This window comes from Muntiacus reevesi, chromosome 9, assembly GCF_963930625.1.
Source record: "Muntiacus reevesi chromosome 9, mMunRee1.1, whole genome shotgun sequence".
Lineage (NCBI taxonomy): Eukaryota > Metazoa > Chordata > Mammalia > Artiodactyla > Cervidae > Muntiacus > Muntiacus reevesi.
Genome location: NC_089257.1, coordinates 56,360,277 through 56,630,438, shown reverse-complemented (window position 1 = coordinate 56,630,438; position 270,162 = coordinate 56,360,277). Strand labels below are relative to the sequence as shown.

The 270,162-nt window shown below is 46.0% G+C and overlaps 3 protein-coding genes and 2 non-coding genes across 6 annotated transcripts in view; 3 read left to right on the top strand and 2 right to left on the bottom strand.

The window, feature by feature from the left end:
- The first annotated feature begins 32,805 nt into the window (after nt 1–32,805).
- On the top strand, nt 32,806–246,069 carry PLEKHA7 (pleckstrin homology domain containing A7). Of its 2 annotated transcripts, XM_065944880.1 has the most exons (28): nt 32,806–32,936; nt 33,053–33,129; nt 33,222–33,279; nt 160,548–160,634; nt 173,654–173,765; nt 174,768–174,872; nt 177,426–177,498; nt 178,900–179,000; nt 184,368–184,531; nt 197,798–198,265; nt 207,390–207,912; nt 208,672–208,758; nt 211,491–211,544; nt 220,561–220,629; nt 220,806–220,886; nt 222,079–222,228; nt 222,743–222,844; nt 228,814–228,922; nt 229,085–229,311; nt 232,260–232,448; nt 232,544–232,661; nt 234,520–234,623; nt 235,118–235,318; nt 238,209–238,367; nt 240,545–240,678; nt 241,490–241,632; nt 243,212–243,322; nt 244,670–246,069. In XM_065944880.1, the coding sequence occupies exons 1-27, from the start codon at nt 32,851–32,853 to the stop codon at nt 243,310–243,312; spliced, it is 3,882 nt and encodes a 1,293-aa protein (XP_065800952.1). In that variant the 5' UTR covers nt 32,806–32,850; the 3' UTR covers nt 243,313–243,322; nt 244,670–246,069. The 2 variants fall into 2 exon arrangements, with proteins under 2 accessions (XP_065800952.1, XP_065800953.1); XM_065944881.1 differs by lacking the exon at nt 243,212–243,322.
- On the top strand, nt 42,404–42,510 carry LOC136176095 (U6 spliceosomal RNA). The gene has a single exon (XR_010664476.1). It is a non-coding gene; the product is annotated as a U6 spliceosomal RNA (small nuclear RNA).
- Nucleotides 42,778–43,511, top strand: LOC136174311 (small ribosomal subunit protein eS6-like). The gene has a single exon (XM_065944380.1). It carries the CDS (start codon nt 42,828–42,830, stop codon nt 43,509–43,511), a length of 684 nt encoding a protein of 227 aa, XP_065800452.1. The 5' UTR covers nt 42,778–42,827.
- Nucleotides 132,958–133,064, bottom strand: LOC136176185 (U6 spliceosomal RNA). The gene has a single exon (XR_010664552.1). It is a non-coding gene; the product is annotated as a U6 spliceosomal RNA (small nuclear RNA).
- Nucleotides 246,070–255,822: 9,753 nt separating the features above from the next.
- The window catches only part of C9H11orf58 (chromosome 9 C11orf58 homolog), a 23,449-nt gene continuing 9,109 nt past the window's right edge, over nt 255,823–270,162 (bottom strand). The window contains exons 3-5 of the mRNA XM_065944297.1: nt 260,642–260,702; nt 258,992–259,101; nt 255,823–258,275 (exon numbers count right to left, since the gene is read on the bottom strand). Of these exons, the coding sequence (XP_065800369.1) occupies nt 258,051–258,275; nt 258,992–259,101; nt 260,642–260,702 (396 nt within the window). The 3' untranslated portion in view covers nt 255,823–258,050. The remainder of the gene's footprint in view (nt 258,276–258,991; nt 259,102–260,641; nt 260,703–270,162) is intronic.

Sequence of the window (270,162 nt, the reverse complement as noted above, 5' to 3'; positions counted from 1 at the left end):
TCAGCCCTACATCCTAATGGATGTAGGAATAGAGGAATCACAAATAGGGGAAAACAGGTGTGGAAATTCTACTCAATTTTTTTTTTTTACTCAGTTCTTTTAAATTTTATTTTTAATTGAAGGATAAATGCTTTACAGTATTGTGTTGGTTTCTGCCAAACCCAATTCAAGCCCTACTGTTAGATGTAATTTTCTAATCCCTGTACTGCTGTGTTTATGTCTTAAAAGTGGCTGTCATAAACCAAGAAATAAACAAAATAAGGCAAACTTCTCCAAGAGTAACAGCTAAATAAGGTTAACAGCAAGATCTTTGTGAACTCCAGGTAAGCTAGGCAAAGTTGAGTACTGATGGCTCTTGACTAAAAACTAGTTGGTAGTATATGGAGCATTTCACGTTTCAAAGCATGTCTGGGTTTTCTTTTAATTACATAAAGTATTTACATATTTTTGATTTTGCCGTCAAGCCAGCAGTTTACTGCAAATATTAAACAGGACTATGTGTTGGGGAGGTATTTTAATTCCTTCAAAATAATGTAAAAAACCACTTGCAGTCTTTTTGACTGGGCAGAAAGTTCAAATTTGGCTTTCAGAAACAGTCCTGCTACTTGTGGCCATGTGGTTTGGGAGGTCCAATCTTACAAAAAGTTACTGTGAGGATCACATGAGTTTCTTAATATGTGGCAGTAGTTAAGTCATGCAGGGCTTCTCTGGTGGCTCAGATGGTAAAGAATCCACCTGCAATGCAGGACACCTGGTTTCCATCCCTGGGTTGAGAAGATCCCCTGGAGAAGGGCATGGCAACCCACTCCGGTATTCTTGCCTAAAGAATCCCCATGGACATAGGAGCCTAGCGGTCTACAGTCCACTACAGTCCACGGGGTTGCAGAGTCAGACACAACTGAGCAACTAAGCTTAAGTCACGCAGAGAAAACCCTGCTGCTGCTGCTGTCACTTTAGTCGTGTCTGACTCTGTGTGACCCCATAGACGGCAGCCCACCAGGCTCCGCCGTCCCTGGGATTCTCCAGGCAAGAACACGAGTGGGTTGCCACTTCCTTCTCCAATGCATAAAAGTGAAAAGTGAAAGTGAAGTCGCTCAGTTGCGTCCGACTCTTTGTGACCCCATGGACTGCAGCCCACCAGGCTCTGTCCATGGGATTTTCCAGACAAGAGTACTGGAGTGGGGTGCCATTGCCTACTCTGAAAGAAAACCCTAAGTCTCTCCAAATCACTACTTGTTATTGAGACTTTGCACATGGACATCGCATCATACTGCAGATACCATCCCATAATCTTTTTACTTGTTACGTCCTGGTTGTGGGTTCTTATTCCATAGAAGATGTTATGTACTCTAATTTGCCTTGTAGTTACCTTGAGATACTCCCAGATGTTACTCTTTTCTGTTACAAATATTTCCCTTAATTTACTCTCTGCCTTTTGATTTTGTGTTTATGGTATTTTTGCTACAGAAGCTTTAAGATACTGTCTCTGACATTTTTCCCTAATGATCGTTATCTTTTTTAAGTGGATTAGTCTGTTTAAATATTTTTTTTTTGTTTCTCCCTTCTGTTAAATACAGTATCGTCTGTCTTTATCTGTCTTCCTGATTTAGACATTTATTCTTTCTTTTCAAACAAAGGTTCCCATAAATAAGGTTTTTCTTTGTAGTATCTATTTTGACAGAGTTGGAATCAGCATATGGATATAACTCCAGATCTACCCATACATGACTCCTAGGATTTCAAGGTTTCCTTCAACAACTGTTCTCTTTATTTAAAAATCATCTTTTTTTCAAGTGATAGATGTTTATCTTATTTTTTAGCTAAAGTTATCCATAAATATGGTTTTAAAAGTCATATGCCATTTTATTGGACTTCACTGTAAACAGCCCCTTCCACTTTGCAGTGTAATGCCTAGGACAGCCCCTTTCAGTTTCCCTGACAGGTAATGTGCCGTTCGATTTCTAAACATTGTTTTTAAAAATTGAGGTGAAATTCACATATCATAAAATACATCATTTAAAAGTGAACAGCTGTGTGGCACCTAGTACCTTCTGTAACCACCACCCTTACCTAGTTCCAAAACATTTTCATCACCCCAAAATAGAACACTATACTCAAAAAGCACTCTTGATTCTCTCCCTGCAGCTCCTGGCAACCGCCAGTCCGCGCTCTGTTCCTAAGGGTTTACCTATTCTGGATATTTCCTATAAACAGAATTATACAATATATGACCTTTAATGCCTAGTTTGCACTTAGTATGGTATTTTGGAAGCTCATTCACATTGTAGCATGTTATCTAAGTTATTTATTTTATGGCTGAATAATAAGGTATGTATATACCATAATTTGTTTATGTGTTCATCAGATGATGGATATTTGGATTGCTTCCACCTTTTAGCTATTTCAGATAGTGCTGTTATGAACATTCATGTACATGTACTTGTTTTCAATTCTTTTGGATATGTATGGAATTGCTGTAACATCTTTCTTTTTATTGGGGGGGTGTTAGTTGTGGCATATTTAGATAATGTTTTATATAATATGTATAATTTATACTTAGAATGTTAGTAATTACCTTGTCCTTCCATCTGCTTAGCATTCTGTGTCATCCCCAGATGTTGAACCATAGTTTAAATTTCCGTTTGTTCAATCATATTTACTTTTGTTTTTGTGTTTTGGTAATATCCCTTCCAGGACGTTCATCCCCTAGCCCCAGCGAGATTACTCTTGAGACCTGTAGTTCTGGTATCTCCTTTGCTGTCAGTAGGAGATTCTTTCTGCCTCCAGTGTCAAGAGTCCCCAATTCCACATCATGCATCTTCCTCTTTTCTCGGTTTACTCCTTCCTTTTGGTAAAACATCCTCTGGTAGCTCTTGAAGAAGGCTCAATCCTTGGACCTCATTTCTTTGCTTATGCCAACTCCCAAGGAAATTCCATCTAGTCTGTGGCTGTAAAAGCTTTCATTGATGTTGTTTAGTCACTGAGTTGTGTCCAGCTCTTGTGACCCCATGGACTGTAGCCCGCCATGGGAATCCATGGGATTTCCCAGGCAAGAATACTGGAGTGGGTTGTCAGTTTTTTCTCCAGGAGATCTTCCTGATCCAGGGATCAAACCCGTGTCTCCTGCATTGCAGTGCAGAGCAGTGCTCAGTTGTGTTCGACTCTGACCACATGGACAGCAGCCCGTGTTGCAGGTGGATTCTTTACCACTGAGCCACTGGGGCGCCCATCTTTGCTGTTACTACACTAAAATTCCTACTTCCAGCACAGACCTTCTCTGAAATCCAGTCTTAGATATGCAACCACCAATTCAGCATCCCTAGTCAGATCTGTAATACACACCCGGCCTTTATCCCAAACTGAACTCGATTTTTGCAGCTCAAACCTGCTCTCTTCCAAGACATATCTACCTTAACAAATGGCAGCTTGATTCATCCTCAGACCAAAATCCTAAACCATCCTTGCCTTTTTTTCTCTTATACCACATACCCACTTGGTCACCAAGTCCTCTTGGCTTGATCGTAATAATATATCCCCCAGTTTGATCACTTATCACCTCTACTACAAACACCCCAATCCGAGTTACCTTCTCTGACCCTTATTATTGTGAAAGGCCTTTCCTAACTGTTCTCTCTACCACCTCTGACCCCCACCAAAGTCTTTACTATTGATTCACCCAGCATGTAGAGTGGTCTTTGTCCCACATACTCAGAATTCTCCACTGGTGTCCCATCTTCAGAATAAAATTTAAAGTTTCCTTATTTTGCTCTACAAGGGAGTGTTAGGATCCTGGCAGGAAAACAGGTGGATATCACACTCAAATTGCGGGATTTGGAGAGTGTATTAAAGGAACTCTTCCCAAAGGTGTGAGGGGTTTAGGGAAGCCACCAGACCCGCTGCATGCCATTCCCTGGAGCTGGCAGCCCTGGAGAGGTATTAGGCTCCCGCCCCCCACCCCCCACATCCAGCCTGAAGTGCACAGAGCAACTCTAAGCTGCTGAAGGTCCTCTGACAGAAGTGGGGCTCTCAGTAAAGACGTCCACCCTCTGAGTTCTTGCAGGTGCCAATGGGCCCCGTGATCTGGCCTCTGTACTCGTCTCCGGCCACTCTTCCCAGTCACACGGGCCTCCGTTCACACTTGCCCAGGCCACTGCCCTTGTTCATCTGCCTGGAAGGCTCTTCCCCCAGAGATCAGCGTGGCTTGCTCCTTTGTGGAGGTCTCTGTTTAACTGTAACCTCAACCAGAGAAGCCCTATCTAAAAGAGCTCCCTGCCACCCCAGCACCCCACCCCCGAGTCCTGCTGTTCCCCAGAGTACTGATTACTACCTGATGTGCTCTGTTGATATTTTCAGGTTATGAGAAAGGCCCATTAGAGCAAGGACCTTGTTTGTTCACTGCTGTATCCCTAAAATTGAGAATAATGTCTGGCACATAGTAGGTTCTCAAACATTGGTTAAATGAATGTACGCAAGGGATGAAAAAAACTTTTTTTGAGATCTTGGAAAAGGTTTTTCAACTCTCATTGTTGAATGATGGTATTTGGGAATAGACTTTTAACTGGAAATAATTTTTCCTAAACAGCTTTAGCACTGCTTATTACTTTTAGCTAAAAACAAACTTACAAACTGTTTTTAAGTCAAATGTCATTCTTTTCCCCATGCTTTTGTTATAACCTTTGTTGATACAGCTCATAAACAGCTTCCTAGGCAGCAGAGCAGAGTGGAGACGGTGTGAGAGGACAAAAAGAAAGTAGCCAACACCACTTTCTTTTCTTGACCTGATTTTTTTTTTTTTTAGGATCATCTCTTTATTGCTTAGTGTTCTGAGATTTGCAATAATGCCTTGGTTTAATCTTTTTTTACTTGTTCTGCATGGTACTCAGTGAGCTGTTTGTTTCAAAATTTTCTTGCAGTTCTGGGAATTTTTCTTGAATTATTCCTTTAATATTTCTTCCACACTGTTTTCTATGTTCTCTTTCTAGAACTCATTATTTGCATATTAGATTTCTGGACTGATCCTCTAAATTTTTTATCTCTTACCAACTGTTGTCCATTGCTTTTCCTACTTTCTGAGAGGTTTCAACTTTATCTTTCAATCTTACTAAGTTTTTCCATTTCTACCTTTATACTTTTAATTTCCCAGAGTCAGTGGTACATTGGTAAATACTGTTACATGTGTGTTGGGCTGTGTGTGTGTATATATATAATATTACATTTATGTATGTTGGTCAGTATTTAACTATCAGGGGGCATGTGGAGGGGAAAACCTGATCTATAGCGTGAACCAACTCTGGGATGTAAAATCTCCCATTAGGGCCGATTCCAGGCTACCAGTGGGATGTCAGTGTGGAGCTGGGAAAAGTTGCTTAGTAGTATACCAACTATATATATTTTGCCTATATAAAAACAATAAACATAAATGACTTCAAGGTCACAGATGATAAAACTATAATTGATGTAAATTAATTGGGAAGTGATGAGCTTTGAGTATTTCTTACATTTGTTTGAATATAATTTATCTTTCAGTTTATATAATTTAATTTTTGATAATGCCCTGTTTTGCAAAATTTAAAAAGTAACATTTGGTTCTTGTGAGCTCTTTTGAGCCAGATCCAGCTCACCACTGCTCAGAGCTCATCTTTGTTCCCTGAACTTTTTATAGAAGTTTCAGATATATATCTTCTTATCTCTGAATACACTAATGATAATCTTAAACTTTTTGTTCCTCTATATTGTCTGTTTTCTCTGAGCTCATTTTTTGTTTGTTTATCTTTTATATTATTGGTTTTCCTCAGATGTCTAGTAATCCTTGTAAGGATCTGAATTGTTGATGCCTACTATGCAGTACAGTATATTGTTGTTCAGTCACTAAGTCGTATCTGACTCTCTTGCAACCCCATGGATTGCAGCATGCCAGGCTTCCCTGTCCTTCACTAACTCCTGGAGTTTGCTCAAACACCCGTCCATTGAGTCGGTCGGGCTATCCAACCATTTCATCCTCTGTCACCTTCTGCCCGCAATCTGCCCCAGCCCAATGAGTTGTTGTATCCAAATGCAGTTACTCTTTTGACCACAAAGGGCATGTGTGCTGGCGAAACTAACACTACCTATACCTGTAGCTACTTAAAAACATTCTCACATTTGTTGTTTGATTTTCACAACTTTCCAAAAAGTTTATTCTAGACTTCTTTAGAAGAAGGTTTGGCATAAATTCATTTAAAATTACCCCCATTTTAAAGATGAGGAAGTTGGGGCTCAGAAAAGGTAACTCAAACTAAGGCCCTTTGGATGTTTGGTGTCCTTATCACTACACCTCCATGCCTCTTATCCATTTTCTCACTTTTTTAAAAAGAGAAGTGCAAATAATAAAGATCTGTGTTCTAGACAGACCAATTTAAAAATTATTAGCAGTAACATTTTTGCTAATTCCTAATATATGACAATATATCCATTAGAGAAATCAAAATTTTAAATCTCTAGAACTCTGTGAATTTAAGTACTTTTTAATATTGTTTCTGTCTTTATTATTATTTTTTGCCACACTGCGTGGTTTGCAGGATCTTGTTTCCCAGCCAGGGATTGAACCTGTGCCCTCAGCAGTGAAAGTACAGATTCCTAACCCCACCGGACCACAGGGAATTCCCTCCCTCTCATTTTCTCACCTGTGAGTAAAAATTAGCATTCTCTTAAACTAAGGATAAGCGTGGCCTTTCAGCTCTAAACTAGTGCTGGTCCCAGTTCCAGCCTCACCTGCAGTCACACTGCTTCATCCACTACTATGTGTTGCCATGACGTGTGTAACAGTAGATTCAGAATGATAAACCCCCAAATCAAGATAGTGATTCCTCCAGGGGGAAGGAGGTAGACAAGATTTTGCAGGACTACACAGAGAGTTTCAACTATGTCTGTCATATTTATTTCATAAACTGGGTGGCAGGTACAAAGGGTTTTGTTATATTCTATATTTTGTATGCCCAACATAATTCATTTCAAAAAGTTTATGAGGTCTAGATTAATAAACACAGTTCATTCACTCCACAAATATTTATTGAGCATTTTTGTGACAAGCATTCTCCTAGGTAGTGGTGAACAGCAATTTAGGGTCTCAATTCACTAATTCATTCAACACACATGTGCTATGCCAGATATTAATAAGATGACTCACACCTGATCCTGCACCTTCAAAGACTTTTAGACTAGCATGAGGTAGGGCACATTTGTTACTATGCATGCAAACCTCACAAGGTTGAAGTTAGTTTCAGAACAGAGGTGCAGTGATAAAGAAAAATCAGAGAATTTGGGAGGGCTTCTCAGAGAAGATGGCAAATGAACTGGATCTTGAAGGAGCCACTGAGACAGTGGGGAGGGGTGCACTCAAGGCAAAGAGCCTCCTCCACAGGGGAACAGCATGAGCAGAGCATGGAGGTGGGAGTGTGAGCACCATGAGGGTCCAGTGAGCATTCTGGTTTGGCTGATGAACTCAGTGGTAGGGAGAAAAAAGGCTGGGAAAAGAGCTAGCCAAGCTGCTGGACTATTCTGTAGGAGACATGGAGGTATTTGCTGTTGGTGAGGCCAGGAAGGCAGGGGAGTGGTGGGATGCTCATATAGCCTGGGTGGGTGCAAATAGGATGTGGAGAGACAGGAGCAGGTGGGAGATCACAGGATTAGAGTCCACACGACCTCCTGTTTCATTTGGGCTGGGATCTCCTTCAGTTTCTGCTTGAACTCCTCCAGGGACGGGAAGCTCTCCACTCAGAAGAAGTTTAGATTTTACTGCGGGGTAGCAGTTCCCCATGTGCTAATGGGCCTCACAAGGAGCTGCACTTCACAGGGCCATGGGGGAGGGGAAGGAGATACAAGAGGAGAAGGAACCTGGAAAAGCACAAAGCATGCTGTCACTCCAAGCACAAAGCATGACTGTCCTCTCTGCTGCTGAGGGTGCCTGAGGGGGAGCTGGACTGGGGGAGCTTAGCAGGGAGGGGCTGCCTTGGGGCTCTGCTCTTCTCACTCAGGCCTGGCTAGGGCGCTGGAGGTTGGCGCTTCTGGGTTGCCTTTGTGGTTTCCCAATGGGATGCCATGATGCTGGGCCCGGAATTCAGGGAAGACAGAGAGACTGTCTAGTGCTGGACGTGTGGGATGCTCCTGTGTCACCTGGGGTCCTGCTCTGCCAGCCGCCACTCTTACAGTCCAGGAAAAGGGCACTTTGGACTGATTGGGATCCTCTCAGCCGGGGCCATCAGCGCTGGCCCTCACACCCTGCCAGCATGGCTTTTGGCTCAAAGACTGGGACAAGACTGGTCTTCATGGAAGACTGGTTGGGTACCCTACGCTCTCTCAGATAGAAACCACCCCCACCCCCAACTCCTGCATGTTCCCAGTTGCCCTAAGTCTCTCTAACCAACCTGTTGCAGTGTCTGAAATCCCATAATTGGAGTAGCATGTACATCTCCTAGGGCTTCCCAGGTGGCTCAGTAAAGAATTCCCCTGCCAATGTAGGAGATGCCAGAGACGTGGGTTCGATCCCTGGGTCAGAAAGATTCCCTAGAGAAGGAAATGGCAACCCACTCCAGTAATCTTGCCTGGAAAATTCCATCGACAGAAGAGCCTAGTGGACTACAGCCTGTGGGGTCACAAAGAGCCTGACATGACTGAGCACGCACGCACACATACAGCCCCTAGAGGGTCTAATGCACTACTCGAGAGCCAACACGAATACAGTTATTTATTAACAAATTCACAAGATTTAAAGGGCCCGATTGCTTCCGTAACTGTAAAGCCCTACACTGAAACAAACAAAACACACTAAAGTGCTATTATTTATGCAAATTACCCCAAGTGCTAACCACCTCTTAACTCCGGATTGAGCCCTTATGATCACTCTCTTGCCTCCATAATCTCACTGGACCCTTACGGCAACCCTGTACCTCAGAAATTATTAAACTTCTCTTTGCCTCGGTTTCTTCTTGTAGAATGGAGGTAAAGTCCTGTGCTCGAGGTCACAGGGCCAACATGAGGCCACCCACCAAGACTGGACGCCAGATTTTAGAAACAAAGTCTCATTTCTTCCTGTTTTTTCTAAGCAGCTTGAGGTGTGACACGCTCAACATTGCGGAAGGATTACTGTCTGAGCAGGACAGGTCTCTGACCTTTGAAAGCAAGATAAGGAGCGGCTGGGAAGGGCAGTCAGGGGTCAGCTGATGCGTACGGCAGGAGCGTCTCTGAGGACGCTGCCCTGGGACTTGGGGGTGTGGTCAGTTAGCCCTTTAGGTGACGAGGCTCAGGTCCCCCGTACGGCAGGGGCACAAGCCGGGGACGGGAAGTCTGCACACAGCACAGCCGGGATGGAGCCCAGGCTGCTGGTGCCTGAGCCTGGCCTTCTCCATCTCCGCACGGCCCCCCAGGGCTGCTGTGTGAACTCTGGCAAGTCTCACCGCCTGGCTGATCCTTAGAGAAAAGGAGGAGGTTGGACCAGAAAGGTTCCAAGCCCTGTCCCTGGCAGTGCCATGATAAAGCAGGTGAAACTCTTCAAGCAGGAAGAATTGAAACTAAAGCAGGTGAAACTCTTCAAGTCTCCAGCACCTTCAAAGAGAGGCTCTTGGGCAGGGAGGATGTGTTTCCAGTCCTGACTGAATCGCTTTTTCTTACATCATAACAGATTCCTTTCTGGTCCTGCCCCTGCCTGAAGGGTGGAAAATCAGCTGTATCTGTGAGTCATCTCCTGGGCTCTGCCCAATCTGCCCTTTTATTTCTTCATTCAGCAGCATCTTTCGAGATGCTAACAATGGCCCTGTCCCGTCTCCTCTCTCATCCATCATTCCAATCAACAAATATTTACTGAACCATGTGTCAAATGCTGTGTTAAGCTTTGAGATATAACAGTGAGCATAACCAATATGGTCCCTGCTCTCATGGAGCCTATAGGGTTTTGGAGGGGAGAGATATTAAAGAATCAGCATACAAATGCAGGTGCCAATGGTAACAAGTGCTACAGAGGAGCCGGGCCTGGTGCTATAAGAGCTGAGGGTGGTGGTGAAAGTGAAAGGCGCTCAGTTGTATCCGACTCTTTGCAACCCCCTAACTATACAGTCCATGGAATTCTCCAGGCCAGAATATGGGAGTGGGTAGTCTTTCCCTTCTCCATGGGATCTTCCCAACCCAGGGATCAAACCCAGACCTCCCCCATTTCAAGCAGATTCTTTACCATCTGAGCCACAAGGGAAGCCCGAGGGTGGTGGTGGGATGGGTGAATTTCACCAAAGGGGGCAGAGAAGGTTTCCCTGAGGAAGTGGCTCTTGAGCTTGAGATGTAAGGGGGAGTGAAGAGGGGGGATTGTAGTGGGCATTCTACACACAGGAAATAGCCTTTATAAAGGCCTTTTGGCAGAGAGAGCCCATTGAGTTGGAGAGGGAAGTGGGGAGGCAGGGGCCAGATTCACAGGACTTTGTAGGCCTTTGAAAGGAGCTGTTTGGGCTTCCCAGGTGACTAAGTGGTAAAGAACCCACCTGCCAATGCAAAAGACATAGGAGACATCGGTTGGATCCCTGGGTCGAGAAGATTCCCTGGAGCAGGGCACAGCAACCCACTCCAGGATTCTTGCCTGGAGAGTCCCATGGACAGAGGAGCCTGGCGGGCTACTGTCCATGGGGTCACAAAAAGCCGAACACGTCTTAGCACAAACACATGCTGCTTATCTGTCATGACCAGAAAAGTAGCATCTTCCTCATGTGCAAGACTAAAACACAGGTGAAGATATGGCAGTAAATACATGATGAATAGACAAATAGGGCTTCCGGGTGGTGCAGTGGTAAAGAATATGCCTGCCAATGCAGGAGATGCCAGAGATGTGGTTTCAATCCCTGGGTCAGGAAGATCCTCTGGAGTAGGAAACAGCAACTCACTCCAACATTCTTGCCTGGAAACTTCCATGGACAGAGAAGCCGGGAGGTCGGGGGGTAAGGGTGGGGGGGCTACAGTCCATGGGGCCACAAAGAGTCGGACACAGCTGAGCACACACATCTTTTGTTTAGAGCAGCAAGGATAAAGCGTTTTAATCAGCGTAAGTACTGTCATCAGCTTTACATTTTTAAAGTATTCTGGCTGCCCGCTGGTTGGAGAATGGATGAAGGTGAATGGAAGGGGAGCTGGACCTAGTGAATTTGAGAGACCAGAGAGGAGGCCAGAGTCCAAAGCAGAGATGACTGTGGCTTGGACTAAGGTGTCAGTATAGAAAGAGAGAAGAGTGGAGACGTTGGAGAAATATCTAGAGAGCAAACCTGTCAAGACTTGGGGTTGGGTTGGATGTGGGGAGTGAAAGAGACAGAAGTATGAAAAATGACTGCCAGTCTCTGGCATGGGCAGGAGGAGGGGTGGAGGTCTATTCAAGAAGACAGGGAACTCTGGGCGGGCACAGGTGTGAACAGCACATTATGAGTTCAGTTTTGGAGATGTTGAGTTTGAACTGTCTATAAGATATCCAACTAGGCCAAATAATAAGTAACCCGGAACACTTGCATGTGTGAGGCATTTCATTAAAGATGTTATAAATATTATCTCATTTAATTCTTTTTTAAAAAATATTTATTTTTTGGCTGTGCTAGCTCTTCATAACTGCATGGGCTTTCTCTAGTTGCCGTGCACAGGCTTCTGTTGTTGCGGAGCACAGGCTCTAGGGCGCAGGCTCTGTAGCTGTGGTACATGGACTTAGTTGCTTTGCAGCATGTGGGATCTTCTGGACCAGAGATGGAACCTGTGTCTCCCACATTGGCAGGCTGATTCTTATCCACTGGACCACCAGGGAAGTTCTATCTCATTTAATTCTGGGAGTCACTCTATTAATAGAGAGCATCAGCATCTCAATTTTCCAAAAGACACCAGGGCACAGAAAGAGAAAGCAGGCAGGTAGTTGGACATACAGGTCTGAAGCTCAGAAGAAAGCTCTGGACTAAAGATGTAGAGTCGTCAGGGAAACTAAAGTCAGAATCAAGTGAAACTGCCCCAGGAGAGACAAGTTCAGCTTCTCTCCCATCTTACCTCCACCCATGTCTAGCTGGTCTCTGCTCAGGTCCACAGCCCCATGCTGGGTAGGGGAGACCCACACTCTTCATTTTCCGCTCAAGGGCTGGGGTCTAGTCGTCCTCCCCATCAATCTGCCAGGACCGTGATTTGCTTCTAAATAAAAGAATTCAAAAGGAGTGACACTTCAGAACTTCTGAAGCTAGGGGAGAAAAGTCTTGTTACCTGGGACACTCAGGTTCGGGGTAGGAAGGTTGACCCTGAGACCTCCAAGCTGAGAGAGCCGAGGCCATGTGCAGGTGCCCTGGAATCCAGCCACGCTGGAGGTCAGACCAGCCAGTACTACCTGGGCACCTGGGTGAGCGTGTCTCCACGTGACTCCTGGCCCAGCCCTGAAGTCTCCTGTAGCCACCCAACCTTCTCAGCCAAGGCCCTGAGCCAGTCCTGCCACAGCCTATCTGAATTCTTTTTTAATATTTATTATTGGCTGCATTTCAACAGTACATGAACTGTGAACTTCCAGATGTTCAAGCTGGACTTAGAAAAGGCAGAGGAACCAGAGATCAAATTGCCAACATCCGTTGGATCATAGAAAAAGCAAGAGAGTTCCAGAAAAACACCTACTTCTGCTTTATTGACTATGCTAAAGCCTTTGACTGTGTGGATCACAACAAACTGGAAAATTCTTAAAGAGATGGGAATATCAGACCACCTGACCTGCCTCTTGAGAAATCTGTATTCAGGTCAGGAAGCAACAGTTAGAACTGGACATGAAACAACAGACTGGTTCCAAACAGGGAAAGGAGTACATCAAGGTTGTATATTGTCACCCTGCTTATTTAACTTATATGCAGAGTACATCATGAGAAACGCTGGGCTGGATGAATCACAAGGTGGAATCAAGATTGCCGGGAGAAATATCAATAACCTTAGATATGCAGATGACACCATCCTTATGGCAGAAAGCGGAGAACTAAAAAACCTCTTGGGGAAAGTGAAAGAGGAGAGTGAAAAAGTTGGCGTAAAACTCAACATTCAAAATACTAAGATCATGGCATCCGGTCCCATCACTTCATGGCAAAAAGATAGGGAAACAATGGAAACAGTGACAGACTTTATTTCTGGGGGCTCCAAAATCACTACAGATGGTGACTGTAGTGATTAATTCCCATGAAATTAAAAGACACTTGCTCCTTGGAAGAAAAGCTATGACCAACCTAGACAGCATATTAAAAAGCAGAGACATTACTTTGCCAGCAAAGGTCAGTCTAGTCAAAGCTATGGCTTTTCCAGTAGTCATGTATGGATATGAGAGTTGGACTATAAAGAAAGCTGAGCACAGAAGAACTGATGATTTTGAACTATGGTGTTGGAGAAGACTCTTCAGAGTCCCTTGGACTGCAAGGAGATCCAACCAGTCCATCCTAAAGGTAATCAGTCCTGAGTGTTCATTGGAAGGACTGATGTTGAAGCTGAAACTCCAATACTTTGGCCACCTGATGCGAAGAGCTGACTCATTGGAAAAGACCCCGATGCTGGGAAAGATCAAAGGCAGGAGGAGAAGGGAACGACAGAGGATGAGATGGTTGGATGGCATCTCCGAATCAATGGACATGAGTTTGAGTAAACTCCAGGCGTTGATGATGGACAGGGAGGCCTGGCATGCTGCAGTCCCTGGGGTTGCAAAGAGCTGGACATGACTGAGCGACTGAACTGACTGGCTGCACTGGGTCTTAATTGCGGCAGGCAGGATCTTCATCGTGGCACGGGATTTCCTCTAGTAGCGCCCAGGCTCAGTAGATGTGTTGCTCAGTCTTAGTTGCCTCTTGGCAGATGGGATCTTAGTTCCCTGACCAGGGATAGAACCCGTGTTCTAAAGAAAGCTGAGCACAGAAGAACTGATGCTTTTAACCACCGGACCACCAGGGGAGTCCCCTATCTGAGTTCTTGACCTGAAGAATCCTGAGAATAATTCAGTGATTGTTTTAAGGTACTAAGTATTGGGATAATGTGTTTCACAGCAAAAATAACAGGCGGGAACATTTTAGTGAGGATGTGGAGGCCAAGTTTCTACAGCTTCCTGGCTGGTAGAGGGGCAGGACAGCGGGTTCCCGGCCATTCTACACTTACCACGACTCCCAGTTCTCACTTCGTCTCACCCTGAACTGGAGTCACGTGCGGATGGGTCTGTCTGTCTGTCCTCTATGACTGGCAGTGGCCCTGCCCAGAGAAGATGGCAGGACCTTCCAGTTGCCTGGAGTCTTCAGTGTCCAACACAGAGCTTGACATAAGCGAATCAGTAAGTGCTTGCCTGGTACCTGCGGTCCACAGTTGGTCTGACGTTTATTTCACCAGGAGCGGGGATCTCAAACTTCGTCCTTGTAAACCAGGAGCAGGGATCTCAAAATTCTTCCAAGGACATGGGATGCTAGACGGAAGCTCTTCCTGGCCACCTCACACAGAGACATGGCATTGTGCTGAAAGCAATTTTTCTAAAAGCATTTTTGTGGACACAACATTTTGATTGAAACAATGACCTGATCAAAAATGAGTATTCCCCAGTTGCCGTTTTTTTTCTTTTCATATAGTGTTGGCAATTTTTTTGCTTCCTAAGGCAATTTTCAACTGTGTGATAGTTTTTAAGCATTTTGTCCATTTTCAGAACTTTTTCAGGATTTTTTTTAACCTAATTTTAATTTGCTTTAGCCTACCTTACTGCTTTTCAATATTTAAAATAGTTGGAAGTTGTAACTGTCTAAAGGTCTCACTGATGAGGGGACTGCTTGAGCCTATGGACTCGGAGTCACAGAGGAAGAAAGCCAGAGGAGGCCCTTTACTGGGGTGCTTGGTTCGTGGATTCTGTACTGGCTGAGCCACTAAAATACTGCTTTGTGTATGGATGACGTGAGGCTCTGAGAAGGGGGTTTGTTCAGGTCACACAGCTGCTGGCCCATTGCCCCTTTCCCCTGTGTTCCTGCTCCATGTGTGAGCAGAAATGGTCTCTAGGTGGGATTATGTGAGCTGTTTAAATCTCTCTTCTGCATGTTTCTATTTTCTGATGTTTATGCAAGAGTATGAATTGCTATGGGTACAAGATAAAAATGAAATGAGTGCAATTGTACAGCAGTTTGAGCATTCTTTGGCATCGCCTTTCATTGGGATTGGAATGAAAACTGATCTTTTCCAGTCCTGTGGCCAGTGCTGAGTTTTCCAAATTTGCACTCATTTCACATGCTAGCAAGGTAATGCTCAAAATCCTTTAAGCTAGGCTTCAACAGTATGTGAACCAAGAATGTCCAAATGTACAAACTGGATTTAGAAAAGGCAGAAGAACCAGAGATCAAATTGCCAACAACTGTTGGATCATAGAAGAAGCAAGGGAATTCCAGAAAAACATCTGCTTCATTGACTATGCTAAAGCCTTTGACAGTGTGGATCACAACAAACTGTGGAAAATTCTTAAAGAGATGGGAATACCAAACCACGTTACTTGTCTCCTGAGAAACCTGTATGTTGGTCGAGAAGCAACAGTTAGAACCAGACATGGAACAACGGACCGGTTCCAAATTGGGAAGGGAGTAATGTCAGACTGTATGCTGTCACCCTACTTATTTAACTTATATGTAGAGTACATCATGTGAAATGCCAGGGTGGATGAAGCTCAAGCTGGAATCACAATTACTGAGAGAAATATCAATAAACTAAGATATCCAGATAACACCACCCTAATGGAAGAAAGTGAAGAGGAACTAAAGAGCCTCTTGATGAAGGTGAAAGGAAGAGTGAAAAAGCTGGCTTAAAACTCAACATTCAAAAAACTAAGATCATGGCAGCCAGGCCCATCTCTCTCTCTCTTTTTTTTTTTCTTTTTAGGCCCATCTCTTCATGGCAAATAGATGGGGGAAAAATGGAAATAGTGACAGACTTTACTTTTTTGGGCTCCAAAATCACTGCAGATGGTGACTGTAGCCATGAAATTAAAAGATGCTTGCTTCTTGGAAGAAAAGCTATAACACACCTAGACAGCACATTAAAAAGCAGATATATCCCTTTGCTGACAAAGGTGTGTATAGTCAAAGCTGTGGTTTTTGCAGTAGTCATGAATGGATATCAGAGTTGGATCATATAGAAGGCTGAGCACTGAAGAGTTAATGCTTTTGAACTGTGGTGTTGGAGAAGACTCTTGAGAGTCCCTTGGACTGCAAGGACATCAAACCAGTCAATCCTAAAAGAAATCAACCCTGAATATTCATTGGAAGAACTGAAGCTGAAGCTCCAATACTTTGGCCACCTGATGCGAAGAGCCAACTCACTGGAAAAGCCCCTGATGCTGAAAGATGGAAGGCAGGAGGAGAAGGGGGTGACATAAGATGAGATGGTTGGATAGCATCACTGACTCAATGGACATGAGTTTGACCAAACTCTGGGAGATAGTGAAGGACAGGGAAGCCTCGCATGCTGCAGTCCATGGGCTTGCAAAGAGTCAGACATGACCAAGCTACTGAACAATACAACACAATACAAGATATTAAAAAAACAAATAAACAACACAGTAAAAGAATGAAAGCGTTCTATTAAAGGTATTTCACCTGAAGCCCTGCCCCATACCAATACACACACACACACACACACACACACACATCCCATACCAGGCACACACACACACACACACACACACCCCAGTATCACTGCCCTTCCTTACAGCACTGACTCTCTGATAGTAATGGCTTTTGGGACATTTCTGGCTCAGACTCAGGGTCACACAGATCCCAGCCTTGAGCCACAGGGTCTAGGGAAAGCTAGTAGGTTGTGGGTACACAGGTCTCTTGGGCCTGCCTATCCAAGTGAGCGGCAGTTCCCAGAGATTTAGTGGGACCATGAGTCCCACGCAGTCCCACCAGAGGGCAGCAGGAAGCTGGCTGAGGCTCTAGTGAGTCCCTCCGGCTGAGTGTCCCTGAGGGTTCAGAGGCTCCATGGAGAAGAATTTAGGTCAGATTCTGAAGGAATAGAGTGGGAAAGCTGCTTTAGGCTTGTGTGGAGGGATGGCCTGCATAGAGCTAGGGAGGCAGGAATTAACAAGTCAGAATTGCCAGATGTGAAGATGGGGACTAGACGTTCCATGCAGGCAAGGAAGGATGGTGTTTGTTTTATGCAATCACCTACAGGTGTAAGTACCCTTTGATCTGTGCCTGGCATATAATATGTATTGAATTAATATGTATTGATCAAATGCACAGATGAAGATACTGTTGGGTGGGACAAGGGAAGAAAGGGAAGTAGTAGTAAATGTTTGAGTCGAAGACAGAAAGGAATTTTTACTTATTGAGTACCTTCTATTTGTTGGGCCATATACTAATAATAAGCTCTTTAGGGACTTCCCTAGTGGTCCAGTGGCTAAGACTCCATGCTCCCAATACAGGGGGTCCAGGTTTGATCATTGGTTAGGGAACTAGATTCCAAATGCTGCAACTAAAAGATTTCACATGCCACAACTAAAGCCTGGTGCAGCCAAATAAGTAAAATATTTTTTTAAAAGCTGATGGCTTAGTGATATGTTATTTCAACCGGACTGTCCTATATATAGTCCTTCCTTAGGACCAGTCAAGAGAAAGGAAATGTGAGTGTTAGTTGCTCAGTCTTGTCCGACTCTTTGCAGTCCCACAGATTGTACGTAGCCCAGCAGGCTCCTCTGTCCATGGAATTCTCAAGGTAAGAATACTGGAGTGGGTTGCCATTTACTTCTCCAGGGGATCTTCCAGACCCAGGGATTGAGCGCGGGTCTCCTGCATAGAAGGCAGATTCTTTACTGTCTGAACCACCAGGGAAGCCTCTGGACAAAAGCTCTTCTTATCATAGGTAGTGGTGATTTGTCCTGAGAATTAGGTTGCAAAGGCCCTTGGACAGATGTAGGAGAGGTGTGCTGGTGAAGTCTAGACCAGGCCACATTGCTAGCCCCACGGTCTTAGGAGACCCAGTTGCTCTCTGTGGGCATCTGTATCCTCCTCTCAAAATGAGGATTATAAACTGTTGCCCTGCCTACCTTCGAGAGATGCTATGATCAGAAAAGGCGAGAAACCACACAAGCCTTCTGTGTTTTAAATTCCATCCAGTTCAAATATTTGCAATTGTACTCAGCCAAAGAGCATGTAAAACTTAAAAAAAAAAATCATTACTTTGTTTTATAAACTGAGAAATTTGCCATAACTAAGGAAATTGGCTGGGAAAAATTCACATCTTGTTTTGATCAATTACAGGAGGTATCGATCCAGAATGGAACTGGCACCATGTCTTTACGCTGAATTCAAATGTTACTTCTTAGCCTTTTCTTAATTATATAAAATGAAAAATTTGGATGGGACTTCCCTGGTGGTCCAGTGGTTAAGACTTTGCCTTCCAATGCAGGGGGTGCAGGTTCAAACCTTCATCAGGGAACTAAGATCCCACATGCCTTGTGGACAAAAAAGCAAAACATAAAACAGAAGCAATATTGTAACAAATTCAATAAAGATTTAAAAAAAAAAAAATGAAAAATTTGGAAAAGAATTCTTTAGGCCTGATAGCTTGGTAGTGGCACTTGATAGTCGGTAGTGGTGCTTATTAATCTTGGGTGTACATTAGAATCACCTTGGGAGTTTTAGGGCCATACCAATGCACCAAAACCAATTATTTTTTATATACATATTTAATGACTTATTTATTTATTTTTGGCTGCACTGGGTCTTTATTGCTGCCTGTAAGCTTTCTTTGGTTGTGGCGAGCAGGGGTTACTCTAGTTATGGTACCTGGATTTCTTGTTGTGATGAACAACATGTGTGTTGTGTGTGTTCTTGTTTCTTGCTGAAGAGCACAGGCTCGAGGGCATGTGGGCTCAGTAGTTGAGGCACACGGACTTAGTTGCCCTGTGGCATGTGGAATTTTCCCGGACCAGGGATCAAACCCATGTCCCCTGCATTGACAGGGACAATTAACCATTGGACCATCAGGGAAGTCCAATACCAATTATATTGCTTGTGGTAGGTTACAGGGATTTTTATTAAAGTTCCCAAGTAATTCTAATAAGCAGTAAGGTCTATAGGTACATGAAAGTGTGATATGAGAAAGCTAAAATGGGGGAGTGGCTAAGGTGTAGAGTTTGAAGACCCTGAGCTCACCTCTTCCCTTAGGCACAGCCAAATTACAACTATTTGCAGGGCACTGTTGATGAGAAAAACCTGAGATCTAGCAGAAATGGTCTTCCACAACTCAAGATGTAAAGAAGGAACCACAACAAGATAGCTAGGAGGGGTGGAGTCACAGGATGGTCAAGATCCCCAGGTGGGCGACCCTCAAACAGAGGGATAATTACAATTGCAGAGGTTTCCTCAAGGGGTGAGCAGTCTGAGCCCCCCACAATGGGCTCCTCAACCTGAGAGTCTTGCACCAGGGAGATGAGACACTGAAACATTTGGCTTTGAAGGCCAGCAGGGCTTGCTTTCAGAAGAGCCAGAGAGCTGTAGGAAAAACACTCCACCCTCAAAGGATGTACAAAATCACACTGTCTGACAGACAAGCAAAAGCTAACAGTTTAGAACCATGAAACTAGCTCTGTAAGAAATGTTAAAAAGGACTTCTCTAAGCAGAAAAGGTCACAACTAAAAATATGAAAAGGAAAAAACCTCATTGGTAAAGGCAAATGTACAGTGAAAATGCTTTGATTATGCTGACAAAGGTCCGTATAGTCAAAGCATCTTCACTGTACATTTGCCTTTACCAATGAGATTTTTTTCTTTTCATTATTATTATTATTTGGTACAGTGAAGATAGTAAATCAGAATAAAGCTAGAGGAAGGTTAAAAGACAAAAGCAATAAAATCACTTATGTCTACAATAAGTAGTTAAGGGATAAACAAAACAAAAAGATGTAAAATGTGATGTCAAAAACAGTAAATGTCGGGGGGGACTGTGGAAGAGTGAAAATGCAGGTTGTTAAAACACACTGAAATTTGAGATCAGCAACTTAAAATAATAACATACATATAAAGATTGCTATATATAAATCTAATGTTAACCACAAACCCAAAATCTATAACAAATACACACAGAAAAGAAAGGAATCTAAACATAATACTAAAGATAATCATCAAATCATAAGGGAAGAGAGCAAAAGAAGAAGAAAGGAACAGAAGAGAACTACAAAAACAACCCTCAAATGAACAAAATGGCAATAAGTACATACCACTCCTGGGTATTTCTCCAAAGAAAATGAACACACGAAGTGGGAAAGATGTGTTTACCCCTGTGTTCACTGTGGCATTATTTACATTAGCCAAGATATGCAAGCCACCTAAGTGCTCACCAATAGATGAATGGATGAAGATGTGGTGTATATAAATACAATGGAATATTACTCAGCCATAAAGAAGAATGAAATCTTGCCATTACTGATGATATGGATGGATCTAGAGGGTATTTTGTTAAATGAAGTATGTCAGACAGGGAAAGACAAATCCTGTATGATTTCACTTATATGTTGAATCTAAAAAACAAATGAACAAAGACAACAAAACAGAAACAGATATAGAAGACAAAAAAGTGGTTGCCAGAGGGGAGGAGACCCCGGTAGAGAGAGAAGTAAGGGAAATTAGGAGGTACAAATTTGCAGTTGCAAAATAACTGAGTCAGGCATGAAATGTGCAGCGTGGGGAAAATAGTCAATAATTATGTAATATCTTTGTATGGTGACAGATGGTAACTAGACTTACTATGGTGATCATTTTGAAATATATAGAAATATTGAATCATCATATTCTATAACAGGAACTAACATAGTGTTTTCTGTCAATTATACTTCAAAAACAAACAAACAACTCATAGAAAAGAGATTAGATTTGTGTTTACCAGAGGTGGGCAGTGGGAGGAAGGGGAATTCCACGAAGGCCCTCAGAAGATGCAAACTTCCATTTATAGGACAAATAAGGGGATATAATGTACAACATAATAAATACATACAACATTGTTATATGAAAATTGAGAGAGTAAAATCTAAACGTTCTCATCACAAGGAAAAATACTTTTTTGTATTTTTAAAAAATTTTTATCTGTATGAGATGATGAACGCTTATTAAACATACTGTAATCACCTCACGATGTGTTTAAGTCAAATCATTATGCTGTATACCTTAAAATTACACAGTGATGTATGTCAGTTATATCGCAATAAAACTGGAAAAAACAAGGAAAAAGCTAGGAAGACACTGTCTAACTGAAATCTAATGTGAGTCACAAAATTTTAACTTGAACTTTTGTAATAACCACTATTTTAATAATATATTTAATATAACGAACATATCCAAAATATTATTACTTCAACATGTAACCATTATAAATAAGAATGAGGTTATAAATAAGAACTAAGTTATAACTATAGTTATAACTAATAAGTTAGTTATTATAAATAACTAAGAACTAAAGAGCCTCTTGATGAAAGTGAAAGAGGAGAGTGAAAAAGTTGGCTTAAAGCTCAACATTCAGAAAACTAAGATCATGACATCCGGTTCCGTCACTTCATGGCAAATAGATGGGGAAACAGTGGAAACAGTGGCTGACTTTATTTTTTGGGGGGCTCCAAAATCACTGCAGATGGTAATTGCAGCCATGAAATTAAAAGATGCTTACTTCTTGGAAGGAAAGTTATGACCAACCTAGATAGCATATTAAAAAGCAGAGACATTACTTTGTCAACAAAGGTCTGTCTAGTCAAGGCTATGTTTTTCCCAGTGGTCATGTATGGATGTGAGTGTGGGACTATAAAGAAAGCTAAGCACCTAAGAATTGATGGTTTTGAACTGCGGTGTTGGAGAAGACTCTTGAGAGTCCCTTGGACTGCAAGGAGATCCAACCAGTCCATCCTAAAGGAGATCAGTCCTGGGTGTTCATTGGAAGGACTGATGTTGAAGCTGAAACACCAATACTTTGGCCACCTGATGCGAAGAGCTGACTCATTTGAAAAGACCCTGATGCTGAAAGATGGAAGGCAGGAGGAGAAGGGGACGACAGAGGATGAGATGGTTGGATGGCATCACTGACTCAATGGACATGAGTTTGAGTAAACTCCAGGAGTTGATGATGGACAGGGAGGCCTGGCGTGCTGGTTCATGAACCTGGCCTGGTTCATGGGATCGCAAAGAGTAGGACACTATTGAGTGACTGAACTGAACTGAACTGACTAAAGAATGAGATATTTTACATTTTTTACACTAAGTCTTAAAGTATTTATTTATTTATTTGGCTGAACAGAGTCTTAATTGCAGCATGTGGGATCTTGTTCCCTGACCAGGGATCAAACACAGGCCCCCTGCATTAGCAGCATGGAGTCTTATTAGTCACTGGACTACCAGGGAAGTCCCTATTTTATTCTTCAGAGCACATATCAATTGAGACAAAGCAGGCTAGCTACAGTTCAAGTGGCCAATGCCTATTGTTTGAGGTAGTATGGAGCTAGAATATATAAGCATTTTTCCTAATAATTCATTGGATTATGTTACTAGTAATTGCCAGAATTTCTAAATCTTACAAAAACAATTAGAATACATGTATTGCTTTTATTGTTGTTTTTACACTTACAAGTTTAAATCTAAAACAAAGTTGTTATAAGACTATCAGTTTTCATCATATAGCTTTTATGGATAGGTAAAATATGGTTTTATATTTACATATCTTTACAGATATGTTTTGCATATGCTTTTTCTTTTGCATATATATTTTCTTTATTTCTAAATTGTTTATATTTTTGCTACTATTATAATGGGGGAAAGAGTTCAACTGCTTATTAAACTATTAATTTTGTGATATTAGCTTGGACCTGAGTTCCCTTGTTAATTTTAAGTGTTTGAGGTTCTCCATGTTTTAAGACATTATGCCCTATTGCCTGCAAATGAAGATAATTTTATTTCCTTCTCAATACTTAAATCTTTTATTTCTGTTTCAGGTCTGACTGTATTGGCAAGAACTTCTAAAACAACATTAATAATAGCATCACTATAGGTATGCTTGTTCTTTTTTTTTAAAGTGTTCATTTTAATGAGAATATCTTTAAATGTTTCATTGTTAAAGAATGTGTATGCCAGGACTCACACATACACAGTGGTCCCTGGCGGTCCAGTGCTTAGGACTCTATACTTCCACTGATGGGTGGGGAACTAAGATCCCCTGGGCCACACAGTGTGGCCAAAAAGAAAAAAAATTGTGTGTGTCTGAGAGAAATACTCTCAAAAAAACGTTTGGTTATTGTAATTTTCTAAAACATTTCTTAAATTTTTTATTTTGAGATAATTATAGATTGTAAACAGAAGTTTGCAAAGACAGTAAAGAAGTCTGTATTTACTCTCCACCCAAGTTTACCAATGGTTACATCTTGCATAACTGTGGGACAATATCAAAATTAGAAAATCCACATTGGCACAATGTATGTGTGCATTATTCTATAGTCTACAGAATACAGCGATTTCATTCTGTTGTCATTTTACTTTATTGCCACTTACTTTTTTAGTTGAAGGATATTTGCTTTATAGAATTTTGTGGTTTTCTGTCATACATCAAGAATCAGCCATAGGTACACCCATATCCCCTCCCTCCCGAACCTCCTTCCTTATCGATCCACATCCCACCCTTCTAGATTGTCACAGAGCCCCAAAATACATAGCCAATGGGAATTTGCTGTAGTCATTTTATCAATTTGTGTAACCACCATTGCAATCAAGATACAAACCATTTCATCACTATAAAGATCTCCTTTATGCCACTCCTTTATCCACATCTGTCCCCTTCCCATCACCCTCCTTCACCTCTGGCAACCACTGATCAGTTCTCCATGTCTGTAAGTTAAAAAATTTGACAATGTTATGGGATCAGATAATGTGATCTTTTCAGATTGGCTTTTTTTTCCACTCACAATAATGCCTTGAGATCTATTCAATTGTTATGTATCAACAGTGTGTTCCTGCTTATTACTAAGTGTATTCCATGGTATAGATGTACCACAGTTTTTAAAACAATTTAACTACTACAGGACAATTTGTCTGTTTCCAGTTTGGTTTTTTGTTCAATCACCCAGTCGTGTCCAACTCTTTGTGACCACATGGACTGCAGCATGCCAGGCTTCCCTGTCCTTCATCCTCTCCCAGGGCTTGCGCAAACTCATGTCCATTGAGTCAGTGATACTATCCAATCATCTTGTCCTCTGTCGTCCCCTTCTCCTGCCTTCAATCTTTCCCAGCATCGGGGTCTTTTCCAATGGGTTGGCTCTTCGCGTCAGGTGGCCAAAGTATTGGAGCTTCAGCTTCAGCATCAGTCCTTCCAATGAATATTCAGAATTGATATCCTTTAGGATTGACTGGTTTGATCTCTTTGAAGTCCAAGGGACTCTCTAGTTTGGGGCTATTACCAAAAGTTGCTATGAACAATCACATATAAGTTTTCATGTGGACATGTTTTATTTTTTCTGGCATATTCAGGAGTGGGAATGCTGGGACATCCGGTAAGTGAATGTAAAGTTTTTTAAGAAACTGCCAAACTGTCTTCCAGGATGGCTAGCTATACCATTTCACATTCCCACTAGCAATGTGTGAGAGAGACAGTTTCTCTGCACACTCACCAGCATTTGATATTGTCACTATTTTTAATTTAGATTCTAACATAATTTTTTAAATGAGTGATGGTTTTCTCAAATACATCTTCTGATATTTATTGAGTTATGTATACATACATAATTCCATTGTATCTCTTATTGGATCTCTTGGTGAATTGCATTATTTTATCCATAAATATACAGATGTATTTTTCCCTCTCAACAATGATGCATTTTACTTTTTGGGGGAGTAAGAGAGAAAAAGCAGGGTCCCACTGGAGTTTCCAAAGAGTATGAAACTAGTCATATAGGATGGGAAGGCCCCCAAGATTCTTTTTTTTTTACTGATTTCTATAATCTAATGAAAATATGACATATGTAAGTGCCTAATAAATTTGTTGTTCAGTTGCTAAGCTGTGTCTGACTCTGTGACTCCATGAACTGCAGCATGCCAGGCTTAACACATAGTATTCAACAAATGTCAATTGCCTTTTCTGGCAGACTTCTCCAAAGGCTAAGTTGTACCTGAACATAATTATCTTTCTCCTTTCAGGGAATGAAGGTCACCTAGAAAACTAGGCAACTGAAAGTGCAGCTCAGTTTGGGTAATGCAGTTGGCTGGCTAACTCACTGCATGGTCTGTCTCCCGATCTTCCCCACTCCACTGGGTCGGGGAGGGGCCAAGGGTACAGTTTCCCCAGTGTTTGTGCAGGGGCCTAGCCAGCCTGTCATAGATTCCATGCGGAGGGCTGTGGGCTGCAGCGCTCTAGTGCACAGTCCTCTCTTTTCGATGTTGATAATTGTACAAAAAAAAAAAAGCAGACATGCATGCTGGCTTCACCAGCTGTCTTCAGGATCTCAGAAGCCTTGCTGTGCTCAACATTCTGGAAATCCACATCATTCACAGCTAGAACTTGGGCCCCTTCCTGAAGTCCTGCTCATGTACATCAGAGTCAAGAATCACCTTGGAGATGAAAATGCCTTGCTGGGAGGCCCTTCCTACTCAGATGTGAAATCCCAGCTGAGCCCAGGGGGCTTTTTCAGTGTGACCATTGGGGCAGAAATTGGGGCAACTCATTGTAGTCTGCATGGTAGACCCTCTCACGAGGAGGAATCCACGCAGGAAATCCACTAGGTAGTCATTGGAAGGAATCTGGGTGTTTATCTCCAACAGGACTCCACGAGCAGGCCTCAGCCACTTCAGGGTTGGCTCACTGCCAATTCTACAGATAGGTTTTCTTTCTTTCTTTTTTAAAAGCTATTTACTTATTTATTTTTGGCTACAGTTTGTGGGATCTTAATTCTCTGACCAGGGATCAAACCTGTAGAAGCATTGAGTCTTAACCACTGGACCATCAGGGAAGTCCCTAAAATAGGTTTTAAATGGTAAAAAAAAAATCAAATAGTACAAAAAGGAACACAGGAAAAAGTAAATCTCTTCCTACTGCTGTCACTAAAACACTCACTTTAATCTTTTTCTTGTGTTTTCATCTAAGGACTGTAACTTATATATATGTATATAAGGTAAATATACATATATATATTCCAGTTTTATAAAGATAAAATCAACATATAACACTGTGTAAGTTTAACAAGTACAACGTGCTGATCTGATACACTTACACATTGTGAAATGATTACCACAGTTCAGTTGGTTAATACCTCCATCACCTTTCATATTTACCATTTCTTTTTTGTGGTGAGAATATTTAAACTCTAGTCTCTTAGCAACTTTCAAGTATATAATCCAGTACTGTTAACTCTAATCACCATGCTGTATATTAGGTCCCCAGAACTAATTCATCTTATATAATAACTGGGTTAATTGTATCCTTTGACCAACATCTCCCCACTTCCCCCACCCTCCAGCCCCTTGCAATCACCATTCTCCTGTTTCTATGAGTTTGTCTTGTTTAGATTCTACATATAAGTGATTTTAAGCCATATTTGTCCTTCTCTGTATGACATTTCACTTACATAATACCTTCAAGATCTAACCATGTTGTCACAAATGGCAGAATTTCCTTCTTTTTCATGGCTAAAATTTTAAAATACATACATCTCACAACTTTTATTCATTCATCCATAGATGGACAGTTTAGGTTGTTTGCGTATCTTGATTATTGTGAATGATGCTACAAGTAACATCAGAGTGCAGGTATCTCTTTGAGATCCTGATTTCATTTCCTTCGAGTATATACCAGAAGTGGGATTGCTGGATCATAAGATAATTCTAAGGAATCACCATACTGTTTTCCATAGTGACTATACAAATTTAAATCCCCACCGATGCACAAAGGTTCCCTTTTCTCCACACCCTCACCAACACTTGTTATTTCTTGTCTTCTTGATGCTAGTCATCCTAACAGGTGTGAGGTGTTATTTCATTGTGGTGTTGATTTACATTTCCCTGATAATTAGTGACGTTGACCATCTTGGTCACTTGTATATCTTCTTTGTCCATGGAATTCTCCAAGCAAGAATACTGTAATTGGTAGCCATTCCTTTCTCCAGGGGATCTTCCCAACTCAGGGATCGAACTTCGGTCTTCTGCATTGCAGGCAGAATCTTTACAGTCTGAGCCACCAGGGAAGCCCATATCTTCTTTGGAAAATGTTTGTTCAGTTCTTCTGCCTATTTTTAATTTCTTTCGGTTATCGACTTGTAGAAGCTCCTTATATATTTTAGATATTAACGTTTTATCAGATATATGATTTGCAAATATTTTCTTCCATTCTACAGGTTGCCTTTTCACTTAATTGACTGTTTCTTTGCAGAAGCTTTTATTTTGATGTACTCTTGTTTATTTTTGCTTTTGTTGCTTATGCATTTGGTGTCATCTAAAAAAATCATTGCCAAAACCAGTGTCAAGGAGCTTCTTTCTTTTTTTTTTAAGGAGCTTCTTTCTTATGTTCTCTTCAGGTTTTATGATTTCAGGTCTTATGATTGAGTCTTTAATCCATTTGAGTTAGTTTTTGTGAGTGGTTTAAGACAGGGGTCCAATTTCTTTCTTCTGGGGTGACTATCCAGTTTTTGCATTTACTGAAGAGACTGTTCTTGACCCACTGAGTATTCTTGACTCCCTTGTCAAATATTAGTTGACAGTTTATGTGAGGGTTTATTTCTGGGCTCTCAATTCTGTTCCATTGTTTTTTGTGTCATTTTAACGGCAGTACCATACTGTTTTAATTACTGTAGCTTTGTAAGATAGTTTGAAATCAGAATGTTTGATCCATCCAGCTTTGTTCTTCTTTCACAGGATTACTTCAGCTACTCAGGGTCTTTTGTGGTACCATATGAATTTTTGGATTATTTTTTCTATTTCTGTGAAAAATGCTATTGGAATTTTGATAGGGATTCCACTGAATCTATATATAGCTTTGAGTACTGTGGACATTTTCAAGGTATTAATTCTTCTGATCCATGACCAGGATATCTGTCCATTTATTTGTGTTTTCAGTTCTCTTTTGTCAAAATCTTATAGTTTCCACTGCACAGATCTTTCACAACACTGGTTAAATTTATTCCTCTGTATTTTATTGCTTTTGACATTACTGTGAATGGAAGTGTTTTATTTCTTTTTCAGACATTTTGTTGTTAGTGTATAGAATTGCACTGATTTTTAAAATTTTATTGTAGTTGATTTATTTGATTTACAATGTTAATTTCAGCTATATAACAAAGTTACTCATATACACACAAATATATATATATATGTATATATACACACACTTTTTCATATTCTTTTCCATTATGGTTTACCACAGGATATTGAATATAGTTCCTTGTACCATATAGAAGGACCTTGTTGTTTATCAATCCTATATGTAATAGTTTGCACCTACTAGTCCCAGATTCCCAATCCTTTCTTCTACCCTGCTCCTGGAAACCACATCTATTCTCTATGTCTATGAGTCTGTTTCTGTTCTGTAAATATGTTCATTTGTGTTGTATTTTAGGTTCTCCATATAAGTGATATCATATGGTATTTGTCTTTCTCTTTCTGACTTACTTTGTTAAATATGTTTTATTTTTTGGCCCAGCTGCACAGCTTACGGGATCTTAGTTTCCTAACCAGAGATCAAACCTGGGCCCTCAGCAATTAGAGTGTAGAGCCCTAATCACTGGACCTCCAGGGAATTTCCACCAGTCATTGTTTTTTAATATTTTCAAACTTTTTTTTGATGTGGACCATTTTTAAGTCTTTGTTGAATTTGTTACAATATTGCTTCTTCTTTTTTCTTTTTTTAATGTTTTGGGTTTTTGGACGCCAGATATATGGGATCTTAGCTTCCAGACCAGGTATTGAACCTGCACCCTCTACATTGGAAGACTAAGTCTTAACCACTGGACTGCCAGGGATTTCCTTATTTATTATTATTATTATTTTTTAAAGCTTTCTGCCCCTGTCTCCCTCTGGAACTACAATAATTCACAAATTATTTCTTCTGATAGTACCCCATAGATGAGGTGGGCTTTCTTTACTCTTTCTGATTCTTTTTGTTGTTGTTCTCCTCTGACTGGATAATTTCAAAATTCATAATTTTTCTTTTTTTCAATTCTCCTAACAAAATTCCTATTTTCTAACCCACAGATTCTTTCCTGTATTTGACCCATTCTGCAGTTGATGTTCTCTGTTGAAATTTTTTTAAAAAATTTCATTGTATTCTTTAGCTACAGAATTTCTTTGTGGTTCTTTCTTTTCTTTTCTTTTTTTAAGTTTCTGGTACAGCATTATAATTTGATTGTTATTACACTATAAAGTGATTACCTTTTAAGTTATTTTTCTTATTTCTATCTGGTTAAATTCTCATTTTGTTCATAAATTGTTTTCCTGATTTCACTGAATTGTCCTTCTGAGTTTTCTTGTAGCTCATTGAGCTTCCTTAAACAGAGATATTTAGAATTATTTATTGGGTAAATTGCATATCTCCATGTTTTTGACATTGGTCACTAGAGGATTATTGTGATTTGTTGGTGGTATCATGTTTCACTGATTTTTCATGTTCCCTGAAGTTTTGAGTTGCTGTCTTTCTTTGCATTTGAAAGAGCATCTCCTTTCTCTAGTTTTTACTAACTGCCCTTTTCAATGCATCCAGATTTGTATTTTTTTGCTCCAGTGGTGTGTTGGAATTTCACACCAAACCTGAACTTCCATGAAGACCCTCTTGTCTGTGGGTGATTTTCTACGACAGTGTTTTCCATGACTTTTGGACCGCGTCTGAGAGGGGCTACAGTTGGTTCATAGGCCCCTCAAGGGTCCACAAGCTGGGATCAAGGTATTGATTGAACTATATGTAGGTAAGACTCCTCTTGGGTCCCTCGGCATATGATGCTGGGTCCCACAGCTCCCATAAAAGCACTCCTTTCTGTGGATGGATGCCGTATTGTTGTTGAAGATGGGACACAAATAATCAGCCATGATGTACCCTATATGTTAATAGTAGCATATCACATACACAGTTCTGCATTTTGCATTTCACTTAATATCTCAGAGACTATTCTGCACCAGTACATAAAGATCTATCTCATTCTTTTAAATAGCTGTATAGCATCCTATTTTAGGAGTATGGCATAATGCAACCCACTTAAAAACCTGGGGTGTAATTGACATACGACATTGTGTTAGTTCCAGGTGTACAGCATGATGATTCAATATTTGTATATATTGTAAAACATCACCCCAATATATCTAGTTAACATCTGTCACCATACAAACCCATTTTTGGGGGGAATAGACACTTAGGTTGTTTTTGGTCTTTTGTAACTATTGAATACTCTATTGCAGTGAATACGCTATTATACATGTCTTTGTGCCCCTGTGTGAACATTAATGTAGGATAAATTTCTAGTAGTGGAACTGCTAGGGCAAAGATACATGTATTAAAAAAAATGCACTTAAATTAGAATAGCTGTTGCCAAATTGCCTTCAAAAAGACAACCGTTTTATAGTCCCACCAACAACAAACAAGAATGTCTTTCTTTACAATGTGCACTTTTGTCAGTCTGCTACTAAAAAATCTTACCTTATTTTAAATCTGCATTTTACCTCTCCTATGAGGTGGTTGAATATTTTTTCATTTGTTTAAAAGTATTTTCTGTGAACTGAGTGTTCATGTTCTTTGCCCATTTAATACATTCTTTTAAATTAATGTTTAACAACAAAAACACTGCTTTCCCCTTGTGATTTGCTCGAGTCTCCTCAAAGGCAGGAGGCCCTCTGAGACAGGTGTTCAAGGTCCTCCGCTATCACACGACTCCCTCTTTTTATCTTATATGGGGCTCCGTCCCCAACACTACTGTCTGTTCCCAAGGAAGGGTACCTTTATGGTTTTCTCATACCTCATACACCTCCCACAATCCCATGTTTGCTCTCTCATCCCTCCTCTCAGCGGTGCTCTCTTCTCAGTCAAATCTCAGTGAGTGAGACAGTCCTTCAGGGTCCAGCTGAATTCCACCTGTCTGGGATGCCTTTCCTTCTCTCTTTTTCGCCACTGTGAGTGGCTTGTGGGATCTTAGTTCCCCGACCAGGGATCAAATTTGAGACTGCAGCAGTGAAAGCATGGAGCCCTAACCACTGGACCACCAGGGAATTCCCTCTTTTTAAAAAAAAAAAAAATTAATTTTTATTGGAGTACAGTTGATTTACAATGTTGTGTTAGCTTCTACTGTATAGCCAAGTGAGTTAGTTATACATATATACAATCTTTTTAGATTCTTTTCTCATATAGCTCATTACAGAGTGTTGAGTAGAGTTCCCTGTGCTATAGTGTAGGTTTTTATTGCCTGCTGAGTCACTTCAGTTGTATCCAACTCTTTGCAACCCCCCATGGACTGTAGCCCTCCAGGCTCCTCTGTCCATGGGATTCTCCAGGCAAAAATACTGGAGTGGTTTGCCATGCCCTCCTCCAGGGGATCTTCCCGACTCAGGGATCGAACTAGTGTCTCTTATGTCACCTGCATCGGCAGGCAAGTTCTTTACCACTAGCACGACCAAGGTCCTTATTAGTGGGGCTCCTTTCTGAATCGAGCCTACAGTTTCACTTTTACATGAGTTTCATCCCACCAATTACAGCCTTCCCAGAGCCATCTTCGTCTCTGTCCACTCTCTGTGTAGGGCAGTCAAGATGGAGTGTGTTTCATGCACTCAACCTGCATTTATTGTATACATCAGTCAGGCACTATTCCAGGAACTGGGGATATGGCAGTGAGTGTGACAGAACAAGCGCCTCCTCTTATCCAGCTGACATTTTACTGGTGGGTGTGTTCGATAATATACAAGAAACAGGCAATAAACAAATAAGAATGTCAACTCAGTGCACAAGTAAAGAAATCGACAGTGAGGGGTCTCCTTTAGCAGGTCAGGGGAGAGAACCCTCGGGAGATGAGATGAGAGCAAAGACCTGAACACGAGAAGGCTTCGCCACACAAACCGGCTTCCAGAGCCCCGACTAGAGGCCCTGCCTGGGGGTGGGTGGGGTCTGTGCTTCTAAAGATGGATGAGATGAAGCATGGCTTTCAGCACCTATCACTTGACAAGAATTTAAGGTAGAGACCCGTAATCTCCGCATCTTCAGGGTTCCGTGTTTGCTGTGTCTGGGGAAGACCCGTACCCTCCTGCTCCATCTGCCTGCTGCAAACTTGGGAAAATGAAATCATGCCTGACCCGAGATTAGCAGCACGGGTAGGTGCCAGGGTCCATTTAAGCACTTCGCACCACTGCTATTTGATCTACCGCCCTAACCCATGTGGTATTTACTGCTAACTTTTTACAGGGAAGAAACCCGGGCTCGGAATATGGAAGTAACCTGTTGAGGTTTAGATGGTTTAGACAAGAAGTACAGTTCCTGGAAAGTTGTGTGGCGGGGCTCCGGTGGGCTTCACTGGGGCGTTCGGGGAGTCTGCCTGTCTCAGGAGTTGGCCCGCCTCGCCCCGAAGGCGGCCCCCGCCCCGCTGCGGCCTCAGGGGCCAAGGGGCACGCGGCGGGCTGGGGGCGGGGAAGGCGCGGGGACAAAGGCCGCGGCTACCGCGCCGCGGAGGGCGGGTGCGGCGGCGAAGTCCCGGCGAGCCCGGGCACTGGCCGCGCGCCCGCGCCGCGAAGGACCAGCGCCTGAATGGATCGCCCGGGGGCGCAGCCCGGGCCCGCGCAGGCCGAGCCCGCCGGCCCGCCGCCCGCGCCGCCCCCGCCCCCGCCCCCTCCTCCTCTCCCCGCGGCGGCTCCGCGCGCGGCGAACATGGCGGCGGCGACGGTCGGGCGGGACACTTTACCTGAGCACTGGTCCTACGGCGTGTGCCGGGACGGCCGCGTCTTCTTCATCAAGTGCGGCGCGGGAAAGCCAGGACGCGGGCCGGGGCGCGGGGCGGGGGTGCGGGCCAGGCGGGCGCCCCCGGAGCGGCGGCGGCGGCGCTAACAGGTGCACCTCTCTCTCCCCGCAGTGATCAGCTCCGCTACACGACCTGGCTGCACCCGCGCACCGGGGAGCCCGTCAACTCCGGCCACATGATCCGCTCAGGTGGGCGCCGGGCGGGAGAGAGGGGCGCTCGGAGGGGGGGGCGTGCGCTTGGGTGGCCCAAGTTTGATCGGACTTTTCTCGCGTTCCCGCAGACCTGCCCCGTGGCTGGGAGGAGGGCTTCACGGAGGAGGGCGCCAGCTACTTCATCGAGTGAGTGTTGGGGGCGCCGCGCCCGCACCTGTGCCTCGAGGGTCGGATCGGGTTTCCGACGCGCCCCCGCTCCCTCCCCCCGCGCGGGTCCCGGCGGGTTGGCGCGCACTGAGCCGTACTCGTGTGAGGGTTTTTTGTGCCTGGTTTGTGTGGCGGGCTCCAGGGAGAGGCGGGGTGGAGGCCGTATCTACACGGGGGGATTCCGGAGTAGGGCCCGATGCGGGCGCGGGGGGCTTCAAACTGCGCCCTGGAAACCGCGACTGGGCGGGATTCGGGCGCTGTTGCGTGGGACGGACACACCCCCTCACTGGGGTCTCCGGCTGCAAGGAACCTGGCGCGCGCCGGGGTGGGGGAGAGCAGAAAGAGGAGTTCTGATCCGGGTCCAGCAGCTGCGGTTTGGGAGGGAGGAAGAGAGACGGACGGTGTCTCGTCTGGGGGACTTTTATCTTCGAGGACGCGATCTCTCGGATGGTTGGTGGAGAGTCGGACCTCACTCCGCACAGCTCCAAAGCAGGGGCCTGCGGGGGAGAGAGAGGGTGGGGAGGGGAACGGTCGGCCAACTACGTTCCTCGAAGACAATGTATATCTTCAGCTACTGCTCTACCGGGACTTTTACTCCTGCCTTTGGTAGTCAATCAGCTTTTCCGCACTCGCTCGGGAGCCCCAGTCGGGAGGCCCCCTAGACCTAGGTGTGCAGGAATGAAATCGAGGCCCAGGGAGCTCAGGCGCCCTTCCGAAGCTAACACTAGTATAGTCTTTACTTTCTCACTCTGGGTGTGGACCTGGGTTGTAGCGTTTTTTTTGCCGCCTCTTGCCTGCTCGCCGGAGAGTTGCACGAGATCAGAAACTGCTTTTGATCCTTTGCCCCAGTGCCTGGCACAGAGTAGGTGCTCGGTAAATGTTTGCTCACGGAATGAATAAACTAGCCAAAGGATGGACGCGGGTGTACGTTAAGGGGCTGTGAGTCAAAATTCCTTTCTTCACCAACTGAAACACTGCTAGTCAGTAGTGGAGGAACATATTTGAAACTCGAATGGTCCACAATATCCCGGAGCCTCCCTCCCCGTTTTGGGGCTCTGGCAGGTGGTTGAAGTTCTGTTGGATGAGATTTATCCTAACGACCAATAGCTGTTCTGTTCTACCTCACATTTGTGTCTGAGAGAGAAGTTGGGGAGCTGGTTGGTGTCAAATTGAAAAATAGTCACAACCTAAAAGTTGAGAGTTATGGTTTATTTGGTGGAAATTTTTAGGGCTTAAGCCAGGGAGGCAGCATGTCAAGTAACCCTGAGAGAACCGCTTAGGAGGTCAGGGGAGGAGCCAGTTTTGCAACAAAGGACAGGTTGTCTGAACATCAAAAGATTATTGTTAATTAAAGAAAACCATATATCCCAACTTGAGGAATGTAGTGTCTTCTGTGTATGGGAAGATAAAAGAGTCTGGGCTCAATGAAATAACTTTTTCATATGCACCTCAGCTAGGATCCTGGTTTTCACATCCTGAGCTTCCTTTCCTCAAAGGCCTCTGGTCTGGAGTGGTTGTAGTCTGAGGACTGCTAGATGGCAGGTATCTCCTTCCTGAGTTTCCTTAGGGCTGTAATCGCTGATGACTGACGTCCTTGTTTCCTGATATGGCAGGAAATATTCTATTTCTCACTGGGGCCTCAGACTTCTTGGTCAGTGGGCTTCTCTGGCTCATAACTGCATTTATTGATGTTGTGAGATTTCTCCTGTGTACCACACATTGCTCTAGGCATTGCGACTACGGAAGTGAACGAGGCAGACACTGGTCGGGTACTCAGGGAGTTTGCAATTGAGTAGGGGAGGGGAAGAAGCAGAAAAACAAGTAAAAAGACAAACAGGAGTAATGTCAGATAATGGTAACTAGCATGCAAAAAATTAAAGTAAGATGATGTGGTAAGTAACTGGGCGGTTTGGTTGGGTTGGAGGTTAGTGTTGGAGTTCTGAATAGGTGACGGTTAAGGTATAATTTAAATGACAAGAAAGAGCCATCTTTGTGTTGATGAGCTGGTAAAGCGTTTCTAGAAGAGAGAAACTGTCGGTGAAAGGGCTTTAAGGCACAAAAGAGCTTCAAGTTTAAGGAGCAGAAAGGCCAGTGTGGCTGGAATGTGGTGCAATAAGGGAGAAAGTGGCAGGAGAAGAGGTTGTAGGATCTTGGTTCCCCAACCAGGGATTGAATCTGGGTCCAGGCAGCCACTGGTTGGCCAGGGAGTTACCTGATTTACATTTTCAGAATGATCACTCTGCCTGCTCTAGTGTGGGCTGTAGGTGGGCAAGTGCAGGGACAGTGGTGGGAGGCTATTGCTGTAGTCCAGGCAGGAGTTGATGAAGGCCTGACTGAGGGTGGCAGGTAGCACTGGAGATGGAGAGAAGTAGTCTTGGTGACGGGTTGCAGTCTGTGAGAGAAAGAAAAGGGTCAGGGATGACTCCCAAGGGCTTGAGCACCTGAGTGGATGGTGCTCATGTCACTGACATAGGAAGGCTGGGAGCAGGTTTGAGGGATGGGGGAGAGCATGAGATCTTGCCATGTTACATTTTGTTGTGACTATATCAGTTAGTCAGATATGTGAATCTGGGCCCGGGAGAGAGAGAGGACTGGAAATACACATTTGGGCATCATAAGGTTATTCAAGGCCTAGATTAGATGGAATCACTTAGAAAGAGTTTAGAGGAAAGATCACCTAAGCCTTGGGAGAGAGTAGCATTTAGAAATCGGCAAAAGAGAAGGACTGAAAACGTAGGAGAAAGCCCAGTAGAATGAGGAGTCCCACAAGCCTAAAGGACAAATCCTGAGTGAAATAAGTAGAAAAGAATACCGGGGTGAGGAAATAGTAAGTATAGGTGAATCTTTCAGGTGGTTTTGTTGCAAAGTGGAGTTGAGGAGCAGAACTGGAGAGGATGTACATTTGGGGGATTCGTTGTTGTAGAGGGAGATTATAGAGCATGTTTTGTTTGGATGGGAAGGATCCAGTAGAGATGGAGAAGTAGATGATGCAAGAAAGAGATGGGACAGTTACTGGAGCAGTGTTTCAGAGATAGTGGGAGGGAAGGCATCCAGGACTTCAGTCTGATTGGTCTCAGACGGGAACCAGGCCTTTCATCCATTTGCAGAAAGGAAGAGGCTGAGTGCCAGAGCTGATATAAGGAGGTTGATAGGGTCGGTGAGAGGAGAGGTAGGTATTCCTGTCTGATAGGTTCTGTCTTTTCCATGAGGTACTAGGCAAAGTCTTGGGCTGGGGGACTTGAAGAGTGTCCCAACCTTCCTGTCTTTTGCTGACTCTTCTTCAGTAACTGGTATCAAGTCCCTGGTGATTATCTTTCAACAAGCCCTGGCTCCCTACCTGGCTCTCTAACTCCTAGGGCCTTGACTGAGTCCTCCCAGGCCCAGGGGAAAGCAGTATGTGAAAGTGTCCCTGCGCTCAGAGGTGATCTATGTGGGGAAGCTGAGACCCTATGGCAGCCGGTTATATTTGCTACCTCCCCTGACAATTTCTTGAGAGACTTAAGGGTTGGCGAGTAACTGTTCTCCTTTTCCCCGCATAAAAATATTCTTTCAGTCTGTTTTCTTAGATTTGCTATGAGCATTTCTGAGTGTTGGATTTTTTGTGGATCCTCTTCCAATAGGGCTCAGTTAGAGGGACGAAGCACTTGTGCAGCAGCTTGTATTTTCCCTACTGGATCTTTGGACTAGAGTGTCATGTGAACTTTTTAGGATGCATCAGTAGATTTGGCAGATGTTTGAATACTTTCCAGAGAAAAATGTCTTGAAGCAGGAAACCTTGAGCTAAGGCAGGTGGATTTTAGTTTGATTTCTGCACTTGTGTTCGTTTGGGGGTTAACTTGGGACAGAAACAAGGACTCTACTCTTGGTTCTCCCGGTTCTAGACTCCATGATGCTGGTACTCCCTAGGAAGACTTCCTGTAATCTAACACTTCTTTACTTTCTCTTAGGCAGAGACCAAGTTATGATAGTAATTGGGATAGTAGTGTCATTAACAGCATTAGCAATGGTAGTGGTAGCAATTATGTAATGCTGCTGCTGCTATGTCGCTTCAGTCGTGTCCGACTCTGTGTGACCCCATAGACGGTAGCCCACCAGACTCCTCCGTCCCTGGGATTCTCCAGGCAAGAACACTGGAGTGGTTTGCTGTTTCCTCCTCCAGTGCATGCATGCATGCTAAGTCGCTTCAGTCATGGCTGACTCTGTGCGACGCTATGGACAGCAGCTCCCCAGGCTCCTCTGTCCACAGGATTCTCTAGGCAAGAATACTGGAGTGGGTTGCCATGTCCTTCTCCAGCAATTATGTAATAGCTCCATCTTTTTGAGTCCTTGAAAAATGCCAGAAACTGTTTTTGTAACTATTGTCTGATTTAATTCTCACAACAACTTGGTGAAGTAGGAACTGTTACTAGTTCCATTTTACCAAGGAGGAATCTTGTATAATCCTGGGTATTCAGGTGGAAAAGGACAACTGTTGTTCTTCAGTACCTTTTCTCTTTTGAAATGTTATTTATTTATTTTTGACTGTGCTGTGTCTTCATTGGTGCCACGGAGTCATCTTTTCTTTAGTTGCAGGGACCAGGGGCTATTCTTTGTTGCAATGTGTGGGCTTTTCATTGTGGTGGCTTTTCTTGTTGCAGAGCACGGGCTCTAGGGCATGCGAGCTTCAGTAGCTGTGGATTGCAGACTCTAGAGCACAGAGTCAATAGTTGTGGCACATGGTTTCAGTTGCTCCATGGCATGTGGGATCTTCCTGGACCAGGGATTGAACCCGAGTCTCTTGCATTGGCAGGCAGATTCTTTACCACTGAGCCACCAGGGAAGCCCCATCCAGTACCTTTTCTTATTGATCCTTTAACAAGCCTTAGAAGCAGCAAATCATGGATTATCCTGTTTTACAGATGATGAAATTCAAGTTCGTGAAAGTTCAGTTATTTGGCTGAAGTGTTAGAGCTGGAAGTAGACTGTAGGTCTTCATGGTCACCATGGTGGTGGTGGTGGCTTCTACCCCAGATCACCAGTGGGAGCTCGTGTGGATACTTGAAGCAGCCCTGTGGCATGTGTCATCACGCCGAGCCAGGCTGCCCAGGCAGGGCTCACGTGGTCACACCCCTTCTCTGTTTTGCTGGGGATTGAGGTGCCTTGGATGGGCAGCAGCCCTTGGTATCCTGTGCTGACTGGTGGTGCTGGTGCATGTCTCTGATGAGTAAGAAATGGGAGACATTGATTTTTTTCCCCTGCACTACATGGCTATTGGGAATCCTAGTTCCCCAACCAGAGATGGAACCCATGTGCCCTGCAGTGGAAGTGCGGAGTCCTAATCACTGGTTCACCAGGGAATTCCTCATTAACTATTACTTAGTGAAAACAGTTTGATAGACACACCCTTTTCAAACATGAAACCCATGAGGGAAAAGTTCTAGAAGAGGCTTTGGGAGCTAGAGTATTACAAGTGGGCTGGTCTTCAGGATTTCATGGAACCCTGTAAGTTGGGTTCTCCCTACAGCAGCCTTTGAATAGATCTTAAGTCAACAAGGAGGATGAATGGCACAGAGGAGGGGTCCTGACTCCTTGGAGACTTTCATGCCCAGCGCAGCCCTGGGCACTGAGTAGGCATGGGTATTGAAGTAGATCAGAGGTGTAGGGGAAACTGGGCAAGTTGAAGGAACAAAGCTGTCGGAAACCACACCTGTCAAGGCTGATGCCTGGACCTCAGGCTTCTTGAAGGTTGTTGCTTGCTGTCAAGAACAGCACTCAGTGTGGGAACTGGGCCTCCTTTGGCTTCTTCACCTCATAACCTCATGCCGTGTGTCTGGGGAGCGGGATGTCTGTTTTGACGAGGCATCCCACCCTCCCTGGTTACCAGGCTGCAGTGTCTGCTGTAACTTGGCTTCAGGGTCCGGGCAGGAAGCAGCTGATTGCCCAAGGTCTCTTCTAGCTCGAAGGCCCTCAGTTTTAGCTTTGGAGCCTTCCAGGGCTGTCCTCTGTAGGTGCCATTCTCCGTGTGGGTGCCCATTGGATGAAGGCTGCTTTCTCTTCCCAGCCCTTTGGACTGCAGCAGATCCCAGGGCAGGACTGGAAGCCTGATTTGCAGGACCCTGTGCAAAATCAAAGTGTTTTAAAAACCACCCAAAAAAGAGTGCCATTAAAGGTATTAAAGTACAAAGCTCCTTTCTTTGCTTCTGCAGGCTTTCCCTCCACTTGTCATGGCATTTCTATTTGCTATCGATATTTAATGTCATTCTAAGTTTAGAAAAATAAAAAATTTAAATTCTTGGCATAAATCTTGTGGTTCCTGGCTGTATTGTGGAATATAAAGTTTTCAGTGCAAACATTAGGTCTTTGACCTCACAGGCTGAGTCACCACCCTCATGCCCCACTCCTAGACACCACAGGGCGAGAGTGCTGGGCTCAGAGCCCCTGGACAGGAGTGAGGAGCCCCAGTGCTGGGCCGAGCTGGGTGCTCCGAGGCGGCTGGGAGTGGGCAGTTACAAGCACCCAGCTTTTGGAGGCAGGGACTGGAGACCAGGCGTGAACCAAGGCTTCAGGCCTCCTTCAGAAGGATTACTCCTTTAGAATAATGCTGAATATCTAGAGTGTGTGTTTTTATTCTACAAACACAGTCTGAAATTAAAAGGAGAGAGGAGGAATTGAGGAGTGAAGGTTGAACCAGGGGTGACAGAATGTCCAGGTGGGGACCCCAGTCGGCTATAGGCTCTAGGTATAGAAGGCTGTGAATACAGGATGGCCCAGGAAACTGCCCTCTTGAAGTTTAATTAGCCGTCAGCCAAGGGAGAGTCTTCCAGGGCACCCCAGGAAGAAATCTGTCCCGTCTGCCACGTATTCCTCCCCAGACAAATGTTGAACTTCATGGTGGTGAAATTTGTCTTGTAGCGTGCCAGCCTGTTCATTCAGGTATTTGTCCATCTTTCTCGCTGAGGTATTGCTGGGGACGGCAGTCCCAGCAACTTTATTTCAAACCAGAAAGCAACGGTTCCACAAAGAATGACTGGGAAATTAGCAGCTTACATCTATTTAGGAGGGAAATTCTGAAACCTCTTGTTGTTGAAGGTTAAGAAAAGGTTCTCCCAGCTTGCAAGCCTTGGCATAATCCCACACTTTATGTTTCATTTCCTGGTTGCTTTATCAAGGGTGAAAACTGGCTCATAGATTGAAATGTTAGGTTCTGTGTGAAAGGAACAAGAGCGTTGTTGTGTAGAGAGCTGGAGGAAGGATTAAGAGCCGTGATTTGTGCCACGGTCTCAAAACCAACCCAGAAAAGATCTGGGAAAACCTCTTTAAGACAAATGGTGGCAAGTGGCTTCTTAAGGCTCTTATTTTCAGAGAAAGGACGGGTGGGTGATTTGCGGTGCAGTGTGTGTGTGTGAAGAGGGTAGGTGTAGATCTCATTCTCTTGATATTTATGGGAGTAAATTTTGGGCTTCCTAAATGGAGGACTTTGGGAAAAGGAGCTTATTTAAGAAAGCAGTTCATGATGTGAACTGTTTGGTGATTTAGTGAGGTGCTTACTCTGGTTTTCTGTGTCTTCAGAAAAGAGCATGGGTTTGAGTCTTTTTGCTCCATGTAAAACAACAGCATCTCTGTGAACTGGCAAGGTGTCTTAAGTAAATATTGGCAGAGGAAAAAACATGGGAAAATATGGTTTTGTCTGTCTGTTGTTTTTAAATGAGTGTCAAAACATTTACTTCCAAAACACTGAGAAGTGTTTTGGGTTAATGATTTATTGCTTATGGAGTGCTTCATGAATATTTTCAGATGGGAGGCTCACAATTATGGCATTTTTTAGTGCAGAGATGTGGGCTCAGGGGATATAAAGTGAGTTCCTAAAGTCAAGTGCTGTGTTAACTCAGCCTTTTCAGGGTTCGTAGAAGCTGGTGGGCATGTTGTCTCAGCCCAGGGCTTCTCAGACCTTCAGCCACAGCTCTAATGTCAGAAGCGTGCCTGCTAAGTTGCTTTAGTTGTGTTCGACTCTTTGTGACCCTATGGACCAGCCCATCAGGCTCCTCTGTCCATGGGATTCTCCAGGCAAGAATACTGGAGTGGGTTGCCATTTCCTCTTCCAAGGGATCTTCCTGCCCCAGGGATCAAATATCTCTTATGTCTCCTGCATTGGCAGGCAGGTTCTTTACCACTAGTGCCACCGGGGAAGCCCAATGACAGAAGGGTGAAGGCCAGCTCACCTGGGAGACCGGGTGGTGGATAACATCCTCAAAATGACTCTGTCCAGAAACTCTAATAGACTTTATCCTCAATTTAAGTTATTAAAACAGTCCCCTCCCACGTCTTCCGTTAAGATCAGCTCTTTTTCAGGATGCATCATGTTTGGTGTATGGCTTTGTGGTTTCCTAAACATGAACTTGTTCCTGCTGGCCTCCATAAAGACATCAGCAGCTTTTGGGACTTCAGGTCCTCTTTTGGCTGGACTGAGTTGTGCCGGGACACCTTCCTCTCTTGAATCCGGTCTCCTCACAGTCATTGGGATGCTGGCCTGGCATCAGGGTCGGTTTTTCTTTTCATTTATTTATTTATTTTTTTACTGAAGGACGTTTGTTTTACAGTATTGCATTGGTTTCTACCAAACATCAAACTTTTCTTGAAGCAGAGCACAGGTGGGCAACTTTATCATGCAGAAAAATGCGTAGGAGTTGTTGGGTGGTGGTAACCTGTGTAAGAAGGCAGCGACTTAGTGCGTGGGCTCTGGAATCTGAGTCGTCAGGTTCCGGGTCCTCCTTGTACAGCTCCCTAACCCTGGCAGGTTACTAGTCCCTGTAAGCCTCACTTCCTTGCTAGTAAAATGAGGATAAATGTGAGAATTATGTGAATTAATTGATAAAAGGGGTTTAGCAACTGCCTGACTCACAGTAAGTTCCAATAGATGTGAGCTTCTCTTCCAGATATCCACTCAGCTATCAGGTGAGGTAGAGACGTATGTGATTTCTGAGTCTTGATCATATTCAGCCGCCGCTGCCAGAGTCTGTTGCCCTTGAACTGGGATTGCCTGGCTTGGAAACCAACGACAGGACTCAGCTCAGGAATCGGTTTAGACTAATAAAAACTGCATAACCATCATGGTTATTTAAAAGATGTGCTTGCTTCGGCAGCACATGTACCAAAATTGAAATGATACAGAGAAGGTTAGTATGGCCCCTGCACAAGGATGACAGGCAAATTCATGAAGTGTTCCATTTGTGAAGCAAATTTCTTTTAAAAATTACTTGCTTACAATAAAATACAGCTGAAAAGTAAAGAAAAAAAGATGTCCTTAAAGTATTTGCTTTTACGTGTTTGACAAAAAAACTCAAAAATATCCGTCTGTGTGTTCAGGGGCGTAGAATACATTATTGAGAGCAGATGGGGCAAAATGTTAACAGCGGGTAAGTCAGGGTGAGGGGTATATGGACATTTTTGTACTAGACTTGAAACTTTTCAGTAGCTTTGAAATTTTTCTGAATAAAAAGTTAATTGAAGCTCTTTTTCGTGGCGCCTCGGAGGCTGTCGGCCACTTCAGAATGAAGCTGAACATCTCTTTCCCGGCCACTGGCTGCCAGAAGCTCATTGAAGTGGACGATGAACGAAAACTTCGTACCTTCTACGAGAAGCGTATGGCCACAGAAGTTGCTGCTGACGCTCTGGGTGAAGAATGGAAGGGTTATGTTATCCGAATCAGTGGCGGGAACGATAAGCAGGGTTTCCCCATGAAGCAGGGTGTTTTGACCCATGGCCGAGTTCGCCTGCTACTGAGTAAGGGGCATTCCTGTTACAGACCAAGGAGGACTGGAGAGAGAAAGCGCAAATCTGTATGGGGTTGCATTGTGGATGCCAATCTGAGTGTTCTCAACTTGGTCATCGTGAAAAAAGGGGAGAAGGATATTCCTGGACTCACTGATACTACAGTGCCTCGTCGCCTGGGTCCCAAAAGAGCTAGTAGAATCCACAAACTTTTCAATCTCTATAAAGAAGATGATGTCCACCAGTATGTTGTGCGAAAGCCCCTAAACAAAGAAGGTAAGAAACCTAGGACTAAAGCACCCAAGATTCAGCGTCTCGTGACTCCACGAGTTCTGCAACACAAACGCCGACGTATTGCTCTGAAGAAACAGCGTACTAAGAAAAACAAAGAAGAGGCTGCAGAATATGCTAAACTTTTGGCCAAGAGAATGAAGGAGGCCAAAGAAAAACGGCAGAACAGATAGCCAAGAGACGGAGGATGTCCTCTCTGAGAGCTTCTACTTCTGAGTCCAGTCAAAAATGAGATGTTCTAAGAGTAACAAATAAACAAGATCAGACATCAAAAAAAAAAAAGAGTTAATTGAAAAAAACACTACATAATCTTGTCCAACAACAGCTGTGCTGTCCCAAGGCCATGGGTGTCTCGTCCCGGCTGTAGGGATCCAGGGACCAAGAGCCCTGGGTAATGAGGTGTGAAGACGGCTCCTGGTTTGTCTCTCTCCTGGGCATTTAGAGGGCTGCACAGATGTCCGATCCTTAATCTGGGCGGCCGCCTGGTTATCAGCTCTGACTGCTGAAGGACAGACATTGACTGGTGCTGCCTGGGCCACAGATGTCAACAGTAATCATCTCCATGGTGCTTGATTGTTGAAAAACACATTCTTTTTAGAAGCAGGTATTTTTATTATTTTATTGTCCTCATTTTACAGATCAGACAAGCATCTGAGGCACGCGGTGGGAGAAGGGTTAAAAGATCTTTTCAAAGCCAGAGCGTTGGTGGGGGAGCTGGGACTTGAACCAGGGTCGTTTTGGCTACAAATGTGTATACTGTTTCTACCAAGGTTCAAGGTGTCTTCTGGCTCCCATCACCTTTCCGTGTGTCCCGAATTCACTCTTTTCAGTCTATTCCCCAAAACTCGTCCCCTGTACCTTTGCTTCCCTGAGGACCCTGAGGCAGAAGTCTCCTTGGGCCTCCCTTGGAAAGTCCCCTGCAGGATACAAGAGTGATGGGCCGGGTAGATGGTTCCCAGGCAGGGCAGTGGGTTGGGTCTCTGGTCCTCTGGGGGAGTAGGTCCCCCGACCTCCCTGCAGATGTCAGCTGATCGCAGCTTAGGGGCTGATGAGCCTCTTAAGCCTGCTTAGAGCCCGGCTGTCTCTTTCAGCCTCTGCCAGAAGAGCATTTCCAACGTCACAGCCAGGGTTCTCAGGGTTTTTCAGGGGCTTTTCCTGCCAAGGCAGAGCCCTCAGCCTTGTGAGGTCTGACAGCTGGAAGTTAGCACGCAGGCTCTGCAGGGGCTGCTGGCTACCTCCTGTGCTTCCTGGAACACTGCAGTGAGGGATGGGGGTGGGGAGAAGGTGGGGAGGTGGGCAGCGTGCTAGGGGTATGAAGCGGGCAGAGATCCCATTTCAGCCCTGTGCCTGGGCCCCTGGATGCGTGGCTCCTGTGTTCTCACCCCTTGGATGAAATAAAAGAAGAGACTGTCTCCTTCCCTGGAGGCGTGGAAGCAGAGCAATGTTGTACTTAAATGTAGTAACCTCTGCAATAAGCCTGTCCTCTCCAAACCGAGTTCAGAGCGTGTCCACAGAGAGCACCTTCCTGGGGGAGCATTTAACCAGACCTAACCAGGCTGGCTTTTGACCCAGGATTCATCTAGACTCTGATGAACATCCGCTGTAGGCCAGTCTCCACACGGGGTGATGTGGAGTGAGACAGAGGTCCCTGTCTCCGCCCTCCAGCGCTGCCCAGTCCGAGAGAGGAGAGGAACACTGGGCAGTTTCAGTGTGGGTGACGGGGCTGGCAGCCTGAGAAGGGAACCCTAGGGAGCACCAGGGCGTGAGTGTGAAGGCCAGACCACTATGGAGCAGAGCGGAGGGCAACCTGAGGCTGGAGAGGCCGGTGGAGGGAAGGCGAAGGGGCTGGGGCTGAGGGTATGTGCGTGCCTGTCTGCGCCCCTAGGAGGCTGGCACTGAGTTGAGTAGGAACTGGGCCTGGATACCACCTTTCACCAGTAACTGGGCTTTAGGAGAGTGACATAATTGAGGGTTTTGCCTTGGGATTCCCCCAACTTCTGTATCTGAGGCGTGGTGCTGTGTGGGAGTTACAGAATGCAAATTCTGGGGTCCGAGTGCCTGGGTTGTGATCTTAGCACTACTGCCCGCTTGAGCAGGTCACTTAAAGCTCTCTGTGTCTTCAGATGTCTTTTCATCTGTAAAACGGGGAAGATGCCTGTCCTGGTGACTTAAACAGTGTCTGGCAGATCGTGCATGCTGTGTAACTAGCATTCCTGCTACTCCCATAAAGGGAGCCTCCTCCTATGGTGTAAATGCAGCACAATCAGCAGATATAGCTTGTCCCCTTGGGGAAAATCTCCTGAGATCAGGCTAACAGGAGGGAGAATTATGCTTTCTTGTCTGTAAAAGAAAGGGCACTAAATGGCTGTTGCTAAATATCAAAGAAATGATTCCTTGAAGCTCTGTGTGTCTGTGTCCAACCTGAGAGAAGGTGAACAGGTTTCTGGTTTGACACATTTTCCAAATGGACAGTTTTGATTTCCTCCCCATCCACCAGCACCACCACGGAGAGGGCTCCCGGGTGTTGGTGTTAGTGTTTGCACCGCCTGGCTGGGCATCTAGACTCTTTGTTTTAGAAGCAGTAACCCTGGTGTCTATATCAGAGCACTCGATGAGGGAGCAGGGAGGGTCGACCCGAAGTAGAAGCTGAGGCATATCTTCTAGGGAGTGGGCTGGGAATCCGCATCATTATAAGCTCTGTGGGTGCTTATAGACCCTGGAAATGAAAACATCTCAGAGCTTCAGCTTCCCCGTCTGTGCAAGGATGGAAGCGCTCCTTTCCTTCCAAGTGTTACTTGAGAATGAAACGTGATGGCCTACCTGAGCCTCCTAGCGTGCTGTTTGGCACATAATGGGTCTGTAGGCCTTGTGAGGCTTTTCATTTAGAGAGGACATCCATCAGGATTCATTCGATGGAGCTGTGAGAAAGGCCTTGAGCGAGTCAGTGGATATAGCTCTCCGTAATGCCTAGCCTGTGACCCTGCTTAGATCCTGGAGGGCCAGGCTTCCTGGGGCCTCTGGTTTCCTCTGTGGAGTTTGGGAGTTCCCTTCTCCCCACTGCCCAGATGATGCTGTTGGCGGCTGTTGGCAGCATTGGCGGGGTGGCTGGTCTTTTGGGGTGACCACTGAGTGGGGACTATGTCTACCTGGTGGGCGGGCTAGCCATTCTACATCTCAGAACCCTACGATCACTCAGAGATCCTCTTGAGGGAGGAGGAGGGGCAGGGGTGACAGATGGGCGGTTGTGAGTGATTGACATTGCCAGCCAGAGCAGGCAAGCAGGCTGTGATTAAGTTGAGAAATGGGGATGCTTCCTCTGTGTGGGAGAAGAAATGCGTCCCGGCAGACAGTTGTTTTGATGAGTCCTAGAGGAGTCTGGCATTACAGTCTTTCCTGAGCTGGTCCTCGGGGAGGTGGAGCGGAGGCAGGACTGTGACTCAGCGCCTGAATGGCTCACCAGCTCCCCGGGGACAGTGTCAGGCAGTGAGTCAGTGTTCAGCCAAATCAGAGTGGCTTTGTAGACTTGAGGTTTGGCTTGACCCCCTCGATGCTGGCAGGCACACAAGGAGAGAGGGCTGACTGGAATTAGGGGTAAATTGGGGTTGTAAACTGAAGGAGTGAGGAGGGATGCAAAGTCAGGGTCCCAGGGAGGGCAAATAATTCCCTCCACTGCCTTTGAAAAGGTTTCTTTTCTCAACACATTCTAACCTGGGGATTTTTAAAAAATAGACACATGAATGCTGTGAAGCTAAATATCTATAATCACTGTACCCATTAATCCTTTTCTAAACAGAATTGGCGGTACCTGAAATTACATCCGCTTGCTGAGGCTTTGAATAATCACATTTTTTTTTAGCGCTAGTGTGTAGGTGGGAGCTGGGGAGAGCTCAGTTGGCCTCTGCTTCGACGTTCTCCCAGCCCTCTTCACCTGAAAATGCAGCATGTGTTGGTGGATTTGGCACTATATCGTTTCTAAAACTTGGGCTGGGGGGATAGTAATTCTTTGGGGGAGGGCTTTGGGAGAGGGCTTCCTAGTCTCTGAACAGGTAGATATTTAAATTAAAACCCATACCGTGGCAATGCATTGGTGGTGGCAGAGGTGTTTACCACTGCCCTGACCCTGTATCCTCTTGTTCCGACAAAAAAAAAGAAAAAAAAAAAAGAAAAATTAAAACCCAAAGCACACTCTTTTTATTTCACGTATTTTATTCCATGTATTTTGAAATGAGGAGCACAGTGATTTCAGATGCAATAATTGTGTTGTGCAGTATTCTTGCTGGGCTTTTTTTTTTTTCTTTTTTTCTTTTTTTGCTGGGCTTTTTGAAGCTGCTCCTTGGGGCAGAGAGGACCTGGTTGATGCTGGATTGCCTCCTTGAGTTCATGGAAAGGTTCGAGAATTTTTTTCTTTCAGGCCTTTGTTGGATTTTGCTTGGTTTGGGGGTACAGTAAGCTGAACGCTGGGGCAGGAGGACTGTCACGCTGAGAAGCCAGTTGCTTTTGTTGAGTTCTTATTTACTTTTCTTTTATAAATGTTTATCTAGTGCACACTGTGTGCCCTGGATATCATCACTGACTCAATGGACATGAGTCTGAGCAAACTCTGGGAGATGGTGAAGGACAGGGAAGCCTGGCATGCTGCAGTCCATGGGGTCGCAGAGTTGGACACGACTGAGCAACTGAATGACAATGTGCACCGCTCTAGGGGCTTAACAGACGTGAGCTCATAGTCCTCGTACCAACCCTATGAGGCAGGTCCTATTTCTGTCCTCATTTTATAGACAAGGTGGGTTATGGAACGCACGGTGCGGGTGTTAGGTGGCAGGGGTGGGATCAGCCCCAGCTGTCCTTTGTTGGGATCCTCACCGTCCCTTTGTACCTGTTTGGCCTGTCTCCACTGTGCTCCATGGTGGGTTGGGTCTGGAAGAGGAAACAGATCTTTTAAACCAAAAGCCTTTGCTTCTGACTTGCCTTCTTTTAGGGATGGACACCTCCCTCCCCTAGTCCCACCCAAAGTGGAAAGAAAATTTTGAAAGTCAGCTCGTCTTCATTGTGAAAAGGTTTGGCCTTTGGAGGAGAGTGAAAACCTCACATCTAGTTCTTTCCCTCAGCCTGCGGGTTATTGCTCAGGTCCCTGTCCTGGGACATTCCTGGTGGGAGGAAATGGAGACAGCTTGTGGACTGAAGCAGGGAGAAGGTGACGGGCTTTCCTTTTTCCATAGTTGCCTCAGGGTTTCATGAGGGGGTTGGTGATGGGACCGCTGGCCACCTGGGGGAGCGAGCAGAAATGTCCTTGACTCTTCCCAGTTAGTAAAGAATCCGTCTGCAATGCAGGAGACCCCAGTTTGATTCTTGGGTCAGGAAGGTCCGCTAGAGAAGGGAAAGGCTACCCACTCCAATATTTTGGCCTGGAGAATTCCACAGACTGTATAGTCCATGGGGTTGCAAAGAGTCAGACACAACTGAGCGACTTTCCCTTCACTGCAGAAGCAGAGGGGCAGGGGAATCTCAGTGGGTGCTGACCGATCCACAACCCGCCAGTGCTTGTGTGATGGTGGTAACTCGGCTATTTCCTGCAGACTGATACCACACCCCACCCCCAGCCCTCCCAACCTTTCTGGAGCTGGTTGTGGCCCAGGCCTATCCCCCTCCTGGCCCTGGCTGTATCTGCCTGGGGAGCAAGTGGGGTCGGCGGAGGGACCCTGAGTGTGGAGTGCTTCCACCTGGGTTCAGCTCTCACACACGGTTCAGCTGTTCCCTTCTGGACTTCAGATAGGACAGCCCTGGGGTTGTGGGTGAGCGCACAGGCAGCACAGCTTTGTGGCCCCATCATTTTATTTAACCTCTGAATAAAATGGGGCGATGCTGGCATCTGACTCCTGGGACTTTTGCACCGCTCACTTGAGAATGATACGTGTTAGTACTCAGTCCCCAGAACATTGTATAGTTCAATAAATTTTAGCAAGTATTTCTAAGGAATTTGTCTTTTTTCTGCAATGGCTGTGCTGGTCCAAGTGCATTTGAGCGATTCCTTGACTTACATCCTGCAAGGACTCTTGTCTTCTGATCCACACAGAGGGTACCTGTGGACATTGTTCGGCTCAGATTCTCAGTTATGGGCGTCTTCTAATAGACGGCATTGAATGTGTGTTTTGCCCAAGCGAAAAATGGCCAACTGTACCTGCTGATTTTAACCATTTGTTGTTGTTTAGTTGCTAAATTGTGTCTGACTCTTTTGCAACCCCATAAACTGTAGCCTGCCAGGCTCCTCTGTCCATGGGATTTCTCAGGCAAGAATACTGGAGCTGGTAAGAATAAGGAGCTATTTCCTTCTCCAGGGGATCTTCCCGACCCAGGGATTGAACCCACGTCTCTTGCTTGGCAGGCAGATGATTCTTTACCACTGAGCTACCTGGGAAAGCTACACCCTAATTATGACTTTGGCTTTTGGATTTAGGCAATTTGGATATAGTTGCAGCAGAGATTGTTTCTGACCAGGCTCTGGCTTGCTTCCCCTGGGGAAAGGGAAAAATAGCTCCAGTGATAACGAAGAAGTGGAGAAGGGAGGTGAGAGTCTAGCGTTTCTGTGTCTATTTTGTGTCTATACAAACCATGCTGTTTGTATTCTGGGGGCAGCAGGGGGCTCAGAGGGCTGGCCAAGTAAGATGCCCACACAGGTTCAGGCTGTAGGTGGTCAGGTGGTGTGTGATGAAGTGTCAGGTGAGTGCTGAGGGGCCGGCATGGAGAGGAGCATCTGGGGAAACAGTTCAGTGGTGGAGGTGTCGGGGAAGGCTGAGGGGTCTTGTGTGCTGGACTAAGTGAGGACTGGAGGAGGAGCGGGTACCTCCAGCAGGGGAGCCAGCTTCCACTGTTCAAGGAGATCCCTTCATTTAGCAGACCTTCACTGAGCTCTCAGCGTGCCAAGCCCTGGCCTGGAGGCTGGGGATATCAATGGGTAAAGCAGAATAGAGAAAACAGCCTTGAGAGGGAGAAAGGCCCAGTGATTGGGAGCATGGTCCAGCACGAAATTGCCTGGATTTGAACCCCAGCCCTCCCACTTAACTAGCTTGTGGATCCTGAGCAAATTATGTAATCTGCGGCCTCAGTTTCTCCCTCTGTAAAATGGGGATACTAGTAATTGTGGTGGGGATTAAATGAATTAAGATTACTCGGAATAGTCTTGAATATATGAAGTACTCTGGAGTGTTGGCTATTATTATCGCTAGAATATGGGTTCCATGCGGGCAGGCATTTTGTCTGTTGTGTTCACTTGCTATATCAACGGCTCTCAGCAGGTATCTGGTATACCAGAAGGTCATAGGCGTTAGTTGAGGAATCAGAGTGCCACTGGTGTCCTCAGGGAGCCTGAGAGCCTGTTCTCTGTGGGGACGCAGACATGTCAACAACTGGAGGAGACTCTGCAAGGGCCTGGGTAAGGGAAGCATGCGGACTGGAGAGGCGTAGAGAGGGGTGGCCAGGGCAGGCTTGCTGGGGGAATGCGGGAGCCTGAGCTGGACCTTGAAGAACAAGCAGGGAATTTCTAGGTGATGACAGAGTCTGGATGTTCAGGGAAGAGAAAGCAGAGTGGGCAGAGCTAGCTAAGAGCGTGACATGTTCAAGGACATCAAGAGAGGAAGGAGGCTGCAGAGAGGACTGCTTTGAGGAGCTGGGGCTTCATCCTGAGGGTGGCGTGGATCTGGGCTTAAAAAGGGGTGTAAGGCCCCCCCTGACCCCCATGGTTGTGGGGGAGGAAGGTGGGATATCCTGGCTGTGCTGATCATTCTCCCAGACTCCAGTTCAGGAGCCCAAAGAGGTGAGGCTGGAGGAAGCGGGTTGAAGCCTGTGAGACATCCCAGCCATCACCTGGCAGGTGAGGGCTTGGCCTCCAGAGGAGGAGAGGCTGGGAAACCCACACCACTGCCTGGCAGCGCTCCTGCCTTAAAATAGAAGGAGATGGAGATAAAGAGTGAGAGGTGGTGTGAGTGTCCAAGGGGTGACCTAGTTAAAACCCGAGCCCCTGGAAGTGCGAGAACCACTCTCACCTTCGTTCACATGCCAGGGCCTTCCACGGGGCAGCTGCCAAGGGTGGCCTTACCTTCCTTATCTTGTCCCTCCTCAGCCCTGGGCCTCGAGCAGAAGTCCTGTCCCTGGGGGCCTCTGCCCCACCCCACTGGCAGAGGAAGTTTGGTGCCCAGGTTGGTGTGCTGCTGATTAAGGGTATGGGGACTGACAGTAACAGAAATAAGGGAGTGAAAAATGGGTGAATGGATTCAGGTTAATGGAACCTATGCATTTAGTAACTCCAAGAGAAGAAGACTTGGAGGAAAAACTCTTTACATTTAGGCTTTTGTTGCCCACAGTGTATCATAATTCCTCATAGACTCGATTATCCTACAGACGGTAACACCCTTAGATTCCCTGGTTCATCTTCCCTCCACCTTCCTAAATCCCACCTAGAGATAGTAGAAAAGAGGAAAAACAGAGAAGGCGTTTACTTTTCTTTGCCTCTTTCTTCGTTGGTCCATCCTGAATTCTCTGAGGCCTTCAGGACTTATTTCTGTGCCTAGTAATTTATGTGCTGAAGGTCCTTGCATAGGACTTTTAAACTTTAACAGAGATTGTAGGTGTGATGGAAATTGCGTGGAGATGCTGTTTGCAGGAATGTGAGGTGAAACCATCTATCCGTGACCCCTGGTGGTGTTTTCAGGGTCTGCAATCCTGAGTCAGGAGGGTGCCCCAGGACCACCACTTGGTCAGCACCTACTGTGTGCTCACTGGCCCCTCACCCGAATGGCCCTGGGAGGCCGGCGTCGTCCGCAGGGAGAACTTCCAGAGCTGAGAGAGCACGAGCCTCTGCAGGTGACCCAGGGTGCTGACTGTTTCTGGTGACCTGGAGCCTGAGGCCACATTTAAAATTGCTGGGAACACTGAGCCTGTAGGAGTGGCTCACAGCTGTTTGAGAGCCGTTGAGGTGCTTTTCTGTGATCAACACTTTTTATGGCTTATTTGCTTTGATCCTCATGGTAGCCCTAAAAGGTGTCATTTTCCTCCATTTCATAGATGAGAACACAGGACCAGGGAGGCTCTAAGTCCAGGGTTATGCAGCTGGAAGGGCTGGTGTGTCACGATTCTAAGCCAGCTTTTGCAGAGCATGGTACCTATAATTGACTGAAACCTCACAAGAAGGACTTCCCACCCTCCCCTGGCCGGGTGGTGTGTTATGATTCTCATTTACGCTTGTGGAACTAAGATCCAGAGGTAAATGATTTACCCAGAGTCACATAGCGGAGGTGGGGTGGGGTGGGGTGGGGGGTGGGTGGTAGGAGCTGGTCTTGAACCCAGACCCCAGGTGCCTCACTGGGCTTCCTTGACTTCTCCTTCCACCTTGAAAAGCCAGGAGCAGCTTGCATTTGAGTCACACAGCCCTTCAGATGCTGGGGGTGGAATGGGGTAGAGTCTGAAGGAAGGTGGGAGTGGTGGTGAGTCCTGCCAGGAGAAGCCCCTCCTGGCCGGGTGACAGCATCCCCACCTCCCTTGGCTCTCACAGGGAGTCACGTGGCTTCCTACCTGAAGCCCTACACTGATGGATTTTCCATTCTTGTTGTCCAGGCTGGGGCTCAGTAGACCAAATTCAGTTTGTCTGTTGGTCTTCCCAGCACAAGCAGCTGGTAAAGCCCAGGACTAGTTGGCAATAGACACATTTCCAGGGAACTTTAAAAAATGGAATGGCTCTACTTTGAAATATGTCAAGAATCAGACCATTCTCATGGCCTCTTACCATCCCGGTTCTCACCACCGTCATCCGCTGCCTGCATTGCTGCATTACCCTCCTAGCTGGTCCCTGTGTCTCTCTCCCCCTCCCCAACACGGTGGGGTGCTTAGTCACTCGGTGGTGTCCGATGCTTGCGACCCCATAGACTGTAGCCCGCCAGGCTCCTCTGTATGGAACTCTCCAGGCAAGAACACTGGAGTGGGTTGCTATGTCCTAGCCAGAGATTGTTCTTCAGCGGAAGTTGGATCAGCTCAAACCACCTAAGGGCTCCCATCTCACACAGGACTCCAGAGCCCTCACAGTAGGAGGCCCTGTGCCGCCTGCTCCCCACCCCCACGTCACCTCACTTCCTTCTGTTCTCCCCGATGCTCTGCTCCAGCCTTAAACATGAGAGCACAGCCAGCCACAGAGCCTTCACACTCACTGTTCCTTCTTTCTGGGATGTTTTCCTTCAGGTATCCCTATGGCCTACCGCTCCTGTGTTGTCTTCAGGTCTTTGGTCAGCTGTCACCCTTCATGGTGGCCTTTCTTGAGTTCTCTCCTCCAGCACAATCTATTTCCTTAACCCTACTTTTTTTTTTGGTTTTTTTAAAGAATTCTCAACTTGATCTGGATGTATTACAATTTTAATTTGTCTCCCACTAGAATTTAATGTCCATGATGACACAGAATAGTGCCTACTTTGTTCAAGGTTATACCTCTAGTGCCTAGAATAGTGGTTGGATCAAGTAGGTATTCAGAAAATAATTTTTTTTTAGCTTGTTTGAGGTATGATTGGGGACTTCACAGGTGGTGGTGGTGCTAGTGGTAAAGAACCTGCCTGCCAATGCAGGAGACGTAAGAGACACAGGTTCTATCCCTGTGTTGGGAAGATTCTCTGGAAAAGGAAATGGCAACCCACTCCAGTATTCTGGCCTGGAAAACCCCATGGACAGAGGAGCCTGGTGGGCTACAGTCCTTGGGGTCACAAAGAGTTGGACACAACTGAAGCAGCTTAGCATGTATGCACAAGATATGATTGACAAATAACAATTATGTATATTTAAGATGTACTACTTGATGTTTTGATATATATATACACATTGTAAAATGGTCACCACAATCAACCTAGTTAACAGATGCATCGCTTCACATGGTTCCTTTTTCTGTGTGTGGTGAAAGAAAATAATTGTTGAGTGAATTTATTCAATAGTTCAGTGAACTCTGTGATAGTCTTTCTTTGGTACTCTACCTGAGAAGCCCATCAGCTACTAAGTAATGTCTCCCCGCTTTGCCCCAAGAAGCACAGGCCTTGGGTGCTCTGCCTCAGGTGTCCTCAGTGTCTCCTTTCCAGTGTGGGGATGGCATGGTGTCCCTCTATTTTTTTGTTGGCTTCCAGTCACCTCTTGTGGAGAATTACCTGAAAATGGACATTTTTCTATCATGCCTGTCCACATTGACTACAGGAAATTAAAATGGGTGATCTTACCTGCTAACCACCAGTGGTATTTGAATACCCACTGAGTTCTCAAAGCCATACAAATACTTGAAGTGACTGGAGGAGACGGCATCCATCTCTTGAGGTTCTCTCTGCAGAATTGGAGCTGAGCCATGTCCAGGACAACAGTGTGATTCAGGGCCCAGGATATAATAGACTGGAAGGAAAGAAGCCGAGGTTGAGTGAACAAACACCTGTTGTGTGTTGCTCATGGCCAAAATGGTTATTTCAGTCTTAACCATATTCTAACCTTGAGGTTGATGATTGAGTGCCCCTGTGATGGGATAGGGAAATTAAGGCTCAGAGGTGATGTAATCAAGGCTCTTACTGACTCTAGAGCCTTGGAAATAATAACTAGGCAAGGCTCTAAAAGGGAACTTACAACAGGCTGTAGAGAACTGTTAGTATTTGGGGTTGCAGGGGCCATGTGGCATCAAGCAGTGACACAGATGGGGAGATAGGAGTGCTCTCTCAAGTGTGGCTTGGATGGTTTTGAGATAGCCTGTTGAATATGAACAGATTTTCCCCACCCCTGCCCATTATGAATTACCTGAGAATAGGGAGAAGATTTTAATGAAGCCCTGGCGATCTGGGGCTGGAGAAACCCTGGCACCAACCTTCCCCCACATAGGACCTATGCATCTCAGGGACCATCCCAAACAATGCTCATGTAGGTACATTCAGCTCAGCCTGGCTCTAGGACGTCACCAGTCTTGGATATTTCGTGATTGGGGAAGGCAGAACTTTATTACATCATGGGGAGGGGAGGAACCCGAGGAGAGAATGGGGCTGTGAAATGGGCTCCCCTGTTCTAGGGGGACCAGGTAGCGCTGGCATGATTCAGAACCTCAAAGCCCTTATGAAGTGAATACTTCTTACTACCTAGTCCCTGGTGGTGGGACTAGGGCCTGTCTTCTTGACATCAGTTTAATTAATTTCTTCTAATTCATTTATCAGCATTCATTTGCTCCTACTCTTTACCAGGTGGCACCATGCCAGATTCTGTGGCTACAAAGACAAGGATGTTGTCAAGGAATTTACCATCCAGCGCAGGGAGAAAGACAAACCAAAGATGTATTTAGTGTGGAGAGGCTGTGGGACAAAGAAAACAGGGTGAGGCTAGAGCGTGGTGCCTCAGGCCACAAAGCTTTGGGTTGGCAGACTTGAGTTGACTCTTATCCCAACCCAATCAGTTACCTGACCTTGGGCAAGCTCTTGTTCTGGGATAGGTGCTTCCATAGTTTATCTTATTTATTCCTAAGATCAGCCTGCCAAAGTAAAAATGTTCTCCTGTTTTGTAGAAATTTGGAGATGGTGAGTAAGTTGTCTGGGTCACTAGGTAAATAAGTGGCTGGATCAGGACTCCAACCCAGGTCTCACTCCAAAATTCCTGCGCTTTCTGTTGTATCCAGCTGATGAAGATGAGTTTCATCCATGCCCCAGCATGGCCAGGGCCCTCTGGGAGGTGCAGCACTAGGCAGAGGGGTTGAGTGACCAAGGAGTCACTCACAGGAGTCAAAGGGATGATGTGACCAGCCAGAATGCTAATTTTGTTATAGTCTGCATGGATGGATGTGTGGTGCTTATGACATGGGAGAAGGTGGTGCTCTTTCGCTCAGGGGAGATCACACATGGAGTATTGGGGTCCCTTTTGGGATCCCTTATAAGAGGGATGTGACGAGGTGAAGCCCTTCCAAGGGGGTGATTGTGATGGGCACAGGAAAACTTGTATCCTGAAGAACATCTCTAGGAACCTGGGGTGTTTCATGTGAGCAAGAGGAGGCTCCCAGGGAAATGAGGACTGGCTGCAAATAATTGAAGGACTGTCATGTAGAAGAGTCTTATTCTCTGGGAAAACTACAGAAAGGCTTGGCTCCAGGTTTTTAACAGAACCTTCTAACATATTTTGGGACATAGTGAGATACTGTCACCAGAGGTAATCAAGCCCGGATGGAAGCAGTGGAGAGTATGGAGTAAGTGCTGTCTATCATTCCTCTGCTCCGGAGCCCTTGCCTGTGGCTATGTCTCTGCTGTTCCAGGTGTGGGTCCTGGGAGAGGGTACAGAAAGGAAGGGTTTAGGTTTTCTCTCTCCCAAACCCAGCTCTCCTCAGCAGACTCAGGTACCTCCAGGGGTGGTGGAGCAAACACAGGGTTAGAATCAGAATTAGAAGACCAAGGTTTGAGCCTTGGCTCAGCCCCCAACAGCTGTGTGACCTTGGATAGTGCATTTGTTCTCAACGCTTTGTCAAGGAGAGAGGGTTCAAATTCTGGTTGGTAATGGGTGCAGCTCTGACCACTAGGAGCCTAATCAACTTCAAGGGGCTTGGGCGTCCTGTGTCTAGGAAACTTCACCCAGTGGTGGTAGGGGACCTGTTAGGTGCCAGTGTCTTGGAGAACTGACTCCAGGTTTGTACACAGTCCTCTGAAATGTTTTGTGACAAAGTGAATTTCCCATCACTAGTGATAAGCAGGAGAGTCCTCTGCCTTCAAGGGCCCATGAATAAAGAGTCAGAAGGAGAGACTGGGACAGGTGTTGAGAAGAGAGGGATCCAGGAAACCTTCATGGAAAAAGTGACATTTGAGTAGGACCTAGACAAAGATTTCATTATGCGGGGAAGGCGGCAAAGGCCTGGAGGAGTCGGGGGCGTGTGTGGGGTACATATGACATGAGGGAGAGAATCAGATGCTGGAGTGGGTAGGGAGTCTCCTTATTGGGGTGGGGTGTTGCCCCCCAGCTGGAAGACTCTTCTGTTCCTGACAGGAGAGCACGAAGCTCTCTGGTGGTTGAAAGGAAGCAGGTTGACTACAGTTTGACATAGTGTGCGTCAGGAAGGGGCAGGGTGAGAAATCTGGGGGAGGCTGTCTTACATTCCCTTCATTTCTCAGGGGAAGGGCAGGCCCACATGGGAAGTGGCTTTACTGGCAGCTTTAGGGCGAGCTGAGGTTAGAACCAACGCCTGACACCTCGCCCAGGTTTTCACCTGGCCCCATGCGTGAGTCGGCCGAGATTCCATTTTTTCCTGGTTCTGCCTCTCGGCAGGCTATTCCTCTTAAGGTAAAAGAGGACAGAGCCGAGTTGTATTTACCAAAGGGGCTGGTTGGGCAGGTCTTCTTGCTGAGACCCATGTCTCAGGCCAAGGTCAGCTGCGCTGGCTCCTGGTGGGTGGAGTCAGGCCCTGGCTAGCCCCCAGCTAAAGGGCTTTTGATCGGGAATGACCACTACTGGTGGGAACTGAGGTTTTATAAGGCATTGCCCCTGAGAACAGTGGGCTGGAAAGATTACAGCGCTCACATTCTTTCTTAGGAGATTAGGGCCATGGGAGATTATGGGATACACAGGAGGCTGTAGAAGGGCTGTAAATTTCCCATTTGGGGCAATTAATCTGATGGATGGTAAAACAGCTCTCCACTTCCTCTCCCCCTCCCTGGACTGGGCTGGGCAGTCAGGCTGGCTGGAGAATGTCCCAAGAATGTACACCCTGGATTCCTGCCCTGCCTGTTTGAGCCCCTGGTTAAAACCGTCCCTGGGGGCAGAGTCGGGGCCTGTCCTTTTCCTGCCTCCCCTTTGGAACAAGGAAAAGCACACAGTAGGTGCTTTTTAAAGTACTATGCAGAGCCATTACTTACTTGATTGCAGCCTGGCTGTTAGGGACTGCTTGGACTGGGGCTATGGGTGGGGAAGCTGAGCCCCAGGGTAAGATCACCTGCCCAAGGTCACTCAGATCATTGGTGGTAACTGGGACTCTAGCCAGGTTTCTCCACTCCTGGGCCTGGGCATCTTCTTCCCAGTTCTGTGTTCAAAGTGAAAGTGAAATAGATGATGGGCTTTTTTTCTGGTTTCTCTGCTCTGACTAGTCACAGGGTCCCTGGTGTGGTGACTGTGTACAAGGTGTGACATGGTCCTGCTCCCATCTCCCCCAAGCAGTTTTGCAGCATTCCTAGGCTGCCCTTCTCTCACATGCTGACTGTGTTTGTGGTTCATTTTGGCCATCTGCCTTCCCAGCAGGGTCTGGCACCTGGGGTTGGTGCAGGTTCCTGCACAGTGCCTTGCTCCTGTGCCTCCTGAGGGCCCTGCCGTGAAGCAACTTGAAATCGGGCGAGTGTGCTTGGTCCAACTGGTTGTCCTGTCCTCTCTTCAGGGGCCCAAAGACCTCATACTATATCATGCCTTTAGATCAGGGCCTTCCAAGGTGTTCTTAACCTGGGACTACTCTCTATGTGGTCTGCATCCTATAGGGATCATAACGATCACTTTGGCCTGAACACAACCCAACCACATCATAGTGTTTCTAGCATTTTCTTCCTTCTGTGCCTTTGCTGTTGCAGTCCCTAATGCATCCTTAAGACTTTGTCTCAGGAAACCTTCCCTGACCCCCTTTCACTAAGGCTTTGTGACGTCCTTTTATTGGTGCTTTCATTCATTTATTCAACAAGTATGTCATGAGAAGCTGTTATGAGCCTGCAGTGTTGTGAAGGCTGGGGAGCACAGCCATGAATGAAGCAAAATTGTCTGTGCTCGTGGAACTTACACCCAAGCATCCTCTCCTGCCGCCTTTCACCTTAGTTTACACTAAGGTTTCTCTCTCCATGTTAGCCTGTGAACCTGTGAGTGGAGCAGAGGCATCTGCCTTGAGAAGCTCAGGCTAGACTAAGGAACATGTAGACAGGGTGAGGAGGTGCCCAGTTGGCTGGCACCCAGGATATTTGTGGTGTAGGATGCCCAGACTCTTCTTTTGGTCAAAGAAGATGCCACCACAGAGTTAGGAGGGTGTCAGATAGGACTTTTAAAAAAGCTTTACCTTATTGAAGTATCATTGATTTATAATGTGTTAGTTTCTGGTATACAGCAGACTGATTCAGTTATATGTGTGTTTTTGTTCATATTCTTTTTCACTATGATTTGTCACAGGAAGTTAGATGTAGTTCCCTGTGCTATACAGTCGGACTTTGTTGTTTATTTATCCTATATTTAATAGTTTGCATCTGCTAATCCCAAGCTCCAATCCACCCCCCACCCCCCAACTCTTTCCCTACCTTGGCAACTACAAGTCTTTTCTGTTCTGTTTGTTTGTTCTGTATGTTTGTGAGTCTGTTTCTATTTCATAGGTAAGGTCATTTGTATTATAATTTAAATTCCATATATAAGTGTATCATATGGTACATCTTTCTCTTTTAGAGTTCACTTACTATGTTAATCTCTAGGTCCACCTATATTGCTGTAAATGAAATTATTTAATTCTTTTATATGGCTGAGTAGTGTTCCGTTGTGTGTGTATATGTACATACACCACATCTTCTTATCCATACATCTGTTGGTAGATATTTAGGTTGTTTCCTTCAGACAGGACTGGTCTTTAATCTCATATTGTTTGACCTTAGACCAGTGAGTCAACTTTTCTGAGCTTCTGTTTCCACATATGTAATAAGGGGTTAGTGAGAACACCTATCTTGTAGGGGCTTTCATTCATTTGTAAGTGTCTCACCTCCCTGTCTCCACCCCCAAAATCTCAGACCTTTATGGGAAAGTCTTGGAACCCTGATGTGGTCTCTGATGTAGTTTATCCACTCATCCATACAGAGATCCCTTTAGCAGCAGTGCTGATCAAATTGCTTCTGATGAATTCCTTTGGATAACAGGAGAGCTTGCTCCCTAACTAGGCAGCCCCTCCTGTAACTGTCACATCTTCATTGTTAGAAAGTTTCCTTCTAGGTTGAGTTGAAATCTTGTAGGCTCTGACTTCCCTCATTGCTTTTAATTCTGAAGTACAGGGAGTTAGTTATGTTCTCTCTCACCCCTTTTATCTCCTAGCCCTTCCAGTTAGGAGGACATTTACTAATGTCCCAGGAGGCTCTTTGTAGTTCTTGCTTTGTTACTCAGAGTGATCAGCTAGCTGGGAAGGTCAAGGAGAGATTTGCCGAGTGCAGGATGCCGGGGTGGGGTCCTCAGGGTGAGGAGTCAGCCAGATGAGGAAGGGGAGAAAAGCCGTGAGGCAAAAGATAAGACAGTATCTTCTAATAATATGTAGAGTCCAGGAACTCTAGGTTCACAGGAACAGTAGGTGGGGGTGGTGTGTGTGTTGGTGTGTGTGTGTGTATGTGTGTGTGTGTGTGTGGTGTGTGTGGTATATGTGTGTGTGTGGTGTGTGTGTTTGTGTGTGTGTGGTGTGTGTGTATGTATGTATGTGTGTGGTATGTGTGTGGTGTGTGTGTGTGTGGTGTGTGTGTGGTGTGTCTGTGTGTGTGGGGTGTGTGTGTGTATGTGTGTGTGTGTGTGTGTGGAGAGGGGTGTGTGTGTATGGTGTGTGTGTGGTGTGTGTGTGTGTGTGGTGTGTGTGTGTGGTGTGTGTGTGTGTGTTTGTGTGTGTGTGGTGTGTGTATGTATATATGTGTGTGGTGTGTGTGTGTGGTGTGTGTGTGTATGTGTGTGTGTGTGTGGTGTATGTGTGTGTGGAGAGGGGTGTGTGTGTATGGTGTGTGTGTGGTGTGTGTGTATGTGTGTGGTGTGTGTTTGTGTGTGTGGTGTGTGTGTGTATGTGTGTGTGTGTGTGGTGTATGTGTGTGTGGAGAGGGGTGTGTGTGTATGGTGTGTGTGTGGTGTGTGTGTATGTGTGTGGTGTGTGTTTGTGTGTGTGGTGTGTGTGTGTGGTGTGTGTGTGGGGTGTCTGTGTGTGGGGTGTGTGTGTGTATGTGGTGTGTGTTTGGGGTGTGTGTGTGTATGTGTGTGTGGTGTGTGTGTGTGTGGAGAGGGGTGTGTGTGTATGGTGTGTGTGTGGTGTGTGTGTGTGTGTGTGTGTGTGTGTGTGTGTGTGTGTGTGTGTGTGTGTGTGTGTGTGTAGGGGGAACCGTAAGGGAGGTGGAGCTGGAAAGGTAAGCCAAAGCATGCAGGAACACCTGTGACCTGCCAAGGGTCGTGAACCTGAGGACGGAGGGCTGCCTAGGAGCCCTCCTAGGAGAATGGGTTTTAAAAATGGAATGGCAGCCCTCCTGCCTAGGAGAATGGGTTTTAAAAATGGGTTTGTTGGGGGGGCCTAGGTAGCACAGGTTTCACATTCTCCTAGAACCGGCGAATAGATTTCTGAGCACCTCAAACTCTCCTTCTTGCTCTGTTCTGGAGTTACTGGTTAAACCTGTCCTTGGGACCTCTGTTGAGCAGAGCAGGGGTAAGTCAGCACCTTGAATGTGCCAGTCACCCTTGATAGCGTGTTTCTGAGCTCAGCGCACTGGGTGAGCCTGGCTCCCGGCCCCGGCCTCTGAGCACCCCTTCCCTGCTAGGGCTGGCGGCGGACGCGGTAACCATGGCCGGCGGCCGGCCTCAGCTTGCCTCTGCCCCGGAACTGGCTGGACACACAGCCCTGTCTCTGCCCTGCAGGGTCTCTCTTACGCAGGGGGCCTGCATGAGTAATGCCTGGACTCTGAGCCCTTGGCCAAACACTCCGGATTCTTTGGGCATCAGGATATTTTGAAGGGGCTGGGGCCCTCGCGGGGCTGTTTATGCTCCACACAGACAGCTGTTTGTGTCTGATTTTTATATATTCCCAAAGGTGCTTTCCGAGCTTCCTGGGGAGGCCTGTCTCTCCCAGCCTGGCCGGCTCACTAGGAACCTTCAGGCAGACACGCCTCGCACTGCCGGCATATGGAGTGTCCTCCTACCACCGTCTGTCCTTCCCTGGGGTCTTGGATGCTGAAGGGCCGAGGGTGGAGTGGGGCTTTTTGTTTTGGTTTTAAATAGGGGCGACGCGGGTAAACAGAGTGGCGTTTCTGGCGCTGTCTGAGGGCCAGGACCCCGCATTCCGGCTCCATGACGACAGCCTGTCCCGCTGCCGCGTGCTGGGCCGTGGGCAGCAGCAGCTTAGATGGAACAATGGGGCTCTGTTGCCTTGCTGCTGCTGAGCTGGGGCAGAATACATTTTAACTGAACACTTTCTACCCTGAAATCTAGGGGATCTGGTGGCCCAGTCCTCCTCATTCTTTCATTTTCCCTTTGCCGCTCAAGAGCCAACTTATTGCAGCTCCTTCCCCCCGCCCCAGTATTACCAGCCTCTTGGGGGAAATGGTGTTTTCAGCCTGGGATGTGGTTGCATTTGGCTGACTTGGTGATGGTGAGAGAGAGGAGTGCTGGGTGAGGGGCTGGAGGTGGCTGGGAGAAGTCCCTGTAACCCAGCTGGAGTGTCATCACAGGTGCTGTGTCTAAGAAACTCTTCCTGCCCTCAGACAGGGCTGCCTGGGACGTAGGAGGACTGGCTATAAAGTCAGGCCAGCTGGGTTGAAATCCCAGTGGTAACATTTCCCACTTGGGGCCTCAGGTTCCCCGTTTGCAAAATGGGGATAAGACTAGTGTCTAACACATAGGCTTGCCATGAGAATTAAAAGAATTTGACATATATAAAATGCTAAAGGTAATACCTGGCATATAATAAACACCCCCAAAATGCATTTGTTATTATGTCATCTTAATGTTATATCCTGATCATCATCAATATTTCATTTACCCTTTAAGACTTCATCTGAGACTACAAGATGAACAGAGCAACATTCTTTCTAAAATGCAAATTTGATTTTGTCACTCCTTGGCTTAGAAAACCTAAGTGAGTTCCCATTGATCTTTCTGCACAGGAGAAAGGAACTTTGATGTATTGAAAGCCTACTGTGTGTTAAGTCCTGGGCACTGGGTGCACCTCTGCTCATTTAGATTAAGTCCAAAGTCTGTAAGACCCTTTATCAGCTGGCTCTATTTTGCCTGTCTTTTCCCCTCTACCAACCCATACCAAGCCAAAGAAAGACATAACTCTACCTCAGAGGACAATTTTCTTCCCTGCTGTTGCACAGACTTTTATCCTCCTTGCCTTTGTGCATGTACTGCCTTCCACCAGGAAACACCCTGTGAGTGGTGGCTCTGGGCCTGGGGGAGTAGACCGCGTAGGGGAGAGTTTGGGAATTCCCTAACCACCATCCCCAAAGGACCCAGGCTGTGTGAAAGCCTACTGGCCAGGCTGGCTCTGGTTGAATCCTGGTTCCACCACTAACTCTGTGGCCCTCAACATGCCCTAATAATAGCAGCCATTTCATAGGTTTCTTGCAAGAAGTTAGTCCACATGAAGCATTAGAACAATGTATGACTGTGAGTGTTCAACACAAGTTATATGTTTCTGCCACAGCAACTCTTTCCAAAGATCTGATACAGTGTTTTTGTTTGGAGCCTTTCTGGTTCTAGGCTCCACACTGAACTGATTTCTTTTGGAGGTGACAGGAGTGGAAGAGGTTCAGTGGATCAGGGAGGTTTCAGCATGGGTTCCTTGCCACGCCCAGCACTTCCTGCCTTGCTCCAGTCTGTCCCCGGCAGGATCCCTTGCTTTCTAGCCACTGACTAAGCTTGTTGATGTGGCCTCTTCTTATGGTGGCAGATGGGTACCTTACAAGGTAGCCTCACATGATGTGGAGACCCCATGTATACCAACCTGCTTATGGATAGACTTGCCTGCCTGTGAATGGGACACGTGACATCCAAATGAGAATCATCTGTAGACAAAAAAATTGCTCTGATTTGAGATTATCTACATAACCAGTCTCTGGTCAAGAAAGAGAGAATGAATATGGTTTTTCTTTTTTTTTTTTATCTTGATTAATTTAATTAGGGGCAAGTTCTCAGAGATTGAGTATTTTGTGAGTACCTCTCATTGAAAACAATGAAAATGATGAAAGGCCTTAGAAAGAGAAAAGAATGGAAGATTTAATTTCAGGGAGCTATGGCCATGCATGGTTTGTGTCCCTTCAGTTCTCTGTTGGACTCAGAAGTCAGGGGAGCTGGGGTTTTATCCCAGTTCTGTCATGTGACCTTGTGACCTTGAGCATGTTGGGCCTCCAATTTCCTGTCTCTAAAATGGAAATAACCATGTAGAATTATTGTTGGGAATTAAAGATCACATGTTCTTGTGTTTATTCATTTAACCAACCAGCCTTTGCTAGAGCCCCTATGTTCCAGAGCCAGGCATCTAAGGATGGATAGAATATAGTCTCTTTCCTCGTGGAGCCCAGAGATGGAGGTGAAGGTGGAGGGATGTGCGAGTGGATGGACTTCAAGAACATGGTAGTCAGGCCAGTGCTTTGCTGGAATCACAACAGAAGGTATATTGGTACTCAACTCTTGGGAGGTCAGGGGAGGTTTCCCAGGCAACACCTGAGTGGGGCAGAGATAAGAAAGGTAGGGGTACAATGCAGGGTCACCGGGTAGAGGCAGCCACACCTTGGCATTATAGAAACATGCTGAGGGGTGGAGGTGTGGCTGTGGGCCTGTGGAGGAGAGGCCACCCTGTGGGCCAGGCTGGAGGTGAGCCCAGCTTTGCCCTGAAGGTGCTGGCCTGGCGGCAGAGTGACTTGAGGCAGTGGAGTGCAGAATCTGGTCAGTAGTTTACAAGTCTCATTCTGGTGTCCGTGGGTGGGGGGAGACTTAGCCAATGGCAGGGAGACCTGCTAGGGGACTCCTGGGGTGGTCTAAGTGGGAGATGATACGGACCTGGACAGGGCACAGAGGAAGACATTAAGCAAGTTGTGTGTGTACACATGGGAAAGGTTAAAACCCTCTATATTCACATAGGATAGTTTGTTTTAATGAGATAATCAAAAGTACAGACACCCAGCAAAGAGTTCATATTGTGGCTCTATCCTTCCAGGGCAAGAAGACAAAATTGCGGAGGTTCATGTTCCAAGATGTTCACTGCAACCTTGTATGAAACACTAGGAGATTGAAAGCAATCTGTCCATCAATTGGAAACCAGATAACTACATTATGAAACCATGCAATCCGAAAATGAGGCTGCAGGTCTTTCTTTCTGAAAACAGCAGGTGCATAACATATATCCAAATGGAAGAACATAAGAACATATGCACAGCATTTAGCTTGCTACCCTTTTGCCATTTTTCTCCATGACTTGAATGCCTGTCAAGGTTGGGTTTGCTTTTTTTCCCCTGTGTGTGACTTTCTGTCTTACATGACTTGATAACTGTTTTATGTCTGGGTCTCTGTGAATAAGGACTATGCCTTGTTTCTCTCAAGCAACAGGAGTAGGTGGCGGTTAATTACTAGGAACTTAATTGAGGGATGTAAACAAAGGGCCTGTTCTCACCATTAAGTGATATTAAGCTGGAGGCTGATTCTCCTCTGTTAGAAACAGAAACAGTATCTGGCCCATAAAGAAGCTTTAAAACTCAAGTTGTGTTAACAAAGACCTCTTCCAGAGACCTCCCTGCTGTAGTGGGGTGGGGGTGGGGGTTGTGGGAGGAAATTCAGGCTTTGTTTCCTCTGTCTTCGGGAGCCAACTGGAGGTGAGGGGGGATGAGGTGTGCCTGCTGTCCAACCGGTTTTCATGCAGAGCATCTGAGCCAGTGTGTTTTTGCTGGGGGTGGCAGGGGGGAGGGGAAAACTTTGCCTTACATCTACTGGGTGCTAGCACCTTATGTTATCTTGTTTTACCCAAGAAATATTCCCCCTCATTTTGTAGACAAGGCTACCAAGGGTCAGAGAGGTTGAGTAACTTGCTGAGGTTGCCCAGCTAGGAACTAATAGAACCAGGATTTGACCACAGGTCTATCTGCCCTTGACCCTCTGTGCTTTGCCTTAACTTCCAGTAATCCTAGGGCAGGGACTGGGCCATGTTCTGGGCAGGTAGGCACTGGCCAAGTGGGTTTGGCCTTGGATGGTGAGCAGAGGGTAGAAGGCTCTGAGTTGGAGCAGTGTAACGCAGAGCCAGTCAGGTGCGTATTTCATGTCTGCTGTGTATGCAGCGTGATGCTGGACACTGAGGGGATGCAGACAAGAGGTCAGGATGACACTGTCCATGTCTAGTCTGCCATCGGGTTAAAGTCACTCTTTCTTACACAGAGAGCTGCAGCAAGGGGTGGTGAGGGATAAATAGGAGCACAGAAAACAGGAGGTGGAGAAAGTCTGAAAAGGAGCAGCCGCAGGACTGAGTGGGCGGGGACAGAGGGGGAGGCGTGAGCAATGGTGTGAAGACGGTAGGTCTGGGCTGAAGTGGAGGTTTCTTGGAAGTGAGGAGTCAGTGGGAGCTTGGTTGGGAAGCACAGAAGGTGGTGGGTTGGGAGGCTTAGATGCTGGACTGAGGAGCATCGCCTGAGCCTTTGGGTGATAGGGAGCCAATGAAGGCTCTTGAGGTTCTAGGGTGATGCACCTAGCTCTGCTGTGAAATGTGGGGTGATGGAGGCAGGGAGGAGGAGCTGCCAGTCTCTCGAATGTTTACCTGCCTGCAAGAGCAGTGGTGGAGGGGTGGGGATACCCCAGTCCTGGGGTAGACTGGGGCTGTCAGGTCTGCTTTGACATGGGTGTGTGATGGTCCCAACGGTAGACGGAAACAGACAGCTGTGTGCACTCTGGTCCAGGGGGTGGGAGGGTGTGTGACCACACCTTGCAGGTGCTCAGCCTGGCATGCGTGTGTGCATTCATTTAATAATTATTTATTAAATGTCTACCATGTCACTTAAGCTAGGCATATGGTAGTGAGCAAAACAGACCTGATCCACTCCTTGGGTCTGACTTTGAAAGTATATGTCATGTGAGAAAAAAAAAATGATGGGGAAAAAAAAGCCTGAGCTACTCCAAGAAAGCAATTTGCCCTTTGGCCTGGTTGTTCCACCAGCATGAAAACATTGCTTCTCGCTGCAGAAATGAGATCCTATGGAGGAAGTTCCTGGACAGAGCTTGCCCAGAGAGATGGGGTTTTAGCCTGCAGCTCCCCTTTCTTAGAGGTGAGTTGAGCAATGGGGCCTCCCAGAAATCGGGGGAATTCCTTGGAGCTAAATAGCACATTCCTGTCCATCCTTCTTCCCAGCACTCCTGCCCAAACCATGCTGGCTCTTCTCTGGCTGAGCCAGTCTTTCCAGGCTGCTTTCTGCCCTTGGGTGGGAAGAGGAGGTGGAGGAGAAAAAGGGGATAGGATGAACATTCGAAGGGGAACAAGAAAAATATTTCAAACAGGAGAAGCTCCAGGGAAACAACCTCCCTTCCTCTGTGGGCCAGTGAAACCCCAGATCAGAAGTTCAGAGGCTTCGGCTGGGCTCACATCTTCCCCATTTGCCACGGTTCAGTAGCTCATTTCCAGGGCTTATTTCTGAAGGCCTCGGTGGTGGAGGCCAAGATGTCATTCACTTCTGAAGTCCAAATACCTTGCCAAAATTCCAGAGGCCTTGACCCTGGGGCTCTGGCCAAACAGATCCTGGTGTGGTTGCAGCCTCAGGTCCTTCTTAAGTACCTGTGTCCCGCCCCCACTAGGAATGACCCAGGCCCCAGGGAGGCTGGTAGCAAAGCAGCCCCTGCCTAAGGTGGGGTGGGCCGGCCTATAAGCAGCTGCACTACACCTGTGAACGGAATGGAGACCCACCCAACATACTTTGCTGGTGGGAGAAGGACACAGATTTAGTTAGAAGCTTTAACCGTGGCAAAATTGGAGCTTTACTCCAAGTATTTAAAAAATTACTTTTTGTGATGTAAAGTTATCCATTGTTAATTTGTGGAAGTTTAGACAATGCATTTGAGCAACAGGAAGAGAATAAAAATCTCTTGTAAACCTGTTACCTAAAGATAATCATTTTGTTATTTATCTATATGTGTCTATGTATACGTGTGTGTGTTTTAAGAAAACTAGGATAATACTACAAACTATTTTGCTTTTCTTTACTTAATGATATGTTCTATATCATTAATTAACATTTACCTCATTAGTTTTAATGGCTGTGTAGTATTTCCTTTTGATGCTTTTGAACTGTGGTGTTGGAGAAGACTCTTAAGAGTCCCTTGGACTACAATGAGATCCAACCAGTGCATTCTAAAGGAGATCATTCCTGAATATTCTTTGGAAGGATCGATACTGAAGCTGAAACTCTAATACTTTGGCCACCTGATGTGAAGAACTGACTCATTGGAAAAGACCCTGATGCTGGGAAAGATGAAGGCAGGAGGAGAAGGGGACGACAGAGGATGAGGTGGTTGGGTGGCATCACCAACTCTATGGACTGAATTTAAGTAAGCTCCAGGACTTGGTGATGGACAGGGAAGCCTGGCGTGCTATAGTCCATGGGGTCGCAAAGAGTCAGACATGACTGAGCAGCTGAACTGAACTGCACTGAATATTTCCTTATACAGTGGCATCGTGATTTAGTAACTAGTAAATCTACAAGACTTTGGGGGGTTGTTTTCTAAAAGGGAGTGTCAGTCCTTGCGGTAGCTGGTTATAAAATAAATACACGAATTAGAGTTTCTGAGGCTGGGTCCCTGGCATTGTTCTCTGTAAGCTCCCGGTGGTTTTAATGTACAGGCAGGGTTGAGAACCATGTGGTGAGACCATGAACACTCACGCTGGTTCTCTTACCCCAAGCTCGGCGCGGTGCAGGGCCCTGAGGAGAGGCACAAAGACAGACTTCTCCCTTTGCCAATGCTGCCGCCAGCGAGTATGGGGCTGACATGAAGGTGGTCGATCGGAGGGCTTCCTGCTGTGGCCTCTGTTGAATCTGTAAGCTGGTGACCCTTTCACTAGAGTTCTGGCCCCCACATCTCCTCTTTACCTTGTGTGGCGATGGTTGCTAGTTTTAAACCTTGCAGTTGACGGCTTCATGTGACTGAAGCCCTCACCCACGCAGGGGGACGGAGGGGCTGACGAGGACTGGAAGAGAGCAGATTGGGGCCTGCTAGGTGTCTGGAGGGATTGGAGGGAGACCGTGATATTCTCTGCACATCCCTGGTGCCTTTAGACATGGGGTCACCGAGTCCTCCCAACCAGCTATAGGGCAGATGGCCCAGATAGTCTTATTCCTGTTTTATAGTTGGGGAAACGGAGGTTCCGAGAGGGTCTTTCATCCAAAGGAGTGAGTCAGGGTTGAACCTCTCTCTTTTGACTATCAGTTGCTTTTTTTTGTTTTTTGGTAGAACCATCTGGGTCTGTAGATTTGCTAAAGACCTTGGGTTTATGTCTCTTTGGGAAACCATTTTATAGCACAGTGTATGGTTACTGGCCAGAAGTTTTCTAGTTTTTCAAGCATTTATGAAAATTAGCTGCTGAGTAACAGCACATGTGTTTTGGTATGTTACTATCCATTCATCAGAGTGTTTGGAAAACAAGGAGGGAGGCAATTTTAAAATATAGCCATAACAGCATTTTTTTCCTGGTTTCCAGAGAAACATTTTCAACAGCCTAAGATAGTCAACAGAACTTGCATTTCTGACTGGAACCTGAGTGGCGATAGTAATGGTAGCTGTGGTGGTAATAATGGCTTATGTTTATTGAGTGTACAGCACACTCTGACACCTTGAACACCTAAGCTCAAAGGGTTAGTGAGGAGATTAACTTTTTCTAGTTCAGAAACAAAACCAAGGAAAAAGCTTACCACCCCTGGTCATATTAGCTGTTGCACTGCCATACAGCGAACTGCTCTGCATCTGTTTAAAATGGTGCCATAAAATATTAACCAGTGGTGTGGAAGGTATTCCCTGTGCCTTCATAGATAAAAAGGAAATCATGAAACAGGCCGGCATCTGGAGGCTCTCAATGAATATTTCAATCCATGTGGATACAAAACAGTACTGTCACCCTCCTCATTTTCCTGGTAAGGAAACTGACTTGCCTGAAGGTCACACAGAATTTTGGAACCCAGTGTGTCTGTCACCGTCCTCAGATGCTTCTGTTATTTAGAAAACAGAGAAATTTTTTTATTTTAATGTTTTTATTTAAAAAACAGAGAGTAGGATATTCTGTAATCAAGCGTTAATTGCTATGTTTAGAGCAAGAAAGACAAGTGAGACAGAGAGACCTGTTTGACAATCATGTTACTTTATTTCTATAGTTCTTTACCGTTAGTAAAGTACTTTAAAGCATTTATAACTTTTTCCTGAGTTTAAAAAGAATATATATTTAGATAAACAAGGATTTACTATATAGTACAGGGAACTACTCAATATTTTATAATAACCTATCATGGAAAATAATTGAGAAAAAAGAATATATGTATAATATATATATATATTTAACTGAATCACTTTACAGTCTACCTGAAACTAACACAATATTGTAAATCAACTATACTTCAACAACAACAACAAAATCAGAAATACATGTTTATTATAGAATTAGGAAAGTAGAGAAATGCCCAGAGAAGGAAAAATATATTTCTAGTTCTTGAGGGGTAATGATTATTAATATTTTTTCTTCCTCTCTTCTCATTGCAGAAGTATTATAAGTTTTGTGAACTTGGGATCATGTTGTTACCTATGGTTTTCATTCCTGCTTTCTCTAATCTGTTGTAGACACTTCTCCCTGTCAGTGATTGATTTTCTACAACATGATTTCCAGTGGCTGTCCAGCGTCTAGCTTTTATGAGTGATTCTGAATTGTTGGACACTGGGTGGTTACTGATTTTTCTCTTTATTGTTAATATACTGTTATAAATACCCTTGTCTTTACAAACATCTGGTTGTGTCCTCAGGATAAATTCTTAGAAGGGTCATTTGTGGGTCCTAGGATATCAGCCTGTGGTAATGCACTTTTCATTTACATTTTCTTCTTTGATCCCTAAAATAGCACCCTGAAGCTGGTCTGGGAGGCATTATTATCCCCATTGTACACAATGGAAGCTGAGGTTTTTAAAAGTTGCAGTTTGCTCAAGATAAGAAACTGCTTTGGAATGATTATGGGAACTGCTTTAATCCAGTGAGACTGAAGGAATAGAGGAGGAAACAAGTTCCGCTTCCTCAGTTTGTTGTATTATTCAGACTTCCTAGAAACTCCACTTTCCATAACTTCAGCAGATGTCTTGGGTCTGCCCTCTGGCCCATCACAGAGCACGCCTACTTCCTTTCAGTATTTGAAGAGGCCCCTATGTGGCTCTAAGCTTTCCCTTTTCCAAATTAAATCATCCTTGTTCTTTTTTTTCCCCCCAATTTATTTATTTATTTTAATTGGAAGACAGTCACTTCACAACACTGATTTTCCACTAGCTTACTATCTTTGATGGCTCTCTGGGCATATTCCACTTTATCAGTGTGTATGTTAGTCAGCTCTTCAGGTTGGAAGTGACAGAAACCCAACTCAAACCAGCTTAAACAGACAAGGAGATATATTGACTCCAATAATTGAAAACTTCAAGGGTAGACCTGACCTGGCCTCAGCATTGTTGGACCCCAGTGCTCGAAGGGCATTTTGATAGCTTTGTTCTCTCTCCTTTCAATTCTGCTAACCCCCTTTTCAGAGAGATTGTCTCTCTTTCAGGATCTATAGATCACTTCTTGGAGAAGATTCTGGTTGTCCCTGCTTGGATCAGGGGTGCCCCCCCTGGGAGTGGTGCCTGCTGGTTGACAGTTATAACCCAACAGGATGGGGAGACATGGCTTTCCCCAATGAAGGGGTGCATGTGAGCGACACAAGCCTATTGTATTGTGGTATGTAGAATCGCACTGTGTGCCGGCTGGTGTCTGGCCAGTTCAGAAGAGTGGGATTATCATCTTTCTTTCACTTGACATTATGCTTCTTTTAATGTAGCCTAAAATCAACATAGGTTCCTTTTTACTCTGTAGTCATATTGTTGGGTCAGCAAGGATTACTGCTCTGCTTGTCTCTCGCCTCTTGTGCTGGTAGATTTTGGACTCAATATTAGGTCTTAAAGCTTATCCTTGTAGATTTCCTATGGCTGTATATGGTCCAGAGGATCAGCCTGTTAAGATCTTTTAACCCCAGTTCCGTCATGGGTCACAGTGGTCTCCCTCCCAGCTCAGTGCTCTATATAGTCAGGTGATAGACATTTGGTGGAGTGGGGTGCAGTTGGGGAAGGGGAAGAGATGAGGGAATGAGATAGCACTAGGCAATTACTTGCATCAAAAGAGCCAGAATCTTCTCCTGCCTTCTCCTGTCTGCCCCAGACCTCTAGAGTTTCCTTTTCCTGGCCCACACGGTCAGCCTTGCTGGTTCATAGTGTGTCAGAGGTCACCAGAAAGGGCATCAGGCATCAGCTTTTCTACTGAGACCCCAAATGAACTTAAGGTGAAATAGGAAGGAAAGGAGACTGAGCGCCAAAGAACAGATGATTTGAATTGTGGTGCTGGAGAAGAGTCTTGAGAGTCCCTTGAACTGCAAGAAGTTCAAGCCAGTCAATCCTAAAAGAAATCAGCCCCAAATATTCACTGGAAGGACTAATGCTGAAGCAAGACTTTGGCCACCTGATGTGAAGAGCCAACTCATTTAAGGCAGGAGGATCAGCCTGTTAAGATCTTTTAACCCCAATTCCGTCATGGGTCACAGTGGTCTCCCTCTCAGCTCAGTGCTCTGTACAGTCAGGTGTAGATGTTTGGTGGGGTGGGGTGGGGTTGGGGGAGGAGAAGAGATTTAAAGATTTAAGACAGGAGGAGAACGGGATGGCAGAGGATGAGATGGTTGGATGGCATCACGATGCAGTGGACATGAACCTGGGCAAACTCTGGGAGCTGGTGAGGGACAGAGAAGCCTGGCGTACTGCAGTCCATGGGGTCGCAGAGTCAGATAGGACTGAGCTACTGAACAACAACAACAGAGGGAGGATCTTGGTTAGATGTTAATCACTTCTTGTCATGGTGGGTAGGGAAGACATTCTGGAGAAAGTGGTAGGTCTGTTTCCAGAGGCTGTCAGGCGCTAGCAGGTTCCTGAGAGGTCTGCGGGGCTGTGAGGTTGGCCAGCAGGGGACTCGTAGTTCCTCTGAGCCTTGTTGGGCTTACAGGCCCAGCATGCCAGCCTCTGCATGTGGGCATTCTTGGTAGTTGGGGGGTGGCATGGGTGTACCGGGTGGCTTTTGGCCTTCATCGCTCTATTGAATACTCCAAGCTGTGTTGCTCAGCTGCAAAAACAGTTTTCTTCCTTGCTAGCGAGAAAGACAAAGCGGCCCTTGACAGAGGGTGGGTGGGCGTGCAGTGGTTCTGGCAGTGGGTCACACTCATCCGATGCAGCACAAGGCGAACACCCCAGTCCAGATGGCCTGGCAGAAGCAGAGCTGGACAGCAGCATCCGGAGGAGCCCTGGGGAACAGAGGGCATGGTGGGCAGGGGTGGGGGCGCTGCTTGCCTGGGAAGGCCCTGAGATCACAGACGACGTGGGAGGAGGACTGATCTAGGCTCTGGCTCGCCTGTGAGTTGGGCAGGAATGAGACCAGAGACTGGCCTTTCCCATGTGGTCCGGTGGGCCTGATGGAGCCTCATGTGTGCTGGGTTTGTATGTCTTCGTGTCCAGATCTGAGTCTGAGAGCAGTTTCCCCATGGTTGCCCAGGAGGACAAGGAGGCAAATCTGTCTGCTGATGAGCGTTAGGGGTGCCTGAGGCCTGCTCACCTCAGGGTGGGATTGCCAGACCACTCAATACTTTGGCGGCCTGTCTTTTGACATCCAGGTGAATTCCTGTGGGTTGAGCCCAATAGTTCTGTTTCCTCTGCCTGCACCAGATTCCCACTGGACTTGTTATTTTGGCTTGGCCTGAACGGGATTCTGTCTGCTTGCTCTGTGTCGGCCTCTCTTTCCCCCTCCCTTTCTCTCCTTACTTATCTGCATCACTTTTTCCCCCTTTTCTTGCATGCCCTGAGCCCCCATTTTACCCCAAGGGAGGCTGGGACTAGGTTAGACAGGGAACAACGTCTTCATGTTTAGATGCGCCCCACTTCCTGCACAGTTGGTCCAAAGAATGATCTAGAGCCCATTGCTGTGATTGACTGCTGAGGGAGAGGCGTTGAGGCAGCAGGCTGGCAGTGGCGAGTCTGTGTGTCAAATGCAGATGCCTAGTTCACTGGGATCTGGAGGGCACAAGACTCATGCTTGTCTGGGTCTCGTTCTGGGCTCCTGGCCTGTCACAGCCGAGTAGCCTAGTTTGAAGAACACCTGTACATTGGAGAAGGGGATCTAGTGGAGGGAGCTGCAGCAGAGGTGATAGCAGGCTGGCCACTCCTCTCCTGGCAGGAGGGGGCTTGTGTTCACAGTATGGATTGTGAAAGGTGGGCCCCGGGCATGGAGGGCTGCCTGGCCTTAAGCAGAGCTGTTTCTCTCTCCCCCTTCCCCAGCTGGAGAGAGTCATAGCATGAATGTCTCTAGTGCTTGTCCTTGATCAGCGCCGCCCAGACTTCTGATACCCAGCCAAGGGTCAACTTGAATTGTCCAGATTTTTCCTAATCTCTGCTGTAGGAGAATAGAAGCCAGCCTGGGCAAATCCGTGGGAGGAAGCAGGGGTGTTAGTTGAGATCTGCCCTGATTAAATGCGCTCTAGGCTTTTCTTGGGGGTTGCTGGAGAAATTAGATTTTAATAGGAATGTTCTTTTCTAAACTTTAACTAACAAAGCCATAGAAGTGTTTGCAGTTAATAATGTACCTGGCGAGTTGTTGAGCTGAAGTTTAACAGCTGATTTAAAAACAGGGTAGGGAATTTAAAAAAATAAGACATCAAGAACATGCATGTCCTGGAATTATTTCGGTGTTTTGGTTGGAATAAGTGGTTTTGTGCAGACTGGGAGGGTTTCAATGGCCCTCTTATCATTGGTGACCTTTCCAGGAGGCCCTGATGCCAGGCTCCCTGTCCCTGAAAAGTAATCTACTGTGCTGCCCATCAGTAGATGAACCAGGAAGCCATCTCACCACCGTGTAAAGCCTCCGAACTGGGGCAACTCTGCCCCTGGTGGGATAACCCAGGGAACGTGGCTGGGCAGGAAATGGAGCCCCACATCACTATGTGGGCAGATGCTCCAGGCACACCACCGGGATAAAACCCTCATGGCTGAACAGGGGTGGGGCTGACCCAAGAGATAAAGAAGGGAGTCCAGTGTTCGAGATGACAAAGTCCTTCTGAGAAGTTTCCTTTGGAAAAGAGAAGATGTTTAAAAAAATCTCTGAATGGAAAATTTAGGGAAACTGAAACAAAGGCTCCTCTTGGATTCTGAGTGGTGTGTGTTACTGCGGGAGATGGTACCTTTTGTTAGAGGCCCTGGATCGCAGGCCCGCCCTAGCTCCAGCTTCTGATTTTACAGTCACACCCTGGCTGGTGACTCCAGGTGACCCGTGCCCTACCTTCCCTCTCTGGTGCCCTGGAGGGCTTGTGGTTCACAGTGTGGCCCACAGAAATGACTCGGAGAGTGGACTCCGCCTGGCTCGTTCCTGTCTCCCTCAAGGTGCCCGACCCAGTGGTCGCTCCATGACTGTTTGTGGAATGCATGGGGTGGTTACTTAAAGCTGTGTGCAGTGTGCACACACACACATACACACACGCTCCCTCCACGCTCTCCCTCTCTGTCTTCATCTGTCCCGCTCGAGTCTCTTTCTTTTGCCTCTTTGTGTCTTCATTCTTACTTGTTTTATTAGGAGATCTAGTATATGTGCCAGGCAGGCATTGCACAGTGCTTTATGTCAGCTGTCTCACTGACTCCCCATAGCACCTTATGAAGTTGATGACAGTATTATGTTGCCATTTTACAGATGAGAAAGTCAAGGTCAAGAGAGATGAACTAATTTGCTACCGAAGTTAATGGTGATACCTCTGCTCACCCACAGGTATCCCTGATTCAAAAGCTGGGTTCTTAACTTCTAGCCTACAAGCCTCCCTTTTCTGAGGCTTTGAGCTGGTGTGGAGTGGAGTGCCTCAGGAAGAAAAGCTGTGGCTCTGACTCCATCCCCTCCTCTCCCTGTCTCACTCCCCCAGCACTAGGAGCTCCCAGGAGATGAGTTGGCAGTAGGAAAGTGTCAGGCTCTGAGGGGTTGGAGTGACGGGTTTTGTGAGTTTATTTCTGCCTGTTGTCATTATCATTGCTGTTGGTACAATATACTGTAGAAACCAGGAAGGAAAAAAGGCAACAGAGGAAGGATTGGTCTAAGGTGGGAGTCTTCAAGCTGTTTTGACCATGTGTATCCTATTAATAAAATAGCATGTACCCTAATATATGTATATACATTTATAAATCATATTCATAAACTACTATGGTAATATACCTATAGGACATGCACACACATACTTAAAAAGAATGATATAAAAATAAACATGAATAGATACTCCGATATTTTCTTCATGAACTGCAGAGGGTCATTTGCACACCTCTGGGTTGAGTATGCCCCACTATAGAGACCCCTGGTCCCTCCCAGTTATCTGATGAATGCTCTGCTACAGTAGTCCAGTGCCCTGTGAGAGAAGGCATGTCTAGCTAGACCTTCCATTTTTAGGTGCTCTGGTTTTCAGAAGCAAAGCAGGCAATCCCAGCCCTTCTTGCCTGGATGGTTTTTGCTTAGATTTTTACCAAATTGCCTCGAACTAAAGGGGGAAACTCTCCTAGCTGCTACTCCGGCTGCAGTCCTTCACTGGTATTCCTGATCTCCTCAGTCAGTCCCAATGGTTTGCAGACATCCTGGGGTACAAGAGAAAAACTGTTTTCCGGGTCTTGGATACAGCCCAGGGTTTGGCGAGGATGTGGGGAAATTGAAACTTTTGTGCACTGCTGCTCAGAATGTGAATTGGTACAACCACTGTGGACAGTAGTTGTCAGCTCCTCAGAACTCGGAACAGAGTTACTATATGATTCAGCAAGTCTATTCTGAGGTATATTGTTGTTAGTTTAGTTGCTCAGTCGTGTCCAACTCTTTGCATCCCCGCAGACTGTAGCCCACCAGGCTCCTGTGTCCATGGATCTCCAAGCAAGAATACTGGTGTGGGTTGACATTTCCTTTTCCAGGGGATCTTCCTGACCCAGGGATCGAACTTGCGTCTCCTGCGTTGGCAGGCAGATTCTTTACACTGAGCTACCAGGGAAGCATATACCCATAGGAGTTGAAAGCAGGGACTTGAATAGATATTTGTACACTAATGTTCATTGCAACATTATTTACAGTAACCAAAAGGTAGAAATAACCCAAGTATCTGTCTAAACCAGTGAATGGATTAATAAAGTGTGATATATATATAATGTACAACATATATAGTTATATACAACATATATAATTATATATTTATATATAATTTTAATATAATTATATAAATTTATTATATATAAACTATAAATATAATTTTTATATAAAATTTATAGAATTATATATATGTATAAACTTCAGCCATAAGAAGAAATGAAATTCTGATATATGCTACAATGTGGGTGATCCTCGAAAACATCATGCTGCCAGACACATCATGCTGCTGTCCATTTGTCCAGACACAAATGGACATATATTGTATGATTCCACTTATACAGGGTACCTAGGATAGATACTGGAGAAGGCAATGGCACCCCACTCCAGTACTCTTGCCTGGAAAATCCCATGGACAGAGGAGCCTGGTGGGCTGCAGTCCATGGGGTCGCTAAGAGTCAGACACGATTGAGTGACTTCACTTTCATTTTTCACTTTCCACTTTCATGCATTGGAGAAGGAAATGGCAACCCACTCCAGTGTTCTTGCCTGGAGAATCCCAGGGATGGGGGAGCCTGGTTTGCTGCCGTCTATGGAGTCACATAGAGTCGGACACGACTAAAGCGACTTAGCAGCAGCAGCAGTAGCAGCAGGATAGATACATACAAATACACAGAAGCAGAAAGCTGAGAGGTTACCAGGGGTTAGTGGAGGGGTAATGGGAAGTTATTGCTAACAAAAGATTATAATAATTTTGATTGGGGTGATGAAAATGTTTCAGGAATAAATAATGGTGATGGTTATGCAACACTGTAAATATAATAAGAAAAAAAAAAAAAAACTTTAGGAAAAGAGGAAGCAAGGAAAGCAGAGAGACAGGCAGTTAATTCCCCCATCTGAATGTGTTGCAGCTGCTGATCAGATGCCAGGCTGTCCCTTTGTCTGTGGGCCCCTGTGCCCGGCGTTAGGGCTGCTCAAATGGGACACCTGTGGCCGTGCCCTGGCCATTCTGTCTGGCTGTACAGATAGATCTCCAGCCCCCAGGGGAATCGTCATCAAGATTTAGGCCATGAAGTGGGGCCATTTGTCCCCCTTCTTTGCCCTGTCCCCAGTCACCTGACAGCAGCTCTGGTACCACAGCCCAGCACCCTGTGATCCAGGACACACCTTGCTGGGTGTCCCATTGTCAGAGCTCTCAGATTCTCAGAAGCAGATAATGGTTTTTCTCTGAAGGCTGGAATCATGAAGTAGGACAGACAGGTTTCTTTGGAGTTAAATTTAGGGCTTAGAATCCAGGGGTGACTGAGAGAAGCTGTATTTAACAACTACCCCACCCCCCAAAAAAGAAAAACAATGTCCTAAATTAAGCAAGGTACATGGAATCTGAAGATCCCTCAACCAAACTGGAACACATACCTCTTAAAATAAAAGATGCTGAAATATGGAAAATACCAAATATGACTGCTTGATCAGGTGCTTGCTTCTCTGCTTTTCTATTTTTGCCACTCCCATCCTCGCTCTGCAGCTGCACAGGGACAGTACACCCAGAGGACTGGACCAAGTGCAAGGCCTTGTCTTTCATGATGCGTGGTCCCTGGGGTGGGGAGTGGAGGCTGCCTGTTCTGCAGGTGGGGATGTGGAAACAGAGGGGCCTTGGCAACTGCCCCCGCGTCACAGGGGCTGCTCCTGCTCCTCATTAGCCCCCTCTCAGAATGTCCCTTGAACCCTTGCTTCTTCTGGAGGGGAAGGGGCTGCCTTTAACTCAGAAACACCCTTGGTGCCACCTCCTTCCGACGGCTCCAGCAGCCAAGTGCCACATCTTGGGCACTTGATTTTTCTGTTGGTCCTGGGCACTGGGCAGACCACGTGCATGAGAGATTCGTAGGAAAACAGGTTCAAGGGCCATATCGAGGTGCCTGTTCCCACAGGGAGAATGTGAGTTTGCAGGCCTTACAGTTGTTTTAGGACATGAGTTTGTACATGGAGACAGTAACAATAATCAATAGTGAAAGATATTGGGCACTTACTATATTTCAGACCTGTCTCCAGGGGTCTTTATGCAGACAACCTCACCAACCCCATGAGGTGGCTACTATGATCATGTCCAGTTCGAATGAGAAATCTTAGGCTTAGGACCACACAGCCAGCAAGAGGTAAAGATGGGGTTTGAACCCATGAAGTCTGTCTCTAGGGCCTGTGCGCCTCACTACGTGCAAGCCATCATTTGTTTCAGAGCCACAGGGCCTCCTCCTCACCTGGGACACAGGGTCAGGACTCGGGGCTTTGCTGCTCCTGCCACAGCCTCCTGTTTCAGGAAGAAAGACAGAATACAAGTTGCCCCACTCTCCCCTATTTGCTCCCCTGCTGGAGTGGGGTGATGTCAGCCCGACTTATGCATGCAGGCTCCTGCTTTCTGGAATTTGCATTTGGTTGGGCCCATGGCAGACATATTTATCAGATGCCTACTATGTGCCAGGCCCTATGTCACGTGCTTCACTCATAGTATCTCATGACAGTCCTAGTAACAGTTAGGTACTGCTGCTCCCATTTACAGGTGAGAAAGCTGAGGTTCAGAGAGGTGAATGACTTGCCCAAGTTAAATAGCTAATTCATGGCAGAACCTCAGTTTGATCTCCAGGACCATCTGATTAAAAAAATCTGTGACCTTTCCATTCTCTTCCAGGAGGGTGCAGTGGGGCTGCCGTGACTGTCCACACTCATGGCTTTACAAAAAGCCTGGCTCTGGCTTTGAAGATGCCAGGGTAGGTCTGAGGGCCAAGGCTGAAACAGCACATGCCCTTTCTGGGAAAGACAGTGGGGATAGAGGTGGGGGTGGAGGGTCCTCTCGCCTCCCCCGGGTGTCCTGCGGATCCTGCCCTGGGAGAGACTAACAGCTAGGACGGCCCTTTGGACGTGGCCAGGGGTGGGTGCGGGGCTCAGGGCCTCTTTTCTGGGCCACTTCTCCGGTTGCCTGTAGCTGTAACTATAAACTCCCTGGATGGTGCTTTTGGCTGCTGGCTTGGAAGCCAAGGCAGGGTCAGAGCTTTTGAGGGGCCAGGACAGGTGTGAGAAGCCTCCGATGCTCCAGGTGCTTTTCTGCCTCTGAGACTCGTCCTCCTGTGAGCTGCGGAGCCTGGCATCAGGGTCACCTGAAGGAGCTGGGGGCCTTCCCGCAGCCTTGTCTGGCTGAGCTTCTAAGATTCTCTCATCCTAGAGGAGCCTCGGGCATCCTGGTGAGTGTCGGAAACCAGCCTGGGGCGTGGGTAGTTTGGAGATCTTGCTGAGGAAACTTTGCTGGATGACCTGGTTTTTCTAAAACTTGAGGGCTTTGTGTTTGGGATTTGGAAAAAGCTGTAGTCAGGAAGCAGGGAGGAATATGTTTCAGAAAGTCAGGCTCTTCAGCCTGAGACCTGTCTCCCCACAAAGGCACAACTGGCAGGGAGCTTCCTGCAGGGGTGCAGAGAGGGGTGCTGGCTGGGTCTGTTCCGGGGAGGACAGACTGAGACCTGGGCCGCGGGGACTGAGGGGTACAAGGAAGCCGAAGTTTGAGGACAAGGTTGGGTTCAAGGGGTTGGCAGATAACTGGAGCGAAAGCTCCTTTCCTGGTCTGGCCAGCCCTCTATGAGCCTCAGTGTCCCCGTCTGTTTGTTGGGGGTGAAGTCCCCTGGAGCATCGGAGGCTTCAGCCTCGGGGTGCAGCTGTTACGCAGTCGTCGTTGTCGTTATTTATTATTTAGCACCTCTCCTGTGGCTGAGCCGGGGCTGTGAGTGGAGTACCACCTGGGCTGCGGGAACGCTTTCTCCTCTGGACCCTACGATTGCCCGATTGTCGTTAGCACCTACTGCTTACCTGGCCTGCGCCAGGTGCTTCCCCCGGGTTAGTCCTGGAGGCCGAGGAGCCTTCCTGGAATGCCCAGGGACGCTCTGCCCCCTCTTGTGGACTCCTGCAGCACTTGTTTCTGCAGTGGGGCAGTGCGTCTTCCCGTCTCCTCGCCTCCTCCCGTTCTGCCCCCTCTCCAGGGACTGGCTGATCAGCAGGCTCCTGATGCCTGGCTCCCAGGTCTCGGGGAACATTTCAGAAAACAGGCAAAGGAGGGCTTGTGTGTGGAATCTAGCTCTGCAGTGGCTTCTCCTCTCTTTCTTCTTTGCTGCTCAGCTCAGGCCCTGGGTGCACGTGCCGTCTGCTCTGGGTGCTCCTTGGTGGGTGTGCCAGCTTTCTCCTAGGGCTTGAGGCTGTGATGGCTTCAGGAGTGGGTTAGAGGGGCTGCCAGTGGCTGCATTCCGGACAAAGGGGAAACAAGACTCAACATCCAGGAGTGAAGGTCATGGGTACTGAAAGGACGTGTGGCTCAAGGTGGACAGAGGAGTCAGTTTACAGCAAGGGTTGTGGGTCAGCAGAGCCATGCAGGGGGATGGAAGCTGGGGGAGAGGGTGTGTGTACGTGCTTGATCTGGGCAGGAGAGTATAGCCTGGGACGTGGGGTGCTCAGGAACCAGGGCCGTCCCTCATCTTCTTGTCATCGATTGGTCTCTTGCGGGCAGTAGGTTTTAGCTCTAAAAATGCACCTGTGTCACCTGGCTCCTCCCCCTGGGCTTGGCCTGGGTGAGCCCCGTGTGGCAGTTCAGGCCTCTGGCTTCCAAGCTTCCCTCCACCCAAGAGCCACGTTCTATGGGAGAGCCAGAGCCAGGAACCGCACACTGATAAGAAGTGTTTTCATTCTTGGGGGCGTTAATTAACACAGATTAGATTTCAATTGAGTGGGCCTTTTGTTGCAGGAGCCTTTCTAATCAAGGTAGTTTCAATACTGCTGCGGTTTCACTGAACCAATTCAGATTCATTACTTTGGTCTGTTACCACCCCAGGTATTCAGCCCTGATGTTATTACTTATGGGCCCACTGGGCCCAGTTTTTCAAACTTGATTTAACTACTGGCCTGGCATCTCTCTCAGATATCACCCTTATAGGGTGCTGAGCCTAGGAAAAAGATAGCCCAAGCATGTAGGCACGTTATCTTGGCTCTCTGAATTTTATTAAACATTTACAAACGTGTTTTCTTCAGTTTCCTGAGGTAATCTGGCACAAACAAGATGGGCTTCGAATGTTCTTTCCAGTTGTCATGCTTATGAATAATTCCATCAGTTTTCACTGTTTGGAGAGGGACTGGAAAGGCGTCAGACAGTGGTGGAAGGGAAGCTGGGCTGAAGGCAGGAAAGGAAGGCTGCCGTGCCTGGCGGCAGGTCACCACGTGTAAAGACAGGGAGCTTCTTGGCTCAGGCAGGGGTTTGGGGGCCCCATCCCCTTCCCTCCATCCCTCAGCCTTGACGCATCCTTTTTTCAATGGACACTGCTTGTTCTTCTGGGTGAGAAATTTCATGATTCTTTTTCATTATTTTTCTCTGTTATTTCTGCTGTGTGATTAAGGATTTAGCAAATAAGAAAATGTTACCCTGTTCCTGCCACTCCAAGATAATGACACTTAAGATCTTATAGTTCCTTCTAGATTTGGGGAGACATTTAGAAATATTTATTGACGTCTACACTCTTCATATGGAAGTCTCTATATCTTGCAGGATAGTTATTTCTTTTTATTGTTATAGAAACAATGCATATTTAATTGTAGAAAATCTGGAAAATACAGAGGAAAAGCACAGAGGGGAAAAATAGAAATTGCACTAATTATTTTTCCATCCAAAGAGAACCACTCTTTGTGACTGTTTGCATGTATACACTGCCAGTCTTTCTTTTCTCAAGCATATACACACATTATCTCACACCACAGATTGAGGTCATGTATATACAGACACCCTTTCTTTTCCCTTTTGGCTTAAAAATATCCCACGAATGTATGTCATGACGTGAAGTTTTGCTTTGAGACTTGATTTTTTAAAAATAATTTGTTTATGTGAAGCTTATGTGGTAGAAAATTTACCATTTTAAAGTGGACAATTCAGTAGTATTTAGTATGTTCACAATGTTGTACTATCTAGTTTCAAAATATTTTCATCCTCTGAAGTAAAATTCCTTACCATTAAGCAGTTTGTCCCTATTTCCCCCAGCCTCTAGCAACCAACCAATCTGCATTCTGTCTCTACAGGCTTATCTGTTGTGGATAGTTCATGTAAATGAAATCATAAGTGAGACATGAGTTTTAATGGCTGCATAGTATGCTTGTATGGATCTGTTTGAACAGGCCTTGGATCTTCAGCGTAAGATGTTATCATCAAGAAGCTGAGGATTCTGTCATATGAATATACTATAATTTATCTAATCTCTAACTTTTTTTTTTGGCCACTCTGGGTCTTTGTTTCGGCACCTGCACTTTCTCTAGTTGCAGTGCATTGGCTTAGTTGCCCTGTGGCATGTGGGATCTTAGTTCCTTGACCAGGGATTGAACCCTGGCCCCCTGCATTGGAAGGTGGATTCTTAATCAGTGGATCACCTGGGAAGACCCTAAGCCCTTGTATTTGGCCACTGAGGTTGTTTGCATTTTTAAAATGCCTATTAGTAAATTGCTTCCCAGGTGGTGCTGGTAGTAAAGAACCTGTCTGTCAATGCAGGAGACCTAAGAGATGAGGGTTCAATCCCTGTGTTGGGAAGATCCCTTGGAGGAGGAAATAGCAACCAACTCCAGTATTCTTACCTGGAAAACCCCATGGGCAGTTTATAGGGTTGCACAGAGCCGAACATGACTAAAGTGACTCAGCATGCACAAGTAATAATGTGTTGAACATCTTTGTACCGAAATCTTTTTTTAAAATTTAAAGTTAGCAAGGACACACATTCTTGAATATCCCATGTAATTTAGTTTGCAATAAACTATTTTTTTGTGTGTGTGTCCTCAAATGAAAGACTCCAACTTCTAACCTTTGAGCTCCCTGTTGCTTTTTTGACAATTTTATCTCTAACGTCAAAGCCATTCCTTGGCAAAAGTGACTACTTTCAACCATGCATGGTCATAATACCTCACATTACACAGAGGTACCACTTAAGAAGGTAGCATTTAACCTGCCACTTCCATTTGGACCATCTGGGCTATTTTTGCTGAATCTTTCTGCTCTTCATGGGCAGCATAACTTTTTGGCAGAGACTGGTTAAACTGCTTTGATTGAGTTAACAGGGCTGGCCAGTGTTTGTGGAACTTGTAGCTGCCAGAGACCTCAGGTAAAAGGTTTGCTGTTTGTTGCTTCCCGTCTCTCACCCAGGTACAGGACGTGCCCGAGTAAGACTGGCTGTGAGATGCCCCGTGTAGACAGATTGTGGATTACTGTTCAGCCAGGAGCAGAGTTCCCAGAGAGACTTCAGATCTCCTGCAAGATCCAAGACTGGCAGGATGTCCCTTTATCCCTGTCACAGGCCTGAATTAGATGATATCAAAATAGGAGCTACCTTTGACTCTTACTGTGGCATTGTGATCATGGGGTCATTGAAGGGCTGTTGAGTAGTTCTATGAGGAGAGAGAGACAGCAAGAATGTGCACACCACAGAATGAGCTGATGGAAGAAACACTGAAGTGGGGTCTAAGCTTTGGTATGCTGTTAAATTAGTTGTGTGACGCTGGGCAGGACTCTACCCTCTAGGAATCAGGTTGTGCATACTTCAGGTAGGTGCTGACATTGGTGCTTCCCTTCAGAATTGCACTGGCTAGACCATCCTTGATGACTCTTCCCTCTAAGCTTAGCACACAGTGCCTGGGGCAGAGTGAGCCTCAGCGTGCACAGGTGTGGGCACACGTGCACACACACACACACACACTTTCCTCTGAGCTGCTCCTTTATGATGATAGAATGTAGCTGTTCGCTTAAGTGTATTTGTTGTCTTCTCTATTAGATTGTAAAGCCCTACAAATCCCTCTTAACTTGTGAAGATCCTTGTCTTTGTGTTAAGTTTGCTTCTTATCTACTGAAGCCCTGAACATCCTTCTGACTCCTCCATTCAGTTTAGGTTCCTGTGGGTCTGAGGGGTCACTTTCTGAACTTTATGTAAGTTTATGTGTAGTGAGTCAACTTTCTGATTGTGATAAAGGCCAAATTATTCTTTTATAAACCTACCTTTGTGATTTGTCACATTCTTGTCTTTCCAGTTTCTTGAGGAGGAAGGGAAAGAAAAGCATAAATGCCCTGTCTATCGGCTTTGCATTTTCCTGCAGAGTAGGTAATAGACTCTTCAGTTGTTTGAACAACAGAAGTAGAATATACACAAACTAGAAACGCATCATCCAGGTAAATATATCTTTAGGAGGTAGTTTAAATTGTGCCCTTAAATGCAGTACTATTTAGCCAAACATTAAAAGTTAAGCAGTGAAGAGCTCTGATCTAAACTTTGTCAGTGTAGGCTCTTCTGTCTATTTTGGTGCAAAAATAGGTAGAGCATAAAATGAAATCTTGCATTTCAATCATGTGACCAAAGGTTTTAGTTTATTACCATTCTGAAGAGCCCTGGTCCTCACTATCTGGTCTAGCTTATTTAATTTTTAAGTTGGGATGGTGTACATAATTGCTGTTACTTTTTTTTTTTTTTTTAACTTTAGGGTGTCTTGTAGATTACAATTACTCTAGACCTCATAAGAACTTGCTGATAACTTTCTTTGATTCATATATTCTTACATGCATTTAGTCATTTAACCAGTGCAAGGTATTTGGCTGGTTATTATGAAGACCAAGGTTTAAGAGTAGTCTATGAGACTGTATAATCCAGTGGGATCTGATAGTATCATCTCCATGCCTCTGCATAAGCTGTTCCCCTCTTCCTGGAGTGCCCTTTCTTTGTCCCCTCTTGTATATGTGGCAACTTAATCGTTAGCCTTCAAGCCTCCCTGTCTTATTTAAAGACAGTTGATCCCTGACCTGGGGCTGTAAATTCTTTGAGGGGAACCTCAGAATTATCACAGTAGGTCAGCAAATTCACATGGATGCTAAACATTATCTGCAGACTGAATAAACAATGTCATTTGTCAAAAATATTATTTTTCAAAGATACATAGATGCCATTATGAAAGGTGAAATTAAAACATCTGAATTTGATTTAAATACCTTACTGAATTCATAGATACTCTATGTCCTTTGTATTTTTTACAGTAAAAAATACTAAAGGTAACTGTTATGGGCTTCCCCGATGGCTCTGTGGGTAAAGAATCCACGGAAGATTCTTTACCTCAGGAGAGAGAGGAGACACAGGAGATGCAGGTTCAATCCTGTGTCAGGAAGATTCCCTGGAGGAAGAAAAGGCAATCCCCTCCAGTATTCTTGCCTGAAAAGTTCCATGGACAGAGGAGCCTGGTGGACTCTAGTCCATGGGGTGGCAAAGAGTCAGACATGACTGAGCAGCTAAGCACATGTGATAACTATTATAATGGCGGTCTATGAATTTTTTAAAGTTAAAAACCATTATTCTTATTTGTCTTAGGGTTATGTTTAGTTGCAAATCATAGAAAACCTGACATAACAGAGACTTACTTAAAGAAGTTTATTTCTATTTCACCCAAAAGTCTGGAGATAGTCATCTCAGTTAGACTGGTCTCAAAGTCTTGTGGGCCCCAAGAACTCTAATCTTGCTCTGCTTTGCTCTGCCATCCCTAGTACATGGTTTCATCTCAAAGCATAAGATGGCTGCTTAAACTCCAGCCATTCTGTCTGTATTCCAGACAACAGGGGATAGGATCACCTCCCTACCCACCCCAGCCCAAATACACCTGAGTTGTGTCTTTAGGAACATAAGGGGAAAACTTTTTACCAGGAATAAATAGATCCCTGAAACCTTCCCAGAGTGGGCATCTTCGCATCACTGGTGTAGGAACTCTTCCTCCGTTCCCTTGAGGGCTACTCTGCCTTAACCTGAATTTCAGCCTGGTAGTCAGGGCCATGCCCACTGGTTCTCCATAGTCTCACCTCACAAATGCTAAGGCATGGCCTCCAGGAAAAGAGGAAACCCTTCTCAGCTTTTGGAAAATCCTTAGCTCTCTGCTCTCCCTCCCTTTTCTGTGGTCCTCCTCTCCTTCCACTCTCTCACTCACTCAGAGTATTTGCTGTCTGATTTTCACCCTCCGCTCACTAAGGTCTGCTTGACTTCCTTTTTTTTTTTTTTTTTTTTTTTAAAACAAAGGCCATTGTCAGGCCTAATTTCACATACTTTTTAGAGAGTTTGACTTCAGTGACCAGAATCTCTTTCTCAAAACCTCGTCTTGCTGATTCATTCAGGATGCTCACCTTCCCTTACCGTCTGTCTTCTGTTTGGTTGCTATCTCTCCTCTGAATTTCTGTGGTTCATGATCTCCATACTTTGATGGCATTTGCTACTTTTTTTCTTGTACTTTGGTTTACTTGGGTAATTTACATTTCTCTTTTCATTCTGTGCTAGACTCTCAGGGCAAGATCTGATCCTTAATTCTCTTTTTTACTCCCCCAATTGCTGAGGACAAGCATCCAGTGGGGAGTCAGACAATGAAATAAAGGTATAATTTTTGGGGGATTTGTTGTAAGTTAACTGCTGAGTAATATTTCTCAAAGTGTTTTCCATAGACCGTTTTGTGTGTATAATGAGGTATCTGTTTAAAATCCAGGCTTTTGGGCCCTATTCAGATTTAAGGAACCAGACTCACTGGGAGTATGGTTCTTCAGCCTGCATTTTTAACCCCCTCCCAAGTGAATTTATTCACATTGAAATCCGAGAACTCCTGGTTTTTGGACAGTGAGCCAATCTTAAATGAATCTCAGCCGCTAAGCGCTAAGCGTGAAATGTCTCCTAGACTCCCCACAGGAGGAGTCAGGGCTTGGTTGGAAGGCATGGCTTTGAAACGTGGTGAATGGGAGGGGAGCACAAAGGAGGTGAGGGAGTTACACTGAACCAGGTGGGCAGATAAGGCTTGCTGAGTAAAGATGAGGAGAAGGTAAAGAGAAGAGGGCTCGGGGCAGGGAGCGCTTTCTGAGAGGAGGAACCAGCATGAGCCAGGCATGGAGGTGAGAAATCCAGAGTATGGGAATGACAGGGGGTCTGGGTTGGCTTGTTGGAAACATGTGCAGGAAAGCACAAGAAAGAGTCAGGTCATGAGAGTTTGAACACCGTACTGAGGAGGTGACGTCCTGCCCTGAAGACAATGCTGAGGAAGTGAGAGTGTGCGCATCTGTGTGGACCAGTCACCTGCAGGGCCTGCTGTTCTCCCTGTGTGCCGAGGATATCCCTGGGGGCTGTGGAGTGAGGGAGAGATGGGGAAGGAAGAGAGAGGCTGTGGGAAGCCTGGAGTTCATGATCAAGTCCTGAAACACTTCCATCCATGTTTAACGTCAAATGTATCTCCTTGCTTCAAATTTCTATGTTTTTTTTTTCCAATCGTCTCCACCTCCTGTGAACTTGCTAGAAGCTGGTGTGTGTGTGTGTGTGTGTGTGTGTGTGTGTGTCCTTCATCCCACCTCACAGCTCACCCGGGGGTGTATGTGTGTGTGTGTGCGTGTGTGTATGTGTCCTTCATCCTACCTCACAGCTCACCTGGGGTGTGTGTATGTGTGTGTGTGTTTCCCCTTCATCCCACCTCACAGCTCACCTGTGTGTGTGTGTATGTGTGAACCCTTCATCCCACCTCACAGCTCACCCGGGGGTGTGTGTATATGTGTGTGTGTTTCCCCTTCATCCCACCTCACAGCTCACCTGTGTGTGTGTGTGTATGTGTGAACCCTTCATCCCACCTCACAGCTCACCCGGGGGGTGTGTGTGTGTGTGTGTGTGTCCCCTTCATCACAGCTCACCCGGGGGGGGTGTTGTGGGTGTGTGTGTGTCCTTCATGCCACCTCACAGCTCACCCCGGTGTGTGTGTGTGTGTGTGTGTGTATGTTTGAACTCTTCATCCCACCTCACAGCTCACCTGTGTGTGTGTGTATGTGTGTCCCCTTCATCCCATCTCACAGCTCACCCGGGGGTGTGTGTGTGTGTGTGTGTGTGTGTGTGTGTGTATGTATGTGTGAACCCTTCATCCCATCTCACAGCTCACCCGGGGGGGTGTGTGTGTGTGTGTGTCCCCTTCATCACAGCTCAACCGGGGGGGGGGGTTGTGGGTGTGTGTGTGTCCTTCATCCCACCTCACAGCTCACCTAGCCATCTGTGTGTATGTGGATTGTATATTTATATATTTGTGCAGATGTGGTTTTACAATTTTCCTTTCTTCTCATTGCTATGACTGCTGTCACCTTCCTGGTGTGAGGGAAATAGAGGGCGAGGCACTGCGATACATTCAGATGCGTTTTTACAATCCACTACTTGAGAAAACAATCTCTTCTTCAGTGGCCACAGCAGTTTACAAATGCCACAGCTCCCCAGGTCCTGTAGGGCCCTGGCATCTTGTATTAGTTAAGCTCCCAGGGAAGCACGTTGATGCTGAGGTAGTTGCATTTTGGAACCTCCAGCCCAGATAACCCAGTCACTTTGCCCTTTCACCGAGGGATTAAGGGCCTTTAAATTCCTCAGCTGGGATGGGTTTTTTAACTTGAGAATGACTCCTTCTTCCTCTACTTTGATCAGCAGAGAGGAAAATATCTCATAGAGCAGAGAGGTGGCCGAGGGACTGTTCCCCTAGGTCTCCTCTGCGTGGTGGGTGTGTGTTGCCAGAGCCCGAGTCTAACAACGCTCATTAAGACCCACAGCAAGTTGGGACCTGTCAGTAATGAGTACTCTCTGCTGTTTTCTACAGAAATTTCACTTCACAACCTGATTTGCCTTCAAATACCCTGATTTGCCATTCTAATGAGGCACTGAAGTCGGGCTTTGTGGGCAGGTTTGTGGCGCCCTCTGTGCATCTTGATGCTGTGAACCTCTTGGGAGATACTTGAAGTGAAATTTCTTTGAACACATCAAAAAAGTCCAAACACACAAACAAACATCTCAGTTATTCCTAAGCCTTAAAAATATTCAGTATTCCATTTCAAAGTTCCTGTCCGCCCTCACTTTCAGGTTGATGTAATCCTGCCTTGCGGTGTGAAGTTAAGGAAGGAGGGTTTCACACTTTAAGAGGCGGAGGGGGGAGTGGTTTCAGGGTTTTCCTCCGGCAGGTGTCCAGTCCTCTGTAGGCTGTTATTCAGTGACTCGACCGTTTGGGAGGAGCTCCTGGGAGCACACCTGGGAGCCTGAGCCTCAGACCCACTGAGCTGTGGCTTGGGTGGTGCTGGTTCCCTTCGGGTCTCTAGCAGGAGCGAGTGGCTGACACTCCCCAAGAGTGTGGGTGGTACCACAGACGGTGCCTGCCGTGCCCTCGTGAGGCGGGCTCTGGGAAGGGAGCAACTTCCCAACGGTGGAGGCCCTGGCTGCCCTGTGAGTGAGGAGACCAAGGAAACCGCAGGGGTGGGAGGCAATCCGCCTGGTTCTTGTCTGTAGCTCAGTCATGAGCAGACTGGGGTGGGCCTTAAGGATGTTGCCTTGGAAACAAAACCAAATACACCTATGACCTAAATGATAGCGTGAAGCAGCAATGTCCTTTGAGCCAGAGAGAGAAAGTAGACACTTTGTAGGACTTTTCTTCGGGATCACATACCTACTGGACCCATGGTCTAGCCTTTCCCTAGGCCCAGATCCCTGATTCCTTTGAAACTATCTTTAATATGACCTTTGCTGCATTCCAGTTCCAAACCTTCTTCCCTTCAGATCTTCTATATGTAAAGCCAACTCCATCCTCCCCCGTCCCCCTCCCCATGTCCTCATCAGTCCCTCACCTCCAGAGAGTGCCAGATACTCTTGCATCAGAACTTTTATCCTGTTCCCCTGCTTAGAAACTATATGGAGCTTCCATTTATTCAGCTGATAAAGTCCAGTGATCTAGATCTCCCTCTTCTCCTTTCAGGCTTGTATCTATCCATCTATCCTACATTCACCAAGTACTGCAGGGCTTTGTGAAGTTCAAGGATACAGCGATACATTTCTGTATAATGTACATAGAGGCATAATCCTTAAGGAACTCTCAGGTTGTTGGAGAAGGCAGACAGCAGTTGAGTAGAGACAAGTTTGGTGAACTGTGGGATTACAGAGGAGGAACACCTGTGTAAAAGTGAACTGAATCTGTTAATGGTCCCCCAGTGTTTGTAAAGTCAGAACACACCAGATGCTGGGAAGAAGCCTAGCGAGTTTTCATATTAGGAGGAATAATGATAATGAAGCTTTTGCATTATACACACCTAAACTAAGCTTGATTAAAAGTATTAACTCTTCTGAGCCTCAACTTCCATAAATTGAGTAAGGCATAATAACAGCACCAATCTCATAGGATTGTTGTTAAGGTTTAAATGAGATAATGTGTGTTTGTGGAACATAGTAACTGTTCAATAAATATTGGCTGTTGTGATTATTACCAGCATCAAAAATGCAAAGGAAAACGTCTCCAACAATTTGCTCAGCATGAATCCAACAAGTCTTATAAACCTATCTGTTGTAACAAACCTCAGCACAAGTGAAAGGAGTAACTCCAACAATTCAATTCATCAGTAAAAGAAATCTACTGCATAAAGAGTAACACTTTGATTTTTCAAGAATGGGTTTTGCACACTGGGTTTTGTTTAGTTTTTAAGAGAGACATTTTAATACTTGTAAGGTGATTTGGTGGAGTCATACCCAAAGATAGGCAACGGAATTGCCTGGGAAAGGTTTCTAAAATACTGATTCTGGGATTCTGCCTTTCTCCCTACCCTAGACTGCTCCAGTATATCTGGGCAGGGCTTGGAAGTCTGCATTTTAAATAAGTGCCTCCAGGCGCTTCTGATCAGTTAGGGAACCCAAGACAGAGCCAGGACTCTGAGGCCAGTTCTGGGCTTAGCTTCTCTTGGTGCTGCCTCTGTCTCCCTGGCTGACTTCCTGTCCCTCCAGCTCTGGGAGCCCCAGGGTTGTCCGGCATGGGCATCTGATGAGATGATGAGTGACAGTACTTCTCTGTGGGCTCAGTAAAAGTCAGGGATTATCATTCCTATTTATTCATTATAACAATCCCCTTTTCTCTAATGACTGAATCAGAGTTACCCCTACAACATAGCTTTTAATCCTGCAGTTGATTTTGATAGGATTTAATGGTAAGTAACAAGAACCTATGCTCTGGCCTGAGAACAAATTCTTTGCTGTTAAAAAGCCTCTGATTCTGAGCTTTAGTCTGTCTGTGGAGAGAAGACCATGCCAGGCATTTATGATTAGGAGTTGAAAGCTTGAGGTCTGTGCTATCCTAAAAAAGGTAGCCACTAGCCACATGTACCTGCTTATAACAATAATGTTGTCCCTCAGTTGTTCAGTCATGTCTGACTCTTTGCGACCCCATGGACTGCAGCATGCCAGGCTTCCCTGTCTTTCATCATCTCCTGGAGTTTGCTCAAACTCCATGTCCACTGAGTTGGTGATGCCATCTAACCATCTCATCCTCTCGCTCGCTTCTCTTGCCTGCAGTTGATTTTGATAGGATTTAATGGTAGGTAACAAGAACCTATGCTCTGATCTGAGAACAAATTCTTTGCTGTTAAAAAACCTCTGATTCTGAGCTCTTGCCTTCAGTCTTTCCCAGCATCAGGGTATTTTCCAGTGAGTTGACCCTTCGCATCAGGTGGCCACAGTATTGGAACTTCTTCAGCATCAATCCTTCCAATGAATATTCAGGACTGATTTCCCTTAGGATGGACTGGTTTGATCTCCTTGCAGTCCAAGGGTCTCTCAGGAGTCTTCTCCAGCAACACAGTTCAAAGGCATGAATTCTTTGGCGCTCAGCCTTTTTTATTGTCCAGCTCTCACATTTGAACATGACTACTGGAAAAACCATAGCTTTTACTATATGGACCTCTGTCGGCAAAGTAATATCTCTGCTTTTTAATAAGCTGTCTAGGTTTGTCATTGTTTTTCTTCCAAGGAGCAAGAGTCTTTTAATTTCATGGCTACAGTCGCCATCTGCAGTGATTTTGGAGCCCAAGTAGATAAAGTCTGACACTGTTTCCATTGTTTCCCCATCTATTTGCCATAAAGTGATGGGACCGGATGCCATGATCTTAGTTTTTTTAATGTTGAGTTTTAAGCCAATTTTTTCACTCTCCTCTTTGACCTTCATCAAGAGGCTCTTTAATTCCTCTTTGCTTTCTGCCATAAGGGTGGTGTCATCTGCATATCTGAGATTATTGATATCTCTCTCCACAATCTTGATTCTGGCTTGTGCTTCATCCAGCCCTGCGTTTCACATGGTGTACTTTGCATACAAGTTAAATAAGCAGAGTGACAATATACAGCCTTGCATACTCCTTTCCCAATTTGGAACCAGTCTGTGGTTCCATGTCTGGTTCTGACTGTTGTTTCTTGACCTGCTTACAGGTTTTGAAGGAGGCAGGTAAGGTGGTCTGGTATTCCCATATCTTTAAGAATTTTCCAGTTTGTTGTGGTCTACACGGTCAAAAGCTTTAGCATAGTCAGTGAAACAGAAGTAGATGTTTTTCTGGAACTCTAGCTTTTTCTATGATCCAGTGGATGTTTGCAATTTTATCTCTGGTTCCTCTGGCTTTTCTTTTCTTTTTTTTTTTCCTCTGCCTTTTCTAAATCTAGCTTATACATCTGGAAGTTCCTGGCTCACACACTGTTGAAGCCTAGCTTGAAGGATTTTGAGCATTACTTTGCTAGTGAGGGAGATGAGTGCAATTTGCAGTAGTTTGAACATTCTTTAGCATTCTTTGGCCTTCTTTGGGATTGGAATGAGAACTGACCTTTTCTAGTCCTGTGGCCACTGTCAAGTCTTCCAAATTTGCTGGCATATTGAGTGCAGCACATTAATAGCATCATCTTTTAGGACTTGAAATAGCTCAGCTGGAACTCCATCACCTCCACTAGCCTGTTGGTAGTGATGCTGCCTAAGGCCCACTTGACTTCACACTCCAGGATGTCTGACTCTAGGTGAGTGATCACACCATCTTGGTTATCCAGGTCATTAAGATCTTTTTTGTATAGTTGTTCTGTGTATTCTTGCCACCTCTTCTTAATATCTTCTGCTTCTGTTAGGTCCACACTGTTTCTGTCCTTTATTGTGCTATCTAGGACTAGAACTTCTCCTAGTCTGGATTGAGTTATACTATGACTTTGAAATACATAACAGGTTTAGATGACTTAATCCTTAAAAAAAAAAAAAGTGAAATGTCAATAACTGTTATAGTGATTACATGTTTAAAATGATAGTATTTTGGATATATTTAGTTTGTACCGATTTCTTTTTACCCCCCTTTTTAAAACTGGAGTGTAGTTGCTTTACAGTGTTGTATTAGTTCTGCTGTGTAGCGAAGTGAATCAGCCACATGCATACATATACCCCCTCTTCCTTGGATTTCCTTCCCATTTAGGTTCCTGCAGAGCGCTGAGGAGAGCCGGGTGTGCCATAGAGTCTCTTCTCATTGGTTATCTCTTTTATACCTACGGGTGTATATATGTCAACCCCAGTCTCCCAGTCCGCCCTACCCGCCTCTTTTTACCCTTTTTAGTGTGACTGCTGGAAAGTTTGAAATTGCATATGTGGCTCACATTATATTTCATTCAACAGTGCTGCTTTAGGTTTGAAGTCAGTCTTGTGGGCCAGTTCAAAAAGTTTATGATGTTTCCCCTGCAGATTCGAAAGATGGATTTTACATTTGAGATGAACATCCAGAAGAGTTATTCTGAATCACTTAACTTGACCTTAAATGTTTGCAGTATTGTTTATTGTCACTGGTGCTTTGTTTTGAAGTGGGAATTTCATGAAATTTGGTCTGAAGGGCAAGTGCGACTTATCTATTGTTTTAAAAGAAAATCTTCTAACATCTCTAGGTGGGGCAAGAAGGAAGCCTAAGTGAGAAATTGCTTTGCTCGGATTGGATTTTTACTGCAGAGCTGCCAAGCCCAGAAAACAGCAGTTTATAGTGAACACTGCAGTTCGTTTTTTTACTGTGGACATGGGATGAACTGAAATAGCAATGGAAGCACAGCTTACCCTTTTTCCTAATTGTTTTCGACCTCTCTCTAGGCCTCCACTTTCTCTGTCTTCCCTTGACGTTGTTTGCTGATTACAGTGTCTGAGGCCCAGTCAGACCCTCACAGAGTGTTAAGAAAGGCAGATTTAGCTTCCAAGCAGTGGCCAAGTTGGAGTAGCACTGGTCACTGAATTTCTCCTTAAATGGCAGCATTCCTGGGAATTCAGATCATTTTCTTCATCAACAAAATGGTAGTGCTAAAAGCTCTTTTCCCACCTCATGGTGGGATTATGAGAAATTAAAAGGCAGGATGTCCAGGGTACACAAATGGTTGATAGTAAAAGCCCAGAAGATCAGTTTCCCCTTCCATTAATAGTTTCTGTGGCAAACAGTCTCACTTCTATAGGCCTCAGATCTTTCTCCTGTTGAAAACTAAGGGAATAGAATAGTTCAAAAGAGACACAAAGTCTGATCCCAGATTGAATTCCCATTCTGCTACTGCTAACTGTGTGACCTTGGGAAACCTACGTGACCTCTCTGTGCCTCAGTTTCCTTATCTGTAAAATGAGGATAATACAACCTATTGTGAGGTTAATTGAATTAACACCTGGAAGGTCCTTTGAACAGTGCCCGGAAGATAGTAAATACTGTGTGAACATTGGATTCATTCAGTCAACAATATTTTTTCAGTACCTCTTATGTGCCAGGTGCTGTTATAAGCACCAGGAAGAGCAGTGAACAAAGCAATAAAACTTGCTTTGAGAGAAGTACTTTCAGTAGAGGAATTTAAGCTATATTAATTATGATCAAAGAATGTCACTGTCTTAGGGGCCTGCATGCACAGTATTGCTTTATTTTATTTGTTGGGTTTTGACAATATAAGATCCCATCTTTTTTTTTAGTGTTGTAACTGCTAAATAAAACAAGGCAAATACAAATCCTTGAGGTTCATTCCTAGCTTGCCTACTTCTTCACTGTGTGACCTCGGGCAAGTTTTATTAACTCTCTAAGGCTTCGTTTCCTCATGTATAAAAAAGTTAATGAATAATATCTTGCACAAAGGAGAGTGTGAGCATTAAATGTTACATCAAATGAGACAATGCCTATAAAGCTCTAAGCACGTTTGACCTGTAGTAAGTGTTCTAGAAACGTTAGCTGTTACTGCCATCGCTTCTAGTTCTGGAGCTTCTGGAAGTCAGTGGTTCTAAAGTAAAAGTTTCCCCGGGCTGGTATAAGGGAAAACTGAGGCATGTTCTTCTGTGCTGCCCCTCTCCCGGGGGTAGGTGGTTCAGCAGTGCCCCGGAAACCTTTTTTTTTTTTCCTAGAGAAAAATAAGAGATCCGGAATTTCCATAGAGGCGCCCAAAGATGGAGCGGGTTGCCTGGAGAGGTAGGAGTCCCTCATCGTTGGGGGTGTCCAAGCTAGACAGTCAGTCGGCAGGGTTATTTTAAAGGGGTTGTCCTTGGATTTGTTGTTTTGAAGACTGCTTCCGGCTCTGAGGTGATGGAGCGTTTGTTTGGTAATCAACACTGGGTCCAGCTAGGTAAGGTATTTCTAATGAGAAGTACCCAATCATCCCAACAGCTTGGGGTACCCGTTTCTAAAGGGCAGCTGTGACTTTGGGAGACTCCCTCCCCCCACCCCCAGGCACTCGGCCTGACACTGCTGCTAACGCTGCTGCTTCTGAGTGTAGCTATTTCTTAGACATGGGTGCTAGGCTTGAGCCCGAGAGAGGCGCGTCACTGCCTTAGCACACTGTATCCAGAGAGTAGGGGTGCCCAAGTCTCAGTGTCTCAGTCATCCTTACACTCCCTTTCCTGGGGACGGAGTAGACGGAAATGACTTCAGAGCCGAGTGGTTAGTGGAGGAGCTCACCTGTGTCTGGACCACGTGGCTGGCTCTAGCCGGAGCCACAGCCAGCTTTTAATTTTGGTCTCAATTATTCTTCCGTTTTGTTCGCTACGTTGGACTCGCCTACAGGAAGTGAAAAAGCAAAGGGACTGTGTTTTCTGGGTTCATTTGCTCTTTTCTTCTTTTTTAAATGATAAGCAGTTTATTTGCTTTAAAAGAACCATCTCCTGAGCGTCTGCTGGTACAAAGCACCTGCTAGCCACTGTTTTTCTGTTCCTTTAAAGTGCCTATTGTGTGCCAGGCACAGTGCTGAGACCTGGAGACAGGGAGCTGAGAAAAGACACTAGTGGTCCTTCTCTTGGAAGTTACAGCCCAGCAAGGCGAGATGGGCACTGATCTAGGCTCTGATTGTTTGTGAGGGGGAGACGACCCCCGAATGTCTTCCCTACCCTCCTTGCCCTGCCCCCAGTAGCCCTGGCTTTGATTTGGCAGGCCCGGCACATTGTCTGAGCTCCTGGCTTTCTGATTCCCTTCCTGTGACGATGCTGGATCTCATCAGATCCTGGGTGTCAGCGAAACGCTGCTGGTCTTTGTCGCCTCACCCTGGTCAGTTACCTCTGCACAGGCAGCTCAGGGAAATCCCTACCCTTCACCCCTACATGTCTCCTGTGCCAGAGAAGCCTATCACCCTTCGTAATCTTTGCAGCAAACCAGGAATCCCCTGGTTTGTAATAGAAGGAAAGCTGGGAGGACGGGCAGGAGTGACATGTGGTGTGTGTTGCCAAGGCAGCTGGCCTGGGGGAACATGAGGAGAGAGAAAAGGAAGAACCAGTGTCTCTAAATGAGCTGCTTTATGAGAATGACTTTTTTAAAAGAGACTTTATTTTTTTGGAGCAGTTTTAGGTTCACAGCAAAACTGAGCAGAAGGTACAGAGATTTCCCACATACCCCCTACCCCCACATATGCACCTGCCTCCCCCATTATCACCATTCCCCACCTGAGTGGTCCATTTCTTATAGTTGATGAAGCTGCACTGACACATCGTTATGACCGAAAGTCCATAGTTTGCATTAGGGCTTACTCTTGGGGCTGTGTGTTCTATGGGTTTGGACAAATGTTTAATGACTTTCAGAATGTATCTGCAGTGTTTTACATCCACATTTTGTGAATCCTCTATGCAGTGTTCCTTAAACTTCAGGCATCCCAAATTTCAGGCATTCCTGTTTCACCTCTGCATTTTTGCAGTAGACATGTAAAATTGACTTAAACATCAATTAAGTGAATTTCAAAATATATAATTTTATATTCACTTTTATTAACCTTCATAGCTCTTATCTACATTATTTATAACTATTGTTTTAAAGCATTTATATTTTTACAAATGTCCTTGCCACACTGCCATCTCAGGTACCCTCAAGTATTTGCTCCATTCTTAAGGAGATTCTGCCTAGGAGGTTCATGAATAATGGACTTTCAGAGGTTTTCAAATCCCTTAAAACTGACCAAAATTGTATTTATTTCTTTTTTCCTTGGGGAAAACAGTTCAGGTTTTCATCATGCAAAAGGGCCTGGGCCAAAGAAGAACCACAATTTGCAGTTCTTGGAATTATGTCTAATTTTCATTTACAAAGATTTCATCTTCTCGGGAAGAGAAATCATTTTCTAAAAAAAAAAAAATGGAGTTTTTAGTCATAAAACATCCTGTTTTTTTTTTTTTAATGAAGTGCAGATAAACTGCAAATTGAAAAATGGTAATGGCCTTTCCCACATTCCCTCCTCATCTCTATCCTGTTTTCAACCTTCAATGTGTGAACATTAATTCATCACAGGATGAGAGTCTGCTTTCTGATCCAAAAATCATGACATATGATCTGATAAAGAATCTGTGTGTATGTATCATGTCTTTCAGAGGTATAAAAGGAAAATTCCAGTTATACACTTAATGAAATGCCTTTATTAAACAGAAAATTGCAAAAAAATAAATTTTTTTTTAAGGGAGGGGAATATCCGGGAACATCCAGAATATAGGCTCACTGAAAATATAGGTCATTGAATGTTTCAGAGGAAAATAAGGAAAAGGAAAGCTGCGTGTTAGGATAGAAATATAACATGATAAAGTGTCTCTGCAAAAAAGCACTATCGTGCTAGATCACACAAACCACAAGGAAGGCAATGCTTGTATAAAAGTGTACCAAGCCCCACGTCTTTCTCAGCCTCTGGGGTAACACGCCAGGCGGGACACAAAGGGCGCTCTGTTAATTCTTTCCGGCTCAGGCCATTAGCCTGAGAGAGTGATAATGTCTCTATGTGTGTCCTGTCACCTTTCACCAAGGACTCAAGAACAATGTGGCTTAGTGGTAAAATAAAGAATCTGCCTGACAATGCAGGAGGGGCAAGAGATGTGGATTTGATCCCTGGGTGGGGAACATCCCCTGGAGTCAGAAATGGCAACCCACTCCAGTATTCTTGCCTGGAAAATTCCATGGATGGAGGAGACTGGCGGGCTACAGATCATGGAGTCCCAAAGGGTTGGACAGGACTGAGTACACTTGCACATCATGAATGATAGATACATTGATAAAACAAATAGGAATTTGAAATCCAGACTGGGGAAGATATAAGTAAGAAGAAGAAAACAAACCAAGAGGGATGGGTAGAATATAAATATGCTTGCATTAAGGGTCTTCATTATTGCTGAGCTCTACATTTAACTTGGTGCTTCCTGACAGTCAAAACAAAACTGGAACAGAGTAGGTTTTCAGGATTTTACTGTTAGAGAAGAAAAACACCCTAGTCATTAAGAGGAAGCTGAGTGCCTCCTAGTTTGTTCCTTTGAGTTTCGTATGTCGGGCCCACCGAGGGTGTGAACAGTGGCCTCTAGCTTTCTTCTTTGTCTTATTAAGTCCTCATCATCTGGCAGCCCCTCAGACTGGGTTGATTCTCTCAGCTCAGGTGGCCACGTTACAGATGGCCACGGACCTCTCCTTTGTGGTACTTACCATAGAAGTGCATTTACATCTACTCGTGAGCTTATTCTGACAGTTTGTCTTCTCCACTAGATTTGAAGTCTACCGAGGCCAGGGCCATGTTGCCTTCAGTGTTTGGCATAATCCTGGCACACTCTGAGCTCTCAGTAAATACTCGTCTGAACAAGTGAGTAAGGCAGAAGCAGCCTGGGATTTTATGTGATTCTTGTAGTGCTCTCACAGAAAACCAAGGTTCTTTCAATGGCCCAAGCTATCTCTTGTCCAGAGAACTCAACCACATTATCCGATAGCTCTCAGAATGTCTCCAAGTTCATTTTACTCCACCATGTCCTTCAGAGATTGTTCATGACAACTCTAGAGCACCGTATATCTGCTATAAGTCCGATCCTGTAGCAGGCACTTGGTGCGTGTTGATGCTTGCCCTCCCAGACGAGGGAAACTGAGGCTCAGGGGAGGGAGAGGGCTTGCCCGAGCTCACATAGCTGGTAAGAGGGTGTAGGTCTGTCTGACTGCACTCAGGGAGGTCTGAGTGCATGCTCTTTCCTTTCTGCCTGCTGTGCTGAGCCTGAGCCACAAGTGTCCGTGTGAGTTACGGGTTCTTATCTCTTGGCGGTCAGAACAGCACGGCGCGGTGTTTCTGGCACAGGCCATTGCTGCTTTCTGACAGCTGTTACATTCCAGTCTCTCTGAGTTGGGGAAGGAAAGCCCACACCTGGGGTTGGCCACGGCAGTCTCAGAACTCATTCGTCCTGGCTTTTGCACACGGAGAATGTGTTTATTGCTCTTGTCACGCTGTCTCCTGAACTGCAGGCACATTAACGTTGAATATTATTTTCATAAAAGTCACTAGGGAGAAAGGGAGAAAAGAGGCACAATTCGGTTGTCTCAGGGAATAACTGGATTTGCCCAGTGATTGGGAGAGTGGAGGCGGGAGGTGACAGTGTGCCGGGACATACGTGTGATGATAGGTTTGATTCCAGATTTGTCAGGCATGTGTTTCTAATTACTTTGTGCCTGTTGTCATTCTTTTACTAGAGACCTAATTTTTTTAGAATGGAATTTATTATTATATTAAACTTAGTCTACTCCTTAAGACTGGGAATCCCTGGTGGCTCAGACGGTAAAGTGTCTGTCTACAATGCGGGAGACCTGGGTTCGGTCCCTGGGTCGAGAAGATTCCCTGGAGAAGGAAACAGCAACCCACTCCAGTATTCTTGCCTAGAAAATCCCATGGACAGAGGAACTTGGTGCAGGCTACTGTCCATGGGGTCGCAGAGTCGGCACGACTGAGCGACTTCCCTTTAAGACTGGCAAACGGGAGATTGTCGTGGCTCAGTGCCGCCACCTACTGGGTACTGCATGAAGTATCAGTCTTCAGAAAGAGGACGATAAAACACATTTCAAGTTGCAACAAGGCATAATTTGATCTGTCTGTTCTTCCACAAGCTTGCAAGTCCTCAGGGTGAGCCTTGTAAGCATCTGTCATTACTGTGTGCTCTGGAGTGTCAATATACCGGTTCCATTGACTTCCGGTGATTAAAAAAAAATACCGCTTTTCCTTTGCTTCTTTGAGGATGAACCGCCTCAAAAACATTTGCTGCCTCCACATGGGGATCTGAATAATTGCTATATTCAGGTTTATGTTAGAGTGTGTTCCCGAAGAAGGCACTTAAGGGGATGCTTGTAAATGTGACGAGGCTTTTGGTTCCATCTTTGACCCACTAGTCTCAGTAAGGGTTTAGGCTCATGTCAGTGATTTAGAAAACCTAATAATTTTTATGTCTCCAAAGTTGTGTTCCCAGGCTCCTGGCTATTTCATATCCTAAAGCTTGTTTCTGCATTTAGAAGAACACAAGAGAATAGCAGTGGGCATCGACATGCCTTTACTTCTCTATACCAGAAAAGGACTGACAGATTCCAGCCTTGTTTGTGGTTCGATTTAGATTGAGTCTTATTCTGATTCCCTTCAGTGGCTTTGACATGTCTTATTTACAAGATGAAGCAGCACAGTTATTGAACTAGCATCCTTTCCTAGTTTGAATGGTAAGAGCCACAAAATCATTCATACATATGAAGGACATAAGATTTTACCCATTTTCCTATAAATTATTGTTTAGGCAATTAGGGACAAAAATGTGAAAAATATAAGTGCTAATTTATTACCAGACTCTGTCTTTTTTTAACAAGAGATCAAATTTTTAAGTGTTTTACATATTAATTAGGGCATTTGCTCCCCCAACCTCCAGTTAATGTCCATGATAAACAACCTTTATTGATTACATAAATCTGAAAGCTTAGTATCCAGGTGTGTGTGTGCTCGGCCTCTCAGTCGTGTCTGACTCTTTGCGACTCTGGATTATAACCCACTAGGCTCCTCTGTCCACGGGAAATTCCAGGCAAGAATACTGGAGTCGGTTGTATTGCCTGCTCCAGGGATCCTCCCGACCCAGGGATTGAACCCGTGTCTCCTGGATCTCCTGCATTGCCGGCGGATTCTTTACTCTCTGAGCTGCCAGAGAAGTGGGGCAACCCTAACTATGTGTCTATTCATATATTGCTTTATCCTATTACACAGTGGATTCAAAGCGGCTTATGGGAAAGACATAAAATATGAATGAAAAATAAAACAATCAGCACCAACAAGAGTATAAATTATACTAGGAGATTAAGCCCAAGGAGACAGGAGAATGCGAAGAGTCTGGTACTGTTTCTGTGAAGCTAAAAAGCCACTGCATTTTATATGTTGATGTAGTTGCTTGGAGGCTGCTCTCAGTTTTGGAAAGCTCTGTGTAAACACGGGCAGCTTCGTGTTCCTGACATTTCAGCTGAACTTTTAAAATTGCCTTTTTTTTTTTTACCTTCCAACCTCTACCTGGCTTCCAGCACCCACTTCCTCTGAGCCAAGGTGGTGTCAGTACTGAAAGTATTTTATCAAATGAGGTTGCTGTATTTCTGGAAATGGTGTAGCTGGGAGGTCAGCTGGCCATTTGGGAAGCCTGAATGTGGGAGGCTTATTTTGGAAACCCTTTCATTATTATCATACTCTGGCCCTTGTGAGCAGTTCCAAGGACTTGCACCCGGATGGGCTTCGATGATAAGAGGACTGAAAAAAAAGTATTGAAGTGGAAGAGGGGGGGCAGGAGTCCTTTTCTCACAAGCCGGCAGCATGCCTGATAAACTTCCTTTCACGCCTCCTGAGTCCAACCTCTCCTTTAGGACCTCCAGCCTTGGTGTTGCCTTCCAGGGATCAGGCATGCTGGGGGTCATCTTGAGAGAATTCGGCCCCATAGGCTCCCAGGAAGCTGGTCCAGAGCTGGGGCTGGGATACAGACTTACCTGGACCACAGAGGGCGGCTTGTGCAGGGTGCTTTCAGCCTCAGAGTAGGTTATAGTCTGTGTTGAGATGCCGCTCTGCCCTGGCTTGTTACAACCAACCAGAGGTCCGTAGCTGGAACAGCTCCTCTTCCACGAAGCCAGGAGTCACGTGATGATGAGACCCTCCCCCCCCCCCCCCCCCCCCCGATTATATCTGCAGCCCTGACCTTCCCTCTAAGCGGAGGCTTCCACAGCTCACTGCCTTCAGGACTTGTCCACTCAGAAGTCTAATAGATGCCTCAGACCAACAAGTCTAAAACTGAGTTCTTGGTTGATTTTAATGCCCTCCTCTCCTTTGGTTTTTTTTTTTTTTTTTCCTTCCCCAGGCGTAATCATCTCAGGAAACTGCACTGGCATCCACTCTGTTGTTCAAATAAAAAACTTGGGAGTCTTTTTTGCCTGTCATAAATCCCATCAATGAATGCCCTTGGTTCTGCTACCAAGACATTTTGCACAGCTGCATCCCCTCAGTGTTTTCACTGTTGCATTCTTGGTCAGCCTTCACCCTCTCTTGCCTGTTCTCCTGTGGTAGTCTCTTTAGCTAGTGTTGCTATTTCTCCCCACTTCTTTTCAATAAGAGAGGTGCTGCAGTCAGACCATCTGGGTTTGCATACAGGATCCTCCGCTTAATGTGATGAGCAAGTTACCTAATCTTTCTGTGCTTGGGTTTGGAATTTGTAAAACCAGGATAATAATAGTTCTCATAGAAAACGTTTTCATGAGGATTAAAAGAGATCATGCATGTAACGTTCTTAGGACAGTTCTGAGCACATAGTTAAGCACTAAGGAAATGTTAGGGTTTTATTGTCCCCAGCCCCCCACTCATTCTCCAAATAGCAGCTACAGATGTCCTTTAAAAAGGCAACTTAGACCATGTGTCTTCCATCACAATCTTTTCTTTTAAACCCTTCTGTGTCTTCTTACTGCATTTGGAAGAGAATCTAATCTCCTACCACGTATTACCTGGGCTCCGTAACTTTCACTATCTGACTCCCCAGTTTCCTCCTTTACCACCCATCCTACTGATCACTGGGCTCTAGCTTCACTGTCCTTCCTTTGCAGGAATGCATTGATTTTGTTCCCACGTTGCTGAAAGTGTTGCTCTACCAGATCTTAGTTTAAATGTTGCGTCTTAGGCTTTCCTGATACATACTCTGAACCACCATTTCACTCTGTCACCTTATTGCTTTGTTTTCTTCATAGCAGACATCAGTCTCTGATATTATTTACTTGTTTATTATCTATATTTGGTCCCACTGTCTCTTTTGTCTACTGTATCTCCTGTGGGAACAGTGCCTGATTATAAATGTTGTTGGCATGAATTGCAGCTCGCTAGGCTCCTCTGCCCTCCACTTTCTCCTGGAGTTTGCTCAAATCATGTCCATTGAGTCAGTGACACTAACCATCTCATCCTCTGCCACCCTCTTCTCCTTTTGCCTTCAGTCTTTCCCAGCATCAGGGTCTTTTCCAATGAGTCGTCTCTTTGCATCAGTTGGCCAACATATTCGAGCTTCAGCAACAGTCCTTCCAATGAATATTCGGGGTTAATTTCTTTAGGATTGACTGGTTTGATCTTCTTGCAGTCCAAGGGACACTCAGGAGTCTTCTCCAGCACCACGATTTGAAAGCATCAATTGGGTGCTCAGCCTTCTTTATGGTCCAGGTCTCACATCTATACATGACTACTGGAAAAATCATAGCTTTGACTACATGGACCTTTGTTGGCAAGGTGATGTCTCTGCTTTTTAATATGCTGTCTAGGTTTGTCATGGCTTTCCGTTCAAGGAGCAAACATCTTTAATTTCATGGCTGCAGTCAGCATCCACAGTGATTTTGGAATCCAAGAAAATGAGCTCTGTCACTGCTTCCACTTTTCCCCCTTCTATTTGCGATGAAGTGATGGGAGTAGAGGCCGTGATCTTAGGTTTCTGAATGTTGAGTTTTAAGCCAGCTCTTTCACTCTCCTCTTTCACTCTCATCAAGAAGCTGTTTAGTTCCTCTTCACTTTCTGCCATTAGAGGCCCTAATAAATGTTTATCTATTGACCAAGTAATGGAAACTGCCATAATTATTTAGTACTTACTATGTTCCACACACTTTCACAATTCTGTTACTTATTCCTCATAACATTTTTAAGGGGATAGATATTTTAAAACCCATTTTACAGTTGAGCAAATAGAATGGCTGAGAGAAGAAAAACTTATCTGGGGCCAACAAGCTGGCAAGTGGTTAAGCCAAGATAATTTAACTTATATCTGGCTGAGTCCATGCAGTGTTTCTGTGATAACACTAGTGAATTTATGGGGTTTGTACCCGTGTATGAATGCAAAGTGAGTCTAGACAAGTATCAAGGTTCCATTATCCTCTTCCTTTTTAAAAGATAACAGTTTTAGAGCCTTTCCTATGTGCTGGTTCCTATTTCTTTTTTCCTGGTGTTTTTCATCTTGCCCTAGATTTGTTGCAATTTTGTTGAGGTTTCACAAGATGTAGCAATTGGATTCATTCAGCTTAGATTATGAATTGATTCAAGTCCAGTAGGGTGATGCCTGCTAGGAGGTTAGGAGAGATGGGTGTGTTAGGTCCTCATGGCCTTGTAGCTTCAAATTTTTCAAAGTGTGGGCTCCAGACCACAAAGAGCCAAATTAACTTGGGTTGTTTGCTAATATGGAATTCTTGGGCTCACCCTAGAATTGTGGCATGAGATTCTCTAGGGGTAGACCCCTGGAATGTGCTTTTTTACAGTCAACTGAAGTTATTTTGATTAAAATGGATGTATGATGATCACTGGTCATAGATATGTTCTAGCTAATTAGGTGTTTTGTGATTTGATTTTGTTCTTGATTTTTTTTTAATTTGTAGAGCTACATATTTATTAATTTTTGATTTTTATCAAAACTCATTTGCATGGCTTTTATTCACTGACCATGGAGCAAGTAGGCTTTTTTCCCATTCTTAATGACTCTTCAGCTCTAAGTCCCAGACCCAAGTTGTCTACCTTGGTCAGTATGTTCACCGTTTCCTGCTGAGGGGAACAGGGCGCCTCATTTCTGTTGCTTGGCTCTGTGTGTGTGGGCGGCGGGTGGAGGAAGAGGCTCGTCTGTTCTCAAGGGGGCTCGGTAGTTGTAAAACAGCAGACCTCATACGTTTGGTTCCATTAAAATTACTTTCAAAAATCAAGTTTGTTCTTATTACCTCCTTTCCAGAAACAATTCTGGAAATATCAAAATCCCCAGATCTGAAAGTTTGTGCTTCCCTCCTCTCTGTTTTCTTTCTAAACAAGGTCCCATGTTGTAATAGATGCCATAACAGTGAAATTAGCTTTATTAGACTCTAGGTGGACTTTATTAACCTAATGGCAACTCTGTCTGGCTTGGAAGTCATGTGCTTCATTTTGAGCAGAGAATGCAGTTGGTTGCTGTGCCTGGTAGGGGACTTAATAATTATTGAATTAAAGTGGTCAAATAATACAAGCATCCTTCATCTTTAGATGCTGCCCTGATGGTTTCTAGCTATTGTGTTTTGAGAAACCTGTGCCTCCAGCTTGGATTTTTAATCCCACCTGCCTTCTGTCCATGACTTAAGAGTTCCTGAGCTACGCCACAGGAAAAAGTCAGCACAGCTATATTTCCCACCTCACCTCCCTAATCTGGTTTGTGAGCACTCTGCATTCTCAGAAAGCTTGAAATAATGAGGCAAATTGCAGTTTACCACCCTTGTGCCAAAGAACTAACAACTAACCAGCTCCTTCTCCTCCCCAAAGTTCTAGATATGCTTTCATTAAACAATAATGTGCTATACTGAGGTACTACTCACTTTGTTCACTTTGTCCTAATACTTTTATAAAGAAAAAGTGAAAGTGTTAATCGCTCAGGCATGTCCGACTCTTTGCAACCCCATGGACTATAGCCCACCAGGCTCCCCTGTCCATGGAATTCTTCAGGCAAGAATACTGGAGTGGGTAACCATTCCCTTCTCCAGGGGATCTTCCCAACCCAGGGATTGAACCCAGGTTTCCTCCTGTGTTGCAGGCAGATTCTTTACCGTCTGAGCCACCAGGGATATTCACCCCTTAAAAGAAAAGTAGAGCCTTTATTAGGCTGTTTAACAGCAAGGAAACTGAGGCACAGATTATTCATCTAGTTACTGGTTCAGCCTGGTCTGATTTATGGCCTGTGGCACCATCAGATATGGAAAAAGCAGGCTGAATAGTTTTTGATCCTCAGGACCAAGGGTATATGCTTTATATGTTCTCAGCTTATTAAGAACCTAGAATATTTGGTAGAGAGTTTTATGGGTAGGAGATCCGTTAGCGAATGGTCGTGGCTGCTTCATTTTGGACCCTTTAATCTAAGCTTTAAGCATTATTATAAGCACAGCCCAGGAGGTAAATGTAAAAATAATTTTCCTGCCAGTTTTTCCTGCATGGTATCCTAGCGACGATGTACTGTCTGTCCTTGGGTGCTGGGGCACCAACTGGGGCAGTATCAGAGCATGCAGAGAGAAGGGTATGAAAGGCCTGGTCAGAGTCACCCCTTTTAAAGTCAAGGCATAGTTTCTTTTTATCTTTTGGAGGATTTTTAACCCCTTTATTTTTAAGCAGTAGTTTATTTTCTGATTATCTTGGTAATATATCTTTATTGTCAGACCAGTTGGAAAATACAGAAAGTCCCAAGGAACGATAAAAGCTCTAATTCCAGTATTGTTAACATTTTGGTAATTGTCTTTAAAAAAATTCTTTTTTTTTTTTTTTTATTATTTGGCTGTGCGGGGTCTTAGTTGTGGCACACAGGATCTTTAGTTGTAGCATGCAGGATCTAGTTCCCTGACCAGGGGTTGAACCTGGGCTCCCTGCATTGGGAACTCCAAGTCTTAGCCACTGGACCACTAAGGTAGTCCTGGTAAATATACTTCTGGTAGTTTTTTCCTCTGAACTCCAAAACAGTGCTTGGATTCTTAACTCAGCATTTAAGGGGAAAAAAATCTCATGAAGTGAAGGTTACCCTAAGCCACATGGACAGTAATTTTTATGCACTCTAAAGTTGGGAAACCATTGAACTAGACTCAAAGAAAGAACAACAGAAAAATCTATATGAAAAGTTGGGGAAAAACCTTTCTACCTTTAAGATTACTATCAAATCCCTGATGATAAGTGAATGGATGGCAGTAGAGAATTGAACTGTATTCCTAGCTGCCTGTAAGATTTTTCTGTTCTGTTTTAATATTAAGTTTCTTTAACTTTCATATGGGTTAGTAGATTTACTTGTGAGGATGACATGTGATAGAGCCATCACGTTTTGGTCTAAGAGGTGGGTTTGAATCATCCGGTAAGAAAAATGAGCACAGTACCATTTTACCATAGGAGCTTACCACCCTCCTCAAACCTATACACACACACACACACACACACACACACACACACACACACACACACACACATGCACACACAATTGGGATCATTTGTCTTGTAATCTTCATCTCGTTTTATTCAATAGTAAATATTCTGTATATCAGTTTTAAAGTTGCATATATTCAATTACAAAGATATACCACAGCTTATTAACCAATCATTTGCTGTTATAAATCTGTGTTCATTCATAATTATGTCTTGAGGATACATTCTTAGATGTGGAATTGATGTTTCAAAGGATATGTACACTTTTACGGCTTTTAAATCATATAGCTAATTTGTCCCCAGGAACATTATGTGTTTCTTTCAAAGTGTCTATTTCCTAGCATCACTGGAAATTATTATTCAAAAGAGTCTTTTACAGCATGCCTTTTGGATGACCCATGGCTTCTGTTCATTGCCTGGCCAATTTATCCTGGAAAGAATAAAAGAAATGAGTGTAGAGATGATAAATGCTTGTGGCCAGGTTCATGTTGAAGGAATGGGGACAGATGACAGAAAAAGGATGAGCTTGGAGACCATTTCTTTACTCCTGCTTCCAGGTTATCTACAGCAGAGATCTTTTAGTGGTGAATACTTAAAGGGCATGTAGAGCCTTAAAAGCACATTCAATGATAATTTTTTAATTTGGAAAATTATTTAATGTCATCATAGATGCTACAGAATAGGAATGGCATTTGTATGCTTATCCAAAAGGGAGTACGGGTTTTAAAAAAAATGTAGAAATGCTATTCTAATCTAAGCTCTCATTTGAGATAAAGAAACTGAAACCAGAGAGTGGAAGGCATTTCTTTAGAGGCATAGCCATACAGCAAACTGATGATGGAGTTGGTTCCCAACTACCTGTTCAGAGCTCAGTGATGACGTGGAGTAGCCTAGTTCAGGGGAGATGAGAAAGCAGACATAAGGGCCTCTTTGGACGGTGGGCCAGGCTCTCTTCTAGGGCCTGTGAGCTGCCTCTTGCCCCTCCTGGACAAAGGCCTAGGTGTCTTGGGCATAGCAGTTCACCTCTGCTTGATTCTCCTCACCTGTCAATGGGAGCGGGCCTACACTTTAATAACCAGGGTTTTTGCCTGAACTTTCCCTCCCCTGGATAACTTGTGTTTAGCAGTTCAAAAGTCACTTCTTCGGGGAAGTCTTTCCTGACTGCTAAGATAGTTTAGGGTCCCTGTGTGCAATCTTATAGCACCTCTTACCTTTAATACCGTTTCAACAGTTATAATTACCTTGCTTTGTTTTTAATATCTCTCTCCGCTACTAGACTATCTGCTTTATGAGTGTAGGACTCTGAGTGTAGGAATATTGTTTATCTTCTGTTGCTCCTGGCATATACTAAGCCTTAATAAATGCTTGAATGTTTGACTATTTGGATGGATGCTAATTAGTGAATTAGAAGTGTGTGGGGGCTGCTGAGTGGTGCTGTCTCTGATTGCCTGCAGAACCAGGAGAGCTGTTCCTTATGGCCAAGGGCACTGGGAGAAGAGAGAGGGAAAGGAGACCCAGTTGAGGCTGCTGGTGTAGCGAAAAGCCGGAGGGTATGGTCTGCATCCCTGGGTGCGCCATAGCGGCCTCCTGGGTGAAGGGGTCAGCAACCATATCCAACTAAGCATTCATTCCTGGCCTGGCAGAATCAACCCGGTAATTTAGTGGAGGTGGTTAGAGAGGAGCCTCCTTGAGTCATTCACGGGAAGAGAATTCAAGGTCAGGACTCTCCTTGGCGGGGAGAGGACAGCAACCCAGGTCACCTGCGACCCGGTCTTCACAGTCGATGGGCACTTGCAGCAGCGGCTGTAAGGGCTGCTGGTGGCTGGCTGGGCGCCAGAGCAGCGCTGCTGGTCCGCGGCAGGTCCTGCCCCCTCCGCCGGTTTCCCTCCCCCTCCTCCGCCTCCCAGCCCACTCCCGCTTGCAGCATCCTCTGCAAGGAGAGGAATGTGCCGCACTCGGACGCGCGGTCCTGGCCGAGCGGCGGCACCCCGGGGCGCGCTCTGGACCTTCGGGGTCCGCCGTCTGGCGCTGCGCCACGTGCTTTGATCTGCGCTGATGTCAAGTGGGTGTGGGCTCTCAGGGAAGGCCGGCCGAGGACGAGGAGGGCGCGAGATGCGCCGCGGGCGCGCCGAGGCCCCAGCGCGCTCTGCCGCCCAGCGCCGCTGACCGGTGACCGGCCCCGGCTCGCGGACCGGGCTCATGGAGCCGCGGCGCTGCCCGGCCGGGGACGCGTGCCCCGCCGCCCTTGGGGGCTGGCGGGGGCCGCCGCGGGGGGCCTGCAGGTGTGTCTGCGCGCGCCGGAACTTTCGGGGGGCTGCGGGCTGTTTGGGGGCGGGCAGGGCGCAGGGTGCGCAGGTTGCTTTTAGGGGTGCTTTGTGTCTGGGCGCTGGCGTGACGGGAGCCGGTGGGTGCCCGGCCGGCCATCCGCGTGGGAGCCGCAGCTCGCCGCCGGAGTTTCAGGGACAGAATTCATTGAGCCGGCGACCGGCTTTGGGTTACTCATCGGGAAGGGCGCCGAGGGAGCAGCCTTGTTGTTTTGAGAATTGGTCCCCAAGTACAGCCTGCATTCACGGTAACAGGATTATCTCTCAGCAGGCAGCGCGGCTTCCCGAGATCTGTTGTGGTTGGGGGCACCGGTCGGTCGGGGTGCGGGGGAGGGGAGGTGGGCAAAAGCGACCCGACCACCCACTCCGCCCCCACGCCTTCCCTCCGAGAGCCGGCTTAGGGCGAGGCGAGGGGTCAGCCTCTCGCCGCCGTTGACAGGTCTAGTTTCAGACACACCTTCCCGGAGGAATGCGGAGGCTTTGTTCCAGGGCCGGTCCCAGCCCCGAGCCCAGAAGCCCGCGGGCACGGGGCCGGGACTCCAGGGCCATTACTCATCTTTTCTGGCAACGCCGGCGAGCTCCCGGGTAGGCAAGTTAATTATTAACGTGTCTAGGCTGGAGGGAGGGAATCTGGAAATGAGATTGGTGGGCTGCGGGTCCCCCCCCCCCCCTTTTTTTTGGCGCTGGCCATCAAGGTTGAAGCCCAGGGTATTGCAGCCTGTTTCCTGAGAAGGTTGCTGGCCTTCCCCCAGTGACCGGCACTCCCGCGAAAGGGCTCCCCGTTCTCCCCATTTGTGGGGCAGCCGCCACCTTCCCCCCGGAGGGCACAAAGGGAGCTACTCTTGCTTTTTATCTACTTTGGAACCGGCCCGTACCTCTCCTCCTCTGCCTTCTCTAAACAACCCCAGTGCCCACCCCCTGCCTCAGGGAGCTTCCAGGCCCAGGTGTCTGAGACCCGAGCCCGCCGCCGGCCGTCCGAAGCGTCCGGTGAAGCGCCGCCCTGCCCCACCTCGGTGCGTGCAAGCCTCCGCCCCGCTCAACAAGTGCCCTGGGGTGTGTTTTCCGGCCCCGGCTCTGTAGGACTGTGGGCGGAGGCAAAAGTGTGCGCGTGGTCACCTGACCCGCCTCTCCCGGTTCCCTCCGCTCGCCGGAGGAGGAGGTCCAGGTGGGGCCGAGCTGAGGGCGGAGCTGCTTGCCCAGGTTTCACTTTCCTTCCCGGCAGCCGGGGAGAAGGTGGATTCTGAGGCGGGTAGTCTCACCAGGTGTGCCCTGTGTGCTGTTGAATGAAAACGAGAGGGCTCAGGTCTAAATGGAGGGCGGCGGACGCGGCTGGGCTTGGCGGATGGGGCTGGCTGGAGGCCTGAGACTTTCCCTCGGCCGGGGCCTGAGGGAATTGTCACATTCAGCCCTTCTGGAGGCATTGTGCCTTTCCTGGTTCACTGCTGCCTTTGTCAGTTTAGGATAGAGGACTCAGCCTCGTAAGCTGAGGGTTGGCAGATGTATGATGAGAAGATGAGCACCTCTTGGAAGTTGACACTCTTGAGGGTGGAAGAGGGGGCTGGGCTTATGCGGGGGAGGAGTGCAGGCAGGGGGATTTTAGCTCTGACTGTGGGCTTCCTAGGTGTTGCTAGTGGTAAAGAACCTGCCTGTCAGTGCAGGAGACAGAAGAGACATGAGTTCGATCCCTGGGTCGGGAAGATCCCCTGGGAGAGGGCATGGCAGTCCACTCCAGTATTCTTGCCTGGAGAATCCCCGTGGACAGAGGAGCCTGGCGGGCTACAGTCCATGGGGTCCCGAAGAGTCGGACATGACTGAAGCGACTTCACATACACGCACATAGGCTGTGAGTTTTATCAGGTTCTGTAAGAGAGGTGGTGGTTGTACCCCACATCCCTCTGTTGTTTTCTGTCCTCTTGCCTCAGTGGCTTGGCTTACTGGGTTCTTCCTGGCTCTGGTCTCCAGGGCTGGACTGTTCTGATGGCTGCCCAGAGACACAGAAGTCCCCATCTCACCCCAGCCTTCTGGGGAGGAAATGAGTGAGGGAAGGTGTGGCTTCGGAGAGCCTGCTGATCCTGGGTTACTGGGGAGTCTGTGCCTCCTGTCTTCCTACGGGGTTTGCGGTAGGTAAGCTCAGCACACCCCTCCCCCGACACACTCGCTTTTAGAGTGGCACCTTCTCCAGCAGTATCCTGAGCTGCTGGGATCTGCTGGCCTGCTGGCACTCTCTGAGTTGAGGACTTGGAGATGGTCCTGATTAAGAACAAATTTTTTTTTTTTTTTTAAATTATGGGAAGTCTGCCTCAGGCTGCCATCTAATGTCTGCTCACTTTGCAGCCTGCTGGTCACAGCTGAATATTCATTAATAATGGCCTGGCCACTGCCTAGGGAAGCTACTTAGGGTGATTCTATAAAGAGTGGGTGGGTCTCTGGGGACACCAAGAGAACAGGCCATCATCAGGGATTGTGACTTTGTGGGGAAAGTGAGGCGATTGTTAGTCTGTGGGATTGTGGGGTGAACGGGGGTAGGGAGGATCAGGGTCACTGAGATAAGTAGGGTCAAAGGATTGAGCAGGGATGGTTTGGAGATTCCCCCAGCGTGTCCTGATCCTACTGTCTGTGCTGGGCACAGCGGGCTGTGCTGAGTGAGTTCAGCATCAGCTGAGGCCTCTGTCCTGGGACCTGACTGCCCCTGCTACCTGGGAAAAGGGTCCGCCTCTCTGGTGGCTCTGCAGGTAAAGAATCCGCCTGCAATGTGGGAGACCTGGGTTTGATCTCTGGGTTGGGAAGATCCCCCGGAGAAGGGAACGGCTACCCACTTCAGTATTCTGGCCTGGAGAATTCCCTGGACTGTATAGTCCATGGGGTTGCAAAGAGTCAGGCCACTGAGTGACTTTCACTTTCTCTCTGTACACCAGCTCCTGGACTTCTCTTCCTTCCCTTTAACAGCAGCGCTGGGTTTAATGATGGTGGTTACTGTGTTCTTCAGCCCCAGCTCTGGCAGGGAGCTTCATCCTGGGATGGGCAGCTGGAGAAAGTTCCCAGGCTAAGAGAGAGGTGCTTCTGAAGGTTTGTTCTGAATCACATAAGATCAAGAGGAGAAACAGAATGGACACCCTGGTAGCCTTTGCAGTCATGGTTTGTATAATACAAAATTCCTCTCTAGGTTTTATATTGTCTCTGTGAAGAGAAAAGAGGCTAGATATTCTAGGCCTATGCCCTGTGGGTCTCCAGGTGAGGGGAAAGAGAATGATGAGTTAATTGAGGCAATCGGTTTGTGGCATTTTCTCTGCCACCTTGGGTTCAAACTCAGCCTTTGCTATTTACTTGCTTCACGTTTGTGGGGCTGAGTCTGTCTCAGTTTTTCTTCACCCCCTCCCTCAAGCAGGATAATTATGAGGATTATACATGATGTTTGCAAAGGATTGAACACAGTGCTTGTTCACTGGTAGCTTTAAAAAAAAAGTTAATTAAAGGTAACTAGAGGATCTTTGGAACAGTAACTGAGAGAGTTTGTTTTTTCATAGATGATAAGAACATTAGAAATGCCATTTTGTGCCCTCCCCCAAGGCCAGACCTGGGCTCATAGGGTGTCAAGTATGAGAATTGTCCTGGAAAATTTCTTCTGATCTTCACATTAAGATTGTTTTCTAGTTTCAGATTTTCAGAGGCCTTGGATCTCCCATGAAATCCCTAACTGCAGGCAAAGAGCACAGTTGAGCTGGAAAGGTAGCATCCCTCAAACTTTTGCTAATGCAGTCATCTCTGGTCCAGCCTTGACTGTGGATTGTTAGTCCTAAGAACCACCAGACAGCTGGCACTTTTTAGTCTGTGTAATTCTGCACAAGTACTTTTATCTCTTTGAGCCAGTGTTTTGTGAGCATAATAAAACCTGCCTCACACAGTTCTTGTGGTTAAATTCAACAGTAAACACAAAACTCATGTAGCATGCTGGTGGTTACTGATAGCTTGTGTATATGTGCTCAGTTGTGGTTTAGTTGTGTCCAACTCTTTGCAACCCCAGGGACTGTAGCCCGCCTGGCTCCTCTGTCCATGGAATTACTAATGTACCAGACTTAGACTGTTCTAAGTGTTTTCATATATTATCTCACTTAATTCTCACAACAATTTATGGTGCAGTTAATTACTGCCCACATCTCATTGATGAAAAAGTTGATTATTAGGAATTAAAATTGTTTTCATTGTGTGGCTGACCCTCTGTGGAAGTAGTGCATCTGAAGATCTCTGCCTCCCAGAGTAGGAGTAATCTGAAGTTTGTGCAGATACATTTGCATATGCCTTTCTTTCATCCACCTGTTCTAACATCTCCAGCTAACTCTGGATATGTTTGTAAAATGACTAAAAAAGGTCCTTATTGGTCATTTTGGTTTTTCAGTGTTACTCTGTTGTCCACTCTGCCTTACCCCTATAGGCTTGATGGGGCTTATAGACTCAGTACCTTCTTGGCTGTTACGTTTAAGTGTCATTTGTATGGGACTGTAACCCTCTTGTGCTCACTCACTTAATGGTGCCTTTTAAGGAGGTTGTTGGTGGATCAAAGATAGTTGATATTAGGATAGTAATGGAAGGTACATAAAAGGGATTGTACATGAGTTTGCCTCAATGGTGGGCAACACTTAGAGGATCAGTTGTACCTCCTTCTGACGTGAGTATAATTCATATAAATAAACTAAATGTTTATGGATTTAAAAAAGAAAAAAAGGTTGCTAGTTTGGTTTGACTTTAGGTGGAGAAATATTTGTTTGGTTTAGAGCCAACCACTAGGCTTAAAGTTTTCAAGATCCTATCTTTCTAAAGGTTCTGGTTAGCGGTTTTGCTTCCTTGCCTCTGCTCCACACCATATGCCAACCGGCACTCAGGTCTGAAGTTTCAAATGTGTTAAGGAAAAAAAAAGGAGGGGGAGAAAGAAAGGAAACACCCTGTGAAAATAAGGACTCAATGACTGGTGGTATTTCAAACACGGATGGTGCTCATTAAGAGAGTTATGATCACAGCCTCAAATTCATTCTGATTACTTTTGTGAAACGTTTATAGGAGAAGAAAAAGGCTGCAAGTTTGTGGGTCATTCTTTTCATGACAGGAATAGCATTTATGGGGGGTATGACACAAAGGAATACAGGTCTGGTTAGGAATAAAAAAAGGAAAGCAACTGGTGGGCTTAGGCCATGCTCAGAAGATTCCAGAGCTCTTGTTAGCAGAGATTTTTCACAGTACCGACCTCGGTGCCCTAGTTCCCACAGCAGCCTGTGATGTTGTCAGGGTGGTACTGTTCCTGTCATTTTACTGGAAAATGGAGTGACTTGCCTGAGGTCAGGTACCCAGATATGTAACGCTGAAGACGGGACCCCGGGCCTCTGACTTTCTGTCTCAAAAGCAAGCAATCTCATTACTCTTGTGACTATTTAGTGTTTCCTATTATGGGTACATGATGGAAAACATAGAATATTATAAAGGAAGATCAAACCAGGGAATCATGGCCCAGGCTCCAGAGACAACCATTGTGTACATTTTGGTGAATTTCTAAAGAGACTTTTGTTTTAGGAAGAGGAAATGTTTGTTTTTGTCAGAGAAGAATTGCTTGTCATATGTCTCTGGGCATCTCCAGTTTCCTGTCTTGGAGCAGGCACTCCTTCTGTAAGCTTTGATTCGCTACACATTCAGGCCAAGTTCTTTATTTTGTGTGACACACAGTACTAGGCACGGCTGGGGAGAGAAAGAGGAGCAAAGCAGGATAGGTAGATGTGTACTCAACCAGTTAGTCCAGGTATAACCGTAATAGCAGACAGTGACTGCATCCAGTGCTGGCATGGGTGCTTTAGACGATGTATTCATACTTAATCCCCAGGCAACCTTGTGAAGGAGGTAGTTCCTGTTTCACTGTTGTAGAAAGCCTATGAGGTTAAATGACCCGCCTAAAATGATAAAACTGACAACCATCCAAGTTGAGATTCAAATCTAGATTGTCCCATTATAAGACCAAGTGCTCTCTCTTTTGAAAATCCCTTAAAAGAGAAGCACAAGGTCAGAGTCTTTTGAGATGAGGGAAGGAGTGGCATATACCCCTTTGTCATTCTCTGTCATCCTTTTATTCCTTCTGGCATCTTTCAAGATGAATGATTCTAATTATTTTGAGTGATATTCATTACCTTTTTCAAAAGTTTCCTGCTTGGATTCTTTTGCTTATTTGGACCACTTGATAATAAATCTCATAATCTCAGAATGGGAAAGAAATAGAAAAGTTGTCCAAACTATTCTCTTTGTCATTTTGGGGAAACTGAATGTCAGAGAAGGGACCTAAAATGGGCATACCTAATAGTTGTTGGTTGAGTTAGGACTGGAAATCAGATTTTTTCACCAAGGTTTTCCCAAATGTAACAGGATATGGGCTAAAACCAGGGTGAATATTTTAAATTTTAATAGTTTTATACATGGGTATAGGATTTTTTTCAAGTGAAATATGGCTAGAATATTAAACTCATCATTTGGCAGCTACTGTTGCTTAGGATGTGTCTAAAAGTCTGCACTGTCTATTTAAAGAAAAAAGTGGAGGTACAGGCTGGACAGGGAGGAGGCAGAATAATAGAGGTGGTGCGTGGGCCATGTGTGGATGACATTAGGGACACAGTGCAGATACACCATGCATTCTCTGAGATTTGCTTGCCCTATCTACTTGATTCTTTGAGGAGCAGAAAGAAGTGGGGCAGAGCCTTGTGGAAACATTACTTGCTAGACATTTACCTGTGGGTCGGTATTAATGGGTTCACTGTATGTATATTGTATATTGAAAAAACTCAGAGAGGTTGATTAACAAGTCCATGGTCACACAGGCAGTTGGAGAGCGAGGGTCCAGAGCCAGCTGGCGCTCCTTCCCTTGGCCCTGCTTGCTACCGGCCACATTCCTCAAGGTGGGCGCGCCCTACACTCAGTCTGCGCTGGTTATCCAAGATTCTGACACCGTCTTCTTCAGGTACCAGGCTCAAGTGGAAATGATTGTGATTGGGTTGCTAGGTTGCTGCTCGAGCCTGCTAATTTAAAACTTGATTTTGATACAATTTCAAAGAATGTGCTGTATTTTTAATATGTGGTATTTATCAAATCTGACTCATGCTGGTAAGTGATAAAATCCTTATCCTGCTGCCTTTTGGCTTCTGTACACATTGTGATGACGCTGTTTGGATTGTGAGCTCCAGGAAGACATAGGCTGTGCCTATCAGTCTATCTAAAGGGCAATTATGAAATGATCTTTGAGGCTGATTCATTTATCCATACTTTCAGAGTTCAGAGAATCAGCCAGTAGATTTTTACCTAGGATGGAGGAGGGTGGGCTGCTCGCACCATAGCTATTGAAACTCAGAGTTGCAGGTTATGTAGAGAAGACCCCCTTTGGGAGATTTTGGCTAGAGCAGGGGCTCCAGGCTTTGCATTCTTCCTAAACCAGTTGAGAACCTTCTAAACCTTCAGTTTAGGATCACATGAAGCTGGATTTGTTGTAGGAAGCCGTCAGTCACTGCCCATTTGCTATGCAGTTAAAAGCTGTGATAGTGAGATAGGCTGAATGATGGTTCCCTCCCCCAAAAGTGTCCATGTTCTGATGCCCGGCACCGGTCAGCAATACCTTTTATGGTAAAAAGGATTTTGCAGGTGTAAGTGAGTGAGGATTGAGAAGATTATGTTGGATTATCTGGGTGATTATCTGGGCTTCCCAGGTGGTGCAAGTGGTAAAGAACCTGCCTCCCAATGCAGGAGACATAAGAGATGCAGGTTTGATCCCTGGGTCGGGAAGATCCCCTGGAGGAGGGTGTGGCAGCCCACTCTAGTATTCTTGCCTGGAGGATCTCTTGGACAGAGGAGCCTGGCAGGCTACAGTCCAAAGGGTCATAAAGAGTCAGACATGACTGAAGCGACTTAGCACGCACATCTGGATGAGCCCAGTGTAATCAGACAGGTCCTTGAAGGAGAGTCAGGGTGAAAAGTAGGAACTGTGATGATAGTGGAGAGTGGAGTGATGCGGGCCTATGGGGAAGAAATGTAGAAGCTGAAAAAAGCAAGGGATGGACTCTTCAAAAGGAATGCAGCTCTGTTGACACTTTGACTTTAGCCCACTGAAACTGACTTCTGACCTTCCCCACGGTAAGATGGTAAATGTGTGTGGTCTTAAGCCACTAAATTTGTGGTAATTTGTTATATCATAAATATAGTACAAATCAATACAGATGAGTACTGAAGATCAAACAATGAACCTAGCACAGTTCTCGCCTGCCTTCGGTGGCTCTCAGTCCAGTGGGGGACAGAGGCGAGTACAGAGCCAATTGTGGTAATAGCAGTGAGTGTCTTTATATGGCTGTGAGTTCAGGAATCTATGGGAGATAAGAGAATCCAGCCTGGTAAAAGACTGCTTGGATGAGCTGACCTCAAAGGTGCTGCTGAAGGAGAGTTGGAGTTAGGGGATGAAGGAGGCCAGGGAAGAGCTTTTATGGAGAAAGAAGAGCACATTCAAGGTCATCTCAATAAGATCTAAAAACTAGGTGGGGGCTACTGGCCAGGCCTTGCAAGGCAGAAAGCCAGTTTAAGTTGGTGTAGATCTTCATGGCACTGTTTTCAGACTAAAGCCTTGCATAGTGGGAACTAAGATGGAAAAGTCCTGGTGTTACTTATGCCTTCAGGGTTGTGTGGTGACGAACCTGACACCATCTGGGGCACCTGTTAGGTCTTTGGCATGGATTTTCCCATTTAATCCAGGCAACAACTGTGAGAGGTAGGGACTGTTATTTTCTTCATGTTGTGATTGAGGACAATTGAGATTAAGTAATGAGTCCAGAACCACATAGCTTGTAAGTAGTGGGGCTGAGATTTGAATCCAAACCTTCAGGTTTTGGAGCCCGCATGCTTAGTATTCTCCTCTATGAAAGAAAGATCACTGGGCCAGCAATCAGAGGACCTGAGTTCTAGTGCTAGCCATGCTTCTTCCTCCTCAGTATTCCCATCTGTTAAAGGGTGTAGGAGGTCTGCCTCCCTCACAGATGTGAACCTAAAGGAGATCCTGGAGGAATGTGTTTATGCTGTGAACCTCTCTCCTCTCATCAGAGTCTCTGACACCTCCAGAAATGTCCTTGTTTGTTAGTGAACCCCATCTTGCAGTGCTGATCACCCTTAAGGGTCATGAGGCAGGTCGGCAAATTTGGCCACAGCAGATCATTGACATGTCCATATGGGGCTAGAGTGTTTGCATCTGTGGGTGGTGGTAGAGATGGAAAGTGGGCAAGAGATGGGGAATGGCCTGTCTCAAAATACCGAGAGTGAGAGTATAAGTCTGGAAGGAAGAAGTGTAGTCTGCATTGTGTTCCCTGCAAAGATACTAACGCTAGAGGTGACTGAGGGGGAAACTTCCCTGGCTTGGAAGTGGGGTGAGGAGCATGCAGTGATTTGAGGCAAGTTGACATGAGTTCTGGAGCCTCAGTCTCTTCATGCGTAAAATAGGACTAATGATTCAACTTTGCAGTCTGTGAAAGCCTCCTGCGCAGTTCCTGGCATATAGCAGACGTTTCAGTGAATAGGGACCATCTCTAACGCTGGCAGTTCGAGACTTTTCAGGGTTAATCCAATACATTCCAGTTCTTTGCAGGATTCCACCTTTCTCCCTGGCCTTTCAGGCTCACTTAGGCACGTTGTAATTGGATGTGAAGGGAGGTCTGGCCACGGAATGAGAGACCCGTGACTCCTTGGGAAAGGCCCTGTGCTTCCCAGAGGGAAATGGTGACGAGTGGTTTTCAGGTAGCTGCAGTGGGTCTGCTGAGCCATTTTGGAAGCAAGAATATGTTCATCTTGCCAAGTACAAGATTGTGTGCCACTGTTTTGCTTTCTGGGAATAATGGCCGTGCTGATGAAGTAGATTTATGGTGCTGAGGTATGTTAAGGAATGAACTTTTTTTTATTTTAAATGTCTGCATTTTCTTATTAAGGTGGTGGTTATTTTAGAATATTTGGAAAATATTTTTAAAAGTAAAGACATTCACTTCCACACCGAGAGATGATCACTGCTAACATTTTAGTGTATTTCCCTCCGTTCTGTTTGAAGTCTACATAAACTTTTTGTAGAAAATACTGAGCTTAATATGCTTTATTCACCTAACACTATATCATGTGCATTTCCCCGATTATTACTTAGGGGATAGAAGCACCTTTATTTGCTTCTAAGAAGCAATAAGAAGGACCTTCTAAGAAGGTCTTTAGAAGTACCTTTATTTGCTACATAATAGTCTGTTTGGTACATGTACCATCATTTTCTTTATCATTCCCCATTCAGTAGTTGGGCATTTAGATTGTGACTACTGAAATATATAAATACATATTTCCCCCTAAAATATGTAAAAAATATTTGGCTAGGTGTTTTTTTTTTAAACTGCCTTCTTAGATTCCTAGAACTAGAATTCCTAGACCAAAGAATAAGTGCTTTTAACTGATGGGGATTATCAGACTAGTTCTGTATACACTATATTTAAAGCAAAAGTGGTATGGCGTGTTAGGCTGTTGTGGGACAACTGGGTAAGGTTCTTGCTTCTAACCATTGTGTACAGGAGGCCTCCTCGCTGCTCGCTTCGCTCCTGGCAGACAGTACAATCAGCCCCTTGTGCCTCCCCAGTGAAATTTAAGTAATGGGTCAGCTTTTCCAGTGCTTCCCTCCCTGTCAGGAAGTTCATCTGCGAATCTAACCTAAATCTTGCCTGCTGCATTTTAAATCCTCCCCCACTGCCGGGTCGCCTCAGTGGACTGGAGCAGAGAGGAGCAGAGCTGCGCTCCTTCTGCAGGCGGCCCACTTGCCTCTCTCCCGGCCTGACCACTGCGGCTACAGCCACCAGCCTTATGTTACCCTGGAGGAAACTTGAGGGTCTCTGGCTACTGCTGTCGCAACTAGGAGGGCGGTCCCTGCATCGAGTTGCTGCCGATAACGCCAGGTAGGGTTTCTAAACCTGAGAGTGCCCACGGCACGGATGCCAGCATCCCAGTCCCTCCTATGCCCTCTGCAGAATTGTGGGGGTTAATTAGCATTCAGAGTGGTGCTCTCCTATTGACACTGCGGGTCTATCAGATTCATTCTCTGGGGAAAAAAGAAATGTGGCTGGAGCAGGGATTAGTTGTGTTTCAGTCCCAAGTGCACTGGCCAAGTGGTGACTGTGCAGTGAAGGAGGATGGCCAGGCAGGGAGGGGCATTCGAGTGCATTCTGGTGATGGCAGAGCCCACTGTCAGTGTGAAAAAGGTAGGGTCCCACCCTGGGCCTCCCCCTTTGGCATCAAGTAGCTGCTCTGCCCTCTGCCTGAAGAGCCTTGGCCACCTTTCTTAGCCAGCGTCCTTTGTTGAGAGCTGACAGCTTTATTACGGGGCAGTAGTTGTTAATTTGGAAGGGAAATGAATATAGCTGCAACTTCACGGGCAGAAGTAGGCCCCTTGTGTCCGTCACTGAGGCGTTTTAGAGCTGACTGGCAGCAGGCCAGCAGAGTGGACCGAGTCCTTTGGGAGACAGACTGGGGGTTAGGTCCTACAGCACCATGCGAGTATCCCCGCATGGCTGGAGCCTGAAGGGTCCTGGGGGCCCGGCCCAGGCTGGCTGACCCCCTCCAGCTCCTGGCTGTCCCCTGCATGTCAGCACCAGGAGATCCTGCCTCACTATGCACCGCTCGATCTTCCAGCTTTACCTTCTCAGAAGCTCTGCGGTCTTAAGACGAGGTGCTTTATTTCGTATTTGCTGTTCCTTCCTGCAGTGCCCGGCACAGTGCTCCTGCTTTATTGAAACAAACGTTCATGAAGCAAAACCCAGTGGTTTTATGCACTCAGTAAAGAAGCCAGTTCTCTAGTTTCATCCCCCATTTGAAAATTCCATGTCAGATGGTTTTTCTTCTTTTGAAGAGGCTAGCTTTTTTTTCTTTCCTGCCTCACCTTACTGTGTTCCCATGTTCACTTTGTGGTTGAGTGTCCCTGGGACTGTGACCTTGACAAGCTGGAGCCCAGTGTCCCCACTGTGAGGCCTTAGCCTAGTGAATGCTGTCCCTGGCTGCCTGTGAGAATCCCTCGGAGAGCTTTTCAAAAATACTGATGCCTGGGACCCAACGCCAGAGATTCTGATTTATTTAGTCTCAGCTGGGGCCCCGGCGCCGTCACATTCCACAGGTGGTTCTAGTGTTCAGTAATTTTCCCAGAATAAGGAGCAGGACGTCCATCCCTGCTGTCCTGTCAGCAGTTTCCCTTTATGGGAGGATCTGTATTAGAAGCCTGTGATGTCTGCAGCTCACATCCTTTATGGAAGCAGAAAGGATGACAGGAGAAATGAGAGGATTGTGTCAGGCCTTTTGTGGGTGGTGCTGGCTTGATGGGCGCCCCTGTGGATGTAACTAGCATCGCTTTCTGTTACCCAGCTGTGCTCTGGCTATCACTCTGCCTGGTATGCCACAGGGGACCTGGGCAGGGTGAGGACGTTTTAGTTAGGGTGAGAGTTAAAAAGGACCAAGAAGGCAGTGAGCCTGCTTATAGTTGGTTCGTTAACCAGTGCCCAGGCTCACTTTTTTCTCAAATATTTGGAGCATGGGTCACAGGAGGGGCGGATGGGGAACAGAGCTGAGAGAATGGCAGAGGGTGGTGCTCAGTTTCAGGCTTGAGGACAAACAGGTCAAAGCAGTGGGTGTCTGTGCTGAACGATCAACCCTTTGTGGCTCTCAGTTACTCATTGTAGGCTAGGGCCCCTGAGGTGTCACTTCTGCAGATTTCCTTTTGAATGTTCTAGACACCTCTTCCCAGAAGAGATAATAGGAAACTGAATTCTTACCATGAGTGAATGAATCCCTTCCTTAAATGTGTTTGGGTTTACCTGTGGGATCCTTTACTTGATTCGAGGATGGTTATGCTCCTGTTGACTTGTGCGTTTGACTTGATGTCCTCTGTTCTATACCTTCCCTCACCCTCTTTAGGGTGTTTGTGGTTGGGGCTTTGTCCCATGAGCATGCTCTCAGGCTGAGGGGCTGTTTTTGAGGGTTCCTCTGCTCCTTGGCTTCTGTCTCACGGTTTGGGTACCTCCAGGCCTCTCAGCCTTAGAGAAGTTGGAGCTCCCTTAAGACAGCCCCCTGTAGTTTTATCAGAGGTGAGGTGGCCTCTTGATTAACCCCTGGGGTGCTGATGGCACTGTTCCTCAAACTCACAGATCCTGCTTAGAAAAAGCTACACACTTTTAATTAATTTATTAATTTATGTAAAAAAAAATCTTTATTTGGTTGAACTGGGTCTTAGTTACAGCACACGGGATCTTCGATCTTTGCTGTATAGTTGCAACATGTGAACTCTTAATGGTGGCATGTGGGATCGAGTTCCCTGACTGGGGATTGAACCTAGGCTCTCTGTATTGGGAGCCTGGAATCTAAACCACTGGACCACCAGGGGAAGTTCCTTTAATTTATTTTTAGTTTTCTCATGCTATTCAAACTGCAATTTTGCTGGCCTTCTATAACAGATTCCCCTGGGGTGCCTCTTAAAAATACAGAATCTCTGGGACTGGAACTTAGGAATTTTCAGTTTAGCTAGAATCCCAGGCCATTATCAGGTACAGAAATGTTTGACAGTCACTTTTTTAAGTCACCCCCTTTGTTTTACAGGGGAAATACAACACAGAGTGGTTAAGTGACTTGCCCAGGATCACGCATTGAGTTCACGCTGGAGCCAAGCCTGAAATAACCTAAGCCAAGTCCAGAATGTTAATTTCACCTCGTAATTGTGTAGAGCTTTGTTCTGTTTTGAACCAGATTATTACTTTTTTTGCTGTGGGGAGCTGTCCTGTGCATTGTAGGATATTTAGCAGCATTTCTTGCTTCTACCCTCTGGATTCCAGCAGTATCCCCCCATTGTGACAATCAAAAATGTCTCCAAGCGTTATCGAATGTCCTTGGGGGACGAAATCACCCCAGCTGAGAACCACAGCTTTAGCTGCAAAAGCTGTATGTCGGGGATGTTCCCTAATATCATCCTACGACATTTATTTTTATATCTAGGAATTCACTTAAAATTTGCATAGCTGGCTTCTACCCGACTTGGCTCCTGTGCTGGATTACACACATTAATGAAGTCATGATGAATATAAGCTCTCTCCTCCTCTGTTTTGGCCTGCAGAGGAAATGCATAAATAAACTTGGAAGGACCACTGAATTTGGATTCTAGTCCATGGTTTGCCTGCCAGCCCTCCACTTCCTAGCTGTGGGATCTTGGGCAAGTCTCTTGCTTTCTTGAGCCCCTTTCCTCATCTGATTATGATAGAAATGAATGTTTGTTTTGAATGAGAATTAAGTGACACCTTGAATGTGGAAATGTTTATAAAACATTCGTATATTAAGTGGTGATGATAAGATTCAGGTCTAATTGCCAGCACTTGAGGCCTTCTCAAATTCAAAAGTGCAGAACTCAGCACAGCAATTCTTAGACTTGTATTTGGCCAAGTATATTACCCTTGTCGTCTTTCTGCCCATAAAGTTAATCTTCCCCTTTCTCACTTTAAATTTCATCTCCTCCTTCTTAGTGGCCATAGCATTACCTCTTTGGGGTCATTGTCTCTGCAAGATTGGTTGTTTATTACCTATGACTAGCAAGAGCCAGGTTCTTTTTATGATGAGGTTTCAGAGGGCTGTCAAATATTTTATGAAAATAAAAACCAATGCCACCTTCCCTTCCTCTTTGCCAGCACGCAGAGAAGTGCGTGATAATTGGTACTCGAGGCTTAAATGCAGGCATGGAAGCCAGCATCAATCTGTAAAGAGTTGCATGCAAATGAACTTGGAGATTAAAGGTCCCCAAGCTGTTTGGCACAGCAAAACTCAGCTAGTCCAGCACTTTATTTTGCAGACAAGGAAACTGAGCCCAGAATGGGAACTTGTCTGAGGTTTCACAGGCGCAGAGTAAGATTGTGACTTGGGCTTTCCAGGTGCTGGTGAGGCTCCTGACACATGTTCATGCGTGTCCAGGCTGCTGATGGGATGGTATGAGGGGAGCTGGCCCCATTCTGTATCCAGGGTGCCGTGGCTGCCCCCTGTTTTACACCAGGTATTGCTTAATAGGTCTGAGATCATCTGTCTTTGCTCAGTTTTTTATGGATGGAACTTTCCCAGAATCCACAGAGTACACGGCATGATTTCCACTGATTATTACAGCAGGATATCCTGAGGCAGAAAGGTACCAGTTTCATTAAAAACACTGAACACCATTTAAAGTGGTTATACATTTTCTCCCACTATGATCTGCTTCCGTATCATCATCACCACTGATACTAATTGTTAGTATTATTAATACTTACTGCCCTTTATTGTCTACTGTATGCCAGTGCATGTGATGTGTTTACCATGCCCATCTCCATCAATCCACCCAAAAACTGTACTGAGAGGATAGTGTACCTATCTGTGTTATAAAGGGGAAACAGCGTAACAAACTTAGCTCAAGCTCACAGAGTGGGAGGGTGAGCTGAGATTCAAACCCTTCCAATTGATGAAACCAGAATAGGCTTTTTCCTGATCTGTCCCTGACTCCCTTGGGGGCAGTTACTGTGAACCCCACCAGCCCACTCCTCTCTAGCCAAAGCGGATGCTTAAGGACCTGCTGTTTGTTAGATGGCCAGTTTGAACCTCTGGAGCTGTCCTTACTGGGCGGCTCTCAGCTCGCTAGGTCACCGCCTGCCCTCGAACATTCCCTCCCTCTCAGGCGATGCCGAGAGACCGAGACTGAAAGAGAAGAGCTGTCCCCAGCCAGGACCTCAGAGGCCAGCTGGCTAGGGAGGCACAGTATTAGAGACCAAGGCCTAGATTTTGGCTGATGGATCGCTTAACCCTCTGGAGCCTTATCTCTCCCAGCTATAAAGTGGAGGCAATTCCTGTTTCACATTTCTTTTTTTGAGAGTGTGAGATGAAGTACTTCATATTAAAGATGTTTATAAACTCTGGATTTATGTGGGATTGTGAGCCTAATGATTACTCAGTGCCTAGTGCGTCACCATCACCATGCCGGAGGAGGATAGAGTGGGAGCCTGGGGGAGAATGTTCAAGGGAGTGAAATGTAGGGACACTCCGGGCAAGAAGCAGCAAACCGATCTTCCTTTTCCACTCGTTTCAAGGGTCGTCTCACCCAGCCTTCCACCTCCGTGCAGTGTCAGTGCACCTTGTGTGGATGTTTCTGCTTCCTTACCTGCGCTGGAGGAAGTAGTCACAGGCATTGATGGGGGAGTAGGGGTTTCTGCAGGGTTCCCCCCCACTGATACTCACCAGAGGGCCCCATCCTGCTCTTCCCTGGGGCAGAGGAGGCTGCTTAGGGGAACTTGGGTTGTTTAAAGGGAAATTGCTAATAGATAGTTTGGATTATGGTGACTTGAGGAGTGCAGAGAATTAAAAAAAAAATTCTTTCATCATGAAGGTAGTATAAATATTTTATATCGAAAATTGGATAATAGGGAAGAAAGAGCACTGATATTCATTTCATCATGTATTTCTTCTGGATTTTGGGGGAAGGTGGGGGATAATAATTTTTATTTATTTTGATAGATATACATAATGGCACACTTTTGACAGGGTACAAAGCAGTGAAAAATAAGTCTTTTTATAGAACATGTTTTTAGTCATTTCCTGCATATGATTTTGACCCTTTCAGTTAACATTAGTTGATCTTCATTTGTCTAAACAATGTCTTATTCTTTCCCATTTTAAAAGTTTTGCAGGCAATATATGTAAAAATATACTTAAAATTTTTATTCTTACATAAAATGGACAGCAAAATACCAAATTGGTAACAGTGGTGACATGTTACAAGTGACTTTCATTTTTATTTGTTTTTTAAAAAAATTTTGTAAAAATTTATTTTATTAAAGTATAGCTGGGAATTCCCTGGCAGTCCAGTGATTAGGACTCCATGCTCTCATTGCAGAGGGCCTAGGTTCAATCCCTGGTTGGGGAACTAAAAATCCCACAAACTGCCCATGGTGCGGCCAAAAAAAAAATGAAATGAAGTATAGATAGTTGATGTAATTGCTATGTTAATTTCTACTTCACAGCAAAGTGATTCTCACACACACACACTTTTTTTCATATTCTTTTCCATTATGGTTTATCATAGGATATTGAATGTAGTTCCCTATGGTATACAGTAGGACCTTGTTGTTTATTCACTCTATATGTAATAGTTTGTATCTGATAATCCCAAAATCTCAGTCCATCTCTCCCCCTTGGCAACGACAGGTCTGTTCTCTATGTCTGTGAGTTCATTTCTGTTTCATAGATAAGTTCATTTGTGTCATATTTTAAATTCTGTGGATAAGTGGTATCATAAGGTGTTTGTCTTTCCCTGTCTGATTTACTTCATTTAATCTCTAAGTCTATGCATGTTGTTGCAAATGGCATTGTTTCATTCCTTTGTATAGCTGAGTAATATTCTGTTTTATGTATGTACCACATCTTCTTTATCCATCTGTCAATGGACATTTAGATCGTTTCCGTGTCTTTAGAGGCTATTGTGAATAGCACTGATATAAACATTGGAGTGCATATATTTTTTTTGAATCATAGTTTTGTATGGATATATTTTATTTTTTATGCTTTTATTTCTAAATTTTCTGCAATGAGCAGAAATATTCAGAGAAGTATACACGGAGATATTGTCCATAATCTTAGAATTAACACTTTGGTCTATTTTTATTGAGTATTTATTATTTGCATTTTATAAACATAGTTGAAATTATCTTTTATATCAGGAGTGTGTCTTGCTTGGTTTTCATTTAACATAAGCATTTATTAAGCTTGATTCTTCATAAACTTTGTTTTTAATGACTGTAGAATATTCTGTCAAGTAGAAACACTATTTTAATCATTCCATTCCCTTATGATTGGACAGTTAGGTAACTTCCAGTTTTTACTGTTTAAATAATACCACAATGAACAACTTAGTGAACACAGCACTTAGAAGTGTCAGCCCTGAAAAAATCGGTCCAGAGTTTAGAGAAACTGCTTGCCAATGGATGGGTATGCGGCAGGCACTCAGCGGTTGCTTGTGCTTAGTGAATGAGGGGACTGGAGTGAAGGAGTATTCTATCAATGAGTTCAATAAATGATGACATGGAAGAACAAAGAATGTTTTACAGCAGTGAAGGCCTGTCAAGGGGGACCCCAGGATGAACTGCAAAATCTAAGCCTGTCGTACCCTGATAGCTGCCAAGTGTTTGAGAGGGTTCTGCAATTTCGGCCATGAAGGTATTGGGGGAAAATAATGATTTGCAAAATTGTGCAGTAGGAATGTATAGCTTGCTCTGCCTTTGTGCCACGTTGACAGATCAAGTGACACTGATGCTTTTCCAGTCCCTGGAGGAAGGGAACATGGCAAGAAGGATGAAAACCTAAAGGTGGTTTCTTGTCGGACTGTGTGCCACCCAATTGGCCTCTGAAACCAAATCAGTTTATGGAAGGCTGTGACGATTTTCTTGACTTGAGCCTCTCTTTCAGATTGGATAGGAGAATAGAATGTGTCTAAAAAGTGTCTCTCTTTATTTGTGCCTGGAGCGCTCTGTAATTTGGGCCTTATCAGAACAGCCTGTCTGTTTTGAATTTGGAACCATTTACTCCCCTTTTCTTTACACTGTGAGCTATTTATATGCCAAAAAGCACAAGTGGAAGCCTTTTCACCTTCTCACTCACGACTTCAAGAAATAAAGAAAGAAAAGCAGCTTTCTCTAGACTCTCTAATCCCTGAGCGTTGGCAACAAAGAATTGACAAATACTCAAATGTAGATGTCTGTGTGGTGGCGATGGGCGGTGAGAAGCTCCGCTGCTCGGTCCTATTGTGCTGTTTCTTGGCCTTTCTGAGGATTCTCTGGGGAAGGGCGTCCTTGTTCACTTGGCAGAGCATACATCCCATACCTGTTCGGTTTGTCCATTTATTAATTCCGTTCATTCCTTCACTCATTAATTGTATTTGGTTCACTTTAGTTATTGATCACGTAATGTTGTATGTCATGCGGTTTCAAAGCCGTAGTGACACAGCTGTGACTAAGACTTCCTTCCTGTTTCATTCAAGGTTCAGTGGCAGTAATGAGAAACCAGCTATTCTAAACAGACATGGATTGAATACAGTGGATTAGGTGCTTACATCATTGTTGGAAAGGTGGAGGAGGGAGATCTAAGCTGACAGGTGGCAGTGACTCCTCAAACAAGACTCTGAAGACGGTTCATTAGCGACTTTTCTTTTTCCTTTTACTCCCTCTTTTGAACTCTTATCCCCTGCCCCCAGTTTATCTGTCACAGCTTTTAGACTTTTCCTTTCTGGGATTAATGGGTTATAAAGTGTTAATGATTGAATGTGTTGTTAATAATAATAGCTGTCACTTGAGAGTCCCTTGGACAGCAAGGAGATCAAACCAGTCCATCCTAAAGGAAATCAACCCTGAATATCCACTGGAAGGACTGATGCTGAAACTGAAGCTCCAATACTTTGGCCATCTGATACAAAGAGCCTACTCACTGGAAAAAACTCTAGTGCTGGGAAAGATTAAGGGCAGGAGGAGAAGGGAGGGTGAGATGGTTGGATGGCATCACCAACTCAATAAGCATGAGTTTGAGCAAAATCCAGGAGATGTGAAGGACAGGGAAGCCTGGTATGCTGCAGTCTGTGGGGTTGCAAAGAGTCAGACGCGACTTAGTGACTAAACAACAACAGGCTGCCCTTTTACTAAGTACCCAGCTGTGTGTTAAGATCTTTATATGCCTTCTCTCAATTCTCACATCCTCTGTTACATACTTAATAGTGTTATCTCCATATTACAGATAAGGAACCTGAAGTAAATAAAAATTAAGTGACTTGCCCAAGATAATTCAGTGAGTAAGTACACATGAATTCAGGCAGTATCCCTGATGAGGTACTTGCAGTTTAAAATAAAAAGCTGGGCCAAAGAAGATATGCAGGTGGCCAGTAAAGTGAAAGTGAAGTCTCTCAGTCATGTCGGACTCTTCGTGACCCTGTGGACTGCAGCCCGCCAGGCTCCTCCATCCATGGGATTTTCCAGGCAAGAATACTTGAATAAGTTGCCATTTCCTTCTCCACAGATGACCGGTAAGCTCATGAAAAACTGTTCAACATCACTAGCCAGCAAGGAAATGCAAATCATAATCATAATGAGATGCTACTTCATACACAATAGGATGTCTGTATGTAAAAAGATATATATATATATATATATATATATTTATGTCTGATCTTATTTATTTGTTACTCTTAGAACATCTCAAGTTTTGGTAAGGATGTGGAGAAACTGGAACACTAATACAGTGCTGGAAAGAATGTGCAACCACATATGAAAACCAGTTTGCAGGTCCTCAAAAGTTTAAACATAGAGTCACCTATGACTCATGAATTCTACTCTTAGGTGTATACTCAAGAGAAATGAAAACATATATCTGCATAAAGGCTCAGACAAAGATGTTCATAGAAGCATTATTCACAACATTCCCAAAGTGGAAATAACCCAAATATCCACCAACCAATGAAGGGAGGAAATAAATGTGGTATATCCATGCAGTGGAATATTATTTGGCAGTAAAAAAAGGTGAAGTATTGATATCTGCTACAAGGACAAACCTTGAAAACATTATGTTAAATGAAAGAAATCAGGGAATTTCCTGGAGGTCCAGTGGTTAAAACTCTATCCTTCCACTCAGATCCCTGGGGAACTAAGATTTTGCAAGCTGTGCAGCACAGCCAATAAAAAGAAAAACAGAAGCCAGTCACAAAAAATGACATACTGTGTTACTCCATTTATACGAAATGTCTAAAATAGGGAATTCTGTAGTGGTAGAAAGTAGATTGGCCTTCCCTGGTGGCTCAGTGGCAAAGAATCTGCCTGTAATGCAGGAGACCCAGGTTCAGTCCCTTGGTTGGGAAGATCCCCTAGAGAAGGGCATGGCAGCCCACTCCAGTACCCTTGCCTGGAGAATTCCATGGACAGAGGAGCCCGGCCAGGTACAATCCATAGGGTCACAGAGAGTTGGACACAGCGGAAGTCACTAAGCAGCAGCAGAAAATAGATTAGTGATTGCCTAGGCTGGGAGGGATGATGGTTAAAGGGTATGGAATTTCTTTTTAAAGGGGGTAAGTGTTCTAAAATTGAGTAGGATTATGGTTGTACTACTCTGACTCTACTTAAAGCCATTTCACTGTACACTTTATTTTTAAATTAAAAAAAAAATTTTGGCTACACCATGTCTCATGCAGATATTAGTTCCCTGACCAGAGATCAAACCTGAGCCCCTGCAGTTGAAGCGTGGAGCCCTAGCCACAGGACTGCCAAAGAATTCTCTCATTGTACACTTTATTTTTTTAAATTTTTTAATTTATTTTTATTAGTTGGAGGCTAATTACCTTACAGTATTGTAGTGGTTTTTGTGATACATTGACATGAATCAGCCATGGATTTACATATGTTCCCCATCCCGATCCCCCCTCCCACCTCCCTCTCCACCCGATCCCTCTGGGTCTTCCCAGTGCACCAGGCCCGAGCACTTGTCTCATGCATCCAGCCTGGGCTGGTCTGTTTCACCCTAGATAATATACATGTTTCGATGCTGTTCTCTTGAAACATAAAAATATGGGACGCTTCACGAATTTGTGTGTCATCCTTGCGCAGGGGCCATGCTAATTTTCTCTGTATCGTTCCAATTTTAGTATATGTGCTGCCGAAGTGAGCACTCATTGTACACTTTAAATGGCTGAGTTGTTTGACAGGTTTACAACTCACTAAGTTGTTGTTTAGTCACTAAGTTGTAGCCGACTCTTGTGACCCTGTGGACTGTAATCCACCAGGCTCCTGTCCATGGGATTTCCCAGGCAAGAATACTGGAGTTGTCATTTCCTTCTCCAGGAGATTTTCTCAACCCAGGAATTGAATTCACATCTCCTGCATTGGCACAAAGATATTTTAACCACTGAGCCACCAGGGAAGCCCCATTAAGTTGTTACTAAACCAAAAAGAGTGAGAAGAAAAGCCGGGAAGGACAATTCTTACCCAAAGAAATGAATTACTAATGGTAGAATTTAGGAAATAGTAGATAAATCCCATACAGTTCTCTTACATTTTTGGCTTGTGTTAATTTGTCCTCACTAGGATGGATTTAATTTAGCTCAAAATTAAATATTTAATTCCCAGTTGATTGTCTGGTTGGTGGATCTAGAGGTGGCTTTCTCAGCTGTCTACTGTTCTGGGTTTTTCAGTTTTTCTCTGAGGCATATGTATTGCTTTTATAAGTAGGGAACCAAAATAAAGACTGTCACAAACTATGTATTCCATTGGGTTGTACAAAAAGAACATCATGACTTCTACATGTTGTGCTGCTTGAACTAGTTTGAGACTTTTATAGAATCCTATCCTAGAAAAGACATTTTGGGGGGGGAAATGTGAGAGGTAACACAAGTGTGTGCCCTGAATTGAGCTGTTGTCAGAATCCAGTCACTTCTCAAAGCCTCCTGCCTTTTATCCTCTCATTTCTTATTTGCTCTTTGTGTCTAAGAACCACCAAGTTGTTAATGACCACAATGTTGTATACAGTTTTGTGCACAACTTTACTTGTTGTGAAAGGGAAAGATGATCAGGAACATGAGGTAGGGGTGGTGGTGATGGGTGGTCAAATTGAAAGGAAGAAATGTAGTGGGGTCTGTGCCCTTAGGTAATTTGTTCCATTGCCGATACCAGCATTTCATAGTCTACTTGCAACCCAGTAAAATACCTCATGAAAGTTACAAGGCCTTCACAGACGGGAAATTCACCGTAGCCCCCATCTTTCTACCTGAGGTAAGACCATGCGTCCGTTTTGTTTTGCTTTTTAACAGGATTTATGGATCAGTGAAGGAAAATGTATTGAGATACAACTGTATGTTTGAGGGCAGAATTTGCTGTCAAGAAATCAGAGTAAAGCTGAGGATTTACAGCCCATGAGAGGCTTAAATGGAGAGTTCTTTTCCCATCGCACGTTGAGTAGGCAACTTGGAGCATGACCTGTATTTCTCAGGCTGAAGTGGCGAGCTCTGGGCCCTGAGGCCTTCTCATTTACTGTGTGCATGCGTGTTTTTAAGTAGGGTCTGGGTGCCTTCCAGGTAGAAGGGCTAAATGGGGAGTAAGATTGGGGGGAGCAGGTCTATTAGCTTCCTGGCCCCCACCTCACCCCAGAGAGCCTGCCCTGGGCTCAGAGTTCAGCACTCTTCTGAACACCCCCTGGGACCCTGGCTCTCTCTCTTCCTGCTGACACCTGGGACCTTTAAGAGCAGGCCTGGAATAGCTCACAAGTATGGTAGAAAGAGCAATCTCAGAGAGCAAAGTTTGGGTCCTCACTCTACCACTTACAAGAGCTCTCTACTTTTGGGCAAATTATTTATCCTTCTTAAGGTTTTCCTAATCTTTAATAGAAATAATGCTACTACCCTCCATGCTCATGATGAACCCAGGCACACCTTGGAGATATTGTGGGTTCAATTCCAGATCACTGCAATAAAGCAAATATTGTGATAAAGAGAATCTTGTGAATTTTTTGACTTCCTAGTACATATGAAAGCTGTGTTTATATTGTAGTCTGTTAAGTGTGTGATAGCATTATGTCTTAAAAAAGGTACATGTGTGTTAGTCACTCAACTCCATCCGACTTTTAGCAATCGCATCGACTGTAGCTCGCCAGGCTCCTTTGTCCTTGGAATTCTTCAGGCAAAAATACTGTAATGGGTTGCCATTCCCTGCTCCAGGGGACTTTCCCGACCCAGGGATCAAACCCAGGTCTCCTGTATCGTGGGCAGATTCTTTACAGGATGAGTCACCAGGGAAGTCATATACCTTGATTTAAACATAATGCTGTTGGAAAAATGGCACCGATGGATTTGTTCAATGCAGGGTTGCCACAAACCTTCAATTTATAGAAAGATACAATATCTGTGATGTGCGATGAAACAAGGTGTGCCTGTATTAAATGAAAATCATACAGAAAATACATAGCACAGTGCCTGAGACACACTTTTTTTGCCTCCCCTTTCCCTTACCTGATTCTTAGACTAGGTTGGCAGAGAAAGTAACCACCTCTGAAGGCCACCTGTTGGTATTATTAAAATATTTTTCCCCCACTTACCTATTTTTTGTGTTAAATTTTAGTCTATATTGAATGCATTTCTCCAAAATAAAAACCCACGGAAGTGAAAAATTGATTACTCTAGAGTAAGCAGTCCAGTAGAACTTTCTATGATAATGAAGTGTACTTGGCTATTCTCGTCCTTGGGCTTCCCTTGTAGCTCAGCTGGTAAAGAATCTGTCTGCAGTGCAGGAGTCCCTGGTTTGATTCCTGGGTGGAGAAGTTTCCCTGGAGAAGGGATAGGCTACTCTCTCCAGTATCCTTGGGCTTCCCTGGTGGCTCAGATGGTAAAGAATCCACCTTCAGTGCGGGAGACCTGGGTTTGATCCCTGGGTGGGAAGATCCCCTGGAGAAGGGCATGGCAACACACACTCTGGTATTCTTGCCTGGAGAATCCCCATGGACGGAGGGGCCTGGCGGGCTACAGTCCATGATGTCGCAAAGAGCTGGACATGACTGAGCGACTAAGCCCAGCAAAGCATTTTTGTCCTTTTACTCTTCCACTCAGATTTTAAGATCAGTTTGTGAAGATCTATGAAAAACCTGTGAAAGATCGATTGGTTTGACATTGAATTTATAGGTTAATTTAAGGAAGAAGCAACGCCTTTATGACATTGGGGTTTTCTAGCTCTCCTTTCATTTAGGCCTTTTAACATTTTTTCAGTAAACCCATATTATTCTCCATGAGAATCCTATCAGAGGTTCATAGACCAAGGAATATTGGATGGGTGGCCATGAGGACAGTGAATGAGAGCAGAATCTAGAGGCAAGGGAGTCAGTGAAGAGGTGAGACAGGATGAAAGCTTGGATTTAGGACTGTGAGAAGGGAGAGGAGCCAAGATACACCAGAGACATTTCCTAGGAAGGATGGACAGGGCCTAATCAATTCTTTCAGAGCAAAATAAGGCAGAAGAATAATACACGTGCTGCCATTTATTAATATCTCACTGAGTACCAAGCAAAGTGCTGGCATGTAACCATCGTCATTACTTCTCACAGTGCTCTGGAGTAGATATTGTTACTTCCATCCTCCAGGTGAGGAAACTAAACCTCAGAGAGTTTAAGTAACTAACCCAAGGTCACCCAGGGGAACCAAGCTAGAGTTCACATCTTGATCTGCTTCTGCCCAGAGGCCACTGAACACTTGTCTAATCTTGGGGTTTTTTCAGAGTTTATTGAAGGTACTTCATGAAAATATGCTAGACCTTTTGAATTTTATGACTGAAATAAAAGTGATGAAAATCCTCTTTGCAATCATGGTCAGAAAATCAAATTGGAATGTTTATCTAGTTTTATAATGTTTGATAAAAGATCTAGACAAGCTGGAATTTATGAGATTCCAGACCTATAAAATATGAGTTGTAGAGAGGACAGGCAAAGTAATACCTTTGCCAGCAAAGGTTACATTACTTTGCCAACAAAGGTCCATCTAGTCAAGGCTATGGTTTTTCCAGTAGTCGTGTATGGATGTGAGAGTTGGACTATAAAGAAAGCTGAGCACTGAAGAATTGATGCTTTTGAACTGTGGTGTTGAAGAAGACTCTTGAGAGTCCCTTGGACTGCACAGAGATCCAATCAGTCTATCCTAAAGGACATCAGTCCTGAGTGTTCATTGGAAGTACTGATGCTGAAGCTGAAACTCCAATACCTGGAATTTGGCCACCTGATTCAAAGAACTGACTCATTAGAAAAGATTCTGATGCTGGGAAAGATTAAATGTGGGAGGAGAAGGGGACAACAGAGGATGAGATGATTGGATGGCATCACTGACTCAATGGACATGAGTTAGGGTAAACTCCAGAGTTGGTAATGGACAAGGAAGCCTGTGTGCTGTGGTCCATGGGGTTGCAAAGAATCGGACATGACTGAACTGAACTGAACTGAACTGAACTGGGAGGACAGGAGGACAGCTTTGGGGATGGAGATCGTGTGATTCTGTGTAAAGCAGAAGGACTTTTGAGTTCTGGAAGTGTTCTTGGTCATGTATTTCTGGGTAACAGTGTGTTGATGTTTTTTGTCCATTGGTCAGAAGAAAAAAAAGAATGGCCTTAATTAAAACTTCTATTGTCTTTGCCACAGAGGAAGGAAGCCTTTTGGAGGTTGTCATGGTGACGTCTGAATGACACTGCTGAAGTGGGTAGAGATTGCCATCCAGGGCCCTGAAATGTGCATTTATCATTTCCCCTGCCCCCCTGAGAGGCCTACGGAGCCAAACTGCACAGCTCCTTAATCACCTTAAATTTGAGTTTGAGCCAGTGTGCATGCGTGCACGTGTGCGAAGGAATGAGCTCTGCTTGTAGCCATGGTTAGAGTCATAAAGTCTGAAACCCAATTTCTAATTACTTTGTGCTCCTGAAGCAAAATGGCATATGTGAGGTGCTCGTGAAAGCTCTCAGAAAGCAATTAGGAGGTACAACCTTTCACATGGCACAGCGGGACAGCTGGGGAGGCCTCCTCCCCGTCCCAGCCCTCCTGCACTCCTCCTGGCACTCAGAAATCTTGCCTGACACACCTTCTCCATGGGCAGTCCATTGAACGAGGCTTGCACTTAATGCATGACAATTTTAAATGCTGCCACTTACACCCGTTCTCCCCCTTCTGCACCTAACTGCACATGGGTACCGTCAGTCAGCATGCAGGCAGAGTGGCTGTTTCTGACAGTAAAACCAGGCTCTTTTGCTGGCTTTGGGGTTTCTGCACCGTGTGATATGGGTGTGGGAAGGGGAAGCAGGGAAGAATGATGTTGTGCAGTCGAGTAATATGGATGGATTTTCCAAAGCACAGTCTGCAGGTGTGAAAAAGACAGGCTTATGACACCACCCGCCCCCAACTGGGTATCTCTTCCATAATCTTTCATGTAGAGTGGTATTGTGACAAAGAGCAAAGAATTTGCCATCAGAGAACCTGGTTTATTTTTGGCTCCGCCTCTTTGCTAGTCCTGTGAAGCTGGGCAAGAAGTTAACTTTGGGTTCCTCTTCCATAAAGCTATAACAATGATGCTAACTCCCTCTCCAGGCATTGTATTGCATGAGGTGTTGCTTTGTCAGCTGTAAGTGCTGTTTAAGCTGTAAATTCTAATTCATTAAGCTCATATTGTACACTCGGCTCTGTGTTGAGGCGAGAACAATAATCAGAGTAAGATGAAAGGGAGTTCCCTGGTGGCCCACTGGTTGAGACTCAGTGCTTTCATTGCCGTGGCCCAGGTTCAATCCCTGATCAGGGAACTAATATCCTGCAAGCTGCATGGTACGACTGAAAAAAAAAAAAGAGAATAAGCTGAAAATGTTCTTAATTCTGCCTGATGTCAGGCTTCTAGGTGGAGATGATCCTTGCATTGAGTCTTAAAGGATGGGTATGAGTTAGCCAGAGAGACAGGAGACAACCTTCAAGAAAAAAAGCAGTGTACGCAATGACACAGAGGCATCACGGGGGAGCAGTGAGCCGTGATCCAGGGAACAAATAATGATGGGTGTTTATCCAGAAGATGAGGGGAGCTGATGGGTTATTATTTGAAGGCAAGGAGTGACAACAATTTATAGGTTTAGAAAGATTACTGGTAGTTGTGTGGAGACTGTTGAAAGTGAATTGGGGATAGGTGGGTGAGTACAGGGATAGGATAATGACCTTAGAGGCCACTCTGTCATCCAGTGAGAGTGGCCCCGGGGATGAAGAAGGTGGACTGGCCTGCTGAAATCGAAAGTGGAGTTGAGAGTCTGTGACTGAGATGGAATGAGGGAAAGTGGTAGGATGATTCCAACAATTCTAAATGGTATTACTGTTGACATTGTGAAATTTTCATTGTGCAGGACAGCATCGTTAAGCCTCTTGGGTCCCCTGCTCACTAAATGCTCCCTGGTGGTTGGGGCAACAAAAATGTCACTGTAATTTTTCCAGATGCCCTTGGTTAGTAACTGTGAAATGGTAGTTTCACCAACATGGGGAATAAAAGAGGAGAAATAGGGTGGGAAGAGTCCCCTTGTGGACTATGTTGATTTTATATTTGATTGACCTCTTGGTAGAAGTACAGGTAGAAGATTGACCTCTGGACCTAGGGATCCAGAGCAGAAGAGAGTAGACACTGGAAATACTGCTTCAGGAGACATACCCATGGCAGCGAAGAAGCTTTCCAGGGAGGATATTTAGCACGGGGCAGGGGCAGGGGAGGCAGGTGGATGGCAGAACTTTGGGGACCATCGTGTATCCTGTTTGATCATGTGTGTTGGGGAGGACACATAGTATCTCAGGGCCTACAGGGGAGAGGAAATTGAAGCTCAACAAGAGCAAATGACATTTGCAAGTTTGTCTTTTAATCAGTTTGGTGGATTCCCCCCTTGACCAACCAGCATTCAGATAAGGCTGGATTTGTCCCTTGGGCTCTTTGATGTCTTTCTTTGTGACCAGTTGGAATAAGTGTCTCAGTGACAGGGCTATTATTATCCCTGCCTCTCCTTGGGTTTAGAAGTCTTTGTGCATTAGTAAGGAGGCTTTTCACAATTTGCTTTTTTCCCTGCAATGGCAGATTTTTCCTTGGCGCCTTCTGTGTTCTTGGTTCACTGATTAATAGACACTTGAGGAATTGCAGGGAGGCATTTAACATGCATCAGATACCATCACTAGCAGAGAAAATGATTCACTGAGCTCTCTCTCTGCTCTCTGCGTCTCTCCCTGCCAACATAGCTTGACGTTGGGGAATTGAGTCTGAATCTGGAAAAACACAGTTTAAATGTGTGATTCAGAGTCAGTGACGTGTGTGCATGCGTGCCCAATCACTCAGTCTTGTCTGACTCTCTGCAGCCCTATGGACTGTAGCCCTCTATCCATGGAATTTCACAGGCAAGAATACTGGAGTGGGTTGCCATTTTCTCCTCCAGGAGATCTTCCCAACCCAGGGATGGAACTCAGGTCTTCTGCATCTGCTTCACTGGCAGGCAGATTCTTTACCACTGTGCCACCTGTGATGTGCAGCTATCTCCAAAGCGGGGGTCTTGGAGAGGTGGATAGTGAGGGGTCTAAGAGGTTTGGTGTTCCCATTTCCTTTACATTACCTTCTTCAAAGGCAGGAGTCATTCCAGGTTAGAGATAAGTTCTAGGCTCTAACCTTCAGGCCTTTAGCCAGTACCATGCTAGGAGGATTGGGACTTCAGACTGGGAGGTGGACTTTGTTTTCAGTGTGAAGATGCTAGTAAGAATGGCTTCTAGTAAGCCCTTGTTGTTGTGCAGTCACCCAGTTGTGTTTGAGTCTTTGCCACCCCTTGGACTGAAACATGCCAGGGCTCCCTGTCCCTCACCGTCTCCTGGAGTTTTCCCAAGTTCATATTCATTGCATCAGTGATGCCATCCAGCCATCTCATCCTCCGACACCCTCCTCTCCTGTGCTCAATCCTTCCAAGCATCAGGGACTTTTCCAATGAGTCGTCTGTTTGCATCAGATGACCTTTTATATGTTCATGAGTTCTCACAGTGAATATACTGGGGTGGTTTGCCATTCCCTTCTCCAGTGGATCACATTTTGTCAGAACTCTCTGCTATGACCCATTTGTCTTGGGTGGCTGGCCCTGTATGGTATGGCTCATAGCTTCATTGAGTTACACAAGCCCCTTTGCCACGAAAAGGCAGTGATTGTACAAGGTACAAGGTTCAGTTCAGTTCAGTTGCTCAGTCGTGTCCAACTCTCTGCGACCCCATGAATCGCAGCATGCCAGGCCTCCCTGTCCATCACACACTCCCGGAGTTTACTCAAGCACATGTCCATCGAGTCAGTGATGCCATCCAGCCATCTCATCCTCTGTCGTCCCCTTCTCCTCCTGCCCCCAGTCCCTCCCAGCATCAGGGTCTTTTCCAATGAGTCACCTCTTCGTGTGAGGTGGCCAAAGTATTGGAGTTTCAGCTTCAGCATCAGTCCTTCCAATGAACACCCAGGACTGATCTCCTTTAGGATGGACTGGTTGGATCTCCTTGCAGTCCAAGGGACTTGCAAGAGTCTTCTCCAACACCATAGTTCAAAAGCATAAATTTTTCAGCGCTCAGCTTTCTTCACAGTCCAACTCTCACATCCATACATGACCACTGGAAAAACCATAGCCTTGTTTTCTGCTTTCCTTGGAAATATAAGGAGCCAGTTTGGACATGATGTTTTCATGCAGAGTAATCCATCCTTTGACTCCAGAGTCCACTTCAGACAGTTGGACACCCACCCCACCCCCGCCGTCATCCATGTCTCCAGAGTTGGAGTCAAAGTACCTAGATTTGAAACCTGCCTCTGCCTGACTGTAATCTTGCACAAACCCCTTGATTTTTCTCATCCTCAGTTTCCATATTTGTAAAATGGACATAATAATACCTGACTTTTAGTATTGTATTAAAGTGTGAGATAGTGCCTGCAGAGTGCCTGGAATATGATATTGGTGTGATATATGATTTACCTACTGCAGTGACTGTTACAGATCTCTGTCTCACCTTGTGTGGTTCTTTATTCACAGCCCTCTGACCCCTGCACACATATTTTGGGCTATCTGCAGAAATCTGACACTTCAGCATGGTGGATTCTCTAGGGATATGGGGAGCTAGTGAGTTTTCTTTAGGGAGAGGGGACCTCGATAAGACCATCCCTGCTATTTACCTCCTTGATGCCAGTCGTCATTTAGAAGGTCTTTCACAGAACCTACACTGCAGTGTGGGACGGGAAATGGAACCCAGTTCTGGCTCCAAACCCATACTCTTCCACTGACTTTGATGTCTCGCCACTGACTCCTCCCTTCTTGAGGCCTGCTTTGCCCTGCCTCCCTGCCCCACCCTTCCCCTCCCCGCCCCAAGAAAATAAAAACTAGAGTAGAACCAGAAAACCCTGTCAGGATATTCTGTCTGGGCTTCGTGTTTCGCTTACTGGAAGGTCTGGGTACTCTGGGTCCTGTGGGTTATATTCCTTCTTCCTGCCGGGCTCCTGACCCGAGGTTCCCTTCCTGAATGGGCATCGCTAGCAAACTGAGAAGGAAATGGGTTTGGGTGGGGGCTTTCCGAAATCATCCCATTTTGCCCTTGTCTAGAAGTGAGATAGGCAGCGAGAGCCCCTCCCTGACCGGATTTCTGAAATCCTTGCCCCTGCCTCTGCCCCCCATCTCAGCACTGAGAGTGGGATGGTCCCCCTCTCCTGGGCCATGAAGGGATGCTGGGCCAGTCGCCCTGTGTGATTAGGGCTCTGGAGTCCCTTGGCTGTGTCAGTACCATTGCTGGAAGACCCCAGAGGGAAGCTGGGAAATAGGCTGCCTTAGGAGGTCCTGAGCAGGCCTGTGAGGAAGCAGCTGTGGAGGATGGACCGGTGCCCTAACCTGATGCAGGACGGCCCGGCGGAGGCTGTGTGGGCAGAGCAGCGGCAGGAGGCTCCTCCCCCTGGAATGTGGCTGGATGACTTTACCTCTCACACCCTACAGACAGCTTCCAAACAGAGACCCTGCACTTTAAATCCTCATTGATGTCCCAGGGCCCTGGTGCAGGGAGCCTTTAGATCTCTGAGCTCATACGTTACAGGACAGCCCTGGTTTCTGGAGTGAAGTGCTACATGTCAGGGTATACGTGGGCCATTCTACATTGCATACCTGCACATGAGCTCATACATGAACTCATGCATGTGTCCCTGTTCATGGTTTCCTCCTTCCCTCACTACCCTGACCTCTAGGCGGCAGGCAGAACAACTTTGCTTGCCATGTCCACTTTGCTGTGAGTACCAGAGAGTTACCTCCTTTCCTGTCACCGCTTTCTCAGCCTCACCAGTGTGGAAGGTGACATGGGGTAAGGGAATCTAGTCGAGTAGCATCAGGTGTCAAGGGGTGGAAGGGCTCCCTGGGCTCATCATCTCCAACCTTTTCCCATTTTACAGACAAGAGAACTGAGGCCCAGGGAGGGAAAACCACCTGCCTGCATTCCCCTTTGCCTGGTATTTTTGTTTACCTTGAACAAATTAAATGCCTGACGTAGGGTGTAGAGAAGACATAGTGATGTAGGAAAAGAGTTTGGCTTCTGGACCTGGATTCTAGTGGAAATCCTAAATCCTGAAACGTGTTGTATTGGACAAATGAATTAACTGCTTGTAACCTGTTTCCTAAGATGATAATACCTTGCAGTGTTAAAGTGACTGTTAGAAGTAATATATGCAGGCATCTCAGGCAGTTACTCATCATGGAAGGTGTTCAGAAAGAGGTGACTGTTACTTTGAATATAGCCCCAGTGGTTTGTTACTAGATCCTGGCTGCATTGAACTGTGAAAGCTGTGTATCTAAAAGAAAAGGCTTGACATAGGTATTGTCAATCTTAGTGTAAGCTTCCTGGGAAAAGGGTCTAAGGAATTTAAGCCAGCCTCCACTATAGGGCTGTGAACACCTGCTCCTGCGGCCAGGTTCCTGGGAGATGGGCGTAGGTTCTCAGTCATAGCTCTGTACAAGGCCTTGTTGCTTTATATTCCCATCAGAATATCTCTTCATGCTCAGGATCTCATCATCCTACCCATGTATTTCAGAAATCTCTTGACTCACATAATTGCTAAATGGTGTGTTTCATAAATTAATAGATTCACAGAGCTAGAGAGGAGCATAAGGTCATCTTGGCAGATTGCAGGCCTGGGGTTTGTGTCTTTTCCTTACCAACATATTGCCAAACGGTTTTCTGGCCTGGGCTTGAAAATGCCCACCAACAGGAGGCAACCAGCCAGTCTGATGTTCAGAGGCCACGCTGTAATGTTGTGGACACGCGATTCCCTGAAAAATCTGCAGTGACTCCGTCTTGGACCTCAGGGGACAAGTCAAATCACTCTTTCTCATGATAGCCTTTCAGAGGTGATGACAACTGTTGTGTGCCCTGAATCTTCCTAGGTCTTAAAACTCCAGCTCCTTCAGTGGCTTTGACCCTTCACAGCCCTGGCTTCTCTCTCCTGGACATGCTCCAGCTTTCCACTCTGGCCTGTAGGTGTGGTTACCAGAAGTGAACACAATATTTGGATCAGTTCAAAGCAGAATTTTTTTTTTTAACCTCCCTTTTCTTAGACCCTGCACTACTATTAAGTGAGTCCCAAGGTCCTAGTGGTTTTGTGACAGCTTTTCCACACTAACTGGGTTTGTGGTAAGTCAACACCACTAAACCAATACAGATTTTGTATTATTTCCTAGAGCTGCCGTAACAAGTTACTATAAACCTGGTGGCGTAAAACAACAGAAAGTTATCCTCTTATAGTTCTGGAGGCCCAGAGTCTGAAATCACAGCGTCTGCAGCCTTGGTTCCTTTGGAGGCTCTGTGGGGGACTCCATTCCATGCCTCTTTCTCTGCTTCTGGGGGTTGCCGGCAATTCTTGGCATTCCTTGACTTGTCGATGCATCACTTCAATCTTGGTCTCTGTCTTCACATGACTGTTCCCTCCCACATGTGTTTTATATGCCTCTTGGAATGGCAACCCAATCCAGTACTCTTGTCTGGAGAATCCCATGGACAGAGGAAACTGGAAGGCTACAGTCCATGGGATCACAAAGGGTCAGACACAACTGAGTAACTAACACTTCCCTGAATCCACAGCAGTGGATTTCTATGCAAGGTTTTTTTGACTGGACATGAGGATTCTCAGCTCTCTAAAATATATTTTTCATGTTTTTTGGTAGTAATTAGTCACTGAAAGATGGATTTTTTTTAAAAGCAGGAAATAATTTTAAAACAATGTGATGATGATTTTTTTCCTTCCATAATCCTTGTTTTCAGGAACCTAGTGGTATGTTCTGGTTAGTGATAACTATGACCTTAAGCAATTCTCTAACCTTCTCTGACCTCAGTTTCCTCATCTGTGAAACAAAGATTGGATGAGGTGAGCTGTATGTCATTTTCAGCTCTGAAATTCTTAATACAGTGGTTTCTGGAAAGCAAGGCTTCCTGTTGATGATAAAAGGTCTCAAGTTGGCTTACTAAACTGAGAATTCACAGCTCTTGATGAAAACAGATTATCATTTATGAATCTGAAAATCTGAAAAACTCTGTCCTTTTGTTCACCTCTGACAGGATATGGAATCTAAGCTATGACACATCCCCTCCCTCTTCTTGATTACTCACGAAGTGTAAGATCCTACCTGGTTGGCGTTTAGTTAGCTCTTAAATATTTATTACATGAAAGAAACAATATACTTATGTCACTTATTATTATTGGGAGCAAATAATGCGGTATCATTCACATCTGATCATCTAGTAATTGTGGACCTTTTAAGATTCCTTCTAGGACTTCCCTGGTGGTCCTGTGGTTAAGAATCTGCTTTCCGATGAGGGAATACGGTTTTGATCCCTGGTCAGGGAACTAAGATCCCACATTGCTCAGAGCAATTAAGCTAGAGAGCCACAGCAGAAGATCCTGCGTGCTGCAACTAAGACTCGATGCACCCAAATATATTAATAAATATTTTTATTTATTTATTTTTTTAATTAATAAATATTTTTAAAAAGATTCCCCCTGAGTGTGCCTCTCAGAAGCAATTATTTTTATTTATATTCCAGTTGTACTGAGATATAATTGACATATAGCACTCTATAACTTTAAGGTGTGCAGCATAATGACTTGACTTACATTCATCATGAAATGATTATCACAGTAAGCTTAGTGAACATCCGTCATCTTGTCTAGGTACAAATTAGAGAAACAGAAAAAAAAATTACAACGAGAGCTGTTAGGATTTACTCTTAACAAGTTTCATATATAACATATGGCAGTGCTAATTATATTTATCAAGTTGGGCTCTAAAATCACTGCGGATGGTGATTGTAGCCATGAAGTTAGAAGACAGTTGCTTCTTGGCAGGAAAGCTATGACAAACCTAGACAATGTGTTAAAAAAGTAGAGACATTACTTAGGTGACAAAGGTATGTATAGTCCAGGCTATGGTCTTTCCAGTAGTCACGTACAGATATGAGACCTGGACAATAAAGAAGGCAGAGCACCGAAGAATTGATGCTTTTGAACTGTGGTGCTGGAGAAGACTCTTGAGAATCCCTTGGAAAGCAGGGAGATCAAACTAGTCAACCTTAAAGGAAATCAACCGTGAATACTCTTTGGAAGAAATGATGCTGAAGCTGAAGTTCCAATACTTTGGCTACCTGATACTAACAGCTGACTCGTTGGAAAAGACCCTGATGTTGGGAAAGATTGAAGGCAGAAGGAGAAGAAGGCGACAGAGGATGAGATGGTGGGATGGCATTACTGATTCAATGGACCTGAACTTAGGCAAACTCTGGGAGATAGTGAGGAACAGGGAGGCCTGGTGTGCTGCAGTCGGTGGGGTCACGAAGAGCCGGACATGACTTGGCAACTGAACAACAAAAACATTATATCTTTAGTACTTATTTGCCTTATAACTGGAAGTTTGTAGTACCTTTATCCAATTCCCCCTCCCTCATCTCACCCAGCCCCTACATTTACCATCCCCACCCTCACCTCTGGTAACCTCAAATCTGATCTATTTTTCTGTGGGTTTGTTTTTATGTTTTGTTTGTTTTTGAAGTATAATTGACCTACAGTACTATGTTTGTTCCTCTTACACAAAGTACTGATTTTTTTCTATCTCAAAATGATCACCAGGATAAGTGTAATTACAGTATGTCACCATATAAAGGAATTAGTTACTTATTGACTGCATTCCCCATGCTGTACACTTCATTCCCATGACTCATTCATTTTGCAAGTGGAAGTTCGTATCTCTTAATCTCCCTTACCTATTTCTTTCCTCACCCCAACCCAGAAGCAGTTTCTCCTGACCTTGCCCTGTGGCTTGCGGGATCTTAGTTCCTCAACCAGGGGTTGAACCTGTGACTTCTGCATTGAAAGCATGGTGTCTTAGCCACTGGACCACCAGGGAAGTCCCAAGCAGTTACTTTTAAAAGAAAGTGGCAATGTTTCAAAGTTGCATTCGGAGCAGTTTCCTTGTCTGTGATACAGACGGCTATGAGGCCTGGACTTCAGGGCCTATGCTTGAAACACCACGGAAACATGCATTTTTCATGTTTCACAGAACGAGGTCTGTGATCTCATTCCAGGTGCACATGCTCAGATGCTTTTCTGTTTCAGGATCCCCTTCCTGCCATCAGTAGCTCCTGTGAATATCCATAGGGGGCTGCAGTCTCTGGCGCCTCTCTCCTTTTGAGTTCTTTAGGGACAGACTGTTGGCAGTGCCTCTCTGGATTTTTCACTCTACGCAGAAAGTCTGCCGATTGTGTTGGGGTTCACCTTTTCAGGAGACCGGTCAGAGAAGACTAAGGGCACGTCTACTTACTGTTACTGCTGGGAAGATTTTTCTAAGTTTTTTGGTAAAAGGGAAATTTTCTGGCTTACTTTTGCCATCTTCTTTTAGTTCTTAAGTAAGAAATCTTTATTCTTTACAACAGACCTCCTTCCTAAGAGGAAGAGCCTCTCTAGAATCAGTGGTGTTGTTACGAGATTGGAGTTGCAAACTCAAATGTCTGTAGAGGCTTAGTGGATAACGGAAAAACTGACTGTATGTATGCTCTCCAATTTGTTTTAGTTTTACTCTGTCCACTTGGTTTATCTTTGTCTCCCTAATTCTGATTGGGATACAGGCATGAAGAAACCTCTGTCCTGTAGGGAAGTGAGAAATGCAGGTATGATGACAAATAGCACTAAGTGTACACCCTCAACATCGGGAAGCAGTAGGGAGTGGTGGGGACCGCAGTGAACTAGAAGGGCCATCCCACCTCTCATGGGGTCCTAGTGTTGGCATAGATTTTGATTTACCAGGATGAGCTGAGTTTTTATATGAAAATTTCCTGTTGTTAAACTTGGGCTCAATTTAAAATGTCTGTGCTGTTGTTCAGTCGCTCAGTGGTGTCCGACTCTTTGCAACCCCTAGGACTGCAACATGCCAGGTTTCCCTGTCCTTCACCATATCCTGAAGCTTGCTCAAATTCATGTCTATTGAGTCAGTGATTGCATTCAACCATCTTGTCCTCTGTTGTCCCCTTCTCCTTTCTGTCTTTCCCCGCCTCAGGGTCTGTGTGGTTCAACTGAAATGAATTTGGGGGGACAGATTGGTTTGCAGGTAGCAATCTGAACTCTCTCTTACATGTTAGGACAGATGGGCCTATGGGGTGGGCTTCTGGGTCATCTCTCAGGTTGGTCTGGTAGGGGGTCCTAGTGGAGCTGTGTGTGGAGGGGGCTGCTTATGTTCATCCTTGCATGTGGATATGAAGGAACAGAAGATACATAGCATAAAAAAGCAAGTTATAAAGAAAGCTTTATTCCATTTATGTAACTTCTTTTTAAAATGATGTGTATATATATTTTTAAATGCATGAGAATTTCGTAAAGGCAAAAAACAAAAAGAACACATAAGAAACAGGTAAAGGTGTTGCCTCTGAGATTGATACTGACACTGAATTCAAGGCAAGAAACGGGTCCTCTGCTTTCTAGTTTATACTTGTCTGTGACTCGGAATACAGTTGACCCTCTGTATCCATGAATGCAGAACCCACAGATAAGGAGGGCTGACCATACTATGCACTTTTATACAAGGGACATGGTCATCTGTGGATTTTGGTATTGGGGAAGGTCCAACATGCCAAGGGACGACTGTACTTAATTTTTGTAAGGTAAAATGAAAAGAGTTTTTGGGAAGTATAATTGCTATATAACGAGTGTAAAGCTTCGTGCTGAGAGTACAAGGAGGGAAAAGGCTGAGTGGTCTGGAGTTATCAGGAAGGACCACTGGGAAGAGAAGGGACCTTGAAGGTTGGGCAGAACTCATTGAGGGGGAAGACTGCAGGAGCCAAAGCCCAGGGATGGGGTGACTTGGGGACTGGTGAACTGTTGAATTTGGTAGGAGCCAAGGGTCTAGGGAAGTAGAGAAGGCTTTAGCGGGTGATGAGCCACGGAGAGGGTGTGTACCAGGAGGTAATGGAATGAGAGCCGTGTTCTAGCATGATCCATCTGGCAGCAAGGATGAGGGAGTTTGGAGGCAGGACTCCAGGGTGGGAGCCGCTCATGTGGCCTCATCCAGCTCCCAGCTAGCTGTTGCTGATCCTTGCCTGTGTGTTGCCTGGTGAGTGAACAAGGGTTATGGCTACATACCTGGTGAGTAAGCTCTCGGGAGCGTGGGCTTTGGAGGTTGGCCAGCCTCTGCTGGTGCTCGAAGTGGTTCTTGCGCCTCTGCTGACAGTATGTCTCCCCAGACGTTTTAGAGATTCTGTGACGCAACTCGCCATAGACTGAAGTGTAACCACTAAGAACAAGCCCATACTTTGGAGTCAGGCAATATGGGCTTGAAATCTGACTTTGTCATTTACTGGCTATATGACCTTGGGGTGGCACTTGACCCCCTTGGGCCTCAATATTCACTTTTGAAAAATGGGGATAAAGTGATTCACCTCCTAGAGTTGTTATACCCAGCAGATTGACAGTTGGCAATTAGGTGTACTTTGCTGTACTTTACATTGCGGTACTCACTCTCATCTGTAGTTATAAATGTTTATATTATTTATGGTTAATATTATAAAGTACACATTGTATCTATTTATGACCATATCTGTTTGTTCTTTTGAACTGTAAGCTCCTGTTCAGTGGGGATAATTATGTTCTACTCACTGTCTTATCCCAAAACACTCACCGCTGAACACATACTAGGGCTAAATAAATGTTGGATGGATTGAGTTTGTATTTTTAATCCTACTCCAGCTTTAACAAGCAGTTGACTTGTGATCAATTAGGATATGTCAGTAGTTGAGAGCATGTCTCCTTTGTGGTTAAAACAGTTCAAATGCCCTTGTTAGGATAATGCATCAGGGTGGCTTGTGAGTCCTTCATTCTTTCATTCTACGGTGGCAGATCTGTTTTGTGGGGCTTGATGTTTATGAAACTGGGGAGGTTTTCTTTAAGAATACATGCAGTTGTAGAAAGCATGTACACACGTTGGTAGGCCACTTTCTAAGGCCTCGGAAGGGGCTGGTGATAGCGAGGGGTCCTAACGCTCGAGATTCCTTAGTTTCACAGTGATTCATCTCTGCATTTAAAGATTTATAGAATACATTCCCTACAGGCAGTGGTGGGAGTTATGAAGGATATAGAAATTTTTAAAGGGAAAAAATGATTCTAATGGATACAGATTTTAGTAAAATTGTCAGACCAAGTAGACTCGGAACAAAACCCCTTGCGTTTTTCTTCAGCCGGCAAATATTTATTGAGCACCTGCTATGTGCCAGGCACCATGTAGGCATTGGAACATAGCTGTGAAGACAGAAGTCTTGCCCCGTGGAGCTCACATTTCAACTTCATCATAACTTGTGACCTACCTAGGGGCAGTGGGGAGCCACAGTGCTGCTCTCAGGCCGTGGGGATAAAGGCACATTGATGCCTTAGTTTGCCTGGCCTTTCTCCTCTCCAAGCCTGCTCCGGGAGTGAGAGCAACATGGTTAAATCAATGCAGAGAAGACCATAGCCATCCCAAGCAGTGATGAAAGAATCACAGACTGTTACCACCGGGAGTGAGTATGATGGTTGGTAACTGCTCAGGCTCTTCCCGACTGTGACCATGAGATAGTGATGAAGGATCCCTCATTTCTCTGCCAAAGGCTCTCTGCTTCGGGGCTGATTTCAGCCCCATTGTGGCAGAGCAGAACTGAGTGAGCAATTCATTCTGATTCCAGGGCTCACAAGCAGAGGTATTTCTTATGTCCTCCTACCAGAGGGGCAGCCAACCCCATGTTCTCAAAGAACAGAGCTGGGCCCTGGAGACGCAGAGTGCCTGCCTCATTGTTTACCCCAGCCAGTGCTCGGCTTGGCCACAGTGGGGCGGTGACTCACAGCTGGAACTGTGTCCCTGCATCGCTGCCAGATTGCAGGTTGTGTGTGTGTGGAGGGTGGGGATGGGGGGTAGGGAGGAGAATGAATGAGTAGGAGCCAGTGGCTGCTGGATTTGTAACACCTGGGGAGGCAGCTGCTCCAGAACCAAAACTGAAATAGAGCGGGCAGGCTGCGAGCCTCCCTCCCAGCCTGACTTGAACTGGGAACGCTGGGAAGACACAGCATGGAGCTCCAGCAGAGAGCAAGCGTGTCCGCTGCCTTTGCCATGGAGAACGACGGCCCAAGAGCAGGTTAGTTCTGTATTGGTTTCTAGGATTCAGTTTACCATGATGTATTCTGATTTGTGAAAGTCAAGTCATTAGTGAGAGAAAGGGAGTTTTCGATGGAGTTATTGGGAGCACCTGCAGTTAAAAAAAAATCCAGTTTAATTGGGAATAAACAGGACAAAAGCATCATTAACTACACCTCTGTGCTGTCATTACAAAAGATATTCTGTTGGCAAGTGAGACTGGGGAGGACAGCTGTTCTGCCTCCTTCCTTTGTGTTTTCAATTATGTGCAGTGTTGTTACATTTCAGTCTGGCTCCCGCAATAGTCTGAGATGAGCCTCAGCGTCTTAAGATGTTACAGCTGGAGGATCTCTAAAACATCACCTGGTCTAGCCTTCTCCTTTTACACTTGAGAAGTCTGACTTATTGAAGAGCATTAAATAGAAGCATAAAACTGGATGTTCTTTAAGGTAGAAAATGTTTCTGTGCAGTTTTGAAACTTCTGTAGAGTGTGTGTCCCTGGCTCAGACAGCCTGCTGGGGAGGCTGTTTTGTCTTAGGCTGAACTTTCTGAGCCAAGAGGGCTTCCCTGGTGCCTCAGACGGTAAAGAATCTGCCTGCAGTGTAGCAGACCCTGGTTCGATCCCTGGGTCAGGAAGATCTCCCTGGAGAAGGGAATGGCAACCCACCCCAGTGTTCTTACCTGGAGAATTCCATGGACAGAGGAGCCTCGTGGGCTACAGTCCGTGGGGTTGCAAAGAGTCAGACACGACTGAGCGACTAACACGTTCACTTTTTTCTGAGCCATAGGGCTCAACCAGTGAGGGACAGAAGGGTGGCTCAAGGAATGTGCTTATTGATCTTAAACTACTTGGCTTGGTGAGCGAGTTTAAGTTTAAACAGGAGGCTGAGTGTTTTGCCTTAACTCAAAGGGAAAAAATGTGTTCTTTAGCCAGGCTCATAATACTGAAGCTTGTAACATAGAAAAAGACAAAACAACTCTGTTAGAGTGGAGATTTAGAGCTAGCAAAAAAAATATGACAGGAACTGAAGGTTGAGTGTCTGCTGCGGGGCAGGCACATCATCAGTGCTCTTTTGAAGAGTCTCGCAGAATTGGAGTGGGCTCCTCTTTTTACAGATAAAGAAACCAACACACTCGGAAAGGTCATTAACTCCCTCAAGGTCGTGGACCTGCAGTGTGCAGCAGAGCTGGGCTTTGAACTCCAGCCTGTCCGGCTCTGAGTAACCTGGGGTTCATGCTTTGGAGGCCTCGGGTGGCTTCTCCAGGTAGAGGGTCTAACCCGGTCATTGGACAGATGAGGAAACTAAAACCCAGCAAGGTTGTGTGTTTGCTCAGGGGCGTAAAACTAGTTTGTGGTAACAGAACTGGTCTCCCCACTCCCATTACAATGTTTCTCTGCCAACTTCCTTTAAAAAAAAAAAAGGAGAGGGAGGCAATCTGGGTTTGATTTCCTCATTCAGTCAGGAGTTGGGCTTTAGTCTTTTCATGGTTATTGAAGTCCTGTGGAGCCACAATTAAAGCTTCCTATGAAACCAGCAGTCCTAAGTATTGGAGCCCCACGTGGGGGCTCGGGGAGCAGAGAGGTTTGCAGTGTGGGTTACTGGGTCAGAAGAGGTAATATATGAATTGAATTGGCCACTGAATGCATCTGAAAACACTTGGAGAGCCTAATGAAATACTGAACTTTTCCATTTTTGCCGGAAGACTTTAGTCTGTTAAATTCAGTGTTTGGGAAGGAGACACCTCCCTCTTGCAAGATTTGAGAGCTTTCTGTTCACTCCGTTAATTTTGTGACTCCCTTGAGCCCAGCTCTGTCTGCGCTAGGCTCAGCCCCCTTTGGCACTTTTAGGTGAGGAGAGCAGGTCCTGACTCTCCCTCAGGGTGTTGGGTCTGAGGGTTGGCTGAATTTCATGTCTCTGCCTGGCTGGGTGTGAGTCAAGCATGGACGTGGTGGGGATGGGGAAGGCCCTTCCTTGGTCTGCGCCACGCTCCCCAGGGCTGGTGGATTCTCCCAGCCTGGGTGTAGGATCTTTATCAGGGCCTGGGGGCCCCGGCCTCCCCCACGCTCTCTGGGGCATGTGTGATATGTTGGGCTGCTGAAATCAGAAAGTGAGATGGGTTCTGCACAGCCTCTCCCTGAAGGTGCTGTGAGTTTGTGCTCAGGCTGGTGAGATAAAGGAGTTCAAGCGCCTGCTCCGTGGCATTGCTGTTGTGTGCTGTGGGGTATACATTAGAAATCAGTGAAGGACTGCTCCCAGCCCTGCGGTTAACTTAGGATCTTACTGGAGCTAGGAGAGAGGGGGAGGAGAGCAAACACAGATGAAACAGTAGAAAGCAATGTGAGAGTGTATAATCATCACCAAATTGCAGGTTTCACACCAAATACTCTCCCAGTTCACAAGAAGGAGATACAGGTGATGTTTGCATTGTCCTCCTCTGTGTTTTTAATCACCTAGTAATTGTCTCCGGGGTGTTTGCATTCCATGCTTTGGTTCTCTCTGCTGAGTGTACTTCCTTCTCCTTTGCAGGGGTGGTAGAGGGGGTTGCAGGGGAGTGTTAATTTCTCCAAATTATATTGTAACACAGTTGGGAGGGAGCCAGGGATGAAGCGATCTTAGCATGTTGGTCTCTGATGCATCCTTCCTCGGGTGGTATGAACAGAAGCCACTGCCTTCGGATGACTTATGACCCTTCAAGTTTTTGTCGTTTTGTGACCCGAGTCCAGACTTCTGTAAGGTTAGCTAGCCTATTTGGAGGCATGACCTCGCTTTAAAGTAGGAGTCTCCTTAGTCATTATTTCTCATTCATTCATTTGGCACATATAACAGAGCAGGACTCTGTTACGGGCTGATAATAGCAGGAAAAAGACAGGCAAGGTCCTTGCTCTCCTGGAATACACCATTAGTCAGGGATACTGATGATCATCAGTAAGAAAAATAACAGTTAGTAATAATTAAAATAGGGTGATGTGATATGACTGGGAGCTACTACTTCAGTGGGTGGTTGGGAAGCGCTCCGAGATGATAATTCTGCTGAATGGCAAGGAACCAGTTAAGTACAGGGGAAAGAGCATCCAGTACAAAGGTTGTTAAGTAGGAAAGAGGTTGGTGTTTAGGGAGCAGAAAGGAGATGAGTGTGGCTGGAGCAGGATAAGGAAGAAGGAGAGTGGTGCAGGAAGAGGATGGGGCGAGGCAGGGGCCAAATCACCTGGGATCTTGGAAGCCCAGGTAAGGAGCTTGAATTTTAACTCTATGGGTGATGTGGAGCTGTTGTACCGTTTAAAGGGGAAGCGCGTGTTATCTGACATTTTAAAAGATCCGTCAGGCTTTCGCTGAGGATGATGGATGGTATAGAGGCCAGGGTGGAAGCAGGAAAAGCAGTTGGGTGTCTGCTGTGATGACTAGGGTATGCCTATAGACATGGAAGGAAGTGTATGGATTCAGAGTGTGTTTTTTAGATGGAGGCAGCAGGACTTGCTAATATATGATATGTGGAGGTTAAGGTAAGAGAGTGGAGGATGACGCCTAGGTTGTTGAATAGTGATGCTGTTAATGGACAGAGGGAAACCTGGAGGGAGGATTATTGGTTTGGGTGGGAGTGAGGTGAGGAGATTCATTCTGGTTTTGCCCTATTCCAATTTAGATGCCTGTTAGTTACCACTATTGTCAAGACACAGCCAGGTTCAATGGACATTAATTGAGTACCTTCTGTATGCCAGGCATTGTGTGATGCCCTTTCATATATCCTCACAACAATCTTTCCTTGTGTGTAAATGGAAGAACTGAGGCTCAGAGACTTCCGTGGCGGCTTGTTCTGGTGTATATCCAGATCTTCTGACCCCAGGACTCTGGACTGACGTGGTGCCCAGGGTGGATATTGAAGGAGGTTGGTTAGTACTGTGTTGACGTCACTCACTTGGAGAGAGGATGGGGACTCTCTGTTGGCTTGTCGAGGCCTGCTTCCCGTGTTTCTGGAGGAAGGGCCTGTCAGAGTCATGCTGGTGTGCAGAGAGCTGCTTGACATTTTCAAAACAGCGCAAGCTCCAAAGACCACATCAGTAACCTCCTAAGCCCCCCTTAGGAAATGCCACATGAATAGCAGTGACACTTTGTACTAAATGAGCAATTCTGTAAAAGTGTTAAGTAAAAGTGAACAAAAGTCGCCTGAGAAGTGTTGAGGGAGTGTCGAGATGCCATCGGGACCCTTGGCCGCCAAGTCTTCACTCTGCAGCCCAGATGGGAGCTGAAGGCGGGGAGGCAGTTTCTTAACGTGTTTGGAGTTTGGGTTATCAATTCGGGGACCTAACTAGGAGCGCTATTTTGTGACCTGGCGCCTTGGTTTCCTGGAGACACTGGGATTTAGAACAAAGATAGTAAGGGCCTTAACAAGCCTGGAGGCAGTACTGACCGTGGCTTGAGGTCTGCAGGGTGACCCTTTTACAGTAATCTGGGAGCTGTGCTGAGGAGCCAGAAGGTCCAGAGTGGGAGCTGCTGCCGAGCATACCAATGAGAACAGCCTTGATAGAGTCCCTCCGTGGGCTCTGAGGCCAGATACTTTCCTTATATTTTAAGCTGTTTCTTCTCCTCTTTACAGCAGGGGCCAGATAAGAGCTGGTGCTGACAGAGCAGATCTGTCACACTCTCAGCATACCAATACCACCACTGGCAGAAAAATAGATTTGTCAGGCTGGTCCGACCCCCACTCTTGAGCACCATTCACGTAAACTCCAGAACTTCTCCCCATGCCGAAAAGGACAGCTGTGCTAAATTGGAACCTTTATGTTTAACCAGCCAGAGTCACTGTTGTATGAATGGAAGACTAAACTTGCAAAAACATTGCAAGAAGCTGTAGGACTCATTTACCTTTTACTCGCCCTGTCTGCGGTGGGCTCTTCCTTCTGCTGAGCTCAAATCAGCCTGCAGTTCTCCCTGGTCCTCACTCTTCTCTTATCAAGTCTCCTGCGTTAGCTGTCAGACTTATTTAGGGCCTAGCCCAAGTCCTTCCAGCCCAGGGCTTGTGAAGACCTGCTTGTTTACGTGGATGGTTACCCATGGCCCGCCTGTACGGGGATTGTCCTTCCCTGCCACCTTCCACCCGTGTTCCCTGGTCCTCTCGCAGGCAACACTGGCTGCTATTCAACCTGGACAGCTGTTCCTGGGAGGAACAGTGGGGATCTAAGAATAAAGGCCAGGCTGTTTTCTATTTCACTTGCCGAGTAACTTTCTGAAGAGCAACAGAAGCCCTTGTATGGAGGGAAGAGAGTTTCTGGGCTCCATTGAAACCAGCCACCTGGCTCCTGGCGGGGCCATCTCCATCACTGCCGGGGAGCAAGGTGGCAATTCAGGTTTAAGAACAGGTATTTCAGGGGATTTGTCTGTGCCTGCTGTGTCTTAAGACAAGGTGATAGGACATGAGATTCGTCATGGGTTTTAGAAAATAAAAAATCATGAAATGGAGCAAGCTTGGAGATTTGGCTGAGGGGTCAAGGACAGTAGATAAAACCAGAGGACCTTTCAGTCTCCAAATGAGTGTGGGGATCCAGTGTTCAGTAGGTAACCTCCATTTCGTGAGGGTGAGCCTGGTATAAAGACATCAGCGGGGCGGTAGTTGCAGGAACACAGGAGCTGACTGTTGAGGGCACGTCATTTACCCTTTCTGGGCCTTTCCTTCCCTGTGGTTTGCTCTGATGAAACACAGCCTGCCCTGTTGAGTGTTCAGGCAGATTAAATGAAATAGTCCAAGGACCTAACTCTTCTTTGCTCAAAAAGTGCTGAACCAGAAGCTCTGCCATAAGCAAGCTGGGCAGGTTTAATCAGAAATCATCAAATTTTAAGACCTTAGTATTCAGGAGGCAGTACTTTGATTCATCTGTTTTCTCAAATGTATTGAATCCTTTTTTTAAAAAAATAATTTAGTGATCCAGTAATGCCCCATAACCCAGATCTTCATTTCCTTATGCATAATATAGAAATAAAAATATCTGTGCTGTCTACCTCAGTGGGTACTTGGGAGGGTTAAATATGATGATGAATGTGACCACACTTAGAACTTCATTTAAGTGCAGGAAATGGTGGTGATGGTGCAGTGGCTGATAATTATTTTTGGCAAAAGGGCAGCATCCGTATTAGGGAAGAAAGGGTGGGGAGCTGCCTCTAAGGTCTGATCAAATGACAGCTATATTTTTGTCCACTTTAAAAAACTATCTTTCTTCTTATGTTAGAATGTGAAAATCTTCATTGTGCCCACACCTTCCAGCTCAGGCTTCGTTTACCCAAGACTCTGGGCCTATTTAAGCTTGTACTCGTTGAACGTGGGGAGCCTAGCTAGGAGCTGGTATCCTAGTTGTCCAGTGTTCATGAAGTCTTTGCTGAATGCCGCTCCAGGCACAGAGAAGGTTTGCTCTTTGCCTCCCTCTGCCAGGCTGACCTTGTGATAGGACCAAAGGCTGATTGGGGGTGCCTTTGGGGTGCCTGAGTGCCACACAGGTGTTGTCATTCAGAAGCTTGGCCCCAGTCTGAGGGGAAGGAAGGAGGTGGAGAGGGAGAGGGAATAACAGTAGATGCTGCTGTTTTTCACATGCTGTGTTTTTAGGGACTTCTGATCATGCCTAGGAGGCTGCCAGCCCCGTGGACTTCTGAGGGAAGGGGACAGCAGGTTATTATGCAAAGAATATCAAATTTAGATATAGAACACCTGGATTCATGTCCCAGTCTTATTGCTTATTGACGAAGTTATCTTGAGCAAGTCACTTAACTTCTCTGAGCAATTTCCTCATTCATAAAGCAGGAGTTGATGGTCCTAATAGCTAAGCTATGTAAGAAAAGACTTTTTTAGAGGTAATAGTGAATAGGAATTATTGTTATTCCCATTATGAGCAGAACAGTGTTTTTACTCCAGGAAGAAATGAGGCAGGTTTAAGTTAGAGTTTGTGTTTTCAAATTCCCTGGTGTTTTCCAGATGTCTTGTGTTTAGGGACTTCTTTAGGGTGAATGGAGATGACTAAAAGAAACTGGTATAAATCAAGCCTAGCCCATGAATGCAATACAAAGATTTCTGAAATAGATGTCAAGGGGGCTTGCTTCTCACCCTTATTTAGATGCTCATGTCTTAACTCTGCTTTTTTTGGGAAGAACAGCTTGCTGCCAGCCAGATGAGGTCATGGGATTCCAAGGGCTTTGCCTGGAACCAGGAGCTGAGAATTTGGAGGCTGGCGGTGGTTGGGAGGGTTGAGAGGGTGCCAGGAGGTAGTGTACGGTTGCAGGGCCAGGGAACAGCCTGGTCTGATGGCTCTGCCTGCTTCACATCTGGCTCATTAGGACTCCGGCTGCTCAGACCTCAGTGCCAGCCTTACCCAGACACCCCAGCAGGCAAGATGCCCTGATGGCCCCAGGCAGAGTAAGACAGACTTGGGTTTAAAGACTTTTTTTTTCTCTTTTAACCTTTATGCTATGCTCATTTAAACCTACTAATGTCTGGGGTGAGTCAGGGCTCAATTTGGAGATGGGACTGATATCTTAACACTATCGAACTAAGATGATATATTGACTCTGACAGTAAAAGCATTTTAACCGTCTGTATTAGGAGCCTTAAAAAAATGACCATGCCCTTTGATTTAGTAATTTTATTTCTGGGACTTTAACTCAAGGAAATAATCTGAATTGCAGATAAAGCCCATATATGCGAAGATATATTGACTATAATAATCGGGAGTGGGATAGGGAAAGCACCTAAAATGTCCAGCATTAGAAGAATGTAAATCTTTCTAGAATGTAAGCATCACGGTGTAAGGACTTTTTTGTTCACTTTGTATCTCTAGAACCTAAGACAGTACCTGGCACACAGATGGCCAGTAAACATTTTTTTGAACAATTATATGAAAAAAATTTTTACACTTACATGATAAGACTATCACCTATTTCAAATGAAGACATCATAATGATATAGGAAATTTTCTGTGTTAATTGAATGTGAAGAAAGCAGGATACAGATTTCTAAATACAGTAAAATCACATTAAAAAAAAATAAAATGATTTAAAGGAAAAAAGAAAAGCTAGGAAAGAGAAGATACCCAGATGTCTATGTCTGGGTAGTGAGATCACAGGTGACATTTTTTCTTTCTATAGTTTCTAAAATGTCTAAAATAACTATGATTTTGCAGCTGAGAAAAACATTTTAACATAAATCATATTCTTTAAAGAAAAAAAGAGGTTAGATTAGTTTATTCATGGAGCAGAACAGCAGCCTCTAAAGCCAACTCCCCCTTCCTTTCAAAGAAGCAGGCAGCCTTTATGAATACACAAAACTCCTACACACTCTGGTTGTGTCTGTCAACTCGGCGTGGAAGCTGATCCCTCCTCACATCAAAAGGGTGATAGAAACTGCACAGTGTTGAAATTGTACAGGTCATGTTGCAGAGACATGCCCATACATTTATATCCCATCACTGAAGTGAAGACATTCTGTAGTAGGGAGAAGAATTTTAAGAAGATAGATTTTTCTGGGTGGGTGTTAATTCTTAGAATTCTTGCCCTGGTTCGTGGGCTTTGGAAGCTGTTGAAAGTGCCGTCTGCTTTCCTTCATTCTTGTTCTCAGCTCGTGCCGTCTTAAAGTAACTTTTCGCTGAGCGAGTCAGTTTGTAGGAGTGGAGTCAGCTTGTAGGAATAAGCGCTTCATGGACTGTTTCTAAGATCCAGGGTTGTCTTGGGGACAAGACTTGCCTAGAATTGAAACCCCCGTATGTCTTTAGTGGGCTTTGGCACCTGAGCTGGAGGTTTTTGGTTTTTAAATGCAGCTGGGTTTTTACAGAGTGTCTCTCCAAGGCAAGGCCGGCGGTCTCAGCTGGGAGGAGTCTGCAATGAGCAGGGGTCTTCAGACATCACTGACCTGTTGTTGTGTCTGGGAGCCTTTCCACTCACATGACTTCTCATTCATTATCTCTCTTTCTTTCTTTTTAGCCATAACCAGCAGACCACAGCCTTCAGGCATCCTGTGAGTGGGCAGTTTTCTCCAGAAAATAGTGAATTTATTCTTCAAGAAGAAGAGTAAGTACATTTGTGTATTCTCCTTTTTCAGGCACAGCTTGGGAATTTAAAGGCATTTGCTCAAAACAAAGTTTGTTGGGCTATTTTCTCTCTCAGACATAGGGGCTTGGAGTGGATTGTTTGGTTCAAGGTGAAACTCAAGAATTTTGTTTTTCAATCTCTAGACTTCTCTCAGCGGGTAGATGTGGAAGGGGGGAGATGATATGGGGGTGTGCTGTGATGAGTATTGTCAGAGCCACTTCAAAGTTCCCTTTCCCCTCAAGTATCACCTTACACACTAGTTATGCTCTGAGAGGACCCTCTCTCCTGTTGTTGAAAGTACTGTAAGTGTAGTCTCCCAAGGAAGCCTCGTATGGGAGCCCAAAGCCAGGGCTTAGAAGAGAGCAGGGCTGGTGGCACCCTTTGTCCCTGAACATTTTGAGTCCTTTATGCTTGCTTTTCGTAACACAGGAACTTCTCACTCCTCAGTTCCAATTCAGCAGGGCTTCTGAGTGCTCAGAGGCAGGTTCTACCACCCAGGGCTTGTCTGCTCTAAAATGCATGTATAGCCCATGCACACATTTTGGGGATTTGTTCTCCCAAAATTGAAGGCAGAGAAATATGTGCAAGTGTCTGTGTTTCATTCTGATCATTTGAGACAGCTCTGTTTGAAGAAAACAGTTCTGTCTGAGAAACTAATAGAGACATTGGCATTAAGCGTTTTTGTTTTCATATATATATATATGCATGCTAAGTCACTTCAGTCACATCTGACTGTGCAACCCTGTGGAAAATAGCCTGCCAAGCTCCTCTGTCCATGGGATTCTCCAGGCAAGAATACTGGAGTGGGTTGCCACCCCCTCCTCCAGGGGATCTTCCTGACCCAGGGATCGACCTTGTGTGTCTTATATCTCCTGCTTTGGCAGGCGGGTTGTTTACCCCTAGTGCCACCCGGGAAGCCCATATATAGGTACAGATACAAACCGCACAGTCGTGTCCGACTCTTTGCAACCCTGTGGACTGTAGCCTACCAGGCTCCTCCATCCATGGGATTCTCCAGGCAAGAATAATGGAGTGGGGTGCCATTTCCTTCTCCAGGGGATCTTCCCAACTCAGGAACCGAACCCAGGTATCCCGCATTGCAGGCAGACACTTTAACCTCTGAGCCACGAGGGAAACCCAAGCCCATATATATGTATATATATATTTGGCTACACCACAAGCCCATATATATGTATATATATATTTGGCCACACCACATGGCTTGTGGGATCTTAGTTCCCTGACCAGGGATTGAACTGGAGCCCTTGGCAGTTAAAATGCAGAGTCCTTACCGCTGGACCTGGAGGGAATTCCCAAGGATATTTTTTCCTCCCCTTCAAATCAGTTTTCTTGTGTTTTTGTCACTTAGATATGTTCAAATGTAATCTTATATTATCAGTATTTATATTTTTACAGTGTTTTCCTCTTGTAGTACTTACAGTTATAAATTAAGGTAGAAAACTTCAAATATATACAAAAGTAGAGAGATACAATAATAAATCTGGTATATTCATTGTCTATCTTCAACAGTTTCTAAAACATGGCTGATTTTATTTTGTCTATATCCTCCCCCTCACCCCTGGATTATTTTGAAGCTAATTCTAAACATATTATTTCATCTCAGTTTTTTCATCTCAGTGTTTTCAGCTTAGAATCATTATCCAACAAAAATTTTAAAACCGGAAATCTGTAATTATAATCATACTGGCATTCCCTGCATGCTTACTCTGTGCGGGGGATTTTCTGTGCATATCTCATTTAATACAATAATCCTGAGAGGTAGACCATCACCACCATTTTAGAGGCAAAGATACTAAGACCCAAAAAAGTCATGTCACTTGCCCCAGATTGCCTGGCTAGCAGCAGAAAAGCCAGGGTGTCACCCCAGCCTCATCTCTTTGGTCAGGTCTAAGCCTTTCCCTAGTCAGAAACTGTTTGCTCAGTTATTTTGGTGCTAGTGGCCCACAGGACATGACAGCCAGACTGTGGGGCTTATAGCTGGTAGAAGGGATGTCTGCCTTTGAAAGCATTAATACTACTAGAGAAACAGTGGGTACAAGGTAAAGATTATCTTATCTCCTACATCAAAAAAGAACTGCTGTGTAAAGACAAAGTCAGAATGTGGATTCTCTGAATTCCAGCTTGGAATCAGTTTGTTTATAGAATCCTGAAGGTCAGAGGCTTTAGGGAGGTCATTGAGTTCAGCCTCCAGTCCTTAAGCATCCGAGAGACACGGGCGCCTGTCATCATTAAAGGTCTGGTAGAATGCATCAGAACACTTAGCTTGAGAAGTTACCAGCCTTAATAAGAGCTTCTGGAGAAATGCACATTTTCCATCACTAAACACCTCTGTCACACACATCCTTTTCCTCCTTAACAGAAGACTTTATCCCCTGGCTACTTCTGAGGAGGCGGCCTCTTTATCCTACCAAAATACCTCCACAGCTAATCTCAGTTCCATCCAGTTTCCAAGGAAAAGACATTCCTTCTTTTGAAGGGTCACTTTTTCCCTCTAGATCTCGTTTTCTGGATGTCATAAGGGGTGCTTGCTTATCTCAGATGATGGGTACAACTATATGGCCAGACATTTCCTTGAAGCAAACAGCATGTGCTGTAGGCATTGAGAGGAAGGGAGGGTTTCTATGGACTTAGGTGGTGATTGCTGCACTTACTCATTGAATACTTAGTGGGCGCCTCCATCAGGGACTGTGCCATTCTGTGCAGTGACAGCAGCCAACAGGGCAAATGTGTTCCTGTCTGTGAAGCGCTTATGGTTGAGCAGGGAAGATACTGACACGAGATCACAAATGTGATAAGTGTTGCAGATAGAGGGAACACAGGGTTCAATGGAAGTTGATAAATGAGGGTTATAACCTGGCTTACACCTTGGGGATCGTGGAAGGCCTTTCCACACTGGGAAAAGATGTTTTAAATTGAGATCTGTCCAGTCAAGGTTATTCAAAGACCACGAGGGGAGAGCATGGGGACTCCATACGAGGTGAGTTAGAGTGCAACATGAAGAGCACCAGGTGGACTCTGGAGCTACTTGGGTGTTAAAATTGACAGGATTTGGTGATTGATTGTCTGTAATGGTGACTAAAGAGAGGGAAGATTTTCTTGAAGTGTCTGGCCCTAACGTGGAGGAAGGGGCAGGATTTAGATAAGGGAAGATAAGCATGCCTGTGTGTGAGGGTCAAGTGTGACCAGCTTTGGCAAGATTGACTTGTAGTGGAGGTCTGTGAAGGAGATAAGGTTGGAGGGGGACGTTGCAGCCAATTATCCAAATTGCTTCCTCCTGAAATAGACTTGGCTTTACCTCCAGGTAAATCCTGGGGGAGCTCCAGAGGGTGAGTGAGGCATGATTTCCTTTCACAGAAACCATTCCTTTTAAAAACTGTGCTAACAGATACAATTTCTGCTTTGTTCCCGTGGAGGAGCTTAATTTTGTTGTGTAGTGTGATACGTGGTGAGAAAAAAAAAAAGACTTGAGGTCACCGTTTGTGTCCTTTATATCAGCTCTCAGATTAATATATTGGTAGAAAAAGAAAAACTGGCTCTTTTCTTTTCCTTCTCCAAAGAGGATCTGTTAAGGTCGTATTGACTCCTCTTATCAGAGCCTCCACCCTGGTTTTTTGGAGTGAATCCTTCTAGAGCCACCTGAACCAGCATCACCTGGGAACTTGTTGGAGATTCTCAAACCCCACTCCAGATCTACTGAATCAGAGGTTTTGGAGGTGGGATCCCTGTAACCTATGTTTTAACAAGCCTGCAGGTGATTCTGATTCTGGTAAATACTTGAGAACCACTGACTTAGATAACTTGCTGTTCTGTCTCCCCTAAATCACTCCCGGATTCTTCTGTTCATCCTTAAGTCTCCTTCAGATAACCCATCATTCTTTGGGCTGCAGTTGCAATCTCAGTCAGGTAATTTTGGATTTTAGTCAGGTAATCTTGGGATCCTCTCTCCTGTAGGAAGAAAAAAATTCTCCATGGTGACTTCCTTTAAAACATTACTGAAGTGAACAGATAACCCATCTTCCCGACCGCTGGCAGGTGGGGCTTACCTGAGCTGTTTGGTGTACCAGGCACATGCCCACCAAAAGGTTGTTTTTCCATCCTACAGATTAGAAACTTGGAGAAGAGAAATAAAATGAAAGCTATGATCTGGCAGATCCAGAGGACGTGAACTCTGAGTGTTCTAGTTTCCGTGTCAGTAATACAGAATCAGTCAGGATAGGCTAGGATCTGCTGTGGTAACAACAACAACAAACAAAATCTCAGTGACTTAGAGCAGTTAAGGTTTATTTCTCACTTTCACTCCGTGTCCATCACAGGTCGCCTGAGGGGTTCAGCTCTGTCACCTTACTGAAGGACCTGCATCTCTGTGCTCCCATGGCTGCCAAAGGCAAGAGAAAGGGAACTTGTGAACTGTGCACTGGCACATTCACTCACATTTCATTGGCTACAAGTCACGTGACCACTCCTCACGCCAAAGGGGCAGGGAAGTGCTTTTCTACCAGGCATCTGGGAATAGAATCAGAAATACTTGTTGGTCAGCACTCATGACTACACTTAATAATCCACAGAGCAGATTTATTAAGGGAAGCAGGACTTTTTGAAATTGGCACTAACGAGCTTCTTTGTTGCATGACTAGAGCATTTGCTTTCTCATTTTGCCTTTTCTGTTATGCTACCTAGTTCCTTGTCAGAACCCTCAAGGCACCTGGGAATCAGTCAACAGGTCCTGCAGCCTGACCCGCAGGGGAGACCTCTGCATACCCAAGCCAATAGGAAATATCTCTTGGAAGAGCTAATATAAGCCCAGGCTATCAAGAGTTGACTTTTTCCATTAATAATAATATTATTCTTTTTATAGGTAATGCCTAGAGTCCTTATGATTTATTATCAGGTACTTTTCTAAGTGCTTTCCATGTATTTATTTCCACAACAGTCCTTTGAGGAAGATACCATCATTATCATGGATACTGAGGCACAGAGAGGTTAATAGTCTTGCCAGAAGTCGCACAGTTAATAAGTGGCAGAGTTAAGATTTGAATCCAGGTAGTCTGGCCCCAGATGCTATGCCTCTGACTACTATGCATACTGCCTCTCATTTCAGTGGTCTTCGAGTGACATTCCCCTTCTTGGTTGTGCTTAGGCATTAATGTTCTGGCTGAGTAGACGACTGCTACTTAGAGGTTTTAATTGTAGTATTTGCAGTAATGAAATTTGATCTAATAGCTTCAGGCTTGCTTGAAAGGCACCAGCTTCCCCTCAAAGTCTCTTCTCCAGAAAGCATTCTCAAGCCTGTTTACAGGGCTCATTTCCAGTGACTGGATTGATTGGTCTCCTCTGAAGGCCTCTTTCCTGAGTTTCAGTGATTTTCTTGACTTGGGAGCTTGTGGCTTAGAGGGCCACACCCAAGGGCCTTCATACGTTATGGCGGAAGCCTGGGTGCAGAGAACTCCCAGCTGTGGTTTTGGTGACTGGCGCTATGCACAGGAATATTCTCTCTTTGGTGCTGGGAAGCCCAGGAAGCCGCTGACAGACGCCTCTGCAGTTCTTGGGGAAGAGCAGAGAAGCATTCTGGAGCCGTGACGCTGGCAGCTGACTGACAGCAAGCTGAATACACTGATCCCAGGCTCTGTCAAGCATTTGATGTTGAGGTGGGGCCTGCTTGAGTGAGTATGCGTTCTGGAAGTTCAGAAGCCTGCTGTTGTGCTCAGAAGCCAGCTGTAAGGCCCCTACAATCTCCTTGGAGTTTCCTAACCTAGGAAGAGGACCCTTGCCTGGCCTTGCCTTCTGAGCATCTGAGTAAGTTTAGTTTGGTCCTTCCACTGGGATTTGAGCAGCCCTTCGTTTTCTCATTGGACTGTGTTGGAAAAAAAATCACAGTTCGAATTGCCTAGAATTTCGTGAGTGGTGTTTGGAGGATATGACGTTAAAAGATACTGTCTTGCTGAAGGTACAGCTTATCTTCTTGACCTTTGACCTCTTTGGGGGTTCATTTTGCAGGTGGCAGGGCAAGACTCTCCAAGGCATTTGCTGATTATGCCAAGGGCTAGGGTATCTCCTGCTGCCAGAGATGGCTGTTTCTCATTCTTCCTGCAGTTTCAAGTTGGCGAAAGCTTGCAGTGAGAGATCGAGAGCCCAGGATGGCAGAGAGGGCATCCTACAACTCTGAGCTTGGACAAGGAGCCTGTCCTATCGCTCATCTGCTAAGCCCTGGGCTGCGAGGCTGATGTGTTGCTGTCTGCAGCTGATACAGCCAGCACCTTGTCTTTCCAGACAGGCAGTCTTGGACTAGCTTTGCCTGTTGCATTTGGTTGCCATGGCAGCAGAAAAATGAGGAAAAATGGGAACACCTGGCAAGCCAGAAGCAGAAACTTGACTGTTCAGTTTTCCTTGCTGGTCTAGGAGACGGTGTTGGTGACAATCACAGGTAAGGGGAGAGGTGATGGTGGTGTCCTTAGCTCATTCGGGCACCTGGGTGTTGGCTTGGCTCTTGATGCTGCTGTTTTGGAGGGCACTGGCGCTGGAGATTTGGTGGTTGCCACACAGCAACCACGTCCCTGGCTGGCTGTGCTGAGGGAGATGCTGCGGTGGTGGCTTCGCTGAGTGTGGAAGGGAAGCTGCTGCCTGCACAGTGATTTTTGTCTTCCTGTGACTTCCCTCCTTGTCCTCTTCTTTTACCTCCTCCTAGTCTTGGAAGTACCCAGATCTCCGTCAGAAAAGGCTATTTTCTAATGAGTAAAGTGACTGCCTGGTAATCCAGGAGGAGGAGATATGCTGGAAGAGGACTTGCCAAAGGCTGGGGTTAGAATTGTAGCATCTCTGAAATGGCAGAGGTCAAAGTCTGGTTCTCTCTTGTTGTAGACAGAGACATGGAGCCTGGACAGCAGAAGACTGGACCAGGCTTACACGGCAGAGTGGGACTCTGGGTTTGGAGGCAGGAGAGAGCAGCCTTCAAGGCTCCCTGGGTTGTTTCTGTGCCAGGTGAGGGGTGCTGTTTGGGCTGGTTTCTGGCTCCCAAAGTGATGCAGAATAGGGAGAGGAACTAGAGCTTGTGTTCCAGAGAGGAGCTGGGGAAGAAGGGCGAGGACTGCAGAAAGCCTTAGTTGAGTAATGAGGCCACAGTTGCTGAATGAAAACCCCTGTCAGACAGCCTCCCCCAGGGTGTTGGGAGTGTGCAGGGAGCATTGGCAGTCTGTCTGAGTGTCTCTTTTTCTTGGAAGAGAGAGTGTGGAGGTGTCTGCCTGTTTCAGACGAGAACTTTGTTTTATTCCTGCTTTTCATTCTGTATTGCTTTCCCCAAACCCCTTAGGTGGTGGGTGTGAGTGCCATAAAAAAATGCTGGTTATGCTGGTTGTTTGTGAGTGTGTGCCTCTTCTCATGCACCCAGTAATTTTAGCTGAGTTCTCCATGTAGAATCCTTGCAGATAAAGCATGAATTGGGTTGCCAGTTTCTCTAGGAATTAATGGGGCACAGATGTCATCTAATGATGTCTTCCTAGTAAGAGATTCCTGACTCCCCATAGTTTCCTAACCTCCTATCATAGCCTTGAAGACTCTTGATGTTATCTTTCTTCTGGGCAAAGAATGGGAGGCCAACCTCCTAGTCACAGGGTTATTACACATTAGAGAAGCCCCAGATAAGGTGTTTAAACGTTTGTTTGTAGGAAATGATTCCTGTTGAGAAGTTAATTGTTTGGTACCTTGAGCTTTCTGAAGAGATAGTGCCTTGGAAATAATAAAGTGTACCTGAGATTTATGTTCTGGAATCTCCACTGGTAATAGTCACAAACAGTGGTTTTCATTGAGTATAATGCTTCATGGTTTTCAAAGCATCATTTCTGTCCACAGAACCACCTTCTGAGATGAGAATTCTTTTTTCATTTTGCAGAAATGGAAACTGAGGCCCAGAGTAGCAGTGTGACTCATGGAGGAGTCAGTAAGCTGAGGAGGGTGGTTAAGATCCTGTTATTCTGGACTCATGGTCTTTCCTCCATCCCAGGATCTTCTTGGATTGGGGATTGGTCTTGGGACTGAGAAGAGCAGAGGCCTATTTCTGCCAGAACTTGGGACTTGCCGTGGGTTGGTATCTCTGTGACAGAGTCCAGGTTTTGGAATCCAGCTACTCTCTCGGGCTGGTCATTAACCTCTCTGAGCCTCAGTTTCCTCTTTGACAAAATGGAGAAGGTAAGACTGGCTTTGCAGGGGGGAGTGAGATGATGCCAGCAAAGGCCTGACACAGCGGCTGCTGACAGGTTCAGCCAGCTCCCTCAGCCTGCCTGACTTTGTGTACCTGTCCCGAAGGGTGGTGATACTTGGCCTGGCAACCTACCTATTACAACAGCAATGGGGTCTTGCTGTGATCTGCTCTAGTTCATGATGTTGACTGAGAGACAGCTGAAGAGCCCATCGAACAAACTCACCTAAATTCAGACCCAAAGGAAAAAAATGAATTTATAACTTCTTTTTTTTGTTAAGCTACATCTGTCAATGTTATACACATTTGCTCCTGGAAACGTAGGAAGCAGAAGCAGCTCCTTTCGTAGGTGGGTAAATGGAAGGACAGAGAAAATGACTTCCTGCCCAGGTTCACCTGATGCATCGCTGAGGAAGTTCAGAGTCGAATGAAGTCACTTTCCTCCTGGGCTTCTCCAGACTGATTTCTGTCTGGTTCTATCTTCTTTTGTTCTTTGCAGAGAAGAGGCAGTTCAGTTAAAACTCTAGCTCCCTGTTTTGAACTTCAGCCCACACCCCTCCAGCAAAATAATCAGCATTCATGTAGCCCAACTCAAGGAAAGAGAAGTCTTTGTTCAGAGATCCCACTGCACTTTGGGAATCGGGATGGCACAGAACCTGGCAAACAGGCTTTGAAGTTAATAGATTTGATTTAATGACCTAGGAGTCTGCCTTCCCATAGCGTGTGCAGTTTTTTGTTTTCTTTTGGTCTCCTCTCCTGGGATCCTTGTGACTCACGTGCCTCAGGGCAAGCTGCTGGGAACCGAAGCAGCTTCACAGATGCCCTGCTAAGGGGCACAGGCTCTTCTCTGGGGGAGGGGGCCCGCCGGAGTGAAACCTGTCAGGAGTATAACTCAGTCAGAGAACATGAGGACAGGCTAGTGTCTGCCCTGTCAGACTTTTACATGGGGAACATGCCTGTAAGATGTGACTGGCTGAAGCAGATGAACCAGAATGCCCACATCTCAGTGAGTGTGTATCCACTCAGAGCTGTCTCAGAGCTGTGTGTGCATGGGCTACACACACGCACCACTGATGTTCCCACTGCTCAGAATATTGTGGTATAAGATCTCTAGAAGTTTCCATCAGAGTCAGCTTTTCAAACACGCAAGAAAAATGTTTTTGAGTCTTTTCTCATATCCTTATTTTTGAATATCAAATAGTGTCCCAAGCATGACCCCCTCTTTTTTTTTTTTTTTACTAGTTGAAATTCCAGATCACTTCTAGTGATTTCCGAAAGTCATAAGTCTAGTCATCCTTGGAAGACCTAAGGGGCTTCCCAGATGGCACTTGTGGTAAAAAAAACCCACCTGCTGATGCCAGAGACACAAGAGACATGGGTCTGATCCCTGGGTCGGGAAGATCCAGGATCTTCCCAGAGGTGGGCATGGCAACCCACTCCAGTATGCTTGCCTGGAGAATCCCATGGATAGAGGAGCCTGGAGGGCTACATTCTATAGGTTGCAAAGAGTCAGACACGACTGAAGTGACTTAGCACACACACACAGAGACAGAGGACCTAAGAGATCGTTGCACACTCTGAAGAGATTCAGAGGAACCTCCCCTGAATGTAGGTCTTGTTACTTGGCCAGGTGGGTAGCTGTGTGCACCTTGTTCTTTCAAAGAGCCAGGTCAGGAACTGCCAGGTAATGGTTGACTCTTTTGCATGACTGGGGAGTCCTGTGAAGACATGCTCCCTGTTTATAGAGACAACACGGTCCGCTCCCTGGGGCGGATTTGGTTTGGACTTTAGTCCTGTCTCCTAATAAGCTGCTTTCTCTGGATGTTGCTGAGCAGAGGTTTTCACAGTCATGGAGTGTGGGGTTTTCTTCATGTGTCTTTCCCTGCCCACCCACCCCTCAGTGTCCCTCACTGATATTCAGTGATGGGGCCACAACCAGTCCTTTTCCATCTGAAATCTTTTCATACCCGGCTCTCTAGGTAGTGGTCATACCTTCTTTCCTCACCAGCCTAAGGCTGCAGGGAAGTCCTCTTTGTTCCTGCACTTTGGGCTGGAGAACTCCCTGGCCAGCCAGCATCCCAGAAGCTAGTTTGGGAGGGGACATGGGGTTAGAATACAGGAAGAGGACTACAGTTAAGGCTCAAGATTGTAAGGTGCAGAAATGGCAAATGTGGCTACCTGTCCTGGCTTCCCAGGCTATCACAAACCCAGATGGTCTGTTCTTTGTCTCACTGAGGAACAGCCGCATATCTAGTTGATGGAATGTAATGCAGTCATTTAAGATGATATGGATGAGTTTAAAAGAAAGGAAAAAATGTTTAGATTACAGCAAATTTTAAAAATCAATATGGAAAATCATAAAGCAATATGATCACAGTTATCTGGGCTTTCCAGGTGGTGCTAGTGATAAAGAACCCATCTGCCATTGCAGGAGACATAAGAGACCTGGGTTCCATCCCTGGGTCAGGAAGATCCCCTGGAGGAGGGCATGGAAGCCTACTCCAGTATTCTTACCTGAGAATCCCATGGACAGAGGAGCCTGGTGGGCTATATAGTCCATAGGATCGCAAAGAGTTGGACACAACTAAAGTGACTTAGCATACACAATTATCTAAAAATACAAAAAAACACCCCCCCCAAAAAAAAACCCCAAGCATATTACAAAGAATGAAAGTAAATATACCAGGGAGATTCCTTTTGGTTTAGGATTCTGGGCTTTCACTGCTGTGATCCAGGTTCAGTCCCTGGCTAGGGAACTGAGATTGTGCAATGTGTGTGGTGTGGCAAAAAAAGAAAAAGGAAAGAAAGTAAATATACCAAGTACCTAAAATGATTTTCCTTTGGATAACAGGACTATGGTGACGTTTTTCTTTCCTACTAGCTTTTTTCTTGTATTTCTCAAGTATTCTGTAATACCCTCATATCAGTGACTTAAATGGGAAACAATTAAACTTGATAAAATCCCAAACAAGCCTTTTTTATTGTTGGACTGTGTGTCCTGAATTTGGACTTAGAGATGTAGCTGCCATAACTGAGATGAGCCGAGAACTCTTCTTTTGCCTTGTCTCAACCTCTGGGAATCTGAAAAGTCAGGCAAGACCAGGTTCCAGGAAGACGTCTCGGGCATAGTTCTGCCTGGAGGCAGGGGCTGGACAAGGCAGCCTCTCAGAGCCCCTTCCCACCCTCGGTTGGCTGCTGTCTCGCTGCTGCACACAGCCTCTGCCAGCAATGCGCGGGCTCCAAGTGTGGCGACATTCTCTGAGTGGGGAGCAGTGACAAAAGTCTGGCTGGGACGGAGGCCGGGGGCGGGGAATCCGGAGTGAGTGCCTGAGCTGATAAGGAGCCAGTGATCTTTCTGCCTGGTGGGACTCGCACTTCTAGCCATCAAGCATCCAGCCTGGCCCAGCCCCTTGGAAAGCTTGTGCCCGCCGCGGTGGTCCTGCTGCTAGTAGAGCTCAGAAAGCACAGTGGTCACGGCTGTTTCTGCGAAGGACTTCCTGATGGTGCAGGGTGTCGGAGCTCTGTCTTGGGGCATGGGAAGGATCACTGTCCTTTGAGTGGCCGTGGTTTTGAAGGAAGCAGCGTAGCTCCAAGTGGGAACTGGGATTTTCCCTCCTGGCACCTCTGTAAACGTGAGCCTGGTGAGCAGACATCCAGAACGCGTCTTCCTCAGCTGTGTCTCACCTGGATCCTCCAGCTCCATCTCCTCAGGGCCCTGGCCCAGGCCTCCAAATCAGTTTCTCCACTTCTCTGGCAAAAGGCCTCAGTTTACTGCAGCTGTCTGGATCCTGTCACCCATTGGAGCAGCAGGCACCCAGCCAAAGAATGCTGGCACTTACACTTTGAGGAAGGCTTACGGATCCTGGAGATAGCAAAGTCTGGGAATCAAGCATTGAGCTGCTCAAGGATAGGGACTGGATGGTGTGGAATCATTTTCTGCTGCTGCTTTGAAAGAGTCTGGCAAATGCTCGGGCTCTGTAGAGGCAGGTGAGAAGGGTTCTCTACGATACCTCTTAAGCGTTATACACAATGCTGCCAGCGTCCCAGCCTTCCCAGGGCAAGTGGGAAGCATAACTGGCCCTCTTGGTGGGAAGCATGATGTCGCTGGATGCTGTTGGGGACACATCAAGGGCATCTGCACTGAGGACCCAGGCATGCCTCATTTCTTCCTGCTCTCCAGACATGGCACAAGGGGTTAATATCTCCAATGGCTCTATTTTGGGGCTAATGGAGTGTTCCTAGAATAGGACTCTTTGTTGAGTAGTCTATTTTCGGAGGCAAGCCCCACTGGCATTTATGTAAGCGATTCTCTCTGTGTATCTGGGGGTGTGGGTGTGTGTGCGAGTGATTTCTTGTTACTAATTATAAGCAGCTCTTTTTGGGAGCCAGGGAAATGGAGGTGTGTGTATGTGTGTAAGGAGTGTGGATTGCTCTTGCCGCGAAGAGTGGTGGTGTAACCGTGTTTGCCCATCTGATGGGCACACAGACACCCAAGTAAGAGGATAAATGCGGAGGCCTTGCGACAGCAGGCAGCAGTGACTTGGCCCCTTGGTGGGGTGTCAGGCTGTGGAGCCCGCCCACCTGTCCATGCTCTTGATTCCCTGAAGCACATGTGTAGGCTGGACATCGTGACCCTCTGACTGCAGTCTGGAGATAGGTGGTGTCCAGAAGATCTGTCCTGGGTTGTTTAAGGTCCATTAACCAGTTCTAACCTGAACTAAACCTCAGACTCCACTTCCCATCGCAGCCTGGCCACTTATTCACTGCATTCTCTTCTGTCTCTCCACAGGCCAAATCCACATATGTCGAAGCAAGAGAGAAACCAAAGACCGTCCAGCATGGTCAGTGAAACGTCCACGGCAGGGACCACTTCCACCGTGGAGGCCAAGGCTGGCCCCAAGGTGAGCTCTTGGCCTCTCACCCTTGCCTTCCTCTCTCCTGTATTTTGCCAAGTCCCTTTGTAGCCAAAGACGCATTTGACCTTCACCATAGTGTTTTTTTTGTTTTCTACCTCTTTATTTTGTATTGGGGTTTAGCCGGTTATAATGTTGTGATAGTTTCAGGTGAACAATGAAGGGATTCAGCCATACACATGCATGTATCCGCTCTCCCCCAAGCCCCACTCCCATCCAAGCTGCCACATAACATTTACAGAGTTCCATGTGTTGGACAACAGGTCCTTGTTGGTTATCCATTTTAAATACAGCAGTTCCACTGTAGTTTTGTGAAGGAGACACGTAAAAAGTTTTGTCCCCAAGTGAGAGATCAGGAAATAGGCCAGTTGGGGTTATGCCACATGTCCAAGAAAACAGGTGATTGCTGACAGAACCAGGACTGACATCTAGGGCCTTGGCCACATTCTCCATTTTCCTGGCGTGTCTTGGGAAGGCCACACCTTTGTTCACAAGTGTCTTAGAGACCGCATGGTAAACTTTGGGACAAAGGCCCCAGAGGTGTCTGTGCCATGCTGTGGAAGCAATGGCTGAGGAGCAGGGGAGAGAACCAGCATTGTAGAGAAGGAGAGAGCACCAGAAAGGCGGGGGGTGGGGGGGGTAAATATCTGGAAATGAGTAAATACTGTCACCAAAAAGTAGCATTGTTCAGAAAGCCATAGGACATATTGGGGCCAGCAGCTGCTGGTAAAAGTTGACCAAAAGTTCCCTTTACATTTGTTTTCTCTGTGACCCAGACAGGAAGCTTGCTAGCTCTTGGACTCCCCTTTTAATTAGGATGCTATGGCCATGCACCCACCCATTCTCCGTCATCTCGCTGGTCTTTTGATCAGAGGACGGTGCCGTGCAAATGAAGACACAGGAAGCCTATGGCTCTCCTATCAGGCATATGCTTTTGGGGGCTTCCCCAAATCATCCCAGCTGCTAGAGATTGAGTCTGCTCTTTCCTAGATCATTAAGTCCAGCAATAAAGTGCACAGCTTTGGGAAGAGGGACCAGGCCATTCGGAGGAACCCTAACGTTCCAGTGGTGGTGAGGGGCTGGCTACACAAGCAGGTGAGGAGGCTGAGGAGGGCGGGTGGCAGGGAGCTAGTTCTTTCTGATTTCCTTCCTTCCCCTGACCCCCGGGAGCTGGGAACGGGCTTGTAATAAGATTTTTGTTCCTGAGTCTGTCCGAGGCCAGTAGATTCTACCGATCGTGCTAAGTGATTTGCTTTTCGTGTTTGTAAGTGGACTGTACTCAATGACTGCGGTTTCCTTCCCCACACCCACTTAGCCACTTTGGTTCTTGGTACCATCAACTGTCCTGGGACTCAGCCCCGAGTGTGGGTGGGTCAGCCTGCATCCAGCTTTGCAGTCACGATCCTCTGCCAGCACTAGCCTTCCTGATGTTAAAGAGCCTTTGTTATCATTTGCCTGAAAAGTCCCAGGTTTTCCTTTTCTCCCCCTCTCTAGCACATATATCGAACTTCCTAGCACCTCAGATTTCAAATCGGCCAAACTCAACTCACTATCTCCTCAGCCCCTACCTGTCTTTTCCCCCAGCCTGCTTTTCCTGGGTCGTGGTGGTGGTGCCATCCTTCTCTCAGGTACTCGGTTTAGGAACCTCAGCACCATCACCAGCTTCTCCTTCTCCTGCATCCGTTCAGTCTGGAAGCCCTGTCAGCTCTGTGTCCCCCCACAGTCCATCCTTCAGCTCTGTCTTTACCAGCAGTTATTCTGCCTCTGGTCCTCTGGCCTTGGATAGGCTGTGAGGTCCCAGGGTCAGAGAACATGTTCCTTCTGTCTTCTTCCTTCCCTTCTTGCCACCCATCCATCCAACCCCCGACTCACCCACCAAATGCCTGCCATGTTCTAAGTGTTCTCACTGCAGCGACAAAGGGATGAATAACGTGTGGTTCCTGCACTCGAGGACCTCCTGTCATAGTCTGCAGGGGACACCTCTCGTGTCATGCCATCACCCAGCGTGGACTCCTGCATAGCATGTTATCCAGATAAGCACAAATTCTGAGAGCAGTGATGTATGTTTCTACTCAAGGCTTTATGGGAAGACAGAGATGGGCATTAACATGTACTACACACAGAAGAAATTCCTAAATGTCCCCTTGTAATCCCTCTCCCCCAGGTCTGTTCCCCACGGCAGCTGCCACAGCTTTCCAGCCTCTTCTGACCAGTACTCCCCTGGCACCATCCTCTTTTAATGAGACCCTCTTCCCTCACAGCTCTGTTCTTATTCTCTTTTCTTACCTGGGTCACCCTCTGACTTTTTCCATTTGCATCCCTGTCCCCGTTAAACAAAAGCCTCCTTTGAAATGTGGAGGGAGACGGAAAGGGATTACAGATAATCCTTCTCCCCAGCAGACACCCCCTTGCCCAGGCCCCTGGGCCCCTGGGCAGTGCTGTAGCTATAAGGTCTGTGTAGATGCTGTGGACTCACAGTAGAGAAAGTATCACTGTGCTTGGGGGAGTCCTAAAAGGTTCCGGAGGAAGTGACATTTGAAGCAGATACATAAGGGCGAAGCAGATGTATATATATAAGGAGAAGAGCTTTTCAAACAAAGCAAATATCATATGCCAAGACTTTAGAGGTCACCTAGTTAATGCAGAAGATAAAATCAAGAAATATAGGAGCTTAGCAAGTTTTAACACTTAAGTAAAATGGAGAATGGATAAAATTTTTAAAAATTTAAGGCTATCAAAAAGTTTTGCAGAAGGAAGACAATTTAAATAGCTAAAAGTGGCTCTGGAATTTTCCTAGGTTTAGGAGAAAAATGACCCTAGAAGTACTATTTTCCTACCCTAGCCATATTTAAAATTTTTTCATAGTCACCTAAAATTTTTCTTTAAATAAATGTAATGATTTACATTTTAGGTGAGTAGAGGCAGAGTCTTGTTATGAGACAATTTAGTTCAAGAAAATCCAAGTCTTTTTCTGTTGAATGGAAGGAAAACACAGCATAACCAGTTCCTTACAGTAGGTAACTTAGTCAAATGAGACTTTTGCCTCACTGATTAATTAGCTAACCTAAATTCTTTGTCCCATACTATGTAAATCGATTTTCTCTCTTTTTTAAATTTTTATTGGAGGACAGTTGATTTATAATGCTGTGTTAGTTTCAGGAGTACAGCAAAGTGAATCAGTTAAACATATACATATATCCACTCTTTTGTTTTAAATTCTTTTCCTATATAGGCCATTACAGAGTATTGGGTAGAGTTCCCTGTGCTATGCTAAATCAATTTTCTAATCAGTATAAGTGAAGATATTTTATAGCATACTGAATGAATGAATAAATAACTTTTTGTTAAAAACTGATTTCTTTCTTACTGGAAGAACTGTTTTTGAATTCATATCTTCCTTTCTAAAAGTAGGATGCTTATGATATATTAGACTGTTTACAGGAAACAGAACTTCCTGGGGATAAACCATCACTGGATTTAAATTTTAATGTCCTATTCAAAGAAAGGCTATGCAATAAAAATTTATTAATTTATGGAAAGAAAGCGTGAATATGGGCAAATCTTGGTTCCAGAATCAGGTTGTACATAACTAAGGAGGGGGAGCAGTATGCTCAGATATTGCCCTGATTAGTTTTCTTTGCTTTGCAGGACAGTTCTGGGATGAGGCTGTGGAAAAGGAGGTGGTTTGTGCTTGCTGATTATTGCTTGTTTTACTATAAAGGTGAGCTGAGGTTCAGGCCACCAAGGGCTCTTGTGCCCGAGGGGGTGGTGAGGTGATACAAAGGTGGTCTTCTCAAATCCAGTGTTTGGACCAGTGGCCCGAGCTAATTAATAACCTGTTAACCTGCCAAAGTGTTCACTTTTACATATGTGGATGGTTGGTGACTTAATTTTTATCAGTCCCAGCACTGGAAGTGCCATTTGTTGAGTTAAAATTAATAGAATCTGGTTTGCCTTCTACTTAGGGTCTCAAGATCTGGAGTTTTTCCAGCTTCTGGCCCCCTTGGGGCATAGGCTCACCTTTGATGCAATCTGGAGGGATGAGAAGTATAGGTGAAACATTATATTTTGTAACCTATTATCTGGATTTATCCCCTGTTATTGGATAGGCAGCTGGTGAATAAAATTGGCCATATGAATATTTGTGAAGCCCCAGTACATAGAGTTAGGGGCTGTGCAAAGGTTAGAAGGAAGTAAGGCTCAAAAAATGGAGGAAGAGATAGCCTAATTATAAGACAAGACTAGGCTGTGACAGGTGCTTTGGAAGGCATCCAAAGTGCTTAGGCAGTGCAAGGGAAGCGAGAAGTTAATTCCATCGTGGAGAACTTGGGAAGGCTCCTTAGAAGAGATAGGGTATGAGCTGAGCTTTTTAGGATGGGTAGAACTTTGCCCATGTGTGGGGGAAGATGGGCATTCGTGCAGAAGAAACAGCTTGACTTAAGTTCTAGAAGCAGAAGAAGGTGGCATGATAGACCTTCAAGGCTAGAGTGAGTCTTGCATGGACCACACACTAGGAGATAAGGCTCAGGAGATGGCTAAGGGCCAAATGCAAAAGGGCTGTGACTCTAGACAGAGGAAGTCGGCTTTCCTTCTGTATCCAGTCAGCAAGTGCCTTGTGTGGGAGAGCAGAGACACCAACTCGTCATTAGGAAGTTATCTCTGGTAACGAAGATGGTTTGGGGGAGGAAGAGAATAGATATAGAAAATATGATATTTCCCACCTGCTCTAACTTTGCCCATGAGGTGTGTACCACCCAGAATCCCTTCCCGATCCTTCACAAAACTTTGAATATCACCTTCCGAAGCCTTCTTCACTTCTCCAGGCTGTGTGCCACTCCTGGCTGTGTGTTCCCACAGCACATGGTATGCTGCTGTATTTCGGAGGTTAGCAGGTGGAACTGAGTGTGTTCACATGTGTGTCCCCATCCTCAGGGAGAGGGCCCTGTCTGACTCACCTGTGTAGATCCAGCACTAGCACAGTGGTCCCCGGAGCACCTGAATGGATGGTCCATGATTGCAGTCATCCTGGGAGAGATAAGAAGCACTGAACTAGGGTTGTGGGGTGGACCACCCTAAGGAGGGTGCCACAGGAGGTTATCCTGATGTGTTCTTCCATTCAAAGACAGCCGAGAAGAAGTGGTCCTTGGGAGCATCCCTCTGCCCAGCTACGTGATCTCACCGGTGGCCCCTGAGGATCGCATAAGTCGCAAGTATTCCTTTAAGGTACTGTCCCTCTCCTTTAGGTCAGCAATGCCGTCCTAAGAAATGTTGTTGTTGTTTGGTCGCTGAGTCACGTCCAACTCCTTTGTTAGCCCATGGACTGTAGCCTGCCAGGCTCCTCTGTCCATGGGATTCTCCAGGCAAGAATATTGGAGTGGGTTGCCATGTCCTTCTCCAGGGGATCTTCCTGACCCAGGGATCGAACCGGCATCTCCTGCTCTGGTAGGTGGCTTCTTTACCATTGTACCGTCTGGAAAGCCACCGCCTGGAAAGCCCCTAAGATACATTGTGTTCCCAGTAATGGCTTCACAGAAGCAGTTGTTTTTGCTGGGAGTGGGAGGGGGAAGAAGTTAAGAAGTTGCGTGTTTCAGAGTCATGTTAACAAAGTTATAAATTCTTTAAGCAAGAATAATATCCCATCACAAGTGCTTTCATTTGTGTCTGAACTTTAGAGTCCCTCAGCCTTGCTTGAGTAGTCAGACCTCTCTTTTCCTGTCACTACTATTTTCGCGACAGGTCTCAGGAAAACAAAACAAAACAGGGTCTCCTGCTTTCTTAACCACTGTCGCCATCCCCAGTGACTCCAGAGTTGCTGTGGGTTGAAGATCCTGGATCCTCCTTTGCTTCACGTTGCATGATGTGGTATTGCCGTATTCCTGTAAAACCTTTGGTGACTGAGAACTACTGTTATCCGCATTACCTCATTTGATGCCTGTGGGGAGCCTGGGGGGTTAGGATGATTCGCTTCATTTTATAGATGAGGAGAATGAGGATTGGAGAGCTGAAGAAGCGTACCACAGCCCCAGAGCTGGAAGACGATGGAGGCAGATCTCCACCCTGAGCTCTGTGCTCCTCATGTGCAGTGCAGGGAGGGAGGACGATTTTTCTCTCTTCCTCTCTGCTTTTTTCCCACGTCTTACTCTGGTCACCTGCACACCCATTGCAGGAGGCAGGAGATGGTTTCAGTGAATGCTTATTGTTGTTTTAGTAATAGTGACCTATTAAATAGTTCAGAGCCTCTGCTGCTCATTGTGGACTCTGAAAACGTTTTGTTCCCTGGGTTTCAGACTAGTCTTTTGCAGCCGAACGCCTTCCTTGGGAAACCTTCCTTTCTAGGATTGAGTGTGGCTACTGGGCAAACAATTGGGATAACGCTGTTATATATGATTTGGTGGTGGTGGGGAACAGCCTTTGGAATATCTTCAAAGTAACAGATTATAAAACTATATATATTTCATCTCAACACTTCACTGGGAGGTGTGAAAAATAGATTCGAGGAAAACATCTTTTATGTGCTGTCACATTCTCTCCTTTTTAAAAGAAAGAAGACTTCACCAAGAGTGTTCCCTAAATATTTTGTCTGGGAGACAGAAGGCATGCCCATTTTGGGGGCTGATTGGGGTCTGCAGGGTCTGAGAGGAAAGAAAACCTGCTACGGGCAGCACTGGTGATGCTCAGCTGGTTCTCTAGGAAGGACTGTGGTTTCCTGAGTGTGGAAGAGGTCCCTTCCCTTTGGCTGCAGTGTCATTCTTTCAGGGATGTGAGGGTGGGCCTGGGGCAGTTCAGGTCCACGTTCTTGGGCTACTGAGGAGTGTGCAGTGTTTTGTGTCCTGGGCCTTATGCTTGCCTCTGATGTCATTTCTCAGTTTCCAGAACTGCAGTTCTCAGACCGTTGCTAGGACACCTTGCCTGAGATTGTTCAGAGAATCTGCAGTGGCAGAGCCTGAGGGTTATGTGTTCCTCTCTTGTCTGTCTTCTCTGACTGCACTCCCAGCCTGGCAGCCCCTAGTCATTGTCAGGAAGGCGGGGTGCTAGATGCGCCCTGAGGCTCCGCTGGGTCTGCAGGGTGAGCCAGCAGGGCTTTCCGTGGCCTTTAGGTACCATTGTTCCCCCACCTCCCACCCCTCCCCGCCACACTGGACCTTGTGCTCTTCTGGCTCATCTGGGGCATCTCCCCACAGAGCACCTACTGGAGTCACAGCCTCCCTTGGCCTGCTGGTCACTTCTGAGCAAGCTTAGCCCCCCAGATCCATGGTCTGGGGCAGAAAACATCCCCAAGGGGGAAATCATCTTTATTGCTTCTCTTTGAGCTATTCTCCCTCCCTCAAGACTAGGGGCTCCTTACCTGAGGCCTACAGACCCATGTCAGTAGGTAAATCACATCTTTCTTTTTTAAACCTCTTAGTATCCACGGGTAAATCATGTCTTTCCTATTTTAATGCATAACATCTCCTTTGATTGAGAAAGCAGACAGGAGTAGGTATCGACAGCACCCATGCCTTTGGTCACCAATAGAAACCAGAGATGTTTTCATATCACACTATAGTTGTTGCAGATATCTTGAAATACTGTTTATGTTCTTCACCACTTCAAAATTACAATAATTATTACATCTGCCAGTAGATTTGCTATGTGATACATTATTAAGGAAGCACCTGTATCACTATATTGCAATATTTAAAAATATTTTGGTAACTATATTTCAATATAGTATATTTCCTTTATCCTATTGTGCACGAAAACACCTTCTAGGAAGAGTTCATAGAATCCACCAAGTCGTCAAAAAGATGCCAGAAAAAAGATTAAGACTCTCTGCTTTAGATTCTGGCTGAAGGCCAGCCAAAAGTCATGGTGTTTTACTTAGGTATACTCGGCAGACTTCTGTTGTGCTCTGTTGTTCTACTTGGCAGGATATAGATGCTAGGGATACAGTGGTGAAAGGACACAGTCCTTGCCTCTGTCTGCATGAACCTGGGGATTAACGGGATAAGAAGAGAACAGGAAAGAGCTGCTGTCCTCTCCCATTTCAATTTTGTGCTTTCTGTATCTTTGAAATCCATCTCTCCCCTACCACTGTCACTATTCTGTCTAGCCTGCCATCACCCCCACACCCCATGGTAACTAACTTACTAGGCACTGGAATGATGCCTTGCACATGGTGAGCACTCAATGAGTGTTGGCCATCATTGCTTCAGCCCTGGAACTCCTCTGTAGCCTTCAGGCTGTCCTCCACGCTGTTTCTCAGTTACACGTCTGTTCAAGAATGCTCCTACCCTTCTGTGGCTCCCCATTGCCTTCAGGATAGAGCCCAATCTTGCTTTAGAAGGTCTGGTTTATCTCTAGCCACATTTTATAGCACACTTTCTTCTTATGCCTTTCCTCCATTTCTTTTCCATAGGCCTTTGCTTGAGCTTCAGTCACAACCTCGAATGCCCTTTCTGAACTCTTCCTTGTCTTTTAGGTGTCTGTTCACGGGCCACCTTCTTCAGGAAACCTTCCCTAAGTCCTCTGAACGGGTTCTGTACTTTTATTTGAACATCCACAGCTCTGATTATCACTGCCCTATAAATGGTTGATTACCCATCCAGAGCTTTCTCCAGGGAAACTAGCCATCATCTAGTTTTGCCAGGGTAAATGGGGCTGGTCGTATTCTTTAAACAGGTCACACGGAGCTGTCATTTGTAGTAGGAGTTGTGGTCAGTGACACTCCTTATACTTCCCAAGTTAAGGTCAGTTCAGCTTATTTGTATTTCATGTTTAGTCCTCTGTAAGTCAGTGATGGTTCAATGAATCCCACTAACTTACTCAAGTAGATGCCTGCCCCAGAACCCTCTGTGGCTGGGCAGAAAGTCTGGGAAGGGGGTGTCAAAGATCTTATGGAGTCATTGTCCAAGGGGGCTTTTCCCAGAATTTCTGCCAGTTGACAGTAAGACATAAATAAGCCCCTTCTAGTTCTCTTCTTTTTGCCACATCTCCACTTTGCTGAAAAGAAGGAATCCTTCCTAGAGCAGTGAGTGAGTCCTTATACATGCAAGAAAGGAAATCAGATTTGCTCTGGCCACTGTAGGAACCCTTAGCTACAAGCCAGGTTTACCTGGACTCCCTTGACACTGGGCTGGATGGAGTCAGATCTGTGAGTGTCACAAGCAGACTTGTCTTTAATATCATTTTTGGACATGGATGTTAGGAGTGTGAGAGGAGAAGTGAATGCTTGCAGTTCATGTCTGAGATTTCATCCATGACCACTGGTGATTTCAGAAACATGTCATTTTCTAGACATGTTTCCACTTCTCTCATTTTGCTTTCTCTGACTGGCCCTTGCATGGTATCTGCCTATCATTGTGAATCCAGGTTATCAGATCAGTGAGTTGTATCAGACTCATTTCTGGATAGACCCTGGGTGACATATCTGGATATGAACATGTCTGGAATGTCTGGATAGACATTCCTAGGTGAGTGCCTAGAATCCTGGCTCCAGCTTTTCAGTCAATCAAAAAAATATTTATTGGGCACCAACTATGTGCCAGGCACTGTTCCTGGGGATACAGTAGTGAACAAAATAGACAGAATCCCTGCTTTCATCAAGTTTATATTCTGCAAGGAAGAGAGAGATGATAAACAAGAGTGTAAAATAGACAATGCCATGTAGTAAGTGCTGTGAAGAATCTGTGACTAGGCGTGGAAATCTAGGAAAGTTACTTCTCAGAGCTTTACTTGCCATATCTATAAAAGGAATTCTGAATGTTCCTACCTTTCAAGGCTATTAGGATTAAAATGAGATTAAAGTCATGGAGGTACCCAGGAGATACACAGAAGGCCCTCTGTAAATCTTTCTCTTTCCGCATCATCTCACTCTGTGGATTTGGTGAGCTTTTTTCTTGCAAATTTAGAAGACCCTGCTTATCAGAGCCCAAGGAGGAAAACTAGTGTTACCTCTTCACCATCCATCCATGTTGCTTCTCAGGGGTTGTTCCCTGTGCCTATAGAACATATGAGAGCACCTTGAGGCTTCCTGACACATAGTAGGTATGCCAGCGTCCTCAGTCAGGTGTTAGACTGCTTGGTCAAACTTTGTAGTACCTCTTTGGAGGGCCAGAAGAGCAGCTTCCTTGATGGGCACACATCACATTTCATGCCAAGCAGGGAAGCAGTGAATATCTGCACCAAGCTATCTGCTGTTGAGCAGCTGTTTTGAATCAACTCCAGTCATCAGGTGCTTCAGAGGAGCCGAGACAGGGATTCCCGAGAGTCTGCTTCTTTGGAATGAGGTGTTTTTTTTTTTAATCTCTTTCTCATGTAAGCCTTGAATTGACTGTGTGCCCTTCCGTAAGTGGGAGTAAGATAAGTAGGAAACAGGTACAGCTGCAGGGCTTTCGCTGAGGGGAGCAGACACAGCTGTTGCTGGGCCTGGCTGTGTCAAGGAAGGGGAACCCAGCCTTTTTTTTCCACGTGTGGAAATCAGCTGGGTGGTGTGTGGGCTTTCAGTCTGGAAGAGGGGAGAACTGGGCTGGAGCATCTCTCGGTTTTTGCTCCTGGAAGTGAAACGCACTCTTAACCTTTCTGACCTGGGTCTCCGTCTTCTGTCTCCAGGCTGTGCACACCGGGATGCGGGCTCTCATCTATAATAGCTCTCAGGCTGAGCAGTCGGGCATGAGGACCTACTACTTCAGCGCTGACACCCAGGAGGACATGAATGCTTGGATCCGGGCCATGAACCAGGCTGCACAGGTGCTGTCGCGATCGTCACTGAAGAGGTCAGTCCCTGTGGAGGGTCCCTGCCAGAGCGCTGCCTATGTGGGAGGGGGACCCAGATTCCACTGTTCACTCACTCCTATTAAGCATTGCCCTCTCTTGGAATTTTAAATGGTGACTTCTTCCTGGAGGAGAATGCGTCCAGAGCCAACACATACTGCCGGCAGAGCTGAGAGGTGCCCTGGGAATTATCAAGGCCACTGTCCTCATTAAACAGAGAAATGGGAAGGGCTGGAAATGTGAAATGACTGAACAGGATGGGATGCGAGCCTTGGAACCTGGTCGTGTGTTTCTCAGTCTTTCTCCTCTTGTGTGTGGTTGAGAGGACAACCTTGGGGCAATGTCTGGGGAGGAGGGAGCGGACAAGCAAGAAAGATCTTGAAACTGGAAACACGCCACCGATGGCCTACCACCCTGTTGTTGGGAGCTGACGTGGGCACTGTCTTTCAGCTGCCCCTTCCCTCAATCGGGCCAACCAGGGTACCATCGGGGATCTGGAGGTTCCTGAGTCTGTTGACTGTGGGTGATTCCCTGAGAGTGCGCGGACAAGGAACTTGAGTGAAGTCAGTTGCTTGGAGAAGGTCGGGTAGCTCTGGAAAAGTCAGGGTGCCTTTAGCCAGTCCTCACCTGACGTGAACCCCCTTCTTTACTGGACATCTTGCTCTGTTTGGAGGCCTCTTTGTCAAAGGTCTCTTAGGCCTCGTAAGAGTGGTGTCCTTCAGCAACCTAAAGACTGGATTCTCAGTGACTGCAAATGAGTGGTTTTATTTTGTCCACCTTTTCCAACTCAATTTTATGCGATTTGGAGTATTAGTGGTATTTTCTAGCTTCATGCTTTCTTTCCTGAGACTAGCAGGTCTTTGATATAGTTAGTAGCCTCCCTTAAGAGGCCAGGTAGGGGTCAGACTTGGAGTTTCCATAGTGCCCAAGTTGAGCATTTGTTGTGCTGGGTCTTTCCGTCTACTTTTCAGTATCCTAGGCTTCAAGGGGGTATCATCTTTGAGTCTTCTGCACACCTGACACATAGTAAGCTCTCAAATATCTATCAAGTGAGTAAGTGAGAAATTGAAAGAATGGATGAGTATGTTGGACAGGACAAGAACAAAGACTGTCCTGGAATTTACCCCGTGGGTCCTGAATCAGTGACTCTTACCTATAGGTATTCAGTCAGGTTTGCCTCTCTTCCTAGCAGTGTCATCCAACCTAAATATTTCTGTTGTGTGCATGATAATGAATTGAAAGTCTGTGCCATTAGCCTGCAGGCACTCTGTTCAGTGACATTGATATTTCCACCTTCATCCCAGGAGAAGGAAATGGGCAGGTTTGACATAACTTACTCCTAGTGTACATGCTGGTCCCTGAAGCTCACTGTTTCCTTGTCTTTGTTGTTCATTAAAAACTATTTATTTTGGTTGTGCTGAGTCTTAGTTGTGGCACATGAAACCTTTAGTTGCTGCATGTGAACCCCTAGTTGCATCAAACCCGGGTCCCCTGCATTGGGAGTGCAGAGTTTCAGCCACTGGACCACCAGGGAAGTCTTCCCCCATGCCGCACACATGCAATAAGACATTCTTATTGTAAAAAAACACAAAAAGTGAAGAAAAATATCCTTAGTCACCTTCCCAGTGTTACCTCTGTTACCAGGTTAACAGAGATCTCTTTAAATTATTTTCTATTCATTTATGTGTATATATGCTCTTTAAGACATATAAAGGGTTTTTTTGGTGCTTTTTTAATAGCATGAATAATACTGATCTTGAAAATCATTCTGTATCAGTGTATATGGGCTGACTTTATGTTTGACTGTTGTATGGTATTTCGTGATGTAAATGTACCATAGTGTAGTTAAGCATGTGCCACATGTTGGATAGTTTATTTTGTGTTCTCTTTTACAGCACAGTTGGGTAATGAAAAACTTTGTACAAGCCTCTGCACGTGTGAGGCATTCAGATTGTTGGGTCAGTATACAGTGCATCTTAAATTGTAATCAATACTACCAAACTGTCCTTTAAAGTCAGTTGTATTAATATGTTCCACTGGTGAGAGTGCTAATTTCTCCACATCTTTGCCAACGGTTGATATTATCAGTCTTTTTCATTTTTGCTGAGCTGCTGTGTAGATGAGTGGTATCTGTTTATTTTAATGTGTGTTTTCATGATGGTGGGGATCCTTTATATTCATTGGTCACTTGTATTCCTCTGCAGTGAATTGCTGGTCCCTATTCTCTGCATTTCCTAGTGAGTTCCTTGCTTTTCTTCGATGCTTCCTTTCCTCCATGTGTTGAAATCTTCCCAGTTGGGAATGCCGCTTGGCCTCTTGCAGAGGTTGGTTGTAGGCTCTCAGTTGTGTTATTTAAGAGAATCTGCTTTCCCCCTCTTTTCAAAGTCAGGATACTGTTTGTCAGTCTGTAACATTCTGGCATTTTCCCTGTTCTCTTGGATTCCTCAGAGATGGTCTGAGAGGTTTCTAGAGCCCATCTTCAAGTTCCCTTAGGGCCCTGGGGCTCTGACAGCTGAACATTTCCTGTCTTCCTTGCCATCTTGGTCTTTCAGTCTCTCTGAACCAAGGTGGTTCTCTTAGTCATGGTGAAGTCACTCACCTTGATGAAGATGTGGAAATAAATTCACAAGTTGAAGAATTCAACTTTATTTGTGCTGTGGTCATCTTCCCAAGCTGAGATACCTATGTCTTATATATATATATATATATATATATATTTTTTTTTAAGTTCTCCCCTCCTTTATTTTGATTCTTAGAAAATACAAAGCTTAGTTTTATTTTGCTTTAAGTAAACAAATCTCAGTTCCTTCTAGACTTTACCGTTTTTGCGGTCATTGACATGGGCCCATTCCACTGGATTTGTGCTTGATGCATTTCCCATAATGTGAACTCTGAGTGCTCCCTGTGTCCTTACATTGGTTTGCTTCCACCGGCAACGTCAGACAGGTTCATTCTTGTGTCCCAGCTTTGCCCAGTTGTCTTGTACCTGACTCAGGCACTGGGTCAAAGATAACTTGAGAATGAGATCAGGCTTAACAGGAAAAAGTGCTGTGATTGATAAGTGATATCTGCCTTGAACTGTTTAGGTTTAGGATGAATTTGCTAGCTAAGATTAGGATTTTTTTTTTTTTACTTTTTCCTACAAGAGGATTTTGTAATTAACTCTCAGATTTTGGTTTCAGAGAGGCTCCTTCCCTTCTCCACTGGGCTGCCTTCCAGATCTCAGGCCATTATTGCTGGCTTTTTTCTGAACTTTTAAAATGTGTTCTTTCTATGCTCTTAATAAACTCTTGAAATCCCATGGTCATCTTTGCCCAAGGTTTCTTCCCTGTTTAAAAAAACATAAACAAAACAAAACTTGTTCTACCTTCTGACTCAGTAAAACCAGAGTAGCATTTCCTCTTAATTTTCTGAGAGATGAAACTGTCAGCCAAGGGAATTCAGACTTATTAAATGTTCTATTTTTCTGAATAAGATGTTCAGACATTTAGTTAGTGAGACGTATTCATCATGTAAGACTACATCTTGCCTCTCCTCCACATTGGTGATCTGCTCTGGAAACCTCCAGCTCTGTTCCGTGGGCGGTCCCAACTGTAGCTTTTCCTTCTCTCCCTCCTTGATTCTCACCCAAATGGTTCTATTCTTATTCATATAGGCAAATTCTTTCTTTATGAATGTGGTACTTTAGGGCTTCTTATTACAGGTAACAAAATGCAAATTTATCATAAAAGGGGAGTTTAGTGGTGCAGTCACTGAAAAGTTCAGGATAACTATAGCTTTAGAAAACAGTTGTGTTCAAGGCTCAGACAGTATCATTACAAGTCATCTCTCTCCCCAGTGGGCTGGCTTCATTCCTGAACTCCGTGTAGAGGTCCCTGGCAGATCTGGGATCTGGTGGCTAGATGCTGCAGTAGCCCCAGACTTAGGTCATCTGAGTTAAGTCCAGTAGGAAAGAGCCAGAGTCTTCCCCAGAAGCTCTGAGATCTTTTCTGATCAGACCGGCTTAGGTCACACTGATTCCCCAAATCACATACCGTGGCCAGAGAGTACGTGTGCTGACTGACTCAGGCCTGAGATACCTGCTTCACTTCTGAGAACCTGACCGTGGGGACTGAGAGTGAGGTGGGGTGGATTCCCAAGCAACATTAGGGCTGTGGACAGAGGAAGGAGAAATGACTTGATGGGATGTGATAAATGATATGCAAGCAGCCAATATCCAAGTCACTTCCTACTATATCGCTTTCTTTTGCCTTAAGTACTATCTCCGGATAGGCCAGAGTTTAAGCCCAGCTCTGCTACTACTTTCTAGCTGTGTCACTTGTGCAATTTAGGTATGCTTTTTAAACAAGTTTTTCTAGTTCATCAGGTTTTTGCAAAAATGAAATGAACGTGTAAAGTGCTTACTTCACGTGTTGCCCACGACGTAGTTGATACTCCATATCCGATATGCTAGCTCCCATAGGGTTTAACAACGTCATTGTTTTTTTTTGCACCTGTCCAGTTTCATTGTTAATCCTCTGAGTTACACGACGATGAATCTCCTGTGGGCACATCCCCTAGCAATGTGAGCTGTGGTTCAACAACCCAGGCTTCCTGCAGGACCATCCCTCAGCCTGCCCCCTCACTGTCTCCTCCTCCAGCCTCTTCCTGCGTTGTTCCTCTAACCCCAGAGGGAGCTGAGCACCCTTGCTGCACTTCCTCCCGTTGTCCTCTTGTTCCCTACAGGCTTCAGGGTCTCTTAATGGACAAGTATTCCCGAGCCCCCACCCCCTCTCCGTCAGGGGCACTGAGCGCTCTGGCCAGAGCCCACCCTCTCCCTCCTTCTGTCCATGATTTCTTCTCCCTTATTTCCATGTTCTTCCACTTGCCAGATCTTGGATTCTGTTTTTTTATTCTCTACAGCCTCCTTAAAATCTGTCTTCCAAGTTCCTCTGTTGAACTGCCTTCCTCCCCCCTCTTATCTAAGGATGTCTTGTCCTCTCCAACGAGCTAAAGTACTAAGCAAGGAGGTCAGCTTGTTGTTACAATTCACAAAACTGACAAGCAGTTCAGATAGGAAGGCCTATCGGAAGGCAACTTACCTCTTTTTTTTTTCAGCTTCCCAACCTCTCTGGTCTCTACATAACTATGTGGTCTCAGTGTAACCATAGTCCTGTCATGGAACTGAAGGAGCTTATAGTCCAGTCACCGTTAGGGTAAAATCCAATCTCCTTAGTATGGCTTTTGATACCTGGCTGGGTCTGTTCCCTGTAGATCCTCTAGGCCTTGCTCATCTGCTCCCCTGGCCCTCACCCTTACTAGGACCACTCAGCACATTCTTCAGGTCATAGCTTACTTGTATTTCTTTCTTCTTTGACTCTCAGTATGTTAGATGCTTCTGCTTATAGCACTGTGTCGTTCCTCATGCATAGAACTTTCATGCTAAAGTTATGTTGGCCTGCTTTCTCTTTGTCACCCCCGCTAGACCGTAAGCTCCTTTAAAGTGAGAATAGTGCCTGGCACATAGTAAATAGTTTAAAGGACAGTGCATGGATGTTTGGCTGGCTGGACAGGTGAGTGGTTAGATCGGTGAATGAAACTTCTCCCTGAGAGATATTCAAATAGGGATTTGGGGTGTCTGAGAGCAGTCTGAGCACTGTTGTGGGGATTCAGTCTGCTCAGAAGTGGCCCACACCTTGGCTTTCTCCACTCTCTTCAGAGAATGGAATCTTTGTCCTTTCAGACCCTGACCACTTTGGTTAAAGTGTGATGGAACAACACCTGAGGTTGGGCAAGCTCCTTGGACCCTTGACAGAAGTAACTTATAGACATGCTTTCAACCTCTGTATAGGGCTTAGGAGTTGGATCGGATGGAATTTGAGTCCTGCTTATTTCACTGGATGGGCTTCCCTGGTGTCTCAGACAGTAAAGAATCCACCTGCAATGTGCAAGACCGGGTTCAATCTTTGGGTTGGGAAGATCCCCTGGAGAAGGGAACAGCTACCCACTCCAGTATTCTTGCCTGGAAAATTCCATGGACAGAAGAACCTGGCAGGCTACAGTTCATGGGGTCACAAAGAGTCGGACACGACTGAGCGACTTTCATGTCACTGGTTGCATGATCCAGGGCGAGTTGCTTAACCACTCTGAGTTTCATGTTCATTACCTATAATGAAAGAATAGTATTTCGAGCTTTGTGTGATGATAAGAAGAGATAATATTTAAAGTCCTTTAGCTCAGGGTTTTGCAGTTAGTAAGTGCTCACCATAATCCCTATCCTTCAGTAGAGACAATTTATTTTCAGTAAGCTGGTGCTCACATGAGTGCCCTCAGCCTCTCTGGACTTGACAGTACTGACCTTGCAAGATTGCTCTAGGGGTTAGAGATGGTTGTGCTGGGTCCCCAGCACACAGTAGGACCCAGCATAAAACAGCCAAGCATTGACCACAAAAAATGAGTGACCCAGACTGGAACTGCCATAGAGAGACTGAAAGTGAGTGAGCTCGGTGCGTGCCGAACTCCAGACTGGCTCAGGTTGGGCTGTGGTAATTGAGATTACTCACCCAGGTAGAGGAAGAGGGAAGGATTCTCCAGGCAGGAATGAACAAAGTGAGGAGACCTGGCAGCCATTATACATCCTTCCTTTCTTCTTTGTCTGGTTTGCCAGGTCCTTAAAACTTCACAAGGGACTTTGCCAGTAGCCACTGCTGAGAGGAGTGACGGCCTGAGCTTGGCAGTGTGGTGTTTCATTTGTCCTTCAGCCTCACTCTTCTCTGGGGGAGGACAGACCCACCTATTGTTTATTTAGAGCAGAGCCTGAAAGGTAGCCAGCTATCTTCCCCCATCCCAGGGGAACTGCCCTAGTTAAGTCTGGGAAAAGAAGAAACCAACTTTGTCTCCATTTTTCTCCAGACATTTCCGTCATCAAATTTAGGAACTAATTCAAGTGAGCAAGCCTGCCTGTGGGCTTCCTAGAGACTCTGGACCCATTTGCTTCAGCCTTTTACACAAGGCTGTGGACTGCGCGGGGTGGGTTTCAGCTTTTGAGCTCACTGTCCTCCTGAGCCTTGGGGTCAGTGCTCAGGACTTGGCATCTGTTGACACTGGCTGAGCTGGTTTTCCAGGACAGAATTTTTTTTTTCCCCCCAAACTTTAAACTTTTTTATTTTGTATTGGGGTGTAGCTGATTAACATTGTTGTGATAGTTTCAGGGGAACAGTGCAGGGACTCAGCCATACACATCCATGAATCCATTCTCCCCAAACTCCCCTCCCATCCAGGCTGCCATATGACATTGAGTAAAGTTCCCTGTGCCATTCAGTAGCTGGACAGGAACACCTCACCTGATGTTGAGACAAACACTCCAAGGATGTCAGTGGCCCGACCCTTGTTCCTGGACTGTTAGTTTGGTCATTTAGGTGTGGTGAGGAGGGAGGGATCCTCCAGTGGGACCGTGACAGATGGGCTGTGTCTGCCAACAGGACTGAGGTCCAGCTAAGTCCCTACAAGCTGTGTGTGGTTCCTTTTCTCGCTCAGGTCTTCGCAGGAGATTTCCTGTGTGTGTAAAGTATCTGTATAGCATTAAGATAGAAGTAAATATTATTCCTTATTTCCTGGTGAAATAAAGGGTTTGGAGGCAGAATAAAATAATAATCAGTGTCAACTGCTTGGATATGTTAACTTCCGAGTTCTTGTGAAAGACAGGAATAAGACAGAAATGTCCTCAGCCTGAGATCTGTGCTCTTCCCACTTGCAGGGGAAGCGAGGATTTTCTCTAAGCAGACATAAAGCATTGCTATCATGAGCAGGGCTCAGCCCCGTGTGTCAGGGATTACGTTTGGTTGCCAGTGATGGAACAACTCAGCTTAGAGCGGCGTAATCAAGTTGGGTTTTAGTTTTCTCGCTAACAGGAATCCACAGTTAGTTCTGGCTCATACAGTAGCTCCATGATGCTGTCAGGGACCTGGGCTCTTTCTCACTTTCTACCCAGGTTTTGACAGGTGGCTTTCATCCTCATTTTTGTCACCTTGCATTCCAGTCTAAGTTCTAGGTGGGAAGAAGGGAAAGGTTAGCTAAGCCGGGTAAGCATTCTTTCTTTTAAAGGCTTTCCTGGAAGACCCATCCAACAATTTCTGCGTACATCTTATTGCCAGATTTATGTTATATGATCACCCTCAGCTCCAAGGGAGGTTAGGAAATGTGAGTTTTTTGTTGGGTACATTGCCGCTTTGAAAAAATGGGGTCAAGGAAGGAAAAGATGTTGGAAGCTAGTACATTTGTATCTGATGATGTGCTAAAGGCTTCCCTGGTGGCTCAGACACTAAAGAATCTGCCTGCAAAGCGGGAGACCCGAGTTTGATCCCTGGGTCGGGAAGATCCCCTGGAGAAGGAATGGCAACTCACTCCGGTATTCTCGCCTGGAGAATTCCATTCCATGGACAGAGGAGCCTGGCAGGATACATTCCATGGGGTCACAGAGAGTCGGACATGACTGAGCAACTAACACACGCTCTTTAGGTGCCAGACCCAGCACGGTGCTCTTTCTGTGCCTTTTCTCCTTTATTCCTCATAAGAACCCAAGGAGGTCGGGGTTGCTGTCCCCACGTTGCAGATGAGGAACCTGAGACCAGAGAGGTCGGGGAGTTGCCCAAGGTCACTCAGCTTCTATGGGCTGGAGCCACCTGTTGAATCCAGGTTTGACTGGCACTAATCCTATGCACTCTGGGTTTGTCATGCTTGGAAAGTGACACATGTGGCCACAATGATCACCAAAAGTCAGGAATTCCTTGTGTTTTAGACAGTCAGTGATACCAGGTGCCCGCATCAATAGTAATGACCTGCACAGGAAGGGCTGTTGTCGTCTCAGCTGAACATCAGCGCCGTGCACGGCCTCTTCTCTGAGTGACACGGTCACTGACAGCCGAGGGGTGCTCCCTTCTTTCCCCACCACTGTGCTAGATTGAGCGCTGCAGATGTCTTGTGTGACAGGTCTCCTGATTTGAGAGGTCATGTGTTACATTGCAGGGAATTCAAAGAGACAGGGAGAAGACCAAAAAACACTTTTGTCTTAAATCCTGTAACTTAGTAAGTTAAATGCTTAAGTCAGGTAAGGTGGGGGAGTCGGGAACACTCCCTTCACCTTTTTTTACCTGTAGCCATAGCCTGATCATTTTGGACACAAAGGCATCTATCTTATCTTGGGTAAGGCCCAACAGCTGTGGAAATAGGAGCTGTTGTTCATAACCCCAAGTCTTAGGGCCGGTGGCAAGCAGACTCCCATTCTTTTAGGCACCCTATTAGGGTTTGCTTTGCAGTAAATGCTGGTATAAATCTGAGAAAAAAGTTTATCTGAGAAAAAAGTTTTATCTTTCTCAGTCAACTTTATTTTTAGGACGTATTGACATGTGTTGGGATGTGTACACTCGTGTATATACACAGACAGTAAGGATTAAGATTTATAGTTATAAGTTAACTCCAGGGTTAGAAAAGACTGGCAAACTCCATGATTTGGGGTCAGCTCAAGAGAACAGTGTTAAATGTGGTTACTGTGATTAAATCAGGCTTTAGGGTTGTCTGGCTCTGGTAGCAGAGGCTATTTTCTATACTATATCGCTAAGTGCTCGCCTCATTGGGAATGTATAGGTTCTCAGTAAAGACATGGAGGTTGAAAGAAAAATCCTCATTACAGTTGGTTGGGCTAAGACGTTGGACCCATAACCCTTGGGTTCTGAAGTTGAAGAAATCCTCTACTTTTTAATTTAAAATTTATTTTATTGAAGTAAAATTTATTTACAATGTTGTGTTAATTTCTGCTGTATAGTAAAGTGATTCAATTTTATATATGTATACACACACATACATATATGCGTATTCTTTTTCATAATCTTTTCAATTATGGTTTATCAGAGGTTCCTGAATATAATTCCCTATGCTATTCAGTAGAATCTCATTGTTTATCATTCTATATGTAATAGTTTGCATCTGCTAATTCCTTATGCTATTCAGTAGGACCTCATTGTTTATCCATTCTATATGTAATAGTGTAATAGTTTGCATCTGCTAATCCCAAACTCCCAAGTCATCCCACCCTTCCCTCCTGCCACTCCCCACTCCCACGACCATAAGTCTGTTCTATGTCTGTGGGTCTGTTTGATAGACAGAGTCATTTATGTCATATTTTAGATTCCACATTTAAGTGATATCATGAGGTATTTGTCTTTCCCTTTTTGAATTACTTCACTTAGTATGATTATCTCTAGGTCAACCCATGTTGTTGCAAATGGCATTATTTCATTCTTTTTAATGGCTGAGTAATATTGCATTGTATATGTGTACCACATCTTTATGCATTCATCTGTCAATTGAAGAAACCCTCTTTTCCCTTCTAGTGTCTTCCATTTAGCTGCATATTTGTTTCAGGGTATGGCTTTTATGACAAGGTGTGAAAAGACAAAGTTAAGATTTATAAAGTGTACTTTGTAGAACAGAGTTGTCCCTTTAAAAACTTAGAGTAAGAATTACTTTTTCTGAAAATTCCCTGGCTGTCCAATGGATAGGACTCCATGCTTTCACTGCTGAAGGCTCAGGTTCAATCTCTGGTCAGGGAACTAAGATCCCACAAAGCCACGTGGCACAGCCAAAAAAAGAAAAAGAATTACTTTTTCTTAAAAGTGTGGGCCCCTGAATATTTCACATGTTTCTTCTACTAGAGCTTATAGACCCACCGGACTTTAGGAATGGAAAGGTTCTTAAAAGTCACCATCTAAATATGTCAATATAAAATGATGTAATAGGACTCCTTCTACTGTGAGTAACAGCCCAAACTCAGACTAGCTTAAGTGAGAAACAATTTATTGATGTAAAACCAAAAAGTCCAAGGATATATCTGGTTTAGGTATGGCTAAATCTAGGAGTTCAGGACAAGTCTTTAAGATTCTATTTCTCTCCATCTGCTTTCATTCTCAGATGTGTGTGTGCTAAGTCACTTCAGTTGTGTCTGACCCTGCTTCCCTATGGACTGTAGCCCTCCAGGCTCCTCTGTCTGTGGGATTCTCCAGGCAAGAATACTGGAGTGGATTGCCATGTGCTCTTCCATGGGGATCTTCCCGATCCAGGGGTCGAACTCATGTCTCTTACATCTCCTGTATTGGCAGGCACCCTTTACCACTAACACCACCTGGGAAGCCTCATTCCCAGATAGCTGTTTCCTATGTAGTTGTAGCAGCTCAAGACCAGCTCCAGCCTGAGTCCCGGAACTAGCTCTGATTGGCCTGGATTGGGTGATGCATCAGCCTGTGAGCCAGTCACTGAGACTTGGAGCCTCAGATTGAAAGGGACTAGTAGAGTCAGCAGGACATAAACTACAAGTACTGAGAGTGGGGTAGGATGATCCCCAAATGAAAATTCAAACTCTGTTAGCAGAAGGGGTGGGAGATTGGGGAAAGATGTCTCCTAGTGATGGATAGAGGAAGTCCAAAGAAGCTTATTCTTGCCCCCCAAAAGCTTTGGGCTTTCATGGAAAAGTAATGAGTACATGGGGCTTCCCAAGTGGTGTAGTATTAAAGAATCTGCCTCCCAATTGCAGGAGATGTGGGTTCAATCTTTGGGTTGGGAAGATCATCTGGAGTGGAAATAGCAACCCACTCCAGTATTCTTGCCTGGAAAATTCCATGGACAGAGGAGCCTGGTGGGCTACAGTCCATGGGGTCACAGAGTATCAAACATGACTGAGCACGCACAGCACACAAGGACATGCACGGACATGAGGTATGAGATTGCTTTCCTCCGTTTCCATGCCTGTGTTAAGGCTGACAGGCCGGCACACATAAAGAAGTAGACCTGTGCTAGGGGGTGTGTTTTCACTTTATATTGACATTTTAACCAACTCCCTGACTGGATGGATTCTGCCTTGAATCTGTACTGATTATTGGTAGTTGAAGTTCTGAGGTTGTTGCAAGGACACCTGAGGTCTGGCCATGGAGATATAAATGCCGCAGCACCTCTGTTGTTCGTTCTTCTGTTGAACCCTCAGCCTTGGCCATTTCAAGAAGTGATGGACATCAAGGCCAGGACCTTTTTTACTATGAGGACTTTTTACAAGGACTATGAGTCGACTGGCTGCCTGTCCAAGAGTCCCTGGTAATTTTTCTGGTCCTTCTGAGCTAGGCCGGATTGTGTTCCCCTGCCTCCTCAGTCTAAATTCTGCTAAGCTTGTGTCCCTGGTTCCAAGTAATGAGAATGCAGATACATCTTGGACCCAAGGAGTGGGGAGAGAGGCAGCTTCCAGTGGGAGATGGGCCATGAAAGAGGCTCTCTTCTCTATGCCCTGGAAGCTCTTTAGGCTCAGCCCACATCCTCACCTGTCACCACTACCCCCTTGTCCTGTATAGTTTCCAGGCCTGCATGTGTGCAGATCATAGACAAACAGAATGAGAGGCAATAGTCATGGCTCCAGTGCTTAGACTCTGCAGTCTGCCTGGAATTAAGTCCTGGTGCCTCTTTTTCTCAGCAGGATGGTCTTGGGCAAATCATTTTATCTTCTCTGTGCCTCAGTTTCCTTATCTCTGAAATCTGACTAATAATACTGCAGGAAATGGTTGTTAGGTCAGTGTTCTTACATTCCTGTTTGAGCAGTTCCTTGACAAGATAGATAACTGGCCATATAGAGAGATTGCCGTGCTGAATCTTCAGTCAACATCTTGGAAGACTGTTAATTATGCTGCTCATTGTATTTGGGGCTGTGCTGGATGCCAGCAGGGGACACCCTGGACTCAGGAGTTTTCTATCCAAGCTTACCTGCCCCAGACAGACAGGTGGACAAACAGCAAAAGGGGAAGGCATGAGACTGTCATACATATACCATTTGTTTGTTCAGTAGTGTTTATAGAGCTCCTATTCTGTACCATCATTATGTGGAAGCTCCGAGCATATGATGAATGGCCAGCTGGGCCTCAGGCCTGAAGGAACTCGTAGCCTACTTGGGCACTAGATGAGTAAACACGCAGTTATGGTCCAGTGTGATTAGTTTGATAGTGGAGTCAGCTGAGATCCTGAGCTAGACTGGGACTGTGTGTAGGGTGGCTTCCTGGAGGAGGTGACATTTAAGCCAGATCCCAGAGGAATAGAAGTTAAGCCAGCAGCATAAGGGAGTAGGCATGAAAGGGGCTCCAAGCAGAGGGAATGGCCCATGCAAAGGCCTGGAGTTAATTGGCGTGTAAGGTGTGTTCTTTGGCGAGTCTTGGCTAGGGCTTCTGGTCTGGGCTGGTCTGACCGTGCTGTTGTCATTGCAGGGACACGGAGAAGGTGGAGCGGCAGGCGGTCCCCCAGGCCAACCACGCAGAGTCCTGTCGAGAGTGTGGCAGAGTGGGACCCGGACATGCAAGGGATTGTCCTCATCGCAGCCACGAGGATTCCTTTGGATTCGAGAGGCGGGAGCAGGAGGAAGACCGGTACCGCTCCAGGGACCCACTGGAGGGCAAGCGGGACAGGAACAAGGCCAGGTCCCCGTACTCACAAGTTGAAGAGGACGCCTTGTTCGTGGATTTACCCAGCGGCCCGAGAGGCCAGCAGGCTCAGCCCCAGCGGGCGGAGAGAAACGGTGTGCCGCCCGTCACGTCTGGCCCGGGAGAGCAGAACGGGACTGCTGGGTACCAGCGGGCCTTCCCTTCCAGGACCAACCCTGAGAAGCACAGCCAGAGGAAGAGCAGCCTGGCCCAAGTGGAGCAGTGGGCCAAAGCCCAGAAGGGGGACGGCAGGAGGTCAGTAACAGCTTCAGGATCGCTGCTGCTAGCGAGCGTAATAACGTTGTGACAGTAGCTATCACTTCCCCAGCACAGGCTGGGTATGAGCTGGCCTTAAACTCTTTATCCCATTTTCTCCATAAATCCCTGCAACAACCTTGCAAGGAAGGGTAAGAGCCTCAATTTATAAACAGAGAAACTGGGGCTTGGAGGAGTAAGGGAACTTGCCTGGGGCACACAGATCAGTGGCAAACACAGAGTTCAGAGCCTGTCCGTGAGCCCGCCAAGCTCACCCGAGATCATATACGGAGTGGGGGCTCCCCATGTCCCAGGGAGCATGCCATGGGGCTGTCCGTTTATAGATAGTAATTGGTCGTCTCCTCTTACTTCGCTACTTCTCTGCATCCGGGATACAGTTGTAGCAATTAAGAGTAAATAGAGATCCCTTTTTAATTCCAGGTGTGGGAAGTGCTCAGGCACTGTTGACATTTGGCTTTATTGTACCCATTCCTTCAAGAAGTGGTTTTAATTATTTAGAGGGAAGACATCGCTTGCTATTTGCAAAGCGCTGTCTGTGTTTTATAATTTTAGATTCATTAGGACACATTTCTGAACGTGCAGAATTCAGGGTCACTCAGCTTCCCCAGTGTCCTAAGAAGCCTCTGTGTGTTGTCTAAACTGTGAAGACACCAGCTCCCCTTCACCATCCTCAGGCTTCTAAAACAAGCCTTGGAGTGGAGACAAGACAGCGAAGTTGTGGTCCATTCAGAAAGTCTGTCATCTGATCCAGGTGGTCTGCTGTGAGGTTAAGTGGTGGAGAACTCACAATGGAAGCTCCTTGAGCAGTTGGTTGACCTTGTTGTGGGTCAGATGAGGATAGCCCTCAGTGTTAGAATTGAGATTCTGTCCAGTTCCCTCCTGACACAGACCAGGTGTCAGTTCTGTTTGATCAGATTTTGTGTCTTATTGAAAACAGCTTCTGCCCTAGGACACGTAAGGGGAAAGCTGCTGTTCTTGGTGCCAGGCTCAGCAGACCCCCTAGGAGGTAGTTCTGAGTGACTTTGCTGCTGAGTGAGATTGGAAACTAGCAGGGGTTGTGTCGTGCAGGTCCTCCTACTCCAAGGTAAGGAATTTGAAGTTTATTTGAAAGAGCAATAGGGGGAGCTGCTGGAAGGTTGTGAACAGGTAAATGGTGTGATCTGATTCACAAAGAAGATCAGAGCCTAGGGAACAGGCTGTTGCAGTAGTCCAGTACGGTGACATCCTGATGATGGTAGAAACAGAAGGAAATAAATTTGAGGTACATTTTGAAGGTTGAGATAGAAAAGCCTGTCCATGAATTGGATGTGCAGAATAAGAGCAAGGGAAGAACAAGGATGATCCGTCAAATTTTGAATTGAACAAAATTTGTTCTGTGTGGTTGCTGAGATGGAGAAGTCTTAGGAACAAGTTTGGGGGGGAGCAAATCAGGGATTCCATTTTAGACATTTAAATTTGAGAACCTATTAGATTTCCAGTGGGGGAGACGTCTGGGAAGCAGGTGGATGTGGATTGTGGTGTGGAGGTTTGGCATCTGGTTGGACATGTTGATGGGGAGGCCTGAGTGAATAGGTGGTATCCCAGCACTTTGTGTTACAACAGAAGGGAGATCCAACAGAGGAAATGGTGTGTCGGGCAGAAGCTACTCATGGTAAGTTAGCTGTTTCCTCTTATATATAGCAATTCTTAGGAAGTGAAATCAGTATGGGGCTGACTAGGGCAGGTAAAAGCAAGAGATATCAGAAATAGAAGCAGAGAGGAGGGGATTGGGTTTGGCGCTGATAAGCCTGAATGAAGAGTCTGGATTTAATCTTGGAGGCTGGTAAAAGCCACTGATGAACTTAAAATGGAGTGTGGCATGATAGCTTTTAATATTTAGGACAGTGGTTTGAAGGGTATTGGCAGGGAAGAGGGATCAGGATAGCTGGGGAGAATTTCAAGACTAGGTAATCTAATTTAATCTAATCTAATTACCTAATTCTAAGATCAGGTACTCCTTACCTATTCCCAGTTCTAACATAGCAGACCCATGTACATGGTGAAGAAATTTCCCAGGGGATTCTGATGTACCGCCATTCAAAATGAGACTACACAGTCAAGTTTTTTTTAGTAGTTTTCAGTATTTATCTGTTTCCAAATAAGATATTTATACTGCTTGGTTTCTTGATTTTTCAATTTTAGTTAGCTATTGACATTCTACTCTAGAAAGTAAAGATTTAAGTCTATTATTCCCCTCTCTGCCTTTCCTTTCCAAAAACACACTTACTCTTATTCCAGCTTTATAATATAGCTATCATTTTTATTTAGCTCACTAGTCAATTTTTACGTAGTTACATAATGTAAAATATAAATATTCACTGCTGGACCATAGTTTTCTCTGTACTCATTACTAATTTATCACTAAACTCAGAACTAGATGTGTAAATCTCCCTTAATTCAGGGCCCTCAAATAGTAATTTACTAATAAGGTAAGAAATCAAAATAATAACAATGGGTAAATACTAAAAAATAAGTGCCCTTCTATTTTATTTCAGAAACCTAGATCTACTCCCTGACAACCAACCACTGCATTAAAAACAAAATAAAAATCCATGTTCTTCATGTTGCTTTGTTTCACTTAATATACCAGTGAATCTACAGATATTTTTTTTGTTTTTCAGAAACTATCCTTTCTTTTATTTAAAAAAAAATTTTTTTTATTAGTTGGAGGCTAATTACTTCACAACATTTCAGTGGGTTTTGTCATACATTGACATGAATCAGCCATAGAGTTACACGTATTCCCCATCCCGATCCCCCCTCCCACCTCCCTCTCCACCCGACTCCTCTGGGTCTTCCCAGTGCACCAGGCCCAAACACTTGTCTCATGCATCCCACCTGGGCTGGTGATCTGTTTCACCATAGATAATATACATGCTGTTCTTTCGAAACATCCCACCCTCACCTTCTCCCACAGAGTTCAAAAGTCTGTTCTGTACTTCTGTGTCTCTTTTTCTGTTTTGCATATAGGGTTATCATTACAGATATTTTAATATATCTTGGCTCACCTTCCATATCAGACATACAGACTTAGATTATTAATTTGAAATGGTACAGAATATTGCATTATATTCATCTACAGTGATCTTTATACCATTTCTCTGTTGATGGAAGATTAGGTTGATTGTTAACATTTGCTATTACAAACTATGCTGCAGTCAATGTCCATGGCCAATTGTCTTTACAAATAAGTGCAGGTATACTTGAAGAACAGACTACTTGAAGTAGAATGACTAAGTCAGAGGATATATCTGATTTCGATTTTGATTGATTTTACAAAATTGACCTTCAACAGTGTTATTTCAGTTTATACCCCCGCCAAAAGTGTCCCTGTTTCCCCACCCTCATATTATCTCTGAAAACTGTATTCAGTTAACTCCTTGCTCTGGTGGCCATATAGAAGATAGTTAAGTGGAGCAGAGTCTGGAAAGAACACGGTCAAGTGTGAAGTGGTCATATTTTGGGTAGGAGGCAAGGAAGACCTCAGTGAAAGCAGTGAAGATGGTGAGGATTGTGAGGATGGGATGGATAGGATACACGGATGCTGAGATTGGGTAGGTACAGGGCTTAGTGAACTGATTTATCCAGGACTGGAAGGTGAGGAGGGCCACAGGGAGTTGAGGTTAACCCTAGTGTTTGACTTGGTTAATAGCTAGGTGTGGTACTGAGCATGGGAGAGAGGAATAAGCTTGAAGAGGAATGTGGTACCTGTGGAATGGCCATGTGGAAATAAGCAGTAGGTTCTAGGGAATGTGAGTTCAGGTTAGGGAGAGATTTGGAACTCATTGCCATGGAGGTGGTGACTGATGCCCAGGCAGTAGTTGAGACCGCCCAGGGCTGAATGCCTCAGGCAGCTGGTTTTTAATTCTGGCTGCAGTTTGGTCATTTGAGGCCCTGCCCAAGAGATTTTGCTTTCTTTGGTCTGGGGCAAGGTCAGGGCATCGGTCTGTTTTAAAGTCTCTCCAGGTGATACCAATATATGAGAGAGGTTTGACATTTACTGAGGCCCATGTCCCCTGCCAGAAAATCTGATTCTGATGATCCCAATTTCAGCCTGGACATCAGGAGTTTTCAAAATACCCCCTACCCCTGGTGATTCTAACATGCGCTCAGGGTTGAGAATAACTGGCTTGGAGGAAACAGTAGCAGAGGATCAGCAGCAGACTTGAGTCTTCCTTGGTGGTTCAGTGGGTAAAAAACCCTCCTGCAATGCAGGAGATGCTGGCAGATGTGAGTTTGATCCCTGGGTCAAGAAGGTCCCCTGGAGGTGGGCTTGGTAACCCACTCCAGTGTTTTTGCCTGGAGAATCCCATGGACAGAGGAGTCTGGTGGGCTACAGTCTATGGGGTCATGAAGAGTCAGACACGACTGAGTGACTTTCACTTTTCAACGGCAGAAGCCTGAGGATCTTCAGTCCCAGGGGGTGGGCAAAAGCAGAGACTGCTTAAAGAAGTCTAGTAGGAGACAGAGGAGGAAAACCGGGGTATGGTGAGGGGGGATTCATTTGGAACGAGTCCCGTCAGCAGCTTGCTTCCTAGATGTGGCGCTTTCTGAGGAGGTTGGGCACCTGGAAGGAGAATCTGAAACGTCAGTCTCTGCTGGTCTTGCACGCAGTAGCGGAGGCCTTCGGTTTCACGGAGCTGCTTGAAGGGCCTTAGGTGGGTGGACCTTCATAATAGAGCTGGAGTTTTGGGGTTAGGTCAGAAGGCAGAGTACTGGGAGGGCAAGGCAGACGGAACCAGAAAGAAGGCATGGCCAGTGATAAACCTTTGTGGCGGGGATGCAGGAATGACTTCCAAAAGTTGTGCACCTGATATGCAGTTATAAGCTGCGATTGTGAGATGCGTCTGGCAGCCCACAGACCTAGGTTATTCTGCTACACGTGTTGGGGGCTGGGGGCAGAGCAAGGAGCTAAAGGATGAGAAGCCAACTGCAAGGAGGTAAAGGTGGTCGGGGAAGGTGTTGGACTGTCCCTAGGACGTGGAGCCATTCTTATCTAAGGGGCAGAGATGAGGTCTGTGGATGAAAACAGCTCACTGGCCTTGGAGGTCATTGTGCACTGAATGAGTGGAATCTCAGCCTTATGGTGGAAGCAGTGCTCGGTGGGCTTCGGGGTTGAAGACGACCCTTGGAGAAGAAAGCTGTCAGCCTCTGAGGTCAACAGAGCACTCAGTCTTTGATTATTCACGTGTATCTGAGAGGGATTGCATATTACATATCAGAGTTACCTTTATTTTCCCCTTACTGATGTTTTTATAATCTCTTACAGTCAAGCAATAAGTAGATCTGGCTGCTTAATAAAGGAAGCTTCTCCATTTGAAAATACAGAATAGGGATATCCATGCTCTGTATGATGGAGACTCTGCTAATCTCATTAGCTGGAGCACATTGGACTTGGCAAGGAGGGTTATTTGAACTCTAATGTGATCTCGTATTCGCGACTCTAGACCTCACAAGGAATTATTTCTAACAGTTCTTTCAGTACATGAGGGTGTCTGTTATATTTCACTTTATTAAACTACTTTAGAATGGTGGTTTGCAAGGGCAGACTGATTCAGATACAGCCTTAGAATCTTACCGCACTCTATGAGGTTGATTTGAAATTCTAGCCTTCCATGTTTTCCTAGTATTTAAAATAATGCATACTTGTATAATAAAAGGCAGGGGTGGGGGTAGAGTCAGGGATGCAGATGTTACCACAAGGAAAAGTGAAAGGCCTGTGCAGTCGGTGTGGAAGCTCAGGTGAGGGCCATCTGCTGCATAAGTATCTGGTTATAAGAACTGATTTCACATTTGGATATGACTGTTTTACAGGGACTATATCAGAATATGTAGGTAGATGCCTTTTGGAACAGGGAGGGCCCATGGCAGAGGGCAGGAGGTGTAGAGTCTTCTTTTTGGATAAGGCTGAGGTTGGGGTCCAGCAAATGGGTCTGCTCTTAGGACAGCTGCTCTGGGTGCTCCTCCCTGCTCCCAGGGGACCTTTACCTCATCTTACAACCCTTTCCACTGTGTCCTTCCCCCCACCATCTGTTAGTGGTGGTTTGACCTCTGACACTAGGACTTACTATTACACTGGGGTCTTTGGAGTTACCCCTCCAATGGCCAGCACTGGAGGGGTGACAGGCAGTGCATTAGCAGAGGGCGCAGGCTAGAGGATGAGCTGGGGGCTCAGGGGCACTGCCCCGTGTGAGTGAGTGGGTAAAGGGGCTCCGACCACCTGGACGCCGTAGGCAAGCATGGGGAATGGGCTGCAGAGCCAGACTGAAGGGGTTTATGGGGTGAGCAAGGCTGCTTTGCAGTTTGCATTTTGCTTCAGGCGGAGGAAACGGTGGTTAGTACAGTCAGAACTCTCGGGGGGAAGCCCCTGGCCTGGTTTCTGCCACACTGCCCCCTCCTCAAACACAGTCCCCTCTGAGAAATCCATAGCAAACCTGCCACCTGGTGGAAAGCAGACACGCTCGAGGAGTCTGTGCTAAAGAGATCTTAAAATCACCTTCCTTAGTGGGCAAAGGTTGGCTTCTCAGTGGTACAGAATCCACCTGCCAAGGCAGGAGACAGGGGTTCAGGCCCTAGGGCTGGAAGATCCCCTAGAGGAGGAAATGGCAGACCACTCCAGTATTCTTGCCTGGAAAATCTCACGGACAGAGGAGCCTGGTGGGCTGCAGTCCAGAGGGTTGCAAGAGTCAGACACGACTTAGCAACTAAACAACAACAAATTGCAAAGGTAACAATAAAAAGAGAATAAAGTCACTATTTTATTTTTCTGGTTTCACCATGGGGCATGTGGGATCTTACTTCCCAAACCAGGGATCAAAATCTGCACCCCCTGCATTGGAAACTTAGTCTTAGGCCCAGGACCATCAGGGAAGTCCCGAAAGTCACCATTTTTGAATGACAACTACCTCTAATCCTCACAATAGTCTATTAAATGGTTCTTGTGAGCCCCGTTTTACAGTAAGGAGAGTGAGGACATAAAAGATACTAACCTGAGGTCCTACAGGTAGGAAGCGATGCAGTGAGTTTAAGCACAGAACAGCACTTCTCTAACATGAGCCCCTGGAGGGCTTGTTAAAACACAGGTGGCTGGGCCTCAGCCCCAGGGTTTCTGATTTGGGGTGGGGCCTGATAACCTGCATGTCTGACAAATTCCCAGGTGGTGTTGAGGCTGCTGAACTGTGCTGTGAGTAGACTGGCTTACGACAAGGTCTGGCACCTCGTAAGCACAATATAAAGGTTTGTTAGATAAAACTGATAAAGGCAGTCAGGATTCCAACCTGGGCCTAATTCTAAAAACCTGTCCTTTTTACATCATGCTGCCTCAGACTGGCTTAATAAATTCAAGGCTTAATAAAACCCTCTACTTGGCCCCTTGCTCAATTTTTCTTTTAGAAAATAAGATGGCTGGTTGGTAGTGGTTTTCACGATCCTATCCAGCTTTTGTGTGCCGGAGTATTTGTTGAAGGGCTGGGTATGCGTTGGGACATTCTCAGACCGTGGACAGCACCACAGAATGTGAGACACAGTTCCTGCCCCCCAAGGATTTACGGGCGTGGCTGGGGAAGAGACAGCTTACAAGCAGGAAAAGGTTACATCAATGCAGGACCTTGGAAAAGTTACAGACCCTACAGTAACTAGGTCAGAGCAGGGCAGGAACCCCGAGGTCTGCGGCATTGCAGACGGCCTCCGTGGAAGAGGCGTGTGTCCCGAAGAATGAGTGACAGTTGGCAGTAGGCAAGATGAGCCCATGCAAGTAGGGAAAAGAGGAACAGGACTGTGAGAATAAGAGGAAAGCTGGAAGGGCTCACCTGTTGGTGAAGGTACTGTCTCATGGAGCCTGCAGCCTCTGCACGTCTCATTCATTCTTCAGCTCAGCCTTAGGAGGCAAGTGGTTCCTTCCTCAGGTTGTAGGTTAGGAAGCTGAGGCACAGCAGTCAGGTAAGTTGCCTAGGATCACACAGCCAGTGGATTCAAGTTGCCCAAGTATGTAGGAGGCCAGACAAGGTCAGCGTGAGGCAGGGGTGCAACTGAGAGGGGGTGCCTTTTTAAATGTTGGGCCTTTGATGCTCAACTTGCCCTGATTTGATCTTGGCCTGGTTAGGAGGAGCAGTGAGAAAACAGCAGGACGGTGCGGGTTGAGATCAGGTGCTAGAGAGCTGTGAGTATCGGGAGAAGGGGTTTAGAATTTGTTTCATAAGCAGCAGGGAGCCCTTGATGGTTTTGGAGCACAGGAGTGACTGGATCCAAGCAGCTGACTGTACAACAGGGAGACTAGATAGAAAGGTCTCCCAAGTTGTCTGAAAAGTGAAAGTGAAAGTCACTCTGTCGTGTCCGACTCTTTGCAACCTTATAGACTATACAGTCCATGGGATTCTCCAGGCCAGAATACTGGAATGGGTAGCCTTTCCCTTCTCCAGGGGATCTTCTCAACCCAGGGATCGAACCCAGGTGTCCTGCATTGCAGGCAGATTTTTCACCGTCTGAGCCACCAGGGAAGCCCAAAAATACTGGAGTGGGTAGCCTATCCCTTCTCCAGGGGATCTTCCCGACCCAGGAATCGAACTGGGGTCTCCAGCATTGCAGGCAGATTATTTACCAACTGAGACGAGTTGTCTGGGAGGCAGTCATTAATCAGTTTCTGAACTAGAATGATGGGGAAAGGAAGGAACTGATGCCAGCCACTTCCTTTAAGAAGCTTCAGAACTTGGTGCCAGGAGCATCTTGGTGACTGGGGGAAATTGTGAGGCGTTTCCTAGAGATCAGCACACCCGAGGGAGGAGCTGAGCGATGGCGGGGGAGAGAGAGAGAGAGAGAGAGGCAGGTTAATTGTGCTGCACCGGAAGTGGAGCGGCCAGGTCGGCCTGGTGAGGGGGTTGACCCTGCAAGTTGGCCTGCAGAAGGTGGTTTAGGAGCGCTCTGCTCCGGGAGGAAGTGACTGAAGTGCCGGCAGTCTGTGTCGATTGTTCTTTGGGGTTCTGGCAGGGCTCCCTTAGGGCCCGGCTCTTTGGCGTTGCCCCACAGACCCCTTGCGGGTCCCCTGACCTGTCCTCTCCTTTCCCCCCAGCCTGCCCCCGGAGCAGACCCTCCCTCGCCAGGGTCCCAGCCAGCACCTGTCCTTCCCAGAAAACTACCAGACCCTTCCTAGGAGCAGCCGCCACCCCTCGGGGGGCTCTTCACCCCCTCCCCGCAACCTGCCGAGCGACTACAAGTACGCGCAGGACCGCGCCAGCCACCTGAAGATGTCCAGCGAGGAGCGCCGGGCGCACCGGGACGGCACCGTCTGGCAGCTCTACGAGTGGCAGCAGCGCCAGCAGTTCCGGCACGGCAGCCCCACGGCCCCCATCTGCGCCGGCTCCCCGGAGTTCGCCGAGCAGGGCCGGAGCAGGAGCATGTTAGAGGTGCCCCGCTCCATCTCCGTGCCTCCGTCACCCTCGGACCTCCCTCCCCCGGGACCCCCGAGGGCCTTCCCACCCCGGCGGCCCCACACGCCGGCAGAGAGGGTCACTGTGAAGCCCCCGGACCAGAGGAGGAGCGTAGACATCTCGCTGGGGGCTTCTCCCAGGAAGGCATGGGGCCCCGCCGCCAAGGTGAGACTCTGGAGGCCCTGCCCAGCTGCCGCGCGGCTAGCCTCGTGGTGCCGGAGCTTCACGTGGTTTGAACACAAATTGGAGCAATACAGGGCGATGCTAGGTAACCCGTCTGCAGTTCTGCACTGTAGCACTGGGTGCAGCACTGAAGGCTTTAATTTCAGCCACAGGCCTGTGAGGTGGGTGCTGTTTCCTCAGGTGCCCTGCTCTCTGCAGGAGAGCATTCCCATGAAACCTTTTGTAAGCCAAGAGGGCCTAAAGCAAAGAAGCAATTACCTTTTTCTGTAAAAGAGAAAATCTCCCCCTGGATTTCAGTTATCAAAAAACAGGTACTAAAGGTAGGTCTTTTGTAAAATCAAAGTGGCATATAACAAATTTTTGGAAAGCAGGAGATCCCTGTGTGCCCATTTCACATATGAGAACTCTTGGGCCTTAAGGGGTGAAGTTACTTGCACAGGGTCACACAACTCAAACTCTACTTCCTTTCAGCTTGGAAGGCAGGGAAAGATGTCTGTGTTCAACCAGTTCAGTTATTTTTAAGAACCCGGCTTAAGGGTGAGCTTTCGAGGGTCTGTCACAGTTAGGCATTGTCGTGACCCAGTGCGGAAGGTGTGGGTCTGCATTAGACAGATGAAGAGTCAGGCTGAGAGAGGAGCCCTGACCTGGCTCGGCTGCCACGGTGGTGAGTGGCAGAGGCTCTGCCCCAGCCCCGCCGCCTTGCCTGGCTCCCCTTGTGATGTCTTGTCTCCTCTCCTGCAGAACTCTTCTCACGTGGACCGACGCTCCATGCCCTCCATGGGCTACATGACCCACACTGTCAGCGCTCCCAGTTTACACGGAAAATCGGTAAGCAGCGCCTCCTCTCTCAGCCTGGGTGACTGAACTGATCCAGCCTGCTAAGGGCTTGTCTCATCAGGGTTCTCCCAGGAGCCAGTCAGAGGCAATCTGTATTTTAGAGATAAGGAACTGAGGCTCAGAGAAGTCAAATGAGCTGCCCAGGCCTGTCTTGCCGGGACTGGGTCCTCCCGAGGTCGGCGGGAGAACTTGGGGAAAGTGGAGGAGAATGTGGAATGGAGGAGGATGTGGTGTGTCTTCTGGGGCAGTGTTCTCCGGCCACCTGCCTTTCCCCGCCTGTTGGCATCTCTCCTTTCTTCCCTGCGTTGGCTTTGATGAGTTCCCTGTCTTCAAAGTTCAAGTCTGGGTGAGGCTGCACTGCTGGTGGCTGTTTCCTGATACACACTACTTCCTGCATCCCCCTTTCTGCCGGTGCCTTTATTTGTCCTAATGACAGAATTAGTGCCATAACTACTCACCCGTGTCACATCAGTGCTGCCCCGGCAGCGGGGTGAAGAGGAATGATAGCGTCGTGCTCCCGTGGTGGCTCATTTCCTCACGATCTGTCTTGCACACCCGCAGCTGGAGGAGCTCTCACTGCTTCTCACCCAGTTACGGCAGCACCAGGCCAGGTTGGCCAGTGTGCGAAATTTCGCCGTCGGCCAGTTACTGCAGCACCAGCTGACCTTTCCCTCCTGCCAGGTCAGCGCTGGTGGGCCCTCTCAGGGCCGGGGGCCACCCTGGGGCCCAGGGAGTGCCATGCTGGCCCGTGCTCCGTCGTGCCCCTGCTCTAGTCTGTCCTGTCCTGCTGTCCGGCTCTCTCCCTTGTTCCTGCCTGTTCGCTTCTGGATGCCACTGCCGGACACCGTGTGGCCGTCTTGGGGCCCGCGCCCCTAGTGCTTGGGAGCAGCGGGGGAGGCTGCATGGGGTGTGAGGGACCTGGGCTGTGGCTTCTCTGCCTGCGAGTAGTGATTGCCAGGCTGGTGTGTGGTCACGTCCAAGAGCTGTGCTGGCTGTCGCCCTTGTTGCCACCTTGGGCACTCCTTGCGATGCTGAAAGGTGTGTGTCAGCCCAGAAGGAGAAGGCATCACGCCCTCTCATCTGGACAGTGCCATGCTGATTGACAGAGCATCCTCACACCCCTTAGCCTGGTGAACTCCACAGTAACCTGGAACAGGTTAGGTGAGACAGGTGGGGAAGTGATTTGCCCAGGATCCTGCAGGTCCTGTCTGGCACAGTGTTTCCAAGACATGGGGGGTTGCAGGCAAGCTCCTTGAGTGGCCAGGCAGTCGTTCTCCTGGGCATCCTGAACATCATCCTAAAGAAAATGCTGGTTCCCACAAGGCTGGCCTCCCCACTGCACAGAAGTAGGTAGAGGACAGATGAGGAGGGAGAGGGATTATCACCTTCCTTACCTGTCCTATTTTAGTGGGACCCGAAGGACTCAGGAAATGTCTTTGGAAAAATGAATCTAAGGCAACACATGCAAAAATCCTAAGTTGTGAATTTGGGTGATTTTTTAAATAACATTGCTCGGCGCTGTCCGTCTTACTGCTGTGGAACTGGGCTGACTAAGGAAGTAGGAATGGGTGAGGAGACAGTTTAGGGTCAGAAATAAGATCTTGGAAGCCACTGGTGTCCCTGGCCGTGGTCCTTAAGGCCTTCTTATGCTTTAAAGCACTGCCTAAACATTTAGCATTATTTATTTATTCTTAAAAAATACTTCATCAAGCCTGTAGTTTATTTTTTAATTTGGGGGATTAAAAAAATTAATCACATAACTTTTGGGATCTTAGTTCCCTGACCGGGGATCAAACCCATGCCCCCTGCAGTGGAAGCACAGCATCTTGACCAGTAGGGAAGTCTCTGTTTTTGTTGTTATTACATCAGAGCTCTAAACCCAGACCACCCTCGCAGCCCTGGCTTGCTGACAGGCCTCTGAGCTGGCTGAGAAAGTGCCGGGACTGTTTTTCTGAAGCTTTCATAGTCCCTCTGCCTCATAGTTAGCTTCTGTGATCCATTACATGGAAAGCACCAGTTCTAGGGAGTCAGAGAGTCTTTTCCTTATTCTCACTGCTTCTGGTCATTATACTGAAGAACTCAACAGACTGTCAGAGATGACGCAGGCAGGTCAGTTTGCCTGATCTAGCTCCCAGCACAGCCAACTTGACTCCATGCTGAGCAAATGGAGCCAGAACTTCCAGGGGACTTTATGTACCCTCAGGTGCTTATCTTCCTGGAACCCAAGGTCTTAAGGGGACCTTCCTGGGCCACCTGCGTCATCTCCATGCCTCTTCCAGGCACCAGTCTGCACCGATCAGGGGTCATTTTCCTCTGCACAGTGCAGAGGTCTGACAGCCAGTTTTGGAAGCGTAGCATGTCCTCTTCCAGGCAGACCCCTCTAACTCTGTGTCTGGAGCGCACCTCCACCTCAGCTGCGCTGCTGTCCTAGCCCTCTGATGGGATGTGTGCTGGCCCCCTCCTCCCCCTCAGACTGTCCTCAGCCCATGGTGGGGGCACGCTGGCTTTCCCCACATGGTGGCCCCGTGAGATCCATCATGCTGAGGGGCTCTGAGCTGCACCGAGACATTTGTGCTTCCTCTGTGGCTCGGATGTGTTGTTTTCCTGTGGTCTGTTGTCCCTGAAGCTGCACCGTGTAAACGATTCACTCTTGAAGCCCTGAGGAGTGGACACCTTTGGGTTTTCATAACTGACTTTTTTTTCTCTCTCTGCTTCATTTGAAGGCTGACGATACCTACCTCCAGCTGAAAAAAGACCTGGAGTACCTGGATCTAAAGGTGAGTGGCCTCAGGGGTCTGCTTTCCTTGGCGCTTACCTTTCTGAGAGTGTCAGCCTCATTGGAGACCAGCCCCAAAGCCAGAGGCCTTGCAGGTCTTGTAAATCTGGGTTTCAAATGAAGATGTCTCCTGTCTGAATCGGCAGGAGGAAGTTTTGTTTTGCTGTTTTGGGTTTTTTTCTTTGGTTGCTGTGGCTTTGAAAATTTCACTCTTAAAATGGAATATGATTGACATATTACATTGTATTGGTTCCAAATGTACAACAAAATGACATTTGTATGTATTAGGAAGTGATTGTATGTCTGATTAGCATCCATCACCATTCTTGGTTATGAATTCTTTTTTCCTGTGATGAGAACCTTTAAGATCTACTCTCTGAGCAACTTTCAAATGCGCAATGAAGTATTAATAACTATAGTCACCATGCTGTGTATTACTTCCTCATGATTTATTTGTTTTATAACCAGAAGTTTGTCCCTCTCAGAAGAGCTTTATTTCTTACAGCCTCAGACTCCGGGCTCTTAGTTTCTCATGAATTTTGCTGTCAGGTTTCTGGTTTACAAAATGAAGGCACACGCTCTTGGTCTCTTCCTGTCCTTGGTTAGAACCACAAGGTTTCTCCAAATAATACCGAGTTGCTTCTTCAGAGCCTCTAGTAGGGTGGGGGTGGGTTTGGTTCACAGGGTGTCCCTGATGTGTGTTTTCAGGCACCGGTGGTTCAGTTTTGTTGCTGGGGGAGTAGGTACCACATGGAATCCTGAGGCCCTGAGGGGTGCTGTGGCCTTCCACCCGTGTTTAGGAGATGAACACCAGACCCCTCTGTAGATGATGGAGTTCAGGCTCTAAATCAACCTCCAGAGCACAGAGTGAGCTGGGCAAGTTGCTGGAGAAGCGAGAGGCATTCTGCCGGGAAGAGAGCAGCTATTGTTTCGTTCCCACAGCTCTCCAAAAGCTCCCACTGAGAAAAGCACTTCTTATGCCTGAGCCAGGACATAGGCTGAAGGAATGTGACCTTTAATTTACCGTGGGTGTGAGGGGGCGGGCAAGGGGCCCCAAGGGAGGACACCTATGCGACAGCCACAGGGGCGTGCTTCCCTCAGCCCCCAGGGTACCTGGCTTGACCTATTTTTAACCCTGGCTTGTCATCCAGCCTGGCAGAAGCAGGATTATGAATGCTGGGTCCTCAGGCAGCAGATGAGAGGCTTCCCCACTCTGAGGCAAGATCGAGGCCTTTGATTAGGAATCGTTTAGTTAACTTGCCTATCTGTTAATAACTTGAGCGTTTGTGCTATACCCAGCTCGGAGAAACTGGGGGAGAGGCAAGAGAAAAACTGAGGCTTTCTTCCCTTGAGAAACTTCCATATGCTCTGGGTTGGGGAAAGAAAATATCCTGAAATAACACAGATTTATGCCAAGTGGGGTATAAAGATATGTCTGGCTCAGTGCTCAGATCTGAGAGAGTGAGGATCCCTGTGGGCTGATGTGTCAGCAAGGCTTCTGGAGGAGGCGGCATGTGTCTGGAGCCTTGAAGAACCAGAGGGCTTGGGTTGGTTGAAATTAAAGGGAAGGGAATGGTGGGAGTCAGGGTGTGGCTGGGGCTCGGGGGACGTGGGGGCAGATTGTCCCGGTTCCTGGACAATCCTGTCTGTCCTAGGCTTTAGGAAGGAAGGTGCAGTGAACAAAAGTCAGACTTGGCTTTCACAGATGAGCTAAACAAAGAGGGTTCTCTCAAAACCAGGATGTCTTCTAGCTTATGTGGTTGTTAGGTCACGCAGAACATGAGTGAGTGTTGTCAGTGGTGGCAGTCAGGCCTCAGGATGGCAAGTGCTCCGACATGGTGGCGTGGGCCAGATGGGCAACCCAGCCCAGCCTCCAGTACTCTGATCCTGGGCAGGTCCTTCCACCATGCCCACCTCCCCTGTCTGACCTGGAGCGAGGATCAGCAGCCCCCGATCTCCACCTGCTCTGGGTGTCCCCACATCCTTGTTCCCTGACTTCACCGTGCCCCTGTTCAGTTCTTCTTTCACTCCGGCTCCGGGGCCATGCAGGCCACACAGAAATATTTGTAGAGCATCCGTGATGTTATCTGGGCCTGTGGGAGAGGCGTGCCTCACGGCAGCAAGCGTACCTTGTAGAACTCTTCAGCGTGCTTGGTGCGCGGTGCGAGGGAACTTAATAAAGTGCCTGAGCCAGAGTCACAGGAATAGCTGTCTTCTGACTCCCGTCTGTGTGGGATAGCTGATCTCACAGCGGGTCCTAGAGAGAAGCTCCAGCTCAGGTTTGTTTACAGACTGTAGTGTGTGTGCTAAGTGTCTTCAGGAGTGTCCGACTCTGTGACCCCGTGGACTGCAGCCCACCAGGCTCCTCTGCCCCAGGCAAGAGTAGTGGAGTGGGTTGCCATGGCCTCCTCCAGGAGATCTTCCAGACCCAGGGATCAAACCTGCATTGAGCTCAAAGGATTGAGAGAGAGGGGAGGGGTAACTGAGGCACAGGATAATGGAGCAGAGCCAGAAGGCCCTGTGAGTCCTGACTCCCCACAGAAGCTGAATAGCCACACAGGGTATGCGTGTCAGTCACCATGTATTACTTCACTTCTATTCAATTACGTAACCCCTGTAAGTAGCCCTATAAAGGAGGTGGTGTTATAGTCTTCACTAACTGAACCTCAAAGAAATAAACGACTTTCCCAAGGCCGTGTAGGTAGTCACTGAGGAATCTGTACTTGGGCGTAGCACTGACTCTGAAACTGGTGCTCTTAAACCCCCTGCCTGCCGGCTGCTTTTACAATACCGCCTCTACTACTGTGGACCCAAAGGCATTAGGTTTTTTATGGAGCTGAACTGGGATTTTTCTGCCAGGAAATGTGCATGATGTGATATAGAGAGAGGCAAGGTGGATCCTTTGTCTTTGCCAGCTAGGAGACGTGCGTGACCAAAACAGTAGCTCGTGATTGGAAATTGTCACTGTTTGTCATGGAGAGCAGCTGTGTTGATGCCAGCACTTCCCTGCTCTTGTAGCTGTTACTCCAGTTGCTAAGCTCCTGTTAGAGAAGCCGTCCCCCAGTGACAGCAGCCGTGGGTGAGAGACACTTGGCTTACCAGCGGCACGTGTGGGGAAGGATGCCGGGGTTTGCGCTGAGAGTCGCCTTCAGAAAGGTTGACGCCTGAATGGGTGCGTAGCGTAGCCCAGCCCAACCTGGGGGTGGAGATGCTCTTCACACCCCTGCTGTGACCAGCTTCTTGGGAGAGGTTCCTCCTGGGTCCTCATGAGGAGAGCTAAGCCTTTCTGGAGAAAGACAGTCTCCCTGCCCCCACCAGGTGGGCCTGTGGTCCCCCATGTCTCTATCCCAAATGCCACAGACTTGAGGATCCCGCGCCCATGTCCCATCAGCTGATGCTTGGCTTCCAGAACCAGTTGGTGGTGTGTGCTTGCCCACGTGTTGTGGACTCCGATCTCCTAAAGTGAGCATTCCTTCTGGGGTGCCACAGGACCAAGTAGAAGCAGAGTCCCTTGTCTTAAAAATGCTGTGTGTTAGTGTTCTTCGGGAATGTTTACTTCCCTGGCATTTTACTTGGTGTTGCCGGGGTGGAAGGGATTTCACGTTGATTAAGCGTCTGTTCCTGCCTGGCAATGTTTGTGCACCTGATGTTCATCGTCTCGCTTAAATCCTCTGTGAGCAAATACGAATTATTATTCCACCACACTAATCAAATTACCCAGAGAGGTAATTTCTGCAAAGCTAGGCAACTGAGATTCGAACCCTGTGACTAAATTCACACCTGCCTCCTTTCTTCTGTGTGCCATGTACTGATACTTAGCCTGCCCTGAAGTTGTATTCACTGAGTTGTATTTTTGGCATTAATGTTCTGCTCTTCAGAACCCTACACCTGAGCCAGGTCTAAAAAGCAGGTGTGAGGGTTTGCAGTTATTGACAGTTTGAATTATTTTTATGTAACTGGAAAGCACAGCTGGAAAAGGGAGGTGGGGGGAGGGTACCTGCAGCCACATTAGGAGGAGCAGTTGCCATCAGCCCCAGAGGCACTCTTGGCCCTGGTGAGGGACGTTATCAGTGGCTCCAGGTGCCTGGTCTCTGGACTTTTTCTGACTGAGCTTGAGATTGGGGCTTCTCTGTTCAGAGTCTGTTTTCGGAGCAGTTAAAAAATTGCAGGTCTGGAGGATGGTGGGCATCTCTGGAAATGATGCCCAGAATTCTGTGTTTTTAAAAATCAAGCTCTGGGGGGATTATTGTGCACAAGAAGTTGAGGTCTGTTATTCTGGAGAGAGGTTGTTAACCTTGGTCATGAACTAGAGCAACCAGGTGAGTTTTTTAAATGCATATGGATGCTTGGGTCTTACCCTTTAGAGACTCCGATTTAATTGGTAGTACTCAGGTATCACCCTTTAAGAAGGAAAGAATGGGAGAGAAGGAAGGAAAGAAACAAAAACTCCCTAGGTGTTTCTCATGTGTAGCTGTGGCTGAGAAACATGGTTTCAAAGCAGTGATCCTCAAAATGTGATCCCAGATTGACAGTGTCAGCACTTCCTAGGGATTTGTCAGAATGCAAAATCTTGGGTCCCACCCTAGAGTTGCTTAGTAAGAACCATTGGTGATGGGGCCCAGCAAATCTGTATGTTCACAGCCCTCCAGGTGATTCTGAAGGCTGCTTGAGTTTAAGAACCCCTTTTTAGTATAGCGACTCCCACTCCTGGCTACCTGTCAGACTCACCCAGGAGGGCTTTTAGGAATCCCGGTGTCCAGGCCCCACCACAGACCAGTTACATCCAAATTCTCTTGGAGTGGGACTCAGGCATCAGTATTTTTTTAAAGCTCCTGGATGATCACCACAGTGGAGGCGTGGATGAGATCCAGTCTTAGCAGGTGGGGAGAGTGGCCCCTCAAAGGAGCTGGAAGCATTTGGCGCCGTTGGTAAGACAATTGTTTAGGTGTGGCGGCAAGAGTCTGAGAGACCCAAGATGGAAAATGTTGGCTAACGCATGGTTTCACGCTAAACCACAGATTCAGTATCTTTCAGTATGTGATGAGGGAGGATGCAGGCAGAAGCAGAGTCCCCTCTTGCCTTCAGAACCAGGAAGGACATGGGCACTGAAATCAGCCCTCTCACAAAGATCTTCCAGGCAGCGCTTAGGAGGCTGGCTTACAGATGAGGGAACTGAAATCTGGAAAGGCCCACTGGCTGGGAAGCAGCATAACCAGTTGAGACCCACTCACTAAAACTGTACAACACACATCCTCCTAAGGTTTCCCCTTGCCACGTCCCCAAATTCTGGCTCCTTCAAATGTCGTTTGATGTCTTACCTGTTACGTTTTGTTGTATTTGCCTTTCTGTTTGGAACAGATAAAAAATAATGAACCTTTGATCAACGTGCTTTACAAAGTGCTGAAGAAGTCAGCACGGGGCTGTCGGCCCAGGAGAAGCGTAAGATGACCTGATCTGTGTCTCCAGGCGGGGCCATTCCATTGCTTCTGGCTCAGTGCCGACTCCATCACTTGCTTAACCAGGGGCTCTCCTGACCGCCCCCAGGCTTCCTGCAAGTCATTTTTGGTTTATTTTCTTTCTACTGAAGCTCCCTCAGCGTTTTGGCTGGTGCACCAGGCTGAGCCTTCATCTGTAGTGTTCTGTGACTCCATCTTTTGTGCTGCCGTCGGGGGGCGGAGCGGGGGCTTGCCCAGCTTGCCACCAGCTTGTGTTGTGTTTCCATTCTCACTTGTCTGCCTCCATGGCGAGGGCTGCCCTAGAGCATGCGTTCCTGGGGTCGGAGCAGCAGTTCCTGGTCACCTTGGAGGAGCCGGGATGTCCTGAGATTCCACTGTAGCCCTGATATGAGGGTGGCTCTACTTTGGGGCAAGGTGTTGATGTTTGAAAACATTCTAGATCTGGATTAGAACAAAACACCCATCTCCCCAGCACTCTCCTCTTTGAGAGATGCAGAGGTAGTGCCTGAAACGTGGCCAGCTCTTATAGCATCCCAAGGGAGGCTGCAGGAGGGAACACAGGAGCTGTGTCCAGTCATCTTAAGCCCTGAGCGTAGGTGTCTTCGAGTGTACGGGAGGAGAGTCAGAGGCCTGGGTGACCATCAGTTCCTTTCTGATGCCAAGACTCTTTCAAATGAATGAGTGCCCACTAACTTCACTTTTTCTGATGACTTAGTTGGACCCACAGTTGTGGACTCATAGTTAATGTTCTGAATGGATTTAAGCATTGCTATCACAAAGTGCAATTTGAAAAGGAAAATTAGGTGTAACGTACTGCTGTGACTCTGTTTAGTAGGCTTGATTCTCTGGAATGAAGCTAAATTTAGAAGCTTAGAGGGCCTGTGACCTATCTAAACACTGTCCCGTAGCCCCTGCTCTGAAGCCTGTGACCTTTACCCCATAGAAAGAGGACTCGGGCCCTGAGCACAGCCAGCGCACCTGGTTTTGTTACATTCACAGACTCACTAAGCAAACGCTTCTCAAATATCCTCAGTATTTTGGGCCCTGGGCTGGGCTTTGAGGTTACAGAGAAAAAACATGAGAGTCCCCACAGTTACTGCTAAATAGATTACTGTCAAGTGAGGGGACACAGATTGTCTACTAAAGCCCCTAGTAGTGGCAGACACCAGGTGTGCGAGGATGTCCCTGGATGGGTACCAGGCCCAGATGGAGGGAGTGGGACAAAAGAGCAGCAAGTGGGCCCCGTCAGCTGAGTTTCTAATCCTAATAGACTCGGTCACTTGAATTCCTAAGTTGTAGCACCTTAAAAGCCGCACATTAAGAGGGGACAAAGAGAAAGTTATTTCTTAGAAAAGAGAGAGTGCTAATATCCTGAGAGAAAGAAGAAACATTTTACGTTAATCTGAAATGGAAATGAAAGCACAGAAATTTGGGAGCATTTTGCTAGATAAGCAAATAGTCTTGAACACTTCTAAGAAATTCTATATTACTGATTTTTGTAATGATTCTGATTCATCCCCAGAAAGGTCAAATTTATATTCAGTATTCCATGAAGGCAGTGAAGGACATACTTTTAGAAAGCGTTCCATCAAAAAGTTTAAAAGCTTTCTGAAAGTGCTCTTTTTGTGTAGAAATACCTCATTCCTTGCCTGACGATGCTGGATAAATGAGGCATTGCTCAGTTGGACTCCCTGCCTTTGCTATTTCAGTATCAAAAACGTATCATCCAGAAAAAAGCTTCAGTGACAAAAAGGAAAGAGTTTTTGCTAAGAGGAAAAAAATCCCCAAAGCACATCTCAATTTGAAACTGATTTCTTCCTAGGAAGCGAGCCAGGGTCAGCCCCTGGGAGAGCAGACAAGCACGTGGCCCCTCACTTTGGCAAAGGACTGTGGCACAGAGTGAAGGACCCCCCCCTCTGCCCGCGGGGTTCCCAGATCCTGCCTGGGAAGCTCAGCTGTCCCTGGTTCCCCGGGATTCGTTCCCCTGCCTCCCTCCCCCCACCACACCCCACCTGCCCCTGCAGGAGCCAGCGCAGTCTGTTTCTGTGAATCCTTGTTGTGGTCACTGTGTCCTGTGACTGTATGTGACTGTGTACGTACACATAATTTGCCAGTTTGAAGAGCAGAATTTGGCTGGATTCTACTTTTGTCTAGGACTGACCTACATATATTTCCCTTTCACCTACCTGGGAGGCAGTAAGCAGTTTGCCTGTTGCCTTCCAGAGTGCCAGGCCTTCCGTCCGGGGCCAGCTTCCCCCAAGATAAAGAAGACAGTGGTTCCTGTCCTCCACTGTGCCGCCCAAGGCAGCAGGGGGGTGGGTGGGGGTGGGTCTGCAGCCCGGACTCGGCCCTCAGCTCACAGTGTGGAGAAGACTTCTCCCTTGACCTTGACCTTTGGGTCTGGGTACGCAGATTTTGAATTCTGAGGGGAACATTTGCTAATCTGTTCCTGCTTCTGATTCACACTCACAAACTTGACAGAGTGGGGAGGAAGTAAGGGCCGTTTCTCCAGCAGCTGTGTGTCCATCCGTGGCGGGACCCTCTGCGTAGTGTGCACACCATCTGTCTCTGCTGTAGCTCCCTCCACCCTCCATTTCTCTGGCCAGATCTGCAAACCGGAGTTCAGCAAGGTGGCCTCCCCTATAAGGGGCATTTGACCCGGCCGTCCCTGACCATGGTTTGGCCATCGGGGTGCATCTGTGAAAAAGGTCTCTCTGCTTCTGCAGTTTTTTTACAAAGAAGGAGACTTGGTGGAAATGAAAACGTGGCCTAGAGAGTTCCTATTTAACTTCGCAGGAGCCAGTGAGCAGTGAGTGAAGGGCGACGTGTCGCCCGCCACTGGTCCAGGAAAAGATGGCAGATCTTGTGAAATTCTGCTGGCCCCTAAGTTTGGGTGGTTTTTGGCTGCTGCTTTGCGCTTTCTTTTCTTGAGAGGACAGGGTAACTTGTATTACAAGTTCAGACCAACCTCAGCCATTCAGGGATTAGTTGAAAACCCCAGCCAGGAATCACCCAGGTGCTTCTTCCTTTGACCAGATCCTCTTGCTAAATAGTGGAGAATGAGGAAGGCTGATTGTTTTTGTGGGGGTGGGGGTTGCTTAGACTTCCTTGAACTAAGGGCTCAATGATGCCCAAGGGATTTGCTAGTTCTTCTTGGTCCACTCACTCCATAGCCCCAGGCGGGGGTCATGGACTTCTGTTAATCACATTTGACCCCAGATTTAGTAGCAAAACTCTCTCTTATCAGTGGCAAATCTTCCATGATTCATATTGAACTCATTTGGACCAAATTTAAGCCTTTACTATTGATTCTTAGCTTGAAAGTCTATATTTTCTTTGAGAAATTTATAAGTACTAGTAAGATCTCATTTATTTTTTCCCTGAAATGAAATAAGCGTAAAAATAAAGCAGGTGTTGCCCATGTTTCTTCCCTTTCTGTGCCGTGACCCTCCCTACCGCTGCCGAGACTTCCACACCTGTCTGTTGTAGGGCGAACTTTCCCTCCTGAGTTCTGATTCTGAACCCCATGGTTAAATCTTCTCTAAATTGTTCACCTCCCAGATGACAGGCCGGGATCTCCTCAAGGACCGAAGTCTGAAACCGGTGAAAATCGCCGAGAGTGACATTGACGTGAGTGAGCAGGGTTCACAGGCCAACCCCTCGCCTGCCCGCCGCCCCCAGACCCGGGGTGGGCAACTTCAGGCAGGGCTTGGATGGTTCCGTAGCCAAAGGCTTTCGGGTCACTCTCCAAGGCCATGCCCTTTCCTCGTCCTCCCAGGCCCTCTTCAACCTATTCTTGTTCACAGGTCAAGCTGAGCGTCTTCTGTGAACAAGATCGGGTCCTCCAGGACTTGGAAGACAAGATACGAGCCCTTAAGGAGAACAAAGTGTGTATCAGTTTTGTGTGATCTTGGGCTGGGTGGTGGGGCTTTTGTCATCTTGTCTTTCCTCAATATAGACTGGACTCTTGTGTTAAGTATTGGACAGCAGATATTACTTTATCCGGAACAATGTCTTTACATTTTAAGGGTATCTTGTGGGGTTTCTCTCTGAACCCAGAGGAAGCCTTGTGGGGCAACCTCAGCCTACTTATTCCAAATACCACATCCACAACCTTAATTCTGCCCTGACCCAGCTCTCCCCAGCAGTCCTGAGAGGTAGGCCTGAGTTGTAGTGATGAAGCCACATCCCTGAACCCCAGGGATGGGGCGCTGCCTTGGGGGAAGCGGCCAGAGTCGTAATGTGGCAGAGATTGTCTCTTCCTAAGGTTCCTTTGCTCTAAGGATCTTGGCTGTAGGGAAAGCAAGTATGGGTGGGAGCGGAGGAATGGGCTGGTAGCCACTGATGTTTGGTCTCTTAGACACTGTATGTGAATTTTTTTCTGCATTTTAACAAGTCATTACATTAGTGATACTCAAAGTTTATAAATAACATGGCCTTTTTTTTTTTAAATAAAAAGGGTTGGTTTATTGTAGTTCAAATACATAAACTGAACATTTAAATATCTTAAAATTAAACCTTAGAAATAAAAATTTAACATTCAAGCAGGAGTATAGTTTATAAGGAACACCCAAGAAAGGTAATTTGTTGTCTAATCCAGAATATTGAAAAGATCACTTAATGGTGAATAAAATGGTTTAACCAGCAGTCATAGTCTGGCCAACATGTTAATTATGACTGTGGTTCCATACCTGAGAAGACATTACTAAATAAATCTCTTAGGCTAAACAACAGGACTTGGCTTATAATTTCCTTCTTCAACAGCTTAGAGAGTTTTCCATCTGTTCTTTGATTTAGCCTCATAGTTTATCCCCTTAAGGAGTGGATGGCCTTATGCCCACTTTATAGACAATGAAACTGAGGCACAGAACTGTTCAGCGATTTGTCCCCAGGAGGCCACCCAGTGGGCAGACAAAGTCAGAGCTGGACTCAAAGACCTTGACTCTCAGGCCCCTAGCTGGGTGCTGGCCTCTTCAGTCTTGCTTAGATCCAGCAGGTTTCTTTAGTTGCTGGCCTGGCAGGGGGCCACCAGGGAATTGTCTCGCTATCCTCTTGCTCTTTGGCCCTGGTCCGGCCCAGGACCAGCTAGAGTCCGTGCTGGAGGTGTTGCACAGACAGATGGAGCAGTACCGAGACCAGCCCCAGCACCTGGAGAAGATCGCCTACCAGCAGAGGCTGCTGCAAGAGGACCTTGTCCACATCCGGGCCGAGCTCTCCAGAGAGTCCACTGTGCGTAGATGCTCTCCCGTCCCCACCCCCGCCCTCCCCAGGATGGGCTGGGAGGGGGCTGCTTTTCTCGTCTCCCAACCTATAGATGAGAAGGTGGCCAGGGGCGAGAGTCTTGGAATAGCAGAAGACTGCCTCCTGACAGTAGCTTGCTTTGTCAGGGGTGACACATCCGTCTCTCCCGCTGCCTTAGGTGCATGTCAGTGCCTCTGGGTGACGGCAGTGACCCCCGGGGGGTCCGCCGTCTCGGAGCAGCCTGCGCCGCTGCTGCCCCGATCTGTGTGCAGTTAACTCTGAGACGTCAGAGTTTCTACTCCTTTATTTGTCTGATGTGGTGGCCAAGCACCCGCAGGGGTGGGAGACGGACCAGTGCAGGTGGCCTGAGACGCTTCAGGCACCCCTTGCCCTCTTCCTGTGTAGTCGGGTCAGCAGTGGTCAGGAGCACAGGGGCTCTCGGGGCCTTCTGAGGGGCGGGCATGGGATAAATGAGAATCGGAAGCATTTCTTTGATCCACAGGAGATGGAAAATGCCTGGAATGAGTACCTAAAGCTAGAAAGAGATGTGGAGCAGCTAAAGCAGACCCTGCAGGAGCAACACAGAAGAGCCTTTTTCTTCCAGGTGACGCAAGGGCTCTTCATCCCTTCTGAGCTCTGGTTTCTTCTTGGAGTCTGCACTTACGGGGGCTGTGAGCCTTACCCAGGGGCCTTCTCTGTGTCCACCTGAACTTAGCCTGCGCACCACCCCAAGCTGTCTCGGGGAACGCTTGCCACTGCCAGGCTGTCATGAGAAGCGTCACCTCAACTCCCCCTGCCTCTGCGCTGAGAGACAAGCTCCTCAGCATTTTTCTAAGGGTTTCTCTACAAATCATCTGGGGAAACAGCCCCAAGAGGAGATGGTACTGACCTTGAGAACCTTACAGGCGCTGGAGGGTGATCTGTCTTCCTTGTCCTTGGCCCTGTCTTGGGTTCCTAGCTGCTCACTTAGCAGCAGGAAGCCCCATCTCCTCCCCTCCCTGACTCCTGAGGATAGATGCTATCAGTCCCTCCCGGATCAGCAGTGTGAATTCAGGCCAGATGGGGTGATACCCACTGCTGTGGCCCCTGCCTCGCTCAGGATAGGCAGCCTTTGAGCCCTGCCTTCCCTGCCTTAAAACCAGGGCACCCCGTTGATAGGTGCCTCTGCCTCCAAAGGTGAGAGAAAGGAGGCCCTGTGTGGTTTTCCCTCTTCAGGTTGGGTCTTCCGGCTGCTGGTGTTCCCCAATTGGAGTGCCCAACCGGGCTTCCACCCCACCCTCAAAATTCTGAAAATGGAAAATAACTTGCTTTTGAACTCACCTTCAGATCTGTACCCCCTCTTCAGGACCCTGACATAATTCTATTTATTTGAAGTCAGCAAGCATTGAATTGAGGCTTCTTGTGTATGAGGCACCATGCTGGGCCAGCTTTGGGGCGAGGCTTGCTAATTGGTGAACTAGTTATAGCCAGGCCTCTTTGTTCAAGTGATTTAATGAATGTGTTGACTCTCTGCACATCAGCATCACCCCAGAATACTGGGGTATTCACCCCAGAATTTGGGAGAAGGTTTAGGTTTGTGGACTAGAAGGCTTTTCCCAGGCCCTGCTGTGCTTTCACTCACTGCTTAGAGCTGGTCCGGAGAGCTTGCTCCAGGACCACGTGGAGGAGATTCTTGCCTGTGGTTCAGGGGTGACCTATGAAGTTACCTAGAGTTTGTTTATCTCCTGTGGCTGTTGGGTTTTCCCATAATCTTCCTTCATTTGAGCTCTTTGCTATTCTTTTTGTATCCCCAGATTTATCATGGTGGCTTAAAAGTAAATAGGTGGATATTCTTAGCAGAGTCCTTCAAATGATTGTTTCTAGTTACTAGTTCCTCAAACTATTTCATTATACTTATCTTCTTGGACTTCAACCATCCACATTAATTTCAGCAGTAGTTTTTCTTTTTTTAGTTTTTCATTCCTTTTGTTTCTTTAATTGTACAGATAACACACAAATGCATCTCTCTGAAAAGTCCACACAGTGAGAAACAAGACCAGAAAATGACACAAAAGCTCTTCTTCCTTCCTTCCCTTCTCTGTCCTGTCACCTTCCCTGCATGTGGTCAGTGCCATTAGACCATGACCTATGCATTTCCAAATGAATGCATGTGTGTAGTATCACAAAAGTTATTGGGGGAGGTAGTTGGGTTTCCTTAAAGAGGAATCATACTTAACACGTTGCTTGGTAACTTGCTTTTTTGCCATAACTTTATGTTATGGAAATCTTTCCAGGAAAGATACTCCCAAGTTTATGCTGCCCTACATGATAGATATTTAAATTGAAACATAAATTAATTAAAATTAACTAAATTAAAAATGTATTCCTTAGTCACACCAGAATCATTTCATGCGCTCAGTAGCCACATGTGGCTAGTGGCTTCTGTATTGGACAGCACACGTAGAAGATTTCCATGATCTCAGAAATCGTGTTAGACTTTGTTGGTCTAAGTGAATGGAATTAGTTCTTGACTGCTGCATAGTATTTCATAGGTGGATATCCCATTCCTCTTCTGATGGGCATTTAAGTCATTTGCAGTGTTTTGCTTTCGTAAATGGTGTCACAATGAGCATCTATGTGATTGCCTATCAGAACTTATTTATGAGCATTTATCTAAAATAAGCTCCTAGGAGTGGACTTGTTGAGTTGAAATCAGTACACATCCTTTTTTTTTTTTTTTTTTAGTACACATCCTTTTTAATTTGTGAGTTTTTTTTTTTAATTGAAGTGTGATGAGTTCTCTGTGTTGTGCCAATCTCTGCTGTATAGTGAAGTAACTCAGTTATACATATATATATACACGTTCTTTTTTCATACTTTTTCCGTTGTGGTTTATCACAGGATGTTGAATATAGTTCCCCATGCTATGCATTAAGACCTTGTTGTTTATCCATTCTAAATGTAATAGTTTGCATCTACCAACCCAAAACTTCAGTCCATCATTCTTCTTCCCTCCCTCCCTCACCCTTGGCAACAAGAAGTCTTGATCTCTGTATCTACAAGCCAGTTTCTGTCTTGCAGATAAGTTCATTTGTGCCATATTTTAGATTCCACATGTTGTTGCATCCAAATCTTTGAGACCCTGTGGACTACAGCATGGCAGGCTCCTCTGTCCTCCACTATCTCCCAAAGTTCACTCAGATTTATAACCATCAAGTTGGTGATGCTATCTAACCATCTTGTCCTCTGCTGCCCTCTTCTCCTTTTGCCTTTAATCTTTCCTAGCATCAGTATCTTTTCCAATGAGTTGCCTCTTCGCATAAGGTGGCCGAAGTATCACATATAAGTGATATCATATGGTATTTTTCTCTTTCTGACTTAAGTATGATAATCTCTAGTTGCATCCATGTTGCTGTAAATGGCATTGTTTCATGCTTTTTGTGGCTGAGTAGTATTCCGTTGTATGTATGTACCACATCTTCTTTACCCCATTCATCTGTCAATGGGCATGGGTTGTTGCCACGTTCTGGCTACTGTGAATAGTGCTGTATGAACATAGGGGTGCATGTATCTTTTTGAATTACAGTTTTTTTCTGGGTGTATCCCCAGAAATGGGATTGCTAGACCATATGGTAGTTCTGTTTTTAGTTTTCTGAGGAAGCTCCATACCGTTTTTCATAGGGGCTGCACCAACTTATATTCCCACCCACAGTGTCTGAGAGTTCCCTTTTCTCCACACCCTCTCCAGAATTTGTTAGTTGTAGGCTTTTTAACAATGGCCATGAATTGAGTATACCTCTTAAATGTTAGCAGGTAACTCGAAGCCACCCTCTAAAATGCTGCACTCATTTGCCCTCCCACTTACAGTGCATAAGAGTACTGGACCTTTTTGCTCAAACCTTTGCCAACACTTGATGTTATCAACCTCCTTAGTTTTTGCCAGTCTGCCTGCTAAAAAAGGACATCTGGCTTTTATTTCCTTTTATTTAATTACTGGTAAGTTAAACATCTTTTCATGTGATCGTTGGCTATTTGTGTTTCTACGTGCCTTAGTTCTTGGTGACTTAACACACAGCAGGCCCGGAATCCTTTTTTCCTCTCCCCTAAACAAATGGGTACAGCATGCAGGTCTTGTCACAGGCTTTGTAGAGAACTCAGTCCTGTAAGTTACTAGGAGATAGGCCAGTCTGAAGCCAGGGCCCTGCAACTTGATTTCTACCTAGCCTAGTGGCATTGCTCATGCTTTGCCTGAGTGCCACAGTGACCTGGGAAGCTCACAAAGCCTTCCTTTGAGCAGGCTCGGTGTTAACTTCTTTGGTGTAATTCTAGGCCAGGCAAGCTGTGAGAGTCCTAAATAAATCATTGACACTGGAGATAGACTTGCAGCCCCATATGCAAATTCTCAGTAATGATGCTTGGAAACTCACCTCTCTTTAGCCAAGGTTGGCTGTGAGAAAGCCCATGGCCTTTTCAGCAAAGATAAGTGCTTTATTTATGAAGATCCTCACGGCCACCTGAGTAGGGAAACCAGAGGATAAAAGAACTTGCAGGTGTCTGTGAGAGTCGGTGACAGGTGAGGCTACCTGTAAGTGTCCCTGCTTCCGGACAGGAAGTTCAGACCTTTGCTGAAGGAAGTCCATAGGGGCCTTCCAGCCCAGTGTGATGCAAGGACACAGGAATGAAACCCCTCTGTGCTGCTCCCCCTAAGGCTTCCTTTACCTTGTCGTCCAGTTCTGAAATTCCATCGTCCTTGGAGAAAGATACAAGTTCTCTGGCCTTTGCTTTTCTCTGCTCTTCTCTTACATGTTGGCGTGACAGGGAAAATGGGGGCAGGATTGTGAACTGACAGGTAGAACTACGCCAGGTAGACTGCCGGGGAGGAGAGAGAGTGATGACCTTAACCCCACACCCCTCCTTTACCAGCCCTGTGCGTGGGGGCCTCAGCTCTAGAGACAATCCCATTAGCTCAGTAACTTGTCTGTCTTAGGACCCTTGTACCTTAAGGGGAAGCTGAGCGTTAAGCCAGCTATTTGCACATCAGCCCTGAGGATGTGCACTGGTGTTGGACAGGCAGAGAGAGTAGAAGAGCCCCGCTTAGGAGGGAGGCTTCAGATGTCTGTTGTCCTGGCTATTGGGCAGTATTTGGTCAGGGGATTTTATGTGATTGGTCCTTTGCTTATTCATCATTCACGTACTGAGAACCTGCTCAGTGCCGGGCCCTGTGGGGAGGTATCCAGGACCAGTGATCCACAAATATTAACACACCTGAGAACTCTTCCAGTTGAGGCTGGCAGGGAGCTTTGAGAGGAAATATGGGTGTGGAGCCTTCCTTTTTAAGTCCATGGGGTAGGACATGATAATTTTAAACTTAAAAGAATACTATATCTGATGTTCAAACAACTACATTGAAAGATGCCAACGATCCCTTCGTCACGCAGATCCTGCTCACATCTCTCTAGGGGCCAGGGGGTTTTGGTTGTAACTTGTCATAGTGTGCACATGGTCATGTAGCTTGGCTCTTTTCCCATTGTACTTTATTAAAAAAAAAAAAAAAAAAAAAACAGCTTTATCATGTGATTCACATACCATAAAACTCACTATTTTAAGTACACAATTCACTGATTTTTTAGTGAATCCAGAGTTGTATAATCAGCCCCATAATCAGTTGTGTAACATTTCCATCTTGCCCCTAAAGAAACGTGGTCCTGTTTATAGTCCCTCCTCATCCCTACCCCAACTCCACCCTTGCTCTAGCCAGCCACTACTCTACTTTCTATATGGATTTACCTATTCTGGACATTTCATAGAAATGAAACCATAAATATATGGCACTTACATGCCTGGCTTCTTTCACTTGGCATAATGTTTTCAAGGTTTCTCCATGTTATAGCAGATGTGGTACTTCATTCCTTTTTACTGCCAAATAATGTCTACTCTGCCCATTATATTATACCCCAAATCCCAGGACTCAGCTCTGTCGTTAAAAAGATGCTCTTTATATTCTAGGGATCATGTCACTTCTCATCCTTGTCTTCTCTTCCCTTCTGCTGTGGTTGCCTGAAACAGTCTGTTTTTTAAATTGTTAAATATACCTAACATAAAAGTTCGCCATAACCATTTGTAAGGATACACTTTGGTACCGTTAAGTGTATTCACGTTGCTGTACACTCAGTCTTCAGAATGATTTTCATCTAGCAAACTCGAAACTGTACACATTAACCAACAATCCCTCTTCCCCCTTCTCCCAGTCTCTGGCAACCAGCCTTCTGCTTTCTGTCTCTGAATTTGGCTGCTCTAGATAACCTCATAGAATCACTCTGTATTTTAGGCAGTCTTTTCTTAAATGGAGTGGAAACAGGCGAGGTGCACTGGTGAGAGCTCCTCTGAGATTCCTCTCCTGGACCTGGGGTCTCTCCCACGTCTGCATTTGTCCAGGAAACTGTGAAGCAGGCTTGTCTCTAGCCCTGGTGGGGTTTCTCAAGGGGATACCTCCCCCAGAGTGAGGGGCTTTGTCTGAAATGACAGTGGAAGTCCTAGAAGAAGCCTCTGGTGAGGAGCTAAGAAGGGAATGAACCCCCACTTCCTCTTCTTCAGGAGAAATCTCAGATACAGAAGGATCTCTGGAGGATTGAAGACGTCATTGCAGGCCTGAGTGCAAATAAAGAGAACTTCAGAATCCTAGTGGAATCGGTCAAAAATCCAGGTGAGCTGACCGTCTTCCTGGGGCGGGGCTGTCGGAGGCCAGCGCCCAGTGCTGGGGGATGGCCCCGGGGAGGTTGGGTCTTTGTGGCAGACGTCACTGCCCTTGTCCTCTGAGCAAGATGTTCATTCCATTCCACCCTTTGCTTCCCTCCACGCCCCTCAGAGAGAAAAACGGTGCCTTTGCTTCCTCACCCGCCTGTGCCTTCACTCTCGACCTCTGAGAGCAAGCCGCCCCTGCAGCCCAGCCCTCCCACCAGCCCTGTGCGGACCCCTCTGGAGGTTCGACTCTTCCCCCAGCTGCAAACCTACGTGCCGTACCGACCTCACCCGCCCCAGCTGAGGAAGGTGACATCCCCGCTTCAGTCACCAACCAAGACCAAGCCCAAAGTGGTGAGTATTGAGGGCCGGGAGCCGAGCACTTGCCTCTCTGGCAGGTGCGTGTCCCACCCTGTCCTCAGCTCCACTGCTCTTGGGAGAGAAGCTTTTAGGGAAACTTGGTCAGACAGACCAGCCAGAGCCATGAGGTCCTGCTTTGTCTCCCAGAACTGGAAAGGCCCCTGGAGGTGACCTAGTCCAGCCCTCCCATTCTGCATTTGGGAAGACTAAGGCAGGGCAAAAGGAAGTGACTGCACTGAGGAAGGCATAGTTTATGATCTGTGTTGGGCAGGGAAGTGTGCGGCTGCCCCAGGCAGGGTTCTGTGCACACTCGTAGTTAAGTCGGTGGACAGGGAGCGCCTCTTAGCGGAAGAGACTCTTTACCTGCAGCCGAGCATGGGGCTGGGTTGTGAGGATACACGCAGTCTGCCCAGTGACCTCACGGAGTGTAGACAGGAAGGTCAGTATTCCCATTCCACATATAAGAGAACTGAGGCCCAAGGTGTTCAAAATTTGCATGAGGTCTCCATATTAGCAAATCCAGTCCACGTCTTCTGACCATTCTTTGTGCCATCTGACATCTAACTGGACATTCAGCCGATGTTCAGGTCAGTATGTAGCCCATGTGGTTGCCTGAGCCAGCACCTTGGCTTGCCTGGCACAGAGAGGAGCCAAGCCCTTGGCTGAGTCGGGGAGCACAGGAGGCTCTAAGGAAATAGAAGGTGCGGTCAGGTACTGTGATAGCTCATGATTCCAGGGCCAGGCCAGCCTTGGCTGGAAAGCATGAGGGGCCTGATCCAAGTGACAGGGAAGCCAGAGCAGAAAGGAGCTTGGAATGGAGACCTCCAGGATTCTGCCAACAAGGGCTTGGAGGAGCTATAGCTGGGCACCACGTATGCTTAGGACGTCTGACAAGATCAGTAGCCAGTGCTGGCTAAAATACATGATACCTGGTCTTCCATACCTGGTCTGCACCATCCACCGGCTTCCAGCCATGGTCTAGAGCCCAGAGCTAGAAAACAAGTGCCAGGACCCAGGGTCGCTGTGAACTTTATCTTGAGATCTCCTTCCCACTCCCAGATCTGAAAGTCATGGAGCACCAGTCACAAGGCAGGAGATAGGAAATAGCAAAACAAGTAACAGGAGTGGCTGGGGCAGACACTGCTACCATAAGGCAAGATGCCTGCCCCCTGGGACCAGGAGCAAAGGGGAAAGGCCTGGGAGCAGGATTGCCTGGATTCCAGCCCTTCCGTCCCTCTGGGACGGCTCACCCCCCATCTGAGCATCCTCAGTTTCCCCTTGTGCAGAACACACAGCATGAAATAGATGATCACAGAGGCTCCTCTTCACACTTGGTTGCTGTTTCTCAGAGGCGAGGCTTTTCAGCTTGGTTGGGCATAAGGCTCACGGGAGAGGGTGGTGTAAAACCCACCTTCTAGTTTTATATGTGTTCACCAGTTTCACCATTTTTTATTGTTTCAGATTTATTTTATATTTATATTGTTTTATGTTTATTTTTGTGAATAGTGATATTCATCCTATAATTGACATAAAGCATGAATATATAATTTAATAAATAATAAAAAAGAGACTCCACATTTCATACCAATACTCAGACCAAGAGATAGGACTTGGCCGGTGGTCAGAAGCCCTTGGGCCTGTGGGTCCCTTTCCAGTGCAGGCTCTTTTCTCTTTCTGCCAGGGGTAACCACTATCTTGACTTTTCAGATAATTTCCTTGCTTTTTTGTTTTGTTTTGATACCTATATTTGTATCCTGAACACTTTATCCATTTATCATAACTGTATTTATTCTTTCTTATCTTGTGTCCTTTCAACATTATATTCGTGAAGTTCATCCCATTGCTGCGTGTAGCTATAGTTCTTTCATTTTTATTTGATTTTTTAAAAATTTAATGTCTTTTACTTTTTATATTAGACAACACTGTGAAAGGATATAAAAAAGTGTGTAATAAAATGTCTCCCTTCTACCCTCTATGTCCAGACTTTCTGTTCCCTTCAGTCAAAGGCAATCAATGGTTTATGTTTATCTTTCCAGGGGGCTTTTTAGGAATTGGTGATTCTGAGATCTTGTTCAGGGTTGGAAACCACTGATGCTCAGAGAGCCTCTGGGTGTCTCGGGTAGGCGGCTTAACCTTCACACAGTAATGAAGTCTGTCACTCTAGAAGAATGCTGATAAACCTTTGCAAAACAAGCTTGCAGCTCCCTTTCCTAAACACTGAAAAAATCTGAAAACCAAAGCAAAATTAGGCTAAGAAAGGGGGAGTTTAGGAGGAGAGAGTCTGGATGGTCATTTGTCCCAGGAGTGGGTGTTCATGGCAGTCAGGGGCCAGGCTGTCAGCCTGTAGGGCGGCCACAGCCCTCGGAGAGCATTGTGGACAGGGCAATTCAAGGAAAATAGTTACATTCATCCCGGCCCAGGGAGTGGGCTGCAGAGAAGGCAGTGAGTCACCCATCCGGACAGCCTGCTCAGTGCCTGGGTCAGGCAGGAGGAAATATTTCGTAACCATGCACATTTCTGATGGAAAGGGCAGGAGGATGTAGATGGTCCTCGCTCAGATCCGCAGCCTGCTGAAGGATCCAGAGACTGTGCAGGATTGTGAGCCCGCTCCGTCTAAGCCGGGTGGGGTGGAGGTGGTGGGGTGCTGACATATACAGATGAGCGAGTGGAGTGAGAGCGTGGGCCCATGTCCTGAGTTCTGGGTTGTGTGTAGCTAACACTTGGAAACCTGTGTATAGTTAACACTTGGAAGATGTACGAGTCCGAGGGAAGGATGGGCTTGGATCAGAGGTGTACCCACCCTCACAGCTCAACCAGGGGAAGTGTTGGCATCTTTGGGCTGAGGTGGTCGTGCCTCACAGGCCCCAGGTGGCCTGCTCTGGCCCTTTGGGCCACTCGGCATCCTCTCACCGGGCGCTGGTTGTGGTTTTGTTTCTGAACAGGAAGACGAGGCACCTCCCAGGCCCCCACTCCCCGAGCTCTACAGCCCAGAGGACCAGCCCCCGGCCGTGCCCCCGCTGCCGAGGGAGGCCACCATCATCCGGCACACTTCAGTGAGGGGCCTCAAGCGGCAGTCAGATGAGAGGAAGCGTGATCGGGAGCAGGGACAGTGTGTGAACGGGGACTCCAGGGTGAGCAGGGAGGACCCCTGGGGTGCCCGCTGAGTGTGGGGAGAGGGAAGGCGGCGGGACCCGGGGCAGCTGTGACGACCTCTGACTGCCCGCAGGTGGAGCTCCGGTCATACGTCAGCGAGCCAGAGCTGGCCACCTTCAGCGGGGACACGGCCCCATCCTCCCTGGGCCTCGTGGGCTCTGAGAGCAGGTACCAGACGCTGCCAGGCAGAGGTAAGGCGCAGCTTTCTACGGAGTCTTCCCAGGGACCCCCACCGCAGCCACATCACCACCCGCCCCCAGCCCTCACCTGCTCCTCGCAGCTCTTCTGCCTGCGGCGTGGGGCCTCCCTGGGGTAGCAGCTATCCAGGGCCTCTGGGCCGTAGACAGGGCCCATCCTTCTTACCTCTGGCTCACATCCTGATTCTCGTCCTCTTTTATTACATCTGCCCCCTGGGAACAATGGTAATTGTGTTTGTTGTTATAATATAAGCCCTTTATATTCACTTAGTGAAGATTCATAATAATCCTGTGAGAGAAGTACTCTTGTTACCCTGTTTTTAGAGGTAAGAAAACCAAGGCCCAGAGAAATGAAATAACTTGCCGATTAGCCACTAAGGGATAGAGTCAGAGTATAATGCCTGTTCTGGCTCTCGAGCCACTGCACCTTACAGGCTGAGATGTGGGCTGTCTGCCATCAGCTTGACCAGCTCGGGTCTTCCGTAGGTTTTCTCCTCATCTATGTCACTCTAAGACTCAACAAGTCCCTTCTTTAAACAAACACACGTTTCTTCTCCTTTGGGCCCTCTTCTTACTCTTCTCCCCTCTCCAGATGGGGGTGGGAGCAGACAGGCCCTTAGGCTCACCCATGCCCCATTTTCCCCCATAGCCAGATTCTCTTCCTCAGAAATCCTTTTAGAGGGAGGCTGCGTGGAACCCCTGAGCTGGTTAACCACACTCCCCCCATTTGGTGGGAGGTCAGGTGCTTTCCTTCATAGACAGGGTGTGGAAACAGGAGGCCACACAGCTGTGGTTCGGGCACCTGTGGAGTTATGTGACTTCCAGCCCACCATGCTGGCTAGGCTTGCTGTGGCCTGAGCTGGTCCCGGCAGGGGACTGGCTTTTGCTGAGCTGGGCCACAGCGACCCCTGGCACTGTGCCTGGGGACCCTGCTCTCTTCATTCAGCCTAGATGTGTTTGTCAATGGCGGTGTTAGAGGCCCGTGGGGCAGGACAGATCTTAGTTGCTCAGGAGTCTCTGGGCACTGCAAGACATTCTTCTTTCTTTTTCCCATGTGCTCAACGCTAGTGGTGTCAACATGATGCCCGTTTTCAGATGTCAGGGACCAGCCTTGATAAGAACATTGCTAGAGGACAGAGCTTGGACTGTGGGTCCACATAATCTTGGACAAGTTGCTTAACTTCTCTAAACTTTAGATTGTGCACCGTCACAGTGGTTAGGTAATGCTCCCTTGTAGGGCCAGTGGAACAAAATCTATAAGAAACACATGGCACAGTGCCTGCCTGTTATCAGGCAGTACTCAGCGAATGCTTCAAGGACTCAGCGAATGCTTGGTGCCTTCTTCTTTCCCTTCTTCATTTGTTCATTCATTGAACTAGGTGTTGAATTTGCCGACAGGCATGTTGACACTATGGTTAGTGCAGTAACCGGTGAATATACTGAAGAGTGTAGGGAATAACTGATTCTGCCTGGGGCATTTAAAAAGGCTCCTCACAGGCAGGGCATCCAGGTTGGGCCACACAGGACGCATAGGAGTTCATCAAGAAGAAGGGCATTCCTTGGCCTCTGTTCTTTCCTCCTGCCAAGTAGCCCAGTCTTCTGCATGTGAGGGAAGATGTGGGGAGTCCTCAGATCTTCAGGGACCCTGTCCCCCATTAGGGACAGAAGGCACCCATGAGCTAGCCCCTCATTCCTTACGTGGGGCCTTGCTTTTCTAGGCCCTGGGGAGGAAAAAGCATGGGTTGTTGGCTGGGTCCTTGTGGTCCTCTCATGGGAGTGGGAGGTGATCAAGAAAGGGCTGGTGGCCTGTCCTCCTCACCACAAATCCACTCGCTTCTCTTTCCTCACTAAGGCCTCTCGGGGTCCATGTCAAGGCTCCAGCAGTCATCCACCATTGCGCCCTACGTCACCCTGCGGAGGGGTCTAGATGCCGAAAGCAGCAAGATGACCTACACTGTGAGTGGCCTTGAGACGTTCTCGAAGGGCTCACTGCTCCCTCATGCACAGAGGGAAGGGCTCTGAGTGACGGGCTGTCCTGTGAGGTGGCCCTGGCCCCTCCTCAGCTCAGCATCCCTGTCACCACATGCTTACGATGCCTTCCCCACTGCCCACCAAGAGGGGCATCACACCGCCCCCTCCATTTCCCAAGGGCTCCCGCCCTTCTCCCCACTGCCACCCAGTGAACCACAGCCTGGGTTCTGGTCCATCACGCTGTGCGTGTGTGCCCACTGGGACAGGCCTGGGCCTCAGGCTCTGCATCTGCAGGATGGGGTGCTGCCAGAGGGCCCGTGAGGGCTGGGTTGTCATGTCTCTGAGTGTGCTTAGAGGGGAGAGAGAGTGTGTGTGTGAGTGTGTGTCTGTGTGTGTGTAAGAGAGACAGGGCTGAAGCCAGGTGGCCGGCCGCCCTCCGTTCTCACCCAGCCGCCCTGTCTGCCCCTCCTGCCCCTCAGAGACCCAAGAGTGCCTTGGAGCGCCTGTACTCAGGAGACCACCAGCGGGGCAAGATGAGCGCGGAGGAGCAGCTGGAGCGCATGAAGCGGCACCAGAAGGCGCTGGTCCGGGAACGCAAGAGGACGCTGAGCCAAGGAGAGAGGACGGGGCTGCCCTCGTCCCGCTACCTCAGCCAACCGCTCCCGGGAGACCTCGGCTCAGTATGTTAGGAGGGTCCAGGCAGGCGGGGCTGGGACAGGGAGCAGAGCTTCCCCGAGGCCCCCAGACCCAAGCCCAGCTCACCCCCGAGAGAGTGGGTCAGAGAACGCCCCGTGGGCTGTGTGTCCACAAGCCAGGCCACGTAAGTGACGTGGTCTGAGGGTGCCCCGAACTAGAGAAAGAGTGAGGATGTCATGGCAGGAGCCCAGGAGCCAGAGGAAGCGTCCACGGTCAGGTCTCCAGTCGAGCTTGAGGGAGAGGCCCTTCTTCGGCATTCTGAGTCCCTCACCTGAACCCAGGACATGGGAAGTACAGAGTTGGAGGAGAAAGATGGTGCTATGATTTGAGGAGTGCAAGTCAGCCAGCCTCCCAAACCTCCAAGCAGGTGCCCTGGGGAGCAACTGAGCAGGGTGGAGCCCTACAGCCCTGAGGGCCGGGGGGTCTCCCACAGCTAGCGGTACCTACAGGCCCTGCGCCCCAGGATAGCCAGGCTGCCTGCTGCCCTCTGGTGGTGCTTCCAGGCACTGCACCCTGCCCACAGTCGCCTTAGGTCCCTTTTGGAAACATTCCATTGGATTTTTCTCTATTGTTTGAAATCAAATGTTTCCCTAGACCTCTAGCCTGACTGTTCTTTCCCTAATTCATTGCACAAGCTCTTTTGCTTTTAGCATTACCGCTCATTGCCTCTCTAATCCTGCCTGATTGTGTTTACAGAAGCTTCTAATTTGCATCCACCATTCTCTAACTGGCCTGTGCTCCTGTTACCAGGCTTACAATAGCAGCTCTTTTCTCCATAGCCTAGCGAGCAGCTCTCCCTTGTGTGACTCACTTTCTGCTGACCCCTTTATGCAGGTTTACTGACTCATAATTCACTTATCCCAAAAGCCACCCCGCAAGGCTGAGCCAGCCCCACTGCCCAAGGGCGGTGGTCTTTGCCAGAGGTCTGGGCATGATGAATTTATTAATGTCCATGCCTTATACCGGGATAGTAGACATGGACTTCAGAGATTGCACGTTTGAATAAATTCTGCCAAGTCTGAGGTGGTTCAGTTTTAATTCCTCCAGCCCCCGTCAGCACAATTTCTTATGGAAAATTTTTTTGTGTTCTAGTATTTTATAACTTGAACAGGTAGCAAGATACATTATAATCTGTATTCAGAGGGCCTCTTGGCAGCTGTTAGCTCAGACACCAAAGGGATAAGACCCAGCACACTCATATCCTGAAAAGCTGCAAAGCCAGTAACTTTTAAACTTTGTAAGTAAATGTCTTATGAGATAAAACTGACTTTTTACAACTGATGTCTCAAATGTAGAAAAATGATCTAAAAATCGTAACTTGAACACTTTGTAATTTTTTTCTCTTTAAAAAAGACTTGTGTTAAGTCTCTGCCTCAGCGCCAATAAACGTGTTGCTTAATGATGATGGATTGGCGTGGTTCTTCCCCAGGATACACTGTACAGTCCAGTAAACTCTTTCTGTCTGTGGAAGCAATCAGGCTGGGTTTATGTGAGGACTTGTCTCTATTTGGGGCATTGGTGAGCGTGTCAGAAAATGTGTGTTTTCTTTGTGAATCAATCATTAAATTAATTTTTCATCCCTGAATCTTCAACTGTCTAATCCTTTCATACTCTAGTAGGAGGCCATCACCTGAGCGCGATTATGTTGACGTAGAGTCAGTATTGAGAGCTTGTGCATGAATGGGTGAAATGTGCTGTTAACGGCTATGGGTTTGGGGCTTGGGTGAGCGGGGCTGGAGGGGACATTAAAGATGACTGTGACCACTCGAGGCTCTGTGAGGTGGATGAGGTGAGAGGGAGGAGGCAGTCTGGGATGGAGAAGTTTCTGCTTGGCTTCTGCTCAAGAAAAGAGAGGCTTTGAGCCCATCGCCTCCTCTCAGCAACCAGCAGGTTGAACTCAACATGGAGTTCTGTGGGGACGAAGGCCACAGATGATTAGGAAGGCCCAGATGGAGCCCAACCATTGTACTGGGTTTTAATTTTTATTTTATATAGGAGTATAGCAGATTAACAATGTTGTGATAGTTTCAGCCATATGCATATGGGTCTCCATTCTCTGTGCTGGGATCTTAAAGTGGCTGAGTTAGAGTTTCCCTCTGTGAAGCTTGCTCTTTACAGAGTTGGAAATGTCGGATTTTGATTTAGCATTTAAATCTTACATGCTTTTGGTTTTTCTAACTTAAATAGATGCCTGGTACATAGCAGCTGATCTGCCTCAGTGGCCCTAAGCTGCTTCTGCTTGCACCTCCCCAGCCCCACTGTGGGTGCAGTATCCCCCACCCCTCACTGTGTGCTGTCGGGAATTCACACGAGAGAGGATCTTGGCTATCCCACTTGCTTCCCAGGGCCTCAGAGGGTTTTGTTTTTTCCATTGTTTCTGAGCTGGGACATAGGACTCCAGAACCAGGAAAGGCTTCCGTGAGCTGTCAGGTGGCAGAAGCAGCAAACTCCTTCTCCGGAGCTCTGTCCTAGATTCTGTTTTGGGGTCACCTTCTGGGACCTGGGCCGGGGGGGGGGTGCTTCCTGTATCCCTGGGGACTATTGCAAGTCTAAAGTTGTGGATCATAGACCTGTGCCCTGGAGATCTGAACACTCTGGGGCCAGATCAGAGAGACATGAGCAGTGTGGAGTCAGGCTGTATCAAAGGGGCAGAGGCCTTGTTCTCTCTGTCACAGAGTTTCAGCACACAACAGAGAGCATCGTGTCACAGACTGCTGCTGCCTTCTTTCAGAGACGGTGTTGAGGTCCCTAGTCACACAGCTTTTCCCTAACGAGTCATAGACCCAACTTCCCGAGGACCCTGGTACCCACAAGACCCACCCAAAAGGGCCGGTCAGGAAGTGATTGCATTTCACCCTCTCATTCTGTTGCCAGTGGAAGCGTGAGCAGGACTTTGACCTGCAGCTGCTGGAACGGGCTGTACCAGGGGACAGAAAGGACAAGGAAGAGAATGGATGGCTGAAGGTGCAGGCCATGCCTGTCACTGAATTGGACCTGGAACCACAAGACTATGATGTGGACATCAGCAGAGAGGTGAGGGCAGGGGCTTCCTTCATGCCTCATTCCTTCTGAGGCATGGCCTTCAGACTGCAGCCTGACCCACCCTCCCAGGGGCACTGCGGGTGTTGCCCTGAACGGGACAGGCTCGGCTTCGCAGTGGCCCAGAGGATGGGTGAACAGCAGCTGGAGGTGGTGAGAGGAGTCCAGGCACTGTGATGCAGGCTCAGATCCGTCTCTCTGTACCTGGGGGCAAGTCATCTAGCTTCTCCGTGCCTTGGTTTCCTCAGCAGTAATGTCGGTGTGGTGAGGGTTAAGAGACTCAGCACATTGCCCGAACGATTGGCAATGATCAGAAAGCTATGAGCACAGGACCTGGCACGTAATAGGAATGTGATGAGGCAGTTGTTATTGTTAGGATATGTTCCCTGGAAAACCAGGAGTTGGTCTTGCATCTGGCTAGTCAGGCTAGTTTAGGCAATCAGACTTGAGGTGGGGGATAGGGGAGGCAGGTTCAGAAATTCCATGTGAAATTTCCAGGTGTGGCAGAAGCTGGGAGACCTGGATGGGACTGGTCTGAATTCTCCTTGCGCCCTCTAGTGGCTCAAATACACCATGACCAGGCAGGCCCAGAAAAGCAAGTAACTGCAGCCAGGAGTGTCTACCCGAGCGAAGAGAAAGGGAGTCAGTGCATGATAGACTCAGGGTCTGCAAGACATAGGGTGGTCTCCTGAGGCCCGTGTTGTGCCCCTCGTAAGCTCTGTAGAGCAGTGTGTATGGCTGTTGGGGTCACCTTTATGCACCCAGCCTCAGGCACACAGCAGCTTTCTCATTTGCTGAATGACGACTCTGTTGAATGAAGTGCACAGTAGCCCAGACACATTTGTGTGAGGACTCGGCCTGGCCTGAAACTGCATGAGAGGAAGTGCTCTTAACATGTGAAGGAGAGATCAGTCTGGAGAGGGGCAGACTGACACCTGTGGAGCACCTGGGTTCTGGGGTCCACTGGGCCTCCAGGGGTTAACAAGGTTAGTCCCCTGCCTTAAGCCCCTTTCGCATTGGCCTCTGAAGCAGCCAGAAGTTCGTGATTCTCAGATTCACAAAGGAAGCTTCTACAGGCTGCCTTGGCAGTGGCAAGTGCGCTTTGTGGTGTCCTGATTAGCCTGCCAGCCAAGGGAAGGGGGAAAGTCCTTCCTTATCTCTAACCTAAATCCCTGCCCCTGCAATGTGATCTGCATCCTTGCTCTGGATCTGCCTTCATTGGGAAAAACAGACAGGAGGTTTTTCTTGCCATCTTTCACTAGAACAGAAGGTAGGGGTGGGTTTGAATTCAAGTCCATTTTTGCCCTGGGTTTGAATCGACCTTGTCTTTAGGAGTTTCAACCACCTCATTTAAAATGTACTGCTGTTACTCAAGGAGAAAAAAAATTCCCTAAGTTGTGTGAAAGTTGCCTTTAGCTTTCTTGGCCCAAGTAAGGTTTCACTAAGCTGAGGCTGCTGTTGGGTTTGTAGGAGAGACTGGGGGGGAGGAGTGGGGATCAGTTTCCTTTTGAGAGCAAGAGATGCAACATGGCTGCCTCCTGTCTGGGTCAGAGGGCCTGTTGTAGGGACACAAAGCACTGTCACTTTTCTTTCATTCCTCCGCCCAGCCACCCATCCTTCTGCCCACCCGCCCATCTAACTATCCAAGGAGTGCTTGCTGAAGGGCTGCTGAGTACCAAGTGTCCAAGCTAGACAGCGGAGAAGCAAACAGAAAGCAGAGGGAGTGGCAGGGAAGGTGGGCGGGAGAGGCACGGTCAGGGAAGGCTTCTGGAGGTGAGGTTGAGAGGATGAGAGAGAGGCCCTGGAGCCCAGAGAGGAGCATCCCACCAGAGGAGAGAGCAGGGAGGTCTGCACAGGTCAGATCACATGGAGGGTGGCGTCATGGGTGACTGCTGTCCTCCTTGGGGCTTCTGGTCTAGTTATTTTGCCTTCCCCTTTCCCTTCCCTTGGCCAGTAGGAGGTGCCAGGTATGGTGGAAAGAGCATGGGCTTTGGAGTCAAACCTAGACGCAGATCCTGACTCCACAGTGAACTGCTGCCACTGTGATGTTAGCAAATACTTGAGTCTGTGGGCACCTCCGTGTGCCTCCTGGTGGGGGGACAGGGTCAGGGAGCAGGTTTCAAACCAAACATCTGTGCCTCCCAACCACTGCCACCCGGTCCTTTCCTCAGCTCTCCAAACCAGAGAAGGTCTCCATCCCCGAGCGTTACGTGGAGCTGGATCCTGAAGAGCCACCCAGCCTGGAGGAGCTGCAGGCGCGATACCGCAAAGCCGAGAAGATCCGTAACATCCTCACCCGGTCCAGGTCAGCCCTCATGCCGCCCGAGTCCTGACAGCCTGCTAGGGGGGTGTCTCAGCTGAACGGGCCCGGACTGGGCCGGTCAGGGTGTGTGTTTTATCGGGCCTCCGTCTTAGGCAAGCGTTGCTCACTGTAGGGGGCAGACCAGCTCTCAGCCCGTCACCGACAGATCAGCGAGGAAGCTGGCCCAGGTCACCGGGAAGGTGGTGAAGCCCTCAGAGGGTCATGCTAGGCCCTCACCCCCGGATCTGTGTCCCGTGGCCCTGGAAGTGTGCGAGTAGAGCCAAGTGTGGTGGTGAAGTGGACGCGCTTAGAGATCGCCCCCAAGGATGGCGCTCCCAGCCCCAGGGCCTGTGTTCCCTCATTCAGACCCTAGACCTTTGGAGTCCCTGCTTTGGTCCTCAAATCAGAGCCACTGTTCACCTATCAAAGTGGCCTGTGGCCTAGACCAGAGCCGGGGCCCAGCCGTGCCCTGAGCCAGCAGGGGACCCCAGCAAGTGGCTTTCCTGTCCCATCAGCCCCTGTAGCCTCAGTGTTTGAGGTCCTCCCTTTCAGAGCCAGGTTAGCCTTTTCACATCTGGAGGAAATAGGAGCCTAGAGCCAGAACTCTTACCTTGAGGTCTGTGACCCCCAAGGGAGGGACGAAGCTGTGACTGGGCATTGGGAGAGGAGCATGTGCACCTTGGTCTGGAGAGAAAGTGCCCTGCTTTTACCTGATGCCCCCAGAAGGGTGAGATCCTCAGGCCAGGGGGCCCCTCTCCTGAGCTGGACGCCACGGGCGGGGAAGCCCACAGCCCGCTTTCTGGCCCTCCCGCAGCATGTGCAACCTGCAGCCGACCGCCAGCCAGGACCGGAACAGCGTGGCCGACCTGGACTCGCAGCTGCAGGAGCAGGAGCGCATCATCAACATCTCCTACGCCCTGGCCTCGGAGGCCTCCCAGCGCAGCAAGCAGGTGGCAGGTGAGGCCGCGGGGGCAGCCTCAGAGGCTGGGTCCCAGCTCCTGCTCCCTGGGTTCAAGGCCCAGCCCAGCCTGTCAGGAGTTGGTGGGAAAGCAGGGGTCAGGCTTAGAAATTGAAGAACAGTGGTGTTTGCTCTGTCCCTTGCAGGACATTGAGGGGGCGGGGGCGGTGGTGGAGGAGGGGAGCAGGCCGGGCAGGGGAACTGGTGCTCGGGGTGTTGGAGTAAGGAGGTCTGGGAGAGGGCGTGCGGCTCTGTTAGACCTGGGAGCGGTGCTGCTCTTCCGCTCTCTCGAGATGGCCGGTTGAGAACAGGCTTTTCTGGCTCCTGAGCTGAGGGGTCCAGGCTAAGATTTTTGGCCTCACCAGTAAGGGGCAGGAAAGCCTCTAGTGCTTGGATTTCTTGCTGGGACGAGGCAGAAGGGACCCCTTAACCCTCCTTGGGGTCTCTGCTTTGGTCCCCAAATCAGAGCCACTGTCCACCTATCGGAGTTGCCTCTGAGTGGCCTGTGCCAGAAAGCAGGAATTGCAAAGTGGGACTTTGTTGTCCAGTGGGGAAGAAACGTACCACAGGGTGGGAGGTTGTGTGTGTGTGTGTACGTATATATACGCGTGTGTAAAAACGGCTTTCTCTCTCAGTCAGGAGTGTATGTGTATGTGTGTGTGTACATGTACGCGTGTGTAAGAAAGGCTTTCTCTCTCAGCTAGGAGAGAGCCTCCTGGCTCCTGTGCCCGCCCGCGCGCGGCCTGCCTGTGTGAGCCCTCACGGCTCCCCCGGTGCCATTGTTCCCCAGATGCCGCGGCCACTGCATGCCTAGGTGGCGCCCTTGGCCAGGTGTGAGGGGTGGTCACAGAGTGACGTGGTGCCACAGCCCCCGCCGCTCCTCCAGCTCTGGCCAAAGGGTCTAGAAGTGACCGAGGGTGGGGCCTGCCAGCCCCTGCGGTGGTGGCCCTGGGGAGCAGAGCTGTATCAAGAAGCCGCGGGATGACCGAGGGCAGGGGGAGCCTGTTCTCTCTCCCCCAGCTCTGGTCCCGTACAGAGTCCCCGAGGTCCCTGCTGTCCTGACTCCCCTGAGGACATGTGCGTCAGCTGAGAGGGCGTCCTTGTGGGGGAGACAGCGGGCGACTCCCCCAGGCCCATCCTCCGGATGATCCTGAGGGTCCCTGAGGCCCCTGCATGGTGGTTTTGAATTCCCCCGTGTCCAGGGGTCCAGCGGGGGCACCTGCCCTGCCATAAATCACCCTTCTCTCTGACCTGTGCTTGTTCTACCTGTGTGGACGCACTGTCCTTGGCTTCCTCCCCACCAGCAGGCGAGTGCGCCCCAGGCCTCCCACCCTGAGCCCCCGCAACCACTCCCCCGCTGAGTGGCCACTTCTGCTGCAGCCTCTCCTCACTCTTGCTCCCTTTCTCCAGTCCCAGGCCAGGCCCCAACCCGGCCCCACGGGCGTGTCCCCCAAGCCCAGGCCACTAGTGGCGGGCGATGGGGCCCACAGCTCCCCGGCCCTGCTGAGTGGGGCGCTTGGAGCTGCGGGAGCAGACGAGGAGCCTAACACACCGCTTAATCCCTGTCTGCCCGTCTAGCGCAGCAGCTGGCCCTCCTCCCGCCTAAAGCCCCCCTGTCCTCCCGGACCACGCCACCTTACCCCCCCTTAAGCAACGGACTCCACTACACCTTTGTCTAACACCTTCCAAGTAAGAACCCCCGCCTGGCGTCGTGGCCCCTCTCCTGGCGCTGAGCATGTCCCCTCCCTGCTGCTGAGGCGATTGCAGTGCCACCTGCTGATGCTTCCTTCCATGGGCAAAGCGGCCGCTGGGGAGACCTCCTGGGCTGGAGGGCAGCAGGGGGGCTGTTGGCTTTTAGGAGCTCAGTGTTCGGTGGCTCTGATACAGGAGAGCCTGTGAAATCTCAGGAACCAGAGCTGCGCCCCTCCCTGCCCAGCTGTCCTTCCTGCGGGTGGCCTACTGCCCCCAAGGGACCGGTGCAAGCCAGATGGTGTGTAGGGTTTTCCCTCTCGTCCCTCTATAGTGTTTATGGCTGACATTGCTGGACACTGGCAATAACCCCGTGGGGATAGTTGCTCCATTTTACAGATGAGGACGAGGAGCTCAGAGCCCGTGAGGGACTGGCCCAAAGAGTTGTGGCTGTGGGTGTCAGAACCAGGGTGGGGACCCTTTCCTTGTGAGTCCTCAGTCACCACCTGTGGGCCCATCCGGCCACCCCAGGAGCTCTAGGTGTTTGGAGAAGGGAATGCAGTGAGGGATGGAGGTGTGTGGTCGGGGCGGAGGCATGCTCTTGGGTGGGTGTCCCCCAGCCTGAGGGTGGCAGGAGGAGGTTGGCCTTCGGCCAGGCTCTTGGGAGGTATACAGTAGGGGCCCCATGGCTGAGGAACCCCAGGGAAATGCTCCAGTTAGGTACTGGCTCCAGAGGACCGTGTAAAGGCCACAGCATCCTCTGGGTCACAGGTGGGGTGTGTGGTTTTCTCCTGGAGATCTGAGTGTCCCAGGCCACAGAGAGGCTCTGTTCCTCCCAGCTTTTGGTGCCTCTGTGGCCATGAGTAGGCCTCCGATGCTCTTTTCAGAGCCCATCCAACATTTCCTTTTACCCTTCCAGCATCCTCAGCAGTCCTAGGAGATTGGTGCAATCACCCTGTGTTTAGATTAAACAAACAAGGGCCACGGAAGCTGAGCAAGTTACCCAGAGTGACTCAGCAAACGGGGGGCCAGGCCGGAACTGGAACCCAGAGCCCTCTTTGCTCAGGCCTATGGCCTTGTTAGAGCAGGGACCCAGTCTCAGGGCCACTGTGTGTCTGGCAAACTTCCTAGAAGTGATGGGGTGGAGAAGAGGTGGGGCACCCATGAGTCCTAGAAGCGGAGGGTCCCCAGCAGCGGCCGCATTGCCCTGGCCCCCTGCCCGGCTGCATTCTGTCTCATTAGCCTGCCATTCCCTGTCCCATGTGTGCGCACACAAGCCCACCACCTGCTCCCCAGAGTGGGCTGGGGTCCTGCCAGCCCCTCATTGTCTCCTCCGCTTTTTGCCAGCCCAGGCAGTGACTGACCCGTGATCCAGCACACAGAGAAGTCTGGAGCCAGGGGCCAGCAGAACCAGTTTCCTCCAAGAAGATGGATCCTCCTTCCGCCAAGGAAACCCCTTCCAGCTAAGCAGGGGTTCAGCCTGGAGGACGGAGTAGCCCATCAGCTGTGGGGCGCCCACCACAGGGCGAGGTCCTGACACCCCCGCTTGTTTTAGTTCAGACTCCTCTTACATGTGATAAAGGCACTTTTGATACACACTGTACAATACTGATGCTGTATTTTAGAATCAGGATATATTTTATAACGTTCACCTCAAGGGCTCAGTGGCCGAGAAGGTGAGGATGCAAGATTTCGGAGCTGCACACATAGATTCAGGTATCGTGGGGTGGTGGGTGTGGGTGGGGCCACAGGGCAGGGTGAGCAGAAGCCAGTCCAGCATCTGCTGAACGCAGGCGGGCTTGGATGGGAGACATGCTTCCAGTGGATTCCAGTGTGGGGCTCATTGGTGTGCTGGCCAGGGCAGTGGTCAGCCGTCCCTGACCCTGCCCGCCTGATGGCCAGCTCTGGAGGGTGAAGCTCCACCGATACGGAGCCCAAGTCTGTGCCTCGGCCTTGGGTCTGCCTTAGGCCCAACAACGTGTCTAAGAACTTTGGTTCCCAACCCGCCCATGAGGTTCTCTCAGCAAAGGGCTCTTCTCAAAAATAAAAAAAAAGTTTGCTTTAACTAAAAAAAAAGAAACACAGAACACTTTGAAACACAGAAAAGGCGAGAAGAGCATCTTCGACTTGTATCGTAAGCAATAAACATCACACCGGGTGGCATCTACCTGCAACTCTCTGCGTCCACACTAGGCTGTGATAACGATCCTGGGACCTTTGCAGCCTGCCCCTCGGAACACAGGTCAGTTTCCCAGGACTTGGGTCAGTGGCCGGAGGGCAGGCAGCGGGTCCCCACCATCTCTGATGGCCAGCAGGGCCACGATGGCAGGACGATGACTTGACTTCCAGCCTAAAATGGGGAAGGGGCCACTAGACCAGGTGCCGTGTTTGTGGCCCTTTATATGAGTCATGAGCTCATGATATTCTGCATATAGAAAATGAGGTTGTAAAGGAAAAAAACAAAAAACCTCCATTGGGTAGAGCCACACTTAAAATGAAAATTGGTCTTTGACTATGGTCAGAAAAATAATCTTGAATATATTTAGAAGTTGCCGTCTATTTTTAACTAACTCCATATGCTGCCAGTATCGACTTCATGACATTTGCCAAAATAAGATTTTATTTTTGCCTTTATAAGATTTTGTTGGAAAAATGAAATGAGTATTTTGCAAGAAAAAATTAATTTAAAAAAAAAGTGTAATGGTTTGCAAAAAAAAAAAAAAAAGAAATGTGATGTACAGATTAAAGTATTAACCTGGTTCACTTCCTGCTTTTTGCTGGCTATTTTCCATGAGTGGCCTGTGTTAGTTTTTTCTTTCTATTTCTTTGGAAAATCCCCAGTGTCAACTCTTGACCCTGCAGTGTTCACCTATGAAGTTTCTCCGGATGAGTTATTGACACTTGATTGACACTGGAGGTCTGAGAGAGGAAGGCCTGTGCTCTCAGGCCCTTGGCTGGGCTTCAACAGCTGCTCAGGATGGCTCCCCACCCCAGCCCACCCAGTTGAGGGGCCGCTGGGCTGCGGACGCCTGTGCGGGGCTGATTTGGCAGGCAGACTGCAATCCCATACAGCAGAAGGGACCCCACAGGCCCTCTTCCAACCCACACGCTGCCAGCTCGTTCCAGTGAGGTGGGTTAGTGACGGACCATTGCAAACTGGATTTGGACTTAATTCATTTTGACTTGTGATATATGCTTGAAACAGAAGGCAGGAGGCCAGTTCAGTTTAGGGATGCGTGCATGTTCAAGTTTGTTGTTAATGGCAGTTTATCTCTGTTGCCAAGAAGAGCACGTGGTGCAAAGTGACTTTCCAACGAGTTAAAGTGGAGAGAACAGATTCCAAAGCATTCAGAAGAGGGGACACTGCTGCTTTTTTAGCTACTGACTTTTAATTTTAAAATGGAAAGTATTCTCCGGTTTTAAGCATTACTTGGAGATAGCTCCATAACAGATGAAAGGGAGGCTGGGGTGCGAGGGGTGGGGTGGTGGTTCTGTTGTGCTAAGTTGCTTCAGTCATGCCTGACTCTTAGTGACCCCATGGATTGTAGCCCGCCAGGATCCTCTATCCACAGGATTCTCCAGGCAAGAACACTGGAGTGGGTTGCCATTTCCTACTTCAGGGGATCTTCTCAACCCAGGAATGGAACCCACGTCTCTTACATCTCTTGTATTGGCAGTTGAGTTCTTTACCACCTGGGAAGCCCCGGTGAGGGGTGGAGGTGGTGGAGAATTTGTCCACAATTGAGTGCAAGGCAAGAAAAAAAGGTATAGAAGGTAGAGCCCCCCCACACTAGGTGGCCACCATTCTCTCAGCAAAAGCATGTCAGGGGTTTTCTTACTAGCTGGTCCCACGTACGGTCGTGTATAGGAAGGATCATGGTGACTCCTAACTCTCCTCACTCCAGCGGGAGGAGGGGTAGCCTATTCTCTAAGAATCGTGGCCCAAATTTCAAACAGAGAGCATGAGAGGCCCTCGACTCAGACCCTACAAAGAGCACGGATGGTTGGAAAAGGCACCCTCCAGCTGTGTCATGTGTGAGCAGGCAACATGGCCTGGCCCCCTTCACTGCTTCCTCGAGAGGACTCGTTTCCTGAGGTAAGATGGGGCCATCTGCAAAAGGACTGACTGACCAGGGACCCTCCAGGTGGGGGCCACGCTGGGAAACTCCATGTGGCCCAATAGTTTTGACTTTACGTCTTTGCAGGGGCCCTGGGGCCTGAGCAGAGTTTGAAACGACGGGATTGCTTGTGGTCAGCAAAGGGAGCCTGAGCATACTTCCGCACCCCTGTTGACATCTATTTCTGACTTTAACCCAGGTCCAGCGGAAACCCCGGATGTGTTATTTTAGCAAGAATCAACAAGAATGTTTTAGGATCTAGTATGAAGTAGGGGTTGAGAATAATTGTTACTAATCCCCACTTGACCCTCTGAACAGCCCGGATCCTCACCGGGTCCAGGGCATTGTTATAGTTGTGTTTTTTTTTAATTGGAGGATAATTCCTTTACCATATTGTGTTGACTTCTGCTATAGAACAACGTGAATCAGTCAGAAGTGTATATATATCCCCTCCCTCTTGAGCCTTCCTCCCAGCCCCCCGTCCCACACCTCTATGTCATTACAGAGCAGCAAACTGAGTTCCCTGCTCTATACAGCTACTTCCTGCTAGCTAGCTATTTTGTACATGGCAGTGTATATACATCAGTGCTACTCTCTCAATTCCAGGGCATCGTTTAAATGATTGAGGTTGAGATGAATATACGTCTGTGGTTGTGCATGAGGTCAGTGTGCCCAGACTGATGTGGATGCTGAAGGCAGGCCTTTCGTTTGCTCCCCTTCATTCATTTTTTTGCCTGCCTTCATGTCTGGCCGAGGGGCTGGTGGTGGGATCTGTAGCTCAACCCTTCTCCCTCTAACTTGTCCACCTTCACTTAAGGTGGGTTTTCCAGAATTTTCCTGGCTGTTGTTAGGTTGCAGCCTAAGGCCAAGGAAACCTCCATCTGCCCAAGGTCCTCTTGGGGATGGAAGGCTTGGGGGGTGGAGTGTATGTGGACCCTGACTTAGCCAGACAAGAGCCCGTTTTAGACTTTGGGAGTTCCCCCAGCCGTGGTACAGCACTCTGGCAAATCCTTTTGTGTTCTCACCAAGGGTGGGAAAGAAGCAGCAAATTATCTGTCTAATCCACAAATCACCTTTCTGAGATGAGGCAGGCAAGCGCTGGGAGTCCTTTGCCTCCAATTCAGCATCAGATGCCGGGGCATAGGAAGGACTTTGCCCATGTGGGTTGCATGCCGTTATGAAAAGAACAAAGAGATGAGGCTGGGGGGTGGGGTGGATGCGAAAAATGGCAGCCCCTCCCAGCCCGGTAAACACACCATTGCTTTGCCGTCTCCACTCCAAAGGCTACCACTTTCATTGCTCTCCCAGCAAAGAAACCTTTCTTCAGAGTGAGTGGCGGGGTACAAAGGCAGAGTACAAAATGTGTGCACATCACAGTCCCTGCAATTCTGTTTGAACAAGCATATTGATTGGTTCTGACCCTGTTACATTTTTTCCCTATTATTTGAAAAGGTGCATCTAAGTGTAGTGAATTGAACCAGTGGAGCTGAACTTTCCATGAAAACTTCTCAAGGTATTTCTTCAGTTCAAAGCTTTTGAATTTTAAAGGGCATTTTTAATATGAGTCTGTTGAGTATTCTCTGCCAAAGCCCAACAAGGGATGTTAAATGCAGATGAGGCTGGAGCAAGGGTGCACATGGGGGTGGGCTCGCCCACCCTGTGGAGTGTGCAGGTCGTGGTTGGAGGGTGTGGACCAGCCCAGGAAGGACTGAGCTTTGGGGAGAGAGGCCGAGCCTGTGGAGCAGCACACACAGACCCTAGAAAGTTTCTCTCTGAGCTCATTGGGGATTGCATAGGACACAGGAAAGAGGTTTCCCAGCTGAGCTTCTCAAAGGCTTTTTCATGGGGTGCTGAGAAGTACTTGCTAAGGGGCTTCTTCTGATAGATGAGGGTTTTGTCCTTGGGAAATAAGGGGTTCCTTACTCAGCTGCTTTAGAACCGAGAAGGCAATGAGAGGCACAGCCCCCTGGCTGAGGTCACAGAGTCAGAAAGGAAGCTGCCGCTGATCTCAGCCCTTGACATCACTTAACAATCAGAGATGCTTTCCCAGCGAGCCCTGAGCTGCATCCCAGTCCTTAACTGATCTGACATCTGGGGACACTTTGCTGGTTGTGTGGGCCACAGCAGTGGTCCTGGTCCATGCCATCCTGGTGGTGGGTCCTTGGAAGTATCCAGAATCTCATTTTCCCCCACACAGGGGGCCTCTCCTGACCCACGGAAGGCACACAGCTCCCTTTGACTGGGTTCCAAGTGTCTGCCTCCAGAAGCTTCTTGGGTCTGGAAAGCATCTCCTTTGTAGATCCTGAATTTGAGATCAGAGGCAAAATTGTCCCAGGGAGAAGGTGAAAAATCAGATCCAGGGCTTGGGCATTTCAGCAATGTCCTTGCCTAGAAGACTGGCCTGGGAAGGTCAGGATGGAATAAAATGGCACTGGTCCTCAAGTGCCCCCTTGCTTTGTGACCATGGCTGGCCAATCCATTTTTAGGAGATTGACACCATGGCAAGGAGGCAGTCAACTCTGGGGCCAGGCTGCCTGGAATCTAAATCTGATCACGGCATTTTGCCAGTCCTGTAACCTTAGGCAAGTTATTTGTCCTTGCTTCAGTTTCCTCACCTAGAAAATAAAGATTTATATTGGCATCTACCTCAGGAGAGTTGTTAACGAAGATTAAATGAATTATGACATAGAAAATGCTAAGCATGGTTCTTGACCCCGTAGGAAGCACTAGAAAAAATATGATATAAGTTCTCATTTACCTGCTATTAAGACATGAGTTTGAGCAAACACCAGGTGATAGTGAAGGACAGGGAAACCTGGCATGCTGCAATCCATGGGGTTGTAAAGAGTCAGACACAACTTAGCAACTGAACAACAAGAAGTTATAACTATTTAACACATACTGCATTCTCATTCTTTTATTTGTTTACTTGTTTATAGCCAACCTCCCTTGCAAGAATATATGTTTGGTAAGAGCAAGGGCATTGTCTTGTTCATTATATCATCCCTAGTGCCGAGAACAATGTGTGCCACAAAGAAGGCACTGAGAAATTTGTTGAATGAATGAGGGAATGAAAAAGTCAAGGACTGTCAGCCAGGAAGCCTTCTCTCCTTTTCAAATTACTTTGCCTCTCTCTGCTCTGTTACACGTTTTACACTCAAGACCCTAGAGAGCATTCCTAGTGCCCTAGTTTTAAGTTTCTTGAGTAGTAGGTACGAGCAGGTGTTGTGCAATGCAGATAGATCCACCCGTATTGACTCTGACCTTGGGCAAGTCATGGAACCTCCCTAAACTTCAGTTTCCTCCTTTGAGAAATAGGAAGGACAGTCCCTACCGTACATGGGTGATGTGAAGACTGAGTGGGCCGACCGTCACCGTGCTGGTTTGCTGTCATGTAGGATCCTTACTGTGGACGGCAAGGCTTCAGACAGCCCTTCCACATTTAAACCCTGTGTCCTCTCTCTGGCTCAGTGGATAAACAGATTTGGGGTCAGCTGCTGTTGCCCACCCCGGTCTTCTGCCCTCCACCATCTGTCTGCCATTTTAGACAGTTGCCTGCGGCCAGTTAAGCAGTGGCCCAGGGCTTTTGAAGTTTGGGTTCACAAGGCCGTGCCACCGCCGGGCTGCCTCCCTCAGCTCTCCAGGGGCTGAGGACAGGCGAATCCTCTGAGGCCTCCCCTCGCAGCCCTGAGGCTGTCCACCCCGACATCAGATCAACCTGTGCGTGCGCCTTTGATGTCAATTCCCAAACTGGAGCATCGTGCACTGTTCTGAGGACCTGGGCTTTGAAGTTGGCCTATCAACTGAGCTTTCAGGAAGAAAGTTGTCTGTTGTGCCTCAGAGCACGCCTGGGCCCTGTAAAGGCACACGGAATGCCATGAACACCTGATAAATAATTCCTTCTGGGCCTGAGAAAGATTCGTTCCATTTATAGGGGAGGAAAATTCCCTTGACCTTTTCATTGAAGTTCTGGGTGGGGGAGGTGGTTAGAGAGGATTTTGAGTCTTCTTGCTGAAGTCACATGGGGTAGGCAGGTTGACTCAGAACTGAGCTCCAATGGCTGCCCCAAAAGGGCTCCTGGTCCCTGACTCCTGACCTGAGGCCCACCTCCACCCCGCCAGCCCTGTTCCTGTTCCTGCCTGAAACAGTGGAGAAGACGGAGCCCTCTCACGGAAAGAGAGACCGCGGGCCCCTCCAGGCCAAACCCTGCTGCAAATAGCAGGGCTTCCGGGAGGCTCAGCCCTGTTGCCTACCTTTCCTTCCAGGGCCTGGCATGGTCAAGAGAGGAGGCAGACAGGGTTTCCCAGCTGAAGGAGTCCCAAAACGGACCCTGGCTTGTGTACCCTGAGCACTTAACCTCATGCCAGGCCTTCTGCTGGGCCCCTTTTGTGCATGATTGGATAATAGGATATGGGTATATGTGTAGTTTTGGGAAAGTTTCCTTTATGGCAAAATGTAACATACACACAGAACGTCTATGAAATTACAGCATACAGCTCAAAAAACGACCAGAAAACAGGCATCTGTGTAATCACTGCTTTAGTTAAGAAATCCAAGTTTGCCAGGATGCAGGAACCTCTGTTAATGCCCCTTCCTGCTCAGGTAGGCCCTCCCCCTCCCAGGAAGGATAACCACCCTCCCTGATTTTGTTATTACTATGTACTTTTTTCTTTATAGTTTTACTATCTAGGCAGGTCTAGTCAGATACTCTTATTTTTGTTTTCTCAAATGTGTACCAATGGAATAAAAAAGAATGTAATCCTTTGTGTCAGGCTTTTTCCCACTAAACATGATATTCATCCATATAACTATGTTTCACTCATTTTGCTGTCTATAGTATTCCCTGTAGGAATATTCGAGGAGTTTTTATCCACTCTACTGTCAAAGGACATTTGGATGTTTCCAGTTTGGAGCTATTAAAAATAATGCTGCTTTGTACATTTTTATATATATCCCTCAATCCACATGTAATCTTTTCCTTTGGTCTATACCTCGGTATAGAGTTGATAGGTTATAAGGTATGGATACTTTCAATTTAGGTAGCAAATGTCAAACTGGTTTCCAAAGTGATAGTATTACTTTATAGTCCCACCATGAATATGTGAGTTTCTCCATATCCTCATTGTGGTGGCAGCCTCTGAGATGGCCCCCCAGTGATGCCCGCGCTCTGGCATTCACACCCTCTGTAAGCCCATTCCCTTAAGTGTGGGCGGGAGCTAGCAGTTCCCTTCTCCCATCCAAGTACTAACCAGGCCCTGCTTAGCTTCCGAGATCAGACGAGATCGGGCACGTTCAGGGTGGTATAGTGGTAGACCAGTTCCCTTCTAAGATGAATAGGACATGACAGAACCTAACAGGGTGTCACTTCCAAGAGAGGTTATGAGGAGACTGCTGCTTCCGTCTTGGGCATCCTCCCTTGCATTCTCACTGGAGAAACCATGTTGTAAGCTAGCCTGTGGGGAGGCCCACAGGGCAAGGACAGACGTCTGTGACCAACAGCCAGCGAGGACCTGAGAGGGAGCTTGGAAATGGGTCCTCCCTGCCTCCAGTCAGCCCTCGAGATGATTACAACCTTTTGAGAGACCTTCAGCCAGAAGCACCCAGCTGAGCCCAGATTCTTGACTCGTAGAAACTGTGAGATAAATGTTTATTGTTTTAAGTTGTTAAGTTTTGGGGTAATTTGTTATATGGCAATGGATAATATACTCAACAAAACTTTTTCAAAAATTGTAACTATTTTTGATGTGTATGAATTAGGTTTACTAGCATCTTCCTGGTTATTGATATTGTGCATCCTTTCACATGTTTGTTGACCTTTCGGATTTCTTTATTTGTGAAGTATCTTCAGGACTCTATCATTATTCCATTGGTTTATGTATCTTTTTCTTGTTGATTTGTAGAGGTTCTAGACGTAAGCCTGTCTTAATCTTGACTACCCTTAGCAGAGTCTGAGGGAAGGGCTTGTAAGCAGAGTTAATTTGGGAAATGGTCCAAGGAACAGAGGGCTTCCCTGGTGCCTCAGCTGGTAAAGAATCTGCCTGCAATGCAGGAGACCTGTGTTGAGAAGATCCCCTGGAGGAGGACATGGCAACCCACTCCAGTACTCTTGCCTGGAGAATCCCCATTGACAAAGGAGGCTGCAGTCCATGGGGTCGCAAGTCAGACACGACTGAGCAACCAAGCACATCCAAGGAACAGAAGTGGCAAAGAAGGGAAAGCAACGGAAGCATGTGCCTTCTCAAGTTGGTCACTGTTGTGAAAAACTTGGGCTCAGCCTCACTGGGACCTTCTGAAGAGTCATGTAGGTTCAGTTCAGTTCAGTCGCTCAGTCGTGTCCGACTCTTTGCAACCCCATGAATCACAGCACACCAGGCCTCCCTGCTCTAATGAAGTGTACATTCTGGTGAAGGGGAGACAACACATATATATCACTGCTGTCCTCTTAGGAGCTAGAATAGTGCCTGGCACAGAGTAGGTGCTGAATAGGTATTTGCAGATACCTAAACAATGAAAAAGAATTGGCACACACTTTGCATGAGGATAGTAAAATAGAGAAAAAAGGATCAAGAAAAATAAATGACATGTGAAGAACAGTGACCAGAAGAACATTCCAAGAAACAGTTGAAAACTATGATCAAAAGATTTCATGACAACCTTAATATCTTATGATCTCTATAAACCGATACATCATAAATACAAGAGGATATGAGGAAACAGAAGAAACATGAACTGGCAGAATTCAAGTAAAAAAGTATATAATCATAAAAATGAATGTAAAATTGGAATGGTAAGAGTACACAGTGCTCAAATCACAATAAGGAGAAAACAGGGATAAAAATAAAAATGACATGGGGATAGGAAATGAAATATGCACATGTAATTGGAGTTTCTAAAGGAGAAAACTATTTTTATAGATGAAAGCATTGAGAAACCTTGCTCACATGGAGTCAGTTAATAGATTTCAGAAACATCCTTCTGTTGTTCAGTTGCTAAATGTCTGACTCTTTGCAACTTGACTGCAGTACACCAGGCTCCCCTGTCCTCCACCATCTTCCAGGGTTTGCTTAAATTCATGTCCACCAAGTCAATGATGTTATCTAATCCTCTCATCATCTGCTGCCCCCTTCTCCTTTTGCCTTCAATCTTCCCCACCATCAGGATCTTTTCCAATGAGTCAGTTCTTTGCATCAAGTGGCCAAAAAATGTTGTTTAGGAAAAGAATCATTGATTTGATCAAAGAAGTTTTCAATGCAGTTGTGGTGTTAAATAAAGTTGGGTAGAAAGCTGGAGTAGATTGGGGGGAAGGGAATAGCAGTGAAGCAAACAGTAACAGCAGTAAGTTATTAAAACTATCGAAAATGTGGGCTTCCCTGGTGGTTCAGTGGTCAAGAATCTGCCTACCAATGCAGAGAAATGGGTTTGATCCCTGGGTTGGGAAGGTCCCCCAGAGAAGGAAATGGCAACCCACTACAGTATCCTTGCTTACGAAACCCCATGGACAGAGGGAGCCTGGCTGGCTACAGCCCATGGGGCTGCAAAAGAATCACACATGACTTGGCAACTGAACAACAAAGCATTTTACCTGTTTTAACTAATTCTCATAATAACCATGCAAGGTGGTTGCTATTGATAATCTCATTTTACTGATGAAAGAGAGGAAAGGAGACTCAGATCTAGTTATGCCCAAGGTCTTTGAGTTTATCACTAACTTGGTAGAGCTGGGATGTGACCTAGAAGAGTGGAGCACTTCTCCATGGTTGTCAAATTAAGTCGAAGTTCGGGGAATTTCTGCCTGATAAAACCTATTCTTTAATGCAAGCTAGAATGTAAGGACATGTCATAAGAGTGAAGGAGGAAAGAGAGGGTCGCAAGTTTGAAAATAGGGGTTTTCAACAGTTAAGAACGGGAGAAGGGTTGACGAGAGAAAACAGTAACGATAACAAGTAGTGTTGTTAATCAACATTTAGAAATACTGGTTTGTTCAGTTGGTGGTCTTTCTCCAGAAATAATCCATAGGAAACTGGATCACCCAGGGCTGTATTTCTAGGAATGTTATGACATTTAGGGAAGGTTATCTGGGTTACTGACAACAGGGACACTGAATGGATCACACAGAAAATCTAGACAGGGCTTACGAAACAGGTGACAACAGTGAAATGATCTGATTTGAACATACATAAAGGAATAGAGCAGTTACGGTCAGAGATAAGATTTCTACATTTGTAATTTCAGAGGTAAAGTTGTTTTTGGATACTGAAAGTATCCAAGATGTGGTTACTGTGGAGACAAAGCAATGGAACCACAGCCCTGCAGTGTTCATTGATGCCAACCAGGCAGCTGAAATTTACTACCTCAAAATTTACTCAAAAAATATGACCCACCTTTCTGCTCTCAAACCATTGTTTAATCAGAACAACAATCACGTCAGGCTTTTTTCTATACCTTGAATTCTTCCAGGTTTAAAAAAATTACAGATATGAGAAGACTTTTACCTATTAATACACACAGGAATCTGTGTTCCTGAAAACCTTTACAATAGAAAGATCACTGGAACATCAGTATAATCAACACCTGGGAGAAGTATATTTCAGGTAAGAAAGTATCAATAGTAGGAAAAAGTTGCCATTCAACTTTCACCTCAATAGCATATTTCATTGCACAAAAGCAAATTGTATTTTCCCTCGTGGTACTTTAGTAGGGATATCAAAATGGCATAGTATCTGTCTTCCTTTAATCCCCTTCCCCCACAATTTAATAAAGAAAAACAAAAACCCAATGTTCATGCTTAAAAGACAGCCATGATATTTAATGTGGTGCTGGACCACTGGGCCATATGGTCCAACAGATCTAAATTTATTCTGACCCTGAATTTTGTTAAATGTCCAATAATAAATGAACTGGAGTAAGAATTTCTCTACTTGAAGATGAAGAAAAAAGGTCCTCCAGTGTAGTTATTTTAGAACAAGGTTCTTCTATTTATATAAGAACTGAGGCTTATTAATAACCCAGCATATTTAAATAAATTGATGAAAAGTACTTTTTAAAATATAACACTGTTAAACATAAATCAGTTTTCACTTCTTAAATTAGTTGTAATAAGCAACCCTACAGGCTAGATATTTGAAAATCAATGGCCAAACCGAAATCTGAACAAACCCAAACTTGTTTAAACCAAATGCTATTTGTTAAATGTTGTACATTCTGTTTACTACCCACTGACTCAGTATTTTACTATATAGGGTAACACCTATTATAAAACAATGTGAGAAATAAGAAAAAAAATGTTGGGGGTGTGAAATACAAAAAAAATTTCAGGATGGACTGCATAATCCAGAAATCACCTGTTTTAGTTGCTATACTCCTTGAACATATTCTATATTTCAAAATGACACAGGAACTAAAAAAAAAAAAATCCAACACATTAAACACATACTTAAGCATCTAGACGTATAACAGTTCAGCAAACAAACAAGTTTAACTCAAGCCTTTGAACACATCACTTAGAAACATTAAGATTGTGAACCCAATTACTCAAACATCATTGACTAGCCCATAATGCAGTTTTGTTAACCTGCTGTACAAATTAACCACATAATAGCAGTCAGATACTAATCTTACTCCAACAGAAGTAGTGATAAAATCAAAGCAATACTCCTTTTTGTAAGATAATCAGGATAACAGCACTGGGGTAAAATGAAGAGAATTTGTTTCAGATTCTTGTTCAATAAGCCTGTTCCTCATTTTTAGATAATGAGGATAAAGGTATTACAACCAAATATGGGAAATTGTTTTCTCTTTATTTAAGCACTAGGAAGGAAATTAACTTTGGTCACATATTACCTTAAAAAAAAAAAAGTTCCATTTTACATATTCCTAAATAGACAGGACCAAATGATCAGAGAAAAAAATTTCTTCTGTAAAAATTGGCCAATTTTATATTAAAAAAAAATCTAACATACAATATCATTCAAATTATATAAAGACTGCTTGGGATCATAACATTCCAAATATATGACAACTGCAACCCCAACCTAACAGGTGTGAAAAGTATTTGCTCTCATGTTGCTTTGGTCCGAAAGACTAGAGCTGAATCAGTAAGAGTAAACTAAGTTCCTAATCTTTTGCCAGCATTAATTTAGACTGTTATTGGCAGCAGAAGTATCCATGATGAATAGTTCTACTATGAGAAAGTATAATAAAAGAATATTTCCCATGAACACATCACAGTACCAGATAAAACTTTTATAAGAGAAAACATGAAGAAACAAAAAAAGATAAACAGCTACCACACAAAAAATACTGTTTCCCCCATAACTATATCTGAAGGGGTAAAAAGGTGATATTAGAGATTTTTGATGATGCTAACATGAAAAGAAGTTGAGTATTGTATTTATTTCTTATTTTATACAACTCTTACTCTTTACAAAAATGGTTATAGTCATGCCCATAAAAGTGTAACCCATGGCATCTGAAAGCAAACACTCTTTGTAATTATTTAAAAGGGCCTTTTTAAAAATTATAATACAAAGGTCTGTGCTCTATAAGCAGTCCTCCACTGTGCATTATAACAATAAGGCTTACTTTTAATACAAAGACTAAGTGTTTGGGAGTTATGAGCCACTGGATTTAACAAACATCATCTTATAGTTGCTTTTTGCATCTTTTTTGTTTTTGGAATCCTCCACTTCATCAGGGTGCTCAGTAGCTTGGAGCTCTTCAGTAGATTCTTCTTTCTCTGACTCTGAATCACTTTCAGAGTCATCTGGACTTTCAGGATCAGGTGAATCATCATCATCATCTCCAGCCACATCACCTTCTCCATCATGATCATCTACCTAAAAACATCAACCAACAGCCTATTAAAATAATCCAGTACAAAAACTGGAAAAGACCCTCATTTTTGTCTCACTCCCTAGCCATTATATTAACAGTTTAAGAACAGAGGCTGCCTAGGGAAGAACTGAGGACTCAGGCATCTCTAGCTGTTTTATAAACTGGTACTTGAGTAGGATTTTTGCTTAAGGGCTCTGAAGACCACCACCTTTCATTCCCTCCCTAGTTTGAAATTAACATAGTCTTCCTGATGGAAACAGTACTTTTTTTAAGAATGAGGCAAGTTAACCACTGATTCACAGGAATGCTGAAAACAGTTACCAATGTTTTGCATATTACATTATTTTGGACTAATGAACCAGTAGTTATATGGAACGAAGTGACATAGGTAACAACTGAGAAAACTCTCCTAATGAGTATTTACATGAAATATTTCATCTAACTTGTGAGTACATTGTTCATGCCTACTTAAAATGTGCCCTAATGATTTTCTAAGCAGAATGTACATTAAGCTAGTATCAAAAAACATATTTCAAAAACTCTCAATATCTCTTTTCATTATCTACAAAGACCTAATGTGGCATATAAAAATATTTTAAGTAACTATATAAAGAGAGGTTTCTACATAGGATTCTTGGTTGCTAGAATAATTTAACAGAAATAAGTGATATCAAATTGGAATTATCTTTCCACTTAATGAAAATATGTTAATTACTACCTCACTGAAGCCAAGTCCACAATGTCGTCGATATCTTCCTGATAATTTACTGTCCATACTTTGTTGATATTGAGACTCCAGTTCTTCATTAATTTTCTTGTCTTCTTCCCCTGTATGTCCAGTGTACTTTGATTATGTTTCAGTCAAATTAATAAAAATATTTGATTACACAAAAAACCCATAATACAGATGCTATTATATTTAGGGCTGATTTCTCTAACTGAGTAATTTTACAGTGAATTTTGTGAATAGGTTTATATACCATACATAGTTAGCTAACAGACAAAATAACTTACTTCTTTAGTAACTACTCGAACTAGAAGCTGTTTTATTAAAGATGAAAAATTTTTCCATGTGATAATTCAAACCAGATAAGGAATTCTCAGAATTGCCTGAAGTTTAGATACTGTAAATATTAATTACTAAGGACTTTGGGTGTCATGTTTTAGTTAATATGGTCTAATAATGGTTTTTCTGAAAGTGAAAGTTTCCTCCTACTCATAGAAAAACACCTCCAACAAACAATAGCTTCTGTCTTTGAACACAAATAATGAAAAGGCACATAATTCTGTTCAGAAAATGGCTAAATAAAATGACCTTGGAATTGGCTCTCCTTATGCCTTTCTTTGCATATCAATTTACTGAACCAATATATCATGTGACATTTGACATAAACATATACTTTTAACATATACTCTGTTGTAAGTTATGAAGCAGAATATTAAACAACCATCTATAAACTTACCACCCAAGGACTAAAATATTACCAATACCATTGGAGCTTTCTGTACGTGGCATTTTAATTTGTAAATACAAGAAAATAACTTCATATTTTAAAAGAATAAGTGCAACAGTTAAATACATTTCCATTCTGCTAAAGTTTAGACTCTTTAGCCTTTTGTAGCAATGCAGATTAATTTGAAGTAACTGTTCAACGTCAGAAAAATAAAATGCCTATTAATTTCTAAAATATGCTACATAATCTAGGTCAATATAAAGTTAATTTAAATGACGTAAGTAAAGCTTTTCTTAAATGTATATGGGTATTGTGCCCTATTGTTAATAATGTCCAAGATCAGGGTCAATATTAAATGGGAGAAAAATTTTCAGCACACCGAATTCAAATCCAAATTCTAATTCATTTTCAGTTTTTAATTTAAACCCCCCCCAAAATTAAAAGAAAATTCATTTCTTCAGGTCTTCCAATGAGTTTATGCTCTTCAAAGATCTCAGAGCAAAACTTAGTGAATAAACTAAAAACCAGTATAATATGTCAACTATAACACTGTATAGTAAGTAGTATACAAAATATATGTAAACTCTAGAAACTACAATTGGCAAGATGAGGCATAAAACCTCACTACAATTAAAATACTACATGTTGTAAATTTAGTAAAAATGAAAACAGAAACAAGTCAGGTTCTTGGTTAGAATATCATATTAATGTAAACTCTTTCAAATCCTTCATCAGAGTATATACTGTTACATGATATATGTAACATGTTTACATATACAACATCTATTTCTAACATGTTAATCATTGGAACTAATCAACAATTATATACAGAAGTTAGAATATCCCAAAATATATGCAAGTATTTCACATTCCAAATTTAGCACCTCCACTTTAATTATATTTTACCTTCTTACCTGTGCGGAAGTGAGATGTGGATTTGTGATCTCCTATAACAAGACGACCAGTATGTTCTTTCTGTGAGAAGAAGGAAATGTATTAGAATTTGAAACCACAGATTTAACATAATTATTGCCTATGTGCCTGATGCTGAACTTACATTCTTGCATGGGTAGGGGTGGGGAGGGGAAACAAAATCAATAAGTAAATTATAGTTATGTCTGAAGGCAGTGTCATTACAATAAACCAAGCAGAGGATGGAGACAGAAAGTATGTAGATTTTAAACAAGATAGACAGATAACTAGAAAATTGGATCAATTTAAACATTTTCTTTTCTAAAATGCCAATCAAGAGTTGTTTATGTCTCAGGCATATATCATGGAGAAAAAGCAAATCAGATTATTTAGCTAAATAAAGATAATGAACAAAATGACAGAAATCTAAAATATAAAAAAAAAAAAAATAAGAATCATTACTACTTAGCAACAGACCATAAACAGCTAGCTCGTTACTTCTGACTACAAAAACCACTCTCTTTCAAACTATGAAAAAGCACAATTTAAAACAATCTAGTTCTATACAACATAAAGATAAATCTAACTCAAAGTCACCAACTCATTAGCTTACACAATTAGTCTCAATTTATCAGTTCCAATCCATTCTTCATGGTTCATACTTAGTTTTGAAACCAACCAGGAGCCTGTGGGGCTCCTGGGCACAGAAACCTTTCTGTGTCCCTCATTTCTTGCTTGTAGGAAAGAGACTCCAGCCTCCCTGACCTTCCTTGAGTTCCAAAGGGCAGATTCAAATAGATGCTAAACAGAGAAGGGAAGGGATGCAGAGTGAAGAGCAGTCAAGAAGGTGTAGCCTTTGTGCAGGGTCTCAGTTCCATCTCAAGAAACACAAATAACAGAATCTGAGTTCTTTACAGAACTAAACCCCACAAACAAATGTAAGATGTTAGCATTCCTCATTCCAGATTAAAGGAACTAGAGAAGCTCTCCAAGAGACCACCTGAGGCCAGATTAAACAAGTGTAGGTCCTGTACACATCCTGAACACCAATCATAACCCCTACAACAAGGTGATGACAGCAAGCATACACTGAGGAAAGATGCAGCAATCATCCATACTAAAAACAGCCTTCACACCAAAAATATTAGACTCATGGGCTATACAGGGATATTTCCACATAAAAACAACCCGTTAAGACCATAGCAAAAAACTGCAGGAGGCCAGGGTTTGATTCCTGGTCAGAAAACTAGAATCCCACAAGCTGTGCAGCACAGTCAAAAAAGGCCACGAAAGAGCTACTTACAAGGAAAACCTCGTAAGTCTATCAGCTGACTTCTCTACAGAGATGCTGCAGGACAGAGGGAGTGGCAACATAAATTCAAAGTCCTAAAAATCCCACAACCTAGGATACTCTACACAGCAAGATTATCATTTAGAAGGAGAAAGAATTTTTCAGACAAGCAAAAACTAAAAAAAAAAAATTTGTGAAAGCAATGATAATTAACATGAATAGCAAAAGGCTTATTTAACAGGAAAACATAAAAGAAGACAGACATCAAAATCATAAAATATGGGGGAGGGAAGTTAGAAAATGTAGATTCTTATTGGAATGTGCTTGAACCTATGACTACCAGTCCAAAGCAATGAGATATAACAATGGGTTAAAACCATTTGAAAAATGAGAAAGACTAACAATACTCATATTTATATCCTTAACTCTGTCCTAGGCAACAAGCTGAAGCTGCTTCAAACTGGCAGTGTTCACAGTATTTTCTTTAAAACTCATGCCAAGGGTACAATCAATGTAACCTCGTACATTTCTTTCCTCATATGGGATTTGGTGTGTAACCTGGCAGAAAGCATTTTCACATTTCTTAAGTATGAAAATGTTTAAACCCATAAATATTAAGGTGCTTGTTCAAATTGTTTGTTTAGTTTTTTCACTAATAAATCTGATATATGTAATTTTTGCTATAAGAAATTTTATTTAAAAAACACCTTGAAAAACAGGGTAACTACAAAACAAAAACATACAACAAATTCACAAAAACCAAAAAAAAACCAAGAGAACTCAAACGTAACACAAACAAAAACTATCAAAACACAACAGGACAAACAAAAAGAAAGGAACAAAGAGAAATACAGTCTCAACTGGAAAAGAAGGCTTGAAATGGCAACAAATATCTACCAACAACTACCTTAAATACAAATGTACTAAATGATACAATCAAACAAATGCAGACTGGACTAAATGAAGAGGTTACCTACCATAATGCTGCCTACAAGAGACTCTCTTTAGGCTGAAGGACACACAGATTTGAAATTGAGAGGATGGAAAAGATATTTCATGGAAATAGAAATGACAAGAAAGTGGCGGTAGCAATACCCATATAAGAAAAAACAGACTTTAAGACAAAGTCCATAAAGACAAAGGATACTATAAAATAATAACAGGATAAATACAAAAAGAGGCTATTATGGTTGTTAATATATACACACCCAATAAAGGAGCACATAAATGAATAAAAATAAAATACTAACAGACATAGGGAAGAATTGATGGAAATACAATAGGAGACTAATATCAGTGGACAGATCTTACACAGAATCAATGCAGCAACAGATCCTAAATAACACGACAGAACAGTTAAGACTCAATTGATACTTATAGGCCATAACATCCAAAAAATCAGAATACACATTCTTTCCAAGTGAACATGGAACATTCTCTGGGGTAGGCCACATACTAGGAAACCGAACAAGGCTTAACTAATTTAAGATAAAAATTATTTCAAAGGGTCTTTTCTGACCACAATGGCATGAAACTAGAAATCAATGACAGAAAGAGAAACAAGAAAAAAACAATTATATGGGGACTAAGCAAGATGGTAAACCAAGGTGTCAATGATGAGATCAAAGAGAAAATTTTAAAATATCTTAAGGCAAATGAAAATGAAAACATGGCCAGACCAAATCTGTGGGATGCAGCAAAAGCAGTCCTAAGTAAGAAGTTAACAGCAATATAGGCCTTCCTTAAAAAGATAAATCTCAAATAAACAAGTTAACCTACCACCTAAAATATTTCCTGTTTTGTTAGAAAAACAAAACCCGAAGTCAGAAGAAGAGGGTAAATAATAAAAGATGAAGATGGTAAATAATAAAAGATGAAAAGGAAACAGGGCTTCTCCAGTCCCTCAGATGGTAAAGAATCTGACTGCAATGCAGTAAGACTCAGGTTCAATCCCTGGACTGGGAAGGTCCCCTGGAGAAGGGAATGGCTACCCACTCCAGTTTTCTTGTCTAGAGAATTCCATGGGCAGAGAAGCCTGGTAGGCTATAGTCCATGGGTTTGCAAAGAGACAGACATGACTGAGACTAATAATTTCACTTTTTCACTTTCAAAGAGAAAATAGAGGCTTTTTAAAAATGGGGGGGTGGGGGGGCGGCGGGGAATCAACCAAGAGCTGGGTTTTTTTGAAAGAGTAAACAGAATCAACAAACCTCTGGCCAGGCTCACCAAGAAGAAAAGAGAGGACCCAAATAAAATAAGAAATGAAACAGAAGTAACAACTAGTATTGCAGAAATACCAAAAAACCTTAAGAGAATACTATCAACAATTATATACCAACAAACTGGACAACCTAGAAAAAATGGACAAGTTTCTAGAAACATACAACACACCAAAATTGAATCAAGGAGAAACAAAAATTTCAACAGACTGGACACTGGAAGTGAAACAGAATCGGTAACTTAAAAAACTCACAACAAACAAAAATCCAGGAACTGATGGCTTCTGAGGAATTCTAATAAACATCAAAGAACTTATTCCACTCCTTCTCAAACTCTTCCAAAAGATTAAAGAGGAGGGAAATTTCCCAAAGTCATTCCGTGAAGCCACCATCACCCTGATACCAAAACTAGACAAAGGTAACACACAAACAGAAAATTACCGGCTAATATCACTGATAAACATAGACGCAAAAACCCTCAACAAAATACTAGCAAACTGAATACAATAATACACTAAAAAGATCATGCAACATGATCAAACAGGATTTATCCCAACAATGCATGAATTTTTCAATATCTGCAAATCAATCAGTGTGATATGCCACATTAATTGAAGAATAAAAAACTACACAATCCTCTTGTGAATGAAAGATATGGCCTGCCATATCAATAAATAAAGGATATTTTGGCCATCAAGTCAGCAGCCACCCCTAATTGTGCACCCTGAGGGGATTTGGGATGGAGAAAAGCAGGATACTGGCCCTAGGTATCTAAGGTGCATATCAGAGGAATGATTTCAGTGAGTCCAAACTCTTTATATTTTCCCATTAAATCTTCCCCGAAAAGCATTAAATTCATTAACTTGACATGTCTGGTTTTTCTCAGTTTCTTTAATGAACAATAATCTTTTGATGTTTCGACTATCTATAGTTTTTGTTGCAAAAATGTCTATATATCCCTTACCTCTTTGGAGAAGTAATTCAGAGCAATATAAGAGGTTGACTTAAGTCCACAGAAAATCTGCTAAATAAAACATAATTCTCAACTTTTAGGTTATGTATTTTTCCCAGTGGACAGTTTTGGTGACCAGGAAAGGACACAGAGAAGATGCCTCACTTTCGTCTGAACACTGTGAGGAACTGAGGCCTTGACCACAGAGGCCTTGTGCCCATCCGTCTCCTTAGGGAGTGCAGACGAATTTGGATGAGTCTCTTTGGGTGAGTCTCTCCCAGTTCCTGATGATGATGAATTATATTTGGTGATGTCTAACAGGTGCCTCAGAGAAGGCAATGGCACCCCACTCCAGTACTTTTGCCTGGAAAATCCCATGGACGAAGGAGCCTGGTAGGCTGCAGTCCATGGGGTCGCTGAGAGTCAGACACGACTGAGCGACTTCACTCTCACTTTTCACTTTCATGCATTGGAGAAGGAAATGGCAACCCACTCCAGTGTTCTTGCCTGGAGAATCCCAGGGACGGGGGAGCCTGGTGGGCTGCCGTCTATGGGGTCGCACAGAGTTGGACATGACTGAAGTGATTTAGCAGCAGCAGCAGCAGTAGCAGCAACAGGTGCCTGGCTCCCCAGTTGAAAGAGAGTGGCTCCCCCTAGTTGAAAGGTACTAAGGGAGCCCAGATGAAAGACCTTGAGAGAAAGTGCCCTCTACCTGAAAGACACTGGGGGAACTCAAAGGAAAGACACTGGGATCTCCTCAACTGAAAACATACTGAGCAGTCCTGGCTGAATGGTTGGGTTAAGAGGCTGACCTGATTGATGTTTTCCTCAAATTGGCTACCTTAATAAGAATCTGTTGGGATAAAAGTGCAGTAGTAAATCTGAGAGAAATTCAACTTTAAAATAGGAAACAGACTCACTCAAAGAAATGAGGGATGTCAGAAAGCCAGCCTCTGACTAATACTCCAGCCAGATTCATGTACATACAGAACTCACACCTGCAAGTAAATAAAGGAGTCTTGCCCTGAAAACAACTAAATGGAACTCGTTTATTGTATATGCACTTAAGTTAGAAAAAGTCAGCTTGAAAAAAAAAACAACAGAATTCTGATGTTAAAAAACAAAAGCCCTTCTAGGGGGATTTGCATTTATTTTTTCTTTTGTGTCTTTGAGATATAAATGTTTTACCTGATCTTCAGGCCTTTTCTTTTTGTGTTTTGAGCACTTGGTCCCTATCATCCAAAAGGTACACATATTGTGTACATTTAGCAGCCAGTCAAATAGACTGAGATTCTGAGCAGTCTTCTGTCTGAATTTACCAACTCACAGGGGGCTTTTTGCATTCTTAGCTTTCACTGCATCATTCGTTGAGTGAAGGCCTTTACTTTCTTAGCCTTATTTCTGATAATAAACTTTCTGGGTCTGTTTAGGTGGCATCAGTCACACTCTCTCGTGGAGAACCCTCTTGTGTTATTGGTTTAAGTTACTATTAAGATACATCTCACAACAACCAGATGATCGATCCTTTAAATTGGAGAAAATTCTAAATATCTAAAGTTTAGAGAGCTCTTATTATAAACAGGATTCCCTGGTGGCTCAGTGGTAAAGAATCCACCTGCCAATGCAGGAGATGCAGCTTTCATCCCTGGGTTGGAAAGATCCCCTGAAGAAGGAAATGCCAATCCACTCCCATATTCTTGCCTGGGAAATCTTGTGGACTAAGGATCTTGGTGGGCTACAGTCCACGTGGTTGCAAAAGAGCCAGACATGACTCAGTGACTAAACAACATTATAAATATGTGTTTTCTTGATACCTGTGGGAAAAAAAATTAAAAGGTAGGGGAAAAAACAGTATATAATGGTTAACTCTAAGAACACCCTTAGTTTAATAAACACAAAAAACTAGTTTGGGGAATCTTATTTTGGTTTCTGCTTCCCCTTAATGGATCTTACAGATGCTGATAAAAGCATTAGCATAATTAATATTAATTAGGTTGATTAACAGAAAAATAAGAAAAAAATCAAAGTGAAAGTCTAGAGACTATTTCCCAACAAGGTAAAAATTTTAAAGGAATTTATCCCAAACAGATAAAGAAATGTTTAGATAAATGATTATTTTAAAATGGGATAAATATGTCAAAGGGATTAAAACAAAAGATTCTCAAACAACATCACCTAAGTTTCAATGTGTCAAAGGGATCCTCGCCCCAAAGTACTGGTCCCCAACAATAAAAAACCTCAAGCAGGTCTGTTCTATTTACCTCTGTTTAATATATATGTACATATATATATGTATTTAAAGGGTGGAAGAAAATTGCACTGAGATCCTGATCAACAATAACTTGGGGAAATGAGCCAATTTATCAGCTTCAAAGATTGAGAAAAGGGCCTGAGTCACTTGTCTCAACCCCTCACTGAGGACTCCAGAGACTTTTATACAAAATAGATAAAATGGTTGGAAGATAAAAGAAAGGAAAGCTTCTAGGACTCCCTGTAAGACCAAGACTTCCTGACGGAGTCCTAATAAAAACTAGAGTCAAAGGTGTTAAAAAGTTGACAGAATTGAGGTGAAAGTTTATGAAAATTGGTATTTATGTTCACCAGTATACAGAATGCTACATAAAAGACAGTTCATAATTGCTTACTTCGTAGTATTCACTAGAAAAAGCTTTCAAGAGTTAAGAATCCTAATTTAATACAAAATTAAAGCTACTACAAATAATTTAAAAAAACAGTCCAGTATGCTAGAAAAGTAAGATGTGTGTTAAGAACAAAAGAAGTTCTGAGGATTAGATTTGCATTTTGATAAGAGAAAAGAAAGTAACTCTTTCCTAGAAGTGGTTAGTTGTAGATGACAAGAGAGACAAAATAATATAGATATAGAAAGTGATGGAAGGTTTGTGGAAAAGGAACTCTGAGTAAAGAATTTTGTACATGGTCAGGGCTGACTAAAATTAGACTGAATTACATAAATGGATTTTTCTAATAAAAGTAAGCTGGTACATGATTGAACTTGTTTCTTCTTCTTCTCTGTTGAAAGAATAAAGTTTTCTTAGAAAACTGCTTTTGACAACAGATTATGTGAGTTTCTTTGCCTTTAGGTGATCTATATTTGCTTTGAAATCTTTTGTCACTGTGTTTAAGTACTGTTTCAGAATGACCTATGATCCTATTTGACCAAGTGTTGACAGTATGGACAGACTTCCCAAACATCAAATTCTAAAGTTCTCCTGAGCTCCAACTAACTCTGGGATGCTTCAAAGGGACCAAGACACCTCAGCGAGCAATGTCAAACTAATTAGGCTTATCAGGTATGTTAAATTACTTGAGAAGCATTGTCATGTAATTAGAGATGAACCTTATGTTATATTTTATGGATGCCATTAATAGATATTACAAAATTTACATGAAATTACTAAAAATCTGAGATGCCCTGGTATAATATTATCATTATAATTCTTATTATCTTAAAATGTTTTATGTTCACAGACATACCTAAGTTCACTGTCAACTGCATTGTAGTCAGTTCTTTAACCATGCCATTTTAAGTCCTGTCATTTATGAACAGTCATTGTTTTCCTCTAATGCTTTTATAAAATGAAGATCTTCAAGAAGATTCATAAAAAGGACTTTAAAAAAAAATGTAAGTTTCTGATAACTTTTAGATCATACCACTGAAGTAAGTAAGAAATGACAAAACTCTCATGTAAAACCTGACGACTTCATCCAGATCAACAGGCATTACATGGGACTGAATGAAATAATAAACATATAACTATGACTTTTGGGGGGAACCTACTAGCTTTTCATCTTTGTTTTCCAGAAAATCTTTTCCTCTATTATTCCATGATCTACAAGTTGATCAAATATTCCTTTATAAACAAAAATAAAACATTAATTGTTTATACTCTGTCTTTCTCTGCCATGAAAGTGAAGTCGCTCAGTCATGTCCGACTTTGCGAACCCATGGACTGTAGCCTACCAGGATCCTCAGTCCATGGGATTTTCCAGGCAAGAATACTGGAGTGGGTTGCCATTTCCTTCTCCAGGGGATCTTCCCAACCCAGGGATTGAACCCGGGTCTCCCGCATTGTAGACAGATGCTTTACCGTCTGAGCTACCAGGAAAGCCCTTCTCTGCTGTACTATGACCTTATTAATGTTACCAACTATATTAATTATCCTGTCTAGTTTATAAGATTATCTATTGCATAACCTAATGTGTAACCAGGTCTCCAAAAAATTAATGATGGCAAAGTTATTAATGTTACCAACTATATTAATTATCTTGCCTAGTTTATAAGATTGTTTCTTGCATTACCCAATGTGTAACCACATCTCCAAAAAATTAATGATGGGAAAGGTCTTAAGACAGTTAATCTCACACTCACACATATGACTCCCTAGCACTGTTGGACAAAATTGGTCACAAACTGCCTCTCAAATATCAGTTGAATTTATAATCAAGAGGAAAGAAGAACTATGAATGAAAAATGTAGCCATGTCAGTAAACAAAGGATGCTGTAGCCATCAAGCTAGCAGCCACTGCATTCACTGCATTCACCACTTTGCTCCCCATAGAGATTCAGAATGTAGAAAAGCAGGATACAGGCCCTAAACAGTTAAGATGCCTTTCAAAAGAATGATTTCAATGAGTCCAGACTTGTACCTTCCCACATGAAGTGTTAAATTCACTAACTTAAATATCGGATTTTCCCTAGTTAACAGTAATATTTTGATGTTCCAACTAATCTGGTTTTTGCTGCAAAACTAGCTCCTCCCTTACCTCTTTGGAGCAGTTGCTCAGAGCAATCTGAGAGGCTGCCTTCTGGGCTTAAGTACTCAGAAAATCCGCTGAATAAAATAATTCTCAACTGTTACGTTGTGCATTTTTTTCAACTGACAATCTCAGTAGACGAAGGAAAAAACTTTTGCTAAAACTCAACATACATTTATGATAAAAACTCTTCAGAAAAGTGGGCACAGAGGGAATCTACCTCAACATAATAAAGGCCATATATGACAAACCTACAGCTAACATAACACTCAAAGGTGAAAACTT

Coding starts and splice junctions, on each gene's coding strand:
- PLEKHA7 (XM_065944880.1), top strand. CDS start 32,851: ATGGCGGCGGCGACGGTCGGGCGGGACACTTTACCTGAGCACTGGTCC. Junction 184,532..197,797: donor TCGCGATCGTCACTGAAGAG/GTCAGTCCCTGT, acceptor TTGTCATTGCAG/GGACACGGAGAAGGTGGAGC. Junction 238,368..240,544: donor ATGTGGACATCAGCAGAGAG/GTGAGGGCAGGG, acceptor TCCTTTCCTCAG/CTCTCCAAACCAGAGAAGGT.
- LOC136174311 (XM_065944380.1), top strand. CDS start 42,828: ATGAAGCTGAACATCTCTTTCCCGGCCACTGGCTGCCAGAAGCTCATT.